At 33.9% G+C, this 266,201-nt stretch overlaps 7 protein-coding genes and 3 long non-coding RNA genes across 17 annotated transcripts; 4 read left to right on the forward strand and 6 right to left on the reverse strand.

Moving 5' to 3' along the window:
• Positions 1–21,843: 21,843 nt before the first annotated feature.
• Positions 21,844–106,295, reverse strand: LOC123681085 (PIH1 domain-containing protein 1-like). 2 transcript variants are annotated; one of them, XM_045619295.1, is made up of 6 exons: positions 106,122–106,295; positions 105,962–106,046; positions 57,038–57,286; positions 51,124–51,449; positions 22,031–22,174; positions 21,844–21,974 (listed from the first exon to the last, which is right to left on the reverse strand). In XM_045619295.1, the coding sequence occupies exons 1-6, from the start codon at positions 106,182–106,184 to the stop codon at positions 21,939–21,941; spliced, it is 903 nt and encodes a 300-aa protein (XP_045475251.1). In that variant the 5' UTR covers positions 106,185–106,295; the 3' UTR covers positions 21,844–21,938. The 2 variants fall into 2 exon arrangements, with proteins under 2 accessions (XP_045475251.1, XP_045475252.1); XM_045619296.1 differs by lacking the exon at positions 106,122–106,295 and adding an exon at positions 102,973–103,141 and having other exon boundaries at positions 105,962–105,977.
• Positions 62,879–64,703, forward strand: LOC123681087. Its single transcript, XM_045619299.1, has 2 exons — positions 62,879–63,243; positions 64,209–64,703. Exons 1-2 carry the CDS (start codon positions 62,983–62,985, stop codon positions 64,701–64,703), a joined length of 756 nt encoding a protein of 251 aa, XP_045475255.1. The 5' UTR covers positions 62,879–62,982.
• LOC123681086 lies at positions 70,406–71,652 on the reverse strand. Its single transcript, XM_045619297.1, has 2 exons — positions 70,830–71,652; positions 70,406–70,593 (listed from the first exon to the last, which is right to left on the reverse strand). Exon 1 carries the CDS (start codon positions 71,617–71,619, stop codon positions 70,837–70,839), a length of 783 nt encoding a protein of 260 aa, XP_045475253.1. The 5' UTR covers positions 71,620–71,652; the 3' UTR covers positions 70,406–70,593; positions 70,830–70,836.
• On the forward strand, positions 86,140–88,673 carry LOC123680377 (piggyBac transposable element-derived protein 3-like). Its single transcript, XM_045618256.1, has 2 exons — positions 86,140–86,369; positions 86,588–88,673. The coding sequence occupies exons 1-2, from the start codon at positions 86,350–86,352 to the stop codon at positions 88,404–88,406; spliced, it is 1,839 nt and encodes a 612-aa protein (XP_045474212.1). The 5' UTR covers positions 86,140–86,349; the 3' UTR covers positions 88,407–88,673.
• On the forward strand, positions 90,221–92,627 carry LOC123681094. The gene is made up of 2 exons (XR_006747621.1): positions 90,221–90,566; positions 92,311–92,627. It is a non-coding gene; the product is annotated as an uncharacterized LOC123681094 (long non-coding RNA).
• Positions 98,848–239,519, forward strand: LOC123680373 (multidrug resistance-associated protein 1). 6 transcript variants are annotated; one of them, XM_045618251.1, is made up of 16 exons: positions 98,848–99,032; positions 121,747–121,967; positions 122,366–122,659; positions 152,383–152,649; positions 156,484–156,677; positions 158,582–158,776; positions 184,669–185,302; positions 187,491–187,637; positions 189,266–189,350; positions 189,407–190,117; positions 192,248–192,733; positions 195,996–196,216; positions 212,996–213,412; positions 224,271–224,578; positions 224,640–224,854; positions 238,596–239,519. In XM_045618251.1, the coding sequence occupies exons 2-16, from the start codon at positions 121,917–121,919 to the stop codon at positions 238,949–238,951; spliced, it is 4,581 nt and encodes a 1,526-aa protein (XP_045474207.1). In that variant the 5' UTR covers positions 98,848–99,032; positions 121,747–121,916; the 3' UTR covers positions 238,952–239,519. The 6 variants fall into 6 exon arrangements, with proteins under 6 accessions (XP_045474207.1, XP_045474206.1, XP_045474204.1 ...); XM_045618250.1 differs by lacking the exon at positions 195,996–196,216 and adding an exon at positions 204,730–204,950; XM_045618248.1 differs by lacking the exons at positions 187,491–187,637; positions 195,996–196,216 and adding exons at positions 186,629–186,775; positions 195,075–195,298 and having other exon boundaries at positions 98,849–99,032.
• Positions 132,548–142,479, reverse strand: LOC123680376 (toll-like receptor 13). The gene is made up of 2 exons (XM_045618255.1): positions 142,159–142,479; positions 132,548–134,764 (listed from the first exon to the last, which is right to left on the reverse strand). The coding sequence occupies exon 2, from the start codon at positions 134,749–134,751 to the stop codon at positions 132,865–132,867; it is 1,887 nt and encodes a 628-aa protein (XP_045474211.1). The 5' UTR covers positions 134,752–134,764; positions 142,159–142,479; the 3' UTR covers positions 132,548–132,864.
• On the reverse strand, positions 149,400–151,088 carry LOC123681084. Its single transcript, XM_045619294.1, has 2 exons — positions 149,685–151,088; positions 149,400–149,456 (listed from the first exon to the last, which is right to left on the reverse strand). Exon 1 carries the CDS (start codon positions 151,026–151,028, stop codon positions 150,093–150,095), a length of 936 nt encoding a protein of 311 aa, XP_045475250.1. The 5' UTR covers positions 151,029–151,088; the 3' UTR covers positions 149,400–149,456; positions 149,685–150,092.
• LOC123681091 lies at positions 197,248–197,684 on the reverse strand. The gene is made up of 2 exons (XR_006747617.1): positions 197,488–197,684; positions 197,248–197,373 (listed from the first exon to the last, which is right to left on the reverse strand). It is a non-coding gene; the product is annotated as an uncharacterized LOC123681091 (long non-coding RNA).
• Positions 239,520–248,384: 8,865 nt separating the features above from the next.
• On the reverse strand, positions 248,385–249,027 carry LOC123681092. Of its 2 annotated transcripts, XR_006747619.1 has the most exons (3): positions 248,815–249,027; positions 248,496–248,608; positions 248,385–248,439 (listed from the first exon to the last, which is right to left on the reverse strand). It is a non-coding gene; the product is annotated as an uncharacterized LOC123681092 (long non-coding RNA). The 2 variants fall into 2 exon arrangements; XR_006747618.1 differs by having other exon boundaries at positions 248,496–249,027.
• Positions 249,028–266,201: the final 17,174 nt, after the last annotated feature.

Raw genomic sequence — 266,201 nt, forward strand, 5'->3', positions numbered from 1 at the left:
ATGAAAACTAACTTAATTGAAGGTATGTTTCGTAGAATTAAGAAAATCTGCCATCCAGACTTTCTTCATAACAGTGAAGAAAAGTTGCTTAAGATCTTTGAGAACAATGGTTACCCTAGGATGTTTTTGAACAGATGTCTGCATTCTCTAACTTCTGACCAAGTCGACGAGGTCCCACAAATAAGAACATCGACATTAGTCGAACCTGCCACACATGACAAATATGTAAGCCTGCCCCTCATTCCACCATTAACAGGTAAATTGACCAAAATTCTAAAAGAAATTGAGAACATAAAAATTGCGAAGTACAATCCTTTAGTAGTAGGCGTTCTTTTCAGCCAAACTAAAGATAGGATCCACACCATGTCTAGATCTGACGTGGTTTATCGCATTCCATGTGAGAACTGTGAGTCTGTGTAGGACAGACATCACAATGTTTGAAAAGACGTATCTCAATACATAAGAGTGACGCCAGATTACGACCTGATAGATGTGCATTAGCTAGCCATTCGTCCTCTCTAGACCACCATTTTAAGTTTGATGAAGTTGAAATATTATGTACCAATTCTAACTATAATAAAAGAAGTTTCCTTGAAATGTGTTTTATAAATGAAAATGAAAATAATATAAATAAGAAGACTGACTTGAAGAATTTAAGTGTTGTATATAGTTATTTGTTATCCTTAGATCGTAGGCCATCTAGACAAACATGACTTTATGTCACTTTGTGAATTGTTGTTTTCTCTGTGTTCCCCTGTTCTGTGAGTTTTAACCTTTAAAATTGACATATGCATTACGGCAACGTTTCTGATATTTCTACGATTATTGTATTTTTATTGAATTTTATGAGTAGAAGACCTATTATAGCTGCACTTATCATCTTAAATAACACTGTCCAGTCAGATGTAAGCATAGATTGCTGTTTTTACAACTTTGTAATTTGTGTGATTTTTTTTTAGCATCCTGAAGAAGAACCGCATATTGGTTCGAAATATAGATGAATAGACTATAGACTGTTGATCTTTTCTAAATTGCCTAGATACCCAACCACACCTCCTTACTTTATTCGGCAAATAATTTATCTCACTATATATATTATATATATATGATATATGTAGGATCCAATTTATTGCTCCCTGTAAATAATTGAGATGGTCAACCGGATCCTTGGAGACCTATTAGTCTCTTCAAGTGCCAAGGGCATGACAAATTCAATGAATTTACAGGGAACGAATTGTTATTGTACGTAATGTAAAAAGGATGTGTTATTTTTCGGGGTGTCGAAGAATGTGTCATGTCGGTTGTAAAACTCTTACACGTCCATATTCTTACATATGTATATATATATATATATATATATATATATATATATATATATATATATATATATATATATATATATATATATATATATATATATGATCTTTCTCCCTAAAATATTTTCAGATCTCTACAACTATATATCTATATATATAGATATATATATATATATATATATATATATATATATATATATATATATATATATATATATATATATATCTATATATATAGATATATAGTTGTAGAGATCTGAAAATATTTTAGGGAGAAAGATCATTGTCTCAAACATCAATATGCAAATTTTCAGTTCAAAATTATATATATAGTTATATATATATATATATATATATATATATATAGTTATATATATATATATATATATATATATATATATATATATATATATATATATATATATATATATATATATATATATTTTAGTTGAGAATGCCTATCCTAAAACAATGTTGAAAAAACTTCTATATTCTACTTCAATGTTGCCTTTGACTGAAAGTCAAACACAACCTGATATGGTGGGAGAAACAGAAGTTGTGAAATATAGAAGCATCCCTAACATCCCTTACCTTACCTACAAAATTAAGAATTGTTTTAAAGATTATAATAAAAAAGTAAAAATAGTAGCACAGTGCAAGAAGAAAGTGGCAAATTTATATTCAAAACTGAAGGACCCTATACCAAAAGAAATAAAATCGAATGTGGTGTACGAACTGGAATGTGCTGACTGTCATGAAACCTACGTAGGTCAAACCTCTCAGTGGCTTAGAAATCGCATGAACTTACATAAAAGTGATATTAGAACAAATAACCTGAGATGTGCATTATCTGTTCATGCTAATAAGTACTCACACAGTGTTGATTTTAATAACGTAAAAATTTTAGATGTAAATGTAAATTATAAAAAAAGATGTATACTAGAAATGATCCACATACAAACTCAAAAAAGTAAAATTAACAAAAAAACGGACACGCAGAGATTAAGTCCAATATATGCATATCTCATAGAATTTTCTAACAGACCATTTTTCGATGGTCCAGTTGATGAATGACATTTAACCTAACTTTGTTTATTGCGTATTATGATATTGCGTTTCTTAATTGATAATCATTTGATATTACCCTGTTTGATGCTTGTGTCTACTTTTGTACATTTCTTGGACTTAGAGATTAACCTCGCATTCAGTAAGTTGTTGTACTCTGTTTTTTGTTTTATTGTTGATGATGTGTTTTGTTGTATTTTACAGTTGCCCTGAGGAAGAAGCAAAAAAAGCTTCGAAAGCTAGGCTTTACATGAATAAAGAGTGAATATATCTCGTTAATTACTGATCGATATCCCTTATATAGTATATAATATAGTATATATTATATATATATATATATATATATATATATATATATATATATATACATATTGTCCCAAACTCGATGGCCTATTAGACGTTTCTGGAAAACTAATCATAATTTTGAACTGAAAATTTGCATATTGATGTTTGAGACAATGATCTTTCTCCCTAAAATATTTTCAGATCTCTACAACTTGCGGTTATACCGGAAACAGACTACTACTTCCTTATTTCAAAAGGCGCACCCAGTATATTATTGCATCGTTAGATAGCTTTTTTGATGGCAATTTCGGCAATATGCCATACCTTGGGTAAAAATTCAACAGTTCATGATTTATTGGGATTCTTATGAAAAAAAAGGTGGAAGTCTGGATCGAACCAGATTATTCAGCCACTTCAATTTGTCTATGAAATTTCAGTTACATATATCATATATTTTTTCCGCCGACTAGAATGCGAGATGTGAGGTAATGGTATATTTTCAATCGAATATTATACACCATCTGTTTTTAATGGGATACCCTTTGTAGATTCACCCTTTGTAGTTGTTCTCAGCCGACAGCTACCAAAGAAGTTTTATGATTTTATTATGTTTACGTACTTTCTTCTAGAATCACGTAGAATCTCAAAGAACAATGAATTGATTCATCGAAACAGTCTAGGCATCCCAATTCCCAACCGTCTCGGTCAAATTTATAAAACTACGAAAATCTACCTACTAAAAATTTCAAGGAAATGCGAAAAAACTACTTAAAGGTAGATTTCTACTAAATCTGGTCACACTGCTTTGAAAATAAAAATCTGATGCTGATAAGGCACGTCTGCAATAAAGGTTTTATTTTATTCTGCTATCATAAAAATTTTTAGCTTTGTTGGAGAATCATAAGAAAAAAACGATGACTTATATCTTATAAATTGAAATGAGTTATTCATTCTTCTTCATTTTTATTATCCAATCCATACAGGCTGTTCCAACATTGATGCGATGCTCTATTACAGTTAAAGGCTGATATTTTCGAATATTTTTCGACACAGTAACACGAGGTTCTATTGAATATTAGAGCTTCATTATCTAATTGTTTGGAAATATACAGGGCGTACCAAAAAAGTGTACCTCGATTAATGAACAAATATTTTTTCATTGAATTTTCAGATTGCACGGAATAAATTAAAGTTGGTTCGCTCAAAATTTACCGTTTTTGAAATATTTCGATTTTTTATAAATTGAAGGGGCTTTGGAAGATCCTTATCACTTCGACATGAATGAATTCATTCAAAACGAGTCAATTAATTGACGACTCATTCAAACGTTAATATCGGGCTTATTCTAAATGGCATAGCCTACATTTTATTTTCAGGTAGCAAATTTTAGTATCTTTGAGAAGTTGTCTCCTGAATGACAAAATAAATTATAGGGTGTACCAGTTGAAACTGCCCGATATTAACTTTTGAATGAGTTATCAATGAATTCTATCATTTTAACACCCAGTAGAGTTCTCAAGGATTTTTTTGTCGAAATCTCATTCAAATAAATTGTAGTAAAGCGGATATTTGAAAATTATCGAAATTATTAGAATTATTATGCCGAGGAAATACGTTAAATTCAAAGAGTGATCGCGCCTTATGTAAACTGATCTTATCTTAGCATAAGGATGTTTTGTTTTCCAATCAATGCTTTTCTTAGTTACCGTCTCCAGACGTCTCGACACTACGTTGGTGAAATCGATATATCTTTCACGGATAAGAAGAATACATTTAGATACGGGGAAATCTTGGTTTATCTGAGTTCAGTAAATGCTTTTTGGTCACATTGACACAGCAGAAAATCCGTCCGGCTGTAGGCAAAATCGAAGTATGGTTCTTGCTGAGACTGCATAAAAATCTATTTTGAACTGAGGTTGAAGGTCTGTTGGCGAAAAATGAAGAAGGATAAAAAATCTTTTAACCAATGATCTAATTGGCATGGTATCTTGTGGAATTGTTGGGGCGGTCTTAAGAGAAGTACGAGGTTACGATTTTTGTGGAGGAAAAGAAGAAGTTAGTATCGCTTAGGGTCTCTTATTGAGAAAGGTTGAGAATTAGAACGTCGCGTCGGTCGCGAATCCGGACTTAGATTAAAACAATTTCTTTTGAAGATCAGAGTAATTTTTTTGAAAGGTTGAATCAAGAATAAAGGAAATTTAGTAGATGATAGAGAGTTAAAGGAATTTTAAGTTTTTTTGGAAGAAAGAATTGTTTTAACTCTAAGAACAGTTGAAATAGGTCAGAAACAGTAAAATAGGAATTTTCTGGGATAAAGTTAGAATTTATTTTGAAATAAATTAGGTTAGATCGGAGTTCGCGGATCGGTAGTGAAGTGTTATATAAGGAATTACACGTTTCGAGTGAACAGTTTGAAAAAATTAAAACTAGGTTTAGGCAGGGCCTAAAATACTCACCTAGCATCGTGGGATAAGGGCAAGTTTTTGGCTATTTACTTTTTGGTTTATTTGTTGATGTTTGAATGTTTTTTTTTTTCTTCAATGAAAATAAGTTTATTCGAGTAGTCCTGATTCTCCCAAATTCAAAGTTGGTATATTGTTTCGTTTGTTTGAATAACTGATTATTTGAGACATTTTTTTGTTTTTATAAAATTTTGGCCGTTGAGTCAACATTTCAAGGAATATTGTAACTTTGGTTATTTTTTTATTTTTCTTTATTATATTTAGTTTTAAAATTTAAATCGATTTTCATTGACCCAATGAACAAATCCTGTCCCTAGAGAAAGAAATTCAACTAATAAGACCTGTCCATCGAAGCGACGGGCCGGACTTACGTATAACATCTTTTGTGAATTTACATAATTATTAATTCTCCGAGACCTCTGGAAAGCCGCTCTTCCAGGGGTTAAAAGAACATCTCAACCGGAGATGAGTGAACGATTGGTCAACTTTCTCTGACCAACCCGTTCATGACAAAATTAATTTACATTTACCATGGAATAATCCTAATGCAATTTTTTTTACGTATCAATTTTTCGACCCTTATGCACAGGGCCGTCGCTAGCCATAACTCCAGAACGCATGAAGCTATCGCTTTGCGACCCTTAAGTTTTTTCATACAAATTTGATGGGATTTCTGTTTCTGTCAGAACTTAAAGACACAATTTGGTTTTTCGCAGTGCATCATTTGAAGAATATCTTCTTTCGGCCATAACTTCAGAACGCCTGAAATTATCGCTTTGCGACCTTCAGGTTTTTTCATGCAAATTCAATGAAATTTTTGTTTCTGTTAAGAAAATTTATCATTACATTTGAAATTTCAGAGAAAAATGAACAAAACAATGAACTTCTGACTTAGCGCTCCCTATCGGAAGCAGCAAAATCAAATTCATCATGAATATATTTTGTCCTCAATCAACAAAATATTATCTTTCAGACGAGATCTAATTTGCTCAAAAATGTTGAGCCAAACTGAAGTTACAGGCATTTCAATCAAACAGATTTCTCCCTTCCCCCCTACCCTTATTTGATGTCGCAAAATCGAAAGTGACAATTCAAACAAATAGAGAATTTTCCAAGGTTTACAGTGATCATATTTTTTTTCCAACTTAATATGAAAATTTTTCGAGTAAAATTCATTTTTCTACTCGACGATAGCTATTACGCCCCCTAGCGGTGGAGGTATGAACTTCAAAACAATTTCCAGTGTTTTCTTTTGTTTACTTTAGTGGTAAATTTTTTTACCGCAAGTCTCTACGATGAGTGGATTCTGAGATATAGCCGCTTACCTCGCTTATTTGCCCACCCTGTACATTATTTCCATTTTTTGAACCAAAGAGGAAAAAAAACCAATTAAATATAACGAATTCGATAAGTTTTCATCAAATTATGCCGTAAATTGTAGAGAATCAAAAAGATGTAGTTCGCTATCAATACCTTTCACATTTCATAATATTATTCAATAAGGACCCGCTCTAGCGTTTCTGCCGCCCCGGCAAAAATACAAGTCGACGCCCTTGCAAGTTCGGGGTAAGATTTTTTTATAAAAAGTTGAAAAGGTTTTATGGACGGAAAATGTATTGAGTATAATTATTTCTTATGAATTCAAATTTAATCAGGAAAGATTATTAATTGATAAACTACTAAAGAAATTAATAAAAATTGTTGGACGGAACAGATGAAAATTCCATTTCTTGAATATATTTGGTTTTTTCCATGAATTGTTCGTAAACCCGTATTAGGTCACAAAAATCTACCCTTGATTTCAGCAGCTGGTATTGCGTAAACAAAACCGATCTTCAACAGAGGCAATAAAGTGATAAAACTGTGCTAGAAACCAATTGCTAGTTATGAAAGGAAGCAAGAAGGAATTCTTATAAAGGCACGTCACGGTCCGTAATGTTTTCAAGATGTTAAAAATGTGGAAATGGAGAATCTATTGCAAATGTCCGAATGATAACTATTTCAGTTCCGTTAATATCGCTCTTATGCCTACTACCGAAAACAAAATTCAGATTTGTACCTAGCATTTTAACACCTGACAAAGTACCTTATCAAGTATCTGAAAAAGAATCTTCAGATAGTTATTTGAATTCTTTTTTTTTAAGTATCTTAAGATACTTAAGATATAAGTATTTTATTTTGTATTGAGATACTCTTATAAAGGGAGTTTGACGGCTTTGTCAACTTTATTTTAAAATATAGGTAATTGATTTATAAAATTTGAAATAATATTCCAATTTCCAATCAGCATCAAATAAGTGAATATGATTTTTTCTATTAAGTCTATCTCATCATCCGACGCTTAAAACGTAGGTACTTTCCAGTGCCGAACAATTAATATAATAATGCCGAAAAATTGATATAATAATAATAATTTTTATTTTCATCATTTCATAATTATTATCAGAATGCTGATTTGGATTTAAGGATTTCAAAATAGGTTACTGCTGCAACCTTAACCTTAAATCCAAAGGCAAATCGAAAAATTCAGAATGTAACACTCACTTTGCACACATTGAAGGATCAAAAAATATTGTGATATAATTGAACGTGGTATAAAATAAACTGAACTTCTCATATATTTATTTCTTAGGAAGCATGAGATGGAAATGATGAAATGGAAACGTTTCTCGTATATTTTGCTTTCATCTGGGAATCAGCATTCTGATTGAAGAATTGTAAAGAAAAATATCATCCACCGGCTACCCTAATAAAGCAATAAAATCGAGCAGTTTAGCAAAGGGAACGCCGACAAGCTTGATTAGTACATGTGTTTTTTTAGCATCAATAACTCCTAAACAGTATTGTGAGGGGGTTTACACGACATCTGGATATTTATGAGTGTTGTGTATAATGCGGCACCTTTGATGGTTTCTATTGTTGATTCAATTTGTCTGAACATTTTCGTGTTCGATTCAAATCTGTAACGGTTAGAGTTTACATCACTTGATAGTTCGTTGGTAATGCGCCCTCTGGAGGTTGATTGTGAATTCAGCTCGGAATATTCCGGATTAATATCAATTTGTATTTATTATGGAATAACTATTTCCGGATTTCTGAGATCAAATATCATTACCGTGGGGAAATATTTTATAATTTCTGGATTTCTTGTATTATTTTTCTTCTGTGTCGGAAGTTTCGTTTGACAACTGGTATAGTCTATGGTTGGAAATGAAATTGACAGAACCAGAAGGAGGTTATCGGCGATTCGTGATAATTTTGAGAAGTTTTTTTTGGAGGAAAAATTGACCAAATTTGAAGAATATGTGATCTAGAATCATCCTGGTTATAGGCGATTATTTCTTCAATTTGGATAATTCCCTGTTTAGTTTATGGTATTGTGAATATTTCTGGGCAATACGTTTTATACGTGATTATGAAAGTTTTCTTCCACAAGGTCCATCTCTTGCATTGAATTTACTCTGAAGATCTGAGAGGATTCGCTTCCCGCCGATTAGTTCGAATAACTGTTGAACTTACAAGAGGAATATCAAGAAGATCCTTTTCCCTCGAACAACAACTGAGAGAGTCCTAGTGCCTGGATATCTTTGCGCATCCTAGTGCCTGGTTGAATTTGAAGAGTCCTAGTGACTGATTACGTTCAGGAGTTCTGGAGTCTGGTGCATTGTACAGTTGGAGTTTATGGTACTTATTTTCTGGTAGATGGTGGTAAATTTCTGGTGCAGTTCTGGTGGATGGTATTTTCTGATAGATGGTACAGTTCGAGTACATAGTATATTGCTGGCATGTGGTGTACCTCGAGTAGATGGTATATTCTACGTATAGAGATCCCACCGTTAGATTTGCTGTCAAGTCAACCTTCAATATTGATTTTGTATCAGGTAACCGGTGCTTGCACTGGCTTTAATGAGTATTGATTGTATTGAGATTTAATTTTGGAAGTGAAGATTTAGTGTAATGATAGTAAATCAGTCATTTGAGTAGGAGTTAACGGTTTTATTAATAATTTTCTATCCATTGATAGTTATATTGAGATATATTGAATAAAGGTTGTTTCATGCTTATTAGATACTGTGGAAATTGTAAACAGTTTGCGGTGAGGTGCACTTCACTAACTGGCCATTTATTTTAACAACTATAATACTTGTGTATCCCTTCAGGATTTGTAACTTGAATTTATTATCACCTTATACAACCAACTATTTTATACCAGCCAGTTATAACAACCACTGTATTTGTGTATTTCTTCAGGATCTGTGGTTGAGTTCAATCTTCTTATTCAATTTGGTTATTTGTCTTGTTTATTATCTGGTAAATTTGGAGTTTGTTGAACTCCGTTCAGGTTTAGTTTTGTTAGTGAAATTTGAGGTTTAGCCTAAGCCGAGTGTAGGCTGATATAAGGCTTCTGTTTTCAGGATTAGGTTAGGTATTATAGTTTGTAGGAAGCCCTTCTGGCATCAGGTGTTGTTATAATTTATAGGAAGCCCTTCTGGCATTTGTTTAGTGTTAGGTAAAGTTTTTGGGAAGCTCTTCTAGCTTTTGGTAACTAAGAGAATTCTTTTTCATTATTTTTTTTTATTATCAACCACTGCAGAAATTTTAATCTCAATTAAACGTTTGACATTGAGTATTTGTTTTATTGCTACTCTGGTAGAAGAGTACGAAATTTGTTCTTGAGACAGGCACATCTCTACCTGGCGCCCATTATTATTTTCCACCTTATTTTGAAGAACTCACTCCCGTCTTCACTGAGTGTAGTCGCGAGCCAAATTTTAGCCTTGTGACCGGCTTACTCAAGGTCGACACGTCACAAATTGGCGCCCAACGTGGGGCCCAAAAGCCTTTTCTATCTGACTTGCAGTGGTTGATCGATCTTGTCGTTATTATTGATATTTTTCGTATTCCGTTAGTTTTCAAATCTATCTTGTTATCAATTTTTTCTGTAGTGTCGATTTCCATTGTATTTATTGGCGTTGCCAATATTTTGTATTTTTGAGGTTAGGTAAGATTCCAGTACTTTAGTATTTTATTAAGTATGGAGGGTCGAATGGACGTGAATCGTCTTGATAAAGATGAATTAGGTTATGAATTGGCTATTAGAGGTGTAGGTAACGTGAATACGGTTGTTGAAATGAGAAAGAGTCTTAGAGGTTATTTGAGGTTAGAAAAATCGGGAATTGAAACCAAATACCCACCATATCCGTATCAGTTCGAAGATGACTCAAAGGCGATAGAAAGCTCAATTTCATTCTTTCAAAGAGAATTATTAGATTTTTCGGGTGATGAGAAAAGTCCATCTTTCCTAAAGACGTCTACACGCTTGGTACAAGGGGGAAAGATCCCAAGCACTCTTAGAGGAAGAACAGGTTTTTCGGTCAGGATATTTAGCCAAAATAATTGAATTACAGGCGGAATTAAGATCGCGAGCTAGGAAATATCGGATATTATCGTTACAAACTCAGTCACCTCTGGAGTTGAGCATGCTGATGGATACAGCTGGTATATCTGATTCGGAATCTGAATCGGATGATGTCACAGTTAGTGATATAGTTCACCGGACCACTAATACAGCTTCGGCTCCCCAATGTAAGGTACCTTCAGTATCCATAGCCAAGTGGAATATTAGCAAATTCAGTGGAGATAATTCTAAATGCTCCCTGAGTTCTTTCCTTGAAAATGTCGAGGAATTATGTATTTCCCGGAACGTTACAGAAGAGCAGTTGTTCTTGTCTGCGATCTCTTTGTGGGTAAGGCTCTTATCTGGTTCCGATCTGTCCGGTCTACCTTGTCAACGTGGTCTCAGTTGGTTGATGAATTAAGAAAACAGTTTCTCCCTCCCAATTATAACGAGAAACTTTTCGATGAGATTAAACGTCGAACACAAGGCCCTGATGAAAGCATCGGTTTGTATCTAGCAATGATGGACACTATGTTCAAACGTCTTACTGTACCCGTCAATGAGGATGCTCGACTGAGAATCCTTCTTCGTAATATCTCACCCTTTTACCAGAGTCAGTTAGGTTTGACTAACATCACCTCGATTTCGCAACTGTTGGATATCGGAAGACAACTCGAGGCTCGCAAGGAATCCATCAAATCCTTTGTACTTCCTCCACGAAATAGGAGCTCTTTGATGGAACCTGATCTAGCATACGTATATGCAGAACAACCTTCTGCCTCTTCTGTTGATGTGAGTACTTCTTCTGCTAATGTAAGTGCCTCTGCGGCTGAGGTAAGTGCCTCTGCGGCTGAGGTAAGTGCAGTATTGACTTGCTGGAATTGTAAGCAACCTGGTCATGCTGCTAGGGATTGTAAGATGGCCAAGAATAAGTACTGCTTCAAGTGTGGTCGTCCAGGTTGCACCGTTCGGACCTGCCCTAAGTGTAAGCCGTCGGAAAACTGAGGGGGAAGACCTCTAATGACAGTATGTGTGCCTTCCCTCATTTCTCTGCCCGTGATCGTTTACCTTTACACCAGAAAGCTCTGTTGGATTATGCGTTGGCGCATGCGCAGGATGATGAAAGTTCATATTTGTCGGTTTCTGTTTTTGATGTTGATTTGTTAGGTCTTTTAGATTCGGGTGCTTCATGCACGATTATTGGAGGTTCTGGATGGGCAATGTTGAAGAAATTGAATCTTAGTATTAATGTCGATAATGTAATTGCTTGTAGAGTCGCTAATGGACAAAGTTGTTCTAGTATCGGTTCGGTGGATTTACCGATTAAGCTTGAAAATACGGTTAAGATGATTTCAGCCTTAGTAGTTCCTGAGTTGCCGCACTCTTTAATCTTTGGCATTGATTTTTGAAGGAAGTTTGGTGTCGTACCGGATCTTCGTTGTGGGAAATGGGTATTTCAACGAGATGCTGATGTCTCTGTGGATGAGATTGCATCAGAGGAACACCTTACCCCTGAGCAATCAAGGATTTTGAATGAGGTTGTGCAGGAAGCTTTTCAGAACATGGGTGACGAGTTAGGATGTACTAAACTGGTGGAACATGAGATTAAAACCTCGTGGCGTCCCATTAAGCAGAGGTATTATCCTGTGAGTCCGGTAATGCAGGGTCATATTGATGCAGAGTTAGACAATTTACTGGAGCAGGGCATTGTTGAACCTTCGACCAGCCCCTGGTCATCCCCGATTCTTCTTGTTAAAAAGAAGGATGGCTCATACCGATTCTGCGATGATTACAGGAAATTGAATGCCGTCACAGAAAAAGATGCGTATCCTCTCCCCTATATTAATTCCACCTTGGATCGGCTCCGCAACGCCAAGTTCTTGTCCTCTATGGACATAAAGTCGGCATATTTTCAAGTGCCCTTAGAAGCATCCTCTCGTCCTTTAACTGCGTTCACGGTACCAAATAGAGGTCTGTTTCAATTCCCCCGTCTGCCTATGGGACTGTCTAATAGTCCGGCTACCTTCCAGTATTTGGTTGACAGAGTTCTTGGTCCGGATTTGGAATCATATGTGTTTGTCTATTTAGATGACAATAATAATTACTGATACCTTTGAGAAGCATGTAGAGGTACTAAAGGAGGTCTTTAACCGCCTCCAAGCAGCTAATTTAACGGTTTCAAAGAAGAAGTGTCATTTTTGTCGACCGGAACTCTTGTATCTAGGTTATGTAGTGGATTCAAAAGGTCTAAGAATGGATCCATCGAAGGTTCAAGCCATTTTGAACATACCAGTCCCCACTTGTGTTTCGGAGGTTCGACGTATACTGGGTTTGGCTTCATGCTACCGGAGATTCGTACCAAACTTTGCAGATCTGACTGCTCCCTTAACGGAGCTACTCAAGAAAAATCGGTCCTTCAGATGGAGTTCCCAGTGATGAGGCTTTGATTAAGTTGAAGGAAAGTTTGATTAGTGCCCCTGTTTTGTCTTGCCCGGATTTTTCGAAATCGTTCACCATACAGTGTGATGCTTCCGGTTATGGGATTGGTGCTGTCTTGACTCAGCAACAAGAGGATGGAGAAAAGGTGATATGCTATCTTTCCAGGTCTTTAACCCGGTTAGAACGCAATTACACCACCACGGAACGTGAATGCCTTTCCGTTCTATGGGCGATTGAGAAGCTGCGACCGTACATTGAAGGGTCACATTTCTCGGTCATCACCGATCACGCTAGTTTTCTCTGGCTGGATCGACTGAATTCACCTTCTGGAAGATTAGCCCGGTGGGCCATCAGACTTCAACAGTATGATTATACCATTATCCATCGTAAAGGTAAAGATAACATCGGGATACTTTATCTAGGTCAGTACCTATCATCGATGCTGTTAACACTTCTCAGGGTCATTCCACGGTTTTGTGGTATGACAAACTTCTGGGAAAAGTGACTCATGCCCCTCACCGGTTCCCATCCTGGCAAATCATTCAGGGTAAACTTTTCAAGAATGTAACACCTCGAATTCCTGAATTAGCCTCTGATTCTGATTACTGGAGAGAAGTTGTTCCGCGTCCTCAACGAAAATCATTAATTAGGCAGGTCCATGAAACTTTACTTCATGTGGGAGTTTTCAAAACATATAGTAAGTTGGCACAACGGTATTACTGGCCAAAGATGCGATATGACGTGGCTTCGTTTATTCGCTGCTGCAGAACCTGTCATGCCATCAAACCGAGCCAGGAGAAGCCTTCTGGCCTCATGCTATCCAAACAGGTCTCAATTTCTCGACCGTTCGAGCTTCTGTCTGCGGATTTGGTTGGTCCTTTACCTCGGTCTCGCTCCGGTAACCAGTATATTTTTGTCATCGCGGATTGTTTCAGCAAGTTCCCTCTTCTTTTTCCACTGCGTACGGCTACCGCGTCAGCCATTGTAAAGATACTGGATACACATGTCTACCCTGTCTTTGGGTGTTCCAATTCCATCATAGTCGATAATGGCGTACAATTTCGTTCTAAAGAATTTGTTAAATTTTTAGAATCTTATAATGTCACCATTCAGTATACCGCACTATATCATCCCCAAGCTAATCCGGTCGAAAGAATTAATAGGGTTATAAAAACCATGTTGAGGTCCTACCTGTCAGAAGATCAGAGAGGTTGGGATAGACAGTTAAACCAGGTTGGGTTAGCTATTCGTTCCTCAATGCACGAAGTCACCGGTTACTCTCCAAATTTTATTGTTTTTGGAAGGGAAGTTTCGTGTAAGGGTGAAAATACCTGCCCTGATCAGATTAGTTTCGACAGGTCGGCCTTGACTAAAGAACGGGAAAAAGCCTTCGCGAGAATATATGGTGACGTTAAGATTAAGTTAGCGAGAGCGTACGAGGCCAATAGTCGAACTTACAACCTTCGACGTCGGGATGTCCAATACACTGTTAACCAGTTGGTGTGGAGAAGAAATCGGGTACTTTCAGACGCCGCTAAATATTTTACAGCCAAGCTGGCACCGAAATATGTTGGACCTTTCTTGGTTTCAGCGCGGGTATCCCCTTGGACCTATGAATTGCAGAGTGAGAACGGTAAATACCAGGGAGTCTGGCATATAAAGGACTTAAAAGCTCATCCACCGGATCAACTGACGGATGAACACTTGTCGGACTAATTTTGGCTGTTTTGTTTTTGTTTGGGTTAAAGGATGGTTAACCCTTGCCTTGAGCATAAATTTACTAGAGTGGTCACTACCCCCATCTGGTGGCTGACATATGCTTAACATCTTTTGTATCGTCAGAACCACGATAGCAACATGCTATAATAACCATCTCCGTTTCAATTTGCTGAGATTGGACTTTTGAAGTTAATTCAAGTGTGACATTCTGGTTTTGGTTGTGTCGGTATTGGAGTTTTGCTGGTGTCGTTTTCTTTAGGATTCATTGAAGTATTGTCGCTGTTTGGTTTACCGTATTTGGCTTTTTGAAGTTACTGGCAGAAAAAAATTTGACCCTTCTGGTAAATTTTTTTTAAAGTAAGGGGGGATTTGTAACGGTTAGAGTTTACATCACTTGATAGTTCGGTTGGTAATGCGCCCTCTGGAGGTTGATTGTGAATTCAGCTCGGAATATTCCGGATTAATATCAATTTGTATTTATTATGGAATAACTATTTCCGGATTTCTGAGATTAAATATCATTACCGTGGGGAAATATTTCATAATTTCTAGATTTCTTGTATTATTTTTCTTCTGTGTGGGAAGTTTCGTTTGACAACTGGTATAGTCTATGGTTGGAAATGAAATTGTCAGAACCAGAAGGAGGTTATCGGCGATTCATGATAATTTTGATAGAAGTTTTTTTTGGAGGAAAAATTGACCAAATTTGAAGAATATATGATTAGTTTATGGTATTGTGAATATTTCTGGGAAATACGTTTTATACGTGATTATAAAAGTTTTCTTCTACAAGGTCCATCTCTTGCATTGAATTTACTCTGAAGATCTGAGAGGATTCGCTTCCCGCCGATTAGTTCGAATAACTGTTGAACTTACAAGAGGAATATCAAGAAGATCCTTTTCCCTCGAACAACAACTGAGAGGGTCCTAGTGCCTGGATATCTTTGCGCATCCTAGTGCCTGGTTGAATTTGAAGAGTCCTAGTGACTGATTACGTTCAGGAGTTCTGGAGTCTGGTGTATTGTACGGTTGGAGTTTATGGTACTTATTTTCTGGTAGATGGTGGTAAATTTCTGGTGCAGTTCTGGTGGATGGTATTTTCTGATAGATGGTACAGTTCGAGTACATAGTATATTGCTGGCATGTGGTGTACCTCGAGTAGATGGTATATTCTACGTATAGAGATCTCACCGTTAGATTTGCTGTCAAGTCAACCTTCAATATTGATTTTGTATCAGGTAACCGGTGCTCGCACTGGCTTTAATGAGTATTGATTGTATTGAGATTTAATTTTGGAAGTAAAGATTTAGTGTAATGATAGTAAGTAAATCAGTCATTTGAGTAGGAGTTAACGGTTTTATTAATAATTTTCTATCCATTGATAGTTATATTGAGATATATTGAATAAAGGTTGTTTCATGCTTATTAGATACTGTGGAAATTGTAAACAGTTTGCGGTGAGGTGCACTTCACTAACTGGCCATTTATTTTAACAACTATAATACTTGTGTATCCCTTCAGGATTTGTAACTTGAATTTATTATCACCTTATACAACCAACTATTTTATACCAGCCAGTTATAACAACCACTGTATTTGTGTATTTCTTCAGGATATGTGGTTGAGGCAATCTTCTTATTCAACTTGGTTATTTGTCTTGTTTATTATCTGGTAAATTTGGAGTTTGTTGAACTCCGTTTAGGTTTAGTTTTGTTAGTGAAATTTGAGGTTTAGCCTAAGCCGAGTGTAGGCTGATATAAGGCTTCTGTTTTCAGGATTAGGTTAGGTATTATAGTTTGTAGGGAGCCCTTCTGGCATCAGGTGTTGTTATAATTTATAGGAAGCCCTTATGGCATTTGTTTAGTGTTAGGTAAAGTTTTTGGGAAGCTCTTCTAGCTTTTGGTAACTAAGAGAATTCTTTTTCATTATTTTTTTTTTATTATCAACCACTGCAGAAATTTTAATTTCAATTAAACGTTTGACATTGAGTATTTGTTTTATTGCTACTCTGGTAGAGGAGTACGCAATTTGTTCTTGAGACAGGCACATCTCTACCTGGCGCCCATTATTATTTTCCACCTTATTTTGAAGAACTCACTCCCGTCTTCACCGAGTGTAGTCGCGAGCCAAATTTTAGCCTTGTGACCGGCTTACTCAAGGTCGACACGTCACAAATCTCATTTTTTACTTTCTACAAATATGATTTTTGTTGATCAATCTTGAAATGCCGCCCTAGGCGATCGCCTACCCTGCCTACCCCGTAGCGACGGCCCTGCTCATACATGTTTATTATCAGCATTATTATTATTATTATTATTTTCGCTGTCACTTACCTAACTGTAATTGTAAAAACATACTATATTTGTTTTATGGACTATTGGAAAACGTGATACGAAAATAATCAAATTTTGAGATTTTATTCTTCACGACCTCTATACCTGTTTCCGCCAAAGCATGCAATCGCTGGCAAAAATGTACAAGATACCCAATAAAAGATAACCAAATACAAAATTTTTTGAACATGATTGTTCGAGTTACTAGATACGAGATACCTTTCGACATTGAATCTGAAATACTAATGGAAAAATACGTTTTCGGAAATTTTTCTAACATCATTTCATTTAATGATCTATACACTGTGTCCGTTAAGTATGGAACAAATTCATTTTTAGTTAAAAAGAAATAATTAAGAAATAATCCTGAAACACCCCCATTTTGTCTGAATTTTTTAACTCTAGCTGACCTGATTCCAAAAATGTATCACATGTTGATTCCAATTGGTACAGGGTGGACAAAAATACAATAGTTTAGTGTGAGCTCATAAAGTAACGCGTAACAGTCTCTATCAGTTAAAGTAACAATATCATCAAAAATACTTATTGTCCAGCGGTAATTGGTTTGAATGTTACACCCTGTAGTTTGTTACATTTTTAGATTATAAAAATATATAAAAATAAGAAATAACTTCTTTCATATTCTGTCTGCTAGACCACAAGTACCAAACATGTTTGGAAACAACTCATTTTTATTAATCTAAAAATGTAAGAAACTACAGGGTGTTACATTCAAACCAATTGCCGCTAGACAATAAGTATTTTTGATGATATTGTTAATTACTCAAATTAGTGAGTTTGATGGTTCAAGATGAAATTTTATTCAGGTTAACCATCTTTCTTACCAGATGTTGTTAATGTCATTATTTGGGATAAATATTTTCTCTGAATACTGCATTATTTGCGGGTTGGGTAGGTCATAAAAAGTCATAAGAGCTGTTTGGGATTTGCCAAAAGTACGGTTCTATTAGATTTGTTCTTGTTTAAAAACAAATTTTATCTTGGAAATATGCATTCAAAACCAAAAAAGATTAAAATATGAACTTCAACTGAAATGTACATTGGAATATGCAGTTATGCAAATGCATATTCATCCGAAGCCTAGTAATGGTTATGCCAAACTCGTCGGTTTTGTGATCAAGGAAATAGTGGATAATTTTTTTATGATATTTGGTTTGAAATTTTTATGTTTCTGGTTGAGCTATCCAGGGGTGTCCAAAATTTTTCATTCGTCTATTGAGAACCCTTGTACGATGGCCCAATAGACGAATAAAAAAAATTTGGACACCCCTGACATTGTAATCGTGATGTTTCTGCGATGTTTGACGTTGTTTTCTATGTTTTCCCTTTTATATTGATGACAAAAACAAAACATAAAAAAAGTAGATTTTAATACATAGTGGATGATTGTTGGAATAAACAGGGCATCATACATTTCAACATATGATACAAAAGAACAGATAAAAACCTCAGCAAAACTCTGTCTCCCCGTATCAGTGTAGTGACTGGTTTGTGTAAACGTTTACAGAATAAGCTGACATAATTTATATTGAAGGACTTCCTCTTCAACCAAAACAAAATTTTCTTCATCCTCTCTTTTCGGTTGACGACTCTATAATTTCCAATTGGATCCTAAATAAAAAAAAAAAACAAAAAAGAAGCAGAAAGGAGATTTAAATATTAGTTTTCATTATATCGATTTGGAGTTAACGACCCATTCTAAAAAAGGATCTGCAACTGAATGGATAGCTTGGAAACCACCATGAAATTTATAAATCGGACAATTATTCACCAAGTGGTAAATGGTTTCTTCTACACCACACTCACATAGTGGGCTATCAATAGAATGCCATTTGAAGAGGGTACTATTACAACGATCATGACCAGTTCTAAGTCGATTTGAAATACACCAAATTTTCCTGGGAAGATTGAAACCTAGAACTTTTTCTGAAGGATCAACGATAAGACTTTTGTTGAAGACGTTAGAAGAAGTCCATCCCGAACGCAAAATTTCCTTGTCGCTTTAATTGGATTGAAGGAAGGTATTAGTCCATAAAGGTCTGCGTGATTTCAATCTAGTATTTCTAGAATCTGGGAAATAGGATACAATTGGAAATGAGTTCGGGTAGAAATGAAATTTATCCCAAGATTTCTTGAATGCAACCTGTCTACGAATATGAGGCGGAACTATATACGATAGCACCGGTAACCAATCTAAAGGTGTAGATCTAATAGTCCCGCTAATAATTCTCATAGAAACGTTAAGCTATGCATCAATTTTATGAACATGAGCACTATTGAACCAAAAAGAACAACAGTATTCAGCAGCAGAAAAAACCAAGGCCAAGGCTGCTGTATGAAGAGTGCTGCCATCAGCACCCCATGAAGATCCTGCTAATTTTTGGAGGATATTATTCCTCGATTTCAATTTCAAACGCAAATTTTCTAAGTGAATCTTGAAATTCAAAGAAGAATCAAGTTTAACTCCAAGATATTTGGGAGCAAAATTATGATTCAAGACGGAATTATTGAAAGTAACTTTCAATTTTCTGTATTTTTGTTGATTATTTAAAATGGAAACAGGATACTTCTGTTTTATTTGGATTAGGGCAAGAAAATAATTTTCCATAATTTTTAGATCTTCATTGAAAGTATTTTCAATAATTCCAAAATCAGAATGACGAAACAAAAGAGCAATATCATCGGCATAAATGAATTTCTCAGATGAAGTAACAGGGATATCACACAAATATAAATTAAAAAGTATGGGAGACAAAACCGATCCCTGCGGAAGACCATTATTCAACGTTTTAAAACTACTACTTTTATCATCAACAAAAACACGAAGTCTCCTATCAGACAACATGTTTTCGATTAAACGAATCATTTTTCCACAGTTCAAATGATCATGTAGTTTTTTAATTAGACCATCCTTCCACACAGTGTCGTAAGCTGCGGACAAATCTACGAAGACAGCTCCTGTTTTCAACTTATCATTGAAACCTGATTCAATGAAGGTAGTTAAACTAAGTACTTGATCGGAGCAATTTCTATTTTTCCTAAAACCTCCCTGACAATTTTGCAGAGCTTCCTAAACATAAGGTTCAATCCTGAATAGAATCAACCTTTCCAAGATTTCAAAAGGAACACTCAGAAGACTTATCGGACAATAACTACTTGGATCGGAAGAATTTTTACCTGACTTCAAAATAGCAATTACTTTTGCTTTACGAAATTCATTTGGAAAGTTACCTGAACTCAATATATCATTATAGAAGGACAAAAGCCCAGATAAGGCCTTCGTCCCCAAATGTTTTATGAATTCAGGATAGATTCCATCGAAACCGGCAGCTTTTCTAGTTTTTGTGCAATTGCAGATGTCAACTCTTCAAAACTGAATGGACGAGAAATAACATCTACAAAAAATGACGATGACCTCAACCTATGTAAATTTTTCCTCATCTCTTTTACCTTATAACTCGAAAACAAAAGAAGGTGGCCAAAAATGAAGTCTACCGTTGTTAGTTTCTCAGAAAAAGAGACCGAGAATAGGGCATCAGATTTTGTCTATCGCCTCTGGTTCAAAAGTTGTAGTACTAAAACCTCGAAATTTGCCCACCCTGTACATATGAAATTATTTATTTTTTTTACAATCCAATTCTATTACATTTTAATTGTAATTTTATGACGTGTCAAGACTCTTGTATTGAGTGATCGACGAATAAATTATCTATCTATCTATCCGCAGGCCCATTCGGGTGATGGTGGGACTGCTGACGGGGCACTGTCGGTACAAACATCATTTGTACCGTATGGGTAAGTCAGCAGACGAGATTTGCAGGCTCTGTGGATCGGAAGTAGAAACGGCTGAACACTTGATATGCAAGTGTCCAGAGCTGGCTGGCCTAAGAACCATTCACATGGGCAAGCCGGTCCTGGATACCAGAGAGGTAATGGCCAAGGCCTCTAGGGAGGTTGTCAATTTTATTAACGTCGTTGACGACGTCCCTGGGTTTCTATGAATGAGTAGGGTAGTGAACAAAAGATCTGCATGGTCGCAGTTCCCGGAAGGCTTACCGAAGCAAAACGACCCCAGTTCGAATAATAATAATAATCCGCAGGCCCAGATGGAATGAATTATTCTGGTGGAAGAAGTTTTGGTGTCAGCACAGCAGACTAGTCAAATCTATTAATAGATAATATACAATACAAGGGAAATGCCAACGTTTTTGACTACAGGTATCACTTACCTCATTCCGAAAGATTTTCAAAACACTATAAGATAATCTAAGAGACAAATTTCACCTCAAAAACGCAAATCGAAGCATCAATTCAATTTCTAAAAGATTATCAATTGTACAATAAAATTTGATTGATATCATTTTAGTTCAATGTTTCCTTTTTTAGTGAATATTTTATGAACTGTATTATTTGTTATGCCTAGAGGATAAGTACATTGTTCCTTGTGTCAATGGCCTAGCTGCTGAGACACGTTAATTTAAATAAAAATAAAAACACTATGGATCCATCAAAATACAGACCTATAACATGCCTGCCAACAATATACAAAATCATTTTTAGCAAAAAACATTGCAAGAAAAAATATATAATGACTACACAGCAGAAAGGATGTCCCGCTTATTCATACTACTGCATATCATTGTAGGTTTTGCAATAATAAATAAATAAAATTCTAACTGCAAAATACCTATTACCTGTATTTCTATCTATAGAAACCTGAATGAAAGGAATTAATTTATTAGCGTCGGATAATACGCATTTTTCCAAGTCACCCAGTGAAATAAAGCTTAAATTTCTTGGCAAAATTAAAAAATCTACAACAGAAATATATTAATCAAAAACATTAAACTTTTTATACTTCCAAATATTTAATTTATGACAAATACTTCCACAGACTTTTTCATCCACCTACTAGAGGCATAATTATGGTAATAATCTAAAACAGAGTAATATTTAAAATTTTCAAGATTTTCTTGTTTTTATTAAACGTACCTTTGTTGCTTTATCGAACGTGGAACTTGATTTATATGGGCTCACAATAACTGGAAGGAATATATCTAAGAGATAGTTTTTTTGCTCACATTCAATAATTATTCTGTCTTCTCCTAAATCCAATTTTAGTTCATTTCCAGAAATCTGCAAGGAATTGAATATGATTCAATATGGGACGAACAAATTATATTACTTTAACAATATCATGAAAGAAATGGAATTTCTAGGTGAATTAAATAAATAAGTTGTATTAAATTAAGATGAATAATAATAATGATATATATAATAAGGGAAGCAGTAGGAAATCCCTAACGATTCACCTATCAGGAGAGTTGAATCGACTCCTGCCCACCGCAGATTCCAGGAGTTCCCTGACCCGGGAGCATTTTTCCGTTTCCTATGTGGCTAGTGCAACCAGTTGCTCTAATCCATTAGGGAACAGAGAAGCGCGAGACAACTCCGTTCCCTAGTGGCAACTCGCACATTTATTAACTTTGCTTACTGCGTACATGCAAAATTTTGTTTGCATATACACCAATACACCTATTGTTATATTTATGTTTAAAATTATAAATGAATTTTTTTTTTAAGATCAGGCTTATTTTTGTTGGGTTTTTATTTAATTTCTCAATTCATATCGAGTAATATCGAAATAAATAAAAATATTCATATATATGGTATCCCATCAAAATTTAGTAAAAAACTCAATATCTCTGAAACGGGTGATATTTTTGGAAAACCGATGGATTTCGAAACATCTGGACTAAAAAAATGCGCTAAAAAATATAGGTCTCCTACTTGAGAAACACCAACTCTCATTTATACAGGGTGAGTCTTTGACCTGTACATATATTTCAACCGAAGATTCTCGAGGTCAAAAGAAACACTTTTTTCATTTACCATTTTTTCCGATTCGGCCCTGTTAAAAAGATATAGCCATTTTGAATTTTCATAATGAGCTAATTCACCCCTGGTAACCGGAACACTGAAGTTTTCGCAAGTATAAGATATACAATTTGAGCCTTGGAAATAAGCTACTAAATTTGAAAAACCATCATAAACTCACTTTTAACATTCCATTTGTTCAACAAAGTAGTATTTATAATACAATAAATGAGTTATCTCAATTTCATTGACAACAAAGATTAAATATTTTTCTCTTGATTTTTTATTTCATTTTCGATAATCATAATGAATGGAGCTCGCGTCCACCCATATTAGCTTAGCTCTGATATTCATAATTCATATCCATTCATTTATTATATCTCATTTATAATATATCGTTGTTTATTTCATTTCGTACAAGAATTGCCATTTAACCTTACATTGGGCGAGTTCGGAAAGTCAGTGCTGTTTAATGCGCTGAAAGAGAAATATGGTTTCAATGTCTGTGAAATATAAGAAAACTATAATTGTCTACATGCCGTGATATTATTTTCTAATGCTATTTCAACGACAGTTCAAATGAATCAAATCAAAATTAGGTTAATCTATTCCATTTTCTCACATAAAAATATCTTTATTTATTGCATCAAAAAGCAAATAAATAATTTTCTGAAAAATATATTTTTTATTGTTTTATGTGAACAATTTCCTTGAACAATCTTTTATTACAATAATATTTGTTCGGGAAATATTTTTTTAATAACAATCAATAATAAATAACATATATTATTATTAATAATCAATTGATAATTGAACAATTCTGTTCATTTTTCCATCTATTACTTCTATAATTCGAGTAAAAAAGCATTCACCACAATACAATATTATTCAAATACAAAGTCGTTAAATGTAAAATAATCAATTAATATTAATAATAAACCTAACCAAACTTAACTTCACAGTGACAACTGACAAGACAAACCCTAGAAATGACTGCAATGACTGCATGAACGTTCTCTTTCTCTCTCATTCAGCAAAAACATCGGTCTTTCATTTCGCTGGAACCGATGAGGCATCGAATGAAACAGCGCTGAATTCGAGAAACGTTTAAGAACCCGATGGATCCATCGTACGCTGAACCATCAATAAATAATTTACGAACGCGCTGTTGACACAGCGCTTAAAGCGCATTCGACAGCGCTGACTTTCCGAACTCGCCCATTCTAAAATAAATAATATTCATTTGTGAAAGTTCTAACACAGACTAGTAGTCTGTGGTTTTAAGTTTGAACCTCAAATTTCGAGTGGTGCAAATTTAAACACAGCAGTTCGAATAATCTATGTTCTAACCTGAAATATTCATTTACATTTTACACTGTTATTGTTATATGATATTTGATATTATATTTGCATGAAATGAAAATCATCGAAGATTTGAAGAAACCCAACAGAATATTGAAGTTCCATACATATTTTCAAGAAATTTAAAAACAATTTCCAAAATAATTGTGTGGATACAAAATAAATAAGTGTCCATTCTGATAGAAAGTAATTCCTTTATGAAATGAAGCATTTGATTTGTTCTAACTATCTCATAAAATTAATGATTTGCATCAATATTTTTGAAGCCATCAGAGTGAAAATATGGAAACGAAGTTTTATGGCTCTGTAATCAATGGCAAATGTTAGACTCCACTTGTAATCAAATTTGTACTATAATATGTACCTACATTATAGCCAACTCTACTACGTGATTCATCTGGATTTTGCGATTGAAAATAAATGAGAAGTATTCAATATAAATATCCAAAAGTGAATATCCCGTTTTCTTTCAACTCACCTATTTGTTTCCACATAAAAACAATTATGGCACTCTTGGAAGTATGTCAATCATATGCTCTAGGATGAATTTATGGAATAGCAAAAGAATAAAAGTGTTCAATCTCAATCACATGGAAATTTGTCTAGTATGTACTTAGTGGTATGTTTCGAAGATGTATCACATCAAGGAAAAGCTATATTCCAAAAATAATTTTTTTATCGATTTTCAACAGCCTGTATCTTTGTAACCGGGTCGATTCGGAAAAAACTATATAGGAAAAAAATGTTTCTTTTGACCTCAAGAATCTTCGGTTAAAATATATGTACAAGTCAAAGACTCACCCTGTATATGTTAAACGGTAATTGATTTCTATTATCTATTGTAAGTATCATATAAATTTATTTATTCGCATGTGCCGAAGATATAGATAGTTCTTGGACCGATCAACTGTCAACACCGACCACTTGCAACTTCCGAGCGAGTTGGATAAGAAGAGAGTAGAAATCATGTAGACAATAGAAAATATGCCGCATAGTGTAGTAACATCTGAAGAACTACAGGAAATACTGAAGAGCACTCACAACTGGAAACACCCAGGCCCAGATTGAATTCACAACTTCTGGTTGAAGAAGTTTTGGTGTCTACACGGCAGACTAGTAGAATCCATAAATAACATAAAACACAACCCAAGGGATATGCCAACGTTTTTGACAACAGGTATAACTTACCTCATCCCGAAAGATTTTCAAAGTACTATGGATCCATCAAAATATAGACCTATAACATGTCTACCAAATATACGAAATCATCACATCATGTTTAGCATCTCGTATCTACAAACATTGCGAGATAAATAATGTCAATGCTACACAGCAGAAAGGATGTTCTAAGAACGCACTAGGATCGAAAAAGAGCTTGTTATAGATTCCATCATATGCAACCAAGCCTTTAAGAAACTTAGAAATCTTTTTATGACATATTTTGGTTATAAGAAGGCCTTCAACTCACTCATGGCTGGCTGACAAAAATTTTGGAAATATATGAGATCGATCCAATTATAACAATTTTTCTGAAGTTTGCAATGGGCAAACCCCCAAGGCAAGCATTACAACCAGGCAGAGATATCCTAGAGATTATATCAAACTATAAAACTATGTATTAGTGAATCATCTGCGTATTACAAAACCTAAAACTCCAACAGGTTAAGGGCTCCAGTGTAAGCTGGAGCTTACACTCCAGCTTAAGGAGTGTAAACACGAGGTAAACACTAATTCTGAAAATCTTTTGTGTACACGTTATACAAATCGAGAAAAATATTAATTGAGGTAAGTTGAATTTGAACTCGATTCACGAGGCTAGAGATGTGTTATTTAGTTCAGTGAATGGAAATGATTTATTTCATATTCATTGCTGGAATAGAGAAATCCATTTATACAGTTTATACTGTATTTGGAAATAATGTGTTTACCTATCCATTAGAGAAGGAATCTGTTACGTCTAAAAAATCTAATGATGGAAATAATGATTGGAAAACAGTCCTAGGTAAGAGAAATAGAAGGAGGCAAAGACCCGCTTTGGTAGTTGGAAATTTCTCACGCCAACGTCAGTGGATGGAGTCAAAAAATACAAATTTGAGACCCACTACTACAGTTGCGGATCTTGAGACTTTTCTAAATGTTAATTTCACTGGTGTCAGATGTGAATTACTGAAGTCTCGTTATCCCGAAATATATTCGTCATTTAAGGTTCTTATTCCTGAAGATGAATACCACAAAGTCGTGGTTCAGTCAAACTGACGAAACAGATACAGTATTCATTCTTTTTATCAACGCAGGTTGCCGATAGAAAATCGTTGAATTTTCCACCTAATGACCTTCCAGCTCCTCCGGAATGTGAATTTTGGAAATTCAGATTTTTGCAGCTGAATATTCACTATTCAGCCCATCACTAACAAGATGAATAACTTATCAGTACTATCATCATACGAAAATCCCAACATTATTAGTGTGCTGAGCATTGGTGTAACGAGGCTAGCCTGGGTGTGATGTCACTGCCGGGATATAAATTGGTTACTAATTTTGCCGGTCAACACGGGAGCATGGTGGTGTTGCCATTTTCGCCCAAATAATAATAATAATTTATTTCTCCTTTAAGACATCATACAATGTATAGGAATAGTCAACAAGAAAAAAAAATAACAACATATTGAAAATATAAAGAGGTAATATAAGATGGTAAAAGTTAGTATTAAAAAAGTCTTAAATGATAGAATTAGTGAATAACTCTTGAATATTATAAAAGCAATTGTCAATCAACATTGATTTTACTTCTTTCTTAAATTGTTTTTCACCAAGTCTCTTAAAATGTTTAGGCAAGTGATTATATAATTTAATTCCTGTGAAGGTAGGTGACGACTCATACTTTTTAGTATTATGATGGGAATACATAAAATATCCTCATGCCTAGTATTGTAGCTATGGAAATCTGTACATGTTTCAAGATTTTTTTAATTTTGGTGAACATAAATTAGACACTGGAATTTGTAAATAGAAGGAAATGATAATATTTTATTTTCCTTGAATATAGGGCGACATGAGTCTCGAGGACTCAGGTTGAAAATGAGAAGAAGTACTCTCTTCTGTGCAACAAATACATGCCCAGCATCTGGGGAAGAACCCCATAGAACCACGTTATAGCAAAGGTGACTATATACACTGCTAAAATACACCCCAACGAGAGAATCTAATGATAGTGAACTCTAGAGGCGAGAAATAGCAAAGTAGGATTTACTTATTTTGTTACATACGTGATCAATGTGGAAGGACCATCTCAACTTACTGTCCACACGTACTCCCAGAAAACTGACACACTCCGATGACCTGAGGCTGAAGACCGAAAGGTCTACAGTGAAATCAAGACCGTCCCTTATCTGAAATTTGATGATCTTGGTTTTATCCAAATTTACAATCAAAGAGTTCCCTCGGCACCAGACAATAAATCGTTTGATAAGAGATTCACAAATTCTTATCAGTTCTTCAAGATTACGAGCTTTAATTGCCAAGGAGGTATCATCAGCAAAGAGAATTATAATGCAAGCCACAATATGCTGAGGAAGCTCGTTGATAAATAAGAGAGAAAGAAGTGGCCCCAAGACTGAACCCTGGGGGATACCTAATTTTGGATAATATCTTCGGGAATGGGAGCCACTCTGCTTAACCACCATAGACCGGTTTGAAAGAAAACTGCGAATCCAATCGAGGAATACTCCTCGGAAACCCATTTGATACATTTTCTCAATAAGAAACTTTGGTTGAAGGCAATCAAATGCTCGAGTCAAATCGAAAAATTCACAGCAGGCACTCTGAGTGGATCTTCCAGCTCTAAAGCCATGCTGACAACTTGTCAGGATGGAAAATCTCGAAAGATAATCATACATTCGACGGCAGACTATCCTCTCTATTACCTTCGATAACTGACTTAATAAAGATATTGGACGATAATTTTTCAAAGTCATTAATACTACCCCTCTTATGAACTGGTTTTACTACTGCTTGCTTTAAAACTGCTGGAAATTCACCCAAGGAGACAGAGAAATTAATTAAATTCGAAAAATGCTCCGCAATAAGGGGAGAAATGTATTTGAGCACTTTAGAAGAATTATTATCGGGCCCAGATTCACCACAATTCTTCAAACCTGAGACCACAAATATGATCTCTTCGGGAACAACAGGAAAAAAGTAAAAATTCGAGTTAACTAATTTTTGGGTGGTGCATGAGTTCGAAATTAAATTTCCGTATTCACCTCGTAGTGCGAGCTCACCCATAGTAGAAAAATAGTTCCCAAATGCGTTGACGACCTCATTGGGGATCTGAAATAGTCTGTTCATTAATCGTGAGCGTAATATCATTGACACGACTTCGGTTCTTAGTACCTAATTCTATATTTACAAGGGTCCATAAAGTTTTGTTGCGATTGGTTGATTCAGAAAGTATATTATTATTATAATTTTGTTTAGAAATTCTCAGTAACCGATTGTATGCTGTTTTAGCTTTCTTGTAATTTATCAAAGCATCTCGGGATTTCAAGTTCTCAGAAACCCAGTGAAGATTCCTAAAATGGTCTCTTGCTTGAAGTATTGAGGAATCTATCCACCTCGGTCGACACGGAGAAGAAGAAGGCAATGATCTCAAGGGACAAGTAGCTTCAACCGAAGAAGTTAATAAATCCAAAAATACTCGAAATCTAGTATCTATTGCGTCGAAATTATACAATACTTGAAAGTTTGTATTTGAAATCATGGAGAAAAGATTCTCTAAATTTGAGTGGGATATCAATCTGAAATTTATAAAATCCTTTTCAACTTCAAGTTTGTCATTACAAAGATAGTCGAGAATGAGAGCTTTAAGCTAGGTTGACATGGGTAGTGTATCACAGCTGTGGTTCAAGAATACATGGAAAACGACCCGAGTCAACGGAACAGTCGTGCAGATATTCACGAAATGAACGATTTATCCCAGTTGACACGGGTAGTGAAGCACAAGCGAGTTAGTTATGTGTGGAGATCGACTCGTGTCAACGGAGGAGTTGTGAAACTATTCTCGAAACGGACGGTTTCGCAGCCGGCACGAACGTAAAATGGGATATCAAACATGTTAGATATTTAACGTGTTGCGTGGTCTTGGAGCGACCATAGTGGAAGTAGACAAGGGTTATTTTCGATTTTTTTTTTGTAATGAATTGAGCTGTACTAGGTTTGCGATACTTTGTTAAATTGATTTTTTTTTTGTTGTTAAATACGACTTTGAAAATATTTCCCAAAACATGTTATTGGGATTCAACGGATGAAATAAATTTTTACTACATGTACTGAATATTACAAAATTCAATTAAAAGCTAGGCCAGCACTCATTTCATAAATTTTTTTGGTTTCACAGGAACACTCAAAAATTAGAAAAATCTCATCCCAGCACATCTGTATTTCGATTTTTCTTATGAAAATATGTGTAAAAATTGTGCTGCACTTATGGGAAGTTGAGCCCCTGACATTTCCGTAAAAAAATTGAAGAAAGTCAGTCCTGCACTTTCGTTTTTCTTCGGCGAAAATTGATTCAGATACTTTTGCTACATTTGTGCAGTTGTCTTGTTCTGATCAGGTTTTCAAAAATAACTCTACTTTTTCTTCAAAGGATGGAAATCAGTTATCAGTAAATTGTTTGAAAATCTGACAGACATCAGTCAGCAGAAATATGTATATAGTACCCCAACTATACAGAGTGAGTCTTTGCAGGTACATACATTTGAACCGAAGATTTCCGAGGTCAAAAGAAACACTTTTTTTCTTTACTATTTCTTCCGATTCGTTTTTTTTCTCACTTAGTAGGTATACCGGACTTTGATGGAATTTCATGTTCGGAAAAGATTCATCATGTCAGTAAAAACCATATTCATTTCCACCAATTCCATTACAGGAATTGTTGATTCAATCCCTAGTGAAATGCGAACTGCAAAATTTGAATTTAATTCTACTGATAAGTTTATCGAACAATGAAACTCCACCCATAAGGCAATGTTTATTGATCACCCTGTATGACGGTGCCAATAATGGTTTATGAATTTTCTCTATGAATTAATTATTTGTGGTTACGAATTCGAGAAAAGTGCACGTACAGGGTGATCCAATATTTCCGAAAATAGAAAAAGTCCGGATCTGATTTGTTCGCGATTTCAGAAATATTGAAGGAAGGCGATAGTAGAGTGACTACTCTCCAAAATATGAAATTATTCGGTCGATTAGTTAAAGAGTTATTGAACTGTGAAATTTCACTTATGAGATTAACATCACCCCGTATATAGCAAATGGCGATCTTGATATGAGTCCCCCATGATGACCTCCATTTATGTATCCATTTGTCGCATTCTTCCCGGGATACCCTGCATATAGCCTAACTATATAAAAATATTCTCAGACAAAAACTTTTGTGAAAATATTAACGGCAAGAGAAAATGAAAAAGCGATATTCCTTGGATAAAAAAAGTCCTATGAAAATAGAGCCACAAACGTTTTGCGATTGATCAACAGAAATCACATGTTTAGAAATTCGGAATGAGATTTAATTCGGTCATAAACAACAGGCAAAAATACCGACAAAGTTAATTCCCATCAAAAAGGAGCCGCATTATAGTTATAAATATCTAGATTGACGCAGAAAGACATGTGCAGTCATCAGGGCTGGTCGGCATCCCTTTGTGCCGACGAAGAAACAACATAAATTTGCCAAATAGGTTATGGCGATACGAATATACGTCGTTTCATCGCCCGTGAATAAGGCGATTTAACAAAGTATCACAAACCTAGTACAGCTCAATTCATTACAAAAAAAATCGAAAATAACCCTTGTCTACTTCCACTTTGGTCGCTCCAAGACCACGGAACACGTTAAATATCTAACATGTTTGATATCCCATTTTACGTTCGTGCCGCCTTCGAAACCGTCCGTTTCGAGAATAGTTTCACAACTCCTCCGTTGACACGAGTCGATCTCCACACATAACTAACCTCGCTTGTGCTTCACTACCCGTGTCAACTAGGATAAATCGTTCATTTCGTGAATATCTGCACGACTGTTCCGTTGACACGGGTCGTTTTCCATGTATTCTTGAACCACAGCTGTGATCCACTTGCCATGTCAACCTAGCTTTATGGTCACTAATAAAGGGCTCGTGAACAGACACCGAAATGCTCATCCTGTTAGCATTAGTAGCTATATAGTCAACTTTGCAAGACGAAGTTTTTGCGTGTTTATTTGTAAAGACTCTCGTTGGCTCCAAGGAACCCTCCATCAAACAAAAAGAAGTAAAAAGTTCATCAAGAAGCTTTTTCCAAGAGTCATTAACTGAAAGGAAATCAATATTCAGATCACCACACAAAAACAAAAATTCTGAAATGGAAATACAGTAGTTAAGAACATATTCTAATGTCTTTAAGAATAGGGGAATATAACCTGACGGAGGTCGATAAACACTTTATATTATTATGCTTTAGTATGAATAAACTTAATGTTTTTTTGTTTTATTTAGGTTTTTTTGTTACATATGTACCCATATGTATTTGTTCAGTTTTGCTGTTGTATTTCATTCAAAAATCTTTAAAAAAAAACAGTATATTATACAAGGTGTCCAAAAAGGGCGTCGGGTATTTGTTTTGTCGCTGCATTTAAGAATGAGTGACGGGGGGGATTGTGAAGGGGATCGTGATGTCCGCAATTTTTTTGAGTTTCAGTGACGATGGAGCTGTACCCAGGAACGCATCGCGCTTTTTGCGTACGAGAGTATTATCGCAACGGTGATTCAATAGTAGCTTCTCAACGTTTATATCGTGAGGAATATGGTACACGCCATGCACCAAGTGATGACTCCATTAGAAAATGGATCCGAATGTTCGAAAATACAGGTGCGATGATAAAAATTGAAAAATGTGTGGTGAGCTTCAAATGTGCAAGCAGTCTATAATTTCGGTCTTGAAAATTTTCGAAATTTCGCAGAAAATAATCTGTAGAAAATATTCTTTCATAGTGGACTGTGATTGTTAACTCCGTTTCTTTTCGAAGATCTCATCATCTCGAATTGACCTTTTTTGAGTGAGACGCAATTAGAAAACTGTGTTTTTCGATAAGATTTGTTATTGATCGAGTGGATAAACAATCGAGGCGGTCATCTGGCGGCTCGGTGAATCTGATGGTAAAGCGGTACATACACGTTGATATTTAAAAGTGTGTGTTATTTGTTTAAACGGAAATGAATGATGAAATAACGTTGAAGACAATATATGATGAAATACAAACCACTCGAAAGGAACTAAGGGCTCTTATTTCTTCGGAGAATGAAAGCAAATCAATACAGAGACCAGAAGAGTTGAATTGTAAAGTTGTAAACTTGGAAAAAGAGAATAAACAACTTTTGGACAGAGTAGAATATTTAGAGAGGAAATGTTATAAAAACAATATAGTGATATATGGACTGCAAAACGGAGAAAACGTCTCAACCGAAGGTGTAATAGGGGAAGTGAATCGTCTGCTTGAGACAGATATTGCCGAATCAGATATTAGTGATATATACCAGCTAGTAAGGGGCAAAAATCGACCCTTGAAAATTGAATTCGCTACTTATAGGAAAAAACAAGTACTGTTGGATAATTCTAAGAAACTTAAAGGAACAAATATTTATATAACTCAAGATCAAACATTGCAACAGCGAGAAGAACAGAAAATACTTAGGAATTACTTGAGGAAAATAAGAGAAACCACCAGTGATGTGGGATACGTTAAGGGTAACAAGTTGATAATTGGTAATGAAATATACACGGTGGATGATATAAGAAAAATAAACAAACAAGAAGAAATTTCTGAGTCTGCAGGTACCACCCCTTCACCAGTTGAGGAGGAAACTCAAGAATATAACGCGGAGGCCCATCAGAAGATAGTTGGTTCCAGGGAGGTGAGACATGTGAAAGATAAAAATTTGAACAAGGAACTTAGGGTGGAAGTGAGGACAAAAAAAACAACAACCTGATGTTAATGAAGCAACAAATTTATTTATTAAAAAACTCCAAGACTATATTAGAGAACATACAACGGTAATAAATACTAAAGTTAAAAATAAACCTAAAAAACAATGGATAACAAAAAATCTAATGCAGAAAATTTTGAATAAAAACAAACTATATAAAAACTTAATGAATAATCCGACTGATAACATGCTGAAGAGGCTATATAACAATTCTAAAAATGACTTATTCGAAAAAAAAGTACTTGGAATCTTTTTTCAGGAGATTCAAGAACACGTCCAAAGCACTGTGGTCGTTTGTAAACCAATCGTGTGGTGAATCTGTAAAAAAAACAACTATTAAACAAATAAAAAATGATCACGGTCTGATAGAAAGTAATAACAAGATCATTGCAGATTTGTTCAATAAGCATTATTGCGAGATTGGTGGCAAGTATGCATCGGGGATCCCTTCGGCGGAGAATTTCGTAGAGAAGGATTTTTTCAACCAAAGGACTTTCTACCTCTACCCCACCGACAGAGTAGAAATTGAGAAAGTTATTAATACTTCAAAATCTGGAACAGCAACTGCCTTGGATGGAATACGGAGTGAGACTTTGAAGAGGATTAAGGAGTTCATCTCGACACCCCTCGAACACCTGATAAATGCCTCTTTCGAAGCAGGAAAATTCCCTGATATTTTAAAAAACGGATTAGTAACACCGGTGCATAAAGGAGGTTCAGCAGAATCAATTATTAATTATAGACCAATAACGATAATATCAAACATTGCAAAGATATTTGAGAAGGTTTTGGTGGTGAGGATGAACTCGTTTCTACGAAAGTGTAAGATACTCTCTCCTCGACAATTTGGCTTTCAACCAGGAAAAAGCGCAGAAGATGCAATAAATACAGTCACACAACATATTTATGAATATATAGACGAAAGTATTCCTTCAATGGGCGTGTTTATTGACTTGGCCAAGGATTTTGATACGGTTTCTCATGAAAAACTATTGGAAAAGCTGTATAACTTTGGTTTTCGTGGCCAAGCAAATGCATTATTAGAGAACTACTTAACAGGCAGACTTCAGGCTGTTAAAATAGGTGAATGTTTGAGTGATCTCGGGATGATATCCTATGGAGTTCCACAAGGGACAGTGTTGGGTCCCCTGCTCTTCATTATATATGTCGAATCTTTGATGAGGATGGACGTGGGTGGTGAAATTGTGAGCTACGCCGACGACACAGCAATAATATTTACAGCGGACTCATGGGAGAATTTGAAAAGGAAGGCTGAAAGCGGCATGAAAAAGTTAAAACAGTGGTTTCAGCATAACAAGCTCACTGTTAACTTGAAAAAAACTAACTATATTCGATACACTTCCTACCCTACAAACTTACCAGAAATGGGTCCCCTATGTCTCGGAGCGGGTGCGTTTATTTCGGAGGTTTCATCGGTCGAATATTTAGGTGTCATCCTTGATGGAAGTCTACGATGGGATTTGCAGATTGAGAGCATTGTGACTAGGACCAGATACCTTTTGGGACGTTTTGTGAGGCTCAGGAATACTCTGACAACGCACCAACTGCTCATTCTGTACAACTCCTTGGTACAGTCCCACTTGAATTATGGTATTCTCAGTTGGGGTGGAGCTTACAACTGCCATTTGAATAGGCTGTATATTATACAGAAGTGGTTCTTGAAGATAATTCTCAATAAACCCAGAACTTTTCCATCGGAGCAACTATATAAGGAATCCAAAATTATGGATCTCGCCCAGCTGTTTTGCTTTAGGATGGCCTCTCAGATACATAGAGATAAGAGCCTGCTCATGTATTCCTCGAACCCATATCAATTCAGACAACAATGTGAACGAATTGTGAGGCCAAGAGCTAGGAAGGCGATTGGTCAGAGATGTTTTTCCTATTTATCTCCAAGGTTTTACATTTCTGTTCCTGAGAATATAAAGCAGATAAACAACTGGCAGCAATTTAAAAATAAACTTAAAAGATTTATACTGTAAAATGACTGAAAAACTTTTTATTGTATAGTAAATCAACTTACCTGATCTGGATTTCCATGAAATTTGCTTGTTGTTGTAACAAAATTTTCCTGATTTGCGACATACTGCCCCCGATGATGATAACTTTACCGAGCATGTCCTTTCTTTTTTCACTGATGATGTGCGACACGAGGAGGAGGGAAGTTTGTTTTCGACAGATAGCTCTGAATGAGGAGACTCTGCTAATAATTTACAGGCGGCCGTTTCATCTGAAACTGCAACCTCATTTCTTGGTTCATTTGTATTGTGTAATTTTTACCTTAGTTTGTCTTGGAAGCTTAGGAGCATTTATAATTTTATTTTGAGGTGTTCAATACATTGAATGTGATATTGTGTTTCTATGTACCAATTAGCAAATAAACTATATTATTATTATTATTTGAACGCCCTCGTTCAGTCCGCGACGAAGAAACAATCCTTATTTTCATGAAAATCGACGAGGCCAACCACTCAATGTAAATAGTGACCGTAATTGCGATATGCTGCGGAACATTTTGGGCCCAGAGTTACTGGAATTTCAAGGTTATAATTCAAGAACGTGGTTTCAACAAGATGGGGCCACTCGCCATACAACAAATCAAGCAATGGTAGCTGTTAAAGAATTATTCCCTAATAAGGTCATTTCACGTAGGGGTAACATTAACTGGCCTCCCAGAAGCCCCGACCTTAGTCCACTTGACTATTTTGCATGGGGGTTCATTAAAAGTAAGGTGTATGAGAATAATCCAATGAATTCGACCCAATTGAAGCAAAACATAAGGTCAGAAATGGCAGCAATATCGAGAGCTATGTGTCAGCGTGTGATCGCCAATTTTCGTTCCCGATTAGAAGAGTGCCAGCAGCGTAACGGTCACCATTTAGATAACATAATGTTTTTCAAATAATTTTCCACTTCATGCTGTAATAATTAACAATAATTTTTTTTTTATTGTAACTGGTTTTTGTTTTATCGAAGTTACAAATACCCGATACCCTTTTTGGACACCTTGTATATCAAAATATTTCAATGTTCTTCATTCACTAGAATTAAAACTTTTTTAAGCACGATTACAAGACATCATCGAAGCAGGACCCCCGTTAAGCTAGCAGAACCACTTTCGAATTTTCGAATTTTTTTGGTCATAATTTTAGGCTCATTTTACGCTAATTTATTACCCTATTCAAAAATTTTGTGCTCCTGAATTGTCGGAGAACTCGCGGGTTCTGCTAGCTTAACGTTAAGCTAGCAGAACCACCAAGCTATTCGATATCTTATGGAAAATCTGATTACACCATAATTTTAGGCTCTTTTTAGGCTCACGTTTGAACCCATTACCAAATTTCTGAATTTACGTTTTTTTAAAAAACCCTGGGTTCTGCTAGCTTTACGGTTAAGCTAGCAGAACCCAATCGTAAATGAACACCTCAGAATAATTTGAATATCATAATAATTTTAGGCTCTATTCAAACTACTTAATTACCCTATTCCGAATTTTTTCGCTCCTCAGATTACCGAGATCTCATGAGTTCTACTACTACATTCATCCAATTCCGTCAGTACGGAAAACATGCAAATCTCATTTGAAAATGGAAAAAATTATTACGGTATAATTTTAGGCTCCATTCAAACTAATAAATTACCCTATTCCGAAATTGTTTGCTCCTCAGATTACCGAGATTCAATGAGTTCTACTACTACATTCATCCAATTCCGACAGTACGGGAAAAATGCAAATCTCATATGAAAATGGAAAACATTATTACGGCATAATTTTAGGCTCTATTCAAACTAATTAATTACCCTATTCCGAAATTTTTTGCCCCTCAGATTACCGAGATCTCATGGGTACATCTACTGCATTCATCACATTCCGTCAGTACGTGAAAACAGCAAATCTCATATGAATATGGAAACAATTATTACGGAATAATTTTAGGCTCTATTCAAACTAATTAATTACCCCATTCTGCTAGCTTAACGGGGGTCGAAGCAGGTAATGTTTTTTGTTGGGGGGGGGGGGGGGGTTTGATTGATTCTTTTTAAGCAGGGGCGCTAAAAATTCTTTGCTTCAGGTGCCAAAATTGCTAGCGCCGGCCCTGCTACTAAAAGGTAGAGTTCTATTTAATCTGGTCACACTGCTTTGAAAATAAAAATCCGATGCTGATAAGGCACGTCTGCAAAAAATGTTTTATTTTATTTGCTATCATAAGAATAAGAAGAATAAGAATAAAACGATGACTTATATCTCATAAATTGAAATGAGTTCTTTCATTTTTATCATCCAATCCATACAGGCTGTTCCAACAACAATGATGCAATGCTCTATTACAGTTAAGGGCTGATATTTTCGAATATTTTTCGACACGGTAACACGAGTTTCTATTAGAGCTACATCATCTAATTGTACCAAAAAAGTGTACCTCGATTAATGAATAAATATTTTTTCATGGAACATCTTGTTTTTCATTGAGTTTTCAGAGTGCACGGAATAAATTAACCCAAGTTGGTTCGCTCAAAATTTACCGTTTTTGAAATATCTCGATTTTTTATAAAGTTAAGGGGCTTTGGAAGATCCTAATCACTTCGAAATGAATGAATTTATTCAAAACAAGTCAATTAATTGACGACTCATTCAAACGTTATTATCGGGCTTATTCTAAATGGCATAGTCTGTATTTTATTTTCTTAATAGGTAGCAAATTTTAGTATCTTTGAAAGGTTGTCTACTGAATGACAAAATAAATTATAGGGTGTACCAGTTGAAATAGCCCGATATTAACTTTTGAATGAGTTATCAATGAATTCTATCATTTTAACACCCAGTAGAGTTCTCAAGGATTCTTTTTCGAAATCTCATTCGAATAAATTCTTTCACATTCACCATGGAAGAATCCTAATGGAATTTTTTTTACGTATCAATTTTTCGACCCTTATACATGTTTATTATTAACATTTAAATTTTCGCTGTCACTTACCTAACTGTAATTGTAAATAATACTATATTTGTTTTATGGACTATTGGACAACGTGATACTGAAATAATCAAATTTTGAGATTTTATTCTTCACGACCTCTATACCTGTTTTCGCCAAAGCATGCAATCGCTGTCAAAAATGTACAAGATACCCAATAAAAGATAACCAAATACAAAACTTTTTGAACATGATTGTTCGAGTTACTAGATACGAGATACCTTTCGACATTGAATCTGAAATACTTTAAAAAAATGGTTTTCGGAAATTTTTCAAACATAATTTTATTTAATGATATATACACTGTGTCTGTAAAGTATGGAACAAATTCATTTTTAGTTGAACAGACCATTTTAAGAAATAATCCTGAAACACATCGATCTTTGATTTTAATTTACCGTATTTTAAGATAGTAATCTAATATACAGGTTGAATTACTTTCGAGGAATGACGTCACCGTCATTTTTTTTAAATGGAACAAAATGGGGGTATTTTGTCTCAATTTTTCGATTACTCTAGCTGAGCTGATTCCAAAAATGTATCACATTTTGATTCCAATTGATACAGGGTAGACAAAAATACAATAGTTTTGTTTGTGCTCATAAAGTAACGCGTAACATTCTTTATCAGTTAAATTAACAATTTCATCAAAAATACTTATTGTATAGCGGCAATTGATTTGAATGTAACCTTTGTTACATTTTTTGATGTCTGCTAGACCACAAGTAACAAACATGTTTGGAAACAGCTCATTTTTATTAATCTAAAAATGTAAGAAACTACAGCGCGTTACATTCAAACCAATTGCCGCTAGACAATAAGTATTTTTGATAAAATTGTTAATTTAACTAATAAAGAATGCTACCCGTTACTTTATGACCACACACAAAACTATTGTATTTTTGTCCACCTTATACCAATTCGAATCAACATGTGATACATTTTTGGAATCAGCTCAGCTAGAGTAATCGGAAAATTGAGACAAAATGGGGGTGTTCCATTAAAAAAAATGACGGTGGCGTCATTACTCGATAGAAATACACCCTGTATATTAGCTCATTATTTCAAAATACGGTGAATTAAATTAAAAAATCGACGTGTTTCAGGATTATTTCTTAAAATGGTCTGTTTAGCTAAAAATGAATTTGTTCCATACTTTACGGACACAGTGTATAATATGATATACTTATAAGGTTTAAGTTTAGATATAGAGTACAATTTCAAGTAACAAAGATTATTATAATAATTATATTTGATTTCACAGTAGTATCTTTCAGAATTAGATTCACGATTATCAATATTTTTTATGGTTTTTTTTCATTTGCTTTCAACAATTGAACATATACTCCCATAGTCTCATATTACCGAATGATATGAATCTGAATATTTTAAATGATTGAATTGATTGGGAATACAAAGATGTGTAAAAATCTTCAACTTAGGTTTATTCACCATATGTTTTTAATGAGGTAACCTTCGAAATTTTCACTGCCCTTAGTGCCGTTTGTAGTTATTCTCAGCCGACAGTCACCAAAGAAGTTTAATGATTTTATTATGTTTGAGTACGTTCTTCTAGAACCGCGTGAAACGTAGAACCTCAATGGACAATGAATTGATTCATTGGAACAGTCTAGGCATCCCAATTTCCAACCGTCTCGGTTAGATTTCTAGAACTACTAAAATCTGCCAAATGACTTCTTCCTACTAAAAATTTCATAGAAATTTGCAGTTAGGCTAATGCATATTCATCCAAAGCCTAGTAATGATTATGCCAAACTCGTCGTTTTTGTGGTCAAGGAAATAGTGGATAATTTTTTATTGTTATTGTTATTGTTGTAATTTAACATCTAGAAGCAACAGTTAATTCAGATTGAATTGAAAGTTTCGAAATCTTCAGAAAAAAAAATTCGATCGGCTATATCTACGGAATTCCTTGTCGGATTTCGACTTACTAAACAGCGACATTCGATATTCGAAGATATCCTGAAAATTTCAAGTTTAAATATCTCTCCGAGAACAATCATTTTTTCGGCCGGACGAACAGAATCGAATTTCAGCAAGAATTCATCCTCACTGAGTCGAACCTCATTGTTTTTGACCATCTCTGGCACAAAATTCATAAATTACAGACATTATGACGAAATAATAAAGCTGAACGACAGTTCAACAATATAAAGTCATAAGTTTTCCAGTATGGAATAACTCGTCACATTTGTCCCTTCCATGCAGGTTGATGCTACATATTTGATATTCAATCTATATGTTGGTTAACAAGTATCATTCATTATTGTGACAATTCAATTTTTACTTTCATTTAAATATAGTCAAACATTTTTCTACAAAAAAGAATTGAATTGTTAAAAATTCAAAATCCATATTTGAAGAATTTCAATTTGTTCTCTTTTATTTTGCCCATTATTTTTTATTTTGATAATCCTGTATATATTGTCATCTTTGAAAAATAATAACCTCATTTTTTTATTCGCAAAAATTTACTATTTTGAATCAGTTCGCTTCTATAAAGTTCTGGTGTATTTCTTCTCTTACCCGTCCATATTCTTACATATGTTTATAGGAACAATATTTATTCCGATTAAAAAACTTCACTTCCAACAGTTCCTACTAAAGTGCTTAGTGCTCGAAATTTCGAATTACTTTTACAAAGTGCTTAGTAATCTCGAGTCTTTTGTGAAAATCGGTGCTTAGTGCTTGGTGCTCGAAGCCCTTTTTTCGAGTGCTTAGTGCTCAAGCACTTTTTTTCAGTGCTCGTCACAGCTCTGATAGGGTTATAATTTGTTGCACTAGAATTAAGATTTGAATTTGTTATTTTTGTTCTCATTTGATATTATCCTTTGAAATTATATAGAGTTGTGTGTTTTTAGTTTTAGTTGTATTTTTGCTTATTACATAGGTTTCTATTAATATTCCTTATTTCATGAATATTTTGTATTTAGATGTATCATAATCATGTTGTGATTAATGTTGTAATTAGATTAGAGTAGAATGAAGATAGCACATATTAATATACGGTCAAAATTTACGGGTTTTAATGAATTTTCTGAGATTGTGTTGAAAGATGATTTTGATATCGTGGCGGTGACTGAGACGTGGCTGTCTGAGGGCGTGGAGCTGGGTGCGGTGGCAATTCAAGGTTACAAATTTTTTCATTGGCCTAGAAATTCAAGAGGTGGAGGAGTTGGTATTTACTATAGAAATACATATTCGGGTGAGTCTCTTTCTTTGAACTTAAATCTCGGTAGCAACTTAGAATATTTATTTATGAAATTTAGGTTTGGAGGTGTCATTATCAATATTGGTGTTTTTTACCGACCTCCAAATTACAACTTGAATAATTGTGTCGCGGATTTAGATAATATTTTGTCAAATGTCTGTTTGTCACAGGGTGAGATCATTTGTTTGGGTGACTTGAATGTTGATTTCTTTAAGATGAGGAACCCTGTCGCTGATTGCTTTGAGTCTTACGGTCTTTCACAGATTTTAAATGAACCTACTAGAATAACATGCAATACTCAAACATTAATTGATCCAATATTTATTTCAAATGATGAACTTATGAGCACAGTGGGGACCATTCCTTGTGATAGTCTCTCCGATCATAGGATGGTGTACACGGAACTCAAGTCGAGGGCTGTGAGGCCCGGGACGCGGTTGATAACGTTTCGATGTTTTAATTATTTCGACTATGATACATTTCTTGAAGACTTATATAATTTACCATGGATGAATGTGATCGTAGAAAAAAATATTGACGAAAAAATTTCAACGTTTAACCGATTTATTTTAGAACTATTCAATAAACCAATATTTGGCCCATAATATAAACTGTAGATATCACCTTTTCGCGGACGATTTTCAAATCTATTTTCATACCAGGATTGAGGAGTTTGCTCAGTCCGTTCGACTTTTAAACGAAGATCTTTCTATTATTTCCACCACTGCTTCCCATATGGGTCTCGTTTTAAATACCTCTAAAACACAATCCATCGTCATTGGTACTGAAAAAAGTTTGAGTAAGGTAAATATACACGACCATGAAATAGTTCTCTGTGGGGAGAATGTTCCGTACTCTTCGGAGGTGAGAAGTCTGGGTTTGATTATAGATGAGACGCTTTCTTGGGATCCTCAGATTACCAGTATAAGCAAAAAGTTTTACCAGAGTCTCCATCAGCTCCGTCTCATGAAGAATTTCCTACCTTTCCAAACACGAAAGACTCTTTTCTTTACACTATTGCTCCCTATTCTGGACTATGCTGACGTGGCCTTCATGGGTCTAACGGTAAGCCAGTTGGGTAAACTTGACCGCCTACAGAATGCAGGTATTAAATTCGTGTACAACTTGAGAAAATTTGACCACGTTAGTCAGTTCAGTGATGCTCTCAACCTGCTGCCCATTGCATTGCGTCGTAATTGGCATACTCTGCTTCTGGGCTATAGGGTTTTAAAATGTCGCATTCCATCTTATTTGCACGGCCATATTCGACCTCTCGGAGACGAGGATCATCATACGAGAGCACTTGGTAATCTCACTTTAAGAATAAACGCTCACTCTGCCAATTCTGTTCGTAACTGCTTCTCTGTGAGATTTCCTCGACTTTGGAACCGCATCCCCGTGGAGATATCTCATAAGCCTACTTTCGGATCATTCAAAATGAGCCTCAAAAGATACTTAAAACAGACCATTCGTCGATATCTTCCCTCATTTTCCTTTTCAATTCATCCCACCTTTATCCCTAACAGGTAACACAAACATTATATGTATTTTCTTTTTTTCAAATTATGTTTAGTGAACTCATATATGTAATGGAAATGCTGATTTGTAGAGGGTTGGCAGAAAGACATCGCTCAGCGATATGCCCACCCATTGCACATTTTTATACACATTTCTGTTATATATGTATTTGCAATAAAGAGTTCTAATAATAATAATAGTAATAATAAACATGCCCCCCTAATTGAAAGGAGAGTTTCCAAGCCGAGGGCTCCTTGGTTAACGGATAATAATCTAAAGATGATCATGAAACTACGTGACAGGGCTCTTCAAAAATTCAAGCGCTCGCGTTCAGATGAGGATTGGATTTCTTATAAAAAATTGCGTAACTTCGCTGTGGAATCGACTAGGGGCGAGAAGTCTGCTTATCTAAGGTCAATTTGTGTAGAAAAAAATTCGAGTAAAACCTGGCGAGCCTTAAGAAATATGAACATTCGGTCGGGTAGAGTGAATGTTATTCCAGCAAACATCTCTCATCCGGAAGATATAAGTGATCATTTCGCATCTTTTTCGAGAAATGGTTCAGACTATCCAAACTATCGACTTTTATTCAAATGGTAGATTCGATCCGGGTGATAGTTTTTCAGTTTCTATGACATCTGCGGCGGAGGTGAATTCAATTTTGAATGATCTGAAGTCTGATGCTTTGGATATAGATAATATTAATGCAACTATGTTGAAATACTGTAGCCCATTCATATATGACGTCATAGTAAATATTATTAATAGTTCTATTGAGGAGAGCTACTATCCTGATGCATGGAAGGTTTCTATTGGTCGACCAATTCCTAAGAAGGATGATGTTGACAGTTATGATGACCTGAGGGTTATTAGTATTTTGCCAACCATTTCTAAAATTTTTGAGAAAGTGTTATACTACCAAATATATAAATTTGTGAAAAAAAAATTTTTACCTTTAGTACTGCCACGGCACTGACAACTGTGTTGAATGATCTGATGGAGGCGCATGATAGGGGTATGGCAAGTGCACTCATTTTGTTAGATTATTCAAAGGCTTTTGATACTATCGATCATGGTCTTCTCATTTCCAAGCTCATATATTATGGATTTGATGACCCGGCTGTTTCTTTACTTCATTCGTACCTGCAGAGACGTTCCCAAAGAATATTCAGCAACGGGATATATTCGTGTCCTAGAGATGTTCATACTGGCGTACCACAGGGATCGATTTTGGGTCCGCTCCTTTTTATTATTTATACTGCGGATATTCTTGGGTCGGTGTCTCATTGTAAGGTGCAGGCATATGCTGATGATGTGCAGTTATATATGCATTTTGATCCTTCTGATGTCGGAGTAGTTAATGATCGTTTGAATGAGGAGATGGCTAATATCGCTTCAATCTCCGGACAACATGCACTGAACCTAAACGCAAAGAAAACGGTGCTTTTATGCTTTTCCTCTATGAATACTCGGCAAGTGCTCAGGAATGCTTCGAATGTTTCAGTAGGCGATACAAGGTTACCTTTGAGTGAGTCAGTCAGAAATCTGGGGTTGCATCTTGATGTCGATTTGAGATTCTGTGGGCATGTCAGGAGTTGGTTGAGGAGAGCTTATACAAATTCGAAGCTCCTTTATTCCAATAGACATGTTTTGAGTCAGGGTTTAAAAAGGGTGCTTTGTAAATCACTCGTGCTTTCTCACTTTACCTACTGTGATTTCTTGTATGGACATTGTTTGCGGAGATTGGAAAAGGATCGCATCCAGAGGGTTCAAAACAACTGCTGCCGTTTGATATATGGATTACGAAAATTCGATCACATAAGCGGTCCATTAATTTCAACGGGTTGGCTCAATATGGATGGTAGGAGAAAACTTCATCTTGCAGATTTCACTGTGAAGTTATTGAGGTCTCCAGATTCACCAAAGCATCTTCTGTCTGGTTTTGTCTCGGTGGAGTCGAGACATGGTAGAGGTACCAGAATCGGGAGCAGGTTCCTTGTTCCCCGTCATCGGACTGCCATGTTTTGTAGGTCCTTCATTTACCGTGCTGTATCACTTCTTAACTCCCTTCCAGAGGATCTCAGGAATTTGAGCGTTAACAGATTCAGGGTCAAATACAAACAGTACCTTTTAAATGATCAGAACCGAATGTAGTAGTTTGAAAAATTCAACATACCTGCTCTATATTCGAGGGCTCATTATTCATGATTGTGATTGTGTTAACTTTTTTTTGGTGTCTCGTGCAACATATATATATTTTTTCTTCCTTTTTCCTGCTCTGATGTGGTTGAGTTTGAATAGCTTAGCTAGACTTCGCCACGTCATAGTAGTTTTTTTCTCCAATTGTGGATATTTGATTTATAATTTTTGTAACAATAAAGGCGATTTATTATTATTATTATAATTACAAGCGATCTTTATAATTCAGTCCATTGTTCTTTTATGAGCTATCAATAATGTTAATTAAAATTTTGCATTCATTCATAAAGTATAACGTATAAAAATACCAATTTTGTTTTAAGTGCGATTGATGAATGAATCGCAAATTGAGTGTTGAAAAAAAATGTGTAATGTTTTATTTGGAAATAATATTGCTTTATGCAACAGTCAAATATTGTGAACCGCCGTGTACACGATAACTTTCGAACAGAATGTCTAGTCTTGAAACTTTCTTGGTAAATTCAGGTTTCGAATAATTAGATAAGTTCCCTCATGGGCAAAGTGTGTTTAATATTTCTGGAGTTATAATCATATGAAATTTTGTTTTCACAATGATTGAATAAATTTCCATCCAATTAAATGAAATTAAGGAAAGCAGTAGCAAAATAATGAAACGCAAGTTCATTCAAAATTTAGTGAGGATCGTATCATTGGGATATCATATATATATATATATATATATATATATATATATATATACATTCTTATCTATTAGATATATTGCGATCAATAATTTGCTTACGAATTATATATATATATATATATATATATATATATATCCTTAATTTCATTCAATTGGATGGAAATTTATTCAATCATTGTGAAAACAAAATTTCATATGATTAGAACTCCATATATATATATATATATATATATATATATATATATATATATATAAATATATATATATATATATATATATATATACAGGGTGAGTCTTTGACTTGTACATATATTTTAACCGAAGATTCTTGAGGTCAAAAGAAACACTTTTATCATTTACCATTTTTTCCGATTCGGCCCTGTTAAAAAGATATAGCCATTTTTAATTTTCATAATGAGCTAATTCACCCCTGGTAACCGGAACACTGAAGTTTTCGCAAGTATAAGATATACAATTTGAACCTTGGAAATAAGATACTAGATTGGAAAAACCATCATAAACTCACTTTTAACATTCCATTTGTTGAACAAAGTAGTATTTATAATACAATAAATGAGTTATCCCAATTTCATTGGCGATAAAGATTGAATATTTTCCTCTTGATTTTCTATTTCATTTCCGATAATCAACGAATTGAGCTCGCTACCACCCATATTAGCTTAGCTCTGATACTCATAATTCATATCCATTCATTCATTTATTATATCGCATTTATAATATATCGTACAAGAATTGACATTTAACCTCACATTCACAAATAAATCTGTAAAAGATCTAACACAGACTAGTAGTCTGTGGTTTTAAGTTTGAACCTCAAATTTCGAGTGTTGCAAATTTAAACACAGCAGTTCGAATAATCTATGTTCTAACCTAAAATATTCATTTACACTGTTGTTGTTATTATGATTTTGATATGCTATCATGAAATGAAAATCATCGAAGATTTGAAGAATCCCAACAGAATATTGAAGTTCCATACATATTTTCGAGAAATTTAAAAACAATTTCCAAAATAATTGTGTGGATACAAAATAAATAAGTGTGCATTCTGATAGAAAGTAATTCCTTTATGAAATGAAGCATTTGATTTGGTCCAACTATCTCATAAAAATAAAAATAATGATCTGTTTCAATATTTTTGGAGCCATCAGTGTGAAAATATGGAAATGAAGTTTTATGGCTCTGTAATCAATGGAAAATGTTAGACTCCACTTGTAATCAAATTTGTTCTATAATATGTACCTACATTATAGCCAACTCTACTACTTGATTCTTCTTGATTTTGCCATTGAAAATAAATGAGAAGTATTCAATAATATCCACAGTTGAATATCCTGTTTCTTTCAACTCACCTATTTGTTTTCATATTAAAACAATTATGGCACTCTTGGAAGTATGTCAATCATATGCTCTAGGATGAATTTATGGAACAGCAAAAGAATAAAAGTATTTAATCTCAATCACATGAAAATTTGTCCAGTATGTACTTAGTGGTATGTTTCGATCTGAGTTTGAATGACCCTCGAAGAATACAGTATTGTTCGATAGCAGCAGTCTTTAGTGGGATATTGACTGTTGTCATTATAATGGGACTATTTTGTGAAAACTTTTTTGAACATGGGCTTCATGGGAAATCTGGACTTTTCAAAATAAAATGTTGATTTTAATGAAGTATCTTCTTATTATAAGAGCTGTGTCAAAGCTCTGTAATTTGTAATCAAATAGATGCGTTGAGGTGAGCTTATTCAAATAACTTCATTTTCAAACTAAGTTGGCTAGTACTTCAATTCTAAAATCTGAGACATGACATCATAGTAAATATTCATTTCTGTGGTTTTTTTTCCAGAACAGAACAGAGTTGCATTTAGCCAAAGTACCCAATTTTTCGAATTTCACAGATAATTTTTTTTTTTTTAAGATCAAGTTACTCGAAAACTGCGCTTTGTAGGAGAAAATATGAAGAATACTTTTATTTTCCAAATTAGCCAAATATTGTTCAATGAACGTTCAAATTACTTTTAAGAGTTGGGTTCTTCGAATTTCTGGTATTTTTATGTGATGTAATGTTCATAATGAAGAAACTGAAAGATGTGTAGGGAATCTTGTGTTCGGAGAAGATGTATCACATCAAGGAAAAGCTATATTCCAAAAATCATTTCCTTCAATAGAACCATTTACGAGATATAGCTGAAAATCACTTTTTTTTATCGATTTTCAACAGCCTGTATCTTTGTAACCGGGCCGAATCGGAAAAAACTATAAAGGAAAAAAGTGTTTCTTTTGACCTCAGGAATCTTCGGTTGAAATATATGTACAAGTCAAAGACTCACCCTGTATATATATATATATTGAAAATTCGATATCTCAGAATCTATCTATATATATATATATATATATATATATAAATATATATATATATATATATATATATATATATATATATATATATATATATATATATATTGAAAATTCGATATCTCAGAATCTATCGGTAAGAATTCACTCAAATTCTCTGTATAAATCGTTCAATGATAAAGGTATATATCCAAAAATTCAGTCATTCAGCTTTTCTACACTAGCACATTCCGTTTAAAAGTTATCGTGTTGACGACCTCCAGCCTGATCGACATAATTGATTTTGGTCTAGAGTTGATTATCGGTGAGACGAACCCAACTCACTATTTTTTGTGAACAAGCATGTAAAAAAAAAGAAATGCTCACTAACAAGTGCAAGTGCAAATTTCTTACAGTTTACAGATGAAGAGTTTAGTAGAGGGTCTCTATAAATGATTATAATATCGCAACCGCCTTTGAATTATTCTTATTTTGCCGCTTCATATAGATACTGTTTATTCTTTAATTCCAGTCACTGAATTGATATACAGGGTGGCCACTTTTTCAATGGGATTGTATTGGTAACTTTTAAACCATAAGAGTTAGAAGGTCGGTCAAATGGACAAAAAGTTGCATACATAGAAGCATTATCAAGCAGTTCAAACAAATCGAGATTATCAGGGCCGGTTTTCGAGATATCATAAGAAAAGTAAATTATGTCATTTTGATTTTTCTTTTTTTCCCACTTCATTTCGAATATCATCAAAAAGTGTCACAGGAATTTTTTATTTGACAGTAAATTATCCTCAATTTGACGTAATCAGATTTCGTATCCAACGTTTCGTACTCTCTGGGCCACCCTCAACCTAATTTTTTTCAATACGGACCTGCATATTTTATGACATTTTTCGAAACAACTTTTAACGCTGAATTCAATGATATATCATACAATGTCATTCAAAGTAGATTTTCAGGTGATTTTGACCCTTATCCAATTTTCTTAAGTTCGGATCTGTATTACCTTCATTTAGTTTAATTAACAACATGCAATATGCAATAAATTTCGATAAGAAAATCAACTTACCCATCTTGAACTAAATGGAACATCAGAATCAAAGCAAGAAACCAGTATACTGGTTTCTTTGTTCTTCTTTTATAATAATCATTTAAATATTTCAATTCATAATAATTAAACGAAAGTATCATTTAATGAAAGAAAAATCAAATGATTATTCCAAAGTTAATGAAAATTAATGAAGTAAGTGTTCGAAATGTCCACCATTTTGTAAAATGCACTTTACGGTTCTGGAACCCATACTTCTTATACATTTGCTTGTTTGGTCTCCTTGAATACCTTCCAAAACATTCTCAATTTTCTCGCGAGGTATCACTATTGTTGTATTTGTCATTTGTTCCGTTGAAACAAATTACAGAATCGAAATTTATTTTGAGAGCATTACGATATAATTTTTGCAAGGCTTGGTATTCAAATTTAAAATCATTGTATTCGCGTCTCTTGACTATTTTATTAAGAGCAGTTTTTGAACAATTCCATTGACTGGCCTCAGTTCTCGATTTTTTTTCTGGTTCGATTGAATTTGGGTCAGAACATTGATATCGTTAATAGACTTGTTTTTTCTTACATACACACCATTAATTTTGGATGAGGGTCAAAATCTCCTGAAAATCAACTTTGAATGACATTGAATGATATATCGTTGAATTCAGCGTTAAAAGTTATTTCGAAAAATGTCATAAAATATGCAGGTCCGTATTGAAAAAAATGAGGTTGAGGGTGGCCCAGAGAGTACGAAACGTTGGATACGAAATCTGATCACGTCAAATTGAGAATAATTTACTGTCGAATAAAAAATTTCTGTAACATTTTTTTATAATATTTGAAATAAAGTGGGAAAAAAAGAAAAATCAAAATGACATAATTTACTTTTCTTATGATATCTCGAAAACCGGCCCTGATAATCCCGATTTGTTTGAACTGCTTGATAATGCTTCTATGCTTGCAACTTTTTCTCCATTTGACCGACCTCCTAACTCTTATGGTTTAAAAGTTACCAATACAATCCCATTGAAAAAGTGGCCACCCTGTATAATGAGCCTTGAAAAAAAAGTGGTCTATATATTCGACAATGAGAAACTGCAAACCACACACCATTTTTTTTGAAAATGTAGTGGAGTCCCAATAAAATTGTGAGGATGCTCAGATTTATAGTTTTGTGAATTCACATAACCCGATAAATCAAACCAAGCCTCGTCACAGTCATCAATGAAAAAAGTCAGGTTTAACCATCGGTCCTCATTCAGGTTATTAAGAAATTACTAGTAGTAATCATTACGTGGAATATCTATGGTTGTCAATTCCATGACAATTCAAAATTCGATGATATATAGTTGAGTCTCTTAGTGAAGGGCGGCAAAAAATTATTCGAAGGCAACTCACATTCATTCATAAAGTCCTGTAGTAGCAAGTAATTTCCGTAAGTTAACTATACAAGTGAAGCAATCTTTGGGAGAGTTCTAGCTGACAAGTTGCAAGTGCATTTTCTTATGGTGATAACTTCAGTGACCTGTGGTATTACCCATCAGTAAACTAGCTAAATGTAAACGAAGCTTCGAACTTGGATATATGTCCGAAATAATTCGTGTTAAGTTATTGTAATTTACTGTGAACGAATTCGTATTATCTATCCTTCATGTTTGAACAGAGCATTGAATAATAAAATGTTTCGCCCAATTTTAGATTGAATTAAAATTTTGGAGTCCAAATAATTGCGATAACTGCTTGAACAGAAAACAAGGACTCAAATTTTTAGGCTAGTAAATGAATTGATTTTACTCACCACATCAGGAAATATGAATTCACCAATAAGACAATTTTGCTTGAAAGTTTTCTTGTACAAGCGGTATTTTGGCACCTTAGCTTCGAAATGAGCAGACGATAACATTTGTATTTTAGGTGTTTTTTCTTTTAAATTATTCAAGTCTTTATAATCGAGTCCCATTTCCTTTGCCATGTCTCGATCCTGAATTTTATGTTTTTGAATATTTCCAAGGTGTCTCCTGTTGGATAATATAATTTTATCTTCTTCAATACAATCTATCTGATATTTTTCTTTAAGGGCTTCAAAAACAATTGTTAGCACGAAATTTTTCCAGTTTGAATCGTCTAAAAAAAAAATAGGTAAGAATCATATGACGATATTATAGTAATGTTGAGTGATGAGAAGACGAAAATATAATATTTATAAACATAATTTCATATTTTATTATCATTTATATATTTTTGGATAAATAATATAATATAAGATAACTTCATTATCCTTTTTGGATACATTAAAGTAGGATAAATCATATATCAAATTAACTCTATTATTTTTGCACCTGAGGGATTCTAATCTTATTTAGCATACAGTGACTTAATAAAACAAAGTTACTGCGTTCGGCAAATCCCCACCGGTGAAGAGCGTACGGTGTAAGGTGCGAACGGTTGATAGGTCACGTAACCACGATGCAAGAGGTGCGTGCGTGTTTTGCCGAACGATGACGGAGCTGATACGAAGAAATTTTTATTGAAATTATTGGAGACGGTCAGACTAGATCAAATTTATCTCCTTGTGATATCAGGATGTATTCTACATAATGTGCTCCTCTTGAGAGATATCAGAGAACCAATTTGAAGACAGTAAAAGGAATTTTATAATGTTTTCTTTGAAAATGGATGAAAAATTTATTCGCTGATACACAATTATGTATATAATGTTATATCCCAAAAAAAAACAACTGTCACTGAATAATCAATTGAAGTGTTTCTCTGAAATAAAAGTTTATTTTTTTATCATGGAAAATATAACAGGTAGTAACACAATTTAATTAATTATAACACATACCTGAAATAAAAGAAACAACATTCAAAGTTAATTATTCAATCAATTCAATTCAACATTCAAATTCTCTCTAATGCAAAATTCAGTTTTAATTATTTCTGTCACTTTGACATACAATGTAACTTGATAACATACAACAGTCTCCTTACATCTCCCCCCCTAGGAAGACAGTTTTGGTACAAAACTACTAAACAATCGATATCATCCTTCATCTGCTACTTCTATATTAGGAATCGGAATCAATTTAGAAATATGAAACAAATTCTATTCTGATTTTCTATGTCCTGTATTAATTTCAAAAATCGATTGTGATATTTTTTTCAATATTATATAAGGTCCAATTCTTAATTGGTCTAATTTTTTTCGATTCAGTTTATTACCATTTTCAACATATACTGAGTCGCCAACTTTGAAATCGTATTCCCTTCTGTTCTTATCATATATTCTCTTATTGTATTCATGGTATCTATTACTATTTTTTAAGGCAATTTTCCTATCCTTTTCTAGGTTATTCTTGTCCTTCGCTTTCCTTAGTTCATTTGGTAATATTGAAGTATCATCTCCTTGTAATAAATATTTAGGACTGAATCCAGTAACTGTGTGTTCAGTCTCATTGTACTTTTCGACACAATTATGAGCTACTCTTGTCCATGCGTATTTGTTATCTTTTTCATTCATTGCACATCTTATTTTATTAACTAACGTTTGATTAAGTCTTTCATTCAAACCATTGGAGAATGGTGCATTCACTGCAGTGAAAATCATTGTGATGTTTTTCTCTTCTAGGAAATTCTTAAAATCCTTAGAATTTATACCCGGATACTGATCAGTAAGAAGTGTTCCAATATTATAATCTTGAAGTACATTATCTATAAGCTTGATGAAATCATTTGAGTTTTGTGTTTTTGATGTCAATATGCAAGCAAATCTCGTGAAATGGTCTACTAGAATATGTAAATAATTCTTAGTGGACCGCGAGCCACCGAATCCTCCTATTGTGTCTATTGAAACAATTTCAAACGGTTTTTCTGCAGGACCTAGATGCGATAACAGACCAATTTTGTCTTGTCTCGATTTATTTTTTATGCAAATTTCACAACACTTACAAATTTTCTTAATATTCTTCAATACATTCTCTGATGTGTAATAAGGGAGTATTTTGCTTTGCATTTGTTTTATCCCTATGTGACAAAAATTCTTGTGGGTATTCTCTATAAGTTTTTTACAAAACTCTTCCGACAGTATAATCTTTTCTTTATTTCTTACTTTCTTGTAATATAGACTATTTTTGGAAATAAATTTATTCCTGTTATTTTTTAAATCTTTATTCTCTTCTTGATCTGCCAAAATATCTTCAATCTTTATCATATTCACTATTTTCAATTTATCTTCTTCATCCTCTTGGGATTCCAGTACCGGATTTCTGCTCAAGCAATCTGCTTCCAAATTTTCTTTTCCTGGACGATAAATTATCTCAAAATCGTATTGTGATAAATAATAAGTGAGATCGCCCAATTCCCCATCTGTTCGAGCTTTAATATTCATTTTCTCTAAAGGTTTATGATCGGAAAATACTTTGAATGATTTTCCTATGAGCCAATGTTGCCAATATTTTACAGATTCTTTTATCGCTAAACATTCTAAATAGACAGCCTTCTTCTTTTTCTGTGTTTCGTTCAGTTTTTTTGAAAAATATGCCACTGGTTTTTCAACTTTTGAATTCTCATTCAGTTGCGGTTGTTTCAGAACAGCTCCTATCCCTTGTAAGCTTGCGTCAGTATATATATGGATTGGTAGGCCCGGATCGAAAATAGCCAAGATTGGCTGAGTACACAGAAAATTTTTCATATATTCAAAGGCTTTTTGACATTCTTCTGTCCAAATGAATTTTTGACCTTTCCTCAACAAATTATGTAAGGGCTCTAGAACCATTCACAGAGACATTCAGCTGATCTTCAAGCTTTTCTTCTAAGAAGATATCTTCAAACTGAAGATTACCACCTTCATCCAGATAGGTAGCAGCCAAATCCTCGTTTAAATTAATCCATACCCTTCTAATTTGGTTTCTCTTGGAAATTGAATTTTTAACCTTATTATAGGCTGAAGTTTTTATTACTTGTGTATGTAAACTAGCTCTTTGATACATATCGGGAATTGCATAATTACGGCCATCAGTAGTTCCAATAGAAGTTATGCAAAGCACATTAGTTTTGGAATCTTCTGCACATATCTTAAAATCAAACCGTAGCTTGTCCATGTTTGTGATATCAACAAGAATGTTGTTTTATAATGTTATATCCCAAAAAAAAACAACTGTCACTGAATAATCAGTTGAGGTGTTTCTCTGAAATAAAAGTTTATTTTTTTATCATGGAAAATACAACAAGTAGTAACACAATTTAATTAATTATAACACATACCTGAAATAAAAGAAACAACATTCAAAGTTAATTATTCAATCAATTCAATTCAACATTCAAATTCTCTTTAATACAAAATTCAGTTTTAATTATTTCTGTCACTTTGACATACAATGTAACTTGATAACATACAACAGTCTCCTCACATGCATTTTCTCAAATAATACTTTATTTTTAATTAAAATAATAATTCCTTAATTGCCTCCAACATAACCGAAACATAAGAAAAAACTCTAAGTATATAAAGAGATTTTGCATAATGAGCTTATTATAATTATTGTTTTTCCAAAATTCTCAGATTCGTGCATGATGCTCAAAGACAACCAATGCATGTACCTATTTTCAAACCAATCCTCGATTTCTAATTTTTAGGTTCAAATCTGAATACTATTTATTTAGAGAAATTTAATTAAATCAAAAAAGGCATCAATTGTAATACATATTTGGAATGCCCAGTTTAGTCGCCTCTATAATGCCTCCAATTTTTATTTGTATTGTCCTGAATATAAAACTTCAATATAACCTCTGGAAATCAAAAATTCCTATCCCACAGAATTTGCCGTACTTCTTCTCTTCATTTTTATGTTAATATTATTGTAATCTATAGTCGCACCGCAGTACGCATCGTTTTCTCCGATTGGTGTAAAAGGTTGAGCACCGGTGTAACCGGTCAACATTTACCGTACGCAGAACAGTGCAGACTGTGCGAACGGTGTGATTTGCCGAAAGCCTAAGGAGCCTACAGTTGGAATAGTGCGAACGGTGTGACATATACCGAACGCAGTATTAGTTTTACCCCCGTTTTCTCAAAGGCCAATCCACGTGAAAATCAACTCAACAGCTGTCAATTCTATTGTTAAAAGCGTCATTTGGGTTGCTGAAAGTTAGGTTAACTCCATTTATTTGAACATTCTGCTAGTTTTATTAGATTTTTTAATTTGGAGAGTCAAAAAATAGCTAGATCACACAGTTAACACAGTGGCCAAGTATTACACGTGAATTGCACGTCAAGCGTCATTTTGGGTATCTGAAACGCATTTTGAGGCAAATTCAGGTTCGATAGCCTCGCAAAGGGTCACCAAATGTCAAATCCAAACGAACATAGATTAGTTTAATTTTACACTGAACAACATCTCAGAAACCCAAATGGATTTTACATCGCTGTCGAGTTGAATGTTGTTTTAGTTGAACAAAGATCAATCTTTCAGAAACCGGGGGTTAATCTTAGTTTTTAGGAATGGAGCATAAACCAACCATGACAATACAATTGGCTGAACCGAACTGACTTTGTCAAAATTGAAATTATTAGGCCTGATAGCATTTGATTGTATATAGAACAAATATATTCAACTGAAAAATACTGGATCAATAAAATAGGCGTTGTTTTGGATAAATCTCGAATACCTAAATGGAGAATGTAAACAAAAAACCGCCATATTTAAGCTCAGCCAATCAAAACCAAGAGCACGCGTTTCGCCACTGTGGTTTATTAATAGCGTAATCGACTGGCTGTACCCGTGCGAATTAATTCGAATTTTTGGTGAGCTAAACGACATAACTAGCTCGAATTATTTCGCACTGGTGCAGCCAGTCGAATACGCTATGACCAATGTAATTTAGGATGAAATTTAATTCAAAATAGTTTAGTCTAATTCTAACTCGATCGTAATTGTGAAAATAAAAATAAAGGATAAATGAACCAATAATTAATGAATGGAGCAACTAAGACTTCATATTTGTGAAGCAGGTTCAGAGCTAAATTATACAGAAACATCAAATTGGCGTGGCATTCTCGGCCAATTTTGAAGGTGCATTCATCCCATAAACACTGATGGAATCATCAGTATAGCACTCAGTGTTCCCTCTCATAGACACTTTTCATATACATAGCGGACCATGAGGATTTGTCGTAGCACGGTTGGGATTAAGTCACAAGCGGTGCTTCCGAGAGACGCGCAGTACGACGCCATCTCTCGGGAAAGCAAATTGTCACTACAGGGTTAAATCCATCCAATGATTAGTTGGGAATTTAATTTTTCCAATATGTCCAAAATTAAGATACAATCAAGAGGTAACTTGCAAATTGATTGTAGAATAATTGCGAAATTTTGTGAAAAATTACATTAATACTTATTTCGACAAGTGTACAAAATACAACAAACAATGAGAATGATTTTTTGACGTGTATAAATATTTTGTAAAACTGAAAAATAGGGCAAATTTTTGTTGGCTACGTAATTTCGTGTCAATTTTATGTACTCACTATTACTGAGAAGAGAACTAAACAGTGACGTACGGTTTATTATTTTCGAATGATAAAGATTGAATTTTTTCATTAAATCTGAGGATTCCTACAGAGGCCTAGAAGAATCGGAATAGAAAACAAAACGACAAAAAAAAACCTAGCTTGATAATATGAGTAAGTTTACTAAAAGAAGATATTTACTCACATTCAATTTTCTTATAGAATAAGGAATTGATAACAATATCACAAGCCTTGCACTCTAATCCTTTGGTATCCTTCTCTGGGCGTACTGTGCCTATACTCATAGGTACACGAAACTCTGTGATATCTTTCTCAAGAACATCTTCAGCTCTTAAATTAGTTATATCTGTCGGAGGGGTAGGTATAGCTTCGTTATGACAAATATTTAAAAAGAATTTATCACCCAATGAATCCTTAGTTTTTACACAAAAACCTGAAATTAAAAAATTAATTAATAATTAATTATTATTATTTTTATACATAATGCTTGAATTTATTTTCGTCGAGGATCCGTGCTTAAAATGATCAAAACTGGGGATATTCTGACAACTTTTACTTCCGCCGATAGATGTTGGAATCAGTATATCAATTTATTTTGATGGCTTGAGTTTTTGGGATTTGCGGGTATTGTATATGTGTATATTTTTCTTTTTTTATTTTTCTGTTCAAACGGATTGTTATTTCAATTTGTAGAATTTTATTGCCTTTGACATGTCAAATATAATGTATTTCGTGAATGATGGTTCAATAAAACTTTATTATTACTATTGGGCGCTTTCAGCAGAAAGATCGGTAACGCAAGTAGCTCCGTTTCCATTTGGTAACGTTAGTATCAGCATAGTATAAAGCTTAGAATATTAATAAGAGGAACGGATATCGCCTTGTAATTGATGCATTTGTTCTGATGCCAACATTCGTCACTCCTTGTCTGATGGGGCACTATAACAGTAGCGTAACATAATTAGATTAATTTCGAAATGATCAATTCATGCTCAAAAATAGTTTACAATGTGATTTATTTATAAAAAACTCGCTCTGCTCGCCGAAGGGGCTCCGCCCCTTGGACCCCGTCACTATGCCGGTAGATCCTTCACTGGGTATCCGTCTAGAAAATAAAAGATTTTTTTCGGAAACCTTGTATCGTTAGCTGATTTCAGACGATTCACTCGGTATACTATGCTGATTCTAGGGTGGAATTCTATATGATTTTTTTTCCTAGAACATACCGTTTGGCCCTTGCTCACATGAAAATATTTGATGCAAATAACTTTCATGACGACAAATCAAGGCGGTCCTAGCCTTAAATTTTAAGGGGGTTCGCCGTTATGGGCTTCGAGTATTTCTATGGGACCAAATCCCAGATTATACCGATATCAAGCCTTACCTCTCAAAAATATTTATATTTAGATATTCATATGAATATTTATATAAGCCGTACACCTTAGCGTCCGCCGTTTTGCAATGGATGGCTGTAACGGTAAGTGGTAGTAGAAATGAATTAGATGTCATAAAATAAGTTTAGGTATTTGTGAACATAACGCCATTGACATGTTAGTCGATTTGTGTCTGCATCATAAAGTTATTCACGATTAACCATGTTAGCTTACGAGCCAAATTCTCGTCATTTGCGGGAGCTTTCAATTTTCTACTAAAATATGAAGAAATCCGCGGCTGAGGTTCATCGAATGCTTTCAAATACCTATAGTGAGAACGATATTGGTGGAAGAACGTACCAACGATATTGTTTATGTCTAGGTTTAGTTATTTTCTGGTACATCTGTAAAATGGCTTGTTCCGTTTGATTAAACAAATACATAAATAGAAGGGTGGTTTCAACGCTTCAAGAATGGTGATTTTGATGTCGAAGACCAGCATCGCGGTGGAAGAGAGAAGTTTTTTGAAGATGCAGAATTGGAGGCAATAATTGATCAAGACTCATGTCAAACGCAACAATAATTGTAGGATCAATAGGAGTGACACTAAAAGCCATTTCAAAACGCCTGAAAGTCATAGGAATGACTCAGAAACAAGAAAATTGGGTGCGGTACGAGTTGATGCCGCGAGGTGTTTAAACGGCGTTTATTTACTTGTGAACAGCTGCTTGCAAGACAAAGACGGAAGGGGTTTCTGCATCGGATTGGGACTGGAGACGAAAAATGGGTTCATCACGATAATCCCAAGCGCATAAAATCATGAGGATATCCCGACCATGCTTCCACATCGACGGCCGAACCGAATATTCACGGTTCTAAGGTCATGCTCAGTATTTGGTGGGACCAGCTCGGCGTAGTGTATTATGACTGAAAGAATCACAGGTGATCGTTATCGAACGCAATTAATGCGTTAGTACCTAGCATTGAAAACAAACCGTCGCAATACAACGAGAGAGAAGATGAATTGATTTTACTGCATGACAATGCTCGACACCATGTTGCGAAAGTAGTCAAGATATACTTGGAAACGTTGAAATGGGAATTTCTACCCCACCCGACGTATTCTCCAGACGTTGCTCCCACGGACTATCACTTGTTTCGATCAATAGCACACGGCCTGGCTGACCAACACTTCCGATCTTATGAAGAAGTAAAAACTTGGATCGATTCGTGGATCGCTTCAAAAGATGACCAGTTTTTTCAATTCGTACGTTGTCCGAAAGATGAGAGAAAGTAGTGACCAGCGATGGGCAATACTTTGAATTATAAATGTATAACCAGTTTTTTACAATAAAGTCTCGAATTTCGCAAAAAATACCCTTATGTACCCTTATGTATTTCTTGTATTATAATATCATTATTTACTTATCCGGGTTTTAACCATTCAGGTAGAAATTAAAAAAATAATTAAATAGTAAATCGATTGTTTAATATGAAAAAAAAAAGAAAAATTGGCAACTACAACACAAAATCTAATTTGGTCTTTAAAACTTTGAACCCTTTGAAAACCTTGTAATCACAGCGTCCTCGTCAACATCAATGTCCCTATGAATGTTCAGGAGGACAAAATATTCCATAAAAATGGAAGCAAACTACTAAATATTTCGTTTTCCACTGAATCTGTTCATCTGAATCTTATTATTTCTCACACCAAAATATCTACATATATTTTAACGGGAGATTCCTGAGGTCAAAAGAAACACTTTTTTCTTTTACCGTTTTTCCCGATTCGGCCCGGTTAAAAAGATACAGGCTGTTGAAAATCGATAAAAAAATCTGATTCTCGGCTATATCTCGTAAATGGTTCTATTGAAGGAAATGATTTTTGGAATATAGCTCTTCCTTGACATGACACATCTTTTCCCAACACAAGATTCCATACACATATTTCAGTTTCTTCATTATGAACATAACATACCATAAAAATACCAGAAATTCGAAGAATCCAACTTTTAAAAGTAATTGTTGCGAAAGTATTCAAGATATAATTGGAAACGTTACAATGGGAATTCCTACCCCACAACCCTACCCGACGTATTCTCCAGACGTTGCTCCCACGGACTATCACTTGTTTCAATTAATAGCATACGGCCTGGCTGACCAACACATCCGATCTTATGAAGAAGTAAAAACTTGAATCGATTCGTGGATCGCTTCAAAAGATGACCAGTTTTTTCAATTCGTACGCTGTCCGAAAGATGGGAGAAAGTAGTGACCAGCGATGGGCAATACTTTGAATTATAAATGTATAACCAGTTTTTTACAATAAAGCCTCGAATTTCGCAAAAAAAGTTGTACCCTCAAAAGACTAATAATGGAATTTAGAAGAATATGTCTCTCTCAAATTTATAGTCATATATGATATGATGCATAAGTCAAAATTTAATTAAGTCACATCTAAAGTATTTTTTTTTAGAAATATTCAGTATATCTATCATATAATAAACAAACTGAAAAGAGACAGAATGAATAGACCAGCTTTTCAAATACCCATGGCTTATGTTACCTCATAAGCAATTGTAATATCATATCTAAGTGTAACATCTTTGAGAAATCAGGTTATAAGAAGTCCCTCATTTCCAAGGTTTATCAATACATTTTTCAGTTGAGCAGCAAATTATTCTTCTATTCCATATTTTGTAAAGAAATACAATATAATTGCAACAATTCGAAGGACCTATTGGAAATTCCTGACGAACTAAGGAGTTTTTTAGTATCTGAAGATTGTATTGATGTATTGATGCTATGTTATAGAACGAGACTTGTGGCTCTGGGTTTTACTCAGAAGTGAATTAAATAGGGCAATTTATGTCCTATATAGTAAATAAAATTTCGATAGATATAAGTTTCAAAAGATCAACAATTGAGCATAGTATTTACATTAATCGAAAAATAACTTGCTTACTATTGTTGCATTGTACGTGGATAACTTTTTTGTTTTAACTAATGTTACTTCTGAATGAATTTTCTGATAGAAAATTCAAGTGAAAATTTTATGATAAAGAAATTAGGGGAAGCTAAAAAATGTTTAGGGATGAATATCACTAGAAATTATGAAAAAGGTAGTAGGTATAGTCATTGTTTATATACTTCAAATATGTATTGCAATAATTGAACATGTCTGATTGTAAACATATGAAAACTCCTTTGAAAACTAAATTGAAATTTGATTCAACAAAAGAGAGTTGTAATGATGAACCATATAAGAAATTAATAGGTTTATTAACGTCTTTAGCAGTATTAACTAATTGTCGGAGTTTATGTATAAGAATTATATTTCAATTTTCAATAGACGATTGAGACCAGCCAAAAGGGAACAAGAAATCATTAATGTGTAAGTTCTGTGGTCTCCACTCGACATCACCGATTGTTACCGTCTATCCTTCCTCTTTCACATCCCTGATTTCATAGTAGTAGTTGTATAGTATGGACAGCAATCAGCTGACATATCATAGAAATACAGTTCATTTTGGTTGATAACCTATTTCATTTTCATCATTGTATACTGTTATTGTTCAAATATAAGTATAAAAACCCAAGTGTTTTATCAGAATCTAAGGGTATCCCAATCCGTGGTAGAAATAAGAACAAACTTCTGTATTTCACAAAGTTGGTGCTTTGATAAGCGTACCCTTAACATTTGGTTCTTCGACCAGATTCACGCCAGTGATAAACAATCAATTGAGGACCAGAATCCAGAGAAAATACACGAAGCAGCACGTGAAGAATCATTCAATATCAGAAGCATCGAAGGAGCATTCAGGAACGTGACGAAATTGGCGAGCACTTGAGTGAAAGAGCAACAAGAAGTCTATAAGGTCAGTCTTGTTTAAAGCAAGTTTTATTTTGTCATTATTGTGTGTAATATTATATAGTATTAACCATGTGTCAATCAGATAAAATTCAGTCTATCATACTATCTAAAGAAAATCTTTCAGCCCAACTAGCTAGATTCAAAAAATTTATATCAAGTCATTCAGAACAATAATCTGATTAGTGGATTGAAAATGAGAATAGAAACAATTCGACCAATATTGAACATTTATGAAGACCATCACATTAGTCTCATTAAGCTAGATCCTGACAATAAAGAATCATATTTAGTAGAATGAGAAGAATTTGAGGAATAATATTTCCAATTAGTATCTACAGCCACAGATTCATTAGAATCGTCGATTCAGAACAATACACAGTATGCACAAGTATTGTGTCAAGCAAATTCCTCGTTTCAATCAATGAATCTTCCGCAAATAGATCTCCCTACATTTTCAGGAGATACCAATCAGTGGTTAGAGTTCCATGATACATTCTTATCGTTAATTGATAACAATGAAAGTCTTAACAACATTCAAAAATTCTACTATCTCAAGTCATGTTCAAAAAAGGATGCTGAGGCGGTAATACTCGCGTTAAAGGATGACAATTATCCGATAGCATGGAATTTATTGAAAGAAAGATTTCAAAATGATAAACTCATTATTAACAGCCACGTTCAAGAACTTTTTGATTTGCCCTCCATAACCAAAGAATCATTTAGCATGCTACGAAAAATGCTGGATGACATTAAAAGAATATTGAGAGTTTTAGACAATTTCAAGCAGCCAGTGGGATCTTCTGCTTATTCATCTCATATCGTCCAAGCTATCAAACTAGGAAGGCATGGGAATCTGCAAATATTTCATCAAAATTGCCAACAATGGAAGAATTTGTTAGATTCATTCAGGACCGGTGTGCTCTCTTGGAAACATTAACTTCAAACAAATGTTCGAGCAAAACGGAACATAAACCTATTGAGTATAGACACAACCGCAAGACGTTTGTCACCTCGAGTGGAAACAGTAATAATAAATGTCTTTTTTGCAAGCAGGGACATTTAATATTTTATTGTACAGAGTTCCTGAAATTGTCCATCAAAGCAAGACGCAATGAAGTGAAAAGGTTGAGACTATGTTTTAATTTAACTTGTGTACCTATCAGGGCTTACAGTCATCAGTGGATGGAATCAAATTGGCTTTATTTGCTGATGACACCTCAGTAGCCATCTCAGCCCCCACATTTCTGGAGCTGCATAGGTTGTGCGAGCTTTTACTGAATTCCTTTGTAATGTGGTGTCGTACCAATAATTTGATGGTCAATGTTGACAAAACTGTAATTATTCATTTCTCGATCGGAGAAAGTGATCGTAGCTTGGTCATTCGTCATCTAGATAATACCATAACAGCAAAAAATTGCACCAAGTTTCTGGGCATACATATTGACGAAAATTTGGGGTGGGGTTTGCACGTTGATGTTTTGTGCAAACAACTTAATAGTTCATTTTATGCAATTTGTAGGGTCAGAGATTCAGTACCTCTGGGGTCACTACTTAATATTTATTATAGCCTGGTCTATTCCCACTTGTCTTACAATATTCTTCTGTGGGGGAGCTCTTCTGGAGCCAGTAGAGTTTTTATATTGCAGAAGAGAATCTTGCGCATGATTTTCAGGGTGGGTCCACGTACTTCTTGCAAGAGTTTGTTCTTGGAAAATGACATTCTCACATTGCCTTCTATTTTCATTCTCAAATGTCTTATCTATACTAAGGAGAACGAAAACAAAATAAAAAAACTTTCTAGTTTTCATGGTTATAATACAAGAAATGAGGGAACGTTATTTATACCTAAGCATAAAACTAGTAAATTTGAAAAATCTCCATTATATCAATGTATAAAATTGTATAACCATGTGCCAGATTATATAAAATGTCTTAATGTAAATAAATTTAAGAAAGTTGTTAAAGCATTGATGTTGAAAAAATGTTATTATTGTGTAAATGATTATCTTTGTGACTCATTTGAAACTGGTTAATTATGTTTTTTACTGACTTGTCCTATGCACTTGTTTGTTTTACAGGATTAATAAACTATTATTATTATTATTAATTGTCTCAAACTCAATCACCAGGTAGGATCATGTGCATCGAGAGGTTGTAAGAATTGTGGACAGAAGCATAATTCCCTGTTACACATGAATACCACACCCGAGGAAAATGGAAAGGACACAAAACACACTGAGATTGTTATCAAGAGTGAAGAAGTCAAGCCTGTGGATAATCAAAGCAGTCTCGTTTCGATTATGTCATCCACGGATTCCACAGAAGTTTTGCTGGCAACAGTGATTATTGACATTGTTGATAATGAAGGAAAGTACATACAGGATAGAGGAATATTGGACTCAGGATCCCAGTCCAATTTGATGACAACGGAACTTGCCGAAAGGTTGAAGTTGCCAACAGACAAGGTCGATATTCCAGTAGTGGGCATCAATCAAGGACTCACACACATCACTGAAATAACTAGAGCAAAACTCAAATCTAAGGTAAATTCTTATCAAGTAGATTTGACATTCTTGATTTTAAATATTATCACAGAATATTAATAAAAGAAATAAAACACTTGACTATACGTTCCACAAATTTTAATAAAAATAAATAATGTAATGATGTTGACATGCACGTTTCGGGTTTCATCCCATTATCAAAACTAAATATAAAATATACACACAAGTACATATAAATTCTACGTAACAGATGTTAAAACCGGAGACAGGCGAAAATCTAATTGATCGTTCACAATTGGGAGATTTTGTTTTTGAGCTGAAGATATTTCCAAAAACTCCAAGAGATCCAAACGTTTACCTTTATCACCTCTGTGTAAAATTTTTGTTTTATTGAAATCTATAAAATGATTGGAAGTGATGCAGTGATTAGAAAAACCCGTTGTTGACTTATTTTGAAGAATCGATCTTTTATGTTCTTCAATTCTAATTCCAAGAGATCGACCGGTCTGACCTATATAAAATGCAGGACATTCATCACAAAACAGTTTATATACACCACTCAACTGTGAAATGTTCAGCCAATTCTTACCACTAAAAAACATTGTTCTTAAATTTTTCTTATTCGTACATATAACATCGATATCGTTTTTTCTGATTCTTTTACAAAGTTTATCACTAAGAGATGGGATATAATTGATGTATACAAATTTTTTTATTTGATTTTCTAACTGAGGTGGATATACTAAAGTTAACAATCTCTTCTGTTGTTTTTTAAAAATTAATTTGTTTATTATATCAGGATGGTAGCCGTTGTTCTTGGCTAACACCTTTAGAATTTGAATTTCTTTATCGAAGTTAATTGCTGACAATGGAATTGAGATCAGTCTATGTACTAGGGTGTGGAATGCTGACATCTTGATCTTATTTCTTATTTGAATTCCATTGTCAGCAATTAACTTCGATAAAGAAATTCAAATTTTAAAGGTGTTAGCCAAGAACAACGGCTACCATTCTGATATAATAAACAAATTAATTTTTAAAAAACAACAGAAGAGATTTTTAACTTTAGTATATCCACCTCAGTTAGAAAATCAAATGAAAAATTTGTATACATCAATTATATCCCATCTCTTAGTGATAAACTTTGTAAAAGAATCAGAAGAAACGATATCGATGTTATATGTACGAATAAGAAAAATTTAAGAACAATGTTTTTTAGTGGTAAGAATCGGCTGAACATTTCACAGTTGAGTGGTGTATTTAAACTGTTTTGTGATGAATGTCCTGCATTTTATATAGGTCAGACCGGTCGATCTCTTGGAATTAGAATTGAAGAACATAAAAGATCGATTCTTCAAAATAAGTCAACAACGGGTTTTTCTAATCACTGCATCACTTCCAATCATTTTATAGATTTCAATATAACAAAAATTTTACACAGAGGTGATAAAGGTAAACGTTTGGATCTCTTGGAGTTTTTGGAAATATCTTCAGCTCAAAAACAAAATCTCCCAATTGTGAACGATCAATTAGATTTTCGGCTGTCTCCGGTTTTAACATCTGTTACGTAGAATTTATATGTACTTGTGTGTATATTTTATATTTAGTTTTGATAATGGGATGAAACCCGAAACGTGCATGTCAACATCATTACATTATTTATTTTTATTAAAATTTGTGGAACGTATAGTCAAGTGTTTTATTTCTTTTATTAATATTGAAATTATGTTTCACCAAGTGATAAGCGAGGAATCAATTTCGATTATCACAGAAAACATGCCAACAGCAAGCATCAATCTGAAAATACCGAAAAATATCCAACTAGCAGATAATATGTTCGACAGACCAGGCAAAATTGACATATTACTAGCAGGGCCCCCGCAACCGCGCGTTCAAGGCGTGCACCGCACGCGGGCGCCACTCTTAAGGGGCGCCAAAATCTCTTATAGACCGCATGAAAATCCGAAAGACCAAAGGTTTTTGAAAAAAATTTTTTTTTATTTTTTCAACAATTTTAAACGTTGAAAGAAATCTCTTACACATCCAAACAAGTTCCCGAACGTCACAATCCCTATAAAATAACCTCTGCCACAGATTGCAATTATACGATTCTTTTCGAGTAAACAAATCATAAATAATCATCCCTTTGTCCGTACGGGATTTCTTTATGGACCACCTTGCACCGGACGGCGGGCACCATTTCTTCGATCATCACTAAAACGCATATGGTACACATAAACAATCATAAATACCGAAGCGATAGCTTTTAGCCAAGGGAATTACTGAAACTTTCGCCACCATCTGTAGGAAAAATACTACATGTTACAGAGAATTTCTGAAACTACCAAAATCTGCTTGCTATGCTATAACAGCAGAAACCTATCCAAAGAATAGTTATTTTGTTTCGAAACGTTTAGGGGTTGAGGTCAAGACGCAAAAAATTAAAATACTCAGATAATTGGAAAGATTTGTATTTTGTGTAATTGTGGTTTGTTTTACTGTTTCTTGTTGTGATTAAATTAAATTTTATGAAATGGTAAGTACCTATCCACATACAGTATTAGCATTTCTATTAGTCTATAAAATTCGATATTTTTTTTTCTGTTTAAAATGGTGCACATCCTAAATTAGCCCATACCTATATACTATAATATTATTTTTATTTGCTTCAAATAGGGAAGTATTTTGTTTGTAATCGTGAAAAAATTGAATCGACTTTGATATTTTGAATTTGTTACCTGGGGCCACCATCATATTATACTTAATTTTTTTTTAATATGCACCCTGGGTCTGTATTATTTATTTGATGTTCGTAGCCGTTTGACATTCTAAAAAAATTATATTTCACCTTTGCCAAAAATAAATTATTATAACAGGATAACAGGGTATGTGCTTCAGATCGGTCTCAACTTATTATTATTAATAATATTAACTCCGTTTAGGTTTAAAGGCTCGGATTAAGGTTCAAATTCATAAAAATGAAAACATACGGGTTATTCTCAAAGGGATGGCGCAAAGTAAATCATGGGTGAATGTCCTTATCAATTTTGGATCAAGTTTTTCTTAAATTCTAGGAGCCATACAAGAGGAAACGACCTTCTGGTGCAAAATTTCGAGAGCAAAAAAAAGCTGGACTTCAACAAAGGGAGAAGATGGCTGGGAGTATGGAATAATATTTAATAATTATTAATAATAACATTAATATTTTAATATAATATTATGAATAATTTAAAGAAGAATAAAGCTCAGGTTTTGAAAACTCTGCAGTTTCATTACAAAATTAAAATAAAATGCGGTTTTCATCGAATGCTTGAATAAAATAATGAAACATTTAAAAAATGTATTATGCAACAACTGCCAGCATAAAGTTCTTGAGGCATTCAATAAAGGTTGCTGATAGTTTTTTTAACCCTTCTACAAATAAATTCCTAACAAAAACTGAAACATTTTTTGCCGATTATCCTGCGACGTTTTTCTCCACTTCCCCCCTTTTTGGGGCGCCAAAATATTTTCGGCACGCGGGCGTTGATGACCCTTGCGGGGGCCCTGATTACTAGGAGCTTCCCTGTTTTATGATCTCATGTGCATCTATCAGATCAAGGGCAACAGCAATCACCCAACCTTGCAAAAAACTAAATAAGGATGGATAGTTTCAGGGAACATTAATCAAATGGTACAGAAATCTCACAGGATATGCAATCTGGTAAGAGAACCTGATATCAAGTTCCAATTACAAAAATTTTGGGAACTTGAGGAGTGTTCGAAGGAGACATTTGCAAGTCGAGAAGAAGAAGAGTGTGAGAAGGAGTTCAAGGACAGGCTACAAATAGATGCAACTGGACGTTTCATAGTAACTTCAATGATAAAAGGGAACATTGAAGATCTAGGTGACACATATGAAACTGCTCTTCAACGGTTCCAAGGTCTTGAAAGGAAGTTATCAAGAAATCCCAATTTCAAAGATCACTACATCAAGTTCATGCAGGAATATGAATCATTAGGGCACATGACACTGGTAACCGAAGAAAAACAGGCCAACATGGTCAACTATTTGCCTCACCATGGAGTTTGGAAGGAAGATAGTTCAACGACCAAACTAAGAGTGGTTTTCGATGGGTCGTGTGCTTCGACTTCAGGAATCTCACTGAACGACCGATTAAAAGTAGGTCCCACCATTCAACAAGACATTTTAACAATTCTTGTTCGCTTTCGGAAACATAACATTGCTTTAACCCCAGACATTGAAAAAATGTACCGGCAAGTTCTTGTTCAAGATGAGTATCACGACTTGCAAAGAATTCTCTGGAGACCAAACATCATGGAAGAAATCAAACAGTTCAGATTGACAACTGTAACCTACGGCACGTCAATAGCTCAATATTTAGCAGTACGTTGCCTGCATCAAGTTGGTTTGGACACAATGGAGAAAAATCCAATGCTCGCAAAAGTCATCATCAAAGACTTTTACGTTGATGATCTATTGACAGGAGCAAACTCGGTTAAGGAAGCAAAACAACTCAAAGGACAATTACAAGAAACTTTGGGAAAGGTTCATTTCAACTTGAGGAAGTGGACTTCCAACTCACAGGAAGTTACTCATAAGGAAAATGTGGCATCGATTGGACATTTGTTATCGGATGATGGAATCAGCAAAACATTAGGAAGTCAATCATCTTTTCTCAGTTCATTCACATCGCCAATAGTAATCTACATTCCAAATATGGTTATGCTCCGAAGCGTACTTTCGGAGATACGAATTTTCGAAATATAAGGGTTGGAAAAACTACCCCTGGATCCCTAGGGAAGTCAATCATTTTTTCACAGTTTATTCACATCGTTAATAGTAATCTACATTCCAAATATGGTTATGCTCCGACGCGTATTTACGAAGTAACAAAATTCGAAATATAAGGGTTGGAAAAACTATCCCTGGATCCCTAGGGAAGTCAATCATTTTTTCACAGCTCATTCACATCGTTAATAGTAATCTACATTCCAAATATGGTTATGCTCCGACGCGTATTTCCGAAGTTAAGAATTTTCGAAGTATAAGGGTTGGAAAAACTACCCCTGGATCCCAAGGAAACTCCATCATCTTTCCACAGTTTATTCACATCGTTAATAGTAATCTACATTCCAAATATGGTTATGCTCCGAAGCGGACTTTCAGAGATACGAATTTTAGAAATATAAGGGTTGGAAAAACTACCCCTGGATCGCTAGGGAAGTCAATCATTTTTTCACAGTTTAGTCACATCGTTAATAATAATAATAATAATATAGTTTATTTGCTAACTGGTACATAGAAACACAATATCAAATTCAATGTATTGAACACCTCAAAATGAAATTATAAATGCTCCTAAGCTTCCAAGACAAACTAAGGTAAAAATTACACAATACAAATAAACCAAGAAATGAGGTTGCAGTTTCAGATGAAACGGCCGCCTGTAAATTATAAGCAGACTCTCCTCATTCAGAGCTATCTGTCGAAAACAAACTTCCCTCCTCCTCGTGTCGCACATCATCAGTGAAAAAAGAAAGGACATGCTCGGTAAAGTTATCATCATCGGGGGCAGTATGTCGCAAATCAGGAAAATTTTGTCCAAAATCGGAGGCGTTCAGTCGAATATCAGGAAAATTTTGTCACAACAACTAGCAAATTTCATGGAAATCCAGATCAGGTAAGTTGATTTACTATACAATAAAAAGTTTTTCTGTCATTTTCCAGTATAAATCTTTTGAGTTTATTTTTAAATTGCTGCCAGTTCTTTATCTGCTTCATATTCTCAGGAACAGAAATGTAAAACCTTGGAGATAAATAGGAAAAACATCTCTGACCAATCGCCTTCCTAGCTCTTATCTTAACCTGATGATCCAATAACATGTAGTCCCTTACATAAACCAAAACTCCATCATTCTTATTCACATTTCCCATATTGTACAACAAAACATATCCGGCTCTATGAAACAACTGTACATCCTCCAACTGAAAAGTTTCTGTTAAAACAATGACATCAAATGTGTCATTAATCTGACTCAACATAATTTCTAATTCATCTATATTCTTCGAAATACTGCGAATATTAGTGTTAAATATTTTCAAGGAGAAATCTGAATTTTCCATATAATTCCGAAGTTAAGTTAAATTACTAATGTACTTTGTTTGGTAAATTTCAGGTTGCAAATCTCTAATAAATGGATCCATTTTGTTCTTCTACTTACATATATTCTACTTGTTCGATCTTGTTGTCTTTTTTGTCCTCACTTCCACCCTAAGTTCCTTGTTCAAATTTTTATCTTTCACATGTCTCACCTCCCTGGAACCAACTATCTTCTGATGGGCCTCCGCGTTATATTCTTGAGTTTCCTCCTCAACTGGTGAAGGGGTGGTACCTGCAGTCTCAGAAATTTCTTCTTGTTTGTTTATTTTTCTTATATCATCCACCGTGTATATTTCATTACCAATTATCAACTTGTTACCCTTAACGTATCCCACATCACTGGTGGTTTCTCTCATTTTCCTCAAGTAATTCCTAAGTATTTTCTGTTCTTCTCGCTGTTGCAATGTTTGATCTTGAGTTATATAAATATTTGTTCCTTTAAGTTTCTTAGAATTATCCAACAGTACTTGTTTTTTCCTATAAGTAGCGAATTCAATTTTCAAGGGTCGATTTTTGCCCCTTCCTAGCTGGTATATATCACTAATATCTGATTCGGCAATATCTGTCTCAAGTAGACGATTCACTTCCCCTATTACACCTTCGGTTGAGACGTTTTCTCCGTTTTGCAGTCCATATATCACTATATTGTTTTTATAACATTTCCTCTCTAAATATTCTACTCTGTCCAAAAGTTGTTTATTCTCTTTTTCCAAGTTTACAACTTTACAATTCAACTCTTCTGGTCTCTGTATTGATTTGCTTTCATTCTCCGAAGAAATAAGAGCCCTTAGTTCCTTTCGAGTGGTTTGTATTTCATCATATATTGTCTTCAACGTTATTTCATCATTCATTTCCGTTTAAACAAATAACACACACTTTTAAATATCAACGTGTATGTACCGCTTTACCATCAGATTCACCGAGCCGCCAGATGACACGGGTGTGAACCTAGCAGACCGTTTCCAGCAGACCGTTTGACGGAAACATCCGAACGTGGTCACCAGTGGCGTACTGACTAAAGCCGAAATTTATATTGAAATGACGTTACAACATGCAATAGAGGACATGAGGATTTCGTAGTTGATGATTTTGAAGCGAAACAATGGAATGGTATACAGAAAAATCAATTATAGAATTTATTTCTGGGAATTAATGAAGTTTTCATTCATGTTTATCTACATTTCTCTATTTCAGAAAGTATTTGTCGGAGCATAATCATATTTGGAATGTGAAGTCGTTATACCGATATGAATAACCAGGAAAAAAATCAGAGACTCGCATAGAGATACAGGGGTTGATTTGTCATCCCTTACATCCGAAAATTTTATAAGTCGGGAACCGTTCGCCGGAGCATAACCATATTTGGCATGCGGAATCGTTATTCTGATGTGATTAACCACTGAAAAAATCAGCGACTCGCATAGGGATACAGGGGTTGATTTGTCATCCCTTATATCCGAAAATTTTATAAGTCGGGAACCGTTCGCCGGAGCACAACCATATTTGGCATCCGGAATCGTTATTCTGATGTGATTAACCACTGAAAAAATCAGCGACTCGCATAGGGATACAGGGGTTGATTTGTCATCCCTTATATCCGAAAATGTTATAAGTCGGGAACCGTTCGCCGGAGCACAACCATATTTGGCCTGTATCCCTATGCGAGTCGCTGTTTTTTTCAGTGGTTAATCACATCAGAATAACGATTCCGCATGCCAAATATGGTTGTGCTCTGGAGAACGGTTCCCGACTTATTAAATTTTCGGTTATAAGGGATGACAAATCAACCTCTGTATCCCTATGCGAGTCGCTGATTTTTTCAGTGGTTAATCACATCAGAATAACGATTCCGGATGCCAAATATGGTTGTACTCCGGCGAACGGTTCCCGACTTATAAAATTTTCGGATATAAGGGATGACAAATCAACCCCTGTATCCCTATGCGAGTCGCTGATTTTTTCAGTAGTTAATCATATCAGAATAACAATTCCGCATGCCAAATATGGTTGTGCTACGGCGAACGGTTCCTGACTTATAAAAGTTTCGGATATAAGGGATAACAAATCAACCCCAGTATCCCTATGCGAGTCGCTGTTTTTTTCAGTGGTTAATCACATCAGAATAACGATTCCGCATGCCAAATATGGTTGTGCTCTGGAGAACGGTTCCCGACTTATTAAATTTTCGGTTATAAGGGATGACAAATCAACCTCTGTATCCCTATGCGAGTCGCTGATTTTTTCAGTGGTTAATCACATCAGAATAACGATTCCGGATGCCAAATATGGTTGTGCTCCGGCGAACGGTTCCCGACTTATAAAATTTTCGGATATAAGGGATGACAAATCAACCCCTGTATCCCTATGCGAGTCGCTGATTTTTTCAGTGGTTAATCATATATAATAATAATAAATTATAATAATAATAATAAATTTCTTTATTTGCAGAAGTATTACATAACAGATAAATGTTCAAGAAAATATAACGCTAAAAAAAAAATAACGTCTGCAAACCGGAGCTCAAGGCAGTAAATAAATATATCAGGATAACGATTCCGCATGCCAAATATGGTTGTGCTCCGGCGAACGGTTCCCGACTTATTGAATTTTCGGATATGAGGGATGACAAATCAACCCCTGTTTCCCTATGTGAGTCGCTGATTTTTTCAGTGGTTAATCACATCAGAATAACGATTCCGCATGCCAAATATGGTTGTGCTCCGGCGAACGGTTCCCGACTTATAAAATTTTCGGATGTAAGGGATGAAAAATCAACCACTGTATCCCTATGCGAGTCTCTGATTTTTTTCCCGGTTATTCATATCGGTATAACGACTTCACATTCCAAATATGATTATGCTCCGACAAATACTTTCTGAAATAGAGAAATGTAGATAAACATGAATGAAAACTTCATTAATTCCCAGAAATAAATTCTATAATTGATTTTTCTGTATACCATTCCATTGTTTCGCTTCAAAATCATCAACTACGAAATCCTCATGTCCTCTATTGCATGTTGTAACGTCATTTCAATATAAATTTCGGCTTTTTTCAGTACGCCACTGGTGACCACGTTCGGATGTTTCCGTCAAACGGTCTGCTGGAAACGGTCTGCTAGGTTCACACCCGTCCAGATGACCGCCTCGATTGTTTATCCACTCGATCAATAACAAATCTTATCGAAAAAACACAGTTTTCTAATTGCGTCTCACTCAAAAAGGGTCAATTCGAGATGATGAGATCTTCGAAAAGAAACGGAGTTTACAATCACAGTCCACTATGAAAGAATATTTTCTACAGATTATTTTCTGCGAAATTTCGAAAATTTTCAAGACCGAAGTTATAGACTGCTTGCACATTTAAAGCTCACTACACAATCATATAATAGTATATAATAGTAATCTACATTCCAAATATGGTTATGCTCCGACGCGTACTTTTGGAGATACGAATTTTCGAAATATAAGGGTTGGAAAAATCATCCCTGGATCCCTAGGGAAGTCAATCACCTTTTCACAGTTTATTTACATCGCCAATAGTAATCTACATTCCAAATATGGTTATGATCCGACGCGTATTTACGAAGTTACGAATTTTCGAGTTATAAGGGTTAGAAAAACTAACCCTGGCTCCCAAGGGAAGTCAATGAGTTTTTCACAGTTGTATTCTCGTAGGTAGATAACCACACCTACGAGAATACTCTTGTTGATGATACCTGGGGAGTAGGCAGATTGAGACCCCGGCGTAAAGTCAACGGTTCTTGAGAATGGCTCCAAAATCGTAGCCGAAACGTCGAACACGACAAAATATTAGACGCGGTCCAAACCGGAACACACAAAGTTCAAATATATATATATATATATATATATATATATATATATATATATATATATATATATATATATATATATAATAGATAACAATGTTAGGATGTTTCGATCTAGGAAATTCAGTGATACACTTTTATATCATTCAAGCTTTCGGTAAGACTTCTTACCTTTCTCAAGGATCTGCAATATATATTAAATATAAACATTACAAATAGCAAGTTCACAAAACTAACGTACATATATTGTGGTTTTATTCCTTCCTTATTTCAAAATATTCAAAAAACAAAATAGTTAAAGAACCCCATTACCATAAAAGATTATTCTTAGAGATGTTATCAATAGCAGTGACTGACAATACTATGAATACAAAACAAGATACTAACAATCTTAATAACATCTACTCCTACTTGATAGAATTATCAAAAAATTTCGCATCCACCATTTCGTAGTTTAAACACCTTAAAATAATAAACAAAATTAAGAAAGTGAATATAATTCTGTAGAACCAAACAGTTGTCATTTATATCTCTCTTTGGCGGATGGTGTCATGGTTTGTTTACCTTACATGAATTGATGTCTGACAGAATATATGAGTGTTATCAATGATATTATTTACTTGTTTAATCTTTATTACTGTGAGAGAGTAGTTGGGTTGAACTATTTTGTTTTTTGAATATTTTGAAATAAGGAAGGAATAAAACCACAATATATGTACGTTAGTTTTGTGAACTTGCTATTTGTAATGTTTATATTTAATATATATTGCAGATCCTTGAGAAAGGTAAGAAGTCTTACCGAAAGCTTGGATGATATAAAAGTGTATCACTGAATTTCCTAGATCGAAACATCCTAACATTGTTATCTATTAGATATATTGCGATCAATAATTTTCTTACGAATTATATATATATATATATATATATATATATATATATATATATATAGATATATATATATATATATATATATATATATTTATATATATATATATAGTCACAGATAGAAATGTGATGCATAACAGACCCGATATGGCGCTCTTCGACACTGAGGAAAAAACGTGCATGCTCGTAGAATTCACTGTCCCGGCAGATGATAACGTTTCGAAAGCCTACACGGAGAAAATAACCAAATATGGCGACCTGGCATTTCAGCTGAAAGAACTGTAAAACCTAAAGAAAATCAGTGTCCTCCCTATGATAATATCAGTCAACGGCCTCGTGGAAGCACACTTGCCGGAGAATACCGAAAGACTATTTCTGAAACCTGCAGTCATGTCTGCGTCTCAAAAGCAGGTCATCCTTTATACAACTCGGATCGTTAGAAAATTCCTGCAAGGATTCTGAGCACCGATTTTGGTCTTGGCAATTTTTGCCCGGCCGAAATCGGAATGTACCCCAAGTAATGGTGAAGGCAAAAAAAAAATATATATATATATAGTGAATATATTGCATACATTATTTATTTATTTATTTAAATGTATTACATCCAACAGGCACATACAAGTAAGTTACATAAAAAAATTACCAAACAATGATAACCAACGGAATCGCCGTCGGCAGAAAAAAAAAATCAATATCAATTTTCTATCAGATAATACAATTTTCTTTTGAACTCATTGAAGGACAGAAAAAAAACATCAACCGAAGGGACATTGTTCAGGCTTCTACACATCGACAAAACAGGACTGTGAAAATGGTGCTGTGAACTTGGGACACTAATCCTAAACATTAAATTAGATCTCGATGCAAGTCTAGGCACGTTGAAATCCAGAAGAGGAAGTAACGATGCTGAGTCAATATGATTATTGATCAATTTATATGCAAAAGTAGTATCAGCAATTTCTCTTCTTTTCCTCAAACTAGCAAAATCAAACTCCCTTAACAGAGACTGATGGTCGGGATGAATAGGATAAATATCATGCTTCTTAAAATACAAAAACTTCATAAACTTTCTCTGAACAGATTCCAACGCTGAAATGTATCTATTGTGATACGGATTCCACACCACACTGCAGTATTCAAGCTTGCCACGCACTAAGCAGAAATACACTGATTGGATAGCTCTAAGATTTGAGAATTCCCTGCAGTTGCGCAATAGAAAACCCAAAGACTTATTGGCACCACAAATGATATTTTCGATATGAGGACTGAATGACAGCTTGCGGTCGAACAAGACGCCCAAGTCTCTAGTTTCAACAACCCTTTCAAAAGTTTTACCCTCTATTGTATAGTCGAACTCAATAGGTGAGAGTTTTCTGGAGTAACTCATTACTTTACATTTCTCTATATTTAAGGGTAATTTGTGAGATGAACACCATTCAGACAAGCGCCGGATATCGTCCTGCAGGATGACACAATCAGCTATCTTCGAACTTCCCTAAAAAATTTAAGATCATCTGCGAAAAGAAGCCCTAACGATACTAAAATATTACAAACGTCGTTGTTGAATATGAGGAACAGTAGCGGCCCCAGGTTGGAACCCTGTGGAACTCCAGAACAAGCTGTAAAATAATAAGATTTCACCCCCTCATATTCAACATACAATCGCCTGCCACCCAAATAAAACCTCAAGTGCAACCGAATGTCGACAGAAATACCGAACCTCGCCAACTTTCTCAAGAGTTGTTTATGGGACACTTTGTCGAACGCTTTGCTGAAATCTGCGTAAACTACATCAATTTGCCTGTGTTTATCCAGTGAGCCCGAAATGTACTGAGTGAAGGTGCAATTAACTGAATTAACTGAATACAACCAACATGGCGCCGCGAAATGATAACAGTGGAGAAAATAGCTGCAATAAATGTTCAAAAGAAGTGAAAGTGTATGTTACCTGCTCTAAGTGTAAAAAGACATATCACCATAGCTGTGTACTTAAAATCTGCGGTATTTATGTAGGAGATGAAGGAAAGGTAGTTTGTTGCGAAAACATAACCTCTAAAAAGTGTCAATGTGAAGACAAAGATTTGGAGATACAGAAGCTAAAAGAACGGCTTTCGGAACTCAATGAATTAAATTTTGAACGGTCAATAAGCCAACAGCAATCAGAAATTGTGAATGAACACTCCCAAGAACATAATGACGAGGATACTTTCAGTAGCCCGAAGGAGACAGTGAAGAATAGGGAGAACGACAGAGAAGTAGAGGTGAGGTACTTAAATAGGGTAATAGATGAAAAATCAAATTTGATGGTGGAACTGCAAGACAAAGTAGAAGTTTTGAAGAAATACATTCTCTTGTTAGAGAAAATAGAACAAAATAAATCACCAGAGCCATCTATAAATTCTACCCGAAAGGAAATGATGACACAACAAAACCAACATATTATTACTGCTAAGGAGAACGCTGCTCACACGTTGAAGGAATCTTTATTAAAATCCAAATCAGATGTGGTCAAGAAAACTGACAGCTGTGCAGAAAACTGTACCGGCATGAGATTTGAGCAATATGCATCAAGAGATAAAACACCACTACAAAATCAACAGATTCCGCTTGAAGGAACGGCGGTTCAAACATTGAAGGAACCTGCATCACAATCCGAATCAGATGAAGAATTTAAACAAATAAGATATAAAACTAGAAGCAAAAAGGCTAGTGGTTCTGAACATATGTCAAATGGAAGCGATAAACTAAAAGTGAACGAGGATGATAAATCAAAATCAAATGAGACAAATTTGAAGAGGGAGAAAAGGTCAGGTGAAAGGAACGAAAAAAGTGTCACTGGAACTAGTACAGGATCGTCGACTTTTTTGTGTGCACAAAGACGCGCATGGATGTACGTGGGCCGAGTGGGTGAAAAAGTACAAGAATCTGAAATAGAACAACATCTAAATGAAAAATTCCCTGATGAGGAATTCTCGATTGAAAAACTTTCTAAATAGTCTAAGATCCCGATATAGAACGACCTTCACCGAGATGCTTATTTGATAAAACGTATTTTATATTTAATTTAACATGTCAATAAATATATCACATATGGGTTGCCTAACAAATTTCAGTCCAGAGTAGGTTTAATTAATAATTTAAAAAAATTTTTTTTTCGAACATTGCACCGGTTTGCTTATTAGATAAATTTTATACCAATCGAAAGTATGAAGCCCATAGAATGTGCAAACGTTAGGTTGCCTATTTTTTTCCGGTCACAACTCTCGGTTGCCAGGTATAAACAGGTCAATCTATACTAGCATTTTGCAACGGTCTGATTATTTAATCAAAATCAATATGATTAAAGATTATTTTATTATGAACACGGTGGTATAGGGTTGCCTGCGAAAAATCAGTCCAGAATCCCGGTTGTCGAATTTTGAAAAGTTAAATATTGCTGCGAGTGAGTACACAGCATAGCAGCTGTTTGAAGTCCGTCCAGTGAAAGAAAGGGAGTGCGCATGCTATTTGTTCTTGGAAATGAAAAGGATAGCGATAGACTCGTAAACAGTGTGATCAGATTTAGTAGAAATCTACTTTTTTAGTAGATTTTTCGAATTTTCATGTAGTTTTTAGTAGGAAGAAATCCTTTGGTAGATTTTAGTAGATTTTGGTAGTTTTAAAAAATATAACCGAGACGATTGGGAATATGGAAATTCGGATGTCTAGACTGTTTCTATGAATCAATTCATTGTTCATTCTCATTGAGGTTCTACGTTCTACGTGTTTCTAGAAGAACGTTCCTATTGAACATAATAAAATCAAAAACTTCTGTCGGCTGAGAATAAATACGAAGAATGATGGAATATCCGAAGGGTGCCTCATTGAAAACAGATGGTGTGTTAACTTCCGTTGAAAATATACCATTATCTCACATTTGGTATTCTATTAAGTGGAAAAAAATATGTCTAACTGGAATTTCATCGACAAATTTGGGTGGCTGCATATTTCAGATTTCGAATGTCAAATGCAAGAGAATATTTTCGGCTACTAACCGCATCAAAACAAAAAATAGAAACAGATTTCTAAATAAAATATAGCATTATTATAACATGCTAAAGAAGGACTTAAAGAGGTAGGTGTTGTCGTTTTCAACCTACAAAAAATATGCTCGATTCCATGGATTGTGAAAATTTATGTATGGATGTTAAAGACGATGATTTGACTGCAGATTGATACTGATATTTCAATTATTTTTTTTATGTTCAACTGTAGTATTTTTATTTCTTTATTTAATGTTATTTTTATCCGAAAGATTTTAGTTTTTATTTCTATTTATATCTTTTTGTTTATTTAAATATATAAATTTGTTTGTTTATATTTGCTATTTTGATCCTATTTGTTTTTGTTCGGTTTTTTTTTCCTTTTTTTTTTGTCGTTCAAATTTTGAAATAAAATCTTGTTTTATTTTCGAATCTGAACACATCTGTACTGTATATCCTATTCATGAAGTCAAATTTAACCATAACAGACATTATAATAAAGTGTATTCTGAATAATGTTAAAATCTAATGCAGCGCCATCTGTGATGATGACGACGAAGATACACAAGTTGGAGATGATAGTTATATGTCCGATGACTCGGAACCTGAATGATTTCAAAAAATGTTTGTATTTATAATTTTTTATGATAAACAGAAGTATTATTTTAATTGTTTTTCATTTTGTCGTCTAATAATAAAGATGAAATTTGCAAGATTAGTATTATATATGTATTACTATAACCTTCTTTTTTAGTAAAGATACTTTAGTGTCACATAAAAAATATACACACATAAATAATTAATTGATTAAAAAAAAATTAAATAACTATTCCTCTATTTCAAAAATTATCTAATCCAAAATGATGCACGCATACACGAGTCTATCGCTATCCTTTTCATTTAGTGTCACATAAAAATATACACACATATATATAATTAATTGATTTAAAAAAAAATTAAATAACTATTCATCTATTTTGATAATTATCTGCTCCAAAATGATGCATGCATATACGAGTCTATCGCTATCCTTTTCATTTCCAAGAACAAATAGCATAATCTTTCATTCACTGGACGGACTTCAAACAGCTGCTATGCTGTGTACTCACTCGCAGCAATATTTAACTTTCCAAAATTCGACAACCGGGATTCTGGACTGATTTTTCGCAGGCAACCCTATACCACCGTGTTCATAATAAAATAATCTTTAATCATATTGATTTTGATTAAATAATCAGACCGTTGCAAAATGCTAGTATAGATTGACCTGTTTATACCTGGCAACCGAGAGTTGTGACCGGAAAAAAATAGGCAACCTAACGTTTGCACATTCTATGGGCTTCATACTTTCGATTGGTATAGAATTTATCTAATAAGCAAACCGGTGCAATGTTCGAAAAAAAAATTTTTTTTAATTATTAATTAAACCTACTCTGGACTGAAATTTGTTAGGCAACCCATATGTGATATATTTATTGACATGTTAAATTGAATATAAAATACGTTTTATCAAATAAGCATCTCGGTGAAGGACGTCTTATATCGGGATCTTAGACTAAAACGTGATATTATGTCGAACAGCTCTTCGTTCAAGATAGGTGCGAGCTTATCGCTTGTGGACGAACTTTATAAGCCACAAAACTGGCCTGCAGGTGTGGTCGTGAAACGCTTCAGATTTTTTCGAGGAGCAAGGAAAAACTAAATACGATAAAAACGACGTGTTAAAATCAAGAAAACTGTCAGAATTGAAAAGTGACGCAATATTAAATATCAATATTCAGAGTTTAAGTAATAAACTGGACGCGGTCGACTTCGTTTTGAATACCGGAAAATATAAACTAGCTTGCATTACTGAACATTGGATGACTGATAACCAGTTACAAAGCTTTAACATACAAAACTATGTGGTGGCTAGTTCTTTTTCTCGTAAAGTTTTCAAACACGGTGGCTGCCTGATACTTGCACGGAAAGATTTTCAAAGTGGTCCTGAAACAAAAACTCTCAACGAACTATCTATTGAGAAGCACATAGAAATATGTGCAGTTTTAGAGAAAGGAACAAAAATATTCTATATATGTATTTATAGATCACCACATGGAAACTTTGATTTATTTATTGAGCAGTTTGAGAAAGCCCTGAACATAGTAAGTAAATAAGCGCATCATAACATAGTAATCGCCGGGGACTTCAATATCAACTTTCTTGAAAGAAATAATGAAACGCGAAAAATCGAGGAAGTCCTGACATCATATGGATTGCATGTTGTCTTCAAAGAGGCATCTCGTAAAACACAAACATCAGGTAGTGTATATCCAAAGTCACTTGGAGGAAACCAGAATATTTCGATTATACAAGGATTGTCCAATTTTCCAGAAATTCCTTCGAGATAAGTGAATTCATTGCCTAACAATATTGTTGAATAAACCCTGGTATTTAGCAGATCGCGGTATCCACTTCAAAGGGACATCTGGACAAGCGTTTTTATGGACTAGTTCAAGTGACTTTGGATATACTATAATAATAATAATAATAATATAACTTTATTCGCTCTCAATTAACATAATACACCAACATAGTCGGCTTAGAGCCCGTCAAAATATAGCTGAAATTTACATACAATTTTATAACAAATGAATAATTTTACAAACTTATAAAATAAACCCAATGAAACAAACAATCATCAAAACTTAATCTAACAATGAAAACTCAAAATTAATCAGCCAAATGAATTTCATCTTTCATGAATTCCTCAATAGCATAATAAGCCTTAGAAATTAAATATTTTTTCATTTTTTGTTTGAGCTTCTTATCACTATCATTTATTCGATTATATAGTGGTATTTTATTGAAAATGGTGATAATCTGATACTCAACATTTTTTTGTAAATAAGAAAAATTAATTTTAGGTGGTCTCAAATTAAGTTTACGTCTTGTATTGTGTTGATGACTTCTCCGGAAATCAAGAAACAAATCCTTGTTGTCGAGAACAAACGAGATCGCTTCCAATATATAAATTGATGGAAATGTAAGTATATTATATTTAATGAAAAATGGTTTACATGACGTCATCCTCTGCAATCCAAATATACTGCGTATGCATTTCTTCTGCAAAATAAAGATGCGGGAGGCCTCTATTGAATTTCCCCAGAAAATAACTCCGTACTTCATCCTGGAATACCCATATCCGTAATATACAGAGAGAGCTGTTGCCTCATTAACTAATTTTGACAGAACTCGGACCACATAACTACATCCCCCGATTGACCCTGCCACTGAGTCGACATGGCATCTCCAATCTAATCTGGAATCAATATGTATGCCCAGCATTTTTACTTGTCTCCCAGTCTGCAGTGAGAAGCAATCCAAGGCAATTTTATCTTCAAATTGTTCCCTATATGAGAACTGTACCATTTGTGTTTTTTCTATATTAAGTCTTAATTCATTATCTTTGAACCACTCGTTCAATAGATTAAAGTTTATTAAAATTTCATTATTTAACTCGTTTTGATCTCTTCCAAACAACGCCAAAGACGTGTCATCCGCATACATAGTTTCTTTGGTATTAACCATATTTGGTAGCTCGTTGGTGTAGATGATGTATAAAAACGGTCCTAAAATTGAGCCTTGCGGTACTCCCCTTTCAGTCGTGGTTACATCTGACTTAAAGAGATTTCCCTCCTTATTGAATTCAATTACGTGCTGTTTTCGATCAGTTAAAAAAGACCGTATCAGATTTAAGGCTATCCCTCTAATTCCATACTTCTCCATTTTACTCAATAGTATGTTATGGTTTACTCTGTCGAACGCTTTAGATAAATCCAGACACACAGCCGCAGTGCATTGACCTGTATTTAATGTATCCATTATATGGGACAATAATTGGTATACTGCCCTCATCGCACTTCTACCTTTTCTAAAACCATTTTGTGCTTCTGTTAGAAGATGATGTTTTTCAAAGAAAGCAAACATTCTATTGAGAATAATTTTTTCCAAGGAATTCTGCAGCACCGATTTTGGTCTTGGCAATTTTTGCCCGGCCGAAATCGGAATGTACCCCAAGTAATGGTGAAAGCAAAAAAAAAAAAAAAATATATATATATATAGTGAATATATTGCATACATTATTTATTTATTTAAATGTATTACATCCAACAGGCACATACAAGTAAGTTACATAAAAAAATTACCAAACAATGATAACCAACGGAATCGCCGTCGGCAGAAAAAAAAATCAATATCAATTTTCTATCAGATAATACAATTTTCTTTTGAACTCATTTAAGTACAGAAAAAAAACATCAACCGAAGGGACATTGTTCAGGCTTCTACACATCGACAAAACAGGACTGTGAAAATGGTGCTGTGAACTTGGGACACTAATCCTAAACATTAAATTAGATCTCGATGCAAGTCTAGGCACGTTGAAATCCAGAAGAGGAAGTAACGATGCTGAGTCAATATGATTATTGATCAATTTATATGCAAAAGTAGTATCAGCAATTTCTCTTCTTTTCCTCAAACTAGCAAAATCAAACTCCCTTAACAGAGACTGATGGTCGGGATGAATAGGATAAATATCATGCTTCTTAAAATACAAAAACTTCATAAACTTTCTCTGAACAGATTCCAACGCTGAAATGTATCTATTGTGATACGGATTCCACACCACACTGCAGTATTCAAGCTTGCCACGCACTAAGCAGAAATACACTGATTGGATAGCTCTAAGATTTGAGAATTCCCTGCAGTTGCGCAATAGAAAACCCAAAGACTTATTGGCACCACAAATGATATTTTCGATATGAGGACTGAATGACAGCTTGCGGTCGAACAAGACGCCCAAGTCTCTAGTTTCAACAACCCTTTCAAAAGTTTTACCCTCTATTGTATAGTCGAACTCAATAGGTGAGAGTTTTCTGGAGTAACTCATTACTTTACATTTCTCTATATTTAAGGGTAATTTGTGAGATGAACACCATTCAGACAAGCGCCGTATATCGTCCTGCAGGATGACACAATCAGCTATACTTCGAACTTCCCTAAAAAATTTAAGATCATCTGCGAAAAGAAGCCCTAACGATACTAAAATATTACAAACGTCGTTGTTGAATATGAGGAACAGTAGCGGCCCCAGGTTGGAACCCTGTGGAACTCCAGAACAAGCTGTAAAATAATAAGATTTCACCCCCTCATATTCAACATACAATCGCCTGCCACCCAAATAAAACCTCAAGTGCAACCGAATGTCGACAGAAATACCGAACCTCGCCAACTTTCTCAAGAGTTGTTTATGGGACACTTTGTCGAACGCTTTGCTGAAATCTGCGTAAACTACATCAATTTGCCTGTGTTTATCCAGTGAGCCCGAAATGTACTGAGTGAAGGTGCAATTAACTGAATTAACTGAATACAACCAACATGGCGCCGCGAAATGATAACAGTGGAGAAAATAGCTGCAATAAATGTTCAAAAGAAGTGAAAGTGTATGTTACCTGCTCTAAGTGTAAAAAGACATATCACCATAGCTGTGTACTTAAAATCTGCGGTATTTATGTAGGAGATGAAGGAAAGGTAGTTTGTTGCGAAAACATAACCTCTAAAAAGTGTCAATGTGAAGACAAAGATTTGGAGATACAGAAGCTAAAAGAACGGCTTTCGGAACTCAATGAATTAAATTTTGAACGGTCAATAAGCCAACAGCAATCAGAAATTGTGAATGAACACTCCCAAGAACATAATGACGAGGATACTTTCAGTAGCCCGAAGGAGACAGTGAAGAATAGGGAGAACGACAGAGAAGTAGAGGTGAGGTACTTAAATAGGGTAATAGATGAAAAATCAAATTTGATGGTGGAACTGCAAGACAAAGTAGAAGTTTTGAAGAAATACATTCTCTTGTTAGAGAAAATAGAACAAAATAAATCACCAGAGCCATCTATAAATTCTACCCGAAAGGAAATGATGACACAACAAAACCAACATATTATTACTGCTAAGGAGAACGCTGCTCACACGTTGAAGGAATCTTTATTAAAATCCAAATCAGATGTGGTCAAGAAAACTGACAGCTGTGCAGAAAACTGTACCGGCATGAGATTTGAGCAATATGCATCAAGAGATAAAACACCACTACAAAATCAACAAATTCCGCTTGAAGGAACGGCGGTTCAAACATTGAAGGAACCTGCATCACAATCCGAATCAGATGAAGAATTTAAACAAATAAGATATAAAACTAGAAGCAAAAAGGCTAATGGTTCTGAACATATGTCAAATGGAAGCGATAAACTAAAAGTGAACGAGGATGATAAATCAAAATCAAATGAGACAAATTTGAAGAGGGAGAAAAGGTCAGGTGAAAGGAAAATTAATAGAAACTCATTGTAGTGTATTTGCTATTGGTTCCAATATATTTGAATATTTACTTGCTACCGTCAAACAAATCACAAAAGTGAAAGAGTTTATTGCAGCCCATAACTGAGCAGTTCTTTTTGTTGTTGAAGAATTCATTGAATATTCTCCAGATATTATAGCAAAGGGAGTTTTGAAAATAGTATTGAAGTTCTCAGCGAAAACTCGCAAAGATTTATATTTAGCTGACCAACGAGTTCCACAAAACAAAGGAATATTGTTTAACCCATTACAGCCCCGTGGCAACTTAAGTTGCCACGGCGCATTCGACTACATTCTATGCGCACGCGCATAGATATTGAAGTTCCATTGGTAAATTCCGGTCATGTGATATGTCCTGTCTCGAATAGCACAAACGTCAGTCAGATATTGTCAAACAGTGAGTTAGTGTATAACGATTTATTCAGAGCTCTTGAACTTTTTCATTCACCATAATGGCCGTCGATGAGAGATTGTAAGTATTCTATTTCAATAATGCATGCACATTTGTATTTTTGTACCAGTTTTATTCAATATGAATTCAGCAGTATATTTCTTCTTCACAGTAATATTTTCATGCAATATTTTGCTTTTGCCATACGGGCAAAGTTTGATGGCAACTAAAGTGGCCAACGGGAACACGTGACAACGGTTTCTGCAATATTTACATTTCTTACTGAATGATTTCGACAGGTATACTCGTGGAAGATCAGGCACTGGATTACTTCTTCATGAATTAATTGACCTTATCGAGAACGATGAGGACATATCAGCCACCAATATAGCCATATGTCCACCTGATGAACTTCCTGGTGCAGATACAGATAAGGACTCTGATTTATCGGATGAAGAGGTAGTTGGAGATTTTGACCACCTTCCTGCCCGTATATTACGCTCTCAGGTGGAAATGCAGAATCCAGAAATCGATGATGATCACGGCAATCCAGTCGTCCAAGATGAGAACCATTCAGAAGAACCTAGACCGACGACTTCTTCGCAGACAAGAGTAAGAAGCACCAAACGTAAGCGTCCCACAGAACGTACTTGGAAGCCGAAAATGAATGGGTTATCTTCAAGTATTCCTGAACTTGAATGCGAATACCGACCGGTAGCAGAAGATCTTCTGAAAGAAACGGTAAAAAGCCCTATTGAGGCTTTTAGGGCTTACTTCTCGGAAGATTTATTGAGTCATATCGTAACCGAAACTAATCGTTATGCTATGCAGAAACTCGTTCACAACCTGAATGCCACTGCTGAAGAAATGATTACATTTGTCGGAATTATGTTGATGTCAGGTTACCACCCTCTTCCATATAGAAGACTCTACTGGAAACAAGATCCAGATGTTCATTCGCACTTAGTTTCCGATGCCATCCGTCGAAACCGATTCGATGAACTGATAAGTTTTATTCACCTTGCCAACAATGAAAACAATGATGGAAGTGATAAAATGTACAAGGTCCGACCTATTTTTGATCACCTCAACAACTCTTTCAAACAAATCAGTCCTGGGCCCACTATTAGTATCGACGAGAGTATGATTCCTTATTACGGAAGGCATGGGTGCAAACAGTTTATTCGCGGAAAACCTATCAGATTTGGGTTCAAGTTATGGGTTGCCGCGGATCCATCTGGATACATCCATCATGTTGAACCCTATTGTGGAAGTTCAACTCGTCTTCCAGAAACTGGACTCGGTCAAGGAGGTGACGTAGTAATTGGACTTGTAGACCACATGAAATTGTCAAAGGGTATTCGACTCTACTTTGACAATCTTTTTACATCGGTTGGGTTGTTGGAAGAGCTTAGTTCTAGAGGACTTGGTGGAACTGGTACTCTGCGTGAGAATCGCTGTAGTGTTTCAATGAAACTTCCAGATAAAAAAACGTGGAAAAATAAACCCAGAGGTGAAACATCCACCAGTTCTTCAGGAGATATTTTAGCAGTCCGTTGGAATGACAACAATGTTGTTACTGTACTTACTAATTGTGATAATGTACATCCTATGTCAAAGTCAAACCGATACTCCAGAATTGAAAAGAAGGTCATTTCTGTCAAAGTACCAGGTCCTATTGCTCGTTACAATAGTAACATGGGTGGAGTAGATCTTTCTGATCAATTTTTGGCTTCCTACCGAAACAGAATCAGGTCGAAAAAATGGTGGTGGCCTTATTTCTCTTGGACTGTGGATGTATGCAGCACACAAGGTTGGTTACTGTATCGTCGCCTTGGGCATGATATTCCTCTATTGGATTTCAGACGTCAGTGTGCTATTTTCATTCTGAAGTCTTACGGCAGTCCTCCAATGGTAGCAGGAGTTCGATCATCTCTAGAGTTCACACCAGCTCTCGAAGAAATAAGAAAAGATCGAACAGATCATTTCATCGAAAAAGGTGAATCCAAGTATCGCCGTTGTAAAGTATGTGGCAGGCGTACAATTTTTGTATGCAAGAAGTGTGAAGTTCCTGTTCATCCTGATGAGTGTTTCAAAATTTTTCATGATGTAAAATAATAATATTTTATGTAATTTCATAGGAAATATTATACGGTTGAATCACAATAGATGTATACGATTGATATGCTAGTTTTATTGTACTTTGGAAAATTTCTTCATGAATTATCCCAGTGGCAACTTAAGTTGCCGCTTCATAGTAACTCTCCTGCATGTTCGATCATTATTTTTATAACACAATATCACTTTTTGAGTCTAAATAACTCATCAGACAAAGTTTCAGTTGAAAATCTTCACGGGGGAATTATGGGCTTTAATGGGTTAATAATCTGTAATATATTTTTTTCTATTTTCTGCACAACTTTTTTTATTACCTTCATCTATTAAAGACAATAGGAGAGTATATATAAGATGGTTTTTAAAATAATTGAGACGCATGGATTGCGTTCGGTTCCACGATTTTTCTTCACCAAAGAAGTACTCAACGCGCCCAAAAAAGTTTTCAATTCAAAAAATACTTCTGCCGATTATGGATATGTGCATAGTATATTATGAATATATGTATAGTAATTCCATTGAAAACCGGAAAATTGTTGTGAATCCATTACTTTCCTTTTTTCCTTGCTCTATGGATTGATAAAGTAATATTGAGGGTATTGTGCTGAAAAATGATGCAATCAAAATCTCAGGGGGGGGCACTATAAAGGAAAAAGTGTTTCTTTTGACCTCAGGAATCTTCGGTTAAAATATATGTACAAGTCAAAGACTCACCCTGTACATACAAAAAAAAGGAGGAGATGAAGAATTTCACTCGTTCGGATTGAAAAGTGAAAATAAATTAAAAGCTGTCCTCCGTGGAGTGTTATTAGAATCCACCGACGAAGAAATACAGACTGACCTAGCTAATCAGGGTTACCCTGTTACAAAAATAACGAGGATGAAAAGAAAGAAAGGACATCCCATCCCCCTAGTGCTTGTCAAAATTGACAAAGCATAAAAGGGAATATTTTCCAAGTTAAAAGAATGCTGCGGAATCTCAATCCAAGTAGAGAGTCTGAGGGTAAGGTCGGAAGTCATATATTATAGTATTTGATTCCAATATTCAGTAATAAATAATTATATTTCTCTCAAATTAATTTTACTTGGTGAAGTGTAAATTATAATTAAGATCACATTGTTCCTTCAAAAAATTGGGACATATAAATTAATTCAAAATTTAGTCTTTCGTTCCTCAGCCTAATAGCCACGAATTCATATTACATTACGTTATGATAATGAAAATCATGAAAGCCTTTACACATCCTGAAAACCTTTAATTTTCTGTCAAATTAATTTCCTTCAATGCACTGACGTTTGAAAATATCGTACCTTTTTTATATCTAGTTTCACCTGTCTGCGTTTGTGTCCTAAATAAAATATTGCAAGTTAAATTTGGCCCACTTGCAATAGTTCGATTGATTTTATATTTGGAAGGTTTACATACTACGGTGACAATGCAGCATGTATTGTTTGTTGAAGGAACTAGTTGAAAAGCACTGACGTGAAGTCAGGAGCTTGAACGCTCGTTCATGCATGTGCCAGTTGCGCTCTTCGAGAGCACAGAACTGTATTTAGAAAAACATTCCTGACTTCACTCTCTCGACTCGACCGGATCAGTTGTCATTGAAATATTAGGTTTGTTTTTTTATTCAATTCTTGAATTTTTTACAGTTCGAGTTGAGCCAGTTGAATGAAATTTCGTTTGAAACGGTCCCTCTATATTTACACGCAAAATTTCAATCGAATAAGATCAGTAATCACGGAAATATGAGGGGACTCGTCACAATCTTCTTCTTGGGTTTTCTATTCTCCTGATGATCTGCATTAAACTTCGCATCAAGCTTAAATTGCTTCTCTTTATATACACGTGAAACTTTAACTCGATCTGAAATATTAGGCGTTTTTTTTTCCGATATTCAAATTCAATTTTCTATGGTTCTGGTTAAGCTATTCTCACAAAATTTTGCACAAACTTGAAATGGTCATTCTATATAACCATGTCAAAATATCAATTAGACGAGATTTGTAATCAAGGAAATAATGAGTATTTTATTTTCAGTATTATTCTTGAAATTTGTATGGTCCATTTCCTATAGTTCTGATGATGTGATCATCCTGAAATTTTTCATGGAGCTAGCGATTGGTATTTCATATCGACATGCAAAAGTTCAAGTCAATGAGGTAATACTAGGCAATTTTTTTTTTTAATTCTTCTTCAATTTTATATGGTTCAAATTTTGCGGTATTGAGCGGTAAACAAAATAACATACAGTCCATTCAGGAATTATTGACATCGAAGTAGGCCATGAACGTCTAGTCGCGGCTTTATTTCTGGTTACAAAAATATTACTAAAAATTGCTATGGTTCATCATAGTTTAAATCATTTTCATCATTTTTGTATCCCAAAGATCCTAAATTTTCGAAATTACAGTCATGATTTCATAAATTGAAATTCAGATTATATAACGTAAAAATATGGTGAAATGCTATCTCATTTCAAGGAAATCCAATAAAGAGATATCTATTCATTTAAGAGTCGCCCATGAAAGATCACATTGAAGATCATTAAAATATGCATATTCCTTTTCACCAAAGGCTCTTCAAAAATTGTTGCATTACTGATGGACACTGGATACCAACCTGCTTGCAAAATTCTTATCAAATAACTCTTATGGATCATTTTAACTGTGGTGTCTAAACTGGTGAAGAAAACAGAAAAAACTGGTTGATAAATTTAAATAGTGTAGCTTAGTGAATGGAAGAGCCATATCATAATAAGACAGAAATAAAATTCAAAGAATCCATTTAGTATATGAAAAATTTTGATGACATCACAGTTGTACTGTAACTTTCAAAATTGGAACCAATTTATCAGACGATGTGTAAATTACTTTCTAAAGTCACTATTTATTGAAACTGTTCATGATATGAATGATTGATTAAACTTGTATGAAAAATTTAGGTACTATTTGTACTCGAGTTTTCTGTTTTTTATTGAAATGCTTTTATACTAGTTTCTATTAAATTACATTAATTATTTTGCCCATAACAGCTTTAACTCACTCACTAAAAGCATTTTTGCATGAAATTATTTTTAATTTGTGAATTTTAAAATTTTATTGCATTCTATTATTATCTTCAAGTGGGTAAGAGGTGAAGAAATTCTTGAAGTTACTCTTGTGAATATATTTTTCGATTAAATACTCAGTAAAAATTCTATAAAGCAATTGGAATTTATTAGATTTTTGGATTACTCATTGAAGAACAAAAAACAGATATAACAATACTTAATTTCTATATAGAATATAAATAAACTATAGATGCAATGCCAAGACTTTGTTTAGCAATCCAATTATAAAATAATTCTCTCTATAAGGTTTATATAATCCTTATGATCACCACTGTCAAAACAAAATATCCAGGAAAAAATCCAAATAACCAGCATTCAAAATAGTGCTCCTTCTACTTTTACCCTTGAATATACTTGAAAAACATTTTGTTTACTTTCTAGAGTCCACTGTTGAATAATGCTGGCATTTTCAAATAACCAAGTTTCCTCCAGATAAATGAATTTCACATTTTGTTGCAAATATTCTCTATATTCACCATAAAATCATACTCAACTTATTATTGTATTTTTCTGTTTATCAATAAGAATTTTCCTTTTATTAACTGTTTTGAACTTGTAACCAATTAAGTTTATGTAATGTTGTCTTTGATTGATTAAAATCCAGATGCTTTTTGGTCAAATTTCATCCAGGCTGATATATTGATTGCTTTTGGCTCGGCTTTTGGTAACAATCAAATCATTCAATGATTATTTGAAGGCGAAATCGTATTGTGTGATGGTGTGTTTTGAATTGAAATTTAAAACTGCCTGAAAAAGTAGGTTTTCGATACCAATTATATTTTATTTCATTACAGCGTCTTATCAGCAAAACGTCCAGAAAAGGTAAGGTGCCTTCCTGTGATTCGATTTCAATGGTGAATTTTAATCGTGAATGTACGCTGTTAAACACAGTGATGGTCTCATCTGCCTTATCGGCTGGTATCGACGTGCAGATATCATCCACGTATCTCTTAAAAATAGGTGTGCAGAAGGAAAGTCGGCCTAGAGCGATCTTTTGAATTTCTACCATAACAATGTCAGCCACCACAGGAGCAAGACAGTTCCCCATTCCAAGTCCAAAAATTTGTTTATAATATTTGTTGTTAAAAATAAAGAAACTGCTTTCAACACACAAATTGAAAAGTTGTAAGAATTCTTGCATTGATAGGGTTGTATGTGGCTCGATTTGATTCCATTTATTTTCTATTAATGTAATGCCAAGATCAATAGGTATATTTGTGTATAAAGATGTTACATCAAGAGAAACCAGAATATAATTTTCTGGGAGGATTACATTCTTTATATTATCTATGAACTCAAAAGAGTTCCTCACATATCCTTCATCTTTGTTGAAGGCGCATAGACAATAGATTTGATAACAATTTGGTAAGATTGTAGAGGGGACTCCCAATATAAGCAACAATAGGTCTTAAAGGATGATTTTCTTTATGTATCTTTGGTGAAAAGTATGCTTTGGGACATAAACCATTACTACATCTTAAGAACTTATAAGTGGTTTCATCTATTTTTCCTGCTTTGTATAAAGAGTATATTATCTTATTAAGTTTTGCTTGAACTTTTTTGGTAGGATCTTCAGCTAATTCACAATATGTTGAGGTATCATCCGAAATATTCATCGCTTTAGAAATAAAATCCTGTCTCAACATAGCTACCGTTGTTTTGCTTTTGTCGGCTTTTGTGATGATTATGCCTTCATTAGTTCTAAGAAAATGTTTTGTTTCGTTGTACCATTTTATAATTGACCTGTCATAGTTTTCTCTATTATGTGATTTTGAGTTTACAAAATTTGTTATCAGATTTATAAGGGAATTTCGAATTAAATTTGTGTTTTCATCTTCAGATTTAGACAAGATATACTCAACATCTAGAATTAATTCTTTTAAAGGAAAATTATTGCTTTTATATGGTAGGTTGAATTTCCCAGACTCAACAAATACTGAGCATTGGCTGGGGAATGAATGCCAGTCAAATTAACAAACCATTTTTCTTCACATTCACTCACATCTAGTACGTTCAACTGAGCTGTCTTTAATCTCTCAACTTTGTTAATTTGTACTATTCTGGCTTTTTTTAATTCAGATTTGAAAATTACTTCGTTTCTAATATAAAAATTGTTATAAATGTCGTCAGGGAGTTTTCTTGATAGTTTTGACTTTACTTTTTCTATTTTTTCTCTGAGACATTTTAACTTCCAATGAACTATGGAAATTTCCAATTTCATAATTTTTAATTTGAATGAATTGACAATGTTGTTATATGTATTACAAAAACTAATTTTATCATGTAGCAATAATGTGTGATTAATTGAATGTTGAACATGTTTAGGAAAAATACTTTGGTTCTTACAGTTGAGAAGAAATTTCCTATGGTTTTCATATCGTGCCAGCTTCTTTGTTGTCGATTGCCATTTCAAGTTAATTGAGTACCTCGGGAATACCAGAATGAGTTATTGGTTTGAGACCTTTTTTAATGATGAACTATTTTCTTGGCAGGGTTGAAGGTCAGGTTGTTGGAACAAAAACCACCTCTCAGTTTTGCATTTAATAATAATAATAATATTTATGTGCACACGACGAAATATATATACATGTACATATAATCACCATCAAAAATTTACATGGTTTGTCAAATATAGAAAGAAAGGTTAAGCTAGTCAAATATATAAAAAATAAATATAAAAACATTTAAATGTATAAGAATATACACAGAAAAAGCACATAATCGAACGAACTCACAGTTCAAAATTTAATATAATTTAAAATCACTCAACCTTTATATCGTTTTCTCCAAAAGTGACTTTTCACTCTTTTGTGAAAAACGGTGGGACTCAATTTCTTGAAAGATTCTGGAAGTTCATTATACAGTTTGATACATGTGTGGTTTGGGCCCTGTTGCTTTTCTTTATTCTGGCCGATGGTATGGCAAATGCACTTTTCCGACGCATGGGTGGAAAATGACAATTTAAAGATTTGTACAAATTTCAGATTGAACTATAAAAAATTAGTATATAAAAGAGGAATATAAAAAAAAACAATATTTCCGTGACCACATCACTGACGGAGTTGATAATTAGGTTGCAGATATCAAATACCAATTGTGAGCTCCGTGTAAAATTTTAGGCTGTTAACATAATCAGAACAATAGAAAATTCGAGAAGAATATTGGAAATTAACACCCAATATATTTGTGAATACAGATCCAATGTTATTGAGATAACAATCGCTCTTTCTGATATTAATTCCTTCAATTTATTCATTTAAGGCATTTCAATATATATAATACAATTGTCTTAGCAGTTCAAAAACATGAAACAAATACATTTACTCAACAATAAAAGTGTTTGAATTTAATATGGATATTGAATCGTGAACAACAATAACCAACAGGGATGAGAGTTCTCGAATTCATTGAGATAAAAGGAATAGTGAAATCAGTAAGCAACAACTTCAATAATCCTAGTGTGAGGGATTCTTAAACATATATGGCAACTGCGCAGGACGCAATAACATACTAATTATGAAAGAACGTATAAAATTCGGACGCAGCATTGTATCACAAATGAAAGCAGAATATACACCGGACGCAATAATGATATGACCATGAAAGGACGCAATATTGTATGTATATCAACTTCTTTATTAATGAAATAATGTAAGATCTGAAACGGCCAAAAACATAACTTTTTGCGTAGATTAATATACTTCGACCAGATTTGAGCTAACTAGCGTATTTCTGGGAGACGCAAGTGGTATAACAAGTGATTTTTTACCAAATTTCATGTTTATAGTTCTCATATTTTCCGAAAAAAGCTTCAGACGAACAGATTCTACCTTATCGATATTATACATTCCAAAACTTAAATTGTCAAATTTTGTCTTTCCTCTAACGATTTCAAACATTTATTAAAAATAATAAAGTTGAACTCAAGCATTTCTAGTTTTCGAGTATGTACTGAAAATTGATCCATAAACGTTTTTTTCATTTTCTCATTTCAAATGAATGAAAATTGGTCATAAATTATCTGCATACCATACCCAATCTAATTTATAGAATTTTTGTTTGGGAAAAATATGAAAATAAACAAATGGAATAACCTTCCCATGCCCATATTCCATCATTTATCCGATATCATATTTGGATAACCATCATATAAAAATATAATAATAATAAGAGAGTTTATTCATGAAAATACATTCAATAAACCTATATTAATTGTTTATTTTGATTTGGCCGGCCAAAATGAGCAAAATTAATATTAAGCTTAATGAATGTGACCCGCTTATGTGAAAAGTTTCGGTACTATTTGGATTTTTTTATTACATCACTGAATACGATTTAAAATCGAATAAATTTCCGTAAATTAGAAGGAATCTGAATAAATTTATAATATACTTTTTTCCCGAACCCATCTGATTACTCGATCCTAACTGAAGTTCCTCACAATTTCGCCTTCCTCTCTGAAATTGGTTTTATTGCCTATGATCGTAAAAAGCGAGTTATGATCCAACAATTTTCGTTACCAACAATCCAGAGAGTTTGACAGTGTATTCGCATTTGAATATTATTTTGCAATTCTTCTGCCGATGTGATGTTAATTCTGACGTTTGTGGAATATGCAATTATTTTTAAAAATTTTCCCATAAACATTATCATCATCATACAACCCTTTGCGTCCATTATTAGACATAGGTCTCTCCCATTTTATCCCATTCGCTGATCTCCAATAATAAAATACCATTAATATCTGGAAAATTATTGACGTACCCAACAGTTGCAAATTTCCTCAATTCCCTACCTGAGGAGTTCGCTTCAATTTTAAATTCGTTTCAAGGAAGTTGGAAAATAATATTCAGTGAAATGCGATTACACTGTCAAATTCTGTGAATTACTAATGCTTGGTTACGAAAAATAATATCATTGGTTCAGTTCAAATCTACATTCCACAGGTAAAACCTCAAGATCGGGAGTTCGACTCCATCACAGAGATTCATTCAAATCACAGCAAATTTTTTTTTTCTTTGATAATTTTATACTACCATCTGGTATGTTTCGACAGTGCAATTTCAAAATTTTGGCCCTATAGCCAATCAGTTGTTTTTTTTTTTAATTATGACTGAAGGGGAAATTTGGATGGCCGTTATGAAGGAACCGTTTGATATTTTTCGATTCTGTTTTCAAATCCGTCTTTGGTATAAAAAAAGTGTAATCATGAGAAATCTCATCAATTCCGGGTGAAATCTTTTTTTCACTGTAGACAGGTAAAAAAAAATTTTTGTTCGATTTTTGAAAAAAATTTCTCACAGAAATTCTTAGAAAAATGTGTTGATTCATAAAATGAAATTCAATTTGACAACCGAGGAAAAAAATTTCAAATTTCAAACGTTGCAGATTTTCCACCATTTTAATTTTTTTCAAGATTTGACCAAAAATCGTAACTTCAAAGGTAATACATAGCTGACCACACCCAATAGAATATTGGCCAGAAATGACGTTGTACACACTGTATCTTGCTTATGCTTCGAAAACGAGGCATATGTCATAAGGCAAAAATGATTCTCCCGGTGTCATCTACATGACTATATAGGTTTCTCCGGTATAAAATGAAACACCCTGTATGTGATAAATAAAAAAACGCAAATTAAACTGCCAGTAGTGAAGGAATGGCATAATTATCAGCATAAGAGTCAGCATAAGAAGTAATTTAATCAGAACACCTCAGTTTACAATAGCATCCGTTCATACAATATGTACCTACTATTCCAGATGATACAATCAATGATGACAATTTTGGAAGTATGCTCCGTAACCTAAAAAGATACCTGGAACCCAATTGATGTTTTGTAAATTTTTGTTAATTATTGAATTTTATTCTATAAATGAATGTTAATTTAGTTTCAAAGGTTTAAATTATATTTAAGGGCCTTCTTATCAGTACATTTGTACTGATGAAGGTAAACAATAAAGGAATTACATATTATTATATTATTAATGAGTAACGAAAGCTCTTGTCGCCAAGTCAGGGATTCTCTAAAATATTTTAATAATTCTTGATTATAATAGTATATTATTCAACGAGCGGTAATGTAGGTCATAACTCACGCAGATGATGTTTGCAGCACGAGCCGCAGGCGAGTGCTGTAATTCATCAAGTGAGTTATGACCATTACCGCAAGTTGAATACTATACTTTATCTACGACTATATAAATAAATACTTAGAAAAAAAAAATACAGACTTAGAATATGGACAGAAGAAACGAGAAATAAACATATATCCTCGATCCCGTACAAGAGAGATGGAAACTTAGTGCCACCAATCACAATCGAACTAGCTTCGGCTAGCTCGAATCCAGTATTGAGTACAGACATAGAACTTTATTGAAAAACCTTAATAGTTGCCTATAAAAATGCATTAAAATATACCAAAAAATATTCCCTGTAAACGATGACTCAATGAAAGATCATTGAGTCATCGTTTACAGGGAATATTTTTTGGTATATTTTAATGCATTTTTATAGGCAACTATTAAGGTTTTTCCTTAGTGGTGTAGCAGTAAGAACTGCTACACCAATCTCGAGAATTTTTTCAAACTCCTTTATTTTTTCGGGAAAATAATTCTATATGGTAACATTAGCTGTTTGTCTTTTGGAAATGTATACCTATATAATATTTCATCTTCACTATATGAATTAATCGTTTCTAGCAAAACATTCACAATAATTAGATATCAACTTAATTTGAAAACGTCAAGAGTGACATTGCCTCGGACATTCCTCCCCTCAATAACAATAATGGAATGTTCCCTTTCGGCCAATCGAATAGAAGCTGAGAAGTATAGAAGCACAGATCCATATTTCTCGATTCATTATAGTGAGTTATAGCAGTGAGTTATTATAACTCACGGTGTTTGTTAATAGATACTATAAATTGCTCAAAAGCAGTTGAATAATGAATATATAATTCAATAGGAATAGATAAAAGGTATAACTAACCCGACCTTGTTTTGTATATAGAAATAATAATAATCGAATCCCCCAATGGAATCGAGAAAGATAAAAGATTGCACAATACACGGTAAGCAGCCGCAACCCGTTGATTATATCTCTTCTAGTCGTTCTAGAGCAGTCGCATCAATTATCTGAACGACTGAACCGAGGACTGAACGTAAACAATATTGATTTAGGCACATGAATGACTCTGCAATATTGTTACAGCGCCCGTTAACTCATCTTCGTTTTACCTAACACATTTCCCGATTGGTAAATTACTGGATACAAGACGATTAGACAACTCGTTGATACTAGAATAAATACCAACTGGCAAAAGTATTCACATGAAATAATTCAATGCATGTGTGTCGATCAGAGAGTGAGGAGGGTCGTCAAGTTTCCGTACTTGTTTACAATATTCGAGCAATGAAATTTTATTCAATAAAACACGAGTAACGTATTATATCGGTTATTCAACGAAACCCGATTAATTGGAACCCTCTTGATATTTCAGATTCAAATAACTTGGTGAGTAATATATTTTTATGATAAGCCGTATGAGTTCCATAGAAAATCGAATAGACCTCAGTTTGAATAGTTTCAATCCAATAACGAGTTAACGTTTCCAGTAAATAATTAATTTAATCTCTTTCTCATTCACGGAGAGCCGCGCTTCCTATTAGAATCACAATTAGATCGGGATAAGAATATCCAAAAAATCCTAATTTCCAAATTCAGGAGTAGGTAGCGCATTGCGGTTCAGTTTTAATCTCGGTTTTAATTTCATGATCATGCATACCTTTTTTGCGTAACGATTTATTTTCATTTGCTTTCTTGATTTTTATTTATAAAGTCATGAATCGGGCTGTCTAACTACAAGGATCATTGCGGTGCATGTAATTAACTCTGATAGTTTGGTAAAATGTTTAATTTTTGAAAAATTCTTGATAAATCAATTATTAATGTTTTTTCATTCATTGTTAATTATTCATTTCGTATTTTTTTGCGTACAAAATATTTACTATATATTGGAATTATATATAAATTATTTCATTAAATCTAAATATCATTCGATAAATATTACATTATAAATGTCTTTCAACTTAAAATAAGCAATATAAAAATAATTGAGCATGGTAAAATTTACATCGCTTCCTCTTCACTGCCATTTAAAATGGCATCATAAAACCTATTCATATAGTTGATAGAAAGAATGTAATATTTTGTTGACCTCGAGATTTACCTTCAAATCTTCTCGAGGCCAACATGTCCAACATCTCTATTGGAAGATGAAACCGGCGTTTTTATGAAAATTATCATTTGCCTTAAGGTGAATGTTTTCGCGCGTTCGTTATAACTCATTAAATCTATTGGTGAGTAGAATGAATACCGGAAGTGATTTTGATTTATTATCATCAAATCAATCAAGACAAAGAGGAAAACAATGCAGATTTTTCTTTATGCTTCATCATTTTCTTCTTCAATGCAAAACATTTCAACACGTGAAAAAAATATAAATATAAAAATGTTTCAATGAATACCTAGGGGCACAATTCGAAACCGAAGTTATTCGTTTCAAAATCAATTAATGAATTCAAAATAGTATAGGAAATAAGAAGAAACATTTTTTGAATATATGGGTAAATTAATTATGAAAATGAATAAGAAAGATATTTGAAATAATGATTTTTTGTCTGAAAATAATTAAGAGAATATATACAAGGTGTCCAGGAAAATTTAAGAAATCTCTCGGATTCAGATAAAACATAAAAAAATAAGAGTTCCCATCATTTTTTCCTAGTGGCCATCCCCTACGGAGATACGGCCTCCTAAATGACGTCACTGGAAATCCATTTTAGTGGAATAAGTTTTAAACTAGGTACTTGATATAATTTAAAGAAAATTTGATATGAACAGTAAAATTCTGCCTTTAAATTTAAATTAGCTCTTTTAGTTTACCATGGGAGGACTAGGTTGTACATTTTAATGGTCACATTTTCAACACTCTGAATGATAAGGAGTAGAAAAAACAAATTTGGATAGCTTGAACATCAACCTAAAGAAAAGGTACTCTTGTTTATCGTTGATAATCTGAACCGTTTTCGAAAAACAAAATAACAAAGGAATTGATTTTTTATTTCTATCAAAAAGATCTATGAATTCTAATTCTTTTTTGTCGGCAAAAATGTGTGATACGAAAGTTATTCAAGCAACAGAAAAGTTTGAGTTTATGTTATCGAATCCGACAAAAACTTTTTCTTATCACATCACAATGAAAAACCAACTGGAGAGGAATACAAACAGAGTTTTTCTTAAAAGCTATAAAGCATTTGAATCAAATTGGTTAAAAAAAAATCGATGGTTTTTCAATAAAAAATCTACAAAACCGGCTCCGAAACAAATCTTGCCGCTAGATATTTCTTACGAAATGAGACATTCTATGATGAAGAAGAGAATCGTGAACCGTATCATGAAATTCGCAATTGTTATTCAATTTTTTTTTTGATAATATAAATGAGGTTTAGGACAGAATTAAACTCAATGATAGTAAATTCATAATTTCAATGCGTGCAACCTATTGTCATTTTCGATGCTGAGATTGGGATTTAGTAATTGATCAGAAAATGAAATGAGTATACGTAACATTAATTTTGTAGAAACAATTACTAAATGGCTAATTCAATGAACTTCAATTAAAACTTACAAGTTAGATTGACCTCTCCAACACAAAGACCAAAGACCCAATTCATTAAATTGATGAGTTACATATGACGTAATAAATATTTTTAATTATCACTATATTACCATTGTATAAAATATGCAATATATTTTTTTAAGAATTTTACACAATGATTTATTTCCTTCTATCTTACAGATTATCATAACTCATAAATATCTGCTACTCAATATTTCTGAAATCCAATAAATCAGATCTGGACTAGGAAAATTTTAGACTTTTTTTATTTTCATGAATATAGGATCACCCTGCATCATGATTTTTTTTTATCGTTCTCGTAACTACAAAGGTCATCTTAAAAAGTTCAAATCTTTGCTTGGCACCGTCATACAGGTTGATCAATAAAAATCCCCTAACGGAAGAAATTTCATAATTCAAGAAATCTTGAATTTATCAGTAGAAATATTTCGAAAATTGCAGTTTTTTCACCCTTAACTAAATTTTCCACAAATTATTGAAGATAACTTTCAATCAACGAACTTGATAAGAAATAAAACAAGAACAACAATAAATAAATTGAAAATATTTGAACTTGAAAACAATGAATCAAAAATAAAAAAAATTAAATTTTATCACTTCAGCAGAAATTGTTCAAAATAGTATCCCTCCATTTCAATACATTTTTGAGCACTTTGATATAGTTGTTATCTCATCAATATTTCTTTGTAGCAGTTGTTACTTACTGTTAGACCTCCCATAATAAATAATCCAAGGGTGTCAGATAAAGGGATCGAGGACGCCAAGCCACATTTCCACCTCTGCCAATCCATCTGTTTTCAAAAGTTTCAGTCAAATATTCGCGCATTTTTTTTGGTTAGTGCGCATCTACTCCATCATGTTGCAACCACAATGTATTCATTGAAATGTTTTCTAACAAACAAATTTTTGTTGCTAAAAATTTTCATAAATTTCTCCTGTCTACCTATTTTCAAAAATTATTAGGGCAAATCAAACGTTTGTTGTAGATACCGTACCAAACATTTATCGAAAATCTAACTTGGTAATTTTTATGAATCACTGATTTTGGATGATCCTGAGCCCATACGTGAAAATAACGGGAATTGTTGATTCCATTCCTAGTTAATGGCGAACTGCAAAATTCGAAATAATTTTTCCGACAAGTTCAAGATTTATCGAACTCTGAAATTCCACTCATAAGGGAATGCTTATTGATTATACCCAGAATGACGGTGCCAAGCAGAAGATTTGGAATTGTTAAAATGAATTAATTTTTTGTGGTTACGAAAACGAAAAAAAATCTTATTGTTCACGTATAGGGCGATCCAATATTCATTAAAATAGAAAGTCCGAAATTTTCCTAGTCCGGAACTGATTCATTCGATTTCAGAAATATTGATGGACGGTATTCGTAAAGTGTAAAAAACTGCAATTTTCGAAATAACCCTACCGATAAATTCAAGATTTCCTGAACTATGAAATTTCTTTCATTCATTATTGGTCACCCTGTATGACGGTGCTAAGCAGAAATTTAGAATTTATATTATGAATTAATTCTTTGTGGTCACGAAAACGGAAAAAATCATAATGTTAACGTACAGTGTGATCCTATATTCACGAAAATAGGATGAGTCAAAAATTTTCCTAGTCCGGATCTGATTTACTCGATTTCAGAAATATTGAAGGAAGGCGATAGTAAAGGGTGACATAACTTCAAAATTTGAAATTATTCGGTCGATCTGTTAAAAAGTTATAGAACTCTCGATACGATACCTTTATTCATGGTATCCATCTGTCGCATTCCTCCCGGGACACCCTGTATATGCCTAATATGTGATATTCAAGGGTGGAATTGGTGTAGGATAGGAATGAACCAGTTCACAAAAGCTGCCGACCTTCCTCATAGTCCAGTAGACATACATATTCAAAAAAGGTGGGTCTTCTGGAAAGAATTTTGAACTTGATGAAACTTCTACAGGCTGTTCAGGAGTATAGTTGGATGACTCTGTCAAGTTATCCAACACTAGGGCCCTGTGCTGACTTGAGGAAAGCCGAAGAACCTCAACATTTTTGGCCTTTTTTCGATTTTTTGCTCATTACTTCCGACCTAATTAGTTTTCGACCAAAACGTTCATTTTCAAAGTTTTAGATAGTTAAATTCCCTATAATTTGGTATGCATAAACTTTTTTCCAAACTCAATATCAATCGAGGTTCAGCCGATCAAAATTAGGGGAATTTTCTCAAAATAGCGAAAATTGGCAAAAAACAAAGGTTTCGATCCTCTAACTAACAATTACCATCGGTTATACGGTAATTAATGTAATCACTCATCAATATCGACATATTGAAACATAGGGAGGAGGAGAGGAGTGTGGCTTTGACTATGAGCCTATGTTTTTGTGAAATGTAGATATTTCAATGTTATCGTGGCATGCTATCATCCTACTGTAAATTCCTATCAACCCATAAATATTTTGAACCTTAATAATCAGATCAACTAGGTGAAATCAATAAATAAAGAATTAATTGAAAATAATGATTGGAATAATAATAATAATAATATACTTCATTTAAGAATAATATAAGAATAATGGTAGAACATACAATTATACAAGCATAGGTCTACAATTTATGAACAGAACTGTGTTGGAGCCACCAACAATTTGTTGCACTTGGGAGTTGTTGCACAATCCTCGACGTTCTCATAGCCTATGTTTCAAGGTCTATCGACATGTCTAGAAGAGGTGTAAAGATGAGATCCTTGGAAACTGAAACAGCAGTCTGTATATTCTAAGTATCAAACTGAAGAGAATTCAATTCTCTACGATTCATTCCAATTTTATTTTTCAATTGATTCCTGGTTAATATTTATTGATTTGAACTAGCTGATCTTGATAGGAATTTACTATAAGGTGATAACATGCCACGATAACATTGAAATAACTACTACATCCCCCCTCCCCATGTTTGAGTATGTCGATATAAATGGTTTATTACCATAATTACCATAGAACCGATGATAATTGATAATAAGAAGGCCAAAACCTTCGTTTTTTGCCAATTTCAAGCATTTTGAGAAAATTCCTATAATTTTAATCGGCTGTATCTTGGTTGATATTAGGTATATAAAAAAGTTTATGAACACCAAATTATAGGGAATTCAATTATTTACAACTTTAAAAATGAAAATTTTGGTGAAAAATTAAGAAGGTCAGAAGTTATGAGCGAAAAACCGAAAAAATTCCCAAAAACTTTCTGCCCAACTCAAGTTAGCTCAGGGTCATTGTGTTGGATAACTTGCCAGAGTCATCCCACAGCGCCCCCGAACAACTTCTAGAAGTTTCATCAAGTTCGTAATTTTTTCCAGGTGAAATATATGTATATATCTACTGGACTATCATTTTTTCGATATTCTCTTTGAAATTTCTATAGTTCTGATGACACGAAATTTTGCATAAAGCTTGAAATTGTTACTCTATATCTGAATGCAATTTCAATTTAATTAAATTAAACTTAATCTGCATCGAATTCGTATTTTCAAAATTATCAGGAAAACAAAATTTCAAGGGGTATACTTATTGAACTCTTTCTCAGATCAAGATCTGTCCTACCCTGACATTTTAAAGCTTCTAGGTCTTTAGTTCGAGAGTTATCGTGTTACCGCTGGCCGGATGGACATAATGGAATTTTAGGATTAGTGAGCTGTTTGACATCATTTCCTGCTCAAAATTTGAAAATCACAGACATTGTGAACAAGTTCTCAAAAAAGGTGAAAGTTTGGTCTTTATCAGTGAGGAAAATATGCTGACAATTAAACATAATCGACAAAACCTTTTTAAGTAAGAATTAGTCTGTATCTGTAAAAGGGTGTATTAGGCAAATAATTTAATAGGAACTTAGCTTTGAATTTCAAAAAATCATCTCCTGGATTTTTGTCATTCATTTACTTCTTTATTCTTGACCTCTAATACAGTACAAGTACTGTTGACAAGGCCTATTTACCAATATACCAAAAATAGTCATAAAATACTATAAAATATTCAAAATAACAAAAACAACGTCAAACTAACCAAAATAAATTTTTCAGGTACAACTTAAGTTTAATATTGAAGTTTTTTAGTTCTATTTAATGGACATAACTTCGTGTTAGAGAACAATAAATTTGAAGTTTGTATTAAACTAGTGTACTCTGTTCTTTCTAATAAACTCATTTATATCAAGCTTTTGTTCACCATATATTTCAGGAATTTCATATTTCATAATTCAATATAAAAATGAGAACTAAAAAGTATTTCATAGTATTAAAATGACAACATACATCAGTTTCAGATTGTAAATTGAATATATTATGCCATTGCATCCACATTATATATTTTCCCAAATAACATGTTCATTATCTGAAATGAAATTGCTTTCTATAAGGAAGTTTTGATCATTTAATTTCCACTAAAAATTTAATGCTTTTCGTTTTTCTTCAATATATTGAATATGATATCAATTCTTTTCTAAGAGTCCACACAACAAATCATTAATCTCATACATTTTCATTTACTTTGATGATTATTCATTTGGAAGAAAATTTCAGAAATAAAAATATATGATTTGTTTCTGTTTCATGAGGCAGCTTTTTTAGTTAGAATATTCAAAGAATCTAAAACATTTCTAAAACAACTAAATAACCAATTACGAAAACGTATATCACTCTGTTTCTTCAATATTCTGTCAACCTAGCTTTGAAATTATTTAATAATTTTAACATACCTGGGAATGGTTGAATGTATTTAGATGGAAATTCAGATTCTTTTTCTGATAGGAATTTTTGAAAATCCTGTTCAGTTTCGTCTGTCTGAAAAAAATTGTTTTCGTCATATACGAAGATTCAATAATAGACAAGTGATAATAGTTCCAACGACCTACTTACAACTAATTTCAACTGATTCTCCTTGATAGAAGAATCTACTTCCAGAAAAACTGAATTAGACATCACTATGTTTTCTTTCTTCCAAAAACGAGAAGTGAGTTTTTGTTTGTATTCTTAATTTGTTTGGTTGAGGTTAATTCAAACCTTAGAACATAGATATCCTGAAAGTCAAACGTCAGGCAACTTGACGATGGCGAAAGATAGGATTCTATGTTTCAAGACGTTTTATAGCGACTAGCGAAGCGACCAGTGAGAGTAGTGAGACCAGCTTTGGGCGAGTTCGGAAAGTCAGCCGGACGAATGCGCTTTAGGCGCTGTGTCAACAAAGCATTCGTAAACTATCGATGGTTTAGCGTACGATGGATCCATCGGGTTCTTTCTCAAATTCAGCGCTGGTTCATTCGACGTCTCATCGGTTCCAGCCATCGAGATAGAATAGATAGAATATTTTATCTCGATGGTTCCAGCAAAACAAAAGGCCGAAGTTTCTGCTGAATGAGAGAGAAAGAGATTGTTTATGCAGTCATTTCTAGGTTAGGTTTATTATTAAGAGGGAATGCTACCACTTGACTGCCCAGTTCAAAACTTAAGAGTCCGTTCACGCGGCGCAAATTCAGGCGTTTTCTTAACTAATTCGGTCTTGATTTTCTCAGGAACGGTAAACGCTATCGAGATGATTCAAAACAATATTGGAAGGTCTCAATCCCTTGTATGTTCGTTAGGTAATAATTTCAATTTAAGTTGCAAATTAATTGTTTTATTGAAGTAGAAAGTACGATTTTCAATACCAATTTTGAATGATTTATTGTCGCTTCAGTTGACCTAAATTCGAAAATCTAATACAAATTGGTCATAGCCTATTTCTTCTTCTTTCCAATGATACCAATTAGAAATATATTACATCATAGTTACTCAAAATTCTCTGAGACGTTGTAAATCTGTTTCGAGTGCCAGAATTGTGAACTAAAAATCGTTGCTCCTCCCTGAGGGGCGTGGCTTGTAGCTATCAGGACCGTCTCTTAGGAAATATATTCTTGAAAACCTGAATTATTTGTCGCGAACAAAAAAAAATATTTTGTCGTTTAAAAAAAGCCATACAACCGATTTTCATGTTACTTTTTCGAATGAAAAAATTTATTCCTCGTGGAAGATTTTAGATCCAATAGTCAACTTATTACTTCGGACCGAAGGTTTCGTAAGTTTGAGAAAAAGGAAATGTTTGTTATTGAAGGAAAGCGATTTGGATTTAATGATGTCAGGCAAATAATCTTGTGTTTACCATATTTCATATAATACAGAATTTAGGTAGTTTTGAACCTCTCTCAGATTAGGTATTGTACTTTGAAAGTAAACAAGAAGTGATTTCGTGTAAATTTATTCGATTTATATCAAGATTTTATTGACCCATTAGATAAACATCAGTTGTAAATAAGGGTTATTCGGTACTCTTTTGTGTACGTATTATTTCAATGCTGGACAATTTGACAGTTTCTAGGTCGGTTCAGCATTGCATAGGTACCTGAAAGAATTCAATTTCGAAGTAAATAAACATCAGTTGTAAATAAAGGTTATTCGATACTCGGTATTATTTCATTGCTGGACAATTTGACAATTTCTAGGTCGGTTCAGCATTGCATAGGTACCTGAAAGAATTCAATTTCGAAGTAAATAAACATCAGTTGTAAATAAAGGTTATTCGATACTCGGTATTATTTCATTACTGGACAATTTGACAATTTCTAGGTAGGTTCAGCATTGCATAGGTACCTGAAAGAAGGCCATTTCGGAGTAAAGATTTAAAATGGTCTATTTTTGTACCGATACGTATATTTCTACTTACTCAATGATTTTATGTAGAAATGAAGAATATCAACTATACCTGACATTAAAATAACGCATTTTCAATTTGGGGTTGAGCTATTACTAGAAGTTTTCATATCTATTTGGCCTGTGCATTTCTTCTTATAATTTTGTTAATGTGTATTGAATCGAACCTTTTTCGCTATGGATTCTATGATTCTTTTCCGGCCTAGTCCGGGAAGTACGTACTTTCCGGACTAGGCCAGGAAATGCTACTTTCTCAGAGAAAAAGCGTCCGGGAAGTGAGCACTTCTCGGACGGTTGCCGAAAAAAAGTATTGCATAATATGTCAAAGAGTTCAAACTAACAATGACACACCAACAGAGCATACATGCTATAAAAATTGGAATTCATCTTCGACCGCCATGGCAGCTGAAGGATTTTATTTTTTGTTTGTGTAAAATGCCTCCTATGTCAAGTTATTGCTCAACAGTTGAAAGCATTTTATATAAACATTTTTCTGCAAAAGCTATAGATTGGGGAAAAATAATGAAGATCGAGCGAAGCGTCTATTAGAGAATGAATTGTGCTCGAAGATCACAAACAGTGGCCTTTTTATTAATAAAAAAAAGTCTAAGTCCTTCTCCAGATGGCATTTTTGAAAAAAGTATCTAATCATTCAATTAAAATCGAATGCCCTTTTTCAGCAAGAAAAAATATGATAAAAGATGCTATTGAAAGGAAACAAATCACATATTTGGAAAAAATGATGATCAGGAATATCGATTGAAACAAAGTCATAATTATTATTTTCAAGTTCAGGGACAATTAAATATAGCTGAAAGAGAAAAATGCTTTTGTCGTGTAAACTTTGAAGGACACTTTATTCATCGAAGTCAACATCGATGAAGAGTTTTTCGAAGGAAAATTTCATTAGAACTGTGTTTTACCTGTAATAATTGACCTAAGACATAGAGGCTTAAAAATAAGGATCCTCAATACAAACTAGATCTTCAGGATGAGAAAAATTGAAGAAAACAGAAGGCAATTAGAAATAGGTATATCATTATGAACCAAGCTGATTTTTTTTTAATTATAACAAAGTAATATTCCTCAAAACTGTAGATATTTATGGAATGAGTTCATCAAAATTCTCAATGAAACTTTTTTACTTCGGATTAGATATTCAAAATTCATTCCATTTAATTCATAAGGGTTTTTAACAATTCAAAAAATGAGGATAATGGTATATCAAAGCGTATTTGAATTCTCAATTCGATATCAAGTAATTATGGAAAGTAGAGTCTTTTTCAAAACCTAAAAGACAGTTCTTGTTTCTAAACTCTGTTCTTATTATAAAGAAACCGTCTTTACATAATCGTAGGTGACCATTTGACAATCATTTCATTTCATCAAAATGTCGAAAATGTGGCTGCAAATTCCGACACGCACTAGTAGAACTCGAGAAAGAAACGAGATCATCCCAATGCGTTACAAATTCATTCTATCTGGGCTGAGGGCCTAATACGTTCTCTATATTTTTACTACGATAGACCACGCCCACCCGCTCTTGCCCCTTCACGTTGCGACCCCTGTGCTTCCCAAGCAGTGTGGTGTAAACAGACTCTTAAAGGAGAATAACTATTCTTGCAGATCACCGATTTGTATGGGGTTTTCTGATAATTTCTTCAAACAATGATCTGAAAGGCAGGGACGGGCTATTTTTAATTTGCGAATGAAAAAACAAACAAAAAAGTTGGTAACTTTTCGTTTTCCGCAAAGGAATTGATGATATGGATGAAAGGGCTTATCACTGCTTTATTTTAAAATTATTCGTAAAAAAAAAACTACTGAAAAACATTTCAAAAGAGCTGAAATCACTTCGTAATAAAAAAGAATAATCGACCGTCGTATAGTGCTGCCCCTACTGTATAAATTCACAACGAATCACCAGATTCTTCAATACTACCTACAATTTGATAATTCCGGCAACGTTGAATCAGTTCTCAGTTAGAGTCGTAAACAGTATTAGGTGAATAGAAAGATTTCCAGCTTGTTCGTTTCTTTTCGAACGGTTGAAGGTATGAACAGATCGACGCGGGACTTCGGGAACGGGAGCGATGCGTTCAGCGGGCAGATTGCATAGCATGCACACCTACGCGAAAATAATGAGACACGATTATTAGTATGAATCTAAAATTATGTATGAAAATGACAGTTTTTCGGAGGAAGAAGTTTTACTGCTCAAAGCCGTTGATTTCCATCCCACAAAAGTTTCTTTCCCGCTCTCGCAGTCACGCGTCGGTCTGTTCATACCTTTATTCAGTTTAGTTAGCTGTCAATTCTTTTCGATATGGGTAACAAGAGATTCAAGGATTTATTTATTCTGATCCTATTACTTGCTTTTTGGGAGTATCATGTAAAAATATCAAATTTGATTTCTACAGGAAAACAAGAAGAATCTTATTAGTTCATGGTCATTCTTATGATGATACTATTAGTTTTTTAATCATGCATAATCTGTTTTGTAAATATTCATTCAATACCAATTCATCTTTCAGTGTATGGGAAAGAGATTATACAACATGAAATAACATTTCAGTTGAAATGGTAGATAATTATATGGTAATATTGAAGTTCAGTACTACGATGTTACGATGTGAGTCAATTTCTGAACATGAGAATTTTTTGAAATTTGAGAACCTTTTATTGCCTTCAAAATAAATGGATCGTAATTCTGAGCAAGGAGAATCAATGCGATATTGCGATATAACAACTGATTTTTGTACGAAGTCAATTTCTGAAAATGAGAATTTTCAAAAAAGATTTTAGTCCTTTTTTTGCCTTCCAAATGAATGGATCGTGATCCTGAGTATGAAAGATCAATAAGTGATATAAGAACTGATTTTTTACCAAATTTCATGTTTACAGTTTTCACATTTTCCGAGAATAATCTCATTAGTACGTGGTCATTCTAATAATTATGACAACTATTAGTTTTTTTAATCATGTATAGTATATAACATTACTAGCAAGGTAAGAGGGTTTTTACTGGCGAATGGAGGATATAATTGACGAGCCGCAGGCGAGTCAGTTACCTCCTTGAGCCAGTAAAACCCGTTACCTTGCGTGTATTGTTTTATATTTTATTTGTTTCTCATTTGTAAAAAGGTTAGATAAATTCCAAAAAAATCTCAATAATTTGTCTCAAATGTCGTAAGCTATCATAGACAAGTCTATGTAAGCTATGGAAGCGTTGCCATGAACATGTCTGTTTATTTTTCTTTACATTTGTTTTGGCGAAAGAGAGAATGAATGTACCAAAAGAAATTATTGAGGCAGCCAGTAGTGTAGCTTCAAGTTTATTACCTGCAAAATCAGCTTCAAGGTACGAGCGAGAATACGACGACTTCAAAAAGTGGCAAAACAAAAATAGTGTGATTGGGGTAACTGAAGATGTTTGTTGGTCTACTTGAATCAACTATCAGCTAGATTCAGCCCTAATACTTTATGGGCAAAATGGTCTAGGCTGAAAAGCTGCTTGGAAATGAAAGAAAATGCCCCTGTTCGCAGGTTTGTTTTCCTTAAAAAATTTATTGGAAAATATGACGTTTAGTTGTCATTTGCAGATTTCAAAAGGTAATAGCGTTTCTGAAACGAAAAAATGAGCGTTATACGCCAAAAAGGGCCAAGGTATTAAGTAAAGAAGAGGCTGAACAATTTCTTTTACATGCTCCTGATGACCAGTGGTTGCTGGCTAAAATTGTAACAATATTTGGGATTTTTGGATGTTGTCGATGTGACGAAATTCTCTCCTTAAACATGAATGATCTAGAAGATATGGGAAAATACGTTATTGTGACATTGCGGCAAACAAAAAATTTAACAACAAGAAGATTCACCAGTACCGATGATGGCTGCAGCTTCAAGCCTTGGATGTTATACAGACAATATGTAAATCTTCGGCCTCCTGGAAAAGAAAGCCTAAAATTTTTTTTGACATACCCACATGGAAAAATCTGTGTTACTGGAAATAACAATTGTACCATGATTTTCAACATATATGACGATAAAACAAAATTTTCTAATGTAAATAATACTACTAACTTGTAAAAATTTTGCAAGTTAACTGTCAGTTTTACAAGTTAGTGACTTGATAAAATAAACTTTCTTGATTAATATTGTGTTTTTGGAAACTGACGTTTACAAATGAGAAACGAATAAAATTTGTTCCGTAGATATTCAGTTAATCCCAATTTATCTTTCAGTGTATGGAAATGTGATTATTTTTATGCACAACAAGAATTAATATTTCAGTTGAACTCGTTGGTAATTATAGGGGAATATTGAAGGTCAGTACTAAGATGTTATTATTGTTTAGAAATTTCTTGATTCTGCATAGTCAATTTCTGAAAATGAGATTAGAGTCCTTTTTTTCTCTTCAAAATTGTTGGATCGTAATCCTGAGCATTGAGAATTAATGCGATATTTTGATATAACAACTGATTTTTGTATGTAGTCAATTTCTGAGAATGAGAATTTTTTATAATTCCATTCTTTTTTTTTGCCTTCAAAAAATGAATCGTAATCCTGAGCGTCCTGAATATTAGAATCAATGCGATATTGCTATATAACAACTGATTTTTGTACGTGGTCAATTTTTGAAAATAGGCTTTTTTTTTCAAATTCCAGTACTTTTTATGCCTTCAAAATTCATGGATCGTAATCCTGAACATGGAGAATCAATGCGATATAACAACTGTTTTTTGTACGAAGGCAGTTTGTGAAAATAAGAATTTTTGAAAATTTTAGTACTTTTTTTTTGCCTTCAATATTGAAGGCAAAAAAAAAGTACTAAAATTTTCAAAAATTCTTATTTTCACAAACTGCCTTTCAAAAATTGACCACGTACAAAAATCAGTTCATTTATATAAATGAATCGTAATATTCAGCATGTTGATCAATACGATATAACAACTGACTTGAAATGAATATTGGTCATAAATGACCATGTTCCATCATTCATCCGATATCATATTTGGATGACCATCATATTGATGGTTCATTTTGATTTGGCTAACCATAATGAGCAAAATCAATATTTAACTCAATGAATGTGACCCGCTTATGTGAAAAGTTTCGGTGCATTTGTTTTGATTTTTTTTATTATTCCACTAAATACGTTTTTGAATCAAATTAATTTTCGTAAGAATGAAGGAATCTGAACAAATTTAGCATATACATTTTTTCTCGAACCCATCTGATAATAGTCGATCCTAACTGATATTTCTCACAACCCTCTCTAAAATCGGTTTTATTGCCCATCATAAAAAGCGAGTTATTCCTTTCAAAACATCTGGTCAATCCGTCCTAGAAAGATACCTTATACCATCTCTGTACCTGTCTTTCGAGCTTGAAGTTGCTGCATTGCCAAATGTTCGAACAACCGTTCGTACAGTTCACTGCGATTTCATTGGCTGGCGTGTAAGAATTGAATGCCGTCAAACGTATCTGAATTCTTAGATGTGGTAGAAAAGGACGGAAAATCATAAGAACGTTTGAGATTGCTCCACTCATCCTTAAGGGTGTTCAATACCTTGTTCATACCACTGCTATTTCAGTGCTAATTTCAGTGCATTCCAATTCCAAAGTACAGGTCGGATTCATTTCATTTTTTGAGTGAACAATGACGTGATATAGTGAACTTGAAGATCCCGTCTCGATTTCCAAAAAAAAATCGATAGTATTCCGCAAATCGAACTTTGAAATTGAACACTTTCTTTAAATGACTATTCAGCTTCAGAGAGACTTCTCATTTCAAGTAACTCATCCACAAATGTTCAGTGATATTATGTGTTTTGAATTGGTGCAAAAATTTTTTTAAAATTGCTTGATTTGCTCTAATTGTAGATGATTTTCATATGGAATTATGCTTTTTGGAACGCCTCCCAAAGGTTTACGCCTTTTTGCAACATGAACGCCAATAGAATCTTGGACTGTATTTTATGGCTCGAGATGAATGACACTTTTATGATTTACGAGGGTAGGGTTTCTCTGATTGGCTAAAATTGTGTACATTACTAGTTTATGACAATATTGCACTGAAGAATAGGGAAAGGTAGAAAACTTGTTATGAAATCATTGTTAGAATTAGAAACGATACTGTTCCTAAAATATATATGCTAGCTGATTTTATTCGTAATGATGTCTGGAGAAGTACATTTTGAGCGCTTAGTATCATAAAGAAAATTTCAAAAGTCATAAAAAAATTAAGATGAAAAAAAGGTATCTGGATTTTTGCCGAAATATGGAAAATTATTAATATTTCAGAAATCTGACAAAAAATTCTCAAAAAAAAAAATTTCTTTTGAAAAACTCCCTATTCCCGAAACTCTATCTACAATATTTACCATTTAAATTTAACCCTGAAAATAGGCAATTCTTGATTAAGAAAATTTTCTCGTACTTCCTTCATTAATATTAACTTGAAAAAATTTATAGTAAAAATTTTTCGCTTCGTGAAGCCATTCTTGTATACATACCTCCTTGAAAATTTCATGTCATAAAAGTTTAAGAAATTGCAATATTTTTTTTAAATAATCTTTTTCGTTAACTCAACTCTCTTGATTTATTGCCCTAGAGAAAGAGAACAATATACATCTCTTTCAACTCGAAGAGTTGAACGTTAAATCGTTATTCCAAATTTGAATTTAAAGCAAAGAATTGTGAAAAATATTGAGAATTTTTCTACCTGAAGTAAAAGAAATATTACCAATTCAAAAGATGATTGAATCGAATATTACTTATCTTCACCTATAGCCAATAAGAGTATTGCTGATTCCTATAAGCAATTATTTATATGTATATTATATTTCCTTGAGATATTAACGAGTCCAACTCATTGTTACATTAAATCCTGTTCTGTCCCCACAATGTCAGAAAGAAGTATGGTCTAAAATTTCTATATATATCTGTAAAAACCCCAAGTGTTCCGATAGACAGAACAAAATACAATCTTTTTTTTCTATTCTGTTACTCTTTTCTTATTGCCTTCACTAATTTTTTTACGTGTCAAATGTCAAATAATCATTTTGAATTTCAGTAGAATATCAGAAATTCTCATCCAAATAAACAAACCGACAACAATAACCTAATAAATCACATGTCTTATATTCCTATACCCACTTTTGTGGTCTCCAAAGGCGCATAAAATGAGAACTCAAAAGCTTCTCGAATTTTTCATTCTAGAAATCTCAATATGCACTATTTATGATTTTCTCTGTGAAATCATACACTCAGAGATAATCATATATTTTTTTCTATTATTCATATTCGATATACGTCCATGACAGTGGTTCATTGTCATTTCTGTATTCACAATATTTACAGTAATTATCTTATTTAGTAATATATAACTAAACAAATATAACAAATTTTCCTTCTTTTGAAGAAGTTTTCCAAAGAATTTTGCTTACTCATAATAAGATTGTGATATATAAGGTTGTTACATATAATGGATATTCCTTCTGGGGGGTATATATCCCCCTTATCCCCCCCCCCCTAGGATACGCCACTGTATCTTAACTGAACTGAATTTCTAAAGTTTACAGAAACACAAATTTACTCTTTGCTGGGCTTCATCGAGAGTTGAGATTTTATTAGGGGCAATAAATACCAAACAGGCGGTTCTTCAACTTGAATGGGTGTGCCAGGTACAAATCTACCAAAAATTTTCGGGTAGCTCCATCTAGCGGAATTGCAGTTTCAGCGCAAAGTAGTCTACAACCTTAAAAGTGAAGGCTTCTCAGAGGGGCTGGAGGGAGCTGAATAGGTAAACTTTGACAGATGCGCTCAAACGCACGTGGTACCATTCCCTCTTAATATTATTTCATTATTGATTATTCAACATTTAACGGCTGTGTATTTGAATGATATTGAATTGACCATATTCACCGTCGCCATATTGTTATGCGACAATACCAACTACCCAGTGTTCCCAACGAAGAAATATTGAGTTTACTAGAAAAATTCCACAATATAAAGTTTATAAGTGAAGTTTATGTGTACCTTTTCTGGCTGCTACGCCAGATAGGCTTGTTTGGGACAACATTGTGCAAAAATTTCACCTTTTGGAAATAAAAAGATTAGTGAAAGGTGGTTTTCTGAACAAATTAATTGTGGCCGAGTGTATAAATAAATGCTTCGCTCCATTTTTGGAAATAGTCAGTGGAAGAATAGTCTTTATGGCTGATAGTATTTTCGATATTAGCGGTATTTTTGTAGTAAACTCAATATTTCTCCGTTGGGAACACTGGGTAGTTGGTATTGTCGCATAACAATATGGCGACGGTGAATATGGTCAATTGTGGTGAAAGCTTTTTTACTGGAATTTTTGAAGTAATAGATAGAAGAAATGATTAAATGAACAGAATTGATCAATTATCAATTAGTTATTAATAATGATTATGTTATTTATTATAACATAACGCTCTATTAGTGCATAGTCCGAATGAGTGCTGGAAATTCGTCTCTCTATTTCAGTATTGTAATGAGTTCAGTACAGTTCTAAAAATAGTGCTGTAATGAAATCATTACACCATCGTTTTCAGTTACAATAATATATATTTTTCGGTTTGTGGTTTTCTATGCTGACTTCGAATCCTATCAAATTTCAACAAACGTCAATAATTGTCAATATAATATAATTTGGATATAGTGAAATAATTTGCAACATTATTCGCAATTTCTCTCAATTCTGGTGGTGTTAAATCGATTTCGTCAGACATAACTCACAAATTTAATGCGTAATTGTAAATTATTTTAAAATTCGAAACGTACGATTTATATTCAACGTTCTGTCAGTGTTGGTATAGTATATCCAAAGTCACTTGGAGGAAGCTGAATATCATATATATATATATATATATATATTTTTTTTTTTATATATATATATATATATAAATCATTTCACAATATTGGAACGTGAATGTCAAAGTCAGTCTTCTTTGGTATGTGTCACGTTTTAGGTCTTGTCTTCTTCTTTTTGTTGTGTCGGTTTTTTAAGGAGTGGTACATAAAATTGACTGAGTTGTTTTACGTCTTGTCTATCATTTACTGTTTTTTCCAAGTTTGATTGTATGTGTATCATCTCCCATATTTCTCTCTGTTTTCGTTTTGGCTCTATTGTTAGTATTTTTGTCTCGTCATAGTCGAATTGGTGTTTTTTTGTCTTTTTATGTTTGTTCAGTGCCGTTGTTGCGTTTTTTGTGTATTTATGAGCGTTGAGTCTGTCGTGTAATCTCTGTGATGTTTGTCCAATGTATTGCTTGTCACAGTTTTTGCATGGAATACTGTAAACTAGATTAGACTTCTTAGATTTGGGTGTTGAAGTTTTTAATTTAGTGAAAATCTCCTTTATTTGATTTTGAGGTTTATGGACTAATTCGATGTTGTGGGGTTTTAATATCTTCGTTATTTTATGTGATAAGTTCAAAGAAAGAATAACATCTCATAAGAGTGATGCAAGAAGAAATTTAAGAACTTGTGCCTTTGCTATACATGTGAACAACAATGACCATGTAATAGATTATTCTAACACAAAACTACTCTTTAAGGAACCCCATTACCATAAAAGATTATTCTTGGAGATGTTATCAATAGCAGTGACTGACAATACTATGAATACAAAACAAGATACTAACAATCTTAATAACATCTACTCCTACTTGATAGAATTATCTAAAAATTTCGCATCCACCAATTCGTAGTTTCAACACCTGAAAATAATAAACAAAATTAAGAAAGTGAATATAATTGGCGGATGGTGTCATGGTTTGTTTACCTTACACGTATTGATGTCTGACAGAATATATGAGTGTTATCAATAATATTAGTTACTTGTTCAATCTTTATTACTGTGAGAGAGTAGTTGGGTTGAACTATTTTGTTTTTTGAATATTTTGAAATAAGATCAACAGGAAGGAATAAAACCACAATATATGTACGTTAGTTTTGTGAACTTGCTTTTTGTAATGTTTATATTTAATATATATTGCAGATCCTTGAGAAAGGTAAGAAGTCTTACCGAAAGCTTGGATGATATAAAAGTGTATCACTGAATTTCCTAGATCGAAACATCCTAACATTCTTATCTATTATATATATATATATATATATATATATATATATATATATATATATATATATATATATAGGCTGTTTCGCATACACCCTGTGTATTCATTTTTTCTAAAACAAATATACGCTTATGAACTCTATATTAAACACTCTAACAAATAAGCCCATAATTATCAGAGAATTAAATATTTATAATAAAAACGAATAATTCAGGAATTTGGACCTTTAATGTGGTTGTTAAATTATTTAAAATCTTCGCCAACGTTTCGGATACAATTTTGATCCTTTATCAAGGCTAAAAATATAACAAAATCGTTTAATAATTGCAGAGTTCGTCTGGGAGAGCAGGAAACAGGTACCCACCTCGAATTTTCTTCAATCTAACATATAAAATTTTGGAAATTCTATCATTAATTTTAAAAAAACTCCGTAACATTACAGTGAAACATTTTTTCTCTTTCTTTCTTTTAGAAATACGTGATATGTGATCGAACAAAAAGTTAGGTTGGAGTATACTCCAACCTAACTAGAAGTTGAAATAAGGTTTTTGAAAAACAATCCACAAGTCAATATTACACACAAAAACAATTAGTTGGGCAAACAACATTATTTTATAGAATAATGTTGTTTGCCCAACTAATTGTTTTTGTGTGTAATATTGACTTGTGGATTGTTTTTCAAAAACCTTGTTTCAACTTCTATATTACTATATTGCAATGTTTTAATTCATGTTGATGCAGATGGCGCTTGGACGGGCAGGTTTCGGATGCCTACCCGGATCAAAAAACTTGAGAAAAGAAAAAGTAACAAAACATTATTCTATACCCCAACCTAACTTTTTGTTCGATCACATATCACGTATTTCTAAAAGAAAGAGCTCTCCCAGACGAACTCTGAAATTATTAAACGGTTTTGTTATATTTTTAGCCTTGATAAAGGATCAAAATTGTATCCGAAACGTTGGCGAAGATTTGAAATAATTTACCAACCACATTAAAGCTCCAAATTCCTGAATAATTCGTTTTTATTATCGATAACATGGACGAAAATCCTGATACAGATTAAATATTTAACTATTGAAACGTTGATTTTGAAACTATCGGAGTATTTTTTAAACTATTTTAGTGTGATTGAAAGTTATTCCTATTTGTAATTCAAGTTTGAATGATAATTATTTTGACTAAATTTCATTTCCATACAATGATAATGAAAAAATATCGAAGAATCAACACCAGAAGCATTTATCTATATCTGTGTTACTCAAATTTAATCATTCAATTGTTTTGCAAAATGGATGAAACAATTTTTTAGGAATTAACCGGTCAATATGTTCGATATTCAATGCTACATAAAATGTGAAAACGAAGTATGGTAGTATTGCCAATAGGTTTGTTTGATAGAGTAGTCAATGTTCTTCATAAGCGTACATTTGCTTTTCAAAAGAATCTTTTGTATATGGTTCCTTACTAGGTGAACACAAAAAAATAAAATGTTCTCATTTCGAATCTGCGCTGCGGATTCTCAACTAGGACTGAATATTGGTCATTGTTTTTAGACACAATCATTGAAATTTGACAAATTTGTCCCAAAATCTAGGTAAAAATTGTGGTTTTAGGGATTTAGAGGGAAATAGGACAATTTTAGGGACTTTTCATTCAAAAAATATTATTATCAATATTATTGATGAAATTTTTGGAATAAAGAATTTTATAAGTTTTAAGATAATATGTATCGATGAGTTCTAACGCTTTCCTATCAGAAAAATAGATCGGCATTTGTTACTGAAGTAAAATTCAAGAAGACAAATTAGACAGCGAAGCGTTAAATGAAGTTTGTAAGATTTCCATCTGATAAATATTGTCTCTTGTTGGAAATATCACCCAACTTTTTGAAGTTTATGGAAAGCAAACATTTATTCCAAATTGATTATTAATCAATGCTTTGTAGCTTATAACATATTGTTATCAGAAAACTAAATATTATTCTAATTTTTGTAATGTTCAGTATGAAAAAAACCTTATTTCCGATGTTGAGTTATTTAGGTATAACCTCTTTCCTCTGAGGGTATAACCAATAACCTCAACTGTCAAAATGATTGAGCTTTACAACTATTTCAGAATAATTAAATTAATTTATGGCCAGTTGCATCATTTGCTTAAACATTGATTAAAATTTAAACATTGATTATTTTTTTTTTCTCTTGAAATCAGAAGAGTCCACCAGCGATCTCGGGAGGAAACACCGTAATCCCTATAAAGAGTGAAGGCGCACCTACGACATTCGGCTTGAGAGGAAGTCGCCAAAAAAATAAGTTTTATTTCAGCTTGTGAAATAGTCTCGTGGGATATCAAGTAGAGAAAATTTTTCTGCAAAATTATTTCTTTTTGTTTATGCTTTGACAAGATCCCGATTCATGAGTCGTAAGCCAGTGATTTTAGACGGCAACATTTTCTGTACTACGATTATAATTAACGAGAATAAAACGACCGCTCCTAAATCTTTCGAACAGTAAATTTTCAGGATCTTTAGGGGTTTCTTCTATCTGTTACAAATTTGGAAGAAAATCGAAAAATCGTGTACCCCTACGTCTGTTTTAATAGAATTGAACTGAAGTTGAATTTCATTGAACAAGGTTGGCAAGTGCCCAAATGAATATTTCTTATGGTATATGAAAGACCAATATACAGTGGACTCTCGTTAACTCGAACCTCGTTAACTCGAAATCCTCGATAACTCGAATTATTTTCAATCGCCTTCGAAAAACCTGTCTAAGCCGAAAAAATTTCCATGCACAACTCGAAACGATTTTACGGATATATTTTACCATTTTTACCCGTATAAGTCGAATATGCACTAAATTTACCTCTATAACTCGAAGTCAGTAGTTAATTCCAAACCTCGCCGCGCAAGTCGAAACGTGTCGATCGATGAGTCGAGCGTATTTAATGATGCAATAATTGCATCCTGAGGTTTTATAGAATTTTGTTTTATTTGTTGCTTAGTTTGTAATGGTTGTTGGAAATACATTTTTTGTTTAATGTTTTTTGTCCCAATTTCCCTAAGCCTTTTAGAGACCTCTCGGTAGATTGGAATTTTTGCGAAAAACTTATTTAGAGTTTTCACTCTGAATTTCTGAAACAAGCTTAAAGAAATTGAATAAAATGTTCCTGCGTTTTATTGCAATAATTTGTCAGGATGAAAAAAATGTTACCGAAAAAGAAACGAACAATAACACTATATGAATTAATTAACTCTTTTGACGTTTTAGAGTCTAAATCAGACTCCTTCATCAGATAAACTATTCAAATATTCAGAATTTGTCAATTGGCTTTTGTCAACACGAAGACACGTTGATCTATTTCATTATGAAATTTTCTATATTGTCGATTCATTTTTCAGTAAACTCATCAAATATGTACGATCTACTCTCATTATAGGGAATAATTATCACTATTCTTTACCTCTTTAACCCCAAATACCGTTTGGTTTATGTCTCGGTTTACCTCTATACCTATCTCATTACCTCTGTAAGTCGATTGTCGAATTCGTAACTCGACGAAAAATCTGGGTCCCGTGGTGTTTCGAGTTAACGAGAGTCCACTGTATATAATTTTCCAACAAGAAAACATACTTTAAATTTTGCAAAATAAATCACAAAACAATTTAATTTAATATTTTGTAATTGTAGGTAGAATTCTACTTCAGTTATTGAATGAAATCTGGCGACCTGCGCGTAGCGGTATTCCGTTAACTAAAGAGTTGAGCGCCTTCATGTAATCCACTGATCTATCACCTACACCTACATCTAGTGGGCGAGCTTAACTTGGTGCTGGAAGAAAAGGCATTTGGACTGTAAAAATGTCCTTAAATTCAACAATTCTTGACAGATTTTGCGGTTCACAGTTCTGGGTAAGCAATATTTTCAATTTTCTTATTTATGTCTGTCAAAAAGAATTCTAGGTTATATTTTAGTATTATACACAAAATAAAAATATTAATTTTGGGATTGATCCAATGTATATCATGCATGAATATGTTTTTTACTATTGAAAACCTTTATTGCATTTCAGTAGTCATTGTAAATTTATACATATTTTCATAAATCATCTCGCGTAGATCTTGCAATTCTTTTCATGAAACTATTTACCTACTGCTATTGGATCATTTTTCTTGATATTACTGGAAATATAAAAATAAAGAACAATAATAATGATTGAATTAAGATCACAATAAATATGTGAATAATGTGGTATGACTGAATTTCTATCATTGTGTAATTTATTGAAATTATATGACATTTTTTTCAGGATAACTCATTATCATGGAATACTACAGATCCGGATCTAACCGTTTGTTTTGAAAGAACAGTTTTAGTGTGGATTCCATGTTTATTTTTATGGGGTTTATCATTTTTTGATGTGTCCTATATTTTAAATAGTAAAAACAAGGATATACCTTGGAACTGGTTGAACGTTTCGAAATTCATATTGACTTTATTTCTGTGTGTGTTATCTGCAGCCGAGTTCATAGTGAATTTGACTTCTGATAAAGAACTTTACAATGTGGATATTTTTACACCTGGAATAAGAATATTATCTTTTGTGAGTATTAAAACATTATTTTTATATTTACCTTATACTGAGTTGAACTATTTATCATGTAAATAACATAACATTTGAGGTTCATAAATCATAGTTGTGGATATACTTATTTCGTTAAACCATGATTGTGTGCAGAAAACCTTATTTTTGAATACTCTCATGAAAAAAAGTAGCAAAACTAGGTTTTCATAATTGATCTTATTCATTATGTGTGGCTGAAGAAATCTGATTGATTTAAGATCTTTGTATCTATAATTGAATGAAAATTATTAATTTCCACTTATATTTCAATGTTTCCAACAATTGTTTTGTCAACACTGTGGTATTATTAGGTTACATTCCAACTGACATTAGCCACAATAATGGCGAAACAATAGTTATTATCATTATTAAAATAATAGTGGAAATTCCTTTGTTTTATTTTATCTATAAAAACTTTTCATCAAGTAAAGACCAAATCCAAAATATAAAATAATAGCATATGTAATTCGAGAGTAATAATAATTTCAACTCATGCAATAGAAATTTTCATCAATTTTTTACAATTTTATCAATAATGATAACTAAACGCCTAATGATCAAGGAGTCTATGCGCATATTTCAATAAAAAAAAAATAACAACTAAATATTTTCCCGTTGATCACCTGGTATGTCACACCTGTATATACAGTATAAATCAATGAAAATGTTCTACATCAACATCTATCACACAAAAAAACAAAGAAAAAAACAAGTGAATTTTTTTTCATGTGAAATCCCCTCATCATCGAATACAACTCATAGAAGATACCTCAAGTTGTTGACATATATTTCTTTCTTAAGTAACATTTTAAAATGCCTCAAATTAGCGCAGCTTCTGACTTCAATCAGTAGCAAGTTGTATAGTTTAGGACCGAAATAATTCGTGTATCTTAAGTTGAGGCATTTTTCATTAATTGGAATCATAAATTGTAAGTAATTTTTGGTTCTTGTTTCATAAGAATGGTCTATAAACGGTTTCAAATCAGTTCAAGTATGTATAAAAGAGCAAATTGCCAGAACATACAGCGATCGTACATTATATACCTGTTCATCAAAAATCAGTTGTAAAGGGTTTTTTTTATAAATTATTTTTAATATGTATTTTTGAACAGTATTGAGTTTACATAACCTTGGTGTGGGGGTTATGTAATGTTATGGAATATTCGAGAGAATATTTTCTCTTGAATATTGATTCAAGTAGAGCCTTTAAACTAGTATAAGTGTTTTTTTTATCTAAAATTTTCCTTAACAAATAGGATTTATGAATCAGATTTACCGGCGTGAACTTGGTAGCCACTTTTCAGCAGCCGAATTAATTTCAGCAGCCAAACAACCAGTGGTAGTAGTGTCGGTAGAAATTAAAACTAACGAAACGATGTGGTTTGGGCTGCAACGCAAAAATTTGATTCTTGAGTACACTTGAACGACTTCAATCAAGTATTTATGACATTTCAATGCACAAAAACATATTATAGATGAACGTGAATTATGCAGATCAATTAAACGACGAGTAATAAATACCAGTATTTTCACAAATGAAATATTGAAAAATGTTTAGCCAAGTTGATATTTGGTATAGTTACCCTTCACAGAATAACATATCCAAAGCACCTTGATTTGCAGGCCGTCTAAGGAGTAGCTTACACTTGTGAATTTCTCGAAATTTCTACGAATGTCCTTGTAGAAAATGATTAGCCAAGTTGATATTTGGCATAAGTACTCTTCAATAGCTACAGAATAATAATGATATATTGATTCCTCTACAGTCATTGTAATATACAAAGAAGAGAAGACAGGTCAAATGCAATTTAACACAAAAAAAAAGAAAGAAAGATATTTCAACTTGATAAGATGTGTCTGCAATTTTGGAAATGTTCATCTAGGCTATATGGTTCACTTTTAAGAAGGAAATTGATTATTTCTTTTTTGAATATTTCAATGTTGCTTATAACATGGAAGTTCTTGGGTAGGTTGTTGAAGATCTTCATGCACATATATTCTGTGCTGCTTTGGGTGAGAGATAAATGTCTTCTAGGGTACATGTATGGGTATGTTCTCCTAGAGGTGTTGTGATTTTTGAATTTCTCAAACAATTTCTGGTTTTTGAGAAGGAATAGTGAGCATCGAAGGACATAAATTGCTGTGAAAGTTAGGATACCTGCATTTTTAAAAACACCTCTGCATGTATCTCGATATTTCATATGGTACATAGCTCTGATGGCCCGCTTTTGAGTCAAGAATATTCTATTATGTAGTGTGCTATTTCCCCAGAATATGATTCTATAAGATATAAGCGATTGAAAATTGGCAAAGTACAGTATTTTCAACTCCTTTTCTCGAACATGATGTTTCATAACATTGAGTGTATAGATTACTGTATTCAATTTTTTATTCAAATTTTCTATATGTAATTTCCATTTTATGTTATTATCCAGCCAGATTCCTAGAAATTTGACTTTTTCAGCTGGTACTGTCTTTATGTTACTCAATGTTACGCTGTCAGGAATGGTGTATTTTGTTCTCTCTGTGTGGAAAAATGTGCATTCTGTTTTCTTTGTGTTCAAAATAAGTCCATTTCTTGTACACCAGTTATCGATTTGGCCAAAGATGATATCAGCATTTTGTGTGACTGTATGTACCTTTTCTGCAGATGCTTGGATGTTAGTATCGTCTGCATAAATTGTTATGTTGGTTTTGCATTGCTTTACGATATCTTTTATTATCTCTTGGATAGTTACCAGTACAGCTGGAAGGTCATTGATATAGGCTATGAAGAGAAAAGGTCCTAGGATACTTCCTTGTATAACTCCCATCGTGACTTCTTCTTCTGAGGACATATATGTTAAATCATTGATCGTTATTGTGACCTTTTGTGTTCTATTCTCTAGGTAACTTTGTAATAATTTCAGTTGGTTGTCTCTGATGCCATATAGTTCTAATTTCCCTAGTAGTATTGTGTGGTCAACACAGTCAAACGCCTTTGTTAAGTCCAGGAACAATGCCAGAGGAATTTGTCCATCATCAATTGCCTCTATGATTTGTTGCAGTAGTTCGTATATTGCAGTTTCTGTACTTTTCCCATTTATAAATCCATGTTGATGAGCGGATAGCACTTTAGTTTTCTTGAAGAAGGATATTAGGCGATTTGCCAGTATTTTCTCGAATATTTTAGACCATGATGTTAACATATTTATTGGACGGTAGTTTTCTAATTGTTCGATGCAGCCATTTTTGTAAATTGGTTTCACCAATGCCATCTTCAAGAGTTCTGGAAATATTCCTTCTGTGAGTGATCTGTAAATCATGTGAGCAAGTGTATCTGCGATCGGTTTGATGGATTTTTTTATTATGCCCATGGGAATTTCATCATATCCTCTTGACGAGTTGTTTTACATTGACATCACTGTTTTTATTATTTCTTCAGATGTGACTGGGAAAACAAACATTGACTTTTCGTTTCTCTGGATTTTTGTGTAATCTTCAACTTTAGGGAGATTTCTACTCAGATTGGGGGCCATATTGACATAATAATGATTGAACCTATCTACAATATTTTGGGGATTGCCAGTTGGAACAGTTGGTGTAGTTTCTTTACTGGAACTACCTTTCAAACTATTAATGATTTGCCATGTTGTTTTTGTTTTATTGTTTGATGATTTTATTTTTTTAGAATAGTAGTTTTGTTTAAATTCCCTGATTGCTCTGTCATATGTTTTCTTGAGTTTCTTATAATCCTCTATCAGTTCTGGCCTCTTACTTAAAGCAATGAATAGAATATCTAGTTGTTGTTTGATATGTTGAATTTCTGGATCTTTATTGAACGGAATACCTGGTCTTGGATTTATTTTTGTAGTTTTGTAGGGAAATGATATTTCAAATAGGCTGTGGTATGTGGAGAGGAAGAGGTTCCACATATCATTCACTTTTTTCGTTTGATAAATATTGGTCCAATCTATCGCTAAAAGTTCTTGGTTAAATTTGCTCACCGCTTCTTTGTTATATTTTCGGGTTTGTATTATTTTTGGTCTAATATAATTGTTGTAATTTAGCTGTTGTAATTTTTATACTCTGTATAATAAAAGTGTAGGAAATGAATAATCTGTAGACAACGTAACTCTTTTATTCGTCAGCCACCATACATCGATATCTATATATTAGAACATTCACATGCTCGACTATCATGCTGCTGTACAATGCGCATGATCATAGAAAGAACGATTACACATCATTTACATAGCTGTATGGTTGGTTGCAAACTTAACTAAACATCTTTCTATAACAATAATTTGGGGTTTTATCCAATTTAAACGTAAAGCATTGGACGAGGTGATCTGATACATGTGGTTGTATGATGGAAGTCGTGCCATCTTCAATATTTGTACAGATGTTGTCAATACATGTTTCTGAACTGGGTGTTATTCTTGTTGGCTCTTTGATTAGCAGTTTCAGTTTATATGTGTCCAAAATAGACTGCAGTATCTGAGTGTTCCTATTTTCTTCATTAAGCACATTTATGTTGAGATCGCCTGTAATTATAAATTTTTTGTTTTTTTCGGTACTTAGTTTCTCCAATATTGATGTAAGTTTCTCAAAGAAGATGTCAATTTTGTCTGGATATGTGTTTGGTCGATATATACATACAAGAACCAGTCTTGTATTGTTTTGTCCTTCAAATTCCAGTGCTGAACACTCTAAGACATAAGGTACAGTATGATTATTCAAATCTTGTCGCATTTTACATTTGTCTGATAGATTATTTCTAACAAAGATTGCACAACCTCCATGTCTGTTTAGCTCTCTGCTAAAACTTGTAATAAGTTTGTTTTCCCTGAGGTTATGAGCTATAAGTTGTTTCTGCGACATCCAATGTTCGGTTAATGCCAGAAAATCTGTGTTAGTTTCTTTGGTGAAGTGCTCTAGGCTATTTGTTGACGTACTCAGTGATTGGATGTTTATGTGTGCCACTGTGTAATAATAACCATGTCTCCTCTTCTTTGTTTGGGTGTTTTCATTTTTTTCACTGCTCTGATTTTCGAAATAAATTTCGGAATGAAAATTCCATTATGAGTACACCCTCTGGACACATTTCTGCACAGCATAATGATTTGAATGCTTGTTCTGTGGGAACGCCTACACTAAATGCAGAATTTTTGCCTTTGGTATTTAGTTTTTTCACCCCCATTCCATCCATTTTGTGGGTCTCCTGTAGGTAATCTTTTATGTTTTGTTCTGTTATGTCCTTTCCCTGTATTTTTCCGACGTAAATCCATTTCTTTTTGGTTGCCCCTTTTATAGTTGAGCTTTCTATTTTTTTGTTTCCTGTGCATATCAAATTGTTCTTGTTATTACTTCGATTTTTGTAACTTATTGTGAGCCATTCCTCCGCTTTTTGGCCTGTTTTATTAGATGCAGAATTTTCGCTACTGTTGTTTTTGACGCTCTGTTTGTTTACATTTGATTCTTTTTGCTTGTCACTTCTGACTTTACTTGTCATCTGCGGTAGTTCAGTTGTCATTTCAGCATAGGTAGGTGTAGATTTACTGTTACTGTTTTGTTTACTTTCAGTTGTGTTTTCTTGATTCGCGTTGTTTACTTTCCTTATCTCTTTTTTCTCGTTTTTTTGTGTTGGTTTTTTCACTTTGTGTTTTGATATTTTCTAGTAGTAGAGCATTATTATCCATTAATGTTTTATTCTTTTCTTGGCTTTCTTTGAGTAATTCTTTTGAGTATGACACTTCCATGTTGATCAAGTTGTTTCTACCCTGGATTTCTCTTAATTCTCTGGCAAGTTTTTCGATATTACCCTCTTCGTGCTTGCACATCGTTGATTTCTGGTTTGCGGATTGTTCCATACATTTGGGGTGAAAAATTTCACAGCATTTGTAGCACTTTATTGAATCTACTACTTTTTTCTTGCACTGAAAGCATTTAAACTCTAATTCTTTGCAATTTTTAGTAGCATCGTCTTCACTAACGTCATCGTCGTGCGCCATTTTTATTTATCTCTGAAGTACATGGCTTTGCAGGCCGTCTAAGGAGGTCTATGTGGAGGTCTACAAACTAACAGTAGGGGCAACTGCTACGAAGAATTATTGATTTTTGCGATATTATCAAATCTCATCCGAATACGATGGCGAAATTTGTGAAACAACTAACAACGTGCTCAAAAATGTATTGAAATGGAGGGATACCATTTCGAACTTTTCCTGCTGAACTGAAACTATTTTATTTATTTTGTTTTTGATTCATTGTTTTCAAGTTTTTCAAATATTTTCAATTTATTTGCTGTTTTTGTCCTATTCTTTATCCAGTTTGTTGATTAGAAGTTCTCCTAAATAATTCTTTGTGGTTATAAAAAACAAAAAAATCATGATATCAACGTACAGAGAGATCCAATATTCACGAAAATAGAAAAAGTCTGAAATTTTTCTAGTCCGGATATGATTTATTATTAATTAATTTATTTATTTAATTTATTATTAATTTCAGAAATATTGAAGGAAGGCGATAGTAAAGAGTGACAAAACTTCAAAAATTGAAATTATTCGGTGGATCAATTGAAGTGTTATTGAACTCAAAAAATTTCACTATTAAGGAAATGTTTATCGATCACCCTGTATGACCGTGCCAAACGGAGATTTAGAATTTTCATTATTAATTAATTCTTTGTCGTTACGAAAACGAAAAAAAATCATTATGTTCAGTACAGGGTGATCCAATATTCACGAAAATAGAAAATGTCTGAAATTTTCCTAGTCCGGAGCTGATTTATTTGATTTCAGAGATATTGAAGGAAAGCGATATCAAAGGGTGGCAAAACTTTAAAATTTTAAATTTTTCGGTCTATCAGTTGAAGAGCTATCGAACTGTAAAATTTCACTCATGAGATGAACATCACCCTGTATATCCCAAACGATAGCACTCAGGCGATTAAAACCTCTTCATTCATGGTTTCCGTTTGTCGCATTCTTCCCGGGACAACCTGTATTTTAATTGTCCACACTAATTGAACTGTTCATTGATCTATTTGCATTACTGAGGGAGAAATCCATATATTTCGTCTTTGATTAGTTCAATGTCAATTTATAATTTTGAAGCTATAATTTAATACTCTTTAACCTTCAACTGTAAAGTTCTTTCACACTTTCCCATTAGTCTCCAGAAATCACTAAAATGGTGTCACCTGCATATGATACAGTCAATCCACCTATATCCAATTTCAACAATGAATTCACATATAAAACAAACAGTATCAAAAAGCTGATTTCGTTAATATATTAGGGTGAATGTAACATATGTTTTAAAATAATAATACCTCTCATATCTGCTGCCATTAGAAATAAGGCTGTAAAGACAAAAGTAATAGTTTTGAGATGAGGACACAAACGCGAATAGTTGGGTTAATAACGAGGTTAATAATTACTTAAAAAGTGGTATGGTTGACTAAACGTTGAGAAGAAGCTAATCTTTCGGTGATATACCTTCGGATTAGCCCAGCTAATGAATTTTTTATAGTTACTGCATACTGAGATTGAAAACAATAGACAAATTTGCAATAGATTGTTGTGTTATTTATACATCTCATCAATTTAAGATTGAATATTGAACCTAGGTGTAAGTTTAACTTTCAACTTCATTTATAATCTGATGCTGCTCTGTTTTGTAGAAACTGTTTTGGTGCTCTTGAGACGTCTTATAATGAAAGAAACATCCATAACATACTTACTGTTGATTTACAGATATATGATCCTTTTTCTGGCATATTGAAATAGTCATTGAAAACAAAAAATCCTGAAATAATCACATGCGAAGAGTCTTCATAGGTCTTTATAGATGATTGTAATATCATAGTGGCCTTGAACATTTTTTAACTTTTTTCACTGATACTGGTTACTATCCCATATGATAAATTTCCGAAATTGATAATCCTTTATTTTGTATTATCGATTCCCCAAAGATCTATTGTGCATCCCGGTGCTGTTTACCATCCAGTCCATAGTATCTCAATGAACTTTATCACCTTTCTGGGGGCTACATTCATTACTTGTTCTGACTGTAGAAACCAAAAGCCAAGATGTTGAGCCTTTTCCGGTGAACAGCTTCACATTCGCATAGCAAGTTTGGTTGTCTCGAAAAGTGTCCTCAGACGCTTTTCCCATGTTTTTGACATGTTCGGTTCCGTGAGCGCGCCCGTCAGTTTCCTCAGTTCCTGCTTGTGAGTGAGAGAACTTTTTTGGTCCAATTCGTCGAGTAATGAGATAAGTGACTTAGCTTATTTTTGACCATTGATTGTCCGCCAGAACGCTTCAAGAACGGTGATTTTGACGTCGAAGACCAGCATGGCGGTGGAAGAGAGAAGGTTTTCAAAGATGCAGAAATGGAGGCATTCCTTGATCAAGGCTCCTGTCAAACGTAACAAGAATTGACAGGATCATTTGGAGTGACGAAACAAGCCATTTCAAAACTCCTGAAAATCATGGAAATTATTCAGAAACAAGAAAATTGGGTCCCGTACGAGTTGAAGCCGAAAGATTTTTATCGGAGTTTGTTTGCTGCTTGTGAGGCAAAGACGGAAGGGATTTCTGCATCGCATTGTGACTGTATACAGAAAATAGGTTCATTACGATAATCCCAAGCGTAAAAAATCATGAGGATATCCCGACCATGCTTCCACGTCGACGGTGGTCAAGATAAACTTGGAAACATTGAAATGGTTTAGTCCTACCCCACCCGCCGTATTTTCCAGACGTTGTTCCCTTGGACTATCACTTGTTTCGATCAATGGCACACGGCCTGGCTGACCAGCACTTCTGGTCTTATGAAGACGTAAAAAATTGGATCGAATCGTGGATCGTTTCAAAAGATGACCAGTTTTTTCAACGCGGAATTCGTACGCTGCCCGAAAAATGGGAAATAGTAGTGGCCAGCGATGGGCAATAGTTAGAGTAATAAATGTATAACCAGTTTTTCACAATAAAGCCTCGAATGTCGGAAAACAACGGCGGAAGTAAAGTTGTACGCCTGTGTATTATAATATATTTATTTACTTATCAGGGTTTTGACCATTCATGTGGAAATTAATATAAAAATTGAATAGTATATCGATTGTTTAATATGAAAAAAAAGAAGACAACTACAACACAAAATCTAATTTGGTCTTTGAACCCTTCGAAAACCTAGTAATCACAGCGTCCTCGTCAACATCAATGTCCCTGTGAATGTTCAGGAGGACTTAACCAAATCCGATGCAAATCTGGGAAAAACCAGATAGAAAAAATCCCAGTAAAATTTGCCCAAACAAAAAAAAAAAGGGTTATAAAATCATCAAACATTGAAACGATTAGGTCGAGCCGAGTGCCGTCAGTAACTGTTACAGCCGACAGTTTTGAAACACGAAACATATTATGCCTGTTCTTTTTCTATTCAAATCTCGGAAAAAAATTCAGATAGAATAATTCCAAAAAAAATTGCCCAAACAACAACAAAGGGTAATAAATTCATCAAACATTCAAAGGAGCCGACAGTAACAGTAACAATTACAGCCGACAGCCGTAATTACATCTGCAATTTTAGTTGAAACACGAAACATATTATGCCTGTCCTTTGTCCAATTCAGATCTCGGAAAAGGTTTCAGATAGAAAAATTTCCATAAAAATCTGCCCTTTCTGGTCCACCAATAACAGCCATAACAAGGGTAATAAAATCATAAAACATTCAAACGGGCCGACAGTAACAGCTGAAATTACATCTGCAATTTCAGTTGAAACACGTTCTTTAGGGATGAGGATTGCAAACAAGGTTCCAATGTTTTGGAGTTATATTATTTATATATTTTGGAGTTATATTATATTAGAAACACTAAGAAATTTGATATATTATTATATTTGATATTAACAACTAATATTAACATCTTGTGGATGGATATTTCAATTTATTAATAAGAATAATAATATTTCATGACAGAGGAAAAAATAAGAAACATTGAATTCATGTAAAATTAACATTTTTCTTCAAATAAATATTAAAAACGCATAAAATAATGAACTGATTATGTTCTTAATATTGAAACAAACTGAAAAGAATTTCATCACTTAACTAAGAGAAAATTATAAATACAATTATAAAACTATAGGTGGTAATTGCATTCATTTTCGGGTAATAGGACCAAAATATGTTTTCGTTCTCATCTCGATAGAAAAGTCAGTTCTTGACCCATTTCAAAACTGTTTATTCTCCTTGTAGCTAAACAACAGGTTATAATTTTCACAATAGCAGATAAACAGGCAAAACTTAAGAATCCCATAACAATGAAAAATCTGAGTTGCGACAAGGAGGATGCTATTTTTTTTTCCATGTTAATTATTATAGAATTGTTTAGAAAAGGATGTTCGTTTTTAGTAATGGACTTTTCATATTCGAGACTTTGGTCACCTTTGGACATATTGTTTCCCATCATGTTTAAATATTCATATAAGGTTTTATTGAAACTGAGAAATTCAAATTTAATTGAGTTATTTAAAGATTTGAGGGAGCTTTTTATGTTCTCTTTCAAGTTTTCGAGTTTCGTTTGCCCTGTTGCTGAATGGTGTAACAAAAATTTTTCAAGAGTTTCTGAGAGATTGTTGATCTGTGTTCTCGAGTTTTTCCAATTCGAAACAAAAGAATCAGTTGTTGTTAAAATAGTACTTTTTGACATTGCCTCAATATATGCACATGGAAGACCGTTTATATTTTCAACCGTATAATTTGCTTCATATACTAGAGAAAAATTCTTCATTTTTGATTGTTTGAACATAGAAGAAACGTCCTCGCAAGAAAAACTATTTCCACCCAAAAATACTTTTTCACAATGATCAAAATGTATCAACCAATCCTCATTCCAATGGTTCAAGTTGTTATAACTAATATCTAGGATTTTTAGGTTGTTCAATGGAATAAAAACATGTGGACCCGTGTCATTCAAGTTTGTTCTGCTGAGGTTTAGGTATTCTATGTTTTTCACTGCGCTGAAAATTCCAGTTTTGCATTGGTGTATATCGTTCTGTGATAAATCCAATTTTAGGAGGTTGCTTAATTTTTCGAACGCATCTATTGGTATCTTGTTTATCTGATTATTAGACAGGTTTAATGTTCTCAGGGATTTAAGATCTCCAAAAAAGTCCAAACTACTGAGATAGTTGTAAGCTAGGTTTAAATTTGAAACTGCATAGGGAAAGCAGGATTGTTTCAAAGAAGAAATAACATTGTTTTGCAAGTATAATGAATTAACATTGGAATATGAAATACACTCCTCGATAGTTTCTATGCTATTATGATTCAAGTATAGAGATTCTAGCTTGTTTAATTTTTCAATACTGAAATTCAAAACACTAATAAAATTATGCGATAATATCAAGTACATGAGGTTCACCAATGGATTTAATAGCTGATGTGCTAAGGAAGTAAGTTGGTTTTTGCTTAAATCAAGGTATTTTAAAGAGATCAAGCCAATAAAAGCATCATCATCTATCGTTTTCAATTTATTGTTGTGAAAATCTAGTGTTTTGAGAGTTGATAAAGTGGTCAGACAACCAGCTTTTATCTTTGATAACTGGTTAGACTCCAGTTGTAATATTTGGAGATCGTTGAGGCCTGTGAAGGCACCCACTTGTAAATTCTGAACTCCAGAGCTGTTCAAATAAATTTCTACCAAATGTGATGCTTTTTTGAAGAAATTGAAAGGTACTGTTGATATATTACTGTGGAAGAAGGTTATATGTTGGCAGGGGTTTTCAGGGCAAGTGCTGCCACTAAGCAGGAAACCTTCACTGATAACAAAATTGAAACAATCTACATATGCATGTGAAACGCCTGCTGCAACCTCTGTATATCTTCCTCGCCAACCGTCCCATCTTCGATCTGTGTGATAGAACACTGTGCGTTGGCAATAGCATTCATTAATAGTCATCAATAAAGCACATTCGTTCTCGCATTCAGCACATTCCTTGGCAAATGATTCTAAGAACGAATCAAAATTAATGAATAACATACTGTATAGATTTAATATCCATCCCTTTCTCAAATCCATCATTGCATGAAACTCCCTGTAAGTTAAACAATATTCTTATGTGATGAATTCAATGACGAATATATTAATGAGATCAATGATACTCGACTACAGAACTTTCGTAACACGGTTCAATATGTGTACTGTTTTTTCATTCATTTTTGTATTTGAGGCTATAATACAAAATCCATTCAATTTCAAATTTTTATACACTATAATTTATTCTTTGCTCCTTCAACTCTAAATATCCAAACAAGTGATGAAAAATATATAAAATTATGAAAGTAAAAAAGGTCAACGAATGTTGAGAGGCGGGATTTGAATACGGGATCATTCGTTCCGAAATCCAAGTAAGAAATTCAAAAATTCATAACTTGGTATCTATCAGCGCTGGGACTTTGTGGTAAAAAGTATTGCATTCTGTATCATCGTAGGAATGTTTGTTTCGAATTTCATGATTATGATAAAAGTTTTCCAATTTTGTTTGAATTTTTTGCCTTCTAAATTCAAAGATCGTGTTCTCGCGCTTAGATCTATGCGGCATAGCAAGCGATTATTGTGCGGGTTTTGTAATTGTATCTCATCGCCACTTCGACACAAAAAATTACTATAACAATAACTGGAGTTAATTTGAACAAGAGTGAGAATACGTCAACTGTAGTATATAGTCCTGAATGGTCTGTAGTAGTTTTAATCTAATGTCAGTTGTTTTGTACTGAATGTCAAATAAATAAATGTTTTGTCATTGATTCAAACGCTGTTCATCGTAATATATACTTATTAAAAATAGTATATATATCCACTATAATACAATATTATAACTGGTTATGGGCCCAGCGCCGATGTTCGACAGCGGAAGAATTTGAAGAAGTTGTTTTGGAATTTTTTGAATTTTGTGCAAACAGTTCTATATAATGACACAACCTAGTGAGAATACTAATTCTATTTCGACATTCACTACTATTCCAGTCGTCTCTTCGTCTGTTCCAAATATAGACAAATTAGAGGGACATAGCAACTACGCATCATGGAAATTTGCCATGAAAATGAGTCTGATGCTGGAAGGTTTATGGGAAATAGTCACCAATGGACCAATGAACAATACAAATACCTTAAACAAAGACCTTGGTAATGAGGCTTTAGCGAAAATAGCGAAAATAGGTTTATGTGTAAAACCTATTTGTTACGTACATATATGTAAGGCTACCACATCCAAAGAAGCATGGGACAATCTCCAAAAAGCTTTCGAATCGAAGGATATGAACAGAAAGTTCGATTTACAAAGGCATCTCTTCAGAACCAAACATACTGACTTCAATTCAATGGAAGAATATATTGGTAATATAATGTCTACAGTGTACAAACTTGCTGATATTGGTGTTACCATTGAAGGCTTTTGTTATGCTGAATGGACTAAGTTCGGAATATGAACCTTTAGTTATGGCTCTAACATATAACAATTTAAAGCTTTCATCAGATGAAGTGAAAACGAAGCTGATAGGGGAAGATGCAAGAAAATCATCCCAAGAAGAAAGAGATATTGGAGGAGCAGCTTTACATTCCAGAAATGTCCAAAGGAAAATCACAAATAAATTGACCATATTCACCGTCGCCATATTGTTTTGTGACAATACCAACTACCCAGTGTTCCCAACGAAGACATATTGAGTTTACTAGAAAAATTCCACAATATAAAGTTTATAAGTGAAGTTTATGTGTACCTTTTCTGGCTGCTACGCCACATAGGCTTGTTTGGGACAATATTTCGCAAAAATTTCACCTTTTGGAAATAAAAACATTAGTGAAAGACGGTTTTATGAACAAATTAACTGTGGCCGAGTGTATAAATGAAGGCTTCGCTCCATTTTTGGAAATAGTCAGTGGAAGAATAATCTCTATGACTGATAGTATTTTTGATATTAGCGGTATTTTTCTAGTAAACTCAATATTTCTTCGTTGGGAACACTGGGTAGTTGGTATTGTCGCAAAACAATATGGCGACGGTGAATATGGTCAATTCAAAATCAAATGTTATTCTTGTGGAGAAGAGGGACATAAAAAGCCGGATTGCCCTAAAGCAAGGTGTGATACAAAGGTGAAAAACAATTCCAGAAAAGAAAGGAAAACTACTAATAGCACATTGTTAGTAACTGCAATGATGACAAAGAATTCAACTTCAGATTGGGTCATTGATTCAGGTGCTACATCTCATATGTCGATGAATCAAGAATAGATGTCTGACTTCATTGAGGAATCAAAAAATTATATTTCCATTGCAAATAATGATCGTATTCAATCTAATGGAATAGGAAACGTAACCATGGACTTTGATCAATATGGGGGGAAAAGGTTACGAAAAATATTTCCAATGTATTGTATGTACCAAATCTTTCTACAAATCTTTTATCGGTTAGTAAAATGACCGAAAAAGGAAAGAAAGTTTTATTTGATAAGGTGGGCTGTAAAATTTTCGATGAATCCGATTGTGATGTAACAGGAACTGTTGAGTTTACTGCCAGTTTGAAAAATGGATTATACGTTGCTGATCAATATATTGATTCAGTGAGGGCACTATCAGCAGTAACTTCAGATGCCATCTCTCATGGAGATGGCATAAACGTTTAGGTCATCTGAATCGGAGAGGAATGAAAATGCTCAAAGAAGGTTTGGTTACAGGAGTAAATTATGTAGAAGAAAACGACAATGTATGTATTAAATGTCTTGAAGGGAAACAGACGGTACAGAAATTTCCTACAAAGAAATCTAAAAGAGCTCGTGAGCTATTAGAGCTTATCCACACAGATATATCAGCACCTATGGAAGTTTCATCCTGGGGTGGTGCTAGATATTGCCTGATTTTCGTAGATGATTTTAGCAGAAAGGTTTTTGAGTACATGCTGAAGCATAAAAATGAAGTTTTATCCAAATTTAAAATTTTCAAAAGCTTAGTAGAAAACCAGACCTATTATAAGATTAAGTGCATTCGCAGTGATAATGGAACTGAGTATATTAATTCCGATTTTAAGAAATTTTTAGAAACTCATGGCATCATACATCAAACAACAATTCCGTATACACAACAAAATGGGGTGGCTGAACGAACAAACAGGACATTGATTGAAAAAACAAGATGCATGCTGTTTGATGCTAATCTCTCCAAGAAATAATGGGCCGAAGCTATGAACACTGCAATTTACTTGAAGAATAGATTCGAGAATAGATCTCCAACTGCAGCAGTAAAAAAATGCGGTTCCTGAGGGAGTTCGGTAGAATCGAAATATAGATTTATCTCACTTGAGGATATTCGGCTGCAGAGCTCAAGTTCATGTGAAAAAACATTTTAGAAAGAAGATGGATCCTAAATCATGTCAATATATGATGGTAGGATACTGTGAAAATTCAAAAGGTTATCGGTTGCTTGACATAAAAAATCCTAAGAAAATTATTAAAGCACGCGATGTAGTTTTCATTGAGTCAGAAAGAATAAATTTTCAAGATACTCAACAAAATAGTATTTTGAGTGAAGAATGTGAAACGAGGGAAATTCAGATTCTTTCAAATCTAAATGAGGATAGAATTGTGGAAGGAAACCTTAATAACATAAGGAATGATGAATGCATATCTGAAGAAAATTTTTAGCAATGAGATGGAAATTCATCAGAATGAAATCACAGTTGAATCTCAAAATGGAAGACGGTATCCAGAAAGAGAAAGAAGACCAAATAGATATGATGATATGGAATATTCATTTTTTGCGGAAAATAACCCTTTCGATCCTGTCGATATTGCAGATGCTCTTTCAAGGTCTGATAAAATACTGTGGGAGCAAGCAATAGAGGAAGAACTGACGGCTTTAGCTGATAATGAGACATGGAAGCTTGTTGATCGTCCTGAAGGAAAAAATGTGGTGAAATGTAAGTGGATTTTTAAGTTGAAGAAATCTGCAGATGGCAGAACACAGCGTCATAAAGCTAGACTGGTAGCAAACGGATTTTCTCAAAAATGGGGAGGAGACTATGAAGAAACATTTGCACCAGTGGTTAGACTTTCAACTAAAGACTATTGTTCGGGTTAGCTGTAGAAAATAATTGGGAGATTGATCATATTGACATCACTACTGCATTTTTAAATGGAAGTTTGCAGGAAAAAATATATATGGAGCAACCTCCTGGATTCAGTGAGGCAAAAAAGGCTAATAAAGTATGTAAACTTGAGAAAGCTATTTATGTTTTGAAACAATCAGCTAGATCTTGGAATGATGAAATTAATGATCTTTTGCTGAGTATTGGTTTCGAGAGATGCTCCTATGATTCCTGTGTTTATATAAAGAATGATGAAGGCAAATCAGTTATAATTGCTCTTCATGTAGACGATTTTTATATTTTTTCGGAAGACAAGAGCAAGACTCAAAAGTTGAAAGAAAAAATTGGAAGAAACTTCAAGTTGAAGGATCTTGGTGAAATAAAAGAATGCTTGGGAATGAAGATCACGCGAACAAAAATAAATATTTGTCTCGACCAAAAGAAGTACATAGAACAAATTTTGAAGAGATTTGGAATGGAAGACTCAAAACCGATAAGTACTCCACTGGAAGCAAATTTGAAATTGGAAAAGGCTGATAAAAATGATACCCTGTATCCATACCAAGAGCTGATTGGTGCATTGATGTATGTATCAGTTTGCACTCGCCCTGATTTATTATTTGCTACAAGTTTTTTGAGTCAATTTAATAATTGTCACAAGAAGGAGCACTGGAGTGCAGCAAAAAGAGTTTTGAGGTATCTTAAAGGAACTATGGACTACTGCTTATGTTTTCAAAAGACGGGAAAGTCAATTCAAGGATTTGTCGATGCCGATTGGGGTGTATGTATTGAGGATCGTCGATCGTACACCGGTTCGGTAATGATTTTCGCCAACGCAGCTATTAGTTGGCAGTCCAGAAAGCAAAAAAGTGTTGCACTAAGTACTACAGAAGCTGAATATATGGCTTTGTGTGAGGGAGCAAAGGAAGCAGTATATCTCAAGGGATTGTTAACAGAGTTGTATCAAGACTGTGAGACCATTAATATCTACAATGATAATCAAGGAGCAAACAAGTTAGTTTACAATCCACTATTCCACAACCACACGAAGCATATATCTATCAGATATCATTATGTGAGAGAACTTGCCAAGGATAATGAAATTTCTGTTCATTATCTACAGACAGAAGATATGCCAGCAGATATCTTGACTAAATCCCTATTCAAGCCAAAACATTCATTTTGTGTTCATGAATTAGGATTGAAAATTATAAAATGAAGTTTATTTCCATAATGATATAATTATATTCTGATTCATTTTTGCCATTAGATTAAGTGAGGGTGTTAGAAATCCGTTCATTTCTACAGTCCATTCAGGAATTATTGACATCGAAGTAGGCCATGAACGTCTAGTCGCGGCTTTATTTCTGGTTACAAAAATATCACTAAAAATTGCTATGGTTCATCATAGAAATAACCAGTTCAGATTATTTTCATCATTTTTGTATCCGAAAGATCCTGAATTTTCGAAATTACGGTTATTACGAAGGGACGCATACAGTCATGATTTCATAAATTGAAATTCAGATTATGTGACGTAAAAATATAGTGAAATGCTATCTCATTTCAAGGAAATCCAATGAAGAGATATCTATTCATTTAAGAAAGAATCCCATTGAAGATCATTGAAATATGCATATTCCTTTTAGCCAAAGGCTCTTCAAAAATTATTGCATTACTGATGGACACTGGATACCAAACTACTTGCAAAATTCTTATCAAATAATTCTTATGGATCATTTTAACTGTGGTGTCCAAACTGGTGAAGAAAATAGAAAAAACTGGTTGATAAATTTGAATAATGTAGCTTAGTGAATGGAAGAGCCATATCATAATAAGACAGAAATAAAATTCAAAGAATCCATTTAGTATATGAAAAATTTTGATGACATCACAGTTGTACTGTAACTTTCAAAATTGGAACCAATTTATCAGACGATGTGTAAATTACTTTCTAAAGTCACTATTTATTGAAACTGTTCATGATATGAATGATTGATTAAACTTGTATGAAAAATTTAGGTACTATTTGTACTCGAGTTTTCTGTTTTTTATTGAAATGCTTTCATACTAGTTTCTGTTAAATTACATAAATTATTTTGCCCATAACAGCTTTAACTCGCTCACTAAAAGCATTTTTGCATGAAATTATTTTTAATTTGTGAATTTTAAAATTTTATTGCATTCTATTATTATCTTCAAGTGGGTAAGAGGTGAAGAAATTCTTGAAGTTACTCTTCTGAATATATTTTTCGATTGAATACTTAGTAAAAATTCTATAAAGCAGTTGGAATTTATTAGATTTCCGGATTACTCATTGAAGAACAAAAAACAGATATAACAATACTCAATTTCAATATAGGATATAAAAAAACTATAGATGCAATGCCAAGACTTTGTTTAGCAATCCAATTATAAAATAATTCTCTCTTCATAGATTCATATAATCCTCATGATGACCACTGTCAAAACAAAACATCCAGGTAAAAATCCAAATATCCAGCATTCAAAATAGTGCTCCTTCTACTTTTACCCTTGAATATACTTGAAAAACATTTTGTTTTCTTTCTAGAGTCTACTGTTGAATAATGCTGGCATTTTCAAATAACCAAGTTTCCTCCAGATAAATGAATTTCACATTTTGTTGCAAATTTGTATTCACCATAAAATCGTACTCAACTTATTATATTTTTCGTTTATCAATAAGAATTTTCCTTTTATTAACTGTTTTGAACTTGTAACCAATTGAGTTTATGTAATGTTGTTTTTGATTGATTAAAATCCAGATGCTTTTTGGTCAAATTTCATTCATATTGGTTGCTTTTCGCTCGGCTTTTGGTAACAATCAAATCATTCAATGATTCTTTGAAGGTGAAATCGTATTGCACAGGTTTTCTTCCACTAATAATCAAGGTTGTGATGACTTGCCTTCTTCTTTTTTCAAACAGTACTGTGAGAAATACTCAAATAAACTAATCAATGTGTGTTTGAAATTGATTAATTGATACAACATTTAAGTTCCAAAATTTCTTCGATCAAAACCAATAACACAAACAAACTGAAATCTAACCTCCTGTCAATGACATTTCCAATGCCAACCCGAAATCTGCAATTCAAAATGTTACTGAATGAGCCAGTACCAACTTAATTTCGATTTTCCAAAGCCACCCGGGATGTCAATAATTCCTGAATGGACTGTAGTAGTTTTAATCTAATGTCAGTTGTTTTGTAATGAATGTCAAATAAATAAATGTTTTGTCATTGATTCAAACGCTGTTCATCGTAATATATACTTATTAAAAATAGTATATATATCCACTATAATACAATATTATAACTAAAAACCCACCTTATTTGTATGTTGAAAATAAACTCGGTAACGAGAAGATCGTAACACCAAGAAGAGGTATGATTGTAATCAGTGTTAAGAAGTTTTATCCTGGGCGTAAAAACGTTGAAAATTAATGATTTATTTTCGTTTAAACTTTTGGAGAATTTATTACTCAACTGATACCAGAAGAGCCATACTGTAATTGAACTTACATCAGGAAGTAGATAGATAATTTGAATCACAACCCACGCACAAGTGTCATACTTTTGTGGGAGATTTATGTTTGTTCATTCATTAATTAAGATAGAATTGATGTTCATTATTTTTTGTATTTCGGAATGAATAAACATTATTATTATTATTATATATTATTATTATATTATGATAATGCACGTGACTTATCTCTGCGGAATGAATCACTTTTTTGTTTCTATTTTGATCATTCACAAGAATGATGAATTCGTATCATTCACAATATTCAAACTTCAACTCATCGAGAATTCTCCAACGAGACACAAAAGTCGAAATGATAACTATGTATTTAATGCAAAAATCCGAATGACAATTTCAAGCCTCATATGAAATTTCATTCACATTAACAATTTTCATTGAATATATCAATTCAGACAAGAAACGTCAATGATTTTTTCCGCATATTTATACTTATGCTGTAGTTTGTACAATACAATATTAATTAAATATTACAATTTTAGTTCATTATTTGGGAATTATGTCCTATTACTGCAGATGAAATCCGATCTCATGAATGATCTGATCCTGTTCCTATTTTTTGATAATTTTGATGCTCTGCAATTAGTTGTAGATACGGTTAAAAGAGTGTGCCCTCGAATGTTCATCAATGTACACTACTCTTCTCTCTAGGTTCTTCAGTGCAGGTTCATTTAATTCTGTGCGGAAATGGCTTGATAGATTCTTCCAATTTTTGGAAGAAACTTTGGTATTGCAATTTAGAATGAACTCGCAGATTTTCCACAAAAAATTAATAGTTGTTGTTTTATATCACTTTATTTGAAAGGTTTATCAATCGTATCTCAATTATTTCGATGATGAATTCCAACAATTTTTAAATTCACATTCTGATGAAAAAATGAAAAAAACCAGCCATTCAGATTTTTTTCAAGAAAAAATTACACTCTCTCGTGTATATCAATTGGAAAATTCAGAGAAGTGATTTTTTTGTACTAAATTTCCTCGAAAACGGGAGATTCTATGAAAATAATTCAGGAGACCTTTATTTTTAGTAAAACTCTGTTGATTGTAGAAATGGAATAATTTTCTCGAAAAAAAGACAGTGGTGTAAATTTTCAATAGGAAAAGGATTATCGCATATTGATATCTACGCCACTGGATAATTTTGTTGGTGATTATTACCTAATTCGAAACACTACATATCATCTTGACTTCAATACATTAAAATTAGAACAATGGATGTCATAATAGAGTCATAAATTATATATTTTTTTAAATCTTCAATACCCTGTATCTCGAAAACGAAGCTTGTTAGGATATATGTTTAAATAAACTTTTCTTCATGAAAAACGTTGTTCTATCCGACGCCAAAGTAATGGAACTAAAATTCGGACTATTCTGCTGTTCCAAGACGAATCGAGATTTCGAGTTTAAATCTCAGACTGGATATAAGGGAATTTCACAAGAATGTTTCGTATTATTTGCTCCATTTGTTGGAGATTATTTCACCCATATAACCAGAAGAGTATGACACTGCCTCCAGGAAGTGAACATTGAAATTTTCAAGTGGCCCTACTACCTAAGACTACCTTCTAAAAAAAGAACAAGCCCAGAATTATCACTTTTTTGCCGGTGAGTGTATGAACATTCAAATCTGAACAATGTTATTTTAATAGGTTCTATATTGTTTGATATCAAGCAATGAAGCACGACATTTGCATTAGCTCCGCATTATAATTGTTCCTCATTCAAATAAAGCAGAGAGATACTTTTTTGACGAAGTGTAGTGGCAGTTTTCTCTTTGTCACTTCCTTAAAGCATTAGATACATAATGCACTATCTATTTCCAATGAAATTTTTACCTGAAAATATGAAATTTATGGATAGAACAACTTCTTCTTCTTCGTCACCCTTTCCTTATCCACTCCTGGATATAGGCCTCTTTCATGTTTCTCCATGCTGTCCTGTAGACATCTTGCAGGACCACCTTAGGCAGATACAGAACCGGATAGGAGACCACGGATGATGATGAAAAATGATAATCTTCATCGCGGCGGAGAATGTTAGATTGTTGATTTAGATTGTTCCTTTATTTTTCCTATCAATTATTTTTTATATTTATCATGTTTGTTGGACAGAGACCAGTCAAGTAGAGTTTTCGAATAAAATTAGACCGAAAACGTCACTTATTATAGTTATCGAATTTTCCCGTTTTAAATATCGAACCAGCTTAAAAAAAGAATCCTGGAAAACATTCAGAAGTCAAGTTGCAGACGTCAACATTGGTCCTTCGTTCCTTAATAGAAAAAAGTGTGAAAATTTGAGTAAACCAGATGAGTGATATTGCCGAGACTTCGAGAAGTATCCCGATTGAAAACGTTCCACGCCGAAGCAGCAGAATTCGAGCAAAGACATGTGATTTGACGAGACAATGACTAGAAATAGAGGTAATTCTTTACTTTAACTTTAGAATATATTAAACAAGGGGTAACCACCGGTAATGTTAAAAAATCCGTAGGGGTTAGAAAAGCAGATATTCAAGATACCATTTCTAGTCCAACAGAAGATTCTGAATGAAGACCCGGTTTGAAATTGTCGAAAATCTTCTCAGACTGAGAAAAGACTTGAAAGGCAAAGCAAGAGAATCGGTGAAAATGTTATTGATATCGTACCTATATGGAAGACCTGAGTTCATCATCAAATATCTTATCAAGTTCGATCTACACTTACTCCTAGAGATAATACACCTGAGACAGTTGAGAAATATGCTACATCTTTGAATAATTTAGTTGGTGCTGTGAAACATCTCGATAACGATGTCTGCATCAAAAACCCTATTCTATTGGAGGAGTTTGTATCTAATCTAACTGAACTTGAAACAGCAATGGTCTATGCAGGCTATCAAACTTCCTCAAGTTACCCTCTTGGAGTTTTCAGAATGGTTGAAAGAGATAGGAAGAGCAGCTAGTCTTTTTTACAATCCGACCGTGAAACCAGAACGATTTCATTCAAGGAAATCTGAAACTGTCTCGACATTCGATGACAAGAAAGGATTGTCAAAATCCAGAAAATGTGTGGTGTGTTCTGAGACGCAACATCAATTGGAAAATTGTTCTTTGTTCAAAAACATGACAGTGGTTGATAGATGGAAAATTGTCACACGAAACAAATGATGTATATCGTGCCTCAAACCAAATCATCGTGAGAATGAATGTTTCATGAAGAAGGAAAATATGTTCAGTGAATGGTTGCAAATTGAAACATCATGGTGTGCTTCATAATATTAATTCAAGTCGAATCACAGATTGTACTACTAGAGCACAGAGAATAGTTAATGAGAATACTTGAGAAGAATCCTTTCACATTCACAGAATTCGTTCTGATGACATAGTATTGTACACTTACCTGTTATCATAGAAGGTCAGAAAGGGAAAACTCCAATTTAGAGCACGTTCACATGACAAGCGCTCACCGCGTTGAATGAGCGCTTGATAATTGTATACCGTTCACATGGTACTCGCTTGCCAAGCGCTGAACGCGCGTTGCGAATTCAGTTTGTATTCTATATTTTGGTTTGAATCTTGATTCAGTATCAGATTTAGGTGAAAATTAAACTTTTTTAAGTTTTGATAAGTAATTATAGATCGAATAGTTTCTATTATTCATCAATTAAAACTGGCTTTTTACTGAGGCGTATTTGAAAAACAATTGAAAACATGTATTTCAGTAGAAAAACATTCATTTTATGAAAATAGAACTAGAGTAACTTTTTCTAGTTACATAGTAGCATATCTTTCAAGACAGAGAAATTCCAGCATCCGTTGGCAACTTCGTCGACTTTAGGAACGTACTCAACAATGATAGATACCTTATACGTTATATCGTCACGTACAGGCTCACGCCTCTTATCTGTGATTATATGTTTATACCCTGTAGCTTACAGAATAAACCATATTATTATTATTATACAAAGAAATAATAATATTTCTTTGTATCGTAGTGTTCAACTACTGAATTAATACCTAAAAGGTGGTGGAAAAAACCCCTGGATTTCTAGGGAAGTCAATGATTTTTTTAAAGTTTATTCACATCACTAAAAGTAATCTACATTCCAAATATGGTTATGCTCCGACCCGTACTTCCGGAGATACGAATTTTCGAAGTTTAAGGGTTGAAAAAACTAGCACTGGATCCCAAGGGAAGTCAATAATTTTTCCACAGTTTATTACATCGCTAATAGTAATCTACATGCCGAATATGGTTATGCTCCGACGTGTACTTCCGGGCGTTTCTGTCAAACAGTCTGCTGGAAACGGTCTGCTAAGTTTACACCAGTTTATTTTCAAACGGACGCAAAATTACATCAAATGTAGAAATTATTTGTCTACTATTTATGCAAAAAATAAATGTTTTTTCCTTAAATTTCAAAATATCAAAAATAAATATAACACAAGGACAATATCATATAATTTTCCAAAATGTAAATTTGAATTCAACACAAAAAGCAGCATGAATACAGTTGTTTAAAGTTCTTCAATAGCCTAATGAAATCAAAGAAATAAATAATTATAAACCATTAAAGAAAAAGATATTTAATTTATTGTTAAATTTAGAACCATATAGTATAGATGATTTCTGCTGTTAAGTGGTAGGTGAATGTTATTTTGATACTATTTCTCTTCATTTGTATTTGTTCTAAGTGTATCTCAAGATTTCTAACTGAAGAGCCATTAGCATTTTTATGTGGTCACATAATATATTTTTTTTTCTTCATTAGCATCTCCTTCACAGGATATGATGACGAGTTCTTCCCAAGCCTGTCTCCTTGAGTTTTTATCTGAATATACACTACTTGTCATGTCAGGACAATTCTCAATTTCATCTATGAATAATTCAGTATTAGGAGCGTCTGGTTCCATTTTGAAATATTTCTGACCGAACGGATCGAAGGAAAATACGTAAATACGTCTCTAGCATCTATCAGCTCGTGCAAGTGCTAGATTTTTCTAGGAGGTATTGGCTCATCTGATGGGTTACATTAGAAATCTATGATCTCAAAGCGCGAGCCAACGCGCGCTTACTACGGTCAAGCGCTGGAACAGCGCTCAACGCGCGCTCCATAAAAGCGCGCGTTGGCATGTGTACGCTTCGAAGAAAATTCATGTACTTGTAAACGCGCGTTGAGCGCATATCATGTGAACGGGCTCTTATGCTTTATTAGACGAAGGCTCGACGGTTACATTGCTGGATGAAAACATTGCTGATAAAATTGGAGTTGACGGTGAAATCATTCTTCTGATGATTCAGTGGACAAATAATCAGATTCACAAAGACGAGTGTTCAAAAGTTATTGATCTAAAAATTAGGGGAGATTTCAAAGATTCTAGAATGTTTTCAATATATGGTGTGCGAACTGTTAAAAATCTTAATCTACCGAGACAATCTCTTAATATGGAGGATATAATTCTAATTTTCCCGAATCTTCAAGATATTCCTGTGAAGTCCTACCAAGATGTAAAACCAAAATTATTGATAGGTTCGGATAATTACGACTTGACAATGCCAAGAAAGTGTATAGAACCAAAAAGGTATATGCCAATCAGGGCCACCTTGACTAAATTGGGCTGAGTGATAAATGGACAATTAATCAGAGGGAGAATACAACCAGCATATAATTTTCATATTTGTGAAAATGATACCGAACATGATCTACTACATGGCATTGTAAAAGAATCTTTCAAACTAGATGAAAGTGGATTAGCTCTGAATGACATCAATATTTCTATTCGTGATCATTTTTAGATCGGATGGAAAAAATGTCACGACGAATCGGAGATCGCTTCGAAACAGGACTTTTGTGGAAAAATTACAGACTGACATTCCCAGAAAGCGAGACGACGGCATTCAACAGTTTAAGATGCCAGGAGAGAAAGATGGATAGGGACAAGAAATTTGGACAAGCATATTGTCAGAAATTCAAAGAATATCCAACAAAAGGATACCCAAGAAAAGTACCTGAAGAAGAAATCGTTCAAGAATCAAAGACGATTTGGTACCTGCCACAATTTGCAGTGAAAACAAACAAGGCGAAATACGTATAGTTCTTAATGCTGCAAAGTCATACGGACTCAATTTCAATGATATATTGAATCTAGGACCAGATCTTCACTTTTTATCAAAAACGAACAGAATTCGTTGAAAAAAAAATCGAGAAAAAGGCTAGGTGTGAAAAGAACTCGAGTGGAAAAAAGTCGAGAACTTGAAACAAATAGCAAGCAATATTTTTGCCACTCAACAAGGTGAAGACATGGTTAATTGTCAATATATTCTTGATGAATTCGACTATATGTACAGAAAATACGGAAATTGTTAAGAGACAGAAAATGCCAGTATTGTGACCATAAACTCTACAGAGTATGGATTTCCGATTGGCTGCAACAAATAGCCATCCTGGTAAAAAACAGAAAATAAACCTGTGGGCAAATCTTAAAGCAGAACGAGAAACAATTGAGGACAGTCGAAGATCTACTCGAGCAGTTCGAGGTCGGCAGGATGCAAATAGATAAACTTAGCGATTCCGCAAAAAATCTTCATCACATCACTGATGGAAACCCACGTGAGCAACCAGCTGCAACAATTAATTTCAAGGTACGAGGTGGAATTGAATATCACGTGTTGAAGAAGATCGAGAACAATTACAACCAGCACAAGGAATACGCTGATAACTTGGAGAAGAACAGCGATTGGATAGATAAAGCCAAATAATTGATCAGAGTGTGCTCGGAAACCACATCGCTGACCAGTAGAGACATCTTGCAGGACCACCTTAGGCAGATACAGAACCTGATAGGAGACAACGGATGAAGATGAAAAATTATATATTCTCCATCGCGGCGGAGAATGTTAGATTGTTGATTTAGATTGTTCCTTTATTTTTCCTATCAATTATTTTTTATATTTATCATGTATGAGTTATTGGTTTGAGACCTTTTTTGATGATGAACTATTTTCTTGACAGGGTTGAAGGTCAGGTTGTTGGAACAAAAACCACTTCTCAGACCATTGCCGACATGTTTCGATTTTATTCAAAAATCTTCTTCAGGGCTCTATAATAAATTACAAGATTTTTTTTTTAAAAACACTAATAAATAAATCATGTTGGAATATACAATGGGAAATTACAATTGAATAAATAATTACATGAATATCTGAACAGTACAATGCAAAAAGGAATTTTTTAAAAAACGAATAGTGAGAGAAACACTAAAAACAATCCAGCCCAGCATACAGGTACTTGATGATTTTACATTAAAAAGGGGAAACCAATTACTTACAGTCTATTTGCGGTTTTTTTGTCAGAATCATGAAATATGTGAAATAAATATCACTTTTTGACACCATCAAATTATAATCTAAAACGAACGAAATGATAAAACGGGAACAGACCTCTCTGATAATACATATGTTATAAGTAAATAATGAATAATGTTTATATCTACATACATGACATTGACATTCAATTCGAATAATTAGTTCAAGTTATTTTTCTTTTTATTTTGTTGATGAGATAGTAATAGGCCGTATTCAAACTTTCAATGTCTGTTCTCCTGTTATTGGATTTTTCATCTTGTCTAATTGAGATCATTTCATGTAGTAAGCTTTTCTTTAAAATTTTTTGGTGTCCTAATATTTTTATTGAATCGATGTTGAAATCAAAAGAATGGAGTGTATTTGACACATGTTCAGCTAGAGCGGTGTTGTTCTCCTTTTTTTTTTTTTTTTAGAGGGTTGAGTATGTTGAGGGAATCTCTCTTATGTTCAGAGATTCTGTCTTTAAGATATCGACCTGTTTGTCCTATATAAGTAGATTGACAATCCTTGCAACAAATCTTGTAGATAACATTACTCAACAATTCTTTTTGAGTTGTACTCTTTAACCTTGAGAAAAGCTTTCTGTTTGTGTTATCAGATCGAAAAGCTATGTCGACACCAAGCGATGAAATAATTCTTTTGATCTGCTCAGATAAACCCTCAACGTAAGTCAAGGCGTAAAATTTTTTGTTTTCGATTATTTCGTCTTGAATCCGTTCTCGATTTCTTCTGTAAATAATTTCTTCAATAATCTTGGTGGGATAGTCATTTTTCTGTAAAATAGATTTTTTTTGGTTCAAGTTATCTTGGTGAAATTCTGGAGATGACAGTTTCAGAGCTCTATTTTTCAAATTGTTGACAATATTAATTTTCTGTGTGATAGTGTGTTTTGAATTAAAATTTAAAACTCTGCCTGAAAAAGTAGGTTTTCGATACCAATTATATTTCATTTCATTACTGCGTCTTATCAGCAAAACGTCCAGAAAAGGTAAGGTGCCCTCCTGTGATTCGATTTCAATGGTGAATTTTAATCGTGAATGTACGCTGTTAACCACAGTGATGGTCTCATCTGCCTTATCGGCTGGTATCGACGTGCAGATATCATCCACGTATCTCTTAAAAATAGGTGTGTAGAAGGAAAGTCGGCCTAGAGCGATCTTTTGAATTTCTACCATAACAATGTCAGCCACCACAGGAGCAAGACAGTTCCCCATTCCAAGTCCAAAAATCTGTTTATAGTATTTGTTGTTAAAGATAAAGAAACTATTTTCAACACAAAAATTGAAAAGTTGTAAGAATTCTTGCATTGATAGGGTTGTATGTGGCTCGATTTGATTCCACTTTTTCTCTATTAATGTAATGGCAAGATCAATAGGTATATTTGTGTATGAAGATGTTACATCGAGAGAAACCAGAATATAACTATCTGGGAGGATTACATTTTTTATATTATCTATGAACTCGAAAGAGTTCCTCGCGTATCTTTCATCTTTGTCGAAGGCATAGGACAATAGATTTGATAAGAATTTGGTAAGATTGTAGAGGGGACTCCCAATATAAGCAACAATAGGTCTTAGAGGATAACCTTCTTTATGTATCTTTGGTGAAAAGTATGCTTTAGGACATAAACCATTATTACATTTTAAGAACTTATAAGTGGTTTCATCTATTTTTCTTGCTTTGTATAAAGAGTATACTATCTTATTAAGTTTTGCTTGAACTTTTTTGGTAGGATCTTCAGCTAATTCACAATATGTTGAGGTATCATCCAAAATATTCATCGCTTTCGAAATAAAATCCTGTCTTAACATAGCTACCGTTGTTTTGCTTTTGTCAATGTCATGTATGTAGATATAAACATTATTCATTATTTACTTATAACATATGTATTATCAGAGTGGTCTGTTTCCGTTTTATCATTTCGTTCGTTTTAGATTATAATTTGATGGTGTCAAAAAGTGATATTTATTTCATATATTTCATGATTCTGACAAAAAAAACCGCAAATAGACTGTAAGTAATTGGTTTCCCCTTTTTTCTGTAAAATCATCAAGTACCTGTATGCTGGGCTGGATTGTTTTTAGTGTTTCTCTCACTATTCGTTTTTTAAAAAATTCCTTTTTTGCATTGTACTGTTCAGATATTCATGTAATTATTTATTCAATTGTAATGTCCCATTGTCCCATTATTTTATTTTATTCCAACATGATTTATTTATTAGTGTTTTTAAAAAAAAAATCTTGTAATTTATTATAGAGCCCTGAAGAAGATTTTTGAATAAAATCGAAACAAGTCGGCAATGGTCTGAGAAGTGGTTTTTGTTCCAACAACCTGACCTTCAACCCTGTCAAGAAAATAGTTTATCATGTATGTTGGACAGAGACCAGTCAAGTAGAGTTTTCGAATAAAATCAGACTGAAAACGTCACTTATTATAGTTATCGAATTTTTCCATTTTAATTATCGAACCAGCTTAAAAAAAGACTCCTGGAAGACATTCAGAAGCCAAGTTGCAGACGTCAATACTACCTACACTGCGTTTCGTCATTTACATGCTATATCTCATTTTCATTTTATTTGATAACTAATGAATTTAGTTGAGAATGATCTTCACGTGATATCCATATCATCCTTACCTAATGAGAACAATTTCTTTTTCTAGGCTTTGTCAGCATTGCTTCTCCTATATAATCGCAAATATGGTTTGAGAACATCAGGACTGCAATTTTTATTCTGGTTACTCCTAGTTGTATGTGGAGCATTTCAACTTAGAACGGAGATTCGTGTAGCCAGTGACAGAGATGGATATCTTATATCCTATCATGAATATATAATTTATATTGTATATTATGCAGTTGTATTGGTTATATTTATTTTGAATTGTTTTGTGGATCAGCCTCCAAGAGTGACAAAATATCCAAGATCTAAGGTAAGGTATTTTTCTTTATTATTTCTTCTTAAATTTTGCTATTGTGAAACTTTCAATTTATGATTTCATTTTTGTAAAAAAAAATATATATACAAAAACTGAACATTCAGGGAGTCTTTATTGTCACATCGTGGTATCTTGATGATTCATTTATTTCTCTAGATTGCAAATTTGAAAATCTTATTTTATAATTTATATCAAAAGATATATTATCATTGTTAGGGTTTATTCAGACATTCATTAAGATTATCAATGTTTTTTAATTGAAAAACCTTTCTGTATGTTCATGCCATGTAGATTCTGTCACGTGAGAAAACTAACCGTTCAGTTAAAATTTTAACCCATGCACTGATATTTGTATACAAGCTTCATTTTAACTTTATGTTATTTCCTTTTCTATTTTATTTCCTGGTTTTCATTGAATGGCTTCACATGTAGTTCATAGACATTTTTATACCTATGGCATTTATGAACAACGTCAGGGTTGGTGTGGCTGGAATTAGCCTATTTTCATGTGATAATAAACACATTTGTAGTATAGTTGATTTTTGAGCACTTGAACCAGAAACACATTTGCATATTTCTACGCCACACAATTCAACTCAAAATTTCAGTAAAATCTGACGGATAGATTCTGTGACAATAATTTCACAGAAAAAATCTGGTGGAACCATTTTTGTTGATTTTTGTTGTTGTTAATGTGAGATCTTAATGAGATATCAGAAAGCAGATCATAGATAACTTGATTCGATCTCAAGTTACAGGACGTTTTTAAAAAATGACCGTTTCATTAGTAAGTTGTGATGAATAAATTAATTATTAGTTTTGGTGCTTATTTTTCCGACAAATGTAGCAATGATTCATAAAGATTCGATAAACTAATATAATAATCCCAAAAAACATAAAGCATTTTTGGGGTCCATGTTATGTATAGGACTTTCTCAAAATAAACCAAGTAATTTCATTTCAATTTGGACCTCCAATTTAGAATTACCTGTAAATATATTAATTGAATGAACAGAATATTTGAATGCTGCAGCATATTATTTTTATGGGCGTTCAAATAATAATAATAATAATAATAATGTTTATGCTACGCCTCCACAATCTCAACATTCTAGGAGAAGAATAACACTTGTTTCTCCGACCGCTGAAGGTGCTGCGCAGGATCCCCAACCAGCACTCATCCAAGCAGGTCTACCAAGAAGACGCATGAAATGGACAAGTTCGATAAATGAAACGATCATGCGCATATACTATGAAGTAACTAATATGGAAGAGGATAAAATAGGCTACCGGCAAAAGCTGTTTGCAGAATTCCACAGAAACTATCCCGAACTTCAAGTTTCTGAACAAAGAGTAGCCGACCAATACCGGGTCATATTGAGAAATAAACTTGTACCCGATGAGAGACTTAACACCATAAAAAATGAAGTCCAACTGAGGCTACAGAATAGGAACCTCACTAACAACGAAGTGACAATTGAAGAAAACTACGATTGTGCTGAAAACTAACACAACACCAATGCACAAATTAATACTGAGGAACAAAACAGCGGAGATTTGGCACTAGTAAGAGATGAGCAATGGCGGAATATACAAACTGCAACTATGGAAAACCGAGAAGAAAGTCGAAGAGATCTATTAGAGCAATTATCTGTTACAATGAATAGATATTTCATAGAATTCGAGGGTACTGATCCTCTCAAACGACCAATTCTTCCTAGACTGAAGACATCGCAAAAACTCTCACATATTCTGCACATAATGAACAAAGAGATAATTCCAACGTTCTTTTCGAATGACCAGAACCTAGAGTCATTGCATCTTATTACCTACTGTGCAGCCTCTACAATATCAGCAGTGCTCGGCGTGAAGCCAAAACCTAGAAGTGAGCAACCACCACAGAAAAAACAGCATAACAAACCACATTGGCAAAATAGGCTAGAAGCAAAAGTACATAGCCTCTGACAAGATATAGGAAGGTTAACACAATTTGAAAAAGGTTCTCCGTCGAGAATACTACAAAAAATAGTGGATGCAATTATGGATCGCCATAGGCGACATGCAAACTACGACGCCAACAATGAGAGTGCTCAAGAAACTCTAGATACACTCAAACAAAAATTGAGTGTATACTCTGAACGACTGAGAAGATACAATGAGAGCTATAAACGAAAACATGACAATATGATTTTTGAAAACTCCGAAAAGAAATTTTATAGAATACTTAATGAACAAACGTCAACAAAATTAGGGAGTCCTCCAAGCGCCGAAGATATGGAGAGTTTTTGGACTATATAACTACATTCTCATTCGTGAGAATTTGAATCTATTGCGACAGCAGATGGAACTACAAAAGAGAACAGAAGCTTCATCTGGTCATCAATAGGAATACCGATATTCGTAAATTGTAAACTTTAAATAAACATGAATCACCCATAGAGCCAGAAGAGTAGATGAATGAATGAACCGAAACAACAATTTGGAATTAAATTCAGTCTTGGATTGGAGTAAATGTTGTGCTACTATTAAGCAGTATTAAACAGATAGAAAAACTCCTTATAGATAATTCACAATTGGCTTTATTACTGGAAAAAAGAGCCAAGTTAGTCAGATGACATTAAAAAATTTCCATGTGTTTTTTGAATATCTAAAATATACACTTTTACGACAGAAGAGTGAAAAAAATATAACCAATCCGTTTTTGAAGAATTTTAGTGCAGTGCTGTTGAATTTATAATGAATAAGTCAAATTGTGGTGAAATCTTTCATACGAATAATTTCAACTATATATATTATTATATACTATTATTACAATTGCTTATGAGGTAACATAAGCCGTGGGTATTTGAAAGGCAGGTCTATGTTTATTATAGCTATACTGAATATTTCTAAAAATAAAATCCACTTTAGATGTGAATTGATTAAATTTGGACTTATGCATCATATCATATATGACTATAAATTTGAGAAAGACATATTCTTTTAAATTCCATTATAAGTCTTTTGAATAGTACTTTGAAGATATTGATTTCAATATCAATGTATGGAATATATTCACTGGTCTTCCTTCAGTTGAAGTTTGGCGATTAGATTTTCTTCAAATGAATATATATTCTCCATTTTTTTGGGAAACAATCAAATTATTCATCGATGGCGAGGATATACATAGAAAAAATCAGTTGAAATACTAGTAAAAATGTTACGACAGAAATAAATTTCAAAGAATCATTCAGTATATGAAGAATTTCAACATGGCAGTTACTTTTGAAATTGGTATCAATTTTTCAGCAATTCAATGCTACTCCTATCAAGTACCCAATTGCATGAATAGCCTAGACTTTGAGTATAGAAACATTACGCTTGATAAGTTTGAATTACATGATTATGAATAATTTTCGGAACGACCCGCTTTATGCCTAGGCTAATGACCGAATAGCTTTCCGGAAATGCTTGTGACTGTTTTTTTTGGCGTTTTCCGTTTATTTGCTTGTTGAATTTTAAATCTGTCTGCTGTCTTGAGATATTTCAAATTTTTATTTCAATTTTGCGGCAGCGTTTGGATTATATTATTGTTTAAGTGCTCATGGTAAAGAGTTTTGTTTTGTAAGTTAGGCCGAGGAGGGTTAGATGGAAGAATAGTAGACGCATGTTAAGGTTTAAGGTTGATTGTACGGTACTAGATAATATTCTCAACCTAATTTATGCGAGCTAAATCTCGCCTCTCAATAGTGTAGTTCAATGCGTTTTCTGATTTTTCCTAAATAAAGACCTTTATTAATATTATTATCATTTATTAATACTATACTTAATAATATTATTCTATTACAGAAACCATGTCCAGAAGAAGAAAGTGGATTTCTTGCAAAGATTCTCTTCTCTTGGTTTGATAAGCTTGCCTGGTTAGGATATAGAAAACCCTTAGTTATAGAAGATCTCTGGGATTTAAAACCAGAAGACTCTGCTGTTGAAGTTGTTCCTATTTTCAACAAGCACTGGCAGGCCACCTTGCGTAAAACTTATGGGTAAAATTTTTTTGGGTAATAAGTGCTACTACATAGTTCGTGTCAGAAAGCTTCCTGGATATAGAATCAATATGAGTCGATTCAGTTTTACTGATCAGAAAATTAATTTCCATTTCATATTATTATCATCAAAAATTTATATCAATAGCCTTTGGCGATAAATGACATTTTTTAATGAGAAATTTCATCGAAATGGAGTTTTTCAATACAATGATTCAACTTGATTTTATTCGGCGCTCTTCTCAATTGCACGATCGGCAACACTTTCCGAATGGAAATGGGCAGCTGCTAGGGATGTGTCGTTCACGAACGAACGATTCAAAGGACCCGTGTCTTCAGAACGAATGGTTCGATCTGGTCGTATCTCCGAAAATGATTCGTTCGTTCGCACCGATCAAAATGTGCCAAACTTTCACATTCAGTTCATTCAATCTGAGGATATTCTAGGACCCAAAGATTCATAGAATGGTTCGTTATCCGAGTCTAGGTAGATGGGTTTCTCTTTGGATTGACCCTAAAGAAATATATGGTAGTAATAAAAGACATCCATTCCGCAAATGAATCATCGGCTCGGCACTTGGCACCTGGTTTTGAAGAAAGATAATAGATAGTAACAGAAACTGGGCTCTGTGATTGGATACACCAATTATTATATCTTGAAAATGTTTTTATGGTCTTAAATATTGTTCATTATTTTTTGAGAATTTTTGGTTTTAAATAGACCTAACATTGTAAAGTTGATCGAAATGAATTAAGTATTTTTCGGGAAGAAGGTATATTAATTAGGGTTAATATTATTTTTGGGGATTTCAGATCTTTTGTATTTATTTGGTTGGAATAGATACAGGTAACGATCATTACGTAGTTTTGGTTGAAATTAGTCAGACTCGTGAATTTTGTGTTCTGTAAAAAATAAATTAATGATTTCTACTTCGTCATTAGTCATTCGAATAGTCCGGAATCGTCAATTTGAACGAGAAATATATAATAGTTTTTGAACTTTTTTCGAAAGGTCCTTAATCATCTCATGAACCAGATGGAATTCATTATATTCGGCCAATTATTCGAACTTTATGATAATGGATAATCTCCTTTATGTTTATGATTATGTCTAGAATAAATCATTATCACGAATTCACGATCTGATTAAAAACATACCGACTAACATATCAAAAGCTGATATTAAATTGACATTCTTAACCAGGAAAAAAACAAGGAACGGAAGAACCAGATATACAAATCTTTGAATCATGCGCACATCGTACATGATTCGATGTGAGCTAGTAAGCTGAAAATAACCATTGGGTCAATTGAATTTGAACGAGTCTTTTGAACCGGGATATGGTTCGACCCGGTTCGTCGAAATTAAACGAACCACACATCCTTTGCAGCTGCTTGGACTACTTGATGTCATTTTAATTACTAACTAGGAGAGTAGGGATAGAAAACTTGAAACAAAACAATTGGCCCTATTCTGTTGCTCGAATAGAAACGAACGAATCGGATAGTAATTTGAGAAATCGGGATGTTTCATTTCTATCGCATCCAAATTTGGTATTTTGTATCAAATTCTTCTTCTATGGCCAAATGTAATCCGTAATTGATATGGATAGCCATTACGAATTACATTTGGCGTTAGAGAAAGAAATGCACCGGAATTGTTTCAAATTGCTATTCTTTAACTCGAGCAGAATTACTATGGATATTAATTCTACTTGATTTAAAGAATAACAATTTGAAGCGATTCCGGTGCATCCATACTTTCTATATTCGATTTGAAGTTACAGAATAGGGATGAATAAATTATTATGCCATAGAAATTGAAATAAAATTGTGAGTCAGTTCGTTATGAATAGTTTTACCTTTTGGTTTGGTGTTCAAGGAATTTTTTTTTCAAATTTCAGATATACTCCTATTCAAGACACAAACGTTTCTTATAAATCAGACACTGGAAATGTGGCCTTTTTTAACAATCCAAATAAGAAAGAAGCTTCAGTTCTATCAGTTTTAGTGAAATCCTTCGGATCAACATTCTTTTTTGGAGCATTTTTGAAACTCATTCAAGACCTTCTCTCGTTTGTTAGTCCCCAAATATTAAGGTGAGTTATTTCATTCAACATTCAAAGAGTAAAATTCTATTGATAGTTAATAATATATACAGCCAGTCTTTGACTTTCACTTGTCACAGCTGCAAATACCAATTTTCGCCTTCTTCAAATAATATATTAAGACCCTACATGGAGGTCATTTTCGATTTTTCTGCATTATTCCTAGGATAAATCTTTGGAATACGCTAAGGAAAATTTTTCTCGTACTTTACTGAAAACGTCTGGTATTTGCCTGATCGTCGGCTGCGGCTGAGATTCTTTCTTGTGGCTGTTCAAGAGTTATTATTGGTTCGGCATAAACGAGTTCCTTCATGGCTCCCCAGAAGAAAAAGTTCATTGCGTTTAGGTCCGGAGATCGTGGGGGCCATCTTATGCCAGGGGAATATGCTCTATTAGTGATAATAATAATAATAATAAAGTTTATTTCATAAATAAACACTTTACATCACGGAGGTACATGAGGTATGACCTGTATGTGATATTAACTTAATTAAAATTTCTGAAATAAATGTTCCATAAGATAATTCAAAAGAAAATAATTACAATACCAGGAGAAAAACAAAAATCATTCGTAAGCACAATGTAAAAAGTTATTTCACATCCGATATTTATAATTAATTGTATTATACTGTCTCAATCAGGTAATCATTAAAGTCGTCATCGTTGCATAATCTGTCATAAATTGGTGAGTGCATTTCTTTATTCGGTTTCGAAAGTTCTGGGCAGTCTTATATATTTCAGTCTTGTATTTGGGATCTCAACTATTATTTATCAAGTCACTGATTACCTTTCTGTTCTTACCATCCAACCAAGCTTTTAAACGCTTTTTGAATGTTCTTAGATTTTTCAAGTTCTTGAGTTGATCAGGAAGGACATTGTAAATTTTTGTTCCTAGGTAGGTGTGATTTCTCTGGCCTATACTTTTATTGCATCTGGGTGGTTGGTAAGTATGACCTCTTCCTCTCGTCGAATATTGATGCTGTAAAGTATTTAAGGTTGTCTTTCCTGAGATGATGTTAGAAAGAAGTTTAAGAGCATACAGCTGTCTCACATCTTGGACTCCTGCTATATCAAATAACTGTTGACTAGGAAATGTGCGCTTTTTCTTGTAGATTATTTTCAAGATCCATTTTTGAATGACTTCCAGAGGTTTTATCTGGTTCTGATAGGCACCACCCCATCCAACTATACCATAGCAAATTTGGGATTCAACTAAGGCTTGGTAAAAAACTCTTAAATGCTTCGTGTCACTAATGTTTTTACGTAATTGCTTAAACTTGAAGAGTAGACCCCTTATCTTATTGACAAGGTTTTTTATGTGCTCATCCCATCTTAGCTGTTGATCAATGGTGATTCCTAAATATTTGATATTCTTTGTCCTTTCAATCGATGTGTCACAGTCAATTTCTAGATTTCCCATCTCTGGCAGATTTGTAGTGTAAGAACTGAAGACCATATATTTCGTTTTATCGACGTTGAGGGTGAGTTTATTTGTCCTGAACCATTTTTTTATTTCTAAAAACATTGTTTGTGCCTTTTCCTTCAATTCCTCCCATGTATTCGCTCGATACTGGACGACTGCATCGTCGGCAAAACAAATAGCGTCCTCGGACTCCTTCATTTTCAGAAGATCATTCACGAATATGAGAAAAAGGATAGGTCCCAATACAGTCCCTTGTGGAACTCCATATGTCACGGTCTGCGAAGAACTTCTGGTCTGTTCTATTTCTACAACTTGTCTCCTGTTGGACAAATAACTTTTTAGTAATTCACAAATAGGTCCCCTAAATCCATATTTTTCTAGCTTTCCAAGTAAGCGAGTATGACAGACAGTGTCGAATGCTTTACACAAATCCATGAATATACACAAGAAAGGAATTTTTTCATCTAGACTTTCGTATAATTTCCCTGTCAATACTCTTATTGCATCCTCCGTGGATTTGCCCTCCATAAATCCGTATTGCTTTTCATCAATAATGTCGTATTTCTTAAGATAGCTGGTCATCCGCTTTTTTAGAGCTTTTTCAATTATTTTTGCCAAATTAGATATTAAAGATATAGGCCTGTAGTTATTCACTCGTGAACGATAGCCGCTTTTGTAAACTGGTTTAATTATACCTAGTTTGAAGCTATCGGGAAAGCAACCTATTTCGAAACAACTGTTTATCAGATAAGCCAAGGGTGTCGATATTTCTGTCCTAATTTCTTTAAGCGTTTCAGTGATGACGTCACATACCGCCATTTAAGTTCTCCTTCAGTGTTCGGAATCCAAACAAACAAATTCTCATTCAAATTAGTACGTTGTCGTTGGAGAAATTGGCTCATTTCGATAAATAAGATTATTTAAGGTACGATTTCACTATTAATTGATAGACAGAAGGCACGAGATTGATGCCAGTAAGTTCGAACTTGAAGTTCAACTAATAAACACGGCTTTTTACAAAATCTGGGGAATGATACAAGATTCAAACTTTCTGGTATTAACCTCGTTCCTTCTGTCTATCAATTAATATTGAAATCGTTCATCAAATACTCTTATTTATGAAAATAAGCCAATTCCTTCAACGACACCGTACTAATTTGAATGACAATTTATTTGTTTGGATTCCGAACACTGACAGGAGAACCAAAAATGGCGGTGTGTGACGTCACACTAATAGAGCGTATTGTTGCCGATCCAACGTCCTGGGAAATTTTCGTTCAATCACTCAGTTACGATCTGTGTCAAATGTGGTGGAGCGCCATCGTGCATGAACCACAAATTCTGTCTAATACCATAGTATAAGGAAAGGATAGTAAGCCAGTGTAGTGCTTTTTTCGATTTTGTTGATGTTGAGCGCCATCTAGTTGTACTCACGTTTAACCTCGAATTTTACTGTCAAAAATTGGTCCGTAAAGTGGAGCCCTCTGAAAAAATTGCTGTTATTTTGAAGAACTAAAATATTTGAAATAGAGTGGTCAGAAGATTTCTATATTTTGATATTTTTTCTGCTCTGTTATAAGAATTTACGCCAGTGGCGTGTATTTGTGATAAACAAGTACAATGCTACAAGTTATCATGAAATCACATATCAGGTCCAGTCGTCATGAAATGATATCTCTAGGTTTTTTCAGGATTTATGAATGGAGTAAACTCCATTTTCCGGAATATCGATATTGCAATTGAATGTATTTGGAGAATATTCGATTGATATCGTTTTGTTATAGATTGAGTGAGAATAGGTAAAGTTTCTATCAACATTAATTTCCTAATGTCGTAAGTTCCAATGAAATTTCTCAAAAGCTATATTTAGCATTTGACAGTTGGTTTCGATCATTTTTTCCTAACCTTTTACGATTCTTCGAGTTATGTATTTTATTATTCGACTGTAATAATTTTTTCTGACCGAAAAATCAGCCCATGTTTTTATGAATATTTGAAGAAAAGTTTACCTTAAACAACCAAATTATATTGAAATATCTCAATTAAGTTGAAAATAAATAAAATCATGTTTTATTTTTATATTTACCTTATATTTAAAATTGAAATGAATATTTTCGGGTTGTAGTTTGTGGATTGAACATATCAATGGATTTTTCATAACGCTCAGGAGCTTGAAATATTAGAGGTTTCCTAGTAATACATCTTTTTTGGTGAAAATGAAGGCAAAATCTTGAAAATTGGAAAATTCAGTTTTAATATCAAATAAAAGAAATTTTATAAAGAAAAGTTCAAGAGTTGGTAGGTACAGATGGAATTTTAGTTCTTCTATACATATTAGCAAATAGTCACTCTCAGTGCTGTGCAGTTTTTTTTATAAAGTAAATAAGCTACTTTATTAAATCCAAGCTCAACCATTAACGAAGAAAGAACTGAAATGATTTTTTAAATCAGAATCGTTGTTATCCGTGTTTAATTTAAACTCTTAGCTCTCTGGTTAACATTAGTTCTACGAGATCTTCTTCTGAATCTGTTATTTATCCAGCATTTGAGAAAGGACCTATTGCCTCAATCCCTTCAATATTCGAATAAATGGTACCAAGTGAGTATCAAGGTGAATTTAGATGTCAGAAATACATTAAAGAATTCAGCTACGACCAGGTCAGAAGCTTTCGATTTCTAATTCAATAAAAATTTATAGAGATTTCCTCAATTTTTACTGAATTAGAAATCAAAAGTTTCTGATTTTCTTGGAAGGAAACAATATGATGTATTTTTTCGATACTCTCGATCATTTGAATTCAACCCGCACCAATTCTTTACAAAATAATTTTCTATGGGAATAAAGCTTTTCCGATATAAGACGCTATACGATATTGATGAGGGTTATTGGGTCTCAGTGCTGCCCTGATGATAATGAATTTGATGCTTTGAAAAGCACACAGTTTCAGTTAATAAAACCTTGTAATCATGAAGATACTGAGGGATATCAACGCGAATGCTCTTGCAACCATCAATAATTATTATGAATTAACTGGCAATTATTTCTTTGAAGTTGGCAAAAATAACAAATTAGGTACCGAGACCCATATATTTGATGGTTTCCTTGTCACTATATAGAAAAACCGTGTAGCAACTTGCTACATAAAGGATAAAAAATGTGGGCTCAAAAATTCATTGACAGAAAGGCTTATTCAAGATCGACTCAAGAATCAAATCCCAATACAATACAGAGAATGTAAATCCCACAATAAGTATTGTTACAAATTACATCTGCAACAGAGTCTACCTGCAAGGTAGTCAGCCATATGTTAATGAAAATATTTTGGTCGTATGACAACAATTCCGTTTATGATATGTTGAAACTCAATGAAAGCCTATTGTGCTTCTATATACCTTCTCTTATACCTGCTATTGAAATATGTAGATGACACGAATATTCTGTTGTGGAGTAATAATCTCAATGATATCGAGAAATTATACTCCGAACTACTCAATTTTGTAAAAGAGTGGTTTTTGAATAATCGCTTGGTTCTGAACACGGAAAAGACAACCTTTGTTTTATTTCGGACAAAGAGAGCAATTGTTGAGTTGATTTGCCTAAGTATCTGACTGTAGATGGTACACAAATCAAACTAGAAAACAACAATAAATTCTTAGGTATCTACATAGATGAATTCCTCGATTGGGGAATTCATATTGACTATCTCTGCCATAAACTGAGCACTACATCTTTTGCTATCAAGAATGTTTCAAAATTTGTAGGCATCAAGTCATCTATTGTCTTCTACCATGCATGTTTTGAATCTGTAGTTAGATATGGCAAATATGTACATTGATTCGAAAGATTTTCATTATACAAAAAAGAGTTATACGTTGTATAAACAAATTGAATTTCAGAGAAAGTTGTAGGGGTATTTTTAAGAAAACTAATATTTTTACCATATATGCATTGTACATCTATGGATGTTTCCTTTTTCTTTTCAAATACAACGAAACTTTTTCAACAAAAAGCAGTCATAATTATGCCACAAGACGGATAAATATTAACTATCCGTCTCATTCATTGTCTCTAACTGAAAGGAGTACTTATTATAGATGTATTAAATTGTATTACAGTCTCCCAAATCATTTGAGGTTGCTCAGATTTGAAAGAAGTTTTAGGAGTAAAGTTAAAGAATACCTTGTAAATGTGGAACCCTATAGTCTGGATGATTTCTTTGTTTCAGGGAGAGGTACCCTAGTTTAAGGTATATTTTTGTGATGACGCCATTTCATTATAATTTGAATTATTGTGGAATAAAGAGAATTATTTATTTATTTATTTATTTATAGTAGTCCCACAATCGAAAAGATCGAACTGAAGTGACATTAGAAAATTATTCTATTTTATCTTTATATTTTGCAGGTTATTTGGAATTTCCTTCTGTTCGTACAATATTAAGACTATTTTGAATGATTAAAAATTGGCGTTTTGTATATTCCATAATGTTGAACAATTGACAGTTTCACATTTTTCGATGATTGGCGAGATTTAAGTAGGCTAGAAATATTTTTGCAATATTTATATATTGCAGTTCTTAACAACAAATCTAAAATATATCTTCTATGTTCTGAGCAGATGATATTCGTTGCGAACCATTCGGGCAGAAAATTTTTAATGCATTTAACACTTTTTTTTTTCAAATTACACATGACTTTATCATTGCAACTTTTCCCTATATGTTTGCTGAAACTATCCAAAACTTTTGTTGTGAATTTCTGCAGCAAAGATGTAGGTGCTTTTAATCCACATTCAAAATTTAAGCCCTAATTTTTGAAAAAGATCAAGAGCTCATCTTCATTTGCAAGATTTTTAGGAGCCTCCAAACTGATTTTACAATCTTCACACCCGAAACGCTCCCAACATTTTTTGACCAAATAACCTGCAAAATATACAACAATACATTTTTTCCAATGTCACTTCATCTCGAAATTCGGCGGCAGGAGTACTACTTGGACTACTTGAAGAATCCGAATCGTCCGATTCTGATGAAGACGAGTTTTCATTGAGATTCAATAAGGAAAAAGGTTCGTTGTTATCTGCCACTAAAATATTTTCATCGTCATCTGCCTTACTACCTGCATTGGCACTTGCAGATGGCCTTAAAAAATTTGATACAATGCTAATTTTGAATGCTGTTCTGAATGAACTTACTGTGGGATTTTTGTTATATCCCCCTCTCTGACGATACACAGATTTGATTCTCGAGAGAAATTTTTAGCATTAAAATTAAGATACAAACATCACAAGGTAAATTTGGTTTTAGAATATATAAAGGGTGGTCCAGATTTTATTTAAATGATTTAGCATCGGATAGAACAACTCTTTTCATGAAGAAAATTTCATATAAACATATGTCCTAACAAGCTTTGATTTTGAGATACAAAATAATGATGTTTGAAAAAAAAAACAGTTTTTACTTATAAATCTGGTATTATTATATTCATTGTTTCAATTTTTAGGTATTGGAGTTTAAAAAATATATTATTGTATTGTTTAGTTTGATGAAACAGAATATAGGTACAATTACATATAATTGTACCTATATTCTGTTTCATCAAACTAAACAATACAATAATATATTTTTTAAACTCCAATACCTGAAAATTGAAACAATGAATATAATAATACCAAAGTTATAAGTAAGAACTGTTTTTTTTTTTCAAACATCATTATTTTGTGTACATAGAACTGTTGACAAGCCATGGGTTTCAATCGCCTTGATGGCATTTTCAATATTGAAACTGTGAACTATGTTTATATTATGATACTTTTCATAAAAAGTATCATAATATAAACATAGTTCACAGTTTCAATATTGAAAATGCCATCAAGGCGATTGAAACCCATGGCTTGTCAACAGTTCTATGTACACGACATGGTAAATACATTCACAAGAAAAATATCACCAAATATACAACCATATACAGCAGTGACGGCTCGTGCCCTCGAGATGTGGGTCGGCCACACACATCTATATATATATATATATATATATATATATATATATATATATATATATATATAGATGTGTGTGGTATATATATATATATATATATATATATATATATATATATATATATATATAGGTAGGTCATTGACATAGATCACAAATAGCAGAGGTCCCAGTATGCTACCCTGAGGAACCCCATCTCGTGATACTTTCTCGCACGATTCAATCATTTCTGCTTCTATCTCCAAAGCAACACGTTGTCTACGATTTTCCAAATAACTCTTGATCAGCAGCAGTTGATTGTCTCTGATACCATAGCTTTCTAATTTATCCAAGAGAATTTCGTGCTTGACGCAATCAAAGGCTTTGGACAGGTCAAGAAAAAGCCCACATGTTGTTTCACCTCTCTCAAAACCCCCCACAATGCTCTCCACAAGCTCAAACATAGCTGTCTCCGTACTTCTGTTCTTGATGAATCCATGTTGTGATGTGTTGAAAATTCCAAATTTACTGAAAAACTTTACCATTCTATCTGCCAACAATTTTTCGAAGATCTTAGAAAAAGTTGACAAGTGATTGATAGGTCTATAATTTATTATTTCTTCTTGGTTGCCTTTTTTGAATAAAGGTTTAATTATAGAAACTTTTAGAGCATCCGGAAAAATACCCACTGTAAAAGATCGGTTGATGATGTAGTATAATGGTTCAACAATTATACTTGCAGATCTTTGGATTAGATTAAGTGGAATGCCATCACATCCAAAAGCTTTTTTATTTCTGATTCTATATATTGTTTTCATTATTTCCTCTGATGATATCTCGAACATAAAGAAGGACTTAGAAAATCTTTTGATTTTCTTGGAATGTTGAAGTTGCGGAATATTCTGCGTTAATTTAGATGCTGCATTGAGGAAAAAATCATTAAAAGCGTTCGCAACTTGCCTTGGGTCACCTGATATCATCTTTTTCGAATTTGAGTTTGTTTTTCCCCTCAAATTGTTTATGATCTGCCATGCAGTTTTCGATTTGTTTTTTGAATTATTAATTTTCTCACCAAAGTAAGCCCGTCTAGATTTTTTCAGTTCTCTATCGTACTCACCTTTGATGGTTTTATAAAGGTTGTTCATATAAGGATTCTTCATTGCTGCAGTATAAACTTTGTCTAAAAGATTCTTCAATTAGTTGCTCTTGGTGATCTCTCATAGAATACCTTATTTTCTTTAATATCCACTTTTTTTAGAGGAAAATGGTTGTCAAACGCTGACATAACAATCAAAGAATCCATCCCACATCTCGTCAATATTATTTTGCGGGACATCCTTCAAAAAACTCCAGTCGATATTATTTAGATCATGAAGAAAATTGACAATTGACTCTTCCTTGAACTGACGCATTATAACTTGCTTAGAACACTTCTGAAAATTTGATAGAGTTTTCACATCAGATACCAAAGCTAAATGATCCGAAATATGAGACTGAATCGTTCTACTTTGACAATCAATAATATTGGTTATTATGTTATCGATACAGGTTTCCGAGTGATGAGTGATTCTCGTTGGTTCATTGATCAATACAGAACCTCCAAAACTTCTTACAACTGATAGAAAATTCATACTATCTCTATTTTTGTGCTTAAGGATGTCAATATTGAAATCTCCCGCAATAAAATACGAAAAATTTTCATGAAAAATTTTGTTGAACAATCTGTTTAAAATAAATATGAATTTATTCATGTCAGAATTTGGCGTACGATAAATACAAATGAAAATATATTTCTTTGTCCTCGAAACAACTTCAACTGCTGAGCATTCAAATATATATTTTTCACCAAATTCAGAAATATCTGTTCTTACTTTATATTGCATATTTTCCCTACAAAATATGGCGCATCCACCATGCTCACCTTGATCCCTACAGAAAGCATCCACCAATCCAAAACCCCGAATGTTGTACTGCCCTAGTTGTTCTGCAGTTTTCCAATGTTCTGATATCATAAGAATTTGAGCTTTCTCGGAATTTGCAAAATTTTCCAACATCACATGCGAGTTTCCAATTGATTGGACATTCTGGTAAATAATCTTTATGTTCTCCTTCTCAATCATCGATTTTGATTTTCTCTTGACTTTCGGTGGAAAAAATGATGTATACTGGCTTTATTGGGCCAATTTTTTCCATCCATGGCTTTTTCGTATTCTCTACTTGGTAACATTACTTTAAATGATGCATAAGCTTCCGGAAATTTCGAAACTAAAGCCTCACACTTTACCTCTGTGAAGTTTTTATCTAAGAAAACTTTGAGTTCATCGGCCGTAGTAGTTGGTTTCAGATTTGTTACATGAAAAGCCCTCAGCTTCTCAACTCCTTCAACGTTCGTTTGACCTGAAAAATTTCCCGTTACTAGAGCCTTCCGTATTTTCTTCTTATATTTCCTATCTACTACTTTCCATTCATCTTCTTTCTGTAAATGTTCTTGTTTAGTTTTTGAATCTTTTAATTTGTTTGAAATTTGTGAATTACAGTCATCTTCATTGTCATTCCTTTCCTTTCCAACTGTTTTTGTTTTCATAACCTGAATTCCTTTGTTTACGTCGCTTCCATTCAACAATTGCTTCGCGCTTGATGTTTGCGCAGATGGTTCATTTGTTTGTGCCGGAGTATTAGATACATTCAAATCAATTTGATTATTCCATGCATGTTTTTTTGCCGTGTTGTTGTCAGCGCTGTGTTTTTTACTTGATGTTTTAAATTTCACGTTGAGTTCTGTTATCATTTCATCCTTCTTTATGATTTCTCTCTCTAACATGGAAATCTTATATTTCAGTAATTGGGCATTTTCAATCAAAATAGAATTTTTACCTTCCAATTCTGAAATTATTCTCATCAGAAAATCTTGTGATGAAAAATCTTTCATCACAGTTGGAGATTTCGGATTTAATGTAACGTCTGATTCCGATGTAGTTTTCAGGTCATCACTGTTCTTGTCGCTCACTGAAATAACCATCAAATCTCGATCACAACATTTCCCAAATTTTGTTCCACAACTACTGTGAAATACTTTAGGGCAAGTACCGCATTTCACGGTTATTTTTGCCATATAACGCTTACAATGAGCACATTTTGGAGAATTCTGGACTCTGTCATCCGTAACAACTTTACTCGTCGACGCCATATTTAATAATAAATAACTTATATAATTCAGGAATATCGGAAACAATATTATTTGAGAAAATGAATTCCGTAATAACATTCAGCGTATTTGAATTGCCGAAGATAGCATTGTCCGAGTACAAAATTTGTAATTCACGTTTGAGTTCATCCTTATCGAAAAAGTTTTTGTAATTATCGATCAAAGATTTGAAAGGTATTTCCGGAAAATTACGAACGTATATATCAAATTTATTAAAATTCACTAGTTCCAAAAAATTAAGTGATGAAATGTCTTTAAACCTTATTTCAATTTGAGTTATAATTAAATCCAGAATTTCACAAAAATTCCTCATTGAGGAATTATCCGTGAGCTGAATTTCGGAATCTGTTTAACGTTTTCGACGTCTAGCACTCGGTGGCATTACTTCTGGGAGTTCTTCTACTTCTGAATATAAGCGAATGAAATACTCATCTTCTGTGCGAAATTTTTTCAGAGTCGATAATAAAGAAGTGATTCTGGCGTTGCAATAAGTTATATCTGATAACTTATGCTGGATTATAAAAAAAAACGGGATCTGTGTATGTAAAAATCAAATTAAAAGGGTGGAGAATGAACAAAAATTCGAAATCATTCAACATTTTCTTCAGACCGGTAGCTTCACGTATTGTAATATCATCCCATTCATCCAAATTGCCGCTGATATGATCAAAAACTTCAATTAATTCTTCTCTCTTATCGAATATTGTTTTTACAGCGCGAGATTTGAAATTCCAACGTGTTTCCGAGCTAGAGGGTAATCTTTTTTTGCAAATTTTGTCTAAAATATTAGTGCGTTTACTTGATTTAGTGGAAAACGACGAAAATCTTGAAAGATTCGAAAAAAACACGCGACACTCATTGATTTTCTTGGTAGAATCTTGTAACACTAAATTCAATTTATGTGCATAACAGTGCGTGAATAGTGCTTGAGGAGCAATTGTTTTTATTCGCGCTTGTAACCCATTAATTTCCCCCGCCATCACAGCTGCCCTGTCATATGTTTGACCTACTAATTTAGTCGCTAAATTGAAATCTTTAAAATTGTCCAACAAGGTATTGAAAATATCATTCGCGGTTCGGTCTTTACTAACATCGAAAAAACCCCAAAATCGTTCGGATATTTTACCGTCTCGAACGAAGCGGAAAATTACTGACATCTGACAAAAACATTTAACATCCGTTGTCTCGTCTATTTCCCAAGAAAAGCACGCAGAATTATTTATTTCCTCGCGAATTTTTTCCCTCGAAATCTGCGAAGGAGAACTGCGAAGCAATGTTCATGTAATTATCCCCCCTACTGAGGTACGGCAGGCCGATCTTACCGCGAGGCGGGAATTACAGAACTTTTGAAATCAGGATGTTTTCAAAGTTAGGAATATATTAATTATATTTTCATGATCAGAAAATTAATACCTAACTACTATCGAACGGCATATATAAGTTCTTTTCTGATTAAGACGTAATATCCCATAATTAACCATTCATTTGAATATATTAATTATATTTTCATGATCTGAAAATCAATAGCTACTATCGAACGGCATAAATAAGTTCTTTTCTGATCAAGACATTATGTCTCATAATTAATCATTCATCTAATTATCAAATATTTGAAATAAACTGTGAAAAGTTGCTGTTTGACGCTCTGCAATAGGAGTACCAGGGTAGGCCGGCCTGCCGACCCTGTGTATTGGGAAGCGACCTTACATCGAGTTGTTGTGCCGTTCTACTGAGTGGTCGTATTCTGGGCGTATGTCGTAGTAACCTGTTTGGGGTGATGTTACGAAAAGTAACCATTTACGATTGTGTTTGTTACAATTTATGAAAGGGAATAACAACGCTGGATGCTTTGGAAATCAAATATTAGGTGGGTCCGAAAGAAAATATTGGCCGGTATAAGTTATATTTTCCTGTTCTGAGTGGAAATATTCATTACCGAGGGAATTTGGATATCGAAATCGATAACTCCGATTGAGTTTGAATGAATTGAATATCTAGAATTATTTTCTATTTCCCGATAATTTTTGGGTCGGCCCGGCCGACATTATGAATCAATCCTTTGTGGTTACGAAAGCGGAAAAAATCATGATGTTCTCGTACAGGGTGATCCAATATTCACGAAAATAGGAAAAGTCTGAAATTTTCCTAGTCCGGATCTGATTTACTCGATTTCAGAAATATTGAAGGAAGGCGATTGTAAAGGGTGACAAAATTTCAAAATTTGAAATTATTCGGTCGATTAGTTAAAGACTTATTGAACTGTGAAATTTCACTCATAAGACGAATATCACCCTGTATATCCCAAACGAAGGCTCTCAGACGATTGAAACCTTTTAATGATCTTCATTCATGGTAGCCGTTTGTCGCATTCTTCCCGGGACACCATGTATAAATTAAATATCCACAAATAAATAACCATATATAAATTAAATATCCACAAGTAAATAAAACAAACAGAAGAGAAGACAAATTAGGTAAATATTGCCAGCCAAAATTATCCAGTGGCGTAAATATAGGGGGGCGATCTGATACTTTTTCTATTCTAATTCTACACCACTATTTTTTGTTCGAGAAAATTATTTCATTTCTGAAGTTTTACTAAAAAAGGGTTCTTTTTTATTGCGCATCTGAAATAGCTTCTAGATGTTTCAAGTATTAGTTTTTTTTAATTATCCAATCAGTTTGTTGATTCCTCAGAGGAATGCAAAATATACGAGAAACAATTTCATTTTTCATTTCGCGATTTCTTTCTTATCCTTTTCAAGAAATATAAGAATGGGCAAAAACAGCAAAACCATTATTTCTGGTATTTACCCTTATTCTTATAACAAGAAAGGTGAAAATAGCATATTTACCCAAATACATGTTAAATTCTATGGAAAAACTACCGCTCAATTGATGTTGAGATTGAGCAAAATAGGTATCAAATGGTATTTTAATTTATATATGGTTATTTATTTGTGGATATTTAATTTTCTTGTGAATATATTTACCATGTCGTGTACATAGAACTGTTGACAAGCCATGTATAATTCTTGATGGCATTTTCAATATTGGAACTGTGAACTATGTTTATATTATGATACTGATATATGATTCTGTTTCAATAAACTATACAATACAATAATATATTTTTTAGACTCCAATACCTAAAAATTGAAACAATGAATATAATAATACCAGATTTATAAGTACAAAACCGTTTTTTTTTTTTCAAACATCATTACTTTGTATCTCGAAATCAAAGCTTGTAAGGACATATGTTTATCTCTTGATCTCTTTCAAAAATTACGGTTTAAATTTTTAATGTGGATTAAAAGCACCTACATCTTTGCTGGAGAAATTCACAACAAAAGTTTTGGATTGTTTCAGCAAACATATAGGGAAAAGTTGCAATGATAAAGTCATGTGTAATTTGAACAAAAAAGTGTTAAATGCATTAAAAATTTTCTGCCCGAATGGTTCGCAACGAATATCATCTGCTCGGAACATAAAAGATATATTTTAGATTTGTTGTTAAGAACTGCAATATATAAATATTGCAAAAATATTTCCAGCCTACTTAAATCTCGGCAATCATCGAAAAATGTGAAACTGTCAATTGTTCAACATTATTGAATATACAAAACGCCAATTTTTAATCATTCAAAATAGTCTTAATATTGTACGAACAGAAGGAAATTCCAAATAACCTGCAAAATATAAAGATAAAATAGAATATTTTTCTAATGTCACTTCAGTTCGAGCTATTCGATCTCGTAGAACTGATGTTAACCGGAGAGCTAAGAGTTTAAATTAAACACGGATAACAACGATTCTGATTTAAAAAATCATTTTCAGTTCTTTCTTCGTTAATGGTTGAGCTTGGATTTAATAAAGTAGCTTATTTACTTATATGTAAAGAAGAACTAAAATTCCATCTGTCTCTACCAACTCTTGAACTTTTCTTTATAAAATTTCTTTTATTTGATATTAAAACTGAATTTTCCAATTTTCAAGTTTTTTCCTTCATTTTTACCAAAAAAGATGTATTACTAGGAAACCTCTAATATTTCAAGCTCCTGAGCTATATGAAAAATCCATTGATATGTTCAATCCACAAACTACAAATGCTAAATATAGCTTTTGAGAAATTTCATTGGAAATTACGACATTAGGAAATTTATGTTGATAGAAACTTTACCTATTCTCACTCAATCTATAACAAAACAATATCAATCGAATATTCTTCAAATACATTCAATTGCAATATCGATGTTCCGGAAAATGGAGTTTATTCCATTCATAAATCCTGAAAAAACCTAGAGATATCATTTCATGACGACTGGACCTGATATGTGATTTCATGATAACTTGTAGCATTGTACTTGTTTATCACAAATACACTCCACTGGCGTAAATTCTTATAACAGAGCAGAAAAAATATCAAACTATAGAAATCTTCTGACCACTCTATTTCAAATATTTTAGTTCTTCAAAATAACACCAATTTTTTCAGAGGGCTCCACTTTACGGACCAATTTTTGACAGTAAAATTCGAGGTTAAACGTGAGTGCAACTAGATGGCGCTCAACATCAACAAAATCGAAAAAAGCACTACACTGGCTTACTATCCTTTCCTTATACTATGCTAATACCAAGGGGAACATCTTCCATGAGCATTGGTAATTGTTCTCTCAACATATTGAGGTAAGTCTCAGCATTTAGACGATTTGGCAAAAAATAGGGACCAATGAGACAATTCCTGCCCAACAATTAATCGTAAATTTTTCTTGTGAATGGGTTTGTTTCACCATGTGTGGACTTTCCATAGCCCAGTAATGGAGGTTATGTGAATTCATCATTCCATCCTTCGTAAAGGACGCCTCATCGGTGAAAAAAAATACTTCAAAAAATCTGGATTGTGGTTAAAACGAATAAGAGCTCATTCACAGAAACTTCTTCTTTTTGGAAAGTCTTCAGGTTTGAGTTTCTGAACTTTTTGGAAATGGAAGGGCTTCAGTAACTGTCGCTGGATGAACCTATGCACTTGTGTTTTCGAAATTCTGAACTGTCGTGATGCGCGTCTTATGCTTATATTCAGATTTTCTCCGAATAAATTCAAGATATTCTCTTCTTCTTGTAACGTTAGTGAAGAATTTCTACCTGCATTTGGCCTATTCACAGTAACCGACCCTGTTTCCATTAGCCGTCGCGTCGGTGGATACGCGAATACATTTGGTGATGAGGAAGTCTTCGTTGGGGATATCTTTCAGCGTATAATCGACGAAAGTATGTATTTTCACGGGCCTCTCCGTAAATGAAATTCATTTGAACTTTTTCTTCAACGGTATATCTTTCCATTTTCCCGAAACGAGCAAAAACAATGATCTTCGAGTGGATTAATGGAATCTGACGAATTTTTAATTTTATTAATCAAGGGCGGACATATGCAAAGCTTGGTTATCGCGTTGAATTCCATAAGTAAACAGTTTTTCATTCTATTTTTACACTTTATTGTTTACTTCGAATAAATTTTCGAATTTTTCCAAAAAAATCAGACATGATGATAATTTCGTTGAATAATTTGATGATAAGTATTTGATAACGAATAAAAGTAATAATTTCGTTGATAAAGTGCTGCAATATTCGATAATTACTTTGAAATCTATGCGCTACCAGTCTTTCATTCGCTGATCACATTTATAGTCCGGGAGCCAGGTGCAAATTTGGTTGATTATTTCCTCTCGAGAGATACTTGATGAGATGCATCAGATAATAATAATAAAAAGCCTCGTGAACGTCAGCTACGACTTGGTTGGGGGGGGGGGGAGAGCGGCGGCAGCCTCCCAAACACGAAGAAAAAAAAATACATTCAGTCATTTCCTCCCAAATGGAAATTTGTCAAATTGTCGCTAACCCAATATCTAGACGAAAAAAAACAATCAGCTGGCTATAGCATGGTGGATTATACGTCAGCTGGTGCCTCAAACATAAAAAAATATTATATTTTCAATGACAGCTCTGACAGCGACTCTGATACTGAATCAGAGAGTGGAAGTAACTACAAATATTATTGAGCAACATGTGGAGAAAGTCCTTTTCTCGCGAGTGTGGCACTCTCTGATTCATTATCAGAGTCGCTGTCAGAGCTGTCATTGAAAATATATTTTTTTTTTCATGTTTGAGGCACCAGCTGACATATAATCCACCATGCTATAGCCAGCTGATTGTATATTTTCGTCTAGATATTGGGTTAGCTACAATTTGACAAATTTTCAGTTGGGAGGAAATGACTGAATTTATTTTTTTTCTTCGTGTTTGGGGGGCTGCCGCTGCTCTCCCCCCCAGCAGAGTCGCAGCTGACGTTCACGAGGCTTTTTATTACTATCAACTGATGCATTCTACTAATTACCGTTTGAGAGGAACTTGGTCATGTATATCTGTTACTGGCTCCCGGACTATTAGTTATTTTTCTCGAAATCCTTGCGTTTGATGAAAACAATGCAAGAGACAAAAAAGTTTGACAATGGAATGTTGTTTTTAAATATCAATATTTTTTGAAAATTCAAACTTGTTATCTAAAAAATTTGGTCCCAAAGATAATAGGGCACTCAGATTAGGGTCTTCGAAGGGCTTCCGGAAGGAAAAAATATCGGTAGCAGATTAGACATGACTGAAAACCCCCCTATACCAAATTTCGTGAAGTTCGCCGAGGCCTGAGATATGGAAGAAAGAATTTCATTTCAGGTGAAATTCCGGAGGCTATAATTCCGAAATGGCATGCCACTGCACAAAATTCCGGCTAATTTCGTCTCTGCAATCACTAGTTAAATTAGTTGACCATTGACAAGTGTCAAGTGGTTCGTAAATACGAAGCAGGTTACCTGACACATTGAAAACTACTAGTAACCGCTCTCGAATTCTCGGCGATATACGGACCATACCCCAAGGTAGGTAGGATATTCAACGCTATTCGAGAGATTACGTATGGTCTAGTGGAACAATGCAATAATTAAAACATCTGCGTGATACGATATCGAATAAACGAGTGTTCTCTTTTGTAAGGACTTTGCGACTGCGGTGCCGGCTGCGACTTGAATGTCTTGTTAATAGAATAAAGGCGGTATTATAAATATATTTTTGTGTCGGTTGTTCAACCATCGGTTATGGCCAAATTTATTCCGATTGGCTACACTGATCGTTCAATTCTGACATTTTTCTTCTAGATTTCCTAGTCCGAACACAGAAAGAAAAAACCTTATATTTATTCGTTGATGCTCGGTTCGATTCAACCGACGGTCAACCATCCTTATCCTTACCGCCCCCTAGTCGCTCTCCAACCGTGGAGTTATCGGTTAAAAATGAAGTAGGTTCCTCGTAAATCGAAATGTTTAGTGTAAAAGAAATTATGAAATGGTACTTTCGTGGACAATCAATTGAATAGACAATTCATTCATTGATTTATTTATTTCATGATTGATGAACCACCAAAAGCTATTATTGAAAATCGTATGAAAAAGAAGTTGATGTATGTGCTAATGTTAAAACCAGTACATATTGTTAGAGTAAACAAATAGCTGAACAAGTCGATATAAGCGAAAGAAGTTTTCGGAATATTTTGAAAAGTAATGTTCACCGATATTATAAGGTTCAAAGAAATCAAGAAATTTTTTATGAGGACAAAATAAAATAATAATAATAAGGGGTAGCGGTAGGTGAATTCCTAGCGATTCACCTATCAGGAGAGTTGAATCGACTCCTGCCCACCGCAGATTCCAGGAGCTCCCTGACCCGGGAAGCTGAAACCTGTCGAAGGGTCCCTGTCCAGGGTAACGGACGAAGCCGTGTGGAGAGCAGCTCAAGAATTCTCCCACCGCAGCTCTGCGGATCGTAAAAAGCGATCAAAGGCCGTCTCCCCCACGACACGGAGGAACCCATGAATGATGGTGAATTTGAGGAATAGGAATATAGAGCCGCTGCCTGAGGTTCGTCAGGGCGTGTCTGGAGCCGGCGCTGGACATGACAGTATGCGGGACGTCGGTGACAGAGTGCTTAGGAGACGGGCGTCTGTCGAACAAAATGCTACGCCTCCACAATCTCAACATTCTAGGAGAAGAATAACACGAGTTTCTCCGACCGCTGAAGGTGCTGCGCAGGATCCCCAACCAGCACTCACCCAAGCAGGTCTACCAAGAAGACGCATGAAATGGACAAGTTCGATAAATGAAACGATCATGCGCATATACTATGAAGTGACTAATATGGAAGAGGATAAAATAGGCTACCGGCAAAAATTATTTGCAGAATTCCACAGAAACTATCCCGAACTCCAAGTTTCTGAGCAAAGAGTAGCCGGCCAATACCGGGTCATATTGAGAAATAAACTTGTACCCGATGAGAGACTTAACACCATAAAAAATGAAGTCCAACTGAGGCTACAGAATAGAGACCTCACTAACAACGAAACGACAATTGAAGAAAACTACGATTGTGCTGAAAACCAACAGAACATCAATGCACAAATGAACACTGAGGAACAAAAAAACGCAGATGTGATAGCAATAAGTGATGCTCAACGACGGAATATATATGCTGCACCCGTCGAAAATCCAGAAGAAGACCACAGAGAACTACTGAAGCGATTATCTGCCACAATGAATAGATGCGTTATAGATTTTGAGGGCACAGATCCATTGAGACGACCGATTCTACCAAGATTGAGGACATCCAAGAAACTATCTCATCTTCTGGTCATGACCAACAAGGAGATTATACCAAAGTATCTTTCTGACTACCATGATCTCGAATCATTACTCCTCATCATATACGGTGCAGCATTTTCAATAGCAACAGTGCTAGGTGTGAAGCCAAAACCTAAAAGTCAGCAACCAGCCAGAGAAAAACAACAAAATAAACCACATTGGCAAAAAAGGCTAGAAAATAAAGTGCATAGCATCCGCCAAGATATTGGGAGGCTCACCCAATTTGCAAAAGGTTCGCCGTCTAGAAAATTACAAAAAATGGTGAATATAATAATGGATCGTCACCGGCAACATACAACATATGATCCAAACAATGAAAATGCTCAACAAATTTTAGACACACTGAAACAAAAACTTAGTGTGTGCTCCGAAAGACTCAGAAGATACAATGAGAGCTATAGAAGAAAACAGGATATGATTTTTGAAAACTCCGAAAGAAAATTCTATAGAATGTTAAACAACAATATGTCAGCAACACCAGGAAGTTATCCAACCGTCGAGGATATTGAGAATTTTTGGACAGATCAACTGGCTTCACCAACCCCCTACAACTCCCAGGCTGATTGGATAAGAAGTGAAGAGAAATCCTGTGAGACAATAGAACACATGCCGCATAACGCAGTTTCTATAGAAGAATTCCATGAAATATTAAAAAACGCACACAATTGGAAATCACCCGGCCCAGATGGAATCCACAACTTTTGGTTGAAGAAATTTTGATGTATACACGGCAGGCTAGTTGAAACCATAAATGAGGTTATGAGGAATCCAACGGAAATGCCCAAATTTCTAACAACAGGGACCACTTATCTCCTACCGAAGGATCTGCAACACACAGCGGATCCATCGAAATACAGACCCATTACATGTCTACCAACAATATATAAAATCATCACATCATGTATAGCATCTCGTATCTACAAACATTGCGAGACAAATAACATAATGACAGCACAGCAGAAAGGGTGTTCCAAGAATGCACTAGGATCGAAGGAACTGCTGACAATAGATTCCATCATATGTAACCAAGCCTTCAAAAAACACAGAAATCTTTTTATGACATATTTTGACTATAAGAAGGCCTTCGACTCTATTCCACATGGGTGGCTGACAAAAATTTTGGAAATATACACTCGCGAGCAACCAAATCGACTCAAGCCCTTACTCTACGTACATACTCTGTTTTTACGAGAAGTATACAAGGTATTTATAAAGACAATATGTCATTTGAAAGCTTGAAACTTCAGCTTTAATGAGATATCGTCATTATCAATATCCGTTCATTATTTTTGTAATTAATGATATCTGAACATAAATGCAGGAAATACAGGGAATTTGGGAGAGGTTGTTGTGGTTGGATATTTTAGAAATAAAAGAAAATTGTGAAAACAGTACATTACAATTTATTAATTAATATTTAGTGTTCCCCCCCCCTAGCCCTTATTACAGCTCGAAGTCGGTTCTTCATTGATCTTATTAACTTTTTGACGTCCTCTTGAGAAATGTTGTTCCACTCTTCTAATAAAGCTGTCTTGAATTCTCCTAAGGTCGAGGGCGCCGGATCTCTGGCTCGTACTCTTCGTTTCAGCTGGTCCCATAAATGCTCGATCGGATTCAGGTCTGGACTGAGCGCAGGCCAGTCCATTGTGCGCATTCCGACTTCATTTAAAAACTGCTGAGTAATGCGCGCCGTATGACAACGAGCATTGTCGTGCTTTAAGATGAAGTCCTCGCCTACAAATCCTTCGTAGGGAACAACGTGATCCAGGAGAATATCGGCGATGTACCGATCCGCTGTTAGGCCGCCTCCTCGGCCTCCCCCAGGCACGAAAACAAGGGCCGTCTTTCCCTCTAAAGAGATTCCGGCCCACATCATACAGGAACCACCGCCAAATGCGAAACAGCATTGGGCAAACCGCTCGCCTGGAAGTCTGTAGACTCAGGCTCTCTTGTCGTTGCCATGCAGACACATTCTGCACTCGTCAGTAAACAGAACCGACTGCCATTGGGCAATGGTCCAATTGATGTGTTCTCTGGCAAACTGAAGACGCGCTTGTCGGTGGGCTGCAGTCAATTTGGGCCCCGTCGCAGCCCTTTTTGGAGTCAGGTTTGCTGCCTTCAAATGTCTTCTTACTGTTCACTCGCTCACAGCCACGCCTCGAACGCGTCTGAGTTGTTGTTGCACATCAACACCAGTCAGATGCCGATTTCGCAGTGAGGTAGAGACAATGAAACGGTCGTCTCTATCAGAAGTAAACCGGTGGCGGCTGGTTCTTGGTCTTCGATTGAAGGCACCGGTCTCCCGAAATCGTCTGTATACCCGGGATACAGCAGACTGGCTCAAGCGAAGCTGGGCAGCGACTACTCGCTGGCTAAGTCCTTGTTCCAACAAGGCAACAACTTGAGCGGCTTCTGCAGGTGTGGTGTCCATGGTTTCGTGGAAACAATGATTGCAATTTACGGAGATGTGTACCTGTCAACTTGTGATAAGCGACTGATAAGGTATACCGGTTACGGGAGATTTTATAGGGGTGGCAGTTAGCGCAAGGCGCGGGTAGCGTAGTGAGTGAATTTACTCAAAGTCCTATTGATGCGACAATGGATCCGTTAGAATTAATTTCTTTTATCAATATTAGTGTTAAATGAAAGCTTGCATATTGAGCTTTCAAATGATATATCGTCTTTATAAATACCTTGTATACTTTTCGTAAAAATAGAGTTTGTACGCAGACTTAGGGCTTGAGTCGATTTGGTTGCTCACGAGTGTACAAGATCGATCCAATTACAATAAACTTTCTGAAGTATGCAATGTGCAACTGGAGAACGAATATCGAACTCTCTACGGCGAACATAACTACTAAAGAGATTCCAATAAAAAGGGGAATTTTCCAAGGAGATTCATTGAGTCCCTTATGGTTTTGCTTGGCGCTGAACCCCCTTTCTAAACAACTGAATGCTACAGAAAAAGGTTTCAATGTCAAAGGAAATAGAAATACCATTGCACTCAATCATTTGCTATACATGGATGACCTAAAACTTATAACAGGCAACAAAAACCACTCGCAAATTATGGTCAAACTAGTGGAAAATTTTTCGAAAGACGTGGGGATGAAATTCGGATTGGACAAGTGTCGTACGATTAGCGTAGTGCGTGGAAAAATCCAAGATGAACCGATAGCTCTCTCCAATGGACAGGAGATAGAAGCAATGAAATCGGACGATCTTTATAAATACTTAGGAATGAAACAAAACCGACGAATAAACCATCAAAGAATGAAGGAAGACTTAACAACTGAGTTCATTAGGAGAATCAACAAAATTTTAAAAACAAACCTCAACAGCAAGAACATGACGAGAGCCATCAACACATATGCATGTTCAATTCTCACATACTCTTTCGGTACCATTCCATGGAGCAAAACAGATATGGAAACCTGCAACGCAAAATGAGAACCTTGATGACGAAAGCACACAAGCACCATCCGAAAAGTAGCATTGAGCTAGACATCATGGAACTTGCCCATGGTCAAATTGAATGCCTACGAACATACTTCAAAGACAAATCAGGCACGTCAGAGATCTACAAAGTACTGTGTGAAGTAGACGAATCAACACCTTTGCAACTGCACAAGGAGCAATTGTCATACAACCACCAGACAATCCAAGAAAAAATGCAAAGATGGAGAGAAAAGCCCCTACATGGACGACATTTCAACGAGGTGAACCAGGATCATGTCGACATTGAAGCGTCGAACTATTGGCTCACATCAGGTGCGATGTGTCCAGAAACGGAAGGATTTCTTTTAGCCATCCAAGATCAAGTGATCTCAACAAGAAATTACTGCAAGCATATCATGAAGGATCGAACTATTACTGACGATCGATGCCGTTATGGGTGTCCAACGAATGAGACAATCCAACATATCTCGGGAGGATGTCAAATGTTTGCAGGAAATGAATATAAAGAGAGACACGATGCAGTAGGAAAGATACTACACCAAGAAATGGCAACTAAATTAACACTAATTCATTCTGAAAAAGTGCCATACTACAAATACCGACCGGAAACCATCCTGGAAAACGAACGCTATAAACTGTACTGGGATCGTGCAGTTTTGACTGATAAAACAGTCCCTCACAACAGGCCAGATATATTGCTAGTTGATAAACATCAAAAGGCAGCAATACTCATCGACGTAGCAATACCCAATAACAACAACATGCGTCAAAAAGAGGTCGAAAAAATTTCAAAATATAGGAACCTCGAATTTCAGATAAAGCGCCAGTGGGGAATGATATCAACGAGAACTATTCCAATTATCATCTCAACAACAGAAATAGTACCCAAAAATCTCAAGAGAAATATCAAGCAACTAGGACTTAGTGAGTATATATGTAATATAATGCAAAAAGCTGTTCTTTTAGGTACTGCAAGGACGGTGAGAAAATTCCTAGGAAGCGAAGGACAGGTCCAAGGATGATTTCGTGTAAGAGGACCAGAAGTTCGACGAGAACCAGGGGGACCACAAGGACCGGACACGACCGAGCTCTGTCCTTCTGATATTTTAAATATCTGGGATTGAGTGAATGTTCCTCTTAGCGAGGAGTGAGAAGTCGACGGCGAGGAGAAATCCTACGCGTAAAGGCAAAAGTCGGGATAATAATAATAGAGTTTATTTCGGTAAATAAACAAAATGTATGTAATTTTGTGAGACAGGTCATCAGATTTATCTCCCAATGAATTTTTTCTATGCGGATATCTGAAAAATTTGATTTAAGGACAAGAAAGTGATAGATCGACGAATATTAATGAATTAATGTTCAAAATGATCCAACTTTGTGAAGAAATAGCAAGTATGTCGAATCTGCTCAGATATATAAAATTATCTCTTCATAATAGATTTGGCTACTGTTTGGTACAATAAGGTTGATTATTTGAACATTTAATTTGAATTTGATGAACCTAGATCTCGTCTTTTTTTGAATTTGTTTCTGTTTTCTATTATATTTTTTCTTTTGTAGAATTGATTTAATTTTGAAATCAGTTATGGCGAAAAAGAGAGTTCTCATTTTCACCGAGAATATTCCTTGTATAGACTAGAATGAAATTGCCGAATTTATTTTCAACCGTTCTGTCTTACAACGTATTCCATGGTTGAAGAGCAACTAATTTCACAACTAAGCCGCAGCGCAGCAGTAAAACCATCCTAAGTCTTCGCCACTGAAAGAAAACACTCGTTTTCGTTTGTTCGTTATCGTATCGCTCAGGTGTTTTGTTTTGATTGTTGAACTGCTCCATTGGACCATGAGTATTTTCTTGACGTTGAATAACTTTCCGATCGTATTTTTCAAACCTAAATATCGTAGTAGAAATTTTTTCCCTCGACCGAAAATGATAAATACTATACCTGTAATGAAAAGTTTTGTTTAATTTTAATATTTCAAATAAAACTATCGTTTGAGAGCAAAACGGGTAATGCAGGTGTCGGTGAAGCATTCACAAGTTTGAACGTAAATTGAAAGATAAACCGGTTATGCAATAAACACTACAGGAGAAGTCTAGAGTTGTTTGGTGTTGTAACATTGAGGGTATTCGAGAATACTACTAAGAAACAGTAGCTATGATAAGCCCCTTAGCTCATTGTGTTCATATATTATGTTGTTTTCTTTCATGCAGTGTTGATATTAGTTTGAGGTTTTACATATAAATTTGAACAGATGTTCAACGCTCTCTGATTTCAATTACAAAATTTTCATTCGGAAGAATAATACTGCATTTTTCATTTATGTCTTCACAAAAATATCCATTATCAATTTTCTACTACTACTACGACTACAGTATATCTTTGGAGAACCAACAGGGCCGTCGCTAGTCAAACTGCCGCCCTAGGAAGATATCTAATTTGCTGCCCTAACAATCGGATTATACAGATGAACCATTATTTCAAATTCGAATGAGTCCATGTCCATTACTAGTTCATTGTTAATTTTATATAAAACTGAGAAATATAATATAATGGAATGTGGTATGAAATAATAAAACTTCTTGAGGGTGATAAGTTTGAAATGGTAAAATGAAATTTTTTCTCGTATATTTCATTCATTCCATTCTGGGGATTCAACATCCTGATCGAAGAATTGAAAAGAAAAATAATACAGAAGCCCCCAAGTGGCAATAAATTTCGGCAACGCTTAGCAATGCGAACGCCGACAAGCCTAATGAGTGCTTTTTTTTTTTAGCATGAATATAACTCGTAAACAGCACTATGAGGGGAATACGCGATATCTGGTTATTAATGAGTATCCATAATGCATAATGCGATGGTTTTTTATGTTAACTAAATATACCTTTCTGTTGTTTCTGACCGAATTAAAACTTATTCGTTACTTTGAATTTCCACACATGTGATTTTTGTTGATCAAGCTTGAAATGCCGCCCTCGAATTTTACCGCACTAGACGACCGCCTACCCTGCATACCCCCTACCGACGATCCTGAGAACCAAAATTAGCCATTATTGAAGTTTTTTTTTTCAGCCTCTTAATTAATTTTGCGAAAAACAAGGAGGAACCCTGGAAAGGCTTTTTTTACACAGCTCTACTATTTATTACTGCAGTAATACAAACTATGATATTATCGCAGTATTTCAATCGTATGTTTCTGGTTGGTATAAGAATTCGGACTGCCTTAGTCTCTACAATTTATCGCAAATCACTGAGAATATCCACAGCAGCAAGAAAAGAAAGTACTGTTGGGGAAATAGTCAATCTGATGTCAGTGGATGCTCAAAAGTTTGTTGAAATGACTGCCTACCTAAATATGATTTGGTCGGCACCATTACAAATAATTCTTTCCTTATATTTCTTATGGAAAATCTTAGGACCCTCAGTATTAGCTGGATTAGCTGTAATGATAATCTTGATTCCTGTGAATGGTTTTATAGCAAACAAGGTGAAAGTGCTTCAGATAAAACAAATGAAGAATAAAGATGAAAGAGTAAAATTAATGAATGAAGTACTTAACGGAATCAAAGTATTAAAGTTGTATGCTTGGGAGCCTAGTTTCGAAAAGCAATTGTTGAAAATTAGGTCTAAAGAAATAGCAGTCCTGAAAGAAGCAGCTTATATGAACGCTGGTACATCATTCATATGGTCCTGTGCTCCATTTTTGGTGAGTTTGTTATTAATTTCTGTTAGAATTAAACGACTTTCATTCACAGCCTCCGCATGGAATTTGTTACTCTATTTTATTTACTATATTTATAATTTTATGTGGACTACCCTTGAATTCCTATACACATTGTTAAGTGTCCTGAATGATCAATTAATTATTATTATTATTATTCCACATTTTTGAGATTGAAATCTTCTACTGTCTTATCAAAAATAAATGTATGTATATGACTGAACAAAATATATAATTCAACGAATTTAATAAAAAACCATAAAAACGATAGCAACAAGTTCTTAAAAGGGCTCTTCAAGTATCAGTGTGTTTAGTTTTAGTGATTCCGTAGATTTCAGATATAGGTTAAACGTATAGGGCATATTGGCGTTCTACTAGCCGGTATTTATGGAACTCGTTACGGTTTTTGAATGTCAAGAACAGTTCAGTGTAATATAAGGGTGTTTCAAAAAAAGGTGTCCAGTCTCTAAGATAGACAGAAAACTAAAAAATAATTGGGGTTTGCTTATTAGAAAATTTTTGAAATGATTGATGAATTCTTTAGAAAAAATGACAGACTTTAATTTTTTTCTTGTGATTTATTATTTTATTGATTGCCAGCATCGATTATTACTTCATAATTTTCAATTCAAAATATTCCGGAAACGGTACTTGATATCGAGTTTTACCATTATTTTTACATTTTTTTCCGAATACGGATGGCGGATGGATTTTTTATCAAGCAAACCCCAATTATTCTTCAGTTTTCTACCTATCCTACAAACGGACTCACCTTTTTTTGAAACACCTTATATGATGAACATGCGTAAGTTAAAATTTTTAGGGAGATAACAGATAGAAAATGAGATCCGGTAGACTAGTAAAGGGCTAATTTGAGAAGCGAAGATCGAGAAAGCATAGTACCACACCCATTGGCAGTGATTTTTTTTATAATTTTTAAAATAATTAGTAAATCAATTTTTGGTTATACATTCACATTTTGCTCAATTCATTACTATGTCTTTTATTTCCACGTTCAGTGGCTCAAATTCTCTGATGACCCTTAAAATAAAAAATGATCTAATTTTCATCTTATTAAATAATAATTTTTGATGATTGCCTTGTGAGGAAAATTCAACTTCCCATATTTCCATATTTCCCATATTTAGGTTTGAAAAACGGAGAACTGTGAATGGTTGTTGAATATTTGGAATGATGATATTCTTTTTGTTTTACCTTTTCAGAGGAACTGTCCGTTTTACACTATTCGAACTGAAATAATTTATTTATTCTATTTGGATTTAGAAATGATTGTTTTTATTTTTTTAATAGGTTACTATGCTTACATTTGCCATTTATATTTTTTACGATTCTTCAAACATTCTGACTGTTGAAGTGGCCTTTGTGTCGATTACACTTTTCAGCATAATGCGTATTCCAATGTCTCTTCTACCTATGCTGATTGTTTTCGCAATGGAGGTATTTATACAGTATTTTTTCATTGATCTATTTGTATTCCTATGCAATTAACCACTAATATGGTGGAAGAAACACTTTTATTGGCCTCTAGATTAATTTTCGTCTCTGATTTTGAGTGACATTGCTTTGAGCCAAATTCTATTTTAAAATATTCATTTCCATTTATTCATCTTTTCCTTATACAGGTTGGGCTGATATGTTAGTAATAAATTCAGCTACAATCTGGTTAAAAAGTCTTTCTAAATTGTGCAAAGTAATCGACAAAATAAAAGAGAAAATTTCCATATACATACATAGATATACATACATTTCAAGTGAATAAACTAATGATTAGATTACTTGCCATTCAAATCATTCTACTGCAAATATTTAATTTTTTCAGCTATTTTTCTCAAATTCATGCAAAATTGTTCGGAATCGATGAATTATTGTGTTCCGATAATTGTTTTTTGTACTTGTTATCGCGACTTGTAACATTTTCAAGGTTTTTCTTGTCATTTGGTACAGTTTCTCTGAATTCCATATCAGTTAACACAACCATTGAAAAATTAAAAACTGATCAATAGGAGGATGAAATTGAAAAAAAAATGTTTCCAGCCTGTTTAAAAATATATCTATTTTCGAAATGAAGCATATCAATATTTTTTAACTTTTCATTGGTGCCATGTATTGCTGAATTTCATTACTCATAATATTTTATTTGCATGTATAACAGGTATCATTAGTATCTTTCGCCACATATGTAATGGTGGATGAAAAAAATGTTCTTGATGCCACTACAGCATTTGTTTCCATTTCGCTCTTCAATATCTTACGGTTTCCACTCAGTATGTTGCCAATGATGATATCGAATTTGATTCAAGTAAGCCCAATTAATATTTAAATCCATATTTTTTCAATGATTATATTTAAATCAATTGACTTGAACTATTAGACCTATTAACAAAAATGTTCCGAACAACTGACTGAAATTACTCTGTGTATTGAATACCCACTTCATATAATGATATTTTCATTTACTATTTTTTCAAGTATTATTATTATTATCAAAATTAATTGTTCTTTGTCAATTGAATCGACATATAATCATTCTTCATTCCTAACTTTATTCATAGATATAGATAACGATCCAAATTAAGTACCTACTAAGACATTAATTTATTTCTTTAACTATTTTACTCCGCATGCTCAGTAGGATCTTAATATTTTCTTATGAAATTTTTCTTTGGAATCCTCTTGATTCAGAATTCTAATGATTTTTTTCATTGAAATTCAAATATTAGATAAAACTAAATAATAATGATGTTGAAAGATCAATGAGATGCAAAAATCTACAATCAATATTTCATTAATTATATTTAGGGTGAAATGAAAGGGCAGTTTTTGGAATCGGCTAAGTCCGGGGAATAACTCTTTGTTACTCATAATGAATATTTGGACTAGTTGCATTGGCTCCCATCTGTATTCATTACTTAAATAGGTATTCAATATAAAAAATTTTCTCAGAAAATTTTTAGCCTGATTGAATAAAAACTCGAGAATAAAATAGCAACATTAAAGTGCATGCGAAATACGTACACCTATCTATGAATTCTACTGATTTTATTGAAATTAGATGTGGTCTGCCTAAAAGGTGTTCTAAGAACAGTGGTCAATAATTCACCACTTTATTACCCGATCAAAAATATTGGTGTTCAATTCATTTTTTTTTCAAAAATTTTTTTCTGACGAAGCAGCAGCCCTTTGAAGGCAAGACTAAAGATAGATTTGATTCATTTTCTACAAAAAAAATCCCCAAAAATCATGTTTGATATGACTCTACTGTAGCAGCTTTAACTACTTAACTTTGTGGGCTTCACTGGTCAAATAATTTTTTCGTATTTCAATATTTCCCGATTTTGAAGAATCATCTATATGATGAGTTTTCCAATCTATTTTTTCTCGAAAAGGTGCATCCAACGAAAAAAAGCATGTTTTTTGGTGGATTTTCGAGATATTGCTTCAAAATTTGAATATATTGAGGTACTTGCTCATAATTTTCGACAAGGATTTTAAGTCTTTTTAGATCGATAATAGTGAAACTGATGATAAAAATAAATATTAATATAAATTACTTAATTAGAAAATCTCTATCACAAACGATTATATCAGCGTATTACAGATAGCTAAATTTTACTTTTTCTTCGTTCAATGTTAACATCTTACCTTTGCCATTGCCATATTTCAATTTCAAAAATATTTTTGTTTTCCAAATATGCTCTTTCATTCTGACATCTCTGTAAATGTACTAAATGATTTGTTCGCTAACATTAAAATGTAATGTTTTTCTATATTTCTCTTATTGATATCAAAGATTGCAAGTTTTTTATATGTTTTTATAATCTTCAAATCCAAATTTCTTAAATTACTAATATTTGATTCTGAATCGGATTCCTGAAACGAAATTCTTCTCTTTAAATGAAAAAGCTTTAATTGATTTTTATTCTACAGTGTTACGTATCTGTGAAAAGGATTAACAAATTTTTAAATCTGGAAGAATTAGACCCAAATAATGTTAACCATGATCAATCAGAAGGTAATCCGAATATGTGAAATGGGATAGTTAGATTTCTTCATAGTTTTATTTTTCAGCAGATTGTCTTGTGGTTAAAAATGGTTCCTTTTCATGGGGCGAAGAAAACACTTTAAAAAATATCAATCTACGCATCAATTTTAGTTCGTTAACAGCAGTTGTAGGTTCTGTTGGCTCGGGAAAAAGTAGTTTGATATCAGCTTTTCTTGGTGAAATGGAAAAGCGGTCAGGACATGTAAACTCAGTGGGCTCTGTGGCTTATGTTGCACAACAGGCGTGGATACAAAATGCTACTTTGCGTGATAATATACTTTTTGGTAAAACCTTTGATAAAGATTTATATGAAAAAGTAGTTGAAGCCTGTGCTTTAAACGCTGACCTTGCCATGTTACCTGCTGGAGATCAAACAGAAATAGGAGAAAAGGGTATTAACCTCTCGGGTGGTCAGAAACAGAGAGTTAGTTTGGCTAGAGCTGTATATGCAGATGCAGATATTTATTATTTAGACGATCCTTTGAGTGCAGTGGACAGTCACGTTGGTAAACATATATTTGAGCAAGTAATAGGTCCAAAAGGAATTCTACAAAATAAGACTAGAGTTTTAGTAACCCATGCTATCACCTATTTACCACAAATTGATCAAATATTGGTAATTAAAGATGGGGAAATTTCTGAAACCGGTACATATCAAGAGCTTTTAGATAAAAAAGGGGCATTTGCAGAGTTTTTGGTTAATCATATTAATTCTGCCTTAGATGAAGAAGATTCAGGTAATTAGATGATAATTCACTGAATATGAATGTACCTAGAAATTTACTGAAATGAAATTTAAATATAATAGAACCCCGTATATCCGAGCCCTCCGGGACCGAGTCGAGAAACATGGAAAATTAAAAAATTTAGTATTGATTTTGTTTCGACAATTTATTTAGTCAATCACTGTACTATATCATAAGAAGAAAAGAAGTGTTATACTACAAACCAATATATGAAAAAAATAAGTTTTATTTATGAATGATGAGGACAAATACATACTAGGTAGAGAAAATCACTAGAAAGAAAAAAAACACTAATTTGGTTCTTTTTTTTTGATTCGCGACTTCTATTCCTTATAATTTCCCTCATTATTCTGAGCAGAAGCAGATAAATGTCATCAGTTGCAGGCTATTCTTCAAAATATTGGATAAGTATATTTACTCCATCCCCCAATTTTCGATTACTTATTGTGACTATTGGCTGAGGACTAGTTATTTAGAAAATCGTCATCAAATGCTATCCATTCCTGCATTACATTGTTGTCTATTCCTTTTAAATCTCTGATTTGAGGAGCTTTTGATACCTTCATCTAAGTTATTATTGTCGTATTAATTTTCTAAGGTTATTATTTAATTAAATGGGTTTTCAATATATTTTTCACTTCATCCCAAGCACGAGCTTAAGCATACAATGCAACTTTTAAATTGAGACATTTCCTAAACCACAAAAAAATCACATTTTAGAAATGTATTCATCCAAGAGTTGAAGAATAAGTTATTTCCTCCTACCAAGCCATTTCATGGTTGGTCTAGCAACAGAGATGAGATTTCGGCTTTGCTTTCCAATGTCCAGTTTCGTCTCCTTTATACACCCGCTTATCTCTTTGAATAGTTAGGTAATTCACGAATTATGTCACGTTGTTATTCATTATGGCTAGGTAATTCACAAATTTCACGGTTTTTAACCTGTACAGGCAACCAAAAGATACTGAAAAGTTTTAATTAAATATCAACTGCTCGTGAAACTTTTGGGCTTGTCTGGCACACATAAGTAAAAACCACCTGGTCATAGCATCGCCCAGTTCTCGAAACGTAGATTCTTTCAGAGATTTTTTCATCAGAAACAGTTCTTGCACTGTCAGTTTCATCTGCAAAGTTCTGTAATTCGACTTTTTTCTTTCTTCACAATGTCATGAAATGTTTGCTCTCCAATATTGTATGTTTCAGCCAACATGGCAACGCTTTTGTTATTTTCAAATTGTTTTAATAGTTATATATTTCGTTCAATATTTAGAACATTGCGTTTAGGTTTTTCAATAGCACCGGTACGTTGCATTGTGTCTGCAAACATTATTTTAACTAACGAGTTTGTCGCCAATTGGCAGAATAAACATACATGTACTCTAATGTTAGTGGGAATTCCCCAAGACCAACGTCAGCCTCGGTTGGTTCAGCATTTTTATCAATATAAAATGTTGCAAAGAGAATCTGCCGGCCGGATCAAGAGCAAACGGATAATCGGGGTTCTACTGTAATATGTTGTAATTGTTATTGATAAGAATGTAAAAAAAATATACTGCTAATCAGCCCTATTCTGTAGCCTCAAATCGAATAGAGATGGTATGTATCGAATAGGAATGCTGCGGAATCGTTTCGAATTGGTAGTCTGTAACTCAATTAGAATTATTATGGATATCAATTACGAATTGGATAAAAAAATACCAAACTTGGACGCGATAGAAGTGAAATATTCTGATTTCTCAATTTCGATCCAATTAGTTCGTTTCTATTCGAATTATAGAATAGGGCTGATTATGTTGAATTAAGCAATTCTATTAAGCCGATTGTGACAACACCGCTGTAAACTAAGCATCCACTAAGAAGGCCAGACCGGGCGGAATAATCACCCTGCTAGCATTAGCATGAAAATGTTCCACAGCATTGGACTGGGGCGCAAAAGATGCTAAGGGCCCACTAGCATGAATGCTGATTTTTCCGTATAGATCCAGCCCGTCTTGGTCTATGATAAAAAAGCTATATTTACCTTTTTTTTTTTCTATTATTCCTTCTCTGATCAAATTAATTGTACACAATTTCATACGCGACCACATTTTGTGTTTTCATTATTACTGTTTTAATTTTCAGATTTAAATGAATTATCAAGTCAATTAGGGAATGCATTAGAAGTAAATCAGGATATTGCTCATCGATTGCAAAGACATAGATCAAGAATTTCTGAATCCGAATCTGAAAGAATGAATGGCTCCATGAAACGTCAGAAATCAACGGAGAGTGGGGATAATAACCTTCTAAGGAAACGCTCAAGTAGTACTACAAGCAATACACCAAAAAAAGATTTGAAAGTTGGCGAAAAGCTAATAGATGTAGAGAAAACTGAAACCGGTAGCGTCAGTTTAGATGTATATAGACACTACCTGAAATCAATTGGTATCTTCTTAACAATAGCGACAATAATTTTGAATATGATATTCCAAGCATTTAGTGTTGGTTCGAACTTTTGGTTGGTCAAGTGGTCAAGTGATAAGACTCTTATTATGGGAGATAATTCAACAGATATTGATAAAAGGAACATGTATCTCGGAGTTTATGGAGCAATGGGCTTGGGGCAAGGTAAGTGTTTTTAATACATTTTGGTTTCCATTTATTTTTAATATATGCTTTTTTACCATTTATCACACCAACACATTTTGACTCTTATATTTCGTGGTGAAGAATCGAAAAAAAATAATCTTCCATTTAATTCATCTTCATATTGTTATGGGATTAACTTTGGCGAATAATAAAAGATGCATCAGTTTTACTTGAAATATTCGTTCAACTCATTTTGATCATGATTGGCAGATAAAAATAAAGAACAATTTAATATAATGAAGTAGTAGAAAGAAATTAATAAAAATATTGGTGTGGGAGATAAGAAAAAAGTACCAGAACAAAAAGTTAAATTTGTTACATTTTTGTATCTGTATTTATACTCTAATCTCTGAAACTACCAAATAGTTTTTTTGTAGTTTTCATAGTTCAGCTTGGGGATGAAAGGGAAATGAAGTTATCCTTATTCGAAGATATTCTCTGCACTGACGAAGTTGTTGCTGAAGCTTTTTTTTGAATACACCCAAAGTAGAACATTCTACTAACAGGCTTGGATAATTTACTCTCTTCTTTTATGTGGCCTTTTTTTTCTTGCTACAAAAAATATTGGCATGTGCTTTCTGGAGTGATAATTTCCTTCAATGAAGCCCATGTATCGATTGAGATCAAGTACTGTAAGGATTAAAAAAAAATTCAAAACGTTTTTGGATTACCCAATACCAAGAAAATTCTCCCCTACAGCGTTATATTGTGTCGACTGGACTGAAATTTTCTTTATGTAGATAAGGAATAAAGGATTTCATCAACCAATTGAAATGATCAAAAATAAAGAAAACTATACGTTGAAAACGTATTCACTAAGTCGAAGAATTACTTGATTTTCAAGATATCAGATCATAAGTGACAATGATTTTGAATGTGAAATTCAAATCCGAAAATCTTCAAATCAGCCTCTGGGTCCTAGAGTCTTTAAATATTAGAAATTTGAAAAGGGGTTAAAGTGTGTCAGAATAGCTGCTGCGGGAACATCCGACGCTTCTCATGATGAAAATAGACTTTTGATTGGTCACGCCTACTTCAAATTAACTTATCCAATTGCGAAATGGGCTATGTGTATGTTTTATTTGTTGTTACGTGACCTGCAAGCAACTATCCAGACCGTTGAATGTTGATATTACTATATTAAAAAATCAATCAAACTTTTTGTATTGATTTTCTCACTAGTGTATGATTGAATCTAAGATGCATAGAAAACCTGGTGTGTCTACTTATACCTGTAAAACTTTCAGACAAAACGTGATATTTTCCAGATTTATACCTACTTGATTTCTAGGGATCGCGTCTGTTGATGGCGCATACATCGTTTATATTTGACATTCCTCTCGATTTTCAGCTGTCGTGAACTTTTAGTATAGAACAATAATATTTTATATTCTATGTTCGTAACAATCTTCTATACTCTGTCATTATATTCCATTCATTTCATTGAAAATTCTATAGGAAAAATTGTAATTTAATGTGAAAGTTTGTAAAGTCTAAAATCAGTATTTCATTTTTAAACGACGCCAGGCAGAGAGCGGGAATTCGAAAATTTCTGAAGAGCGCCACCTTACTGAACTCTGGTGAAGCGGAACACCAAAGCAACAGGTGGATATCTCAAAAAGTCTGAAACAAAATCGAATCAGTACACACACTATGGATTCTTTGCATCTTAATTGAATCCTACACAAGAGGCACTTATTTAATGACATAATCCCCAGTTTTATTCCATAATTTACACGCATTGTTACCGTAAAATGAATGAAAATATTTGCTCATTTTCAATTTTCATTTCATCTCATATTGGAAAAAGGTATTACCTAAATCACGAAAAGTTCATAGGGTTGTTTCTATCTGACAAGAACGCCAAATTATTTAATTAACTATACATGCACATACAAATGTGTTGATTTCTATTTGTCTTATGAATTGTTGTATAAGCGTTTGTTTTATTGAAATTTTTGCAGATGTATTTCAAATAACTAGTTCAAAATTGGGTATAAACAAAAGATATTAACATATATGTATCGTTAAATAGTTGTCCATCGGATTTATCGGATTTTATCAGTAAACTCCAATGCAATTCGAAGGAAATATTTCACTAAAACAATGTTTTCTGAAAATGCACATTGAGATGAAACAAGTTAACATACAATTATCTCTCACTGTCTATTTTCATTTTAATTATCGATGTGGCCATTAATAACTTGACTTAAAAAGCCTTGCTTTATTCTAACAATGCATATATTACTGCTTAATTTCTTTAAAAAAATTTCGATACTCGATACTCACTCCTGAGATTAAATATTTTTTTTTGTATCAGTTGTATCTGTGTCTGTATCATCACTGGTATTATTCTTGGGAACATTGAATGGGGCGAAATTGCTTCATGATTTGCTACTTTTCAAAGTGATGCGCTTTTCAACTACCACTTTCTTCGATGTCACTCCCATAGGAAGAATTTTGAATCGTTTTTCGAAAGATATTGATGTTTTGGATAATGTCTTACCAATGACAATAAGAGGATGGATTCATTGCTTGTTCGGGGTTGGTGATATTTTTATTTTTTTTTACGATACAAAAGTATTTGTGTACACCGAAGTGAAAAGAATACAACACCCTACATAATATTTTCATGAATTGTTCATATGATTCCAGTAAACTGAACAATTGTCATTAAAGGATTTATATGATCAATGAAGCTGTGTTCAGTATTCATTTCACTTTAAAATTTGAACATCACATATAAGCAGTTATATTGATTGAGGTTGAAAATTGATATATTCTCATGCAATATGAAAATTATGTTTCCATAATACTTCATCGATGAAGTAAAAACAGATTTGATTGAGTTATTCGAAATTATTCTACTTGTAGAGAGAACAATTTTTTCCATAATTTTTAATGTGATATTCTTATACTATTGGTACTTTGATATAAATGAAATAATATGAAGACATTAACAAGAACATAGTAGAATACTTGAAAAGTTGATGGTTACCTAAAATTAATTGTCAAGCCATCTCTCAAAAACCAACCTGTATGACAACTTTATTATCTTAATAATATATAAATTTCAAGAATTGATCATTTCTGACATTCTAATGGCTCCAAAAGTTTATAATTATTTTTGTTTTGTACAAGTGTGAGGTACTTGTGAATGGAGAATTGAAAAATTCTCTATAAAAACACTTCCAAACTTGATGAATATTTTCGAACTAACGATTCTATTTGTGCTTTGTAGCAATATCTGTATGCTCTTCTGAAGTAAACCTTACAGTAGCAGCCCTAAATGCCGCTTCAAAACTTCATAAACTATTTCTGGAGAACATACTACGTCAGCCTATACAATTTTTCGATTGTATACCTATTGGTAGAATTATAAGTCGTTTTTCAAAAGACATCAGAGCCATAGATGAGGAACTGCCATACAGTTGTTATGAGGTCGTTGAAAGTTCTTGTATTGTAAGTGAAAGAACCTTATTGTTTATTTCGAGCCTTTGAAGCAGTTATTTCGAAAATGAGTAATATAATTTATCAGAATAGAACTGGTTCTACTTTCTTGCTTCCGAATATCTTTCTATTTTTATTCACCTCTGTTGTCTTCTCAATTTTTTGTTTGTTGGATTTTTTCATTATACCTCGAATTCTGTCTGTTTTATATTTTTGTTAGTTTAATTTTTATTCAGGATGCAATCGATCTGAATTTGAAGACGAACGCAAATTTTGCATGGAACATTATGTGAGCGATGATTCAATAAAAATCTATTAATTCTGAATAAAGTGATTCAATATCATTCTTCATTAGAAATATTTCACTTTTATTTCTATAATAATAAACATTCTTTTTCAATAATTCGTTACGATGAATTTAACAATTGGAAAATTTCACTTGTTGTTCTAAATTGTAATTTAATATAGTGAGTTGTGTAAAATGACAAATAACACTTGCTTGAAGTCTAATTCAAATAAATGCATATAAAAATTTTATAATTTTTCGGAAGATAACAATCAATAAATGAACTATGAAGCAGTATTTGTGAAACCATGAAGCACTCATTTGTGAAGACATCAGTTTTGAGTTGACTATATCAACACGGTGTTTCTAAATTGGAGGTACAAATAAAAATGACAGATTTCTCGGATCATTTTATTAAAAGAAGTCCTATAACATGAGTCTCCGAAAACATTGTTTTGAGATACAGGTGTTAAAGTTTCAGTTTTTTTCTCATAGAACCTTCCCTTCACAAGATAATTAATTTGCATTGGCCATATATATTCCAATTTGAAGTTTTCATCATGCAATGTGCTAATTTTGAATGCAAATCCACAGGGTGATATTCTTTTTCCTTCAGAACTGTTTTTTGGTGAACCGCTGGTAGTTTAGAAAAATGTAAAAAGAAGCTTTGGTCCAGTACTACAATTTTTGGTTTGTTATCGTTTTATCATATCTGCTATCGATTTCGACAAAAAAAATTTCAAACTGCTATCTAGTATTTTCTTAACGAAAAACTCCATGAGTGTGTCTGGTGATGAATTAGGAAAGAAAATGGAAGACACACTTATTTATATAATTGTATTCTAAGACAATCGATTTCGGCACTAGGCCATCATCAGGTCAGCTGAAAATAAGATGAAAAAATAAAATCACAACATGATAACTTAACACACAATTTTTACGAAGTTTTTACAGTGATAATGTCTGATATAAATAAAAGGATGTATTATAAATTCACCGTCAAAGAAATAAGTACTTTTCATAAAAGACATTAAATGTATAATAATTTTTCTGATAATTTGTTTCCATGTATAAACATATATCTAGGTGTTAAAAGATAAATATTAAATTGTACTTCTTTCTATGAAAACCAATATTGACAGTTTTAGATTGGAATATGTTTTATGTTTTCATAATTCCGTGTATTAGGTGACCTTCAGAATCATGAAAGCGAATAGAGAAAAATAGGCGGAAAAGTCTATATATTTAGAGGTTGGATCATCGTAAATAAATTATGATAGCAGTGGGAAAATCTTTAATATCGTTGAGGAGGTGTTAGTCATTCTTGTTTTTTAAGATCTCTAGTTGTTCTAAGAGTGTTAATTTATAAAAATCATTATGTTGATAGTAATTTTAGTTTTTCTAGTGAGGTAGAGTGTTTGCTCTCAACTAGATGATTTCCCATGGCAGAAGCAGGTCTATTTTTTATATGTTCGTTAAATCTGATTTTTGCAGCTCTGGTCGTCATACCGATATAGAAGGCAGGACAGTTATCACATGTTATCCTATATATACCGCTTTTTTGGTTGTTGTCTTCTTTGGGTTTATTATTGACGAGCATTCTTTGTACTGTCCTACCTTCTATATCGGTATGACGACCAGAGCTGCAAAAATCAGATTTAACGAACATATAAAAAATAGACCTGCTTCTGCCATGGGAAATCATCTAGTTGAGAGCAAACACTCTACCTCACTAGAAAAACTAAAATTACTGCATCAACATAATGATTTTTATAAATTAACACTCTTAGAACAACTAGAGATCTTAAAAAACAAGAATGACTAACACCTCCTCAACGATATTAAAGATTTTCCCACTGCTATCATAATTTATTTAAGATGATCCAACCTCTAAATATATAGACTCTTCCGCCTGCCTCTGTATTCGCTTTCATGATTCTGAAGGTCACCTAATACACGGAATTATGAAAACATAAAACATATTCCAATCTAAAACTGTCAATATTGGTTTTCATAGAAAGAAGTACAATTTAATATTTATCTTTTAACACCTAGATATATGTTTATACATGGAAACAAATATCAGAAAAATTATTATACATTTAATGTCTTTTATGAAAAGTACTTATTTCTTTGACGGTGAGTTTATAATACATCCTTTTATTTATATCAGACATTATCACTGAAAAAACTTTGTAAAAATTGTGTGTTAAGTTATCATGTTGTGATTTTATTTTAACATCTTATTTTCAGCTGACCTGATGATGGCCTAGTGCCGAAATCGATTGTCTTAGAATACAATTATATAAATAAGTGTGTCTTCCATTTTCTTTCCTAATTCATGCTATCTAGTAATCGTCAGGAAAATTCAAATTAATTTAAAGATCCAGCTTCATCAAATAAGCTATCTAATGATGCAATAATATACTGAGGGTGCCAGTTGAAATAAGGGAGTAGTTATCCGTTTCCGTTATAACCGGTAGTTGTAGAAGCCTAAAAAATTTTTTAGGGAGAAAGAACATTGTCTCAAACTCATACGTACAACTTTTCCGCACAAAATTATGATTAGTTTTCCTTAAACATCTAATAGGCCATTGCGGTGAATCACCTTGTGTACTCACGCTTTGCTTTTTGCTGCATGTACTCATTTTGAATAAGTTTATATTGCTCTCGTTACTCACGTATGAACCTAAATAATGGTCCTGAAGACTTAGAAGCTGGATTGTTCAATCGGATACCTGGCGGCCTAGTCATCGGTTTTTCGCCTAATGTTTCTTTTGAAATTGCACTAGGCACCTTCAAAGGTTTCTTTTTCGTTATTTGATAAAGTGTAACCCAACACTGAAATACTCCGAATTTTGATAGTGGTAGTTCGGATATGGAGTACTTACAGAACGATATACGTTTATGTGCGAAATATAACGTTTATGGATTGTTACGAAATAAGAGTGCACGTCAACATATGTTCGGATAGGTTTCCGCGGTAGGAAATATTTGAACTTTGTGTGTTCCGGATTGGACCGCGTCTAATATTTTGTCGTGTTCGACGTTTCGGCTCCGATTTTGGAGCCATTCTCAAGAACCGTTGACTTTACGCCGGGGTCTCAATCTGCCTACTCCCCAGGTATCATCAACAAGAGTATTCTCGTGGGTATGGTTATCTTGCGTCCTTCGAGGCACTTGAATGTTAACCATGAGAGGTCCTGTATTTATAGTAGAAGGGGGTGACCCACGTGATGGAGGTTGCGCAGGAGCCGGTTGCGTAGTTGTTAGGCAGCCTCCAGTCATTGATCGAGTTGTTATAGATCGAGCAGAAACCGGTTGTGTTGTTGTCACGTGACTTCGAGTCATCTATCGGGTAGCAACGGGGAGCCTGGTACGGGTGGTATGAGGCTGAACTGTCGATCGGGTTGTTGTCGGGGGCTGAGTTATCGATTGATGTGTTGCCATGAGACAAGAAATCAAAGGTTTCCAAGTGTTGGGTAATCTTTGACCAATATCCCGTTTGTTGAGTCAATTGGGTCGTTTTTCGATCTCGAGTGCTTCACAAATTATCCTACCTGTAAGGGTTTTTTCTGCAGATATGGTCTTGCATCCCTCAAAATAAACGTTATGTCCTGTTTCAGAGTAGTGTTTGAATAGGGCAGATGTTGGTTCTCCTTGGCGTATTGCGAGTTGGTGATCATATACTCTGTTAGTTAGTCCTATGTATGTTCTGGGACATGCGGAACATGGTATCTCGTATACACCTTGAGACTCGTTATCGATGGTATCCTTTGGTGTTCGAAGAAATTTGGAAATTTTTTTATATATGTACAGGGTGGGCAAATAAGCGAGGTAAGCGGCTATATCTCAAGATCCATTTATCGTAGAGACTTGCGGTAAAAATTTTTACCACTAAAGTGCACAAGAAAACACTGGAAATTGTTTTGAAGTTCATACCTCTATCGCTAGGAAGCGTAATAGCTATCGTCGAGTAGAAAAAAGAATTTTACTCGAAAATGTTTTATATGAAGTTGAAGAAAAATATCATCACTGTAATCCTTGGAAAATTCTGTATCTTTTTGAATTTTCACTTTCGATTTTACGATATCGAATAAAGATGGGAGAAAGGGAGAAATCGGAATGATTGAAATGTCTGTACCTTCAGTTTGACTGAACATTTTTGAGCAAATTAGATTTCGTTTGAGAGATAACATCTTGTTGATTAAGGAAAAAATATACCAATGATAAATTTGTTTTTTTCCTGCTGATAGGGGGCGCTAAGTCAGATGTTCATAGTTTTGTTCATTTTTCTCCGAAATTTCAGATATAATGATAGGGTTTTCTTAACAGAAACAGAAGATCCATCAAATTTGCATGAAAAAACCTGAGGTCGCAAAGTGATGGTTACAGGCGTTCTGGAGTTATGGTCGAAAAAAGATATTCTTAAACTGATGCACTGAAAAAATAAATTGTGTTGTGTTGTGCTGTTTTCATCACCGGCATGCGAGTAAACTGCATCTTCCGGACAGCACACAATGGTCCGATCGCCCGATCGTGTCATGGTACTGGATGTCGCAGATTAGGTCTTGATCACTCGTGAGCACCAGATCAAGAATTGAGGGACTCTGTCTCTGGCAATAACGCGTGGGGTGATCGATCAGTTGAATTAGATTCGCCTCGTTAATTGCAGAGAGAAACATCGCAGACTGCGAATTATATTTTATTATTATTGCATTCATCGTGAATATGGAATTCCATATTCACGATGAATGCAATAGAATTATTGGTAGAACTCCTATAAGCCTGCTTTCGATTTTAGGCAAGACCTTTGAGCGACTGATGCTTTCTCGACTTGCTCAGGTCTTACTTGATCCTGATAAGTCCTCCCCTCTTCATTTCGGATTCAGGCCTGGCCTCTCTACGGTTGATGCTGTTCTTAAACTAGTCGACTTTGCCCGGAATTCCCCGGGTAAAAATGCGGTCGCTTTATTTTTAGACATTGATGGTGCCTTTGATAATCTTTGGTGACCTTGCATCCTCCGTCGTTCTCGATTGGTTGGGGTTCCTCTGGATCAGTTGCGTCTGCTCGAGAGCTATCTTTCTGGCCGGCAGGTCACTTTTTCCCGCCAGTCGGTTTTCCTTCGACGTGCTTTGTCCCAAGGCTGCCCCCAAGGTTCCATTCTGGGACCTTCTCTTTGGAATCTGGTTTTCTGGTTTTTGATGAGCTGCTATTTCTCCTGACGGGGGACTGTGGCCTTGCCATAGCGTATGCAGACGATCTAGCCCTGGTTGTTAGCGCTGACAGCCGGCGCTTGCTCGAAGAAGCCCTTCAGCGCCTTATTGATTTGGTGCTTGAGTGGCTTAGCCGTAACAGGCTTTCCATCTCCCAGGGCAAGTCTGTGGCAGTGCTGTTGAGGGGCTCTCTCGACCGTAGACGTCCTCCGACAGTTCGATCCCCTATGGGCTCGTTTCGCTGGTCATCGGAGTATAGATACCTTGGCGTGGTGGTTGACTCTGGCCTGACTTTTATTCCTCACGCTAAGGCTTTGCATCAAAAGACCCAGGTGGTGGCTTCCGGGCTGTTTCGTCTTCGACGAGCACTTGGTTGTGATCAGGTTCGGTCTCTGATCATCTTCTATAAAGGTATTTTTCTGCCAATAATTTCTTATTGCGCCTCCGCATGGTATCACCACCTGGGTCATTTCCATGTCCGACGGATCATTCTTTCGGCACAGCGGCATTTCCTCCTCCTTATTTTTCGATCGTATCGAACTGCAGCCACATCTTTTCTTCAAGTTGTGACTGGTAATTTACCCGCACACTATTACGTCGTTCATCGGGCTGCAGCTTATTTTCTGAGGAGAGGATTTGAATTTCGTTTCGGAGGGCTCTACATTCCATCCGTGTCCTTGGACGACCCTGGTAGGGCCTCTGCGATCCGTCGGTCCATGAATGTGTCACTGCGCCATTTCTTCTCTTGTTGGCAGTCGGACTGGGAGACGTCTGACTCGGGCCGTTGTACCTTCGACTGCATCCCCTCTGTTCATTTTATTTCCAAAAACCCTTGGTTTCGCCCAAGTTTCCCTCTGGCCTGTTTTATTTCAGGCCATGGTCCGTTCAAAGGTAATCTGTTCAGGCTGGGTCTGGTCGAAGAGGAACATTGTCCATGTGGTCGCCCCCAGTTCAGCGACCACATCCTTAGAAACTGTCCCTTGTTTTGTGACCTTAGGGTCATTTACGGTCTATCTATTCTCGAGTCGCCGGATCTCAGAATGGCCGATTTCTGTGCATCTCGGAATAATTTTGGCCCTTTATCAGCATTCGCGGCTGACGCTATATGTCGTCTCAACTCCTGGCATTCGGCCTAAGCGTAGTGATGAGCACTGCTCACGAACTACATTTTGCACTGCTGAGTTACACTACTCCTGTGTGCCAAAGTTGATGAAATGCTATACATATAAAAAAGCGGAAGAATACATTTCATACTTTCGAAATATCTTCTCGTTAATTGGTGATAAATGTGGATATTTCTGATTGACTATTCGACAAGTTCTCGAAACAATTCTGTTGCATTCATCGTGGATATGGAAAATATCTAGAATTTCATTATTTGAATAACAGGATTTATTTCGTGAAATTATAATCTACTAGCTACAATAATGACTACTCCTGTCACTTTGAAATAATTGCATATTTCAATTCTTATGATCATAGAATACTTCTTTGAAACGCTCTCTAGAAGCAGATTCAATGAAATTGACCCTACGTATACATACATTCATAAAATCTTGAATTACTCTCGAAAAATTTAATTTGGGAGTAAATCCTTTTTGGACACTACCCTTATTTTTCTTTGTCGAATCCAACGCATTCATAAAATATAGGGATCTAATTTGAAAATCGAAAGTTATGATCAAATTTTGTTCACAATTTTTGGCACAATATTTGAAACACCCTGTGAGAATATGGGTGGGGTTGATCGGGCAGACCAAAATATTTGTCTGTACCGGGTCTCCATAAGGGAAAAACAGTAGTACTCGTTCCTATTTTCACACTGCATTGACATGGCCGAACATAACGCATGGCAGTTACCCTAATTCAATGGAGGGAAAATGCACTAGACATTCCGAAGATGTATTGCTTCTGGCCTTCTTGAAACTTTCAAGAAGACAATCAAAATCTACTAAGCAAAGCAAATATCATCGAATGAAATCCAGATACGACAGATTTGATCAACTTATAGTTTATCAAGAAAAACAGACAAGATGATGGTAGTGTCATAAACTTGCGGCCTTTAGATGTAGCAAATGCAACGTTGCACTTCATCCGAAAGAATTTTTGATCCAATATCATTCAGGAGAATAAAAATGTCATATTACCTACCCATTGTATAGATGATACAGAAAAAAAAATATTTGATATCTCGCATAGTAGTTCTATTTCCTACTGTATGTTATAACATACACCATTTTTCTGTAATATTAAGCAAAAGAAATTAAAAACTTCGTTAAAGAAGAGTTTATTATTAATCAAAAACTATCAAAACGAGAAGAGATTTAAAATATAAACAAAAAAGTTTATATCCGGTTAAAAACCGATTTGTTTAGAGTGAAAAGGATTTTTTTTTATATTTTGATTTTATTAAATTTGTAAAAACCTGGGTAGGAGTTTCTTTGCCAAATAAGCCAAACCACACCTAGAAATTAGTCTTTAGAGTCTCATGGGCAATTGTTTACTTTACAATATTCTGAAAATGAAATGAATGATAGGTCGTAAACATTGTCTCTTCAAGATTGTGCAGAAATGCAACATTCACAACTCGTCGGTCCGATTCGTATGGTAATCATCAATGCCATTTGGAAGGACTGAATATTTACTTTGATGAATTTCTGCATTTTGGCGTGTTTCTATCTCTTAGATGAACTGATGAAATATTATTACGTAAACAGAAACATTCGAGTGGTTCCATAGATCGATAATAGCTGTTTCACTCATAATGATTGCATAGCCGAATAAATCAAAAACAGAACTATGCAGAATATTGGTATCTTTAATTCCTTTCAATCTGATCTTTAATTTCTCAGTGTCGATTCATATTTTTCCTTTATCAGATATAATTATTTATTTATTTAGTGATGATTTGATATTACTTTCAATTTGTCATCTTCCTTGTAATTGAAAGCTTACTACTTCTTGAAAAAAAAACAATATTTGTACTACTATTTAAGGTTTAATAAGGATTGTTTTCTTTTAGCTCTTTCTTTAGTTGGTGGGCAAACATATTTCGCGAAGGGTTACACTGATGCAAGTCAACTTATTCACGCTGGCCTTCTAGGTAATCTTTTGCATCTACCTATGCTATTCTTTGATGTGACACCAACTGGTAGAATTCTTGCGAGATTTTCTGCTGATATAGATACAGTCGATTTGAGGCTTCCTAGAAATGTGGATATGATAATTCGAGATATCTTCAAGGTATAATTTTTTGGATACATTTTTTGCAGGTGTTTGGGGTTAAATGTTGCTTATTCTTACGATTGTTTTGTACTTGTGTGAAAAAATATTAATTGAATGCACTATTGGTATTCTAATCTCGTCCTTGTAATTGATTAAATATAGCTAATCACAACTTGGAGACCGGCGAAACATCCAATAAGAAACAAAAACCCTCATTGAAATTACCAACGTTTCGAATATATGTACTTCATCAGGGCTCTTCATTAGGTTTTATAGATTTTCACACCAAATTTCATCTTAGTCTCACTCAGATGAAATTTGGTAAAAAAATCTATTAAACCTAATAAAGAGCCCTGATGAGGAATCAATGATTATTCGAAACGCTGGTAATTTCAATGAGGGTTTTTGTTCCCTTTTTGATGTTTTGCCGGTTCTCAAGTTGTGATTACCTATTGTTGAATGCACTATGATAAAATGCACTCTTCGAAGAAATCTTGGTGAGAATTTTTCATTTCTTATTATCTACCATCAGAGAAAACATTTTCTTCACTTTGTTTAATATAAATTAATTTCATTTCCCGAAGAAGAAAATAGAAAAATATTCCAATAATTTGTGCAAGAAGTTGTTTTGGATTAATGAACCTCAAAGGTATAAACAGACCCAACGCAAATTTCAGGAGCGGGAACGAAACTTTTGCGGGATGGAAATCAACGGTGGAATATGAAGAAGTGCATACCATTACGAATAGGACGCATGCGAATTGCGGAATGTCTGCGAATTAATTTCGGTTCGCAGCGTGCAGTGTTTTTCCGCAGTCCGCACAGTAGTTTTGTCTTATTATTATCTCGTTGGTGTGCATACCATGCAGTCTGTCCGCTGCCGCATCGAACGCATCGCTCCCGTTCCCGCTCCAGAAGTCTGGGTTGGTCTGTTCATACCTTAACTTGCACAATTTTTCTAGCAAAACTCACAATATTTTAAATGTCAATTTTTTATATTTTCCGTTTTTGTTTATTTTATTTACTTCTCAGGTTTTAACTCTACTTATCACATTATTTCTCCTTTACATGCGTGCCTACCAATTTCATTCTACATGACGATACGACTATAACTTCTGTGAATCTCTAGCTAAGCTTTTCCCGTCGGAGACAACCGTCTTTTTCCCTAGGGACACCTGATATACACTGGCCTTCAATTGGTGGTCACCGGTGTAATTTTTCTTCTGGTTCTTACCTTAATTTAATGCGTTATGGTAATTTATATCAATTAGTTATGATGGTTTCCAACCTCCGATAGGAGTTGGAACTAGAAGAAGAAGAAGAAGTTATGAGCTCACCAAATATCGAAATCGGCAAAACCCGTCTCTCGGACGGTCATTATCAATTATAACGACCTAGTACAACACTTGAACATATACCGCCATTTGGAAAATATGACTATATTAATGTCTCATCTATAATAATAATCTCATAAATCATCTATAATAATATTATCAGCTAGAGACTACCAGGCTCCTAGGGATTACTTGTCAGATGTTACGTTTAAGCATAATCTTGTATCCGATTGGAAATTATAGAGTCGTCAACCGAAAAGAGAGGATAGAGAAAATTTTGTTTTGATTGAAGAGGAAGTCCTTCAATATAAATTATGTCAGCTTATTCTGTAAACGTTTACACAAACCAGTCACTACACCGATACGGGGAGACAGAGTTTTTGCTGAGGTTTTTATCTGTTCTCTTGTATCATACGTTGAAATGTATGATGCCCCGTTACATTTCCTCTGCTAATACTGAGATTCATCGACACATATGCTTGATTGTTTGAAATTAATATTTTGTATTGCTCTTTCTCAAAAGAATATATATATATATATATATATATATATATATATATATATATATATATACAGGGTGGCCATTTGAAAACGAAACAGACGAGATTACAGACGAAATAAAGTTTTTCGATAGAAATGCTCGGACAGGTCGATTTCTGTTTCGAGGGGGACAACTTAAGATGTAGGTTACGGACGCATAGCGCTTCAACCCTTGCTGCTACAACCCCCACCCCCAATTTTTGAATAGGGAAGATGGGGTGAGTGATACCTCAATTTAAAGGTATTTTTATACTGATTTCAGCACAGTATTTGTTTTTTCATTTTATGCATTAGTTCTCGAAATATTCATGCGTTAGTTAATTTTATCACTTAAATTAATTTTTTGCGAATAATTGACATTTCGTGCTTCCGAAACACCAAAATTTCCGTACTTGTATTTGAAATTGCAAAACATCTACCACTGGGCAAATGAAGTCATACCGTACGTGTTAATGCTACTAGGATGAAACATTTATGTTGAAAGTTTCGGTAATATAATTTTTTACTTCTTCTACTGGAGTTTTCGGTTTCAAACCAGTAAGGAAGAGACAGCTTAGTTGTTTGGCAGCCATTAATTTAGTTGTTTCTATTTCTCCTTTGACAGGTTGTGGTCTTTGTTTTGTAGAATATTGCCTTCTGTTTCTGTAGACTACGGTTTTCCAGTTAGGATCTTCATTCAATTTGAGGTTTTTCATTTGTTTATTCATTATAACAGCCTCACTTGTATCATTGTCATTAATTTTTGGAATGTTATCGTTACTTTCATTTTCACTAATATTTCTAAATATTTGTTCTTGGACAGTTTTGTTTTGTTGATTTTCATCTTCTTGTGTATTATTATCAACTATTAGCATGTTTGACAAACTGATTGACTTATTCTGTTTGTTGGAATTATTTGATCTACCAGATGTCGTGATTCCGCTATTCCTAGCTTTGTTACTGTTTTTCTTGTCTATTTCTTCCAAGTTTATTCGTGGTAGTTCCCTTGTATTCCATTTTTGTTGATTTACAGAATTCTCCATGGGTTTTTGAAGATTTCTATACATATTGTGCTTCGAAATGTTTTCTTCCACCTGTATGCAGTGGTTGATACTGGATGCAACAGATAGTGCTCGATGTCTATATTTCTGTTGATTTTCCATTTCATTAATTTTTTCGACTAACAAAAAATTGTTTTGACTCATAATAGCATTTTTCTCTTGCATTTCATGCACCAATTGTTTAAGATAAGTAATCTCCATCTCCAACTTTGAAATTTTATATTTGCTCACCCAATCTGTAGCACTTTTCTCTTCGTCTTTATCATCAGAACTGGTCTGGTTTTGCTGACAACACAAAATCACTGAGTCATTTATGTAAACAACATTTTTCATTCGTTTAACACACCCTTCGTGGTAGAATGTGTCACAAATCTTACACACCATCGCCTTGCAAGTCTTTGAACAACATTTGAAAATTCTTGCACTTGAAAATTCACTACAATTCGATTTTTCATCGTCATCGCGTTCTCTCTTGTCTACTTCATTCGACGCCATTTTGAATCATATATATATATATATATATAATAGATAAGAATGTTAGGATGTTTCGATCTAGGAAATTCAGTGATACACTTTTATATCATCCAAGCTTTCGGTAAGACTTCTTACATCCTAACATTCTTATCTATTAGATATATTGCGATCAATAATTTTCTTACGAATTATATATATATATATATATATATATATATATATATATATATATATATATATATATATATAGCTAACGGTCTCGTCTACAAAAAAAAAACCTCCAACATCTACTTGAGTTGAAGTTGCCGCAAAACACCACTATGTGGATGCAGAAGGCGGTGATACTGGGCATCGTGAACATAATAAGAAAAATGTTATATCCTCACTAAAACAGCATTACCGGATCACCCTTGACGCCACGTCCGGGTGACCGAAAAAAACCCATGAGTTTGTGTGAAAGGAAATTATTTTGATCAATTGGCTGAATCAGAGGAGTGTCGTTTGGGGGCATTAACATAACGAAAATTGTACCTTTGTTAGCTCTCAATTCTTGGGTATTGTAAAAAATTCTCTTCTAGTCCTTGGCCTTTTAAGAATGATCCAACCTAAAATTGAAAAAAGACCCTAAACTCATGCATACAATTGGACAAAATGTTATGAAGTATGTACAACAAACTGTTGAAAGAACCAGTTTTTAAATATTTCACCAGTCATCCAGGCATTTTTTGTGTGCCTGTAGAATAGGGGATTAACAAAATTTTTGAAACAACTGGGATTTTTAGCTTTTCCTATTACCAATGGAGTAAATTTATGCGTACCTAATGCATTTGTACATCCTAAAATGGTAATTTTTTGCTTGGCAGTCTTCATACCTGGAGCGGTTTCTCAGACATGGAAACATAAGTTTTTTCAGGTAGCAGTTGCCAGTAGATGCCAGTTTTGTCAGCATTACACAGCTGATTTTCATTCAAATCAAATTCCTGAATTATCTGCATCAACCTTTGTTTGATTGGATCGACAAGCTCGGGCTGAGACGATAACTTTCCGCTGTTATTTTCAAGAAACGAATTCCATATCGAGTTTTGAAACGTTGCAACCAGCCATCACTTGCATTGAAATTTCTAATGTTCATAGCACTTTTAAGATTCAATGCTTTTTGATTAATTATTTCTCCGGATACTTTCCCTTTGTGCTAGAACCATTTATACAGTTTTCGCTCCATTTTTGGATATTCCGCACTTTTTAACGTACATTGTTTTGTCGGTTTTAATGTATTTGTAACTCCATCTAACAGGTTTTTTTATTTTTCGTGGCACAAATTGTCGATTTTGCTACACCATATTTCTTTGACAGAAACGTAACACTCGTACCGTTATTACAATCTTCAATTACTCTGGCCTTGTCATACAATAACAAACATTCACTTTTTATTTTAGGCATGTTGTATATCACACTAGTACATCAGAACTTCTCCTATTAATCACTGAATATAACTTATGCAAGCGAAATTTAGAAGATTTTTCTTGCGAAAATGTACATAAGATGTCAAAAAGTATATATATATATATATATATATATATATATATATATATATATATATATATATATATATATATATATATATATACCATTACATGGATGCAAAAAGCCGTTTTGCTTGGCACTGTGAATATCATCAGACAGGTCATCTATCCACACTGAGGAGCAGATCTTCTCTTGGTAGAAATACCCGGGAAGCCCTGTAAGAAGTACCACTAAAGTGTGGAATTAAAAAAAAAAAAAAAAAAAAAAAAAAAAAAAAAATATATATATATATATATATATATATATATATATATATATATATATATATATAGTTCCAGATATTCAATAGCTCATAAAATATTGATGCGAAGTGTGCCATCAGATTCTGTAGATTCTGAAGAGAATTTCACGTTCCGAAAATTGGATGTACAAGGTGTTTTACAAGATGTGCAATAAAGAATATAATATTCTCAGTCCGGACCTGCGCTATCGACAAGTCATCAGGTGCAAATATTAGACATTGGCCTATACTCATTCCCTCAAATTTTCATGAAGATCCATGCAGGCGTTCAAAAGTTATGCCGATTGAAGGTTTTCGATGAAATATATAAAACAGCCTGTATCTCTTAAACGAATATAGCTAGGACATATTTCGCGCACTGATTCAGACTCACCAAAATGTCCCGCATCTTCCCTGAAAGCCTGCCCAATCATTCGTGAAACATCCTTTATAGTTACTTGGAAAGTGACATGTCTGCCGTTGATCCGAACATTGAATAGGATAATTCCACAAGTAGTCCAAGCACGAGTCATTTTACGTCATGAGTGATGAACATTATTTTTTTCTACATATGAATATATACATATTTACATTCAGGGTGTCCCGGGAGTAACTGTATGTACATATTCTTATCAGAGGAAGAGTAGGACTAGGACATTACGAATTGACTATAAAAAATTAATTTCTACCTTTCCGCAGAAAGGTACAGGGTGAGTTTTCATCTTTATGGAAAAAATGAAACCATCATCAGAACTAAACTTATCGGCGGAATTTATTGTAACTTAGGATGTTATTGCTATAAGCCGAGGTCGAGTCAGAGAGAATTATTTCCATATTTCAGTTCGGACTCATCATTCCTCATTTAAAGTGTTCAGATTAAAAATATCGTTTTGAATTTCGAATTTGAAATATTTGTTTAGATTTCCAAAGAGAGCATAGCTTCAGCTTCAGTAGGAGGTGGAACTCGAAGTTGTCACATCGAACATTCTTATTATGAATTTTTGAAATTGGACAATTTTCGAAAAATGTGATTTGTTCACATGAACAGGACTGAAATATCTCGTGATTGAACATAAATTCTTTCTGAAAAATCATCTAGAATCAGGAGCATCAATAAACTCATTCAATAATGAATCAACAACATAATAAAAAATATCTAAATGCAGTTATAGTTCCTTTTATTGGAATTCAGTAAAAGTTATTTGAAAAGTTGTTCGAAGTGCTTATACCCATTTCTCTTGTTGAATTTTCAGATTGGATATAGCCTTCCGAAACATATCGCCATTTTTTCTTAATATATCCTAAAATTTCATTATTTTATTCATCAACTAGTCTATTCACTGAATGTGTTCAGCATTAGCCATATCCTTCAATTTTCCATATAAAAAATAATCAAGTGGGTTTAGATCTGAAGATTGAGAAGGTCATGAGATGGGTACTCCTCGACCTATCCGTCTATTTGGGTAAGTATTGTGAAAGTAATTTTTCGCTTCTAAACCAAAATGAGTTCCAGCTCCATCATGTCGAATAATTCATAATTTATTCCTGTAATAATGCCTTCCGGGTAAAATATTTTGTGAGAAGTCAAGATGAACCAAACTTGCCAAGTGACCGTCAGAAATCAGATTAAACACATCATCTTTGGTGAAATGAGCCTCGTCTATTTGCCGTACACATTACAAATATACATACATAATATCAGTTTTTTTCTATTTGTTCAATTGGTCATTTTGATAATTCAAAAATTTTAGAACAATATGAAACACAACCAATAAGTAATAACTATCTCTAATTTCAGTTGTCAGCCTCTCTTCAGCATAAAAAATGACCACAAAATATGTTTCGAGGAATTCATATTTTGTGTCCGAGACTATTTTATTTTTCTGCTTTGTATTGTTGTTTCAGTAATAAATTATTTTATATATAAGCAAATTCCAATCATCATGTTCACATGTTCACTCTGTTTTCAAGAAGATTTTCATTCTTTATATTTGTTCACGACGAGATATCTCAATCCTGAATAAATTAAATTTTTCGAACTTTGTGCAATTTCGAAAAAAGAATCTCAGATGTGACAACTTTGAGTGATATCCCGTATTGAAGCTGAATTCAAGTTCTTTTTTGAAATGTAAACAATGATTTTAAATTCGAAATACAAAGTGATATTTTTAATCTGAATACTTTAAATGAGGAATAATTAGACCGGTCCTCGAATATTGCAATGATTCATATCTCTCTGACTCCACCTTGGCGTCAATAACATCCCAAGTTTCAATACATTCCCCCGATGATTCTAATGATGGTTTCATTTTTTCCATGAATATGAGAACTCACCCTGTAGCTTTCTGAGGAAAGGCAAAATCAATTTTTTGTAGTCAATCCATACTCACCCAGTCCTAATCCACCTCTGATGAGAGAATGTACAGTTATTCCCGGGACACCCTGAATATTTCATAAAATCTTGCGAAAGTTCTGCCTGTTTCCCAATATGCTTATCTCATCTTCGAGTGACATAAGAATATTGGGTTATGCATGCAACTTTTCTATGAAGATTCATTAAGTTAATCAATAGTTCTATAATCATTTTCTTCAGTTACATACAGATATTATTTTTCCTTGAACCAGTTTTTCATTAGTGAATCAACTAACGAATTTACTGAATAATATTAGTTATCTTTGTGGCAAAATTACTGCTTATGTAAATGATGCTTTCAATCAAATATAACTGCTTTAAATGTAATTTTGTAGATAGTGAAATTTTAGAGTCACAATTTAAACTGAAAGATACTCGCCAAAAATGAAGGAAATTTAGAGTATAATGATTTTTGTTGCACAGGTTTGAATAATACACATAAAATTGTACTGTTTCAGGTTCTAGGAACATTGTTCGTTATCAGTTACTCATCACATGCATTTGTAATAGTAATTTTGATTGTTGGTGTTATTTACTACGTTTTTCAACGCTATTACGTAGAGACGTCCAGGCAGTTAAAACGTTTGGAATCGGTATCAAGATCTCCTATATATTCCCATTTCGGAGAAACCATCACTGGAGCATCCGTTATAAGAGCTTACTGTCAAGAGGATAGATTCATATTAGAATCTGACAATAAAGTGAATACAAATCAGATGTGTTGCTACCCCAGTGTTATAGCCAATAGATGGTTAGCTGTACGACTGGAAATGGTGGGCAATGTTATCATACTTTTCGCTGCTCTATTTGCTGTTTGGGGAAGAGATAACATAGATGCCGGTCTTGTTGGTCTTTCAGTCAGTTATGCACTACAGGTAATATATGCAATATTCATTTATTTATTCCTAACCTCAAATACAATACCTACGCAATACAGGTAACAAGACCTATTGAACAATTTACAAGATAATAAATTCTATAATTCCAAAATAACTAAAGGTGCAACTAAAGTATCACATATATTTAACATATTATTATAAATAAATGAAAAGGTTATCGGGAATGTGGACTTTATTTGCTGCCAATTACAAAAAAAAATCGCCAACGTTTCGAGGACTTTTCTCCTCTTTTTCAAGGCTGTGAACAAAAAACTAAGTTCAAGGTAAACAGTATACAAGGAAATGTTACCCTTTTTACCAATATTTTGTACTTTTAAATACAGTCTAGAATTAAAATCTTTGAGAACATCTATCTGAAAAATTCTTCAAAATGCAGATGCAGGCCGGAACCATAAAACTAACCTAACAAATTCACAAATTACTGGTGCAGTGGTCTAGACCACTGAATTTTGTCTAACAAACTAACATTTTACAACATAGAAGAAGAAAACATGGGGCAAATTTCTGTCAAACTAACGAGCGTTCATTAAAACACAACAAGCTAAGCGCTACTTGTAAACACAGAAAATCCACTCTAATATCTCCGCAGCACTCTTGACCACGAATTTTAATGAACGCCTGTTACTATATTAAAGACTTATGAAATCTGACCATGAACTATGGAACTTATGATCTAACAGCTAAAAGTAAGTCATATCATATCTAATAAAAAATCGTAAACTAAGCTAAGGTCCTTGACACCATCTCTGAAGTTTACTGAGTTGTTTAATTTTATATGCAACATTTCACTGATATTACGTTTCTGTGTAAACTTTTCTTTGTCCAGAATCGTGGTATTGCTAAAGTCGAAGTGATGTTTTTCTTTAACTTTACACTTCGACTTCAGCAATACCACAATTCTAGACAAAGATAAGTTTACACAGAAACGTAATATCAGTGAAATGTTGCATATAAAATTAAACAACTCGGTTAACTTCAGAGATGATGTTAAGAATCTTAGCTTAGTTTACGATTTTTTATTAGATATGACATGACTTAGTTTTAGCTGTAAGATCATAAGATCCATAATTTCATGGTCAGATTTCATAAGTCTTTAATATAGTAGTTTGACAATAAGTTGCCCCATGTTTTTTTCTTCTATGTTGTTCAATGTTAGTTTGTTTGACAAAATTCAGTGGTCTAGACCACTGCACCAGTAATTTGTGAATTAGTTAGGTTAGTTTTTTGGTTCCTACCTGCATGAGCATTTTGAAGAGTTTTTCATATAGATATTCTCAAAGTTTTTAGTTCTAGACTGTATTTAAAAGTACAAAATATTGGTAATGAGGGTAACATTTTAAAGTCCTCGGAACGTTGGCGATTTTTTTTTGTAATTGGCAGCAAATAGAGTCCACGTTCCCGATAACTTTTTTATTTATCACTTACATGGATGAAAATCTCGAACCAAAATTATTATATATGTTTTAACTTAATATTACAATTATTTTTGTCTTTTTTTTTGTGTTTTTATTTCTGGTGGAGTTTGATTATAGGTTTCAATAGCCCAATGAATGGAAGAGTCTTCTGTTTTATTTGTGAATTTTCGTTTATTCCTCACGTCATCTCTTTTTCGTTTGTTATGATTATGTATTTAATGCACCAAGGTAAACTCATAATTTGGCATGATATTGTTTGCCATGCCATGTATCAACTCCACCTGTTCAAGTTTTTTTTTGCGTATGTTCAAAAGTTAAGTGTCAACATATTATAGATATTTGAATAATATTTCTATAGCTCTATTTTGAAATACTTCATCTCAACGTGTCAGACGTATTAAACCAGCAGCTGATGAGATACCTTAGTCTAGAAGCAATTAAACCATGGTAACCATTTCTTATGTTGTGTATTGATTAATTATATATCATCTTCTAAAAAAACCCACCTAAGGAATTGACTTGCTAATGATATGCTCTGTGTTTGTCCCTGTTCAGTTTTTCATCAATAGCCCAGGCGCATATTGAGATGAAGCCCCGATGCCAGACATTGCTAAATACTGCATTTCAGTAATAAATACCTCGGATTCCCATTCGCATATTGGGACATCGGTGGGACCGGTTTCTGTATTCTTTGTATTGGAGCTCGGGGGTTGAGTTGAACACTCATTTCTGTTAAGAGGGAATGGTACCACGTGCGTTTGAGCGCATCTGTCAAAGTTTACCTATTCAACTCCCTCCAGCCCCTCTGAGAAGCCTTCACTTTTAAGGATGAGTGGAGCAATCTCAAACGTTCTTATGATTTTCCGTCCTTTTCTACCACATCTAAGAATTCAGATACGTTTGACGGCATTCAATTCTTACACGCCAGCCAATGAAATCGCAGTGAACTGTACGAACGGTTGTTCGAACATTTGGCAATGCAGCAACTTCGAGCTCGAAAGACAGGTACAGAGATGGTATTAGGTATCTTTCTAGGACGGATTGACCAGATGTTTTGAAAGGAATAACTCGCTTTTTATGATGGGCAATAAAACCGATTTTAGAGAGGGTTGTGAGAAATATCAATTAGGATCGACTATTATCTACTATCGACTATTGTTCAGATTCCTTCATTCTTACGAAAATTAATTTGATTCAAAAACGTATTTAGTGGAATAATAAAAAAAATCAAAACAAATGCACCGAAACTTTTCACATAAGCGGGTCACATTCATTGAGCAAAATATTGATTTTGCTCATTATGGTTAGCCAAATCAAAATGAACCATAAATATGATGGTCATCCAAATATGATATCGGATGAATGATGGAACATTGGAATATTGGTCATAAATGACCAATATTCATTTCAAGTCAGTTGTTATATCGTATTGATCAACATGCTGAATATTACGATTCATTTATATTGAAGGCAAAAAAAAAGTACTAAAATTTTCAAAAATTCTTATTTTCACAAACTGCCTTCGTACAAAAAACAGTTGTTATATCGCATTGATTCTCCATGTTCAGGATTACGATCCATGAATTTTGAAGGCATAAAAAGTACTGGAATTTGAAAAAAAAAGCCTATTTTCAAAAATTGACCACGTACAAAAATCAGTTGTTATATAGCAATATCGCATTTATTCTAATATTCAGGACGCTCAGGATTACGATTCATTTTTTGAAGGCAAAAAAAAGAATGGAATTATAAAAAATTCTCATTCTCAGAAATTGACTACATACAAAAATCAGTTGTTATATCAAAATATCGCATTAATTCTCAATGCTCAGGATTACGATCCAACAATTTTGAAGAGAAAAAAAGGACTCTAATCTCATTTTCAGAAATTGACTATGCAGAATCAAGAAATTTCTAAACAATAATAACATCTTAGTACTGACCTTCAATATTCCCCTATAATTACCAACGAGTTCAACTGAAATATTAATTCTTGTTGTGCATAAAAATAATCACATTTCCATACACTGAAAGATAAATTGGGATTGACTGAATATCTACGGAACAAATTTACATGATTAAAAAAACTAATAGTTGTCATAATTATTAGAATGACCACGTACTAATGAGATTATTCTCGGAAAATGTGAAAACTATAAACATGAAATTTGGTAAAAAATCAGTTCTTATATCACTTATTGATCTTTCATACTCAGGATCACGATCCATTAATTTGGAAGGCAAAAAAAGGACTAAAATCTTTTTTGAAAATTCTCATTTTCAGAAATTGACTTCGTACAAAAATCAGTTGTTATATCGCAATATCGCATTGATTCTCCCTGCTCAGAATTACGATCCATTTATTTTGAAGGCAATAAAAGGTTCTCAAATTTCAAAAAATTCTCATGTTCAGAAATTGACTCACATCGTAACATCGTAGTACTGAACTTCAATATTACCATATAATTATCTACCATTTCAACTGAAATGTTATTTCATGTTGTGCATGAACATATAATCTCTTTCCCATACATTGAAAGATGAATTGGTATTGAATGAATATTTACAAAACAGATTATGCATGATTAAAAAACTAATAGTATCATCATAAGAATGTCCATGAACTAATAAGATTCTTCTTGTTTTCCTGTAGAAATCAAATTTGATATTTTTACATGATACTCCCAAAAAGCAAGTAATAGGATCAGAATAAATAAATCCTTGAATCTCTTGTTACCCATATCGAAAAGAATTGACAGCTAACTAAACTGAATAAAGGTATGAACAGACCGACGCGTGACTGCGGGAGCGGGAAAGAAACTTTTGTGGGATGGAAATCAACGGCTTTGAGCAGTAAAACTTCTTCCTCCGAAAAACTGTCATTTTCATACATAATTTTAGATTCATACTAATAATCGTGTCTCATTATTTTCGCGTATGTGTGCATGCTATGCAATCTGCCCGCTGAACCCATCGCTCCCGCTCCCGAAGTCCCGCGTCGATCTGTTCATACCTTCAACCGTTCGAAAAGAAACGAACAAGCTGGAAATCTTTCTATTCACCTAATACTGTTTACGACTCTAACTGAGAACTGATTCATAACGCAGCAACGTTGCCGGAATTATCAAATTGTAGGTAGTATTGAAGAATCTGGTGATTCGTTGCGAATTTATACAGTAGGGGCAGCACTATACGACGGTCGATTATTCTTTTTTATTACGAAGTGATTTCAGCTCTTTTGAAATGTTTTTCTGTAGTTTTTTTTTTACGAATAATTTTAAAATAAATCAGTGATAAGCCCTTTCATCCATATCATCAATTCCTTTGCGGAAAACGAAAAGTTACCAACTTTTTTTTTTGTTTTTTCATTCGCAAATTAAAAATAGCCCGTCCCTGCCTTTCAGATCATTGTTTGAAGAAATTATCAGAAAACCCCATACAAATCGGTGATCTGCAAGAATAGTTATATTCCTTTAAGTTTTGAACTGGGCAGTCAAGTGGTAGCATTCCCTCTTAATGACCTGAAGTAGGTCTCACATCTGGGTGGGAATTTTGTGTGCACCTAGATAAAAGAAAGGTTTTGATTCAATTAGTTTAAAATGTTGAAATACATCGATTTCTGCACTGAATCTGGTTCAAATGCTGAACTGGAAACTATATTTGAATATTTTGAGTATGATTTCATTTAGAAAGTACATGTTAAGGCTTACAGATGTTTTCTCGAACAATGGTACCACCTCTAGAGAGTGCTTCCAATAATTCAAGTATTTATCAGTCATTTCAAATTAAAGTATTCATCAGTTAATAATTCACTATTCATTCAACAAGTATTCATTCACTTGGTATTCACGTATTCATTTTGGTAAATCAATCACACAGCCGTTCAGTACAGGTGTAAAATAATTCAATAAATTCCGAGAGAGGTTGAGGATTTTCAATTTGAATTATTATAATTTATAGGTGTAATCATGGAAGGCCAGATTATTTTATGAATTTTAAGATTTTCAATATTTCGAAAATCTGAAATTCGTATGGGACTATCTACAAACCAAATAGAATAACAGATTTCATTGAAATCGGCTGAGAAATTTACTCTAGGTATAACATAAATTCATAAAATCTTGAATTATTGAATTTGGGTTCACAATCATGTTTGAACATTTGAAACACTGTGATGATAGTTTTCAAGTTTCCTGAGATGCAAGATATTGCTACATTATAGGGCATTCCAAATCACGTGACCCAATATGGCGTCTGTGGGCAAATAGCTTTTTGAAGTGTCATAAGAAAGTATTTGGTTCGTTGTGAATGAATCATTCAAACGTTAAATGTTAATTAATTGCTAATTTTGTTGTTGTCTTTTCATTATCTTTCACCCTGTATTAATGAAAATACAAAAATATTCTAATAACCAAGTCTCACCTAATATCATATATGAGGCAAATTATAAATAATAACATGAAATTTGTATCTGGATTAATGAAATATTCAGCTCTTACTTGTTTACTCGAAACTCAATAAAATAATTATTAGAATCTCTTTACTAAGCAAAAAGCATTATTTTTCTATTAGCCCCAGAGAGATGGTCAGATAAAAATTATTTTCTGATACCCTGATAAATACCTTGATGAAAATACCATTTCAATCTGATAACCTTTAATTTTTATGTTATTTAAAATTTCAAAATGGTTGTCATGATTAGAAGTGCATTACTATCTGCTTTCGTGAAAAATATTAAATCGGATTCATACTTCGATTTATCTTCTGAACTTGCGTTCGCTGCCGTAGGCGTTGGAGACCCAATTTTACCTTCTATGACGTCAATCGCGCCTGGAATTTTTCGTAGTAGAAAGCACAACTTATATTTCCAAGTCGTCCAGTTAGACTTTCCTTCAGTAGACCAATTTTGATCCTTGTTGTTTCCATAACTCTATTCTTACAAAACGCAAATTCGAATACTGATCAGTTCAGTTGACAACTCAAAATTTCTATTTTCACTAGTCCTGCGGCACTGGGTCCATAACCCAGTTGTTGAAGTTTGGACTTGAAGGAAATATTTCTATAACTGTGAAACAGGAATATCTTTCAGAAATGAAAATAACTTATGAAAATACGTTCATCAAACGCAACTCTTTAATGACAACTTGTCTATCTGACATCACATAAATACTAAATATATTTCATATACCAAACAAATTAGGGAAAATGTGAAATAGAATCATTGATTACAACATTAACACTAATGATAAACATTATACTAATGATTAATGATTAACTCTGGCGAAAGCCTTAGGGAAATCTATATAAGCACATTAAATATTACCGCTACCCTCCATTGCCGTTGCGGTAATATTGATGACCTGAAATTATACAGGCCTATTTCCACATGTGAAGATGCTTCATCAGATAATTAAATTTGTCGGTATTCCTTCCTGTTGTTGCTGACTGGATTAGATCTCATTCGGTTTTTTTAATTTCTACACATGTAATTTTTTTTGATCAAGCTAGAAATGCCGCCCTAGGCGACCGCCTATCCTGCCTACCCCTAGCGACTGTCTGTGTTTGATTACCCACAGCTTTCGAGCAGATTTGGTCTTTGTACTGTTCTGGTGAAAATTCGAAACATACTTATGATCTATCAGGAGACACCGCGTACTAATTAACGGAGGAAAATTTACCTGCACAGTGTGACAGCACAATTCAATAGCTTATAATAATTTAGCTTCTTTGTTAGTGTGGCCAAAGTATCTTATTTTGTTGTGATTATTTTCTTCTTCTTATATTATGTGTTCCTTATCGATCTCTTACTTCAGTATAGGCGTATTGGTGATGTAGACTGCCAGCTATCTCGAATCGATCTCAAATCCTTCATTTCTGTTGTTCTTAAAAGCCTTGTTTCTGCTGTTTCGGCTCTCGTTTCGATGTCATATGTCATAATCGACTTCACACATGACTTATATATGCTCTCCTTTCCGCCCAGACTCAGATCTTTATTTCTCTAGATAATATCCCATAGGCATCCCGATATATATGCTGCTTTGTTAGATTGTTTTCGTACCGTTGCTTTTAGGTCTCCGCAACTAAATATTTCTACTGCAAGATACTCGAACTTTGAAACTTGTTCGATTATTTAATTGTTTATTACAATTTTACATCTTTTGGGTTTCCTTGCTACAACTAACACTTTGGTTTTAGACGTTGATATCTTCATGTTGTACTTTTTTGCTGCTAATTTAAAAGCATGTGCCATGCGCTGTAGGTCGTCTTCGTTGTCCGAGATCAATATGGCGTCATCTGCATAACACATCATTTTTATGTCTTTAGTTGAAAACCTATATTCCTGTCTTGCATTTTTCACTGCACAATTTCATCCATTATTATGCTGAATAATAGAGAGCTTAAACTGTCTCCTTGACGTATTCCGAATCTTACGTTTATTTCTGATGTCGGTTCATTGTCATTTTTATTTTCGTTTTGTTGTTTGTATTAATGTCTTTGATGATCTGCAGTATACTGGTGGGTAGTTATTTCTTTTTCAGTAGTTTTAACACATCTTTCAATCTGGCACAATCGAAGGCCTTAGCTAGGTCTACGAAGCACATGTAAACAGGTTTGTAGAATTCAATGGATTTTTCTATGATTTGCCTTACCACGAAGATTGTATCTATTGTTGACCTGTTTTTTTAAAGCCTTGTTGCTCTTCACTAATAGCATATTCTTTACTTATCTTATGAGCAAAAAATTTTTTTACCAATTTGAGTATTGTATTCAGCAAGTTGATGGTACGGTAGTTACTAGGATCCTTCTTGTTTCCCTTCTTATATATTGGTATTGTAATACTTGATTTCCATTATTTTGGTACATTTTTTGTATCCAAAATCTTCTTAAGAAAAAACGAATATTTTCTAGTATCGGTTCTCCTCCATACTTAAGCAGTTCGTTCGGTATATTATCGGGTCCTGGGGCTTTTCTATTTTTTAAATTTCTTATATGATACTTCAGTTCGTCTTTTATAATTTCTAGGCTTCCCCATGGGTTTCCTGGTTTATGGTGGGTTAGTCTCATAGTTCCTTGACATAAGCTGTCCATTTATCTCCTTCTATTTCATTCGGGATCTTATATTAATTGATAGGTTGTTTTCTACCTTTAATCATTTTCCAAATCTCACGTTCTGCTCATGTCCATATCTTGGTAAACCGCGTCTAGTATTCTCTCTTCAGTAGAGCAAAAGTAATTGCTATTTTGAAATCAGGTAAAAATTCTTCCGATCCAAGTAGTTTTCGTCCGATAAGTCTTCTGAGTGTTCCTTTTAAAATCTTGGAAAGTTTGATTCTATTCAGGATTGAACCTTATGTTGAGGATGCTCTTCAAAATTGTCAGTACTGCTGGAAATTGCATGGTGTTTTGTTACTGTAGTATTGTAGGAATGATTTTCTCTTTTCATAAAAAAAAAATTTGAACGTCCTAGATCGATGAAAAGAATTGGCCAAAGATGCTGCGCCTACATAGCCCCAAGGCTACTTTCTTTGCTACCTGAAGAAGTAATCAATTCAGGTAATAAGATAACTTTTAAAAGGGAATTAAAAAAATGGATACGGAATTTTGATAGAACAAGATTACTTAAGATAATGAACCAAAAATAAATTGTGAATTACCCGATATATATAAAAAAAATTAAGAAACTGGATTTGACACTTACCTGATTTTGACATTTATAGCTTTATAAAATGGATATAGATAAAAAATTTAGAAACTGGATTCGACACTTACCTGATTTTGACATTTATAGTTTTATAAAATGGATTGGACATTACAACATGATCGACATATAGATTGAAGATAACCACTGTATCTACTCGCAAATATCTAGGGGCGAGCACACGTTTCCTTGGGAGTTGTACATAAACCAGAAAATTAATTATTTTGCGGCTAACTTAAAGAATGTATTGTTATGTTGATTGCTGTGCACAGTTAATATTTTAAACTTAACTCTTCAGTATTATATAGTTTATTTATGTATTTATGTTCTGGATAAACTCTTATAATTAATAAGCTAAGTCCCTGATTTCGTTGATAAACCATGGTTTTGATACTTTTGTTGAATTTAAGCTGACCTTCCTAACTCCGATGCTCTCTCGTGCAGCTTGCAAAATGTTTAGTTCTATTTGCGCCCATATTTCGTCTATCATTTTTCTCTTGATTCACTGAGTTTATTGTGAATAATTCTTTCAACCGTTTCTGATACAACCATTTTGTAGTTTCATCCTCGAAAGATTCAATGTTTAATTTTTCAAAAATCTTTGGTGGTTCCTTCTTGTTCGATAGTATCTTGATAAAATATTTGGCTAGTACTAATTTGTGTTCTGAGCCAAAATTGGGTGATGTTAAGGATCTAATGTCGAGAATTTGTTTAGGTGCGGTTTCCCTATTCTCGAATTTAAATCTCCAAGAATTACAACTTTTTCGTTTCCCTGTAGCTTGTTCACTACCTTTTGAAGGGTGGTAGGGTGGTGTGTAAGTCTTCAGTTTCACATTCCGGTTTGCTTATATCAAGGGCATAAACTGAGATAACATGAAATTCTCTGCTCCCGAGATTCGTTGTACTCGGGTTTCTATGGTTGATATATTCGATATCTTCTATGTTATCCTCAAATCTCTCATGCAATAAAAGACCCACTTCTACGCTTACATAATCACCTTTTTTTTCCACTAGAAATGAGCAATAAGTTTTCTGGTACTTAGATGTTCCTAAGTTCCTTTCCCATTTTTCCTGGTCTCCGAAAGAGCATAGATGTCAATCTTGTAAGTGTTCATTTCTATCTTTTTGATGTTCCAGCATGCTAGTCTTAATTCGGTTTCCTTTCTCATGGTCCTGATTCTTCCTAGGGTCGTTTTGTAATATTTCCGTCCAATCCAATATAGTTTTTTACCGGGGTAGATTGCTAGTCTCACTGCCGAACCCGGGCTTGGGACTGGATATGCTGCAACTGAGCTACTCAGTACACCCAACCGCAGCACAGGGAGAGTTTGTGATTATTTTGATTTGTTTTACTAACTTCAGTTTCAAATAGTATGTACCGTATGTATCATCACAATAATAAGAATAATAGCTTGTTTCAAGTTTCAACGACTCAATTTTGTCTAACACAAGCGGTAGCTCACATATCAAAGTGACGTACTTTACTTTCTTAGATGTCTATTGTTTGATTTCGGGTAGAACAGTTTCCAAAATTTGAAACTTATATATGAATTGCGGATATAAAGTTCAAAATAAATAAATACAGGATAAAAAAAAAATTGTATACAGAATGTTTTGTTATATCCGTACCTTTTTCATATCCAACTTCTCTGTTTCTCGTAATATTCAACTGATCTTGGAAAAAAAAGAATAATATTATTTTTATCTTCTCATCCTACAGATTACGCAAACTTTGAATTGGTTAGTGCGGATGACTTCTGACGTGGAGAATAATATTGTAGCTGTTGAACGTATTAAAGAATATGCGGAGTCACCACAAGAAGCTCCATGGGAAATCAAAAACAAGACACCCGCAAACACTTGGCCAGAAGTTGGAAATGTTATATTCAAGAATTTAAGTGTACGATACCGACCTGGATTAGATTTAGTGTTGAAAAAAGTTTCTTTCAACATAAATGGTGGAGAAAAAGTTGGTATTGTAGGAAGAACAGGTGCTGGAAAATCCAGTTTAACATTATCTCTTTTCAGGTAAGTGTATAGATATAGAAAGTTAATTCATTATTTATAACTAACGAATTTATTTCTCCAGAATAATAGAAGCAGCCGAAGGAATTATCGAAATAGATGGTATTGATATTTCTCAATTAGGTCTACATGATCTGCGTTCACGATTAACAATAATCCCTCAGGATGCAGTACTATTTTCTGGTTCTCTTCGAATGAACTTAGATCCTTTCAATTCTCACTCAGATGAAGAAGTATGGATATCTTTGGAACAGGCACATTTGAAAAACTTCGTTAAAGGTTAGTTTTGTATACAAGGTATCTGCAATAAAAAGTTACAAGCTTCAGGGAGAAATTATAAAAAGAATTTACAACGAGAAAGTTTTTGAAACCTTTGTCAAAATGTTTATTCTTCAATTTAATTATTTTACTTTTTTCCTTGAAATAAAAAATTTGAATGCTCTCACTGTGTACAAGGTGTGTTAGGGACAGGTGGAATCGCACCCTATCCTTACACAGGGGATATTATTTTCTCTTCGATTTAGTGGACTGGAATTGACCGTCGGTTGCTGGGGTTTTGATTTAATCAACTCTGAATTACTTCCTTAACTGATTATTTTTCCAGCAAAAATCGGAGACTGTACAATAGGTTGTACAGACAAATAGGTAAAATTAAGAGCTCACAATTGCTCTTTAATTTCAACTGAGTATTTCTTGACTCAAAACACTCAAATGCACAATTTGGATCTACTTGGAATAACAAACGCTGAGTATATTTTAGGCGTCGTTGAATAACTAGAAAGCTAATTGCCTCTGGTAAAGAATTATATAATGTAGGTACTTAGGAATAGAAGGCTCTTACCGTTTGGAAAGACTGCGGACAATTAATGCTCTAACTGGCCGTGTTCGGGTCAGAAGTGGAGTCCTTAATCTCGGAGTACCTGTATAGGCAGGCGCATTATGGGTAGGGGATACAAAGGAAAGTTCGAACACGTAATTAGGAGAGAAAGTCAGTTTCTGGATTCTAAGAAGTCTAAACGATTATTTCAAAGGGAACAATACAAAATCGAAAATACCTGTAATTTGTTGAAACCTATGATTCCAACAGAATGATTGTTTATATTTTACTCAATAGCTATCTCAGTTTATATTGGTCCAACAAAAACGTTTAAATGGACAAATAAGAAGTATTTTTATGGGGATTCAGAATTCAGTACTAGGAAATGTTAAAAAAAAAAACGCATTTTAAACCTAAAAATTGTATGTGAACTGGTATTTTTTTTTATGGAACACCCTGTATCTTATTTTCCTAATCGGTAGAGCTTTTTCTCCTGATTTCAAATACATAAACTTTATTGAGACTATATTTGTCTGTTTTCGAGAAATGTAGATTTTTTTCATTTAAATCTAATGGTGGGTTTATGCACCGTTCCTAAGAACTAAAAATTGAACGCTAACAAATCATGTTTATGCATTTTTCCTAAGAACTTAAACTACGACTAGAAGTAGAAGTAGTAGAAGAGGTAATTGTACAACGCCACATGACAATGATGCGATTTTTTTATATCGAAGTAGCCGTGGATAATGACTGTTGTTTGTTTTATTTATCAAATTAAATTCAGATTAAGTGTTCAAAATGGCTCTTATTTACTTCTACGCAGAATCGACATCTTTTTATTAAGTTTTCGAGGGTTCTCCTGAATATTTCTGGTTTGTTGTTGAGATTAACTATTTCTTCGTTTATTTCGATTTGAATATCTGCAATATTTATTTTTTATTTATTTAATAATTACACCATTCTACAGCATAGCCCAATAACAGAATGGGAGAACAAATATACAAAAAATGAAACTTAAAAGTTATAAACTGAAAACAAAAAACATAATAAAACCCAAAACAAATCAAATGGAGCCAGGCTTGTGCGAAAAAAAAACTCATTGAGAAAAAAGCTCACGCCTAGTTAGGCGTGAGCGTGTGGATAGTTATCCACAGTAAAGCCGTTATCCCAGAACAGCCCTCCTATAATCAGATTGATTACAATGAAAAATATCAACAATATGATAGATGGTCATGTAGTCATGACATATACATGCCCGGCGTTAGGAGTTAAACAGTGAAACGACTGTTTCAGGCGTCTCTATTCGAAGTGCGGCAATTTTGCCCAGTTTGGGGCCGCCTTTTTATATTAAAAAAAATCTTGATTCTTAAAAACAATATGAGGTTGGTCCGCTCCGCTACGTTTATCAACATTCCCTGCAATAAATATCTCCAAACCGTCTTCACTAAGCCGCCTGTGCAATAAATAACACATGGCAACACAACCAATAAAATCAGCATTGCCTATTACCTTATTGAAAGTGGGATGAAATGTATTTAACAAAGACGAAAAACAACACTATCTTCTCTTTCGAATTATGTGGAAGTTGTTTACGAATTCAACATATGGAAAATTCCTATGATTTCATCATCGGAGCAGGTGATGTTTTTTGTTGAGGGGGTGCGCTTTATGTTATTATTGTTACTTTTTCAGCAGAACCGCCAAAAAATTCTTTGCCTCAGGCGCCAAAATTGCTCGCGCCGGCCTTGGACATACAGGTGTCCCATAAGTGGCACGTCACAGTGACACCGGAGGTAGGTCAGCTAAAGAGGGGCCTAACCAGCCTAACATGACCCCAGTAAAAGTTGCATGGTTTTCGAGTAATTACCAAATTACGTTTTTTAGTGAATTTTCACCTTTTTTAACATTGTCAGGGTCAGAATTCTGCTGGAAAGCTCTCGAAGCTTATTTTTTTTGTTGTAATGGAATCTTTAATAGTTATTTAAGATGACATGAGTATGATTCTGTCAAAAAGTTATGTGGATTTCCGTAAATTAATGGATAAATCTTGATTTCAATTGCTAGCAAAACGAGAACTTCGACTTTGGACACCTGCTGTGAAAAAAAATCCTTGAAACAAAACGAGCAAGTAACATCAAAAAATTGGGCATTTTAGACAGATTTAGAAATGGTACAATACACGAATCTTATGCCCATAAAACTAGGTATTTTCATCATTTTACCGATGCCCTACTTAACTAAGTTGAAACTAGGAACCCCGCTATAAGGTAATTTTGCCGCTTGCTATGACATTACATTTGATACCGGGCTTTGTTATTATTTGTTGTCACAATAGGGAAAAAGATGGATTAGGGGAAGCGAAAAAGGAATATTATTGAAAAAAAAGTAAATTAATTAAAAACAGACTTAACTTTCGATTATTTATTTAATTCTTAAATCTAACTTACAGTAAATGTTCAAACTGTTTCCCTCGGACTCTAATGCATAAATGACACCGTTTTATAAAATTACGATTCAATTTTCTTAAACTAATTTCCGATATGGTCCGGGCTGCGTCGAATAAGAAGCGAGGAAGAATTGCGTGAACGCGTATTCGACGCAGCCCGGACCATATCGGAAATTAGTTTAAGAAAATTGAATCGTAATTTTATAAAACGGTGTCATTTATGCATTAGAGTCCGAGGGAAACAGTTTGAACATTTACTGTAAGTTAGATTTAAATAATTAATTTTAATTAAATTAAAAAAATAAGCTTCGAGAGCTTTCCAGCAGAATTCTGACCCTGACAATGTTAAAAAAGGTGAAAATTCACTAAAACACGTAATTTGGTAATAACTCGAAAACCATGCAACTTTTACTGGGGTCATGTTAGGGTACGGCCATGGTGAGCCGCTTCTCGCGTCTCGCTTTATCGCGTCTTGCTAGCGGGTAATAAACATACGAAGAAATGATCTGGTATGGACATAGTGCGCCTGCTCGCCCGCTTTCGAGTGCTCAGCCAGCTTCTTCTCGCTTTTACCGGAATGAATTACTAATTCTTTTCTCACTTGCCGGTAAGCCCGCTCGATTGATTTCATAAAGGAATTTGGACGTAGTAGTGAATAAATATCGATAGGATGGACATTAACAAAGAAATTTTGATTTCTAAAGTGTTTTTAAATAGCGTGATATGGGATATTGTTATTTTATATTATTTTTTTTACTTATTCAATATAATTTTTGTAAGAGAAAATTTGATGTTTCAATTACAAGAAATTCATCTACATCTTTCAGTCGGTGGAAATTATATGAGTCGATATATGGCAAATGAAATAAACAAATATACTCAGGGTACTGAACCAATGAACAAAAATATGAAGAGAATTAGGGTAAATGCACTGGTTCTCGACCATTCCGTGATTTGAGATAAAAGAATAATTAAAATATATCATGTAGTGCAAAATATTTTCGCGGTACGTGTTCTCGACCATTCTACCCTTCCAAGATAGTTTGCATAGTAGTGGTATAGGTCAAAGTTTTCGCGCTAAAAATTAGTTTATAACCGTCTTTCATAGAAAAGGGTTCTTTCTCGTCCTCTCTTAGAAAAGTGCTTTGTGATATATGATCAGAAAATAGTAATTATTTCTTATTTTAAATGAATTATGTGTGTATATTTTGTTCCATATCAATTATAAGATATTTTTCGAGTGTATTTCAATCAAAAAGCAAATAAATGTATATTTTTTTGTTCAATATTCGGCGGTCGCGAACTGGTATTGGAAAATTTGTACCTTTTATTTCTCGACCAAAGTGGTCGAGAACCAATATGTTACTTCAATAATTGTTTATTTCAACCGATATATTTCTGTTGGATCATTTTCATTTTTTTTCGATACCCTGATTCATTTATATATCTACTTTCTGAATATTAGTTTGCGACCACCGAATTAACGTTGAAACACTTATTTCTACCCTTTATTTATTCGCGGTCGAGAACCAATTTGATTGTACTTAATTCTCGACCACTGGTGGTCGGTGTTTTATATTTTATTTACTCATTAGTTTCTAAATAGATATTAAGAGCAAAATAACCAAATAATGTTGTATGAGTTGCTATTTTGAAATATTTATAGAAAGTGGAAATTTTTGCAAAATATTTTTTTTTTATGTTCCGAGTGTTTCTTAATTGATTACCTCATCTGAAACCAATCTGAGTGATAGGTAGTGATGTCGATGGTACGGTACGAAAGTAAGTACTAATCACTCATCTCGCTCTAAAGTTTTCTATAAAATTTTCAAGTGGAGCGGCCAGTATTATTAGTGGTCGAAAAATAACTCAAAAATGGTCGAGAACTCTGCGGCGTGGTCGAGAACCGAAGGTTATTGAGGTTTTCTATATGTTTTCACATTTCAAAGGTTAAATGCGGAAAGAACGCTTAAAATTATATGACAAATCATTTAAAACTCGCCAAAGAATCGATGAACACCAATACCATTAAAATTTGATAAGTTTATGTGTGAAAAAATCGTGCTCGAAATCGATGTTTCTGTTAACTGGTCGAGAACCAGTGCATTTACCCTAACTTACCTCAGAGTGACCATAAGACGTTCTTCCGGCAGAATTCTTTGTTGATGAAAGTTGCACCACTGTTTTTTTAAACGATTTTCTATTAGATTCAAAATATACTTAAATGTCAATTCTTGCATGCGGAAATATTCGAAAAATTTTTCTGGATGGGCCGTCAGCTGTGAAAACAAGGTATGATATTCACCAACTTTTTGGCGTGATCTATTTATTTCATGAACGTCAGTAGACCTTCCATGTTTTAGTTTCAAAGAAACATTATCACTAGCTATTAAGATAGCCAAAAGATCCTCACGGCATAAATTCATGATGAAAAATGAATTATGCTGCAGCGGCAAACACAACGAGACGTTTTGACGAGCGGTGCACTATGACCACCACCTGCTATAATCTAGCAGGTTCACCAGTCGCCGAGCGCTAGTCTAATCAGCCGCGATAAAGCAAGACGCGAGAAGCGGCTCACCATGGCCGTACCCTTAGGCTGGTTAGGTCCCTCTTTAGCTGACCTACCTCCGGTGTCACTGTAACGTGCCACTTATGGGACACCCTGTATACTACACAGAGGCGAAACAAGAAGGACGTTAGTGCTTGGAAAAGTTAGATAAAATGTAGTTGGGCTGCGTACAGGCAATCTAGGAACATGAAGACCAACTAGTGATAGCAAATAGGGACAGTCGATTAATGAGAGAAACATATTTCTAAGAAAGAGTATAGCTAAGTAGGTACGACGCCGCTCTAAAGAATTAACTCGGAATCTACTCAACAACTGATCATGTGGTACACCACGGTTTGGATAAACACCATCGAGCCTAAAACTAACGTACTTCAATTCGCCTCTGTATATTTTCCAAACCTCTGATGTGTACATTATATCCAGGGCTCCAGACCACGCATCCATATTCAAACTTTGACCTCACAAGCGCATTGAATAAAACAAAATATGTCCCTGCATCCAAGAACCATCCTGAATTTTTTATGATGAAACCTAGAGTCTTGAAACCACTCGAAACGATAATACGCACATAGGACGTGAAGCAAAGTCTCTGATCGAACAGAAGGCCTAGGTCTCTCTACTGAACGACTCTGCTGAGAACGAGAATAGCATTTTTAAAGAGTAAAAATGTCCTAAGTGAGGATCAGCATGGTTTTTCTTCTGGAAAATCGACTACTAGTGCATTGACTAGCTTATTAGAATCAATAACAACGGCCCTAGATGATAAAGATCAATGCGAAGTGCTGAGTTGTGACCTCTCGAGGGCATTTGACAGTGTGGTGGGGGAGATCCTACTGAACAAGATGAAGTATTATGGAATTCGTGGCACGGCACTATCTATCTTCCAGTCATTCCTTCAGGGAAGAATGAATATTGTTGACTGGAAGGGTCAAAAAACAACCTATACTACAGAGCGTGGGGTTCCACAGGGCTCAATTTTGGGACCAGTATTATTTAATATATACACGAACGATCTCCCTCTGAATGTCCCTGTCAATGCGACTGTACGCTATGCTGATGATACGAATTTGTTCAACAGAGCCGATTCTGTGGAGTTACTGAGAGATGCGTCTTCAATGTCTATGCTGGCTGCACAGGGATGGTTTTCTGCAAATGGTTTGAAATTAAATATAAATAAAACCCAGATTCTGAGATTCGGAGGCCACGGGGATCACGATGCAGAACAGATTAAATTACTAGGTATAATATTCGACAGAAATCTCTCATGGAAACCCTATATGTCTGAATTATCAAGAAGGTTGTCTACGGCCATATATACGATAAGGCGGATGAGAGCAGTCTCCTCGGCTGATGTCTGTAGAATTACTTATTTTGCCAACTTTCAATCCGTGGCCACCTACGGTATACTTCTGTGGGGATGTTCTTCTGCTGCACATAGGATTTTTTTGAGACAGAAAGAGGCTCTTCGCGCTTTGTGTGGAGTCTCAACCAGAACAAGTTGCAGACATTTGTTTAAACAGGAGCGAATACTGACTCTGCCGTCTGCTTACATCCTCGCATGTATGAAATATGTGGTAGAGAATAATTCGGACTTTAAAACTCTCGGAAGTTTTCATTGTTATGAAACGAGGCACAGGGACCATCTACTGATTAAACATCATCGTCTCACGAGAACCCAATCAAGCACAAATTATATGTGTGCCAAGATATACAATAGGTTACCAGACTGTCTGAAAGATCTGAGAGGGAGAGAGTTCTTGCATTCATTGAAGACTTTTTTGAAGGATAATTGTTTTTATTCTGTGCGAGAATTCCTTGATCGTACTTTCTGAATGTTTATTTTCATTATTTGTTAAACTTGTAACAGTGTTTGTTGTGTACATTTAACTCGTGTTATATATTATTGTCTATATATATCCTGACATTCCATGTAAAATATTTGATGGAGCAAATAAATATTATTATTATTAATATTATTATTATTATAACGTGACCATCTACGTTATAGGGGAACTCTACTATTGATTTCTCACGTCTAAAGGAAACCGCATTGCATTTTTGAATGTTGAGGGGAAGCAAGTTTTTGCAACTTTAAGCACATGTCACCCTGGAGATCCCAGCAATCCTCAACACACCGAATTCGATCAAACAACTTGCAATTATCAACATAAAGCAAAGTTTGTAAAAACAAATGGGAACAAATATCATTTATGAAAACTATAAATAGTAGTGGACCCAATATAGATCCCTGGGAAACACCAGAAGACGCAACGAATTCAGCCGATCTGTAACCCAAACATCGAACCCAAAGCCGCCTATTCGTAAGGTAAGATTCGAAAAAAAAAAAGTGAAACTCTCAGTCAGTCCAAAGGAGGACAGTTTTCTAAGAAGTATACTATGGTCCAGTAGGTCAAACGCTTTAGAGAAGTCTGTATAAATTACATCAACTTGAGAAGAATCATCTAAAGCATCTACGTCAAGTTCGTGATGGTCGACGGACCCTTAATGCATCCATGTTGAAAATCCTAGATTCGACATTTCACGTGAACGTAAACAATATTATAAAGTAATCTTTCAAATACTTTACTGAAGTTGCTCAGAATAACAATCGGTCTATAGTTTTCGACCATATTTTTGTCATTTTTTTTTAAACAGGGCTGACTCTACCCTTCCTCCAAATTAGTGCACAGAAAGAGATAATCTAAATATAAGGGTCAAAGGTCTAGCCAGAATAATCGTGCAATCTTTCAGCGGGAAAGATGGATCCCATCTGGCCCCGAAGTCATATTTGCCTTACATTTTTTTAAGGGATTTGAGTACATCGTCCTCAGTTATTTCAGGAATAGCCAGAGACTGCGAGAAAGAGATGTCGGGTGGTAGTTGGAAGAAGCAATAAAAGCCGAATTAAAAAATGATGCAAACGCATTGACTATGTCTTGAGGAGTTAATAATTGCAGATTCTGGTAATTCATAGAACCAGGAACAGATGAATTACCCCTTATGGTGTTCAAATAACCTGAAAACTTATAAGGATTTCCAGATGAATCTGCTTCAGCTCTCGACTCGCGCTCTAGCAATTTCTCTCTTCACATTCTTTCGGAGATCCCTGAACATATCTAAGAATTGACTATCGCCGGTTGACCTGTATTTGCGTAAATATTTATTTTTTACGTTCAGCTTACCAATAATATCACCTGTGAACCAAGGCGGGTAAGAGATCTTCTTTCAGAAAACCTGTGTACATATTCCGAGAATACACGATGCAGCACATTATAAAAAGCTCACAAGCGAGATTAATGTCCCTGCGTTCTTCCTAAAAATCCCAGTTTGTGGTGTCCTAAAGGCGCGACAAATTAGCTTTCCCGAAATTATAACCTTCAAAACTGACTATCTGAAACCCGATCGGTTTACAGTTCGAAGCTACAGAAAATTCTAAAGAGGGATAATGCGCATCAATGGAGACGAGGGGGAACAGAGATTCCCGTAGGACATTTACTGCAAACAAGATCTAATAATCTTTGGTTGGCATTCAAGACCCATTACACTGAGTCAACCCGAAAAAGTTCATGAAATTCTCGATGGCCTCGACTCTTACATTGCGTGAAGTAGTTTCTCTGTGAGTGACATAATCTGGTAGATTGAAATCTCCTAAAATTATTAAGTAAGCGTTATCATCAAGTAAACATGATAGCATCGAGATTGACTCAAGAACATCCTCGTACTGGATCAGATGCAGTATTTGGTGGTATATAAAGAGTAAAAATGTAAAAGTGAGAGCCCCGGAGACCAATTCTTAAACCCATTATATTAATATTGGGAAATTACTATTTTATGGAATCAAGATTGATGGCACAAGCCATCAAGTTTGATTTCACCGCAATCATTTAAATAATTAATTAAATAAATAATTAATAATAATAAAATAATTAATTAAACACAAATTACATGCATAAGGACAAAAGAAAATAGGGTAGTTGAAGATGAACAAGAAATAAGCGATATATTTAATGACTATTTTAGCGGTATTTGAGAGAGATACGCCAACGAAATAACGGAACCAGCAGAATTCAAAGAAGAAAAAATTCATTTACAAGAATCTTTTTTTTATTTCCCACAGATTCAGAAGAAATAGAAAAGGTTATAAGTAGCCTCAAATCCAGAAAATCTACTGGACATGATGGAATTCGCTCGGAAGTTTTGAAACAAGTGAAACATGAGATATCAGAACCTATCGCCTATTTGGTTAACAATTGTTTTGAAAAAGCGTGTTTTCCTGACATTTTGAAAGTAGGGATAATAAAACCATTACACAAAGGCGGAGATAAAACATAAGTTAACAATTACAGATCAGTTACTCTTATATCCAATGTAGCTAAAATATTTGAAAAGTTAATTAAAGTTCGAATGATTGCTTTTATGAATAAGTACAATATACTTTCCAACGGTCAATTTGGGTTTCGCCAGGGCATTTCAACAGGAGATGCTATAAAATTAGTGACTGAAAAATTATATGAAAACATAGATAAAAATACTCCAAATCTAGCTGTTGTGATAGATCTGGCGAAGGCTTTCGATACTGTTGACCATCAAAAATTATTAGAAAAACTCTCAAATCATGGCTTTAGAGGAAAAATAAACACCTTATTCCGCAGTTTTCTTTCAGGCAGAAAACAGATTACAAAAATAAATGGGAATTTTAGTAGAACAAAGATACCTAAATATGGGGTTCCGCAAGGAACAGTACTCAAGCCTCTCTTTTTCCTGATTTATCTAAATGATATATTTCAACAAAAATCTGCTGGAGAAATTATAAGTTTTGCCGACGATATGATTGTAATGTACGAAGATACATCTTGGGAAAATCTGAAACAGAAAGCAGAAAAGATTTGAGGATGCTAAAGAAATGGTTCGAACAAAGTAAACTCACCTTAAACCAACAGAAGACCCAATATTTAACCTTTTCATCTAATAAAGTTGGACTTCCAAATTTGGGCACCCTTCGAGTCGACGATAGGTTGGAAATAGTAAATACTAATGCAACGAAATATCTTGGTGTTTATATAGACCAACATTTGAAGTGGGATCTACATATGCATTATTTGACTAGAAAGCTAAGAGGAATTGCATACAGATTCAGATTAATACGAAAAGATATCCAATCCACAAGACATCTCCAAATACTTTTTGACGCATTAGTACAATCACAACTCTCATATGGAATCATAGGATGGGGAGGTGTCTTGGATTGTCATAAAAGAAGCATAGATGTCTTGCAAAAACATATTTTAAAAATAATGTATGGAAAGAAGTTCACATTCCCTAGTAGACAGATATACGAATTATCAAAAGCATTGGATATAAGGCAGATCTATGCCAATAAAATTATAATAAATATCAAACAGAAGAAGATAAAATTAGTCATCAAAGAACACAACTACCTGACCAGAACAAGAAACGTCAACTATAAAAGACAGAGGGCAGAAAAAAGAATAGGACAGAGAATTTGCACATACCTAGCTTCTAGATTGTACCCAAACGTGCCTACGGAAATAAGAGAACTAAGAAACATAAAGAAATTCAAGAAGGAAATAAAGAACTGGTTGACTTCAGAAGATAGATCCATGATACATAAAATAATAAATTCAACATAAAGAATAACTATAATAATAAAAAAAAAAAATTAAATATGAATTAAGAAAAATGAAAATATCCCGATTGTGACAGATATTCCCGAACGTGACTGTGACCCGATGAAGACGAAATATATACAACGGCGTGACGAGGAAAGGAAGCTGGGACAGAACAAGATTTTTATTTTAGTATTTTATAAATTTGTTTTAGTTAGAGTGAAATTTATTTTAAACAACTGTAAACAGCTATTATAAATAACTCACAGTTTTTCCTAGAGTTTAAACAATCAATGTAATATTTGAATAAACTCTATTCTATTCGAAGTAATTTCCACTTTAACATAGTGGAAATTACTTCGTTTTATTTTTTTTATAATGAATTTCCGCCAAGTAAGGACCGAATCCATTAAATATCTATTCTATTCTATTCATTACTCCTCCCCCTCTCGACTTACTTGTGAGGTCAAAGTTGCGATCATTTCTATACAGAACATACATATCATTACTTATTTCGGAGTCCAGAATATCAAACGATAAACAATGAATTTTATAAAGAAATCGCAGAATTGTCATGTGGCGTTGGACAACTATCTTAGATTCAGACGAAAAAATCTACTGTCAAGGATATTATCGGTAAAGTATATACCGGTTGGTTCAAAAGTCTGGAAGCGGTTAATTTATTTCGCGCACAGGTGAAAAATCGTAATTTTACCCGAGGAATAAAATGGGCCCATCAGATTTTGTACCGAAAAGGGCCTTATACGAGATATGAAGCCCAACTTTGAAATTTCGAATGCAAACCCTTCTTTTCTATTGCAGATTCGGATTCAGCGGGAAATTTTACATCCGAATTGATTGAAATCAATATTTTTTAGTCTTTCTTTGGGCCCCATGCAGCGTGTTTTTGATTAAAAAATCCGGGGGCATTCATTCAGATCAGGATGCAAAAATTCATATTCTGATACTGAGGTACAGATTTTGGGTGCAAAAGGGCCTTATACGCCATAAGAGCCCCAACTTTGAAATTTCAAAGTTGGGAAATAAAATACATGGTGTTCCATTAAAAAAATACCATTTCTCATAAAATTTTTAGGTTTAAAATGCTTTTTTGCATTTCGTTGTACTGAATTCTGAATTCCCATTAAAATACTTCATATTATTTGCTTTCTGCTTGCTTATGAAGATTGAAATTTCATAGGTAATTAATATTTGAAACTGATATAATCGAAAATACTTGTAGGGTTTTATTGTTCTCTAGGGGAAATATAAATATACACTATCTACAGTACTCAAAGTGATTGATTGATTGATTAATCACTTTGAGTACTGAGATAGTGTATACCCGGCGGCCTTCAAATTTCCCCTAGAGAACAATAAAATGATGAGAAATGGTATTTTTTTAATGGAACACCATGTATTTTATTTCCCAACTTTGAAATTTCAAAGTTGGGGCTCTTATCTCGTATAAGGCCCTTTTGCACCCAAAATCTGATCGGCGCAATCGAAGTGAATTGAACATACAGTCACTGAACTTTCGTCTATCGAAGTTAGTCTCAACGTCATTATATTCCGTCTACTCAGTATCAGTAACCGCTTAATTATTCGACTTACATTCTGTCCATTCTCTATCGTTCAATACCTCTTCCGCCTTATGGTATTCGAAATATGGATCACCTACAGAAATTCCAAAAATGAAAAATATACTGGGTTATCTATTAGAATAACCACTTCAATAAAAAAAAAACTGAAGATCGAACGATATTTTGCGAGATAATTGAGGCGTTCCATACTTAACCCAGATAGCCTGAAACCTTTTTTTGCTTATATTTTAAATCACTTATAGTTTTGATATTTTTTGCTTTTTATCACGAAAAAAATGGTGTATGTCATAACAGACAGTAGAAAAAAGAACTACTATGCGAAATCTGAAAGATTTTTGTATCATTTTTACAATGGGTAGGTAACGTAACATTTTTATTCTCCTGAATGATATAGGATGAAACATTATTTCGGATGAATATACTGCGTTATCTATTAAAATAACCACTTCAATACAAAAAAAAACTGAAGATCGGACGATATTTCGCGAGATAATTGAGGCGTTCCATACTTATTATGAAGTGCAACGTTGCATTTGCTACATCTAAAGGCTGCAAGTTTATGGCAGTACCACTTGTCTTTTTTTCTTGATAAACTATAAGGTGATCGAATTTGTCGTATCTGGTTAATCGTTATGGTTACTAAATTCTTGTATATCCACTTGAAAACAATAATGTCCCTAAGTTGATTTCCAGGGAGATTATTGCGGGGATTATTGATATCTACCATAGCTTCTCCCGAATCTTCATCCGTCTCGTAGCCATCGTAAGATGAAAATATGGAAATTGTATCTGGAATGCCATAATGCTCATCTAAATTTTCAATTTATTCCATAAGCTCGTGTAGAGTTGAGGGTTTCTTCCAATAGCTGCAAAAAATAAAATGACTAAATAAATAAATAAATTTCAGAAATTGCATCCAGTTGACTAGCATTATATGTTTTGATTTTTTTACAGCCCTTTCTGCTGGTTTATCCCATGAAGTAACCGAGGGTGGAGAAAATTTGTCTGTAGGTCAAAGACAATTGATTTGCTTAGCAAGAGCCTTACTTCGTAAAACAAAAATTTTGATTCTGGATGAGGCTACAGCAGCTGTTGATCTAGAGACGGATGATCTCATTCAAAGTACCATTCGAACTGAATTCAAAGAATGCACAGTACTTACAATTGCACATAGACTGAATACTATCATGGATTCAGACAGGGTAATAGTCTTAGATAAAGGAAGTATTGTCGAGTTTGATACTCCACAAAATCTCTTAAAAAGTCCCACTATATTTAGGAGTATGTGTCAAGATGCTGGAATAGTATGAATCTACAAGTTGCAGTTATGCCAATAAAAAACAAATTTTAATGACAATCTATTTTCAATCCAGTCTTTTGAACAGTGAATCTCCTTATAATTGTTGGATTTATTGAAACAAATAATTAAAACCAGTTATTTTTCACTATTGGTGTGTTTCTTCACAATGCTATTTGTAAAATTATAACATGTATTATATTTTTATATCCTAAACATACCTTTTATGGCCAAAGTGATTTTTTATCCTTGCAGCACCGGAAGAACATAAATTCAATCATATTACTACCTCATCACAAACATAATTTATTGTGAAATGAATTTTGTGATATTAAAATGCACCTACTACTTAATGATAAATTCAAATATTTTATTAAGTTTTCATATCTTTGATAATACACTTTTGATACAATTCTCGAATTTTACAGAATTTGAAATTTTTTAATTTGATAAAAACATTCTCATACCTTATCTTTAGAACAGTATTGGAGAAGTTGCATAAGCAATTATGTTGAGTGCAAGATATTATTTTATTCTTTTGATTTCATTGTTGTAGTTTTTGAAATAAATGTTCGAGATAATTTTGTTTCATTTTGAATTTCTTAGATTATTGCTGACTGTTGTTTATAATAGTTTTCTCAGTCTTTCTCTACACAAATTGTTGGATAGTGGCTAATCATAATAGGACATACATAATTGTTCTTGGCAATGTGTAGTTTGTGTAGCCTCCCTCTCTAGCACTTGTTAGATAGAAGCTAGTCTTAATAGGGCTTTGATAGTGGCTCTTGTCAATGTGTGGTTCAAACCAATGACAGTGAGAGATATGATGTTATTAAAATAGGTAGAAAATGTTCAGATTTCCTCAAACCGTGGGTTGATTCCTAAAGAGATATATGGCGTGACTGCTCAGTTCAAAATGAAATTATAGATTTTTCCTCTTACAAGCACCGATTTTCAATTGGTTTTCGCATAGTTGGCAATCATCATGGCAAGTTTTATTTTATTGGCAGCGTTCCTAAAAAGGTGTACCGAAATTTGTCCAAACCATTTCTGGAGATTGTACAACCACAAATGTCTCCTTCAGCCTGGTCCCCTTCTACCCTCCACTTTGCCTTGCAAAATTAGCTGTAATACTTCATTTTTGCCCGAAGTATTGAAGCTTCGGCTGTTTGATGGTGAATACAATATCTGTGCTCTTTCGCATTCGCCTCTTAAGTAGTACGTCAGTAAGGGTCCAGGCTTCCATGCTGTAGAACAGAACTGAGAAAACATAACAATGTAGCATAGGATCTTCAGATGCAAGCTTAGTTCTCTATTGACAAACAAGTTTCTGAGTCTCAAGAATGCTGATCGGGCTTTTTCTATACGGCTACATATTTCCATGGCTTGGTCCCACTTAGCATTCACTAGGGTTCACAAATAACTATATTTTTCCATCTTATCAATGGGATTTACTCCTATGGTAATTATACACAGTGGTGGGGCATTTTTGATAACAATCATATACTTTGTTTTTGATGTATTTAGTTTAAGTCCATACTCTTCACTGACCTGGTTTATGATATTCATTAGCAATTGAAGCTCTTCAACACTACTTGCTAATACCACCGCATCATCAGCAAATCTGATATTATTGATCAATTTACCATTCACTTTGATCCCAATCTTCATCTCTTGCAAAGCCAGCCAGAATATCTCACTGGAGTAGATGTTGATTAATGTAGGCGAGAGGACGCAGCCATGTCGAACGCCCTTTTGAATTTCGATATCATCAGTGTATTCATCCCGAATCCTGTTCTTCACTGTTTGCCTCCAAAAGAGGTTGGAAATTATTCTTAGGTCTTTTTCATCTATTCCAGTTTCTCTGACTATGCTCATCAATTTATCGTGCTTAACTCTGTCAAAGGCTTTTGAGTAATCAAGGAAACACATGTACACATCGTGGTTCACATCTCTGCACCAGTTGTAGTGCGAAGGTGGCCTCTCTTGTACCAAAACCACTTCGGTAAACATACTGTGTCTCCTCTGCCTCTAATTCGCATTTACTGTATATGTTATAATGCACGATTTTCAGAAATGCCTTTGTTAGATCATTCCTTGGTACCAGTACACCTGTACTGATTTAAGGTCAGAAAAAAAATAAAGATAATTCATCTCAAGTTTTTCCAGATTTTTTAGGAATTGGCACGAATGTTGACTAGTCAATCTGGAGGTATATTCTCACTATCATATATATATATATATATATATATATATATATATATATATATATATGAGGTTGGTTAATATACTAAGGAATTTAGAGTCGGCCTCGCACAGGATCTTCAACAGTTCCGCGGGTACTTTATCTGGGCCTGGCGCATTGTTATCCTTTAGCGAAGAGATGGCTCTTTCGACCTCCTCTTTAGCACGGATCGGTATCATTTATTCGTGCCATAGTCCCACTTATACTAAGTCGATCTTCCTGAAACATTTCCTCAACGTATGATTTCCATATCTTCAGATCTTCCTCATTTTCTGTTATGAGACGTCCGTCCAGTCATTTCCCTTATCTTCTTGTGCATGTTGAAATGAATGAGAACTTTTATGAATACAAAATAAAATACTATAACTTTGAAAATAAACATTTTGGTCGAAAACTACTTAGTTTGGAAGTTGTGAGCAAAAGACCGAAAAAAGTATGAAAGTTCTTCGGCCTTCATCAAGTAAGCACATAGTGCTACTTATATATGATAGTGCTCCTGTTGAATAACTTGACAGAATCATCCCACACAGATAACAGAGTAGAATCCCACAGTACCCTCGAACAATCGGTAGAAGTTTCATAGAAATTGGAATTTTTTCCTGGTAGGTAAAAATGTACTAGACTTCTTCGGTTTTTGTAAAAGAATTGATGATATGTTTAATGTACAGTGCATCCCATTTTGGGTGAGACAGCCAGGTTTCTCGCTTGTTATTTGAGATAGAGCCTTGCGGTTTTCACGTTCCTGTCCTACTTTTTCGTGAAACTCAAGTTGGTCTAATCAGATTCTGCATAACTGTTTCCGTTCAAAAGATACAGGGTGATTTTGGAAATTGATACTTTTCGGACCCCTCCTTTATCTCCGAAGTTATTAGAAATAATGCTGAGCTGAAAACTACGTCTGAATCAGAATTCTGCGTAGAATCCAGTGGCGTACTCAATATTTTTTTTCGGGGTATGGTTTTGAAGATTGAACACAAACCTATATTTTTTTTAATGGAACACCCTATATATCATTACTTCGTTGAATTCGTTATTTTTTTCCCTTCAAAATGATATATACTATGTAGGTAGGATGTTCAGAAATGTTGAAAAAACACTAAAACGTCAAATAATGATGATTTTTTGTAAATGGGCCATGAATTTTCTATGTTTCAATAAGAGAATTATTACTTTCGATTTTTAAAAGTAGTAGGTCATTGATGATACAAACATCCTTGTGTTATTATGGCTACTATGCATTTGGAAGCATTGTTTTATCAAGTAGGCATTGGAGGGAAAAAACCAATCTGATCTAGCTGTCATCGCTATAAATTATTGTTATCATTATTGATTCTTCTTTTCTATGGTGAATCCATTGCCCATTAACACAAAATCATCATTATTTGATGTTTTAGTGTTTTTTTAACATTTCTGAACATCCTACCTACATAGTGTCATATATCATTTTGAAGGGAAAAAAATAACGAATTCAACAAAGTAATGATACACATGATGTTCCATTAAAAAAAACATAAGTTTGTGTTGAATCTTCAAAACCATACCCCAAAAAAAAATATTGAGTACGACACTGGATTCTACGCAGAATTCTGATTCAGACGTAGTTTTTACCTCAGCATTATTTCTAATAACTTCGGAGATAAAGAAGGGGTCCGAAAAGTATCAATTTCCAAAACCACCCTGTATCTTTTGAACGGAAACAGTTATGCCTAATCTGATTAGACAAACTTGAGTTTCACGAAAAAGTAGGACAGGAACGTGAAAACCGCAAGGCTCTATCTTAAATAACAAGCGAGAAACCTGGCTGTCTCACCCAAAATGGGATGCACTGTACACTCCATTACAAAAGAGGTAAAAGTATTTTATAATTTTGTGAAAAAATAATCGATTGTCTTTCAGTGCTAGCCTTTACTTGTATATGCTTCCTAAAAGAGAAAGAAGAAAGTGAATGTACGACTTCGTACAAAGTTTGGTCATCGCAGGAGAGTAGAGGGGAAATTAATGGGTAACTAATGTATGACTGATACGCGGAGAGCCACGTGGTAGAAATTCTCGAAAGCTTTGTTGGGAGAGAATTCTTAGAAAAAACTTCAGAATAGTTTCACCGAAACTGATATTAACTTTCGTTTTTTTATGTAAAACTTAGTGTTTTCATTTAATATCTGAATACTGATTGAATTCTACATTGCTTTAATTCACAATTGCTTATTTTTCACAGGAAAATTGTCCCAAATCTGAAAAAATTTCATTCCAATTCATTTTGATATTTTTGCATGAAATTTTCTAGCTTCTATCAAAAGACATACCAATGCTCCTCCTCCATTTATTAAAATTTCAATTGAACATAACAAGGTGTTTCGTTTTCAATAACTAAGTCTGCGATCACAAAAACCTCATTATACATTTTTTTCATATGAGAACCCATTTTCTTCTTTCGAAATTGATTCCTCCCCCATTTTTGTTTTGTAGATCAGGTGAGATCTATTTCAAACAATAGTGTAGAGTTGATTTAGATAGTTTGTTTTGAATGCTCGGCATGTTTTTTCGAGTATTCTGTTGTTTTCATCAAAGATTCCAGTAAATTAAAGATATCATTCGAATAATCGTTTCATGACGAAAAATGATTCTTAGCTTTAAACATTGTATAAGGTTATATTATATTAGGAATTGATAGTAAGCCAGGGGCGGATACAGACGATCTTTGAGTGGGGGGGCATATAAAGTCCCGGCTCATATAGGTTAGCAAAATAGCGGAAATTTTAGTTGGTACCTACTGGGTCAAGTTTTTTTTTTATAGAAAAATGTATTTTAGTAAATCATATACATACATATACATGTATTATATTCAGTTTCCAAAATTTTTGTAGGACAAAAACAAGTTCAAAAAAAATTTCATAAATATATACTATAAATTCATTTCATAAGAAAACTCAGGCGCAAGAAAGTATAAGGTGTAGTAAAAAATAAAACCATTATTTTTGCATGAAGAACCAGGCCTCAATAACCATAATTAGAATGATCCAATTTGGGTCAAATATGTGCTGTTTCGTTCGATAACTACAGTTCCAAGTTAACCATTGTGCCTTAGGGGAACAGCTCTTAGTAGATAATTCCCTGCCAATCTCACTAAAAACGCGCCCCCTTCCTGGACGTTTCCGAAAGCTCACCGCGTTTCGACCACGACAGTTTTTTCATAAATGATCCACTTTTCATCACCAGGTTCCAAGCGTTTCAAAATGGGGCGATTTTGTTGCGATTCTGCAGTGATTCACAGTGGAAATTCGGTCCATGCGGTTTTTTGCGTTAGCTAGTGTGGTATCCATACATCTAGCATCTTCTTGAGATCAGCCTTATATGCAAATAGTGTTATTAACTAATTTTGCGCTTCAACGATTCGGCGCCCCGGCAAAATGTCCGGTATGCCGCTCCTGGCGGTGGCCCTGATTAGCTTTCCAGTGCGTGGTGCATCTTTGACATCGAAATTACCGGAACGGAATCGACGAAACCAAAATTGCACGTGATTGGCTATTACAGTATCAGGTCCACAAACACTACTTACATTTTCAGCCGTCTGATTGGTATTTTTGTCTTTGTCTAAAAAAAATTATAAAACATAGCGTATTTCCTTTTTGCTACTGCCCTTCTTTATGGCGGGTTCAAACTTAACCACAGATTACGGATATCCGTAATCTGTGAACTTAACTGAGTCAACTCATCACAAAACTGTCAGAATGTTTTTGTAGTGCGAAATCTTTCTAACGCCATATAGTAAGCGCGTTCGGTTATTACCTCGGACCACTCGGACTTGTCTGAACCGTTCGTTTATTACATACAGATTGAGGGGAATACACATCTGGACTCTGGAGCGTTCGGCAAAGATATCTGAGCAATCAGATGTCAATCTTTTTCGTCGGACGTTTTCGACCTAGCAAAACGATTTTATCCACAGAGTTTACCTTTGTCTATGGATTATTGGATTTTATCTGTCTTTGATGTTTGTTTATTTATAAAAATTAACATTTCGTCGTAGTTTGTATTGAAAAATTTCAATACCTAACCTGTTATACTTCTATAATTGGATTTTAAATAAAATTATGGGTATGGAAAGCAGATAACAAATGAATAGGCAGTGTGTATATTTTTGGAATGAGATATCTGGTGGTGACTTTGGACAATATCATTAGTAAGACTTTGGGGACAGATAATTTTTTCGTGTAATTATATAAAGCGTTGTGCATGTTCAGTTTATTCAGAGAGAGGACATTCAAGCTAGGGATATGAAGAAAAAGGCCAAGCTTTTAAAAAAGCTGACCATGTTTACAATATATGAAGTGGACTGGTTTCATTACTTCTAAATAAATGAGACAGACTTCAGTGAATTTTCCACCTTATTATATCGAAATTATGTAATGCACGGGCGTAGCCAGGTTTCAGTTTCGGGGGGGTGGGGGGGTTGTTGGGTTTAAGACAAAGGCGTATATAGAAAGGATAATGTGAGAAATAAGAATTTTTTGTATAGAAATAAATGAGTGTGCCTACATGTATTATTGAAAGACAAGTTTGGTGACTGCCTAATTTCACTTTTTAACATGTGAATTGGCCTCCAAGATCTTGTGATTTAACACCGCTAGACTACTTTCTGTGGGGCTATGTAAAGTCATTGGTCTATGCGGATAAGCCACAAACCCTTGACCATTTGGAAGACAACATTCGCCGTGTTATTGCCGATATACGGCCACAAATGTTGGAAAAAGTCATCGAAAATTGGACGTCCAGATTGGACTACATCCGAGCCAGCCGTGGCGGTCATACGCCAGAAATCATAATATTTAAAATGTAATGCCACAAGATTATTTTGGGGATAAATAAAATTCATGTCAATCGAATAATCCATCGTTGTTTTATTGCAATTTAAAGTTCTATAGCTCTAAAAAAACACCCTTTATGTTTTGAGAAAAAAAGCATTTTCGAAATCACTTTTTGAAATTTAGTTTATTTCTTTATACATCGATTCCTATGAATATATTTAGGAAATAAATACCGTCGTAGTATTCATACAACAGAGTACTCAAATTCAAATTTATGTGTAGAAAATTTATATGCAAAAAACCGGCAAAAATGAAAATTTTCACCTTTTGTGCATTGTTTCAGTGTTTTATCATGATATTTTGGTGGCAAACCTCAGATTCGAATTCCGTACCCCAGAAAAAAAAGAATAAATCGAAGAAATTGAAACTTCCCCATCAACTGGGTTTTAGCAGAGATAGATAAAATACGACAATTTTGAACTATCGTTTGAGCCATCTTATCGGACAAAAAACTTGATGGAAAAAAAACGACAGAAGATGAATTTTTTTTTTTTAATGTTTCGTCACGAAATTTTGGTGCTAAACCTTAGATTCGGATTCAGCACCGAAAAAAATACATACGATCGAAGAAACCAAAACAACTCCATAACTTTTCCTTGAGGGGCACATGTGAGCACAAATTGACTAGATTACGTAGAGGTAATTTAATTCAGATTTCAGATTACCAAAGAATCAAACTGAGAGTGATAATTTCATTCACTTTTCACAAATTCCATTAAAAAAATATTTTCGGGATTTTGAAAAAAAAAAGTTTCAAAGTGAACGATCTGAAGTTACTACTTCAGATTCAGATAATTCAACACCCTGAATTAGATCGAATAAAATTCGTTATATTGTGGAGTCCACGATGCATGTTTAGAATCGATAGAAAATCACATTACTATTTATTTACGAATATATACTCCTGTTAACTTGATGTTTCGTTTTAATAAATTTTGACATCTTAAACATTTCGGGGGGGATTTGAACCCCCAAAACCCCCCCCTGGCTACGCCCGTGATGTAATGGATGAAGCAGAAGAAATTTATTCCTTCAAGGGTATAGACTGGGACATCAGTGTCCCAGAAGTATTTTATAAATGTCCTGTTTGGCAATAAATATACCCAGTAATGGAATCAATTGGGAATATAAAGCCAGATCAGTGTATTCAAGGTACTATATCTATATTTGTGTCAGCTAATAGTTTATTATCATACGAAAGTTTCAGAGAAAAAAATACCATATTCAGGAAAAGGACTTGAAGTTTGTCAGTTGGACCCGAGGCTTGTTGCTTTTCTGAATGGTGTTATTTTCAAGAATGGGGAGTCAGTGAAATTATTGGAAATCAAATGTTTATTCATTGGTAAGTTTCTAGTAAGTTATAGAGATTATTTTTATAATTGTTTATAATTTCAGGTCAAATTATTTCTGCTGAAAATACTGAGCACCATTGCCAATATTTGAGAAGAGGAAAAGCCAGCTAATTTGAAAGAATGAATAAACATTATGCTAGAGTCTGATTAAGTATGGCAATTATGAATTTGAAAAATTGCGACTCTATAGTGTTCTCATCTGGTGAGTTCAAAACTGTTAGTGAGCCATTTCATGAAGAATTCACAAAAAAATAATTCTTAAAACTTGAAATGATTTATTTTAAAAATATGCTTTACACATTGTGTAGCATGAAAGCTTAAATTTTTCAATTAGAAATATATTTTTCCAAACCTCAATTATGCTGTAATAAGACCATCCAGAATAAGAAAAGTTCCGAATCATACATGTCTGAAGTTATAACATGTTATAACTTCCAGACTATTGAGAAATTTGAGTCCAGTTGTTATTAGTAAGAGAGTAAAGGATTTGCTGTTGGATCATACATCATACAATATACAGGTTGAGTGATTTATTTAGGAATCATTTTTGTAAATATTATTTGATAATTTGTAACTACAAAAATATTTATGTTTTCATTACAATGACTATTAATACTACTCATTTATAGTTTAAGATTTTTTGATTAACAAGCCATGTAAACTTTTGATGGCATATGTTTTTATGAATTTCTTGTGTGCAAATAAATTATTATTATTATCAAATACTGCATTGATTTTACATATCATTTATTTATCCTATGGCAGTAAGTTATCCCATCACACATTCCCTTGGCACCAAAGTCCATTAAATTACTGATGAAAATAAAAAGATATCTTCCAAATCACTTGGATCAATTTGACATGAAAATTCCCTTTTTTCCTTCTTAAACTTCCATTGAAACATTTTTGTCTTCATAAAACGAATGGAGATTTTAGAAGTGATTCTTCCTTGGAAATATACTTTCTACTAAATCAGATCATTTTTCTTTTATATCTTTTCATTTTTGTAGAGGAATTAGGTATCCGTTTTTTTATACTTCTGAAATAAGTAGAATGAGATTAGATAAACGTAACATAATTTAAACTAACCTATACAAATCTTTATGAAGTTCTCTCATGATCATTTTTTCTCACGTTTCACACAAAATGAGCACTGCATATTTGATGGAATACTTCAGGTTGCCATTTCTCTCAAAGTATGATGAGCACTACAATAAGTTTTAGATGAGAGACATTTGCTATCATTTCTCAAATATTCTTATCAAACTCTTCTCTCACACTAAATAATCCATATCTTTCCTTCTTTCTCGAGCTACTTTTTCTTATTGTAATATGAATTGTGGCAACCAACTACATATAGCAATGAATTTGTGAATTTCTTGCAGTAAATAATTAATAATATTAAAGTCCATACCTTCAGAATTTTTCCGTATTTTTCAATATTGAAAACAAAATCAACTCAAAACTTCTTAGTATAGTTAAAAAAAGCATAAATTTCTAACGCCTCTTCAGAAGGCAAGACAGTAAAAGTGTATATTATGAATATTGATTATGTTTTACTAATGATTTCATTTAGCCACGAAGGGCGCCAAATGCATATATCAAAGAACTGACATAACAGCTGAAGCTCAGGAAGCTCTGTACCGTTCGTTTATTACAGATAAATCTATAAAATCCGACATATATGTGGTCACGTGACTAAAAAATCCGTCCGCTCACGAATGCTATTGCCGAACGCGCTTAGTGAAACCCAATCGGACTTGTACAACACGAGATACAGATAACTAAAGCCATCTATTGGAAAAATAATGAATTCCTTCTCACTACACCTATTAAATAAAAACATATGATCAAATATTAAAAATTTAATAACAAATTCTAGTCTCCTATTTTTTTGACTAGCGTGTCTTTGTATAATATTTTCAACATTAAGATTGCTGCAAATGGTTCTATGTATATAAATAAGTAAAACTTCGTAGAATTCACTTTAAAAAAGATTTATTTCACAAGTTTACAAATATGAGTTCTCTCTAGTTTGAAACCAATAAGAAGACTGATTTCAATGTTACTTGAGTAAGGTTTTTATGGTCTTTGCAGGTTTAACGATAAAAGTAATCTAATGAATTGTAAATAGTGGTTTGATGATAATGGTAGCGTTATCCATTATTGGATTTGAAAGTATGAGAATAAGAACAAAGTGGTATCTAATGTAAATGGATCTGAATATAATTTGAAGTAAACAAGATGTAATATTATTGAAGATAAAAGAATGTTCAATCATTTATTCATTATGGTGATAGCATTTATGAAAAGTATATTGGAGATGAAAGTGTATTGAGTCATTAGGAAGTTAGTCATACATTTATGTAATTCTTTCCCCCTTTAAGACAAAACGTCCTCGTTTTGTGGTGCTGTTGGTATTTTGGGGTAAATAGAATGAATTTCTTGAAGTTGAACTGCGTCTTCTGGGTTTTCATTCTCTTTCATCCAAAAGGCGATTTTTTTTTAATTGTTTCTTTGTAATATGACAGCTATAATTGCAATAATACAAAATGAGAATGAAGACAATATAAATGTCAATGAAAGATGATTAACTTGGGGCAAAGTGTCTAAGTTATCTCTATGTTTCATGTCTTCTGCTTCATTTTTCAGGGATTGTACATCTTCGAGGTGTTTCACTTAGATATCTCGTATTCAACACCATTAACTATACTTTCTTTTTAACAAGATTTTTCGAAAAACACGTGAGTTACATCCATCACTTTCAGTCATCGACTCTAGTATGGAAAATCACGTAACGGCCGTCAACCGTTCTTTTACCCCCCTTGACCACCAGATGGACTAATTGTCCTCTATAGGAGTTTGTCTATAGGCCGCTAGAAGGACTCATCGTCCTTCATTAGCTAATTCGTCTATTCACCGCTAGATGAACCAATTGTCCTCTATAATCTAGTTCATCTAGCTGCCGCTAGATGGACTGATCGATTTGATTTGTTGTAGGCATGTTTAAAAGAGAGTTACACAGGGTTAACTCTAACACCCCCTCCCATGCCGACAAGGTAAAAGAGGGAAAATTCATTAAAATCTTTTTTTTTCTTTTTTTTCAATCCGAATTTTCGCTAGAATATTATTTCGCTGCAAATCGAGTTGTTTCTTTATTTGAAAAGACAAAAACCTTATAAGTTTCAGCTATAATAAAGTATAGGTTCATTTTGTTCTTAATAATTAATAATAATAATTCTAGAAACATAGTTTCAGATCGCTTCCAACAATCAATCAAGTGGTATCTTTCGAGTTATATTTTCAGATCTTTCCGACGAATTAAACAAATGGTAGCTTTCTAGAAACAGAGTTTCAGATGATCGCTTCAAATAATCAATCAAGTAGTAGCTTTCTCGAAACAGAGTTTCAGATAGCTCGAATAGTCAATCAAGTAGTAGCTTCCTCGAAACAGAGTTTCAGATAGCTCGAATAGTCAATCAAGTAGTAGCTTTCTCGAAACACAGTTTCAGATAGCTCGAATAGTCAATCAAGTAGTAGCTCTCTCGAAACAGAGTTTCAGATAGCTTCGAATAGTCAATCAAGTAGTAGCTTTCTCGAAACAGAGTTTCAGATAGCTCGAATAGTCAATCAAGTAGTAGCTTTTCTCGAAACAGAGTTTCAGATGGCTCGAATAATCAATCAAGTAGTAGCTTTCTAGAAACAGAGTTTCAGATCGCTTCGAATAATCAATCAAGTGATAGCTTTCTCGAAACAGAGTTTCATATAGCTAGAATAGTCAATCAAGTAGTAGCTCTCTCGAAACAGAGTTTCAGATAGCTCGAATAGTCAATCAAGTAGTAGTTTTCTCGAAACAGAGTTTCAGATAGCTCGAATAGTCAATCAAGTAGTAGCTCTCTCGAAACAGATTTTCAGATCGCTTCGAATAATCAATCAAGTGGTAGCTTTCTCGAAACAGAGTTTCAGATAGCTCGAATAGTCAATCAAGTAGTAGCTTTTCTCGAAACAGAGTTTCAGATGGCTCGAATAATCAATCAAGTGGTAGCTTTCTCGAAACAGAGTTTCAGATAACTCGAATAGTCAATCAAGTAGTAGCTTTCTCGAAACATAGTTTCAGATAGCTCGAATAGTCAATCAAGTAGTGGCTTTCTCGAAACAGAGTTTCAGATCGCTTCGAATAGTCAATCAAGTAGTAGCTCTCTCGAAACAGAGTTTCAGATAGCTTCGAATAGTCAATCAAGTAGTAGCTTTCTCGAAACAGAGTTTCAGATAGCTCGAATAGTCAATCAAGTAGTAGCTTTTCTCGAAACAGAGTTTCAGATGGCTCGAATAATCAATCAAGTAGTAGCTTTCTAGAAACAGAGTTTCATATAGCTAGAATAGTCAATCAAGTAGTAGCTCTCTCGAAACAGAGTTTCAGATAGCTCGAATAGTCAATCAAGTAGTAGCTTTCTCGAAACAGAGTTTCAGATAGCTCGAATAGTCAATCAAGTAGTAGCTTTCTCGAAACAGAGTTTCAGATCGCTTCGAATAATCAATCAAGTGGTAGCTTTCTCGAAACAGAGTTTCAGATAGCTCGAAGAGTTAATCAAGTAGTAGCTCTCTCGAAACAGAGTTTCAGATAGCTTCGAATAGTCAATCAAGTAGTAGCTTTCTCGAAACAGAGTTTCAGATAGCTTCGAATAGTCAATCAAGTAGTAGCTTTCTCGAAACAGAGTTTCAGATAGCTCGAATAGTCAATCAAGTAGTAGCTTTTTCGAAACAGAGTTTCAGATAGCTTCGAATAGTCAATCAAGTAGTAGTTTTCTCGAAACACAGTTTCAGATAGCTCGAATAGTCAATCAAGTAGTAGCTTTCTCGAAACAGAGTTTCAGATAACTCGAATAGTCAATCAAGTAGTAGCTTTCTCGAAACATAGTTTCAGATAGCTCGAATAGTCAATCAAGTAGTGGCTTTCTAGAAACAGAGTTTCAGATCGCTTCGAATAATCAATCAAGTAGTAGCTTTCTCGAAACAGAGTTTCAGATAGCTCGAATAGTCAATCAAGTAGTAGCTTTCTCGAAACAGAGTTTCAGATAGCTCGAATAGTCAATCAAGTAGTAGCTTTCTCGAAACAGAGTTTCAGATAGCTCGAATAGTCAATCAAGTGGTAGCTTTCTCGAAACAGAGTTTCAGATAGCTCCGAATACACAAACAAGTGGTAGATTTCTCGAAACAGGGTTTCAAATAGCTCGAATAGTCAATCAAGTGGTAGCTTTCTCGAAACAGAGTTTCATATAGCTCCGAATACACAAACAAGTGGTAGATTTCTCTGAAAAGACAACTTATAATTATTATTATTCCTATTTATCAATAAACTTACTTACTTATAAGTTTCAGCCCTAATAAAAAACAGTTTCATATTGCATCCAATAATATCTAAAAAAGTTATGTTAACATTACTGATTTGAGGTCAGAGAATATAGTTATTTATATTACAAGTGCAGAAGGCATTGATATTCTTCCACCCGTTCAAAATTCAAAAACGAGCCACGAAGTGGCGAGTTTTGGAATGAACGAGTGGTAGAATGAGCCTTCTGTACGAGTATTATACATTATTTTCTCTAATTCATTGCATTTTCATTGAAATCAATGAAATATTTCCATAAATATATTTTAGTGATTTTTGCATTGAAAAATGTTGGTTGGCAGAACTGATTTCTTTAAGGCAATGTGATGAATTGACAGATAAAGCCGTAGCGGAAAGTTTGGAGTGTCAACATAGAATAATAAAATATAACCATGAAAACTGTGCGTTTCTGATATATTCTCGCACGATTTTGTTCTACAAGATGTGGAAGAATGAACGGAATAACCACAGAATTAGAGAAAAGATTATTATATAAGGGTAATTTTGGGCAATGAAATACATCAACATAAACAGTGCTTTAATGAAGTAAGTAAATTGCTCTTGTTAAAAGGGGTTTTGTTGTACAAATAAGTTGCGCATTGAGTAGCTAGGCCCCAAAAAGATAGTTCTTCTAAAGTGCGATTCAATCTTTCAATTGTACCATTATGTTCTGAGTATATGGTTCAGCTGTTTGTAATTTAATATTGTACTTATCAAGTATTAATGTAGTCACATTGCCTGTGAATTCTATTCCATTGTGACATCTTATAAGTTAAAACATTGATTTTAAAGTTCTTAAACTTTGCTCTAAACACCCAGGAACTTGTATTTTGGATTTTAATACAAAAGTTTGCAAAAAGCAAGTATAATTATCAAGAAAGGTTAGAATATATTTATTCTTGTTAACAAATGTGGCTGGTGTGATTGGACCAATTAAATCTGTGTGAATTATTTCACATGATCTATTTGACCCATTTCTGGCTTTGTTTATCGTTTTCCTAGTTAATTTCGATAGAGAGCATGTGGAGGATTTTTCCATTGCTTTTTTTTTTTTTGTAAATAAATTCCGTCATACCTGTTGACACATTCCGTAATTTATTCAAGTACGTAGAGGAAATGTGAGCACACCTTTCATGCCACAATTACCCCTCTGATTCTAACAATTCTACTGTTCGAGTCACTATCATACATTATATATCCTTCTCATACTCACTTTCTTTACATTTTTTTTTGTGTCCAAACCTATAGCCTATAGCAGAGTTTCCCTGGATAGGGACATACATTTTGAGTGTGGAAGTAGGTACCACACTTCTCACCTTGGTTTTTTTTTCAATTCTATAGGTATCCATTTTTCTATTTCTTCTTTGGAGTATAAATCAGTCATGCATATTCTTTTCTTGAAATCAATATTTCTTCTTTGGTTCTGATTTTCATTATGCTTCATTTCCTTCGTTGGGGTTGTGTGTTTACTTCCCTTCCATGTTTAACTTTCTTCACTCTCATTTCTCCTTTTTCGGATGCGAGTATTGAAGTTTCTCAGGTGTTCTGGCAAGCTTCTCATCATATTATAATAAATAGAATATAGATTTCCAGATTCATATCAATTCTCACTTTTAATTTTGCCAAGAATCTAGCAATCAATAGATCTTCAAATACTGTTCCCAGTTTTCTGTATTCTTCGATACTGTTTTGAAATTCTGTCACGAATTTTATAGGACAGTCATAATCACGAAAATGCAACTTATTATAGTTTTCTTCAATAACAATAAATTCTTGAAGTTTTTGACCAGAAAACATTTCTAGGATCTGCTTATATTTACTATTAGCAGATTTTACTTTTCAACAGACTTTTTGCAATCCCCTTAGATAGTGTTGATATTAAATATTACATTGCTTGAGCATCATGAAGAACTCTATTACCAAAAGGCATATTGTGAGACAAACTTCCATATTCTTCAGTTAGGAAATCTAGTAGATTCAATGAACGAAGTCCCAGTTAAAGTCTAACCCTCCATTGGCAAGAGTTTCATTTACTTGCTGTTTTATTAAAGTAGCCAAATCTGTATTATTCACTGCCTCTTCTTGGTGTGGAGATGTAATCATCCAATCAAGGTCTTCAATTTGAGCTTCTGTATTGATGAGAACGTCATATTCTTGGTTGTCGTCCATTTTATTATATGGGATTTATTTCAAGTATTTCACAATGATATCGACAAAAATACTGTTGTCAAAAATTAAGAGTTATTCGCTCTGCTACCAACTTAGATATCTAGTATTCAACACCATTAACTATACTTTCTTTTTAACAAGAGTTTTCGAAAAACACGTGAGTTACATCCACCACTTTCAGTCATCGACTCTAGTATGGAAAATCCCGTAACGGCCGTCAACCGTTCCTTTACCTCCCTTGACCACCAGATGGACTAATTGTCCTCTATATGAGTTTGTCTATAGGCCGCTAGAAGGACTCATCGTCCTTCATTAGCTAGTTCGTCTATTCACCGCTAGATGAACCAATTGTCCTCTATAATCTAGTTCATCTAGCTGCCGCTAGATAATAATAGGCATGTCCTAGGTGAAATTATTGAAGACATTTTCGAAGATTGTATCATCTATTATGATTCTGCAGTTTCGTTTTGAAGATATTATTGAACTTCCATTTGCAGTCTCGTACTTGATTTGATTTCCACATTCTTCTAAAATTTTTTGCGGTTCCTTGCAGGATAGAAGGACGTTGTTGTTATCTAATTGGATTTGGACCTTGTAGTTATTTGTTGCTTCCACGAAGGTGCATGTGGTAAGATTATTGAGCGAGCATCGGCTTTGTATTTGGGGTTTGGAGCAAATAATTTGATCCTCTATCGTCGGGCATTGTTCTTCTGTCCAGATTTCTTTCCTTGATCCAGATAATCTATATCTTGCAGGTGGTAGAATGATTTTCTGTTGATATAACAATTGTGTGAATCTGGCTTAATTATTCCTATTCTGTGATCATTGACACAGTACACGGATTCTAACCTAAGTTGACACTTGATAGAGAGAAGTGTGAATGTCAGACTGTTAAGTTTATCGGAATCTCTTAGCTGAAAATAAAACTTCTTAAAATCAAAACCATCTTTATTCTTTTGCACCATAACTGAGCTTCCAGAATTGCAAACTCTACAGGTTATGTGCCCAGTACAGTTATTGAGTGTCAAAAGCGTATAATAAAGAACAAGTTAGAATTAAAACTTGGAACACGTTGAAATGGCGACGTTAAACTCACAGCTAGCAAACCTAAAACCCTTTAATGGCACAAACTTCTCGAACTGGGAATTCCGTCTGAAGATTTTCCTGGAACAGCATAATGCATTAAATGTATTGGAACAAAATGCACCAACAGGAGAACAACAACTGCAACAGTTCAAGAAAGATGATGCGAAAGCAAGGAACATTATGGTACAGTGGTTAGCAGACGACGTGCTGGAAATGGTAAAAGATAAGAAGACAGCTAAAGACATGTTTGAAACTTTGAAGTACACATATACTCGAAGAGGACTCTCGATGCAGGTGGACCTACAAAGAAAACTCAGGAATATGAAATACAAGGAAGGTAACCTCTCTGATTTTTTTTTGGAATTCGACAAAATAGTAAGTGATTTGAAGGCAAGTGGAGGAAATTTAGAAGAACCGGAAATAATATGTCAACTTCTAGCAGCCATGCCTGAAAATTACCAAGCATTAACGACTTCAATTGATTTGATGTTCAGTACAAATCCAAAGGATGTAACCGTACAATTTGTCAAAAACAAGTTGCTACAGGAGGAAATCAGACAAGGAAATAATGGTGATCAACAGAAAGAATCAGTTGCTTTCACTAGCAAGTACAGAGGAAATGGTAACAGAGGAAATTTTCAAAAACGAGGAAATAGACAAATTCGAGGACAAGAAAAACCAAAGTTCAACTTCAAATGCTATAAATGTGGAAAACATGGACACAAAAGGAATGAATGCAGAAGCAGTGCAAATGTTGCAAACGGTGAAGACTCCAGAGATGAAGAAATATCGTTCATTGCAAACAAAAATGATAGAACAGTTACAGATGAAACTTTGATGTTCATAATCGATTCAGGAGCAACAAACCACTTAGTAAATAAACAAACTAAAGTTTATTTGTCAAATATTAAACCTGTTAGTTGTCAAATAAATGTTGCCAAGAAAGGATCTGTTGTAAATGTTACAAGAAGTGGAAACCTACATGTAACTGACAAGAATGGAAGAAATTTTAATCTGAAAGATGTACTACAGAGTGATGACTTGGAATATAACTTGTTATCGGTAAAAAGAATAGAAAAAGAAGGATTCAAGGTAATATTTGAAGATGGAAAGGTAAGGATATGCAGGAAAGGTAATGATACAATAGTTTTAGAAGGAAATCTAAAAGGAAACTTATATGTAGTCTGTTTTAATCCTAGATTTGACTGTTTGAACATTGCTGTTGACCAAGACTTGCTGCATAGACGAATGGGACATTCTTCGAAATATCCACCAACATCCCTATGTGAAGTTTGTCTGAAAGCAAAACAGACACGAACCCATTTCAAATCGATGACTGATGAACGGAAGCCAAAGAGAGTGCTGGAAGTCATCTCATCAGATGTCTGTGGACCAATATCACCCCAAACGAGAGATAATATGAAGTATTATGTAAGTTTTGTTGACCATTATACTCATTTTTCACAAGTTTATTTAATGAAAAATAAATCCGAAGTTCTTGAAAAATTTAAAGAGTATGAAGCTCAAGTAAGCTCTAGGTTTAATAGAAAAATTTCAAGAATTCGTTGTGACAATGGAGGTGAATATAGTTCAGAAACCTTCAAAGCATTTTGTAATCAAAAAGGTATACAGATTGAATACACGATACCTAGGAATCCTGAACAAAATGGAATTGCAGAAAGATTCAACCGTACTATATTGGAAATGTCACGTTGCTTAATTTTTGAATCAAAATTAGACAAAATATTCTGGGGAGATGCACTACTCACTTCAGTATACTTACTCAATAGATTAGAATCATCAACGATACCTAAAAACACTACCCCGGCAAGTATGTGGTATGGATATAATCCTGACTTAAATAAAATCAGAGTTTTTGGATGTGTGGCATATGCACATATACCAAAAGAAAATCGTATAGGTAAATTGGATTCTCATTCCAAGAAAACCATTCTCATTGGATATTGTAATAACGGTTATAAATTATATGATATGGAAGAAAATTCAGTAGTTGTAGCAAGATCTGTTGTTTTTAATGAAGAAAAGGAACTTACTGATCAAAATGATAAAACTATAAGAATTTTGGAAGATAATGATGAATGTGAAGTTGAAGATAACAAGAAAACACTAAACTCAAATATTGAAACAGAAGAATTAGGAATTGGTAGGGGTAAAAGAAACAAAAGATTGCCAGCTCGATTACTTGACTATGATCTCGATGATGAAACTGAACTACTAGCAGCTTTGTCTGTTGGATATTTACCAGGTGAGGTGCCTACATCTTATGAAGAAGCCGTATCTATAGGAGGAGGTTGGAAAGAAGCTATCCAAGAAGAGTTGAAGAACATAGAAGAACAACAAACATGGGAACTTGTAGACCCTCCAAGTAATGTGAAAGTGATAGACTCAAAGTGGGTGTTTCGCGAAAAGGAGGTTGATGGAAAAGTTGTGAAGAAAGCTCGGTTAGTGGCTAGAGGATTTTTACAAAGTTTGAAAAATGAAGATGTCTATTCACCAGTTGCAAGAATGGTGACCATAAGAATGTTACTTGTATTATCCTTAGAACAAGATTTACATATACTACAAATGGATGTAAAGTCAGCTTTTTTGAATGGTATGTTAAAATCACCTGTTTATATGCACCAACCACCAGGTTTTAAAAATGAAAACAATAATAATTTGGTATGTAAACTTAATAAGGCCCTTTATGGTTTGAAGGAAGCCCCGAAATGTTGGAATGACACGTTTCATGATAAAATAATAACTTTAGGTTTTCAAAGATCAAAGAAAGATCCGTGCTTGTATTTTAAACCTCAAGGTATATATTTGTTACTCTATGTGGATGATCTGATCATTTTTGCAAAATATGAGGAAGATATAAATTATATAAAGCATAAATTGTCAGAAATATTTAAAATGACTGAAATGAAAAATGAATCGTTGACATTTTTAGGATTAGAAATAAGTAAATTTCGAAATGAATTGTTTATTTCACAAACCAAGTTGATAGATAAAGTTCTAATTAGGTTCAACATGAATGATTGTAAAGGTAGTGATATTCCTATGCAACCAAAACTATATTTAGCATCAGATGACAAATGTTCAGAAAATTTACCTTATCGGGAATTAATTGGTTGCTTGATGTATGTCATGTTAGGTTCAAGACCAGATTTGTGCTACTCAATTTCTTATTTTAGTCAATTTCAAAATGCTCATGGAAAGGATCACTGGCATTATTTGAAAAATGTTCTTAAATATCTGAATAGGACTAGAAATTTTGGACTAAAATTTGTAAAAGAAAATAAATCAGATATTCAGATTCATACATTTGTAGACTCAGACTATGCGAATGATCCAAATGATAGAAAAAGTATTACAGGATTTTTAATCAAAATGAACAATAATACTATATTATGGAAATCTAAGAAACAAAATTTAGTTGCATTATCAAGTACAGAATCAGAGTATGTTGCTTTGTGCTCATCCATAATGGAAAGTTTATTCATAAATCAGATACTGTTGGAAATATTTGTGAAAAATAAACCGATTGTTGTTCACGAAGATAACCAGTCCTGTATTAGAATTGCGTCTACTTTAGAAATGAATAGAAGTAAGCATATTGATGTAAAGTATCACTTTATCCGTGATTGTATTGCTCAAAATAAAGTTAAACTTGAATACATTCCTTCAGAGGATCAACAGGCAGATGTATTGACAAAAGCATTGCCTCGAGTGAAATTTTGTTATTTTAGAAATTTGTTAAATGTAACTGAATTGTAATGTTTTGTTGTATTGTCAGATTCATAAAATTGAAGGGGTGTGTTGATATAACAATTGTGTGAATCTGGCTTAATTATTCCTATTCTGTGATCATTGACACAGTACACGGATTCTAACCTAAGTTGACACTTGATAGAGAGAAGTGTGAATGTCAGACTGTTAAGTTTATCGGAATCTCTTAGCTGAAAATAAAACTTCTTAAAATCAAAACCATCTTTATTCTTTTGCACCATAACTGAGCTTCCAGAATTGCAAACTCTACATTTTCTTCCAGCGATTAGGGATATGATAGATTCTTTGGTACATGTATGGGTAAGGGTGTAAAATTGGGATGTATAATATACATGCTATGATATTATCAACAGATACAATTCTGAATTTTTCGAATTCGATTATTTTGAATAAATGAAGATTGTCTAATTCTAATAGTTCTTCCTTTTGATATATGAGTTTGAGATGTTTAATTATTTCTTTTAATTCTTTGAATGAAATTATTTCCGAATTTGTTATATCATTGAAGGCTAAAGTTATAGTTCTTTGGATAGTTTTTATTAAGGATAACAATTTTTGTGATGAATAAATGTTGTAATGAATTAATTGTTGTTTATTTACTCCTTCTGTCATTTGATTAATAGCTTCAAATGTAATGTTCATATTGGTTTGAATGTTTTTGATATCATTTATGTATCTATTAGTAATGTGGTTAGCAAAAGATGTGAATTTATCACTTTGCGTTAAGATTTTATTCTGGTTTTTGAAAAGTACTTTTAATTGATTGTTAATATCTTTCAAGTCTTTTTGATCAAGGTTTCCAGTAATGAATCGAATAGTAGATCCAAGAAATTCTAATGCACGTTTACTTCTTGAATTAAATTTTGAGAGTTCATTCTCGATATCTAAGCAATTGTCTATCAATGTGTTAATTAATGGGCATGAACCGTTGCATTTTTGTTGGAGTAAATAAGCGTTTGTCCAAAGATGAGAGAAATTGATCTCTATGTTACTTATATTAAAATAAAAATAAAATTTATGATAATGGTTAAGTGTGTGAGAAATTCCTAAGTTCTCGATGAAGTATCCATTATGTTGAAATTCTTTGATTTGAAGGGCCAGGCTCGTTGTCGCGAGGATCCCTCAGTAATGATACATTATTTCTGATTCTTTTGAGTTTTCTAGGATGTGAATTTGCTCGTTGACCTGTTTTGTCTCTTATTCCTATTATTTTATTTTTGCTAGTAGATGTAATTCCTTCTATAATAACTTACCTCCCGATCCGCGAACTCCGATCTAACCTAATTTATTCCAAAACAGATTCTAAACTTTGTCCCAAAAAACAATAATCCCTAATTTTCTATTTCTGACCCTATTCTTCCTTTCTCAGAGCCAAAACAATCCCTTTTCCTGAATACTCAAATCTCGAAAACTCACACATATACCAATTTACCGTTTATTTAACTTATCCTTATTAAATATTACTCTGAAATTGAAAAGAAATTGTTTTGCTCCAAGTCCGGTTTCGCGACCGACGTTCGAATTCTCAACCCTTCTCAATAAGAGACCCTAAGCGATACTGACTAAAAACTTCAGCCTCATCATTCCTTCTTCATTTTTCGTTAACAGACCCCACCAGCTCAAGCAAATTCTTCTGCTGTCTCAGCTAGAACCATACTTCGAATATGCCTACAGCCTAACGGATTTTCTGCCGTGTCATATGTGACCAAAACGCATTTACTGAACTTAGATAAGCTAATATTTAGTTTATTCTTTCTTATACGTGACAAATATATCGATTTCACCAACGTGGTGTCAAGACGTCTGGAGACGGTAATTAAGAAAAGCAATAATTGAAAAATAAAACATCCGGCTTCTAAACTAAGATCGGTTTACACAAGTCGCGATCGCTCTTTTGATTTTAATTTGCATAATAATTTCAATAGTTTCAATAATTTACAAATATCCGATTTACTACAGTTCCATCTCCTATCGAAAGTTGGAAACCATCATAGCAATGCGGATTTTGTTAACCGCCGCTCTAAATAGTTCTGAGCTGCTGCATCCGAACCATTCTCTCAGGTTCTTGAGCCAGGATAGTCTGCGTCTACCCTTCTATAACTTCAACAACCTTCAATATTATCTAGACATTTTCGCCATAATTTAATATCTCAGGCATATCATTGGAGAAACTGAAAACTGAAGGAATAATACCTTTTTTCGGAGTTTTTGTACCATAAATAGTTAATTCTTTACAAAAACGCCCCCTCGTATTTTTCACCTTATGGACATCCAACAACCCTCGACAAATGTAAAACACCTGTCGACACCTGCTGGGAAGTGTGAGGCTTTCCTGAAGGGCATACTTACTAAAAACCTCCATTACATCTCCGCCGAACCCGTAAAGAAAGGTTCCAAGGACGCCAACCTTCCTCTTACGCATTCAGCCTCAGTGCGGCCGGCTCACCAAGGGTTTGATACTCTACGGCAGAATGTCCTTCTTGTTTAACGCTGTCCTGCCCTAAGGAGTGTAGGATAGGGCAGAAGCAATTAGTTGAAGGTAGTAGAGTCATTCAACAGGTAGCCTAAAAAACGTGAGCAACCACCCATCAATAATCTCCCTCGTTCCGTGATTTCCCCCATAGCTCTGATTACGGAACTCAAGGCTGGGGTAGTTCCCCGCAGGGACTTGGTCGGCAAGCCTCCTCCTTAATCTTCCACGAGGAGACGCCTCTTGACGCTGGTCTCGACCCAAGGGTCTTGCGACCTTTGCGAACTTGCACAGCTAACGCAAACCACAGCATAGGATTAACATTAGTTTGTGCAGGGAAATTATAAGGATGCGGGTTTTTGAAGGGTGTTCAGTAGTTTTGACCGTGAGCATTGGGGTTGAGCAGAGTACTAACATACTTTTTCGTTATCCTCGTTTCCTGAGATTCGAGGTCATTAAAGTCATAGTTACTCCTCGAATAGTGTACCGAGAATTACACTTAAGGTCCTAAACTGGCGCCCGCGGAAACATAAGTAACCCCCATTCTACTACGTACTCACAACCAAATGTTGGCATCTTCTTGCTTCCTTCTCGGCCTCTTGTGTTTCATTCTGCTAGACTTGTCAATAATTTCCACCTACCTTTATAGCCTCTGTCTGTTCGGATCTGCACCCCTACCTTCTCCTCCTTGGTGGACAAAGCCACTCACTAGTTGGCTGTTCTGCATTTCTCCACTTGTTGTTTCTTTTGCTAGAACCTGTCAGTTGTTTCCACTCACCTTTTTTTTGCCTCTTATCATATCTGCCGTTGACGCTCCTCCCACGCCTTCTCTTTCATCACGCCTTTGACCCATGGCGTGATGCTGTTCTTTTTTTCTTAGCTCTCCAGCATCTGGTCGACGACATTTTCTTTGTTGGGGCGGAAGTCAGGTTTACCTCCGATCACCTCCTCCAGCTCTCTTCTGGATTGCTCCCATTTCCTGCAAAAGAATATATAATCGGGTTTGTCTAGCCCGTCGTCCACATTTAATGGTCTTAGTTTCACTGTCTACTCTATAGGCAAATACTACAAGCCGTTTAATCACGACAAGGTGCCGACCTCGGAAAAGAGCCTAACCCTAACCTAACCTTATATAACTGCACAACTGTGATTCTGCAAATTGATGACGTCATTCTCAAAAACAATTAAAAAAATTCTGAAAATTTTATTCAAAATGATTTAAACTTAACCTAACCTAACCATAACCTAACCTAACATTTACCTAACCTAACCTTATATAACTACACACCTGTAATTCTGCAGATTGATGACGTCGATGTCGGAAACAATTTAAATAATTCAAAAATTTTTTTTCAAAAATATTTAAAGAAGATGTAATTCTGAATAAAAACTAGTTCACAATCATTAATTATTATATAACTACACAACTGTAATTCTGCAGTCAATCTCAAAAACAATTAATATATAATAATTCAAAAAATTTTTTTCAAAAATATCTAAAGAAGATGTAATTCTGCATAAAAACTAGTTCGCAATGATTAATTACCATCAAAAATCATTCCTAAACTTTTCGTCAGCAGCAAAATAGAAGAAGCCCTCAACATCAGTTCACCGTCCTGCACCAATACAATATCAAAAAAATCAGTTTCAAAATTTGATTGATAAACGCTAAATACCATGACATGTATATAATACCATAGTATAAGGAATTTCCTTATTCTATACTAAATCGAACAGAATCCGCTAATGGCCTAGATGTCGAAGCGGTAATTAAATGAATAAAAATTTCTAAATCTACATAATTATACACCCGATATCATTAGTCAGCAGCAGAATTTTTTTTTTTATTATCAGAGTTTAACGATATGGGCTAGTGACCCTGGAGCCAGGACTGGAATCAATCTATACGAGCAAAGTAGCCTATCTCTGCACATTTTCCAAACAAATAAATAAAGCGAAATTAAAAAAAAATAATTACCTTATGCTAAGGGATGCTCTGGTGGGTACAGAGTCGCATTGATAATTTCGCTAGACATAAACAACCACAACTTCACTACAAAAGGAAAAACAATCGACTTCAGTACGTGAACTGATATGCAGCTCAAACATCGTTATATATCTTCGGCTTGAAATTTATCCAAATCCAGATGCATACGATCGCAAAATGTTCCACTAAACACGATACGAGAGGACTCTCATTTGGTACGTCCTCTTCTTCGCAAAAAGCGTGACACAACAACAGACAATGAGCTATAAGGAATTGTCGCTTGACATCTTTATTCGAAATCATCTGGTTAAACTCTATATTCATGAAAAAACTCTCTCTGCAGACGTTATAGCCACAACTCTGTACTACTGGCTGGGGATCAACCATCGTAATCTGCAAATGATTTGAAAAAAATTCAAGCGAACTTTTCCGAAAGAACAATATTTCAAGATAGAAAAGTGTTAGAATATTACTTTATCCGAACAAATTACGAGAGAGACAACCAACCCTACACTTGAAGTTTTACTTCATGTCGTACGGTGGCGCTGCGAGTCTGCGCGTGGCGTGTCCATCGAGGGCCATCGAGAGAGAAAACAAGAATAGATCTTCGATGATCGAGAGCAAACGTTTGGGACATAACCTGAGTGTTTCAGTCCTTCTGATATAGCCTTCCGTTCTGACAGCTGAACTGGGTTGAGCTCCCTTCTGTTCTGCCTTCTGAACTGAACTTGCTTAGAGATAGTGTGAGACTTACTAGAGAGTTTGATATTAAACGATTAAAATCATCATCTGTGTATTAGTGAATACTCTGTATTTAAAAACCCTTAATATCCAATAGGTTATAGGCTCCAGTGCACGCTTTACTGCGCGACGAGGTAAACAATTATTCTAAAAATCTGTTGAGTACACAACCAGAAAAATATTGAGGTAAGTTGAATTTCAACTTAAATTATGAAAATATTTTTGAGGTTAAATTTTAGAAATTTTAGAATTTGAGAAAACCCAGGTACTCAAAAATTAATTCATTTTACAGAGGTAATTAGAGTTGAGAGAATAATTTTTGGGGTTAAATTCTAGAGTATTAGAAAACCCAGGTATTTAAAAATTAATCCATGTTACAGAACAGAATTCAAATTTGAGATCTGGATCTACAATCTATGATAATAATAATAATAAATTTTATTCGATCCTTTCAGACACAAACATGGTGTATAGGACAGGTCAAAATGAGAACAAAACAATAATCATAAATAACACTATGAATTAAGGAATCAAAAAATCACACAAATATTCTTGTACTGAATAGTAACCTTTAACTAAAAGAAGGTTCTTAATTTCTTTCTTGAACATTTTTGAATTGAGAGATTTCATAGTAGGTGACTCGTTTCATAACCATGATAATCTGATGGTTTCATCCATTTAAATTCATTCTCTTTGGCATACAGCAAACATTTGAAAATATATATACATGGCAAAGTTAATTTTGAATAAGAACATCATATCGCTATATACGTTTTGATTGTGCTCCGGAAAGTTTTTGATTTTCTACGGTAATTTTTCGAATTTTCGATTGGATTTTCGCACCAACTGAAAATCAGTCAACTATAAAAAAGTGGGTAAAATTTCTGCTTGTACCCTTATTTATTTCAATGATTTTATAAGTATTCAAGTTATTAATTTGTGGATATATTACAAATCTAAATTATAAAAAGCTATCTACACATCAGCGAACATATTCCCTAACTAGAGTACAGATTAGAGGTCCACATACATTTTCGTTCTCGAACGCGATGGCAAAGTCCTGCTCAGTATGTGAAGATAACTTTATCGTTAACACCAAATTCATTGTGTGCGATTTTTGTGGAGCGGAACAACACGTCCAATGCGCAAGATTAAAGGATAATTTAT

This window comes from Harmonia axyridis, chromosome 5 (assembly GCF_914767665.1).
Source record: "Harmonia axyridis chromosome 5, icHarAxyr1.1, whole genome shotgun sequence".
NCBI classification, from domain to species: Eukaryota; Metazoa; Arthropoda; class Insecta; order Coleoptera; family Coccinellidae; genus Harmonia; species Harmonia axyridis.

Excerpts from the sequence above, each read along its gene's own strand:
- LOC123681087 (XM_045619299.1), top strand. The coding sequence starts at position 62,983 with ATGGAAGAATTTGTTAGATTCATTCAGGACCGGTGTGCTCTCTTGGAA. Across the intron at positions 63,244-64,208 it reads GGTTGAGACTATGTTTTAAT|TGTCTCAAACTCAATCACCA; the intron begins TTAACTTGTGTA and ends ATTATTATTAAT.
- LOC123681086 (XM_045619297.1), bottom strand. The coding sequence starts at position 71,619 with ATGAATGATGAAATAACGTTGAAGACAATATATGATGAAATACAAACC.
- LOC123680377 (XM_045618256.1), top strand. The coding sequence starts at position 86,350 with ATGGCCGTCGATGAGAGATT. Across the intron at positions 86,370-86,587 it reads ATGGCCGTCGATGAGAGATT|GTATACTCGTGGAAGATCAG; the intron begins GTAAGTATTCTA and ends TGATTTCGACAG.
- LOC123681085 (XM_045619295.1), bottom strand. The coding sequence starts at position 106,184 with ATGTCTAATTCAGTTTTTCTGGAAGTAGATTCTTCTATCAAGGAGAAT. Across the intron at positions 57,287-105,961 it reads ATACATTCAACCATTCCCAG|GTTTTTGTGTAAAAACTAAG; the intron begins GTATGTTAAAAT and ends TTTTAATTTCAG. Across the intron at positions 22,175-51,123 it reads AATTCATATTTCCTGATGTG|ATTTCTGGAAATGAACTAAA; the intron begins GTGAGTAAAATC and ends AATTCCTTGCAG.
- LOC123680373 (XM_045618248.1), top strand. The coding sequence starts at position 121,917 with ATGTCCTTAAATTCAACAATTCTTGACAGATTTTGCGGTTCACAGTTC. Across the intron at positions 158,777-184,668 it reads GTTAGTCCCCAAATATTAAG|CCTCTTAATTAATTTTGCGA; the intron begins GTGAGTTATTTC and ends TTTTTTTTTCAG. Across the intron at positions 224,579-224,639 it reads TTAACATTATCTCTTTTCAG|AATAATAGAAGCAGCCGAAG; the intron begins GTAAGTGTATAG and ends TTATTTCTCCAG.
- LOC123680376 (XM_045618255.1), bottom strand. The coding sequence starts at position 134,751 with ATGATGGATTTGAGAAAGGGATGGATATTAAATCTATACAGTATGTTA.
- LOC123681084 (XM_045619294.1), bottom strand. The coding sequence starts at position 151,028 with ATGCAAGAATTCTTACAACTTTTCAATTTTTGTGTTGAAAATAGTTTC.